Raw genomic sequence first — 256,660 nt, 5'->3', positions numbered from 1 at the left:
TTAAAAAGCAGAGACATTACTTTGCCAACAAAGTCCGTCTAGTCTAAGCTGTGGTTTTTCCTGTAGTCACGTATGCATGTGAAAGTAGGGCCATAAAGAAAGCTGAGCGCCGAAGAATTGATGCTTTTCAACTGTGGAGAAGACTCTTGAGAGTCCCTTGGACAGCAAGGAGATCCAACCAGTCCATCCTGAAGGAGATCAGTCCTGAATATTCATTGGAAGGACTGATGCTGAAGCTGAAACTCCAATACTTTGGCCACCTGATGCAAGGAACTGACTCACTGGAAAAGACCCTGATGCTGGGGAAGACTGAAGGCAAGAAGGAGAAGGGGATGACAGAGGATGAGATGGTTGGATGGCATTACGGACTTGATGGACATGAATTTGAGTAAGCTCTGGGAGTTGATGATGGACAGGGAAGCCTAGTGTGCTGCAGTCCATGGTGTCACAAAGAGTTGAGCATGACAGAGCAACTGAACTGAACTGAACCTTCAGAAACATGTATACAACTGCACAAGCCCTTCTCTCCACAGGTACATTTTTGGGACAAGCAGTCTACATGCCTGTTCTTCACTTCCTCACCTTTTGATCATTTACCCTTTGACTCAACCCATCTGAAACTGAACTCTTTACCCCTACCGTCGTCAACCTTATACCACACACACACCCTCCCAAGCCACATCCTTCTGATTCACCGTCTCAGTTAATGGCATCAGGATCCACCCACTTGTTCAAACCAGAAAACTGAGTGTCCTCTTAATCACCTCCCTGTCACCATCCAACCAGTTAATACATGTGGTGATTTTCTTTCACATCTTGGAAAGTCTACTGCCCAACTCCAGGTCTATTTCCACTTCGACCACTTCCCATCACTTTCTGCAGAGCTTCTCAGATCGTGTCCCTGCTTCTAGTTTTGCATGGTTGCATCAGACATCTATTCTGACTCCACTCACTCCATCAGAGTGACTTTTCTAATGTGCAGGTCTGATCATGGTGTGATATCATTCGAGACAAATTCAGCTCCCTTGGCATAGTATGCAAGGTCCTTTGCTTCTCTCCTCCACTGAACTCTTAAGACTCACTTATATAAGTTCTGTTTTCCAGGCTTACTGAACCACTTATGGTTCCTTGAATAAGCCATTTGCGCTCTCAGCTTTGGCCTCTGCAGGTGCTACTCTTGCCCTTTGGAACCTTTACTCCCTTTTCACCTGGTTTCCCTTGGTACTTGAATTGCAAAGCTTCTCAGTGGGAAGTCCTCCTGGGCTCTGCCCTTCTTACTGGCCTCCACCCCACAGCAGCTGAGAGGCCGCTCCTCTGGGCTCTCACAGAAGCCACCCAGCACTTCCATCATGGCTTTTTTCATAGTCATAATGTTTGTATGTTTCTGTGTCCCCAACACTACTCTGGGAGCTTCTACAACAATATCTCCCATCTTTTATTCTTATGCCAGTAAATGCTTAACAATAGACACTCAATAAAAAGAAAAGAAGGAAGGGAGAGAGGTAGGGAGGGATCCCAGAGCTCCAGAGTAAAGATTTGGGTTTGCTGCCATGACTCTGATTGTGAAAATTCAGTCTCCACAGAACAGACAGATGTTTCTATGTCATATACCTCCAGGACTTACATTTAATAAATGCTAGTGAATTTGCCTGACTTTTCAAATGTTCTTGATGGAATAAAAGGAACAGTTAACATTATGCCAGACACTGTGCTAAGTCATTTAATCCTTATAACAACTCCTTAAAATTAAAAATTCAAATTAAAAGAAACCTATTATAGATGAGGAAATAGAGGCAGAGACAAGCTTGCCAAAGTTGTACTGCTAGTAGTGGTAGAGCTGAGTTTGAATCTGCAGTTTTAAGTCCAGAATTCAAACTTCCCATAAGGCACATTACATTTAATTTCAGATAATTCAAAAGGGTTATTGACAAATTTATACATATAGAAAGATAAGAGGGTATAGGAACCCTGTTATCTAAGAAATATTTTATTTATTTCTATTGACCAATAAGTGCTAGTTTAGGCTTATAAAGTCTTAGTGTTAAATGTCAAGGACAATCTGGATTGATATTGGAGAAGTCCAACTGAAAGTGTAAAGAGACACAATCTTTTGTCCCAAAGGAGATGCTTGGAAACATTTTACTCTACAATATAATTTTAGGGCTTTTCATACTGTGAGGGACATAGATTACCTCAGTTCATGAGACTCTAATTTAAGAGTTCACAGAAAGGAGAAAGTTCGAGTGCCTGGAGTCAGACATCATGGAGCATTACACCTTGCTCAGGATTCTTTGTAGCCCTAACCTTAAGGTGTGTGTGGGGAGAGGGGATGGGGACTCTAAATCTTGCAGAATCCATCACTGTCTATTTGTAAATTCTCTATCACAGTGACCCGTACTCAGCTTCTCTTTGGTCTAAAGCTGGAGAATTCTTTTCTTCCTTCTTTTCCTCTGATTTCTCTTCACTCATAGTTTCAATAGCTTCAAAGCTTCTGCTTATTCCCTTCTATTTTTGGATCTTCCTAATGGTGTGCTAACTATAGGAGTGGATGAAATTAAGATGAAACATTTGTATAAGTACTTGTAGAGTGCTAACTTTGTGCCAGGCATTGGTAGCAATTGGTATAATGATGCCTATTTCATAGGGTAATAAAAAAATTAAATAGGAAGTATGAATGAGTTTTTATTATTGCATCATGAGGATGATGCAATAATAAAAGAAGCGCCAAGATTTAGTTGACTTGGAATAATTCAGTACAGTTCAGTCACTCAGTCATGTCCAACTCTTTGTGATCCCAGGGACTGCAGCACACCAGGCTTCCTTATCCATCACCAACTCCTGGAGCTTGCTCAGACTCATGTCCATTGAGTCAGTGATGCCATCCAACCATCTCATCCTCTATCAATCCCTTCACCTCTTGCCTTCAAAGTTTCCCAGCATCAGGGTCTTTTCTTATGAGTCAGATCTTCCCATCAGGTGGCCAAAGTACTGGAGCTTCAACATCAGTCCTTTCAATTAATATTCAGGACTGATTTCCTTTAGGATGGACTGGTTGGATCTCCTTGCAGTCCAAGGGACTCTCAAGAGTCTTCTCCAACACCACAGTTCAAAAGCATCAGTTCTTCTGCACTCAGCTTTCTTTATGATCCAAATCTCATATGCATATATGACTACTGGAAAAACTATAGCCTTGACTAGATGGACCTTTGTCAGCAAAGTAATGTCTCTGCTTTTCAATATGCTGTCTAGGTTGGTCATAGGTTTTCTTCCAAGGAGCAAGCGTCTTTTAACTTCATGGCTGCAGTCACCATCTGGAGTGATTTTGGAGCCCCCCAAAATAAAGTCTGTCACTGTTTCCTTTGTTTTCCCATCTATTTGCCATGGCACCAGATGCCATGATCTTAGTTTTTTGAATGTTGAGTTTTAAGCCACCTTTTTCACTCTCCTCTTTCACTTTCATCAAGAGGCTCTTTAGTTCCTCTTCACTTTCTGCCATATAGGATGGTGTCATCTGCATATTTGAGGTCATGGATATTTCTCCCAGCAATCTTGATTCCAGCTTGTGCTTCATCTAGCCAGGCATTTTGCATGATGTACTCTGCATATACAGCCTTGACATACTCCTTTCCCAGTTTGGAACCAGTCCATTGTTCCATGTCCAGTTCTAAGTGTTGCTTCTTGACCTGCATACAGATTTCTCAGGAGGCAGGTAAGGTGGTCTGGTATTCCCATCTCTTGAAGAATTTTCCACAGTTTGTTGTGATCAGTTTGGGTAGTCAATAAACCAGAAGTAGACATTTTTTTGGAACTTTTTTCTTTTTCTGTGATCCAGTGAATGTTGACAATTTGATCTCTACTTTCTCTTCCTTTTCTAAATCCAGCTTCAACATCTGTAAGTTCAGTTCATGTATTGTTGAAGCCTAGCTTGGAGAATTTTGAGCATTACTTTACTTCTGTGTGAGATGAGAGCAATTGTGCAGTAGTTTGAACATTCTTTGGCATTGCCTTTCTTTGGGATTGGAATAAAAATGACCTTTTCCAGTCCTGTGGCCACTGCTGAGTTTTCCAAATTTGCTAGGATATTGAATGCAGCACTTGCATAGCATCATCTTTTAGGATTTTCAGTAGCTCAGCTGGGATTCCATCACCTCCACTAGCTTTCTTCGGCCCACCTGACTTCACATTTCATGATGTCTGGCTCTAGGTGAATGATCACACCATCGTGGTTATCTGGGTCATGATGATCTTTTTTGTATAGTTCTTTGGTGTATGCTTGTCACTTCTTACCATCTTCTGCTCCTGTTAGGTCCATACTGTTTCTGTCCTTTATTGTGCCCATCTTTGCATGAAATGCTCCCTTGGTATCTCTTAATTTTCTTCAAGAGATCTCTAGTCTTTCCCATTCTGTTGTTTTCCTCTATTTCTTTACATTGATCACTTATGAAGGCTTTCTTATCTCTCCTTGCTGTTCTTTGGAACTCTGCACTCAATGGGTATGTCTTTCCTTTTCTCCTTTGCCTTTTGCTTCTCTTCTTTTCTCAGCTATTTCTAAGTCCTCCTCTGAAAACCATTTTTCATTTTTGCATTTCTTTTTCTTGGGGATGGTCTTGATCCCTGCCTCCTGTACAATGTCATGAACCTCTGTCCATAGTTATTAAGGCACTCTATCAGATCTAATCCCTTGAATGTATTTGTCACTTCAACTGTATAATTGTATGGGATTTGATTTAGGTCATACATGAATGATCTAGTGGTTTTCCCTGCTTTCTTCAATTTTAAATCTGAATTTGGCAATAAGGAGTTCATGATCTGAGCCACAGTCAGCTCCCAGTCTTGTTTTTGCTGACTGTATAGAGCTTCTCCATCTCTGGTTGCAAAGAATATAATCAATCTGATTTTAGTATTGACCATTTGGTGATGTCCATGTGTAGAGTCTTTTCTTGTGTTGTTGGAAGAGGGTGTTTGCTATGACCAGTGCATTATCTTGGCAGAACTCTGTTAGCCTTTGCCCTGCTTCATTCCGTACTCCAAGGCAGAACTTGCCTGTTACTCCACGTGTTTTTTGACTTCCTACTTTTGCATTCCAGTCCCCTTTGATGAAAAGAACATCTTTTTTGGGTGTTAGTTCTAGAAGGTCTTATAAGTCTTCATAGAACTGTTCAACTTCAGCTTATTCAGTGTTACTTGTTGGGGCATAGACTTGGATTATGATAATATTGAATGGTATACACAGAGTTCATTCTGTTGTTTTTGAGATTGCATCCAAGTACTGCATTTCAGACTCTTTTGTTGACTGTGAGGGCTATTCCTTTTTTTCTAAGGGATTCTTGCCCAAAGTAGTAGATATAATGGTCATCTAAATTAAATTTGCCCATTCCAGTCCATTTTAGTTCCTTGATTCCTAAAATGTTGATGTTCACTCTTCACATCTCCTGTTTGACCACTTCCAATTTACCTAGATTCATGGACCTAACATTCCATGTTCTTATGTAGTATTGTTCTTTATAGCATCAGACTTTACTTCCATCACCAGTCACCTTCATAACTGGGTGTGTTTCCGCTTTGGCTCTGTCTCTTCTTTCTGGAGTTATTTCTCCACTCTTCTCCAGTAGCATATTGGGCACCTACCAACCTGGGGAGTTCATCTTTCAGTGTCATATCTTTTTGCCTTTTCATACTGTTCATGGGGTTCTCAAGGCAAGAATACTGAAGTGGTTTGCCATTCCCTTCTCAAGTGGACCACATTTTGTCAGAACTCTCCACCATGACCCGTCCGTCTTAGGTGGCCCTACGCTGCATGACTCATAGTTTCACTGAGTTAGACCAGGCTGTGAACCATGTGATCAGTTTAGTTAGTTTTCTGTGGTTTTCAGTCTGTCTGCCCTCTGATGGGTGAGGATAAGAGGCTTGTGAAAGGTTTCTGCTGGGAGGGATTGGCTGTGGGGGAATCTGGGTCTTGTTCTGCTGGGCAGGGCCATGCTCAGTAAATCTTTAATCCAGATGGCAGAGTAGAGGGACGTGTGCTCATCTTCCCCTGTGAGAACTCCAAAATTGCAACTCACTGCTGAACACCATCAATAGGAGAATGTTGGATTCCACCAAAAAAAGATACCCCACATCCAAGGCCAAAGGAGAAGCCCCAACAAGACAGTAGGAGGGGAGAAACTGCATTTACAATCAAACCCCATACCAGCCAGAAACACTTGGAGAGCTCAAAGAAAACGTTGTTTGCACCAGGACCCAGAGACCCCACAGAGACTGAGCCAGACCTGCTGTTGAGTGTTTGAGTGTCTGCGGAGGCAGGGGTCAGCAGTGGCCTGCCACAGGGACAGGGGCTCTGGCTGCAGCAGACTTGGGAGGCAAGGTGTGAGAGCCTCACCATCGAGCCACTGAGCAGATGAACCACAAACTGGAGAACAATTACACTAAAGAAGTTCTTTCACTGTTACAAAAGTTCTAGCACCCACAGCAGATTTCCCAACCTGGGGATCTGGGAAAGGGACTGAGAACCCCCTGGGAATTTGACTTTGGAGGCCAGTGGGATTTGATTATAGAACTTCTACAGGACTGGGGAAAAACAGACTCTTGGAGGGCACAAACAAAACCTTGTGTGCACCAGGACCCAGGAGAAAGGAGCAGTGACCCCACAAGAGACTGAGCCAGACTTGCCTGTGAGTGTCCAGGAGTCTCTGGCAGAGGCAGAGGTCGACAGTGGCCTGCCTCGGGGTCGGGGGCACTGAATACAACAGTCCTGGCACGAGCCCTTCTGAAGGAGGTCACCATTACCACCATTACCCCTAACATAGTTTGGCCTCAGGCCAAACAACAGGGAGGGAACACAGCCTCACCCACCAACAGAAAATTGATATAATTGCATGAGAAGAAATTAAGGAACAACTTTCAGGAGAAATTTCTACTTGACTTGATGTTGTTGGGGTTGTTATTCAGTTGCTAAGTTGTGTCTGACTCTTTACAACCCATGGACTGTACAACGCCAGTCTCCTCTGTCCTCCACTATCTCCTGAGTTTGCTCAAATTTGTATCCATTGAGTCAGATGTGCTGACTAATCATCTCATCCTCTGCCACCCTCTTCTCTTCCTGCCTTCAATCTTTCCCAACATCAGGGTCTTTTCCAATGAGTCGTCTCTTCGCATCAGGCGGCCAAAGTATTGGAACTTCAGCTTCAGCATCAGTCCTTTCAGTGAATATAAAGGGTTGATATTCTTTAGGATTGACTGGTTTGATCTTGCTGTCCAAGGGACTCTCCAGAGTCTCCTCCAACACCACAGTTGGAAAGCATCGATTCTTTGGTGCTCAGCCTTCTTTATGCTTCAACTCTCACATTCATACATGACTACTGGAAAACCCATAGCTCTGACGAGAGAGACCTTTGTCAGAAAAGTGATGTTTCTCCTTTTTAATCTGCTGTCTAGATTTGTCACAGTTTTACTTCCAAGGAGCAAGCGTCTTCTAATTTCATGGCTGCAGTCACTGTCTGCAGGAGCCCAACAAAACAGAATCTGTCACTGCGTCTACTTTTTCCCCTTCTCTTTGCCATGAAGTGATGGGAACAGATGCCATGATCTTAGTTTTTTGAATGTTGAGTTTCAAGTCAGATTTTTCACTCTCTTCTTTCACCTTCATCAGGAGGCTCTTTAGTTCTCCTTCACTTTCTGCAATTAGAGTGGTATCATCTGCATATCTGAAGCTGTTGATATTTCTCCTGGAAATCTTTACTCCACCTTGTAATTCATCAAGTCCAGCATTTCTCATGATGCACTCTGCATAGAAAGTCGCTCAGTTGTGTCTGACTCTTCATGACTCCATGGAATTCTCCAGGCCAGAATACTGGAGTGAGTAGCATTTCCCTTCTCCAGGGGATCTTCCCAACACAGGGATTGAACCCAGGTCTCGCACATTGCAGGCGGATTCTTTACCAACTAAGCTATCAGGTAAGCCCGAGGCAAGCCATTTAATATCAAAGCAATCCAAGACTATGTCCCAATCAGTAATGCTGCAGAAGCTGACATTGAATGGTTCTATAAAGACCTACAAGACCTTCTAGAACTAACACCCAAAAAAGATGTTCTTTTCATCATAGGGGACTGAAATGCAAAAGTAGGAAGTCAAGAGATATCTGGCTGCTGCTGCTGCTGCTGCTTCTAAGTCGCTTTAGTCGTGTCCAACTCTGTGCGACCCCATGGCAGCCCACCAGGCTTCCCCGTCCCTGGGATTCTCCAGGCAAGAACACTAGAGTGGGTTGCCATTTCCTTCTCCAATGCATGAAAGTGAAAAGTGAAAGTGAAGTTGCTCAGTCGTGTCCGACCCTCAGCGACCCCATGGACTGCAGACTACCAGGCTCCTCCATCCATGGGATTTTCCAGGCAAGAGTTCTGGAGTGGGGTGCCATTGCCTTCTATGAGAGATATCTGGAGTAACAGGCAAATTTGGCCTTGCAGTACAGAATGAAGCAGGGCAAAGGCTAACAGAATTTTGCCAAAAGAATGCACTGGTCATAGCAAACACCCTCTTCCAACAACACAAGAGAAGCCTCTACACATGGATGTTGCCAGATGGTCAATACCAAAATCAGATTGATTATACTCTTTGCAAGCAAAGATAGAGAGACTCTATACAGTCAGAAAAAACAAGACCAGGAGCTGACTGTGGCTCAGATCATGAACTCTGTATTGCCAAATTCAGGCTCAAATTGAAGAAAGTAGGGAAAACCACTAGACCATTCAGGTATGACCTAAATCAAATCCCATACAATTATACAGTGGAAGTGACAAATAGATTCAAAGGATTACATCTGATAAACAAAGTGCCTTAAGAACGAAGGATGGAAGTTCATGATATTGTACAGGAGGCAGTGATGAAGACCATCCCCAAGAAAAAGAAATGCAAAAAGGCAAAATGGTTGTCAGAGGAGGACTTAGAAATAGCTGAGAAAAGAAGAGAAGCAAAAGGCAAAGGAGAAAAGGAAAGATACACCCATTTGAGTGCAGAGTTTCAAAGAATAGCAAGGAGAGATAAGAAAGCCTTCCTCAGTGATCAACACAAAGAAATAGAGGAAAACAACAGAATGGGAAAGACTAAAGATCTCTTCAAGAAAATTAGAGATACCAAGGGAATATTTCATGCAAAGATGGGCACAATAAGGGACAGAAATGGTATGGACCTAACAGAAGCAGAAGATATTAAGAAAAGGTGACAAGAAAACACAGAAGAACTATACAAAAAAAGATCTTCATGACCCAGATAACCACGATGGTGTGATCACTCACCTAGAGCCCCACATTCTGGAATGCGAAGTGAGTGGGCCTTGGGAAGCATCACTATGAACAAAGCTAGTGGAGGTGATGGAATTCCAGCTGAGCTACTGAAAATCCTAAAAGATGATGCTATGCAAGTGCTGCATTCAATATGCCAGCAAATTTGGAAAACTCAGCAGTGGCCACAGGATTGGAAAAGGTCATTTTCATTCCAGTCTCAAAGAAAGGTAATGTCAAAAATGCTCAAACTACCGCACATTTGCACTTGTCTCACACAGTAGCAAAGTAATGTTCAAAATTTTCCAAGCCAGGCTTCACCACTACATGGACTGTAAACTTCCAGATGTTGAAGCTGGATTTAGAAAACACAGAGGAACTGGAGATCAGATTGCCAACATCGACTGGATCATAGAAAAAGTAAGGGAGTTAAAAAAAAAAAAATCTGCCTCTACTTCACTGACTATGCTAAAGCCTTTGACTGTGTGGATCACAACAAACTGTGGAAAATTCTTCAAGAGATGGAAATACCAGACCACTGACCTGCCTCTTGAGAAATCTGTATGCAGGTGGAAGCAACAGTTAGAACTGGACATGGAACAACAGACTGGTTCCAATTTGGGAAAGACGTGCATCAAGGCAGTATATTGTCACCTTGCTTATTTAACTTCTGTGCAGAGTGCATCATGTGAAATGCCTGGTTGGATTAAGCACAAGCTGGAATCCAGATTGCCAGGAAAAATATCAATAATCTCAGATACTCAGATGACACCATCCTTATGGCAGAAAGTGAAGAGGAACTAAAGAGTCTCTTGACGAAAGTGAAAGAGGAGAGTGAAAAACGTGGCTTAAAGCTCAACATTCAAAAAACTAAGATCATGGCATCTGGTCCCATCACTTCATGGCAAATAGATGGGGAAACAGGGCTCCAAAATCACTGCAGATGGTAACTGCAGCCATGAAATTAAAAGACGCTTGCTCTTTGGAAGAAAAGCCATGACCAACCTAGACAGCATATTAAAAAGCAGAGACATTACTTTGCTAACAAATGTCCGTCTAGTCAAAAGTACGGTTTTTCCAGTAGTCAGGTATGGATATAAGAGTTGGACCATAAAGAAAGCTGAGCACTGAAGAATTGATGCTTTTGAACTGTGGTGTTGGAGAAGACTCTTGCGAGTCCCTTGGACTGCAAGGACATCCTACCAGTCCATCCTAAAGGAAATCAACCCTGAAGAGTCATTGGAAGGACTGATACTGAAGCTGAAACTCCAATACTCTGGCCACCTGATGCAAAGAGCTGACTCATTTGAAAAGACCCTGATGCTGGGAACTTTTGAAGGCAGGAGGAGAAGGGGAAAACAGAGGATGAGATGTTTGGATGGCATCACTAACCCAATGGACATGCATTTCAGCAAGCTCCAGGAGTTTGTGATAGACAGGGAAGCCTGGCATGCTGCAGACCATGGGGTGACAAAGAGTCAGACACGACTGAAGGACTGAACTAAACTGACTCTGCATTGAAGTTAAATAAGCAGGGAGACAATACACAGCCTTGTTGTCCTCCTTTCCCAACTTTGAACCAGTCCATTTATCCATGTCATGTTCTTTTTAAAAAATTGTATTTATTTTAATTGAAGGATGATTACTTGAGAATATTTTGATGGCTCTTCCCATACATTGACATGAATCAGCCATGGGTACTTATGTTTCCCTCCATCCTGAACCCCCCTCCTACCTCCCTCCCAACCCCATCCCTCTGGGTTATTCTGTGTTGTTTCGTGCATTGCACTGGCGATCTATTTCACATATGGTGATATACATGTTTCAGTGCTATTCTCTCAAATCATCCCACCCTCGCCTTCTCCCACAGAGTCCAAAAGTCTGTTCTTTACATCTGTGTCTCCTCTGCTCTCCTGCATGTAGGATCATCTTTACTGTTTATCTAAATTCCGTATATATGGGTTAATATACAATATTTGTTTTTTGTTTTTTTTTACTTACTTCACTCTGTATAATAGACTCATTTCTTCCACCTCGTTAGAACTGACTCAAATGCACTCCTTTTTATAGCTGAGTAATATTCCATTGTGTATATATGTTCCACAACTTTCTTATCCATTCATCTGCCAGTTGACATATAGGTTGCTTCCATGTCCTAGCTATTGTAAACAGTGCTGCAATGAACATTGGGGTACACGTGTCTCTTTCAATTCTGGTTTCCTCAGTGTGTGTGTCCAGCAATGGGATTGCTGGGTTGTATGGCAGTTCTGTTCCCAGTTTTTTAAGGAATCTCCACACTGTTCTCCATAGTGGCTGTACTAGTTTGCATTCCCCACCAACAGTGTAAGAGGGTTCTCTTTTCTCCACACCCTCTCCAGCATTTATTTGTAGAATTTTCGGTGATGGCTATTCTGACTGTCATGAGATGGTACCTCATGGTGGTTTTGATTTGCATTTCTCTAATAATGAGTGATGTTGAACATCTTTTCATGTGTTTATCAGCCATCTGTATGTCTTCTTTGGAGAAAAGTTTGTTTAGTTCTTTTGCCCACTTTTTGATTGGGTTGTTCGTTTTTCTGGTATTGAGCTGCATGAACTGCGTGCATATTTTGGAGATTAATTCTTTGTCAGTTGTTTCATTTGCTATTATTTTGTCCCATTCTGAAGGCTGTCTTTTCACCTTGCTTATAATTTCCTTCATTGTGTAAAAGCTTTTAAGTTTAATTAGGTCCCACCTGTTTATTTTTGTTTTTATTTCCATTACTCTGGGAGGTGGGTCATAGAGGATGTTGCAGTGATTTATGTCAGAGAGTGTTCTGCCTGTGTTTTCCTCCAAGAGTTTTATAGTTTCTGGTCTTACGTTTAGATCTTTAATCCACTTTGAGTTTATTTTTCTGTATGGTGTTAGAAGGTGTTCTAGTTTCATTCTTTTACACATGGTTGCAGTGCCGGTTCTAATTTTTACTTCCGGACGTGCATACAGGTTTGTCAGGAGTACCTCCTTATTTAACTCAAAGACATTAGTTTCAGAGTTCTCCATTTTAATAATTTAGAAGATATTTTGTGTGCATTTGTGAGTTAAAATAGTCCTGAAATTATTCTTTTATTCTAATTCATGTTCTAAATACTGAAATATAAATGTTTATCACCACAGCCTTTACTGATTGTTATGCATGTTCCATATTAGACACTAATCAATAATTATAAAATAGTCTATGGTTTGAAGGAGATTCTTCTATAATAGCAAAAAACAACTGTGAATTGTTTAAAGTGCTTTAAAGAGGGACATCCATATGTAAATAATTATTTTAAAAATCCAAACCACGTTCACCCCTGTTCAGTTACACAGTATGAATTGGGGTAGGGAGCTGGATTAGAAAAGACCTAAGCTAGAGTATGTAAACAGTACTTCTTTGTAAAAAGTTATAATGTCAGCTTTTCACTGACTTCAACAGGCTTTTCTGACAGTTACGTGGACACTTTCCCTGAGAGCAGAAAAAATATTTATAAGTAACTCTCCTCAGGTAAAGAAACTGTCTGCAATGCAAGAGACCTGGGTTTGATCCCTAGGTCAGGAAGATCCCCTGGTGAAGGAAATGGCAACCCACTCCAGTATTCTTGCCTGGAGAATCCCATGGACAGATTGCCTGGCAGGCTACAGCCCATGGGGTCACACAACTTAGTGACTAAATCACCAGAAACCACCACTACTCAGGTTGCTACCTGGATGATCTAGTTGCCTAAACTAATAAATAATACACCAAGGTATAATAGCTTTCCAGAAAAGGTTGGGGGCATGAGTAAACTGTTCAATCTTGTTCTTCTGTGTTGGAGGACATGTCAGGCCTATTACAGAAGGATCACTTTCAAATACATATGTATAAAATATATAGTTTTAGCACTCTAATGCATTTTGGTTAATAAGCTTCTTTTTTCAATGTAATATTATATATAACACAGTCAAAAAATCATTAAAAATCAAATGTCTTTCTCTCCTAAAATCTAGCTGGTTATCCATATGGGAGAAATTAAAGTTTATTCTGAGAGTGGGATGTGAAGAAATTTGGAGTATGAAGACTTAGGGTAGAACTTAAGTGGAACATGTAATCGAGTCCCCAAATAGCCTCTTTAGTGCTATACACAATATAGGTTGTCAAATTCAGGCTTGTGCTTTCCATACCCAGGCTTGAAAGGAAAGGTTACTAGTCTCAGCCTTTACTATACTTTTCTAAATTATACTAAAAATGGAAAAGTGTCTTCTAAAAATATTAAATTTATTATATTCTCTATCAATTGTTCTCAAGGTGTGGTCCCCAAGCCAGCAGCATTAGCACTGCTAAAAACTTGTTAGAAATGTAAATGTTCAGACCATAACCCAGACCGACTGAATCAGAAACCCTGGAGATAGCAATCTGGACCTTATTACACATCATGCTTTGTAAACATTATGCTTCACTGTTCTATAGATAAGTATCCCTTTCATGTCATCATTTATTCGAGAAATATCTACATCTAGTATATATATGTATTTGATAATTGAAAAATGTATGTTTGGTAACATATTCATGTTATAAAGGATCTCAAAGAGTGATGTCTTGAATATTACCTAAAAGTTGACAACTAATTCTATTTTAAAAGATCTAGAAACCAACACAACATTGTAAAGCAATTTTCCTCCAATTAAAAAGTAAATTTAAAAAAGATCTATTAAGCAGTGATTCCAGTTTGTTTGTAGTGCTAATGTCCTGTGATTATTATTTTGAAATGTGCATATCTTCAACATGACACGTGGCACAAAAATGGCATAAAACCGTTAAATTAAAATCTGAGTTTTTTTTTTTCAGGATTTAATATACCAAACTCTGAAAGTAGGTCAATATAACTTATTTCCTCTTTAATTTAATTTGAGTTTGAGCAAACTCTAGGAGATAGTAAAGGATAGGGAAGCCTGGTGTGCTGCAATTCATGGGGTTGTGGAGAGTTGGACATGACTTATCAACTGAACAACAACAACAATAATGGAGAATATCTGGATACCGTCTCTCATAACCCTTCATAAATGCTTGAATATATTGTCTCCCATCAGTCTTTTTTTTCCTAAATGATCCCAGTTTCTTAACCTTTATTCAATGTCTTGTTTCTCAACTCTTTAATTCTCCTCTTGCAGTCCTCTGACTCTTCTCCAAGTACCCCTTATTTTCTCCAGCTATTAAGTCACAATATATGCTATATAGTGTCCAAAACATCATTTATACACATTTAAGTTGGTGAAGGTCATTATTTACATACTTTCTATATGTAAAAGTGTATAATTTATTATTTGGAAATACAGTTTTAGGAAGTCAAAAATTGAACTCTTATATGAACATGAATTTTTATGCTGAATTAGGATGACAGCATTTTAGAACTAAAAGGCAAAGGAGATCACTTAGCTCAGCTCCCACCTTTTACACAAGAAGAACTTAAGGTCTTGAGAAGTTATTCTGCACTGTCCAATATGGTAGCCACTAATCGCATATTAAATAGAAAATTCAGTTCCCTTAATCACACTAACCACGTTTTAAGTGCTCAGTAGCTATGCATGTGGTTAGCAGCTCCAGTATTAAGAAGAGATATAGAACACTCCCCTTACACCAGAAAGTTCTATTGGATAGCACTGGGTAAATGACTTGCCCACACAGCTTTTGTGTGACAGAACCAGAGCATCCAGTTCCTGGTCCAGAGGTATCTCACCATATTTATTTTAAAATAATAATACCACCTTTAAAAAAAGGCAAAATAGAATAGATTACTTATCTACAACATTTATTAAGTTTTATGAAAAGCAGTGTGGAAGGCACGGATCCTGACCCCAAAAAGCTTTGATGAAAATTACGTTAGGTGGGCTTGCTGCCTATTTAAAACAATAGCAGGAGGTTTAGTTACATCTGCCTAGTGGCCTCCAGCTATTTAATGTCTATAGCTGACTCTTGTACAGTGTGTGGGCTGGGGCTCCAACCCTCCCCACAGTCCAAAAGTCCGCAGATAAAATTACACTTCTCCCTTGATTTTACATTTGAGGATTCAACCCAGTCAGATCGTATGGTACCATGGTGTGTATTCAGTGAATGATAGCTGGGTGTGAGCTATGAAACCTGTGTTGTTCAAGGGTCCATTGCATATGTATGCAAATGTGTATTCACTGAAAGCACCAAATGTTTACTGAAGTGTATTCAGTCCTTTTATTTTCCCTGACCTATCAGACACTTCTCAGTTCACACCTCAGTTCTTGCAGCCCACTCCTGGCTGGTCTCCTAGGCTCCATCTGGCCTTTCCCCCTTCAATCAATTTTCTATAGTTCAAAATCCATTTCCCTCAAGTACCATTTTCACCCTTGATCTTCTATTCAAAACTGTAGTAGATTCCTAGTGTGTACATAAACTAACAAATATGATACAGTCAACGACTTGCATTTGCAATATAAAAACTTCTCCACACATTACCCCATTTATTTCCATTTTTCTCCCCCGATTTCAAGGTCTTCAATTAACTGTTGCCCTTTTATTTCACAAGATTGCTTCTTGTTAAATATTTTAAATAGACTTCAAAAACCAGGAACTTGAGAGTCACCTCGACTTGTCCAGTTCCCACTTCCCAACTCCCAGTTCAGTCCATCAGAAAGTAATGTTGGTTTGCTTCTGGGTCCAGAAAAACATCTGGAATATATCCACTTCCCTCCATGTATTAATTTGCTAGGGCTTCCATAACAAGTATCCCAGACTGTATGGTTTAAACAACAGCAATTTACTTTCCCACAGTTCTGGAGACTAGAAGTCCAACATCAAGGTGTGATCAGGGTTGGTTTCTTCTCAGGTTTCTCTCCTTGGCTTATAGATGGCTGTCCTCTTCCAGAGTCTTCACAGAGTCTTCGCTTGGTGTCTGTGTCCTAATCTCCTCTTCTTATAAGGATGCTACTCATATAGGATTCAGTTCAGTTCAGTTGCTCAGTCGTGTCCGACTCTTTGCGACCCCATGAATTGCAGCACACCAGGCCTCCCTGTCCATCCCCAACTCCCAGAGTTCACTCAAACTCACGTCCATCGAGTTGGTGATGCCATCCAGCCATCTCATCCTCTGTCGTCCCCTTCTCCTCCTGCCCCCAATCCCTCCCAGCATCAGGGTCTTTTCCAATGAGTCAATGGGCCCATTAATGTGACCCCATTTTACTTTTTGTTGTTCAGTCACTAAGTCGTGTCCCATTCTTTGCAACCCCATGCTTGGCACCATGCCAAGCTACCCTGTCCTCCACTGTCTCTTGGAGTTGTCTCAAATTCAGGTCCATTGAGTCAGTGTTGCTATCTAACCATCTCATCCTGTCATCCCCTTCTCCTCCTGCCTTCAGTCTTTCCTAGCATCAGGGTCTTTTCCATTGAGTCAGCTCTTTGCATCATGTGGCCAAAGTATTGGAGTTTCAGCTTCAGCATCAGTCCTTCCAATGAATATTCGGGATGATTTCCTTTAGGATGGACTGGTTGGATCTCCACATAGTTTAAGGGACTCGCAAAGAGTCTTCTCCAGTACCACAATTTGAAAGCATCAATTTTTCAGCACTCAGCCTTATTTATGCTCCGACTCTCACATCTGTACATGATGACTGGAAAAACCATAGCTTTGACTATGACAAACCATCACTTTGTTGGCAAGGTGATGTCTCTGCTTTTTAATATGCTGTCTCGGTTTGTCATAGCTTTTCTTCCAAGGAGCAAGCATCTTTTAATTATATGGCTGCAGTCACCATCTACAGTGATTTTGGAGCCTTAGAAAATAAAATCTGTCACTGCTTCCACTTTTTTCTCTTCTATTTGCCATGAAGTGATGGGACCAGATGCCATGATCTTAGTTCTTTGAATGTTGAGTTTCAAGTCAGCTTTTTCACTCTCTGCTTTCACCCTCATCAAGAGGATCTTTAGTTCCTCTTCACTTTCTGCCATTAAAAGTGGTATCATCTACATATCTGAGGTTGTTAATACTTCTCCTGGTAACCTTGATTCCAGCTTGTGATTCATCTAGCTTGGTATTTCACATGATGTACCTTGCATATAAGTTAAATAAGCAGAGTGACAGTAGAGAGCCTTTTCATACTTTTCCCCCATTTTATCTTAACTATCTCTTTAAAGCCCTTATCTCCAAATACAGTCATATTCTGAGGTACTGAGTATGAGGACATCAACATAGGGGCTTTGGGGAGGGCACACAATTCAGCCAGTAACTTTCTATCATTCTTATTCTAACAAAACCATCCTAGCCCAAACTGTCTTCATTTCACACTGGACTATGGTAATAGTTTCTCCATGTCTTCTCAAAGCCATTTACAACTTAACAGCCATGGTGACCCTTTGATCTTTTGAAAATGTACATCACTCCCTTGCTTCAAAACTTATAGCAGTTTCCCACTGCACTACCATTAAATTTCAAACTCATTTTATTGGTGAAACATGAGTGATCTTTCTCTTTCCCAGTTTCAACTCATGTCACTCTTGTCTGTTATGATCTGTTCACAATGACTTCTGTCAATTCCTAGAACACACTAAACTCATGTCCCTCCCAGGGCCTTCACATATGCTGTATTTTTCCTGAGAACATTCTGAGAGTATCATTGACTTATTTCCTAGAAAACTCATACTTTATAATTACTTTATGTATTTTATAGTATTTTTTGTCACTAGATTGTAGTGTTTTGGAAGCTATGATTTTTGGGTTTCGTTTACCACTGTGTTCCCAGGGTTAGCATTGTGCCTGGCACTCAGTGGACATTAGATGAATGATCTAGTTTTCTAAGCATATCTACTGCTCTATTCAGTTCAGTTCAGGTGCTCAGTCATATCCAACTCTTTGCGACCCCATGGACTGCAGCATGCTATGCTCTCCTGTCTATCACCAACTCCAGGAGTTTACTCAAACTCATGTCCATCGAGTCAGTGATGCCATCCAGCCATTTCTCATCAAGTGGCCAAAATATTGGAGCTTCATCTTCAGCATCAGTCCTTCCAATGAATATTCAGGACTGATCTCCTTTAGGACTGACTGGTTGGATCTCTTTGCAGTCCAAAGGACTCTCAAGAATCTACTCCAACACTACAGTTCAAAAGCATCAATTCTTTGGCGCTCAGTTTTCTTTATAGCCCAACTGCTCTATTCAAGGAAGTTCATAATCCTACATGTTCTTTCTACCTCTATACCATAGCCTGAAACATTTTCTCTGCCTAGAAATCTTTCCCCCCAAGCTAATCCATAACTGTCCTTTCTTTTAAAATGTTCCTCAATTCCCTTCTCAAGGAGTCCTTTCATTATGAATCATCCTTGACTCTGATCTCTCTAGACTCCCTTAGAACTTCAGTGATAAGTTTTATATTTTATATGTAGGAAGTAAGCAGTTGCTTTATATGGAGGAAGTAAATAGTTTTAAGCAAAATAAGCATTGTATTTTACAATGTGTTGAGGATAAAAGGTAATACCTGATACAAAATTTGGTTGAATGAAAGTTAATTTATATTGTCATAGGTGGTTTCTATTTTACTACTACTTTCACACATATTTCTAGTAACAAAAAAGATAAGAAAAATAATTTACACATTCTATTTGTTATAGCTCAGTAACTTAGTTTTTTCTTTCTAAAAAAATTAATAAATAAACAGGAATGATAAGTTTCCTTGTCATTGATAAGACCAAGACCACCTTGGTCTTCCCTGGTGGCTCAGATGGCAAGGAATCTGCCTGCGGTGCAGGAGACCTGGGTTGGGAAGATGCCCTGGAGGAGGGCATAGCAACCCACTCCAGTATTCTTGCCTAGAAAATCCCATGGACAGAGGAGCCTGGCGGGTTACAATACAGGGGGTCACAAAGAGTCAGACATGACTGAGCAACTAAGTACACAAGTTTCAACCTTACTGAAATCCAGTTCAGCCTGCCTATCCCAATCCACTTTAACACGTGTGCCAAGTCTCCTGACTTAAAGACTTACATTAGAGGATATGGGGTATACCAGCTTCTTGATCCCTGCCTCCTGTACAATGTCACAAACCTCATTCCATAGTTCATCAGGCACTCTATCTATCAGATCTAGGCCCTTAAATCTATTTGTCACTTCCACTGTATAATCATAAGGGATTTGATTTAGGTCATACCTGAATGGTCTAGTGGTTTTCCCTACTTTCTTCAATATAAGTCTGAATTTGGTAATAAGGAGTTCATGATCTGAGCCACAGTCAGCTCCTGGTCTTGTTTTTGTTGACTGTATAGGGCTTCTCCATCTTTGGCTGCAAAGAATATAATCAATCTGATTTCAGTGTTGACCATCTTGTGATGTCCATGTGTAGAGTCTTCTCTTGTGTTGTTGGAAGAGGGTGTTTGCTATGACCAGTGCATTTTCTTGGCAAAACTCTATTAGTCTTTGCCCTGCTTCATTCCATATTCCAAGGCCAAGTTTGCCTGTTACTCCAGGTGTTTCTTGACTTCTACTTTTGCATTCCAGTCCCCTATAATGAAAAGGACATCTTTTTTGGGTGTTAGTTCTAAAAGATCTTATAGGTCTTCATAGACCTGTTCAACTTCAGCTTCTTCAGCATTACTGGTTGGGGCATAGACTTGGATTGAATGGTTTGCCTTGGAAACGAACAGAGATCATTCTGTTGTTTTTGAGATTGCATCCACGTACTAGACAGGGATCAAGACCATCCCCATGGAAAAGAAATGCAAAAAAGCAAAATGGCTGTCTGGGGAGGCCTTACAAATAGCTGTGAAAAGAAGAGAAGCGAAAAACAAAGGAGAAGAGGAAAGATATAAGCATCTGAATGCGGAGTTCCAAAGAACAGCAAGAAGAGGTAAGAAAGCCTTCCTCAGTGATCAATGCAAAGAAATAGAGGAAAATAACAGAATGGGAAAGACTAGAGAGCTCTTCAAGAAAGTTAGAGATACCAAGGGAACATTTCATGTGAAGATGGGCTCGATAAAGGACAGAAATGGTATGGACCTAACAGAAGCAGAAGATATTAAGAAGAGATGGCAAGAATACACAGAAGAACTGTACAAAAAAGATCTTCATGACCCAGATAATCACAAAGGTGTGATCACTGACATAGAGACATCCTGGAATGTGAAGTCAATTGGGCCTTAGAAAGCATCACTACAAACAAAACTAGTGGAGGTGATGGAATTCCAGTTGAGCTATTTCAAATCCTGAAAGATGATGCTGTGAAAGTGCTGCACTCAATATGCCAACAAATTTGGAAAACTCAGCAGTGGCCACAGGACTGGAAAGGGTCAGTTTTCATTCCAATCCCAAAGAAAGGCAATGCCAAAGAATGCTCAAACTACCGCACAATTGCACTCATCTCACATGCTAGTAAAGTAATGCTCAAAATTCTCTAAGCCAGGCTTCAGCAATATGTGAACCGTGAACTTCCTGATGTTCAAGCTGATTTTAGAAAAGGCAGAGGAACCAGAGATCAAATTGCCAACATCTGCTGGATCATAGAAAAAGCAAGAGAGTTCCAGAAAAACATCTATTTCTGCTTTCTTGACTATGCCAAAGCCTTTGACTGTGTGGATCACAATAAACTGTGGAAAATTCTGAAAGAGATGGGAATACCAGACCACCTGACCTGCCTCTTGAGAAATCTGTATGCAGGTCAGGAAGCAACAGTTAGAACTGGACATGGAACAACAAACTCGTTCCAAATAGGAAAAGGAGTACGTCAAGGCTGTATATTGTCACCCTGCTTAGTTAACTTTTATGCAGAGTACATCATGAGAAACACTGGACTGGAAGAAACACAAGCTGGCATCAAGATTGCTGGGAGAAATATCAATAACCTCAGATATGCAGATGACACCACCCTTATGGCACAAAGTGAAGAGGAACTCAAAAGCCTCTTGATGAAAGTGAAAGTGGAGAGTGAAAAAGTTGGCTTAAAGCTCAACATTTAGAAAACGAAGATCATGGCTTCTGGTCCCATCCCTTCATGGGAAATAGATGGGGAAACAGTGGAAACAGTGTCAGACTTTATTTTTGGGGGGGCTCCAAAATCACTGCAGATGGTGACTGCAGCCATGAAATTAAAAGACGCTTCCTCCTTGGAAGGAAAGTTATGACCAACCTAGATAGCATATTCAAAAGCAGAGACATTACTTTGGCAATACTTTGGCAACAACAGTCTGTCTAGTCAAGGCTATGGTTTTTCCAGTAGTCATGTATGGATGTGAGAGTTGGACTGTGAAGAAAGCTGAGCGCCGAAGAATTGATGCTTTTGAACTGTGGTGTTGGAGAAGACTCTTGAGAGTCCCTTGGACTGCAAGGAGATCCAACCAGTCCCTTCTGAAGGAGATCAGCCCTGGGATTTCCTTGGAAGGAATGATGCTAAAGCTGAAACTCCAGTACTTTGGCCACCTCATGCGAAGAGTTGACTCATTGGAAAAGACTCTGATGCTGGGAGGGATTGGGGGCAGGAGGAGAAGGGGATGACAGAGGATGAGATGGCTGGATGGCATCACTGACTCGATGGACATGAGTCTCAGCGAACTCCGGGAGTTGGTGATGGACAGGGAGGCCTGGCGTGCTGCAATTCGTGGGGTCGCAAAGAGTCGGACATGACTGAGCGACTGAACTGAACTGAATGCAGCTTTTACTCTAAAAGACACATACTTCTCTGTCTTTAATTCTTTCATGTATTCTGTCTTTTTTTTTTTTTTTAACTAGCGAAGTAGAGAGCAGTTGTCCAACCATGGAGTTGCCCACCAGAATGAATATATATTATCAAGGAAATATACAAAACTCAATGTTCCACCTCATAAAAAAGTCAGAACAATTAAAATAATAATTACCATTTCATACAGATTGAAAATAATAAAAATTATGAGTGTGTCATTTCTCCAACAGAACTTTAAGCCTTTTGAGAGTAACTGGGTATTTCTCTCATTGCTCCTCACAAATGTTATGGGTTCTAGAATGTAAACTCCCCAGTATAGACATTTTTGTCTTTTTTACTTATCGCTGTATCTGTAGTACCTAGAAGGGCCCACCCAGCGCATAGTAAGTAATCAATAAATATTTGTGAAAGAATGAAGAATATTAGTTCTTAACAAACTTTTGCTGATTAACTGGATGACTGTAAAGCCTTCAGTCAGTTTTCAGAAACTTCAGACCTAGGTTTTTAAAGTTGTAAGGAGCAAAGTTGGTTGAGCATGGGCCGGGGCAGGCAGAATGAGCGATTTCCCCTCTCTGACCATAGCTTCCTGACACAGTTCCCACTTCCCAGTTCTTAGTGCTTCAAGTACCCAACCCTTCATAATTCACTCAGGGGCTAAGTTTTAGGGCCCATGGTTAATTTTTCCTAATGAGCACTCTATTGTCATGTACTTTATGATACCCAGAAAGGTCTCTATTGTTTTTAACTCAGATCACTCAATTTTGTGTTTCAACAATTATTATAATCTTCTGTTTAACCTTTGGACCTTGAACTTTCTTCATGCCAATTTATAACCGATGGACTAATCTTTCCAGAGTACCACTTTCATAATCCTACTACCCTGCTCAAAGGTCTTCATGACTTCTATACATCACCTACTTAGAAGATTTAAATTTCTTAGCTTTGTACCCATAGCCTTCAGTGACCAGGACCCCATTCCCTTGTCTTCCCTGTGTTATTACCCAGAACTCCCAGACAGAACTCCTCAGTCCATTAGTCCAGGTGTACTTACGTCCTCTTCAAATCACCTTGTTTTTCTATGTCTCTTTATTTATTTGCTTGCTCATGGGTCTTAAGAGCCGCAAGTTCTCTGTTATTCAGCCTAGGGCCCTTTTTTGAACATCCAAATTATAATTCTGTGAGCCTTCTCTCTTTAAGTTACTTTCAGAATTTCTGAAGAATGCTCTCAAATTCTGGAAAAATCATTCTGTTGTTGCTTGCCACTATGGTTGTTTTTTTTCACCCCAGAAAAATCCTCCACCCTCAGCTGATCACAGTTGACTCTTTCAAAGCTGGCTTTCACAGACTGTTACTGTTCTCCAGGGACAATTTTGTCCCCAGCATGTTCCCAGGCTGCATATCTAATCCCACACAGTACAGCTAAATCCAAATTATAGTAGTTTGCAAAATCTTACAAAAGGCTTAGGAAAAGCGAGAGGAAATACTGCATTATTGATACTCCTGGTCCTTACTCGCCCACCCTTCACCCCCCTCACCCCACACCTGCAGTCACACTTCAAAAGCCAGCTTCTCTCCAGCAAGTGGACTCAATCAGGAAACAGATATTGAGTGTCAATTAAGTACCAGGCAGTGTGCTACACATTGGGGATGAACCAGATAGACACAGTTCCTGTTTGCAAGACAGATAGTAAATAAATTACTACAAATAATTGGGAAAATAATTCTAAGTATGCAAAATGCTGCCAAAGAAATACCTGGAGTACGATTTTAAGTCCTCTACATTCTCTAGTGGCCCCGGGGTAGGGGGGCCAAATTAGTAACGGTATAATCTGTAGAAAAGCAATTCTGACCTTAAGGAAGATAGTATTTTACATTATGCAGACAATTTAGCTCCTAGTTTTTTTTATTTCCTCCATGGAGAATGAAAAGAGCCAAAATGCATGAACACTTAAACTATGTCCTTGGTACCATTCTAAGCCCAATATATATTAATTTATATAATTTCCACAATAACCAATGAAGGAGTCCTACTATTTTCCCCGTTTCACAGATAAGACAACTAAGGCACAGAAAGATTGTAACTAGCTCAAAGTCACATAGCAGGTAATGGCAGAATTAAGAATCCAGGCAATCCAACTGCCAGCCCAAATTCTTTATTACTGGGCTATTACACCTCTGAATACAGAGAATTTGCATCATCTTTTCTCAACAGTGCATTCCTGTCTTCTGCCTCTGAATGTGCCCCCAGGGCCAGGCTGAGAGTGCCCCGCCACATCACACTTCTCCACCAACTGCACTGTTTCTTGTAGTTGCTGACAGCCCACAAGTTCCTCTGTAGAAACCAGAGGAGACCCTTCCTAGGTCTAGTTCACAGGGATCACTCATCTCTGAATTCGTGTACAATCACTGTGCACAGACACACTCTTACAGGTTATGTTCTCTACTAGGTTTACAGCAAGTGTGTTTCCCCAAAGTAAAGAGCACATGCCTTGTACAGAACTGGTACTCAGAAATATTAAGAGAGGGTCCCTGGGTTGTAGGGATCTGTATGACAGGCAGCAAAGTCAGTGGCAAATGGACATTTTAGTTCTTGATTTTATGTTTTTTTATGATTTTTTTTACAAAAGTCTATGGATATTAAGACCATATCTGGAAAATATTCAATAAACATTTAACATACCAAAGCATTGTGCCAAGTATTAGAAGTAAAACTGACTCTCTTTCCTGAACTATATACCTAAATTGCCAGCTGCCTTCCAGGTACAACCACAGGTTCAAATCCAAGACTATTATCCTGATCCCTGCAACTCAGAAACACATATTCCAAATGGCTCTTCCTCAAGGTTTCAGCACTTCTTGCAGGCTCTCCATCATCATCTTTGGGGTACATGTCAATCGTTAAAAATATCAAAGTTATATATTCATTGTATGATGGTAATGAGGGGCTTCCCTAATAGCTCTAGTTGGTAAAGAATCAGCCTGCAACGCAGGACACCCTGGTTCAATTCCTGGGTCAGGAAGATCTGCTGGAGAAAAGATAGGCTACCCACTCCATTAATCTTGGGTTTCCCTGGTGTCTCAGCTGGTAAAGAATCTGCCTGCAATGTGGGATACCTAGGTTCAATCCCTGAGTTGGGAAGATCCCCTGGAGAAGGGAAAGGGTATCCACTCCTGTAGTCTGGCCTGGAGAATTCCATGGACTTTATATAGTCTATGGGGTCACAAAGAGTTGGGCATGACTGAGAGACTTTTACTTTCAATGAGGGGACAGTACTAGACACCCTGTACTTTAATCATCTGCCAACTTAATAATACCATGAGGGCAGCTCTCTTTGTTTATATAGCTCTTGGATTAGTGGTGGGGCAGCTCCAATTTTATTACATAATAAAAGAGTTTTCAATTATGCTCAGAACATTTTTATTTATTGAGAATTTAAGTGGGACAAATGAAACACAGGAATTGTTATGCTTTTCACAGTTCCAGAAACAAATCTTCATGCGATGAAGAAACATAATTAAATGAAACTTAAATTTTAAAAGCTAACGATTCACTTTAATGATTCACGGTTAGACATGTTTAGTTTTCTCCCACAATTTCAATCCAGAATTAATTGGCTTCTAAAATAAAATACATGGAATACTGAAGACTCACTTGAAACTTAATGCAACAAATATGAACAAGATTTTTAGTTCTTTGTGACTTTCTGTAAAAATTCCATAACTGTATTGGTGTAGATTACAATAGAGATAAAATCTGGTTCCTGTGTTGGTATTCTACAAAAATTTAAAGAAAGGCATCTTGGTATTTGTTTTCTTCTGCTCTGCACAGGTTCTTTACATTTTACTTGAATTAACTTGCAGGGTAAATGTTTATCTGTAAATCAGTGTTAAAATAAAAAATTGGTAAAGCAAAAACAGTAAGTATAGATAACCTGAAAAAATATTAAGACACTTCCCCCATGCCATAACAGTGGTATAAAACATGAACATGACGCTTGATAGGATCCACAATAAAGTAAGAGAATGTCTGTTCATGACTCTTTGTTGAAGGGTAGCACACACCAACAGAATCCTGAAAAAGATAAACTTTTTAAATATACAGCTACATTTAAATAATAATCAATACATTTAGCTATTATGTATTTTCTATTAAAATATCATGAAGCACATATCAAATCTTTAACAATAAGTTGGACAGCACAGTCTACTATGCCAACAACACATATATACTATGCACACATGCATACTTGACCTTAAGGAATTTATAATCCAGAGGAAACTCTATCTTTTAAAAAAGTGCTAATATAGAAAAAATAGTTTTGTATTTTTCTTCTATCTTTGCTTTTGTTAGAACATAGTCTGTACATACTATTTGGGCTGGGACTATGTTTCTTTTGTTTAACCCTGGACCCTAGCCCAGCACAGTAGCTGATACACAGTAGGAATTTTAAAAATAATTATTCAGTGATTGAATAGTTACAAACTGCTTCATATGTATAATAATATTTTGTGCAATGCTAAAATTCAAGTATCAGATTCTGTGATACAAAAACATTTATGTCATTCTTACTTATTTGTCCTATAAATTATGGTTTGACAAGTTTAAGGAACTGTGTTCTACCTCATCTGAGCTACAGATTTAGCTCTAAAAGAAGTAACTATTATTAGGCATGGATAACAGAAAAGCTGGGGGGGAAAGTTCATCCCGTTCTCCAAATACAGCATAGCTCATCAACTTTTAAGAGAAAACTATTAAGTTTATGTTAACTATGTTCTGTGCATACATGTATGAAGTAAAAAAATAAAAGTGTTAAGTTGTTCAGTCACGTCCAGCTCTTTGGAAGACCCCGTGGACTGTAGCCCACCAAGCTCCTCTGCCCATGGAATTCTCCTGGCAAGAATACTGGAGTAGGTAGCCATTCCCTTCTCTAAGAGATCTTCCCACTCCAGGGACTGAACCTGGGTCTCCTGCATTGCAGGCTTATTCTTTACTGCCTTAGCCACCAAGGAAGTGTATACACGGATATGTTCTATTAACCATGTCTCTCCTAGTTGCTAACTCCAGTTACAACAATCCTTTTAATAACAAGTAATTAAATTGATTGGCTGCAAATTTCCCCCTCAACACTTACATATGCTGTAACTTTAAAAATAGAAGAGGTAATTTGTATTTTCTTGGTTTGAGGATTCTTCCGAACACTAAAATAGGGGGGAAAAGGGAACATTTTAAAATTCAGCAAACACTAGCATAATATATTTAAGATACTGATCTCTTTTAGTACTTGGGTGTCCTCGTTCACATATAACATGGAAATATAAAATATCTAATTAAGTAGTTTGAAAAGGACGGCATCTGTGGTTTCAGCAAGGTTGACTGAATTGAAATTGCAGAAAATGGAATTTTTCAGTTAGAGGGTTTGAGGTCAGTTTGAGACTCAGATGATAAAAGCAGTCTCAGGCCAGAGAGAATTACTGACAAACAAGAATAGGTTAAAGTTAGACTTAATGGTAAACAGCTTAAAGGGGTAGATAAAAGCATACTAAAGACTTAAATAGCCTGAACATAAATTCCAGTTCTGTCACCAATTTGTTATTCTACTTTAAGCAAGATTAACCTTTCTGAACATTAGTTTCCTCATATGTGAACTCATGATATGGTTCCTTTTAGGATTATATGAGAATTAGGTGGAATAATATCTATGAAAACTATTTGTTAAATCATGTATTGCTAAATTAAAACCACTTTCTCTCCTAGCTCTTTCACTTATTCTCCCCACAAAAGATAATCTTTAGTAACACATAGTGCGGAAGCAAACTGAGGATTGGGGAAATAAATGACTTAAAATATATATAAATAAATACACATTAAATTTATAATGCTTTACAATCTGCAAAAAACCTTTTTATACTTTACTTCACATAAAGATCACACAACTCAGTGAGGTAGGCATCATTCTGCCCATTTAATAGACAATAGAACTAGAGAAGTTAAATGATATATTTAAGACATTCCAACTAAAAGTGGCATTTCTGGAAATAGAATGTAGGTGATAAGGAGTCCAGTTTTCTTTCTCTACATTTCACCTGTTTATCTATACTTACGCTATAAATTCATATGCATCAAAGGTATTGTTCATGTGTTATGTGTGTAGTTTAAATTTAAAGGAAGGGAACCCTCTTCACTTTGTCAGGTGAGATTACTGCTTTCCCTTCACTATGTATGTAAAAAAAATGGGGGCAAAGAGAGACGAGCAGGAAGAAGGGGGACTCTGGGGGAGGGTATGCACGTACATGTGTGTTTGAGCTTGGGTACCTGTTGGAGGTGGCCCACACGGACCATTTCAGGGTTTAGGGTTCAAGATTCTTAGGGAGTTTTCATCTCAAAAACATTTCACTAAGATTTAAACCCAGGAATCATGCGATTATATTGATTTCTATCTATTTCTGTAACATGAGTTGAGGTCATCTTCTTTCATTTCTTTTTTTTTTTTCTTCTTTTTTCTTTTTTTTTTCCTTTCATTTCTAATGCCTAAGATACACTGCTTGACAGTTGGAGACTACATTTAAAACTTCTTGCTTATCATAGGGAAGACTATAACCACTACATATAAAACATTTATATATACCTATATGACCACCCAGATTAAAATACAGAACCTATCTATAGTTATATCTAATTTTAAATCTTGATTTGGAGGTGGTTATTTGGGTATAAACATATATAAAAATTCACTGAGCTTATGTGTACTACGATTTGTTGAGATTACTGTATGCAAATTACTCCTTAGTTTAAAAAAGTCTAAAAAAAAAGAACCCTTGTAAATGTTTGTGCTTATCAGATGAACTCGGAGGAAAATTTAGTATTTGATACTACCTATATAATCACTTAACACCTACAAACACGTACCATAGATGTCTTACTTTTATAAAGAAACTGCATTGGTACATTATTAGAAGTTGGTTCTTAATAGATATAAATATTATTCCACTTTACTACCTCTGATCCTGTATTACTGTTACTTTAAAATATCTCTAAGACAATTTGTCTAATTTTTTATAAATCAAGCAAACTACAGTATTATCTGTCTTATATCTCATAAGAAAAAAAGAAAAGGAAATGTAAAGTGATATTCATTTGTGCCCTGGGGTGTTCTACTAACAATTGCATTGTATCAGATTTTTAGCACTCACTAAGTCACTCTCCAAAAACTGGTTCCAAATCGGGAAAGGAGTACATCAAGGTTGTATATTGTCACTCTGCTTATTTAACTTATATACAGAGTATATCATGAGAAACGCTGGGCTGGATGAATCACAAGCTGGGATCAAGATTGCTGGGGGAAATATCAATAACCTCAGATATGTAGATGACACCACCCTTATGGCAGAAAGTGAAGAACTAAAGAGCCTCTTGATAAAAGTGAAAGAGGAGAGTGAAAAAGTTGGCTTAAAGCTCAATGGTGTGATCACTCATCTAGAGTCAGACATCCTGGAATGTGAAGTCAAGTGGGCGTTAGAAAGCATCACTACAAACAAAGCTAGTGGAGGTGATGGAATTCCAGTTGACCTATTTCAAATCCTGAAAGATGATGTTGTGAAAGCACTGCACTCAATATGCCAGCAAATTTGGAAAACTCAGCAGTGGCCACAGGACTGGAAAAGGTCAGTTTTCATTCCAATGCCAAAGAATGCTCAAACTACCGCACACGCTAGTAAAGTAATGCTCAAAATTCTCCAAGCCAGCCTTCAGCAATACGTGAACCGTGAACTGCCAGATGTTCAAGCTGGTTTTAGAAAAGGCAGAGGAACCAGAGATCAAATTGCCAACATCCGCTGGATCATGGAAAAAGCAAGAGAGTTCCAGAAAAACATCTATTTCTGCTTTCTTGACTATGCCAAAGCCTTTGACTGTGTGGATCACAATAAACTGTGGAAAATTCTGAAAGAGATGGGAATACCAGACCACCTGACCTGCCTCTTGAGAAATTTGTATGCAGGTCAGGAAGCAACAGTTAGAACTGGACATGGAACAACAGACTGGTTCCAAATAGGAAAAGGAGTACATCAAGGCTGTATATTGTCACCCTATTTATTTAACTTATATGCAGAGTACATCATGAGAAACGCTGGACTGGAAGAAACACAAGCTGGAATCAAGATTGCCGGGAGAAATATCAATAACCTCAGATATGCAGATGACACCACCCTTATGGCAGAAAGTGAAGAGGAACTCAAAAGCCTCTTGATGAAAGTGAAAGAGAGTGAAAAAGTTGGCTTAAAGCCCAACATTCAGAAAACTAAAATCATGGCATCTGGTCCCATCACTTAATGGCAAATAGATGGGAAAACAGTGGAAAGTGTCAGACTTTAATTTTTTGGAGCTCCAAAATCACTGCAGATGGTGACTGCAGCCATGAAATTAAAAGATGCTTACTCCTTGGAAGGAAAGTTATGACCAACCTAGACAGCATATTAAAAAGCAGAGACATTACTTTGCCAACAAAGGTCTGTCTAGTCAAGGCTATGGTTTTTCCAGTGGTCATGTATGGATGTGAGAGTTGGACTATAAAGAAAGCTGAGCACAGAATTGATGCTTTTGAAGTGTGGTGCTGGAGAAGACTCTTGAGAGTCCCTTGGACTGCAAGGAGATCCAACCAGTCCATCCTAAAGGAGATCAGCCCTGGGTGTTCATTGGAAGGACTGATGTTGAAGCTGAAACTCTTAAAACTCTGGTGACCTGACGGGAAGAACTGACTCATTTGTACAGACCCTGATGCTGGGAAAGATTGAAGGTGGGAGGAGAAGGGGACAACAGAGGATGAGATGGTTGGATGGCATCACCAACTGGATGGACATGGGTTTGGGTACACTCCAGGAGTTGGTGAGTGACAGGGAAGCCTGGTGTGCTGCAGTCCACGGGGTTGCAAACAGTCAGATCTGACTGAGCAACTGGACTGAACTGAAGTCACTCTCCAGGTACCATGGTTTTTAAGGATATTGGAACATAATTTCCACATAGTTCTTTTAAAAAATATGATTAGGGAATTCCCTCATGATCCAGTGGTTAAAAATTGGTGCTTTCACTGCTAGGGCTCCTTGTTGGATCCTTGGCTAGGGAACTAAGCTCCTGCAACCCTCATAGCACAGCTAAAAAAAAAAAAATTGGATGTTAACAGTATGATTATATTAATGGTTTAGAAATAAAATAATATGACTGATTTCTTATCAATATCATTTGTGCTAATTTCTAAGGATTTGTCCCATATTGATTCTAAATGTCATGGTGTACAGACCATTCTAGCTAACTCTGCTCATTTTAAGAAACAATAATCCTATTGCTTAATAAGCATCAGAAGGCCATAATCTAAGCTGCTGCTGCTGCTGCTAAGTCGCTTCAGTCGTGTCCGATTCTATGAGACCCCATAGATGGCAGTCCACCAGGCTCCCCCGTCCCTGGGATTCTCCAGGCAAGAACACTGGAGTGGGTTGCCATTTCCTTCTCCAATGCATGAAAGTGAAAAGTGAAAGTGAAGTCGGTCAGTCGTGTCTGACTCTTAGCGACCCCATGGAGTGCAGCCCCCCAGGCTCCTCTGTCCATGGGATTTTCCAGGAAAGAGTATTGCGTGGAGTGCCATTGCCTTCTCTTAAACCAGTTCAAATCATAAATCTGCGGGAGATATATAGTTTGGGAACCTCTCCAAAAAATCTGACAAGAGTGTGTTTAATGTCTAAAATAGTAAAGACAGAGGCACTGTTAGTGCGTATAGAATTATTTCTAAGACATTTTCGAAATGTAATGAAACAATTGATCATTTAGTCTGATAAAATGATTCTAAAGTATTGCCTATGTGATTTAAAGAAGCCATAATCCTTGAAAATAAGGCATTTCCTAAAACATTTAAGATGTCTATTATAGGATTTATATTAATAATTATGGATGAGGGATAAAATACCTTAAGAATGTTTTTATCCTTTTGTTTGAGCTGCTGCTGCTGCTGCAAAGTCGCTTCAGTCGTGTCAGACTCTGTGCGACCCCATGGACTGCAGCCTACCAGGCTCCTCCATCCATGGGATTTTCCAGGCAAGAGTACTGGAGTGGGCTGCCATGAGCTAGAGACCTCTAAAATCAGGCTCTGTAATGTGCCCCCAATATCTACTGATACAAACATATGGGATCAACTTCTTTGCTAAAATTACATGGTAACAATGTTTACCTGCAAGGGCAGGTTAGATACTGTAAGGTAGCCACTGCATGTATAATTAGAAAGAGAGCAGATATTTTTCTAAAGCAGGTAAAAACACCCAAATTTCAAGTAAAGGAACAGAAAAAAATATTCTTGGTTAAACTTGTACAAATGACACGACTAGATATGTGGCTCAGAATTCTGAGAAATTACTGACGATACTTCACGTCCCACCTGTGCTTTCTCTCTTCTATATCCCTTGATAACGGCTATGTTGAACCACACTATATCTTTATCTTAACCAAGATGTTTATTCTCATCATAATTTTCTACTGAAGTTGCGTTGAGAAGATGTCTTTTCCTCATTCACCAAAGAAACTCATAAGCATGCTTAAACTTGGATCATTGAGAGAAATATTTAATGGTTCTCAAAGAAAAGTAATGCTCTAACTGGCTAGTCTTCTCAGTCACCCCAGAACAACAGACTTGGGGTGCATCGCCCCTGAATTGGGAACAGACTGCCCTCCTCTTTGCTGGCCCTTGTGGACTCCATTCCATCAAGAAATTCTTGACCACTTGTACCCACACTGACAATGTCTTCCTTTGAAATTCTGAGGTTTTTATTACAGTATAAAGAGCTATAAACATTTGCCTATACATAACTGAACATTGGATTATATAAAAAATACTTATAAAATATTTTAAGCAATTACTTTATTATTATTTCCTATGTTAACTTGTAATTTCCTTGAGGTCAGAGACCACCTGATGATGCCTCTTGCACTCCTGAGTGCCTCCTGATGACTCCTCAGTGCCTGCCAGGGTTCCGTGCCCAATATTAACACTTGCTGGTGGCCTAATCAAGTGAGTCCATGGATACAGTTCCTATTCTTTGTATACGATGTCATGAATTTTGGCTACTCATTTTATGAGTGACCATAACTCTGAGTCATACATTTCTTAGCACCCTCAAACACAGAAGAGAATCACAAGAATTCAGGCAAGAGAATGTGGGAAAAAACTGTAGTTTCTGTGATGTTTAGGTTCTGAAGTTGTTTCAAGTATCTCTAACAGAACCTCTTCCTCCACGGCACATGGCAGTGAGGAATTCCACAGGTTCCTGTGGCTGGTGAGGGACAGCACACTGTGGCGTGTGTGTGTCTGGGGTATGCTGAGGAGTATCTAGTGGGAGTGCTAGAAGTCGTCTAAATTTTCATGGACTGCGAACGATAAGAATATGTTTGATGTAGGTATGTGCATCTTGCTTCTGAAATTGTTTCTGTAATTTCTCTTCTAATAATCTTTATGAATTGACACAATAACTGTTTCATAAAAATCAGAAACAGATTATAGAAATATTTTTGTTTTTAAAACTGTATCAGAAATAAACTCAGGAGAGTAACTGAAGCATGCAGTTTGTTGTTCAGCTGTATGACACGTGTAATGGTATGAGAATCAAGGTGTTGAGGATAGTCAAGTAGTAAGAGTCTAATAGGAAGCTAGTTCTACTGTTTGCCTATTAAAGTAAAAATCTGTAAACAAACTCTGGGAACCTTTGCTTTTACTTTTTCCTATCCTGTTTGCCTATTAACATGATCCAATATCTTCATCATTGAAAAACCCAACCATAGAATGTTCACTCAAATTAAAATAAATCAAAGTTCTTATCCTCACGTGATCTTCAAAAAGAAAAAAAAGCCCTAGTCCAATACCAAAAACAAAACTAGGATTGATTTTGAAAAGATAAACACCTTGGTGAAATTCTTCCCCCTTCCTTAGAACAAAGGTAATTTTTTTACTATTATTTATTAGTAATAGTCAAGCAAATTCAAACATCCTGAGGGATCTCATGTCTCCTTGAGATTTAAAAGGAGGCCTGGGGGGAAAAGGGAGACCTGGAAGACAGCAGTTGCCAGTAAGGGATAGAGTGAGTGACAGGCCTGGCTGAGGAAAGGTCAAGAGGCAGAAGACAGAACTGAGGACCAAAACAGGGTCAGGGAGATGAAATGTTCTAGTTTGGAAGTGAAGAAGGAGGCTCTGAGGAGAGAGCCAGAGAAGTGCTATTTTTGTTCACTTTGGTTATTAATAGATCCACAAATGGAGGCTGGGTAATCTCACCAGAGTTAAACAATTTCCTCTGCTCTTCAGAGATTTACATATTGTAACACAGCAACATTACCTCACTAGATCCTTATAGATAAGCTTTGTTGTTTCCAGATATGGATTAATTACATCTTCATATTGACAAAGGGCTCCACCAAGGCAAAGATGTTTGAAAAGACAAAACAGGAACTCTTCTCTCTCTGGTTGGCTGAATACTTCATATTTTTCTGAGTCTTCCACTAGCAAAACCTATATAAGATGATAAAATTCATCTTAATGTAACATAATTCGAGGTTCTAATTTTTATGCTTTCAAAAGTTTCAATATATATGTTTAAAAGTGATTTTAGAACTATTTTAAGAACCAATCCCGAGGCCATGGAGAAGAAGATCTGTAAGACCTGTGCTTATTTTCCCTCCATTAGGTAATAACACTCAGTGAAAGGAATAAATCTAAACACAAGCCTTCTCTTCTGTTGCTTTGTTCTAGTTTAATCTTTAGTACTTTCGTGCTACTGCAATTTTAGTCTTGAGTCACTGTGAATCTCATTTGGAAACAATGGGAGTATAAATAAACGGAGAAACTTCTCCATCATAATCTTTGCTTCTACCAAGAAACTAAACAAAATTGTTCATTTTCTAAGCCCTCTCATGGTGTTTGGATTACTACTTTCCTTATGCCTGCAGTTACTCCATTTTGAACTATTCTGGTAGCTGGAGCCTCATAATCACCTCTCTCTTTTTTTCCTGCTCTTCTCTAATAATATCACCTTACACATCACCAACTTACATGGACTCTTGCTCCTTGAGCCCTTGCTACCTCTTTCGGAAAACAGTTTGGCTAGCTCTGATGTGGAGGATTTTCTTACACCATTGTGAATTACAGACAGTTGCTTAATTTGTTGACTGCAGTGGACACAAACAGGTGATGAATGTATACTACAAAATATATTCCTTTTTATTGAATTGCTTATACACCACTTACTTGAAAAAAAGAATGTGAACTAAGCTAACAATAAAATATAGATACACTAAGATAAAAATAATAAGAAACAAAAGAATGTAACCAAGACATAAATTGGGAAGAGAAAAAAAATACACAGAAGGAACTCCAGATGGAGAAAAGCTATAAAAATTGTGTGTAACACTTAATACTGCCATACAGGTAAAGGAGGGACACATGAGTCATATAACAATCACAGTCTAGCAGTAAGAAGCACATTTTTATTAGGAAAATTGATTAAACGTAATCATTTTATTTACCTTAATCTCAAATGAAAATCACTTCAAGGTCATTACATAAAGAGGCATTTAAAAGTAATAAACTTTATGGTACTGTCTGTATATAATTTACTTATAATGACTTGATGAAAGCCAAAGTATATAGAGTAAAAGACAGGTGAGGGCTTCCCCGATGGCTCAGTGGTGAAGAATCCACCTGCCAATGCAGGAGACACGAATTTGATCCCTGGTCTGGGATGGTCCCACGTGCTGCAGAGCAACTAAGCCCGTGCGCCACATCTACTGAGTCTGTGTTCTAGAGCCCAGGAGCCACAGCCACAACTAGCCGCTGCAAATACTGAGGCCCACAGCCTAGAAGCCGCGTTCCACCTCGAGAGAAAGCCTACATACTGCACCCAGAGAGTAGCCCTGCTTGCTGCAAGTAGAGAAAAGCCCACCCCGCAACGAAGATGCAGCACAGCTATAAAAAAAATTATTAATAATAATAAAAAAAGATAGTTGAGAGGAAGTGGGCCACAGTTTATTATTCTGTGTGCCACATGTAACACTTGCACTTCTCCCCTCCGTCTCTTTCTCCCTCTCGATAAGGAAATGTTGTGATACTGAAACCCAGGTTTGCAGCTGCTTAAAGTTCTGGCCCTTAAAGAACAGTTCATACATTTCTAACACAAGGACTCTCATATACTGAACTGATTAGGCTGTGCAATTAAAAGATTGCAATAGAAAAATTTTGTAGTGAATGTTAAAACAATAATGCTTTATGTCTGATCTCCCTGTTCACATACAGATCTGTTCAGCTGTGTAGCCCTCCAAGAGTAGATATGCGATAGTTAATGAGTCCAACTTCTGAGCCCCAGTCAGGAAGGATACTATGATCAGTTCTTACCTGAGAGCTGGCCTACAGAATCTGTATTGCTACACAGTGGGAGGGACCTTTCCAGTTCAGGCTAAAGCTAGAAGCTATTTTGGCACCCGACTCCAGTACTCTTGCCTGGAAAATCTCATGGACGGAGGAACCTGGTAGGCTGCAGTCCATGGGGTCACTAAGAGTCGGACATGACTGAGTGACTTCACTTTCATGCATTGGAGAAGGAAATGGCAACCCACTCCAGTGTTATTGCCTGGAGAATCCCAGGGACAGGGGAGCCTGGTGGGCTGCCATCTATGGGGTCGCGCAGAGTCAGACACGACTGAAGCGACTTAGCAGCAGCAGCATTTATATATATATTTTTTAGCCAGAAAGCAACAAAGTTCAATAAAGCCTTCTCTGTTGCCACAGAATGGCAAAGAACACAAGAGCAAAACATAGAGGCAAGCAGCAAAAAACATGGAGCCCCAATACTTCCTGAATAGAGGCGCTATTCACCGCAATAAATAAAACAGGCAGCAAAAGGTGGTTTTGCAGAGTATTCTGTTGAAAACTAAACCCTTTTAAAAAGTCCATTGCTGAGGCTCTCTCTATAGAGGTGAGGGCATAGGAGTGAGAGTTCTTTTAGGTACTGTTCTAGTGAAGATCAATATACAGACTGGTGGGATGCCCTCTGGTCTCCTTCGGATAAGCTTTCTGTGTCCAGAATGGTATACGAGTGGTTTCCCTAGTTCATTTTTATCTGGATTTGTAATATATTAGATTTGTACATCTCTCTTAATGTAGAGTAATAATAATAGTAATTAGTAGTAGTAGTTAATATTATTGAAAGATTACTAAGTGCTGGGCATTGTACAAAGCATTTTAAATGCATTATCTAACAAAATTCTTACATTATTCTGATTTCATATAAGAAACTGAAGCTTAGAGAGGTTAAATATGACCAGGATTAAGTGGCACAGCCTGAATTGGAACCTACATCTATTTGATAGCCCTAAATTTTTACCACCTTTAAATAATAATAATTCATTTCAACAGGATTTCATAAAATGCTTTCTCAACTCACTTTCTCAACAATTTTAGGAAGAGAGTAGAATGGGCATTTTAATTTCCATAGTGTATAGATAAGACCTTGAGGCTCAAGATACAGAATGACTTGCCTAAGGTTATTATTTTCTTATAAATAAATCAGGAATTAGGTGAATAATCCATGTCTTCTGATGTCAAGTTTAGTACACCTCTCATTAAAACAAAAATTAGCTTGGTTAATCAAATAGCTTTTTGATCTCAGCAATGAGATTGACAGATTATTTCACTCCAGGGATGTTTTTAAATACTCATTTCATATGTTAATGGAAAATTTGAAAGAAAAATAGTCATCAATTTAATAGGTCAGTGTTTCTTGAGCTCAGGGTTTACTGACATTATGGGCCAGATAACTTTGTTTTGGGGACTGTCCTGTGCATTGTTTGATGTTTAACATCATCCCTGGTCTCTACCCGTTAGATATCAGTAAAACCCCACTGAGAACTAATGAAATATACAAATGAACAAGTTGATAAGAAAAGTGCCATTCAATAAGACACCTACGTGCAATGATTATTACTGATCATTATTCATTGATAAGAGGTATTTTATGGGTTTTAGGCAGGCACAAGTTTTTGACATTAAGCATTTCCTGAGATGAAATTCTATCGTGAAAATTTTAAATTCTGTACTTACTTTTCGTAACTCATCAGAAATAAGGAAGGGATCACAAAAAGAATCTAGACATTTAACAATATATCCATTGTCTCGTACAATAGCTTCATCATATAACCGATTAAAAAATGACATTGAAAGCTGTGTGCAAGGAACGTTTATAGCTTCAATTTTTTTCACTTCAGTTCCTGAATAAAGAGATATAAAATTAATGTAGTATTCTCAATTACTTCCAAAATAAATATCACTATGCAGAGATTCTAAGAATTAACAAAAAATGACATATGTTTTGATATATTTAAAAGACACATTAGTTTAGGGGTTTTATTAAATTCTTATTTTGCAGGTTATTTTTATTATTAAAATTTATAACAAAATTTCATCATTTCAGGCCTAGATGAAGAATATGTAAATTAGAAAATATCAGTACTTGAAAATGAAATACATTTATTGAGTAGTAGGAGGTTCTTAGAACACTTTTAATGAATGATATCAGAACTACCTGTAAAAACATAGAAATTGCTTCATATGATTTTGGATTTGTATTATGTTTAATGCTTTATAATTCATAATACAAAAATTTTAATTAATGTAACAAGTGTGTTTCTAAAGTCATTGAGGGTGTTTTGAAAATATTTCTCTCCGTTAAAAAATTTCCTCCTCTGATCTCACTGACATTGTTTATTACAAAAAAAGTTTTCTCCAAGCCAAGGTAAATTTTGAACCAGGTCCTACTCAAGTTATTACAAGTATGGAATTAGAGAAATTTGAAATCTTTTGTTCTAATCTGGTATTCTATTTTTCTCTTTCAGCTCTAGTTCTTCCCCCTTCCAAACCTGCACTCCCTCCCTGACATTTCCAGAATGTGTCTTTCAGGAATGTATTTTCTGTTAGTAGAGGTTCTATTAAGTGATAGAAAGATATAAAGATTAAGGTGAATATTTTTATTATTGCCTCAGTGAATCACTCAGTCAGTTTCTCTCTTTTGCGCACCTACATATAAACACGCACTCACTCAGATATAAAGGGATGGGGCTCTCCTTGTGCAAAGTTCTAGGAAGACTGCAGAGAGACGTAGTATGTCCTCTCCCCAATACTTTTGCTGGATCTCTGATCTGAGAAGCAGTTTGAGCTTGAGAAGAGTAATATTGGTGATTATTTGCAATTCCTCCCTCTTGTCCACCCAGAGTCCTGGCTAGGCACTATTGCTCTCGTTCTGATCCTGAGCTGGGCTAGTGTGGAGGAAAGAAGACTGTCTGGAGCCAAGAACTTGTGTGTGAGTCATTCAGCTGTGTCTGACTCTTTGTGACCCCATGGACACAAGGCTTCCCCGGTGGCTCAGATGGTAAAAAACTGGGTTTACCTCAGTTATTTCAAAAGCTATGCTGCTAAGAAAAGCTCCTTTTGTTTCAGAGGCAAAATTCTCTGGGGGATTAAAGTGAAAAGAAGATCCTGGAAAGTGATAAAGTAGGTCTGAGCAATATTGGAAAACCAAAGAACAAGAGCAGTATAAAACCAAACAATCTTTGAGCATGAGTTGGTGGCCAGAGGATGAAGGACTGATACTGGGCAACTTGCCACTTTAATAAAAGTGCCACTTTAATACCCTGGATCTGATGTGGGGAGTGGCAGGAGGGTATGGATGGTGAGAGAATGTAATTAAATTCAAACCACTTAGTCTGAGACACAGAAATAGCATTTGCTATGGACTGAATTGTGTCCCTCCAAAACTCATAATGTTAAAACCCTGTCCCCAAAAGTGATGGTACTTTGAGATGGAGCCTTTGGAGAAAGTAATGAGGTCATGGTGGGTTAGGAGGACCTCAACATATGAAGTTTGAAGGGACACAATTCAGTCCATAGGCTTCTGCCCTTGTCCCCCCTCCCAAATTTATTTTATCCCGACAACCTCAAAAGTCTCAATTCATTCCGGCATCAGCCAAAAAGTTTAAAGTCCAAAGTGCCATCGAAATATCATCTAAATCAGATATGGATGAGACTCGAGGTATAATTTGTCCTGAGGCAAAATTCCGCTCCAGCTATGAACCTGTGAGATGAGACGTTACAGGCTTCCAGAATACAATGGTGAAACAGGCATAGGACAGACATTTGTAGTCCAAAAGGGAGAAATAGCGAAGAAGAAAGAGGTGATGGTCCCAAGCCAGTCTAAAACTTGACAAGGCAAATTTCATTAGACTTGAAGCCTCAAGAGTAATCCTCTCTGGTCCAATGCTCTGCCTGCCAGACCTACTGGATGGGGGGTGGCCCCGTGTTTCTCCCTCTGAGGGAGTGTGTCACTGAAACTGAGGGGTGGCCCTGATGATCTCTGAATTGCCTTCACAGTCCTTCTTCTCTTTGCTTGCAGCCATGGGCCGCCTCAAATAAGATTTCACCCAAGCACCCTCGTGTTAGTGGACTCTTACCTGACCCTCTTCCCTTGGGTGGAATTGACCACTCCCCTCCTTTTGCTCCCATTGCTATGGGATATACCAGCGATATATTACTGCACGTATTTTCAAACATATCAATGAGTTCTTTGAGTACAGGTTTTCTCTTATTCTAATTTCTCTTATTTCTCATTCCCTGCATCTGTCAGAGTCCATGGATGGTGCACAATAAATACTTTCCAAATGAATGTAAAGAGAGAAAAACTGCTCTTCTGTGCTAGGCCAGGACATGTATAGTGGACCCTTGCAGGGAAGATGTATGGCAGGCCTGGCACAGACAGTTATCTTGACCTTGATGTTATCAAATGTGAGTCACTATTCATAATTTGTATTTTAATATTGAAAATTCCTGAAATGAAATTTTGTTATAATAGTAAAATAGTAATATGAAGAGATGAAAATAAATTTTGTTTACCTAATGTAAGCCACTCTCCAGAAGATTCTGAAAGTAATTTCAAATTGGGAATAACATTTGGATCTTTGAAAAAGGCCTAAAATACAAATTTGAGGGGAACAAAGTTAGTTACATTATTATCCACAAGAATAAGAATTAACTTCTAAAATAACTATAGTAGAATCTTATTTAAGTTGGGGAAGGGTAATCTTTAATTGTTAAAATATCTAAGTAATTAATGTGTCATAAAGAAATGAAGTTTTGTTACCTTCACTTTAGAACAGTATTAACAATAATGTCCAAGTAGCTACCTTTGGAACTTAATAAATAGAAAGTTATGATTTATAGTGAAAAGTAGGAAGTTAAATAATGTTTGGAAATTTTGTTTTCTTTTAACCTCATTCTCTCAATTAACTGACTTAGTAATCATTACTCCCACTCTCCCTACCTCCCAAATCTAAAAAGTGAAAGTGAAAGTTGCTTAGTCATGTCCAACTCTTTGTGACCCATAGTCTGTCCATGGAATATTCCCAACAAGAATACTGGAGTGGGTAGCCATTGGCTTCCCTGGTGGCTCAGACAATAAAAAATCTGCCTGCAATGCAGGACACTAGGATTTGATCCTGGTGTCAGGAGAAAGGAATGGCTACCTACTCCAGTATTCTTGCTTGGAGAATTCCATGGACAGAGGAGCCTGGCAAGCTACACAGTTCATGTGGTCACAAAGAGTTGGACTTGACTGAGAGACTAAATCTAAATCTAAATGTAATTGTCACACATTACACAGAAAAGTGACAGATTTTGCTTTTTAAAAATGAAAACTTTCTGTATAGCAAAAGAAGGAAAAGTAGCCATGAGTTTTATTTTTAGGCACTAGCAGCTGACTCTGGGCAAAAAGATCTGAAGAGACACTTATTACAAGTATCTCAGGCAGTCCACATAATTTTCAGGAGATATAGAGAATCAGGCTAAGGCACTGGGAATAATACAGAATCATATGTAGAGCAGCCCTGATGAGGAAACAGTCTCCATTGCTACAGCCTCGCCAAGCACTAAAAAATGCTATCATGATCCCTTCCTCACCAAGGCCACTGCTGTGCCAGGACTGCCCTGCCTGAAAGCTGGATGCCTCAGCCACCAACCCTTAGGGTTCTGTGTACAGAATCTTTCCTTAAGTTGCTCACTTTCTTTTTTGTAGCAAATTTATTTATTTTAATTGGAGGCTAATTACTTTACAATATTGTAGCGGTTTTGCCATACACTGACATGAATCCACCACGGGTGTACATGTGTTCCCCATCCTGAACCCCCCTCCCACCTCCCTCAGTTGCTCACTTTCGAAAAACTGGTTTTGTACTGATGAGTCATTAGTAACACTAGATCCTAGGTTTGCACTGAGTGCAAAAATAGGCAAGTATTACAAAATGAAGTAAACCGTCAACAAAATGAAAAGGCAACCCACTGAAAGGGAGAAGATATTTGCAAGTCATACACCTGATAAGGGGTTAATCCAAACTATATAAGGAACTCAGTTCAAATAACTAAAACTCATAACTCAATAACAAAAAAACTAAAAATATGATTTAAAAAATGGGCAGAGAGTCTGAATAGACATTTTTCCAAATAAGACATGAAAAGATGCCCAACACTAATCATCAGGGAAATGCAAATCAACCCACAATGAGGTATCACTTCACATCTATTGGAAATGCTATCAACAGTAAGACAAGAAATAACTAGCATTAGCAAAGATGTGAAGAAAAGGGAATCCTCATGCACTGCTGGTGGGGATGTGAATTGATGCAGCCATTACGGAGAACAGTATGGAGGTTCCTCAAAACACAAGAAGTAGAATTAACATATTACCCAGCAACTCTACTTCTGAGTATTTATTCAAAGAATATGAAAGCTCTAATTCAAAAAACTATATGCACTCTATGTTGACTGGAGCATTATTTACCAAGAATCAAGATACGGAAACAACCTAAATAACTTACATGTCCATATATGGATGGATGGATAAAGCAGCTGTGTTTTTATATATGATGGAATATCAGTCATAAAAAGATTGAAATCTTGCCATTTGTGACTACGCAGAAGGACCTTGAAGCTATTACACTAAATTAGTGTAATAAGTCAGACAGAGAAAGACAAATACTCTATGGTTTCACTTATATGTGGAATCTAAAAAACAGAATAAATGAACAAACCAAACCAAGCAAGTGAGCTTCCCAGATGGCTCATTGGTAAAGAATCAGCCTGCAATGCAGGAGACATAGGAGACAGGGGTTCAATCCCTAGGTCAGGAAAATACCCTAGAGGAGGAAATGGCAACCCACTCCAGTGTTCTTGCCTAGAATATCCATGGACAGAGGAGCCTGGTGGGTTACAGACCAAAGGGGCACAAAGAGTCTGACACGACTGAGTGAGTGAATACAAACCAAACCAACAGATACAGAGAACACATTGGTTGTTGCCACAGAGAAGGGTTGCGAGGTAGATGAAATGGGTGGAGGAGGTCAACAGGTACAAATTTCCCATTATAAGATAAGTTAGTTATAGGGTATGTAATGAATAGCACAGTGACTATAATTAATGTATTGCATATTTGAAAGTTGCTAAGTGAATAAATCTTAAAAGTTCTCATCACAAGAAAAAAGAAATGTAACTCTGCATGGTGACAAAAGATAATTAGCCTTACTACGGTGACCATTTTGCAGTATGTGAATTGCAGTATATTATACACCTGAAACTAGTATCATATGTCAGTTATGCACGATCAGTCACTCAGTTGCGTCTGACTTTTTGTGACCCCATGGACTGTAGCCCTCCAGGCTCCTCTGTTCATGGACTTTTCCAGCAAAGAATACTGGAGCATGTTGCTATTTCCTTCTCCAGGGGATCTTCCTGACCCACAGATCGAATGCATGTCTCTTGAATCTCCTGCCTTGGGAGGCAGATTCTTTACCACTGAGCCACCTGGGAAGCCCATGATAATTATACCTAAAAAAAAAAAAAAAGCAAATGTTTTGGATTCTGCTTTGGACTTCCTAAAAAATGAAGGGTGAAAATTACTCCAAATCACATGTATGTTCAAAAAATATTGGGCAGTCAGAAAACATAATGATGCCCAGGATGAGCAATAAAAGAAAAACAACAGATTGGTAAGAAATATTTGCAACAAATATGATTTTAAAGAGAGGGAGACTGATATCCCTACTGGCTTAAAAAAGCCCAACATTTATGATAAGAAAAACTGTCAACCCGATTTAAACACAGCCAAAAGATAACAAAAAGCCATGTAAAAACATACAAATAGCCAACAAACTTATGAAAAGATGCTCAACTTTAAGAGCAGTGAGAAAAACAAAAACAAAAGCCAGAAGATATCATTTTTACCCACTATATTGGCAAGATTTAAAAAGACTAGTAACTTTTGGTAGGAGTACCAGAAAATATGCACTCTTACATACTGCTGGTAGAAGTGTGAATCTTTATAACTTTATATCCAGGGAGAATAGGATATTATCTTTAACATTAAAAACATGTAACTTATGACCCAACAAATTCAACTTTTGGGTATGTTATACAAAAATTAAACCATCAGTAGGTAAAATTTATGTACACGGAATTTTTTAATAGTATTATCTGTAGTGTTAATACCTGAAAATTTCAATGCCCATCAGTAGATTGATTGAATAAAATGGCTGAACAATAATAAAATAAAACGGCTGAATACATCTACACCAGATGGCATGCAGTTATTGAAAAGAAAGTAACAGAATAGAATGTAAGCTCCAGAAGCTTGTTTTTCTTATTCACTGTTATATTGCCAGGACCTGGCATATAGCAGTTACTCAATTTACTGTTTTGACTTTGGAAGAAAGCTGTTAAGTATTTTGAGTAAAAAGAGTAGTTTAAGAGTTATATATATGAAAAAACCAAAAATCTTTACACAAACATAAAGAAAAGTATGGAACAATATATACCAAACCGTTGCCAATAGTCACCTAAGAAGTGATAGTTGTAGGCTTGTGGGAAGAGATGGGTTGAGAGGGTTGGATTAGATTGGGGTATTAGATTGTTGACTCTGTGAATTATTCTTTGCTGTTCAGATTGTTTCAATAAACATTTATCTTATTGCGACACTTTCTTTAAGCTATTTCTCTATTTTCTTAAGTAGTTTCTTGAAAGAGGAGTCTATCTTGTTTCACTTCTCTGTCTTCCAGTTATTCTTCTATATCTGGCTCCTGCTCCTAACACTCAACTGAAAGTATCCTAATTCCCAAAATCAAATGGACATAGTCCCGCCCTCATAGAATCAACAGACTGAAAGGAGAGATGTTAAGATATTAATGTAGCATGAATGTTATGAAAAAATACAGGGTGCTAATATTGAAGTATATAGTAAGCAGACAGACTCTAACAGCTGTGGGATGAAAGGTTAATGCAGAAAGAACATTTAGGTTCAGATCTAAAAGCTGAGTAGGAGTCAGCTGGAAAAAAGGTATACTGGTAAATGCTTAATAACTGAAACCCCTTCCTCCCCACAAAGCCCTGATTTGTAGCATTTGATGATTTCCAGGGTGGATTTCAAATTGCCAACAGTTTAACAGCCAGCAAAGATTCCTGAACATTTAGCAGTTGAGCTGTCCTGAGCTGGTTCCAGCATGACACTGAAAAGACTATCTTTTTAAGGTGAAGAAAATGGTGAGTTTAAAATCTTTAAGGTGAGAATGGAGGGGACATCCCATTGAAGAAAAATAATGCGGTTCATGGGACTTCTCTGGCAGTCCAGTCATTAGCCGAGCAGTGCTGCCCAAAAAAAAAAAAAAAAGTAACAAGGTTCAGTGTGACCAGAGTCGAGGGGCCAATGAGTCTGATGAAGTTGGGGAGTTAAACTGAACTTTGGAGGTCAAAAGTCAAAAATTTTTTATCTTAATCTCACACTACTCTAGATTGATCAGTATTTTGAGCTAAGGACAGTTGGAAGACAATGAAGAGATTTAAACAAAGGAAAGATGTGATTAGAGTCATATTTTTAAAAGCTCATTCCTTCTGTGGTATGGAGAATGAAGTGAGGGGCTGTAAAGAGACTGGTTAAGAGAGACGGGACGGTACTGCTGTCATCCAGGAAGGTCTGATGTTCACATGTCAAAATGATAGCAAGTGGGGAGGGAGAGAAGTGGATGGAGTCCATGAATATTTAGAAGAAAGGGACAATAGGAGAAGGAGGACTCAAAGATGACTCCCCAAATTTTTGCATGAAAAATCACGCAGAATGAATGTCATTTAATGAGAGACAACAGTGGAGAGGACCAGGTATGTGGGTGAAGATTAGTACAACATTCAGCAAGTACTCATGAATGATGTCTACATTATGCCAAGCAAGACAAAGTCCCTGGTCCCATGGTGTTTACATTCAAATGGTGGAAATTAAAGACAAACACCTTACAGGTATCATATATGTCTAACTACAAAAAAAATCTTACTCAGAAAAAAGGAAGTTACCTTATAACTTTAAAAAGCCAAATAAGGAGTGTTTGTGCAACTATTTTAATTCATATAACACACATTTTAAAAAGACATGTAAGCTGGAATCAATCCCAATTAATACTGGTTTTGAATGCTTTTTAGAAGTCTTCTGAAAGAATCAGCAGAAGGGGAAATTTAATTCAGATTTAGTAATTATACCTGGGGGGAATCCATTTACATTTTAAATGTCACTATGAATGGAAGTAGGTTAAGTGGCCTGCGGTGAATTGGCCTGGAGCCAATGGAAATAAGTCTTCATAAAAGGCCCAGTGATAACAAAGATACTGATATAAATGCAGGAGGAGAAGGGGAACAACAGAGGACAAGATGGTTGGATGGTATCACCAACTCGATGAACATGAGTTTGAGCAAGCTCCAGGAGGTGGTGATGGACAGGGAAGCCTGGCATGCTGCAGTCCATGGGGTCACAGAGTTGGACACGACTGGGCAGCTGAACAACAACAATAACAAAAGGCCCCTCAAATAAAGCAATAGTTGTTAAGGAAATCATAATTATACACCTGAAGAATGAATTTTCTTAAAAAAACACAAGAACAGCCTGCCTTAATATGTACAAATGTTATTTTGGGTTTGTTATAGAATTTCCAGTGAGGCATTAGGGATTCTCTGAATCTCGGATAGCTTTAAGAAAGCTGACATGTTTTGGAATTTTTTATTCCCAACTAGGAGTGATAACAAAGATACTGATATAAACAGTATGAACATGTATGAAAAGGCAATGAACCATGAACAGTATGAAAGGCAAAAAGATAGGATACTGAAAGATAAACTCCCCAGGTTGGTAGGTATCCAATATGCTACTGGAGAAGAGTGAAGAAATACCTCTAGAAAGAAGGAAAGGATGGAGCCAAAGCAAAAATAACACCCAGTTGTGGATATGACTGGTGATAGAAGTAAAGTTTGATGCTGTAAAGAGCAATATTGCATAGGAACCTGCAAGGTTAGATCCATGAACCAAGGCAAATGGGAAGTGGTTAAACAGGAGATGGCAAGAGAGAACATCGACATTTTAGGAATTAGTGAACTAAAATGAACTGGAATGGGGAAATTTAACTCAGATGACCATTATATCTACTACTGTGGGCAAGAATCCCTTAGAAGAAATGTAGTAGCCATCATAGTCAACAAGAGTCTGAAATGCAGTACTTGGATGCAATCTCAAAAACGACAGAAGGACCTCTGTTCATTTCCCAGGCAAACCATTCAATATCACAGTAATCCAAGTCTATGCCTCAACCAGTAATGCTGAAGAAGCTGAAGTTGAACGGTTCTACGAAGACCTACAAGACCTTCTAACACCTACAAGACCTACAAGACCTAACTAACACCCAAAGATGTCCTTTTCATTTAGGGGACTGGACTGCAAAAGTAGGATGTCAAGAAAAATGTGGAGTAACAGGCAAATTTGGCCTTGGAGTGAAGAATGAAGCAGGGCAAAGGCTAATAGAGTTTTGCCAAAAGAACGTACTGGTCATAGCAAACACCTTCTTCCATCAACACAAGAGAAGACTCTACACATGGACATCACCAGATGGTCAACACCAAAATCAGATTGATTATATTCTTTGCAGCCAAACATGCAGAAGCTCTATACAGTCAGCAAAAACAAGACCGAGAGTTGACTGTGGCTCAGATCATGAACTCCTTATTGCCAAATTCAGACTTAAAATGAAAAAAGTAGGGAAAACCACTAGACCATTCAGGTATGACCTAAATCAAATCCCTTATGATTATACAGTGGAAGTGAAAAATAGATTCAAGGGATTAGATCTGATAGACAGAGTGCCTGAAGAACTATGACGGAGGTTTGTGACACTGTACAGGAGGAAGGGATCAAGACCATCCCCAAGAAAAAGAAATACAAAAAGGCAAAATGGTTGTCTGAGGAAGCCTTACTCTTCTGTGAAAAGAAGAGAAGTGAAAGGCAAAGGAAAAAAGGAAAGATATACCCATTTGAATGTAGAGTTCCAAAGAATAGCAAGGAGAGATAAGAAAGGCTTCCTCAGTGATCAATGTAAAGAAATAGAGGAAAACAATAAAATGGGAAAGACTAGAGTTCTCCTCAAGAAAATTAGACATCAAGGGAACATTTCATGCAAAGGTGGGCTCAATAAAGGACAGAAATGATATGGACCTACCAGAAGCAGATGATATTAAGAAGAAGTGGCAAGAATACACAGAAGATCTATACAAAAAAGGTCTTCATGACCCAGATAATCATGAAGGTATGATCACTCACCTAGAGCCAGACATTCTGGAATGCAAAGTCAAGTGGGCTTTAGGAAGCATTGCTACAAACAAAGCTAGTGGAGGTGACAGAATTCCAGTTGAGCTATTTCAAATCCTAAAAGATGATGCTGTGCAAGTGCTGCACTCAATATGCCAGCAAATTTGGAAAACTCAGCAGTGGCCACAGGACCTGAAAAAGTCAGTTTTCATTCCAATCCCAAACAAGGCAATGCCAAAGAATGCTCAAACTACTGCACAATTCCACTCATCTCACACAGTAGGAAAGTAATGCTCAAAATTCTCCAAGCCAGGCTTTAACAGTATGTGAACCATGAACTTCCAGATGTTCAAGCTGGATTTAGAAAAGTCAGAGGAACCAGAGATCAAATTGCCAACATCCGCTGGATTATGGAAAAAGCAAGAGAGTTCCAGAAAAACATATGCTTCATTCACAATGCCTTTGACTGTGTGGATCACAACAAACTGGAAAATTCTGAAAGAGATGAGAATACCAGACCACCTGACCTGCCTCTTGAGAAATCTGTATGCAGGTCAGGAAGCAACAGTTAGAACTGGACATGGAACAACAGACTGGTTTCAAATCAGGAAAGGAGTACATCAAGGCTGTATATTGTCACCCTGCTTATTTAACTTATATGCAGAGTACATCATGAGAAAACTAAGATCATGGCATCTGGTCCCATCACTTCATGGCAAATAGATGGGGAAACAGTGGAAACAGTGACAGACTTTATTTTGGGGGGCTCCAAAATCACTGCAGATGGTGACTACTGCCATGCAATTAAAAGACGCTTGGTTTTTGGAAGAAAAGTTATGACCAACCTACACAGCATATTAAAAAGCAAAGACATTACTTTGCCAACAAAGGTCCATTTAGTCAAAGCTAAGGTTTTTCCAGTAGTCACGTATGGATGTAAGAGTTGGACTAAAAATGTGAGAGTAGAAACATATTTCTAAATTAACATTTGGTATAACAACAGTTTAAATGTATGTTTGTTAGATGACACACATTTGAAATATAAGTAGATGTCTGACTCAGTCATGTATCTGGCAGACTGCTGATTTCTGATCCAATATCGTATCTCTCCTTCCTTAAGGAATCTCAATTTTATTTGAAACAGCAATGTGCTCAGCTAAACGTCTACGATTCCTAGCAATCTCTGTGGCAAGTGATCCTGAGATATATGCAGAGTCTGGTCATGAGATATAAGCAGAAGCTATGTGCAGACCTTCAGGAAGCTCTGTCAACTGAGGAGCTCCCTTGCAGTAAATTTGGAGGGTTCCTGTCATCTCTAATCCATGGTGAGAATGCCAGCATTATATTCTAAGCACAGAGCTCTCTTGAGACTCAGTGAGATCTTATATTCAACTATCTAGGATACCGCCACTTGGATACACCTCAAATTTAGGGTGCCTGAAACTGAAATCATTTTCGTTATTTATTCTTTTCCATTTTCTATACATTTAAATCTTCCACTCTAGTCAACCAAATAAAAAACTCGGTCATCCTCCATTTCATCCTTTGCCTGTCAGTTATCTATCAGTCCTTGAGTACTACCTGTCTCATAAACATCTCTTCAGGCAATCTCAGTGCTTCTGTCTTAATTCAGGGCACCACCATATATGGTCTGGAAGATAAGTTTCCAATTTAGTCTGTTTCCAGACTCAGTTCTAACAATCCACCCCCTATACTTCTGCCAGGTGATCTCATTACTTTAAATTTTACTGTTTTGCTGAAAACCTTTCAGCAGATCTTCAGCTACATAAAGACCAAACTCCTTTGCATGGCACAGGAAGTTTTAAAAAGTATTGTCCTACCCACGTGTTTAACAATACCCCACTCTGCATACCTGACAAATTCCTATTCATCTTTCAGGCCAGAGTTCAAGTGCCCTGTCTTTTGGAAGGGCACTTTTTTAACCTTTTTTAAGGTTAACTTTTTTAACCTTTTTAATCCTTGGATTAAAAACCTTTTTAAACCGTCCTTTAACCACCTCAGTCAAAAATGACCACTTTCTCTTTTGTGCCACCGCAGTACCTTGTGCATTTTATATTATACAGCTTCTCATTCTACAATGCACTTTTTGGTCTGTTTCCCTCTTTAACTGTGTCCTGCTCATCTGTACAGACTAAGGAACTAAAGAAATATTTGCTGGATGAATATTTCCTTCTTTCCATCCACTTACTACCTGACAAACTTTTGAAACCTAATTTGTCTCTAAATTTTAAGGGAAAATTCAAAATCTGGAATCCTACTTTAAGCAGCACTCTTTGCTCAGTTATGCGTTTTGTAGTCAAAATGACATGGAAGTTGGAGCCAAAAGGTCTAGGCTTTGCTATTTGCTGGGCAAGCTTGCACAAATTATTTAGCCATTCTGAGTTTCAGTTTCCTCATCTGTAAGCTGCTGCTGCTAAGTCGCTTAAGTTGTGTCTGACTCTGTGCGACCCCGTAGATGGCAGCCCACCAGCCTCCCCCTTCCCTGGGATTCTCCAGGCAAGAACACTGGAGTGGGTTGCCTTTTCCTTCTCCAATGCATGAAAGTGAAAAGTGAGACTGAAGTGGCTCAGTCATGTCTGACTCTTAGCGACCCCATGGACTGCAGCCCACCAGGCTCCTCTGTCCATGGGATTTTCCAGGTAAGAGTACTGGAGTGGGGTGCCATTGCCTAAAGTGGGGGCCAAAACACCAAATCTACCAGATTGTTGTAAAGATTAGTGATAAATGGATAAAAAGTGCTGAAAGCTAAATCTGGCACAAAGAAGTCATTACTGCTTTGGCAAAACATTTTGCAAAATAGTATATAAATGTTAGTAACAATAACAGCACTTATTATGAGCCAGGCATTTTGCTAAATATTTTTATATTTCATTCAATCTTCATAATAATCTCAATATATATTCAGCATTATTTTCATTTTCAGAAAGTACTTAAGTGTTAAGCACTGTGACAATTTTGTAGGAAAGCAAAGGTTGAAGAACCTTAAATAACTTGCCCAATGTCATACAGCCAGTAAGCAGCAGAGTTGGACAGACAGCTATCCAGAGGTCAAATGAAGGAAGGATCCGGCTTTTGTAGTGTCTTAAGCATGTACAGTTTTAGGGGTTCTAAGAATATACAAGGTCTTCCCTTGGGGCTCAGCTAGCAAAAACTCTGCCTGCAATGCGGGAGACCTAGGTTTGATCCCTGGGTGGGGAAGATCCCCTGGACAAGGGAAAGGCTACTCACTGTTGTGGCCTGGAGAATTCCATGGGTCCATGGGGTTGCAAAGAGTCAGACGACTGAGCGACCTTCACTAAGAACACAAAACATTTAATTTTTAAAAATTCCAAAAACATATGACCATGTGAGTATGCTGCTGGAGTTCCTTGGAAGGGGATTCTGTGTGATGAGCTTGAGCTGGTGAGGGGCCTCAAGATTCAGTAGCTTCAGGGTAAATCCCCTTCTGGAGGCCATGCTCTCAGCCACAATGCTTTATCTCCTCCAAATTAGTTGCATGAGTAAAATTAATGATTGTATGAATATACTTCTTTATATTAAAATATGAGAATACTGCCTACTCACCAGAAAAAAAATTAGGATAAACATGAAGATATTGAAAATTAGTTTGAAAAAACTGCCCATTACAGAAATTTATTGTGCTTTATGGATTAATATTGATTCTGTTGAAGATCTCTGTATCTACTGAACAAACCAAATTAATTCTACACTCTATGAAATTTTTTTGATACCAATGCCCCTCCATTGAGTGATCTTTTTCCTTGTGCCTAGGGCACCTTATACAGCCTCCAATATAGCAATTATTTTGTCTTGTAGAGAATTTTCTACACTTCTAGCTTCCAAACCTATACACATGACTTACAAGCTGGGATCAGATCTCTTTTTGTCTTTTTAACACCTCCCACCAAGGATACAGTAAGTATTCGAAAAATATTTGTTGAATAAATGACATATATTAAAATTTTTACAGCACTCTAAAATTCAGTTAATTAAAATCCTGATGATCTTAAAAAAAAATTCATTTGAGAGCCAGTCCTGGCATAAATGAAACACATCAAAAACTATAAAAATCTAGCTGAATGAGAAATGTCATTAATATTATAATCAGTAGCATATTATATTAACATTATAACAATCTGAGGTAAAGAGAAATAGACTTTAAATAATCTACCCTCATTTTAGAGCTGAATAGTATTCCCTCAGCCCCCTGCCCAAAATTCACATCCTTGGGGCCTTGGAAAGTGACCTTAGTTGTAAACAGGGTTGTTGTGGATATAATTAGTTAAAATAAGATTATACTGGAATAAGGTGGGCCCTTAATTCAATATGGGTGGTATTCTTATAAAAGAAGCGACACAGCTAGGAGGGAGAGAAGGAAGGACAGCTAAGGGACTTTGACAGGAGTAGAGATTCACGTTTTGGAGCTGCAAGCCAAAGAATGCCAAGGATTGCTCGCAAACCATGAGAAGCTAGGAAAAAGATGAGGAAGGATTCCTCTCTACAGATTTCAGGGAGAGCAAAAACCTGTTAAGCACTTGCTTTTGGATCTCCACCCTCCAAAACGGTAAGACAATACGTTTCTCTTGTTTTAAGCCACCCAGTTTGTGGTACTTCCCTACAGCATCCCTTGAAAACTAATCCACCCTCAGAGTAAATATTTTGGTTTGTTAATTAGATTAATATTTTGTTCACTGCACTATCACTCTGTATGAGATGATCTGATTTTTTAAATTTATTGGCAGTCCTGCCAGGAGTCCGTAAGATCCTTGAAAGCCAGGCTCCTGTCTTCTTCTTTCTGGCATCCCCACTGCTTGACAGAATTTCTAGCACACGGTAGGCCCTGAGGAAGTGTTTATGAATGAGTGAATAAACTATGCCAACTATACACTACAGTCAATGCCTGAGAACATGAACGGCAAAGATAATATCACAAACAATAAAAGTAGTTTTCCATTTAACTGAGGACTAAAAAACCCCTAGGATTTTAAATAACGTGAATGAAATACAGTGAACACAGCAGAATCTGTACTTTGAAATACTTTTTCCCCCTTTCAAGGCAGCCACCTCTACCAGCTAAAGATTTATTTCAATAACTTAGTCACTGCTTAAAACTTTTTCTGGAATTCTTCATGTGGAACTGCTAATAGAGCCTCTTCTCACAGGGTAGATTTAATTTTGAGAAACTACCAAAAGTAATTTGAAGCTAAGCCTAGTGGATAAAGCCGGTGATAAAGCTGGATAAGATTTAAAAATGAGGTATGCCTACTAAAAAAGAGACCGATTTTCCAGGGAGAGACTAACTTTCCAAAATTGAAAAGTTCTTTATGGCGGCATACTGAAGAGCTAATTTATGGTGATGGAAAACATAAAAGTTCCTGTGAAACAATCGATTGAACCGTTTTATTATTCTCAAACTTCAAGAAAACGTCGTCACAGAATAATGCCGTGTTCACCAGAATCTATGCCAAAGTAGAAAAAAAAAAGTAACATCAGCAGTGGTTCAAGGAACGCTCCAACTTCCATACCAACCATAACGAAATCATCCTTGCGATAAGCCTGAAACGTCTGGTCAAACCCGAACGCCTGCGCCTCGATTCTACCCAGCATAGACCTGGGGCAAAGAGAAGGACGGTCAGCTAGGGGTGGTACCCTCTGGGCAGCACATTCATCCGTCCCACCCACGGAGCCCGCCCTTCTTGAGGGTAACGCTGCCTCCGGGTTTCACTCAGGACTGGGCCGCCTCGACGCCCGATCCGCGCCTCCACAGCCGAGAAGGCCAAGGGGCATAAAGAAGAGCCCCTCGGCCTCTCACCACTGGCGTAGCCGGCTGGTAGTCTGTGGGGTGCTAAGAGACTGGAAGGTTTTCTGAGGCAGGAATCTGAAGCTGTAGACGCCCAAATCACCCGGCTCCCCGGCCGCCATCTTGGTCCTCTCTGCGAGGAGTTGGGGCCGTTTCCAAGGCGACGCGGCGGCCTCGGGTGGGCGACGCTGCGGGGGCAGGGCGGGGCCACAGCGGGGAGGGGCCACGGCTCAACTGCGATCAAGGAGTCCGCGGAGCCGGCGGAGGAGGAAATGAGGGGTCTGCGACACAGAAAAAGCGCCAGTACACGCTTGTTGGCTTTAACCGTTAATAATAATTACTCCGTGTGGGTTAATATCTTAGTTTCAAACCTCTAATCTTAGATTTATAGCCATCTAAGTTTAGTGACTCAACCATTTGTGAAGAAAAAGTTATTCTGAACTAATTATTTTCAAGAGAGATGTCTGTATAATTACTTGGGAAACTTTCACCCTCTGGCTTTTTTTTTTCCTTTGAACGTTACATCTTAAGGCTAAAAAAAATTTTCCAAATACACTACAATACAACATGCTGTTTAATAGAAACATATATTTCTGATTTTGTATTGAAAATTGCGTTTCGTATGTGTAGTTTTGTTGTAGTCGTTTTGTTTTATCTAATAGTTGTGTATCAGAAGGAGCTGAGAAATAGCAGGATGTCGTTCTTTGCCACCTCTTTTCTAACTCCCTTTCCTTTTCCCTTAGTCCTCCAAAATCTTGATTATTCCATTTTCAGCCAACAGTAGTAGGAGAGAGAGGGAGAGAAACGCGCGCGCACACACAGTATTCGTCTTCATTGTGGATTTTATTGTTTTCATTAACCGTCGTCTTCTAAATATTTATATTAGTCCTTTTATTTCATGAACATGGTTGAGTTTAAGACTACCATCTTGTTGTTTTGTATTTCTGTTCTTTTTTCCCTTTAATCCAACAAAGAAGAAATATTTTATTATTTCATTTTTCTCCTTCTTAGCTTTTTAATTATATGTTTTAATGTAGCTTTTAATGATTAGAGATAAAATATGACTACTTGATTTATTTCATACCACCTTAAGTCATCACTTTAACCACGTTTCAAACAAGAACCTTACAACAGGTAAAAATCTATTCACTTTTTACCTTTGTTGTGGGGGATCAAGATTTTACTTCTACAAAATGTCCAAAATACATTATTTTGTTACTGTTATTTTAAGCAGTGGATATTATTTCATAGTTACTAGTATATTTACCCTTTGCGTTTTTCTTATTCCTTCTAGCAGTTCTGAATTTATAATATGGGATTTTCATTGAAATTGAACATCTTCCTGTAGTATTTCTTATAATTCAAGTCTGTCTTCTGATAAGTAAATTTCTCAGTTTGTTGTCTGAAAGTGTCCTTATCTTCGTGTTTGAGTGGTATCTTACATCAGGCTGTGCAGAATTCTAAGTTGACAATTATTTTACTCAGTACTTTAAATATGTATTCTATTGCCTTCTGGATTCCAAATTTTTGTTGTAAAGTCAACCATTATTTTTAGCGTTGCTCCTTTAAAAGCCATATGTCTTTTTTTTTTTTTTTTTGCCTTTGATTTCAGCAGCTTGGCTATTCCCTCTCTCTCCGTTTTGTGTGTGTGTGTGTGTATCTTGTATCTATGTGTTTTTGTGTGTGTGTTGTGTTTTCATCCTGTTTGGGATGAGCTAGCTTCTTGAATTCTTTCAGTGATCTCTTTTAGTCAGTTTTCACCAACTCAGCCGTTCTCTCTTCAAATATTCTCCTTTGTCCTTTTCTTTTGGACTCCAATTACATGAATATTAGAACTTTTAACTATTTCCTGTATTTCTCTGTTGCATCTTTTTCAATTCTTTGTCTCTTCTTGTGCTTCATCTTTTTTACTCTTTATTGATCTGCCTTTGAATTCACTAATCTTTCCTGCTTAATTCTCAATTTTAGATATTTTATTTTTTATTTCTCAAATGTCCGTCTTAGTCTTGTTTAATCTATTCTATTTAAGTCTCCATTTTTCATTCATTTAGTACACATTTTTCTTAACAGATTAATTGAAGTTATTTTTAAACCTTTGAGTGCTTCAATAGAAGAATTATTTTTGGATCTACTTTTTCTGCCTGCTTTATTTCTTGATTATAAATCATGTTTCTTTGCCTTCTCACACATTTAACAACTTTTTGTTTTAGATACAACACTGTGTATTTGAAAAGCATAAGAGATTCAGAAGACGTATCTTCCACCAGAAAGTGTTCACTATTTGCTTTAGCCGGTAACTTTAATATTATCAGGGGTTCAGTGGGTCAAGGCTGAGTTTTAGTTTCAGTAGGACTGAACTGCAGTCTTGTCTATTTTGTTTCTATGCCTCGAGCAGGCTTGATTGAAAATCTAATAGATCCTTATCTTCTGGGCCCCCCAAAATGAGAACATTCAGGTCTTCTTTTCAGAGGTATTGAACTTGCACTTCAGCTTCCTACATTCTTGAGCACTGAAATCTAGCCAATGTCTTGACGGGGAGACTGAATGTGTGTTTGAGACAGGCCCCAGCTCTTCACTAGGACTTTGTTTTCTAAGCACCAGGAAATTATGGAAAATCTCACTGTGCTTTAGAAGTTTCTGCAGAGCAATTCCACATCCTACACAATAGTGCCCAAACTCAGCAAATTTACTTTAGGAGTGTAGCCATGTTCAACCCTTAAAATTTACTTGCATGACTACCAAAAGTCATTCAGTCTTAACTTTGCATCATTCAGTCAGTCAGTCAGTTCAGTCACTCAGTCGTGTCTGACTCTTTGCAACCCCATGAACCGCAGCTGTGGCATGCCAGGCTTCCCTGTCCATCACCAACTCCTGGAGTCCACCCAAACCCATTTCCATTGAGTTGGTGAGGCCATCCAACCATCTCATCCTCTGTCATCCCCTTTTCCTCCTGCCCTTAATCTTTGCATATCAGTCAGTAAATGAGACTTTTGAAGACCTCAACTCATCTTGGAAGGGTTTCTAGGGGAGGTATCAGAATGTAGATTCCTTGATTTCACCACCAGAGATTGAGATTCCTCAACTCTTGGATGGTGTGTAGGAATTTTATTTTTAATATGCACTTTGGATAAATTTGATGCAGATTTTCCATACTATTCAATGAGAAAAACTTTCCCACACTTTCTTTAAAATCTATAATAAATATCATCTCATGAAGAAATTTAATACTTCTGTCTGACTTTGTATAGATTTGGTTCTTGTTAGACAATCAAGTTCAACTGGAATTCCATCACCTCTACTAGCTTTGTTCATACTGATGCTTTCTAAGGCCCACTTGACTTCACATTCCAGGATGTCTGGCTCTAGGTCAGTGATCACACCATCGTGATTATCTTGGTCATGAAGATCTTTTTTGTACAGTTCTTCTGTGTATTCTTGCCACCTCTTCTTAATATCTTCTGCTTCTGTTAGGTCCATACCATTTCTGTTCTTTATCGAGCCAATCTTTGCATGAAATGTTCCCTTGGTATCTCAAATTTTCTTGAAGAGATCGCTAGTCTTTCCCATTCTGTTGTTTTCCTCTGTTGCTTTGCATTGATCACTAAGGAAGGCTTTCTTATCTCTTTTTGCTATTCTTTGGGACTCCGCATTCAGATGCTTATATCTTTCCTTTTCTCCTTGCTTTTCTCTTCTTTTCACAGCTATTTGTAAGGCCTCCCCAGACAGCCATTTTTCTTTTTTGCATTTCTTTTCCATGGGGATGGTCTTGATCCCTGTCTCCTGTACAATGTCACAAATCTCTGTCCATAGTTCATCAGGCACTGTATCTATCGGATCTAGTCCCTTAAATCTATTTCTCACTTCCACTGTATAATCATAAGGGATTTGATTTAGGTCATATCTGAATGGTCTAGTGGTTTTCCCTACTTTCTTCAATTTAAGTCTGAATTTGGCAATGAGGAGTTCACGATCTGAGCCACAGTCAGCTCCCAGTATTGTTTTTGCTGACTGTATAGAGCTTCTCCATGTTTGGCTGTAAAGAATATAATCAATCTGATTTTGGTGTTGACCATCTGGTGATGTCCATGTGTAGAGTCTTCTCTTGTGTTGTTGGAAGAGGGTGTTTGCTATGACCAGTGTGTTCTCTTGGCAAAACTCTATTACCCTTTGCCCTATCATTCCGTATTCCAAGGCCAAATTTGCCTGTTACTCCAGGTGTTTTTTGACTTCCTGCTTTTGCATTCCAGTCCCCCTATAATGAAAAGGAAATCTTTTGGGGGTGTTAGTTCTAAAAGGTCTTGTAGGTCTTCATAGAACCATTCAGCTTCTTCAGCATTACTGGTTGGGGCATAGACTTGGATTACTGTGATATTGAATGGTTTGCCTTGGAAATGAACAGAGATCATTCTGTCGTTTTTGAGATTGCATCCAAGTACTGCATTTCAGACTCTTTTGTTGACCATGATGGCTACTCCATTTCTTCTAAGGGATTTCTGCCCACAGTAATAGATATAATGGTCATCTGAGTTAAATTCACCTATTCCAGTCCATTTTAGTTTGCTGATTCCTAGAATGTCGATGTTCACTCTTGCCATCTCCTGTTTGACTACTTCCAATTTGCCTTGATTCGTGGACCTAACATTCCAGGTTCCTATGCAATATTGCTCTTTACAGAATCAGACCTTGCTTCTATCACCAGTCACATCCACAACTGGGTATTGTTTTTGCTTTGGCTCCATCCCTTCATTCTTTCTGGAATTATTTCTCCACTGATCTCCAGTAGCATATTGGGCACCTACTGACCTGGGGAGTTCCTCTTTCAGTATCCTATCATTTTGCATTTTCATACTGTTCATGGGGTTCTCAAGGCAAGAATACTGAAGTGGTTTGCCATTCCCTTCTCCAGTGGACCACATTCTGTCAGACCTTTCCACCATGACCCGCCCGTCTTGGGTTGCCCCACAGGCATAACTTAGTTTCACTGAGTTAGACAAGGCTGTGGTCCGCGTGATTAGATTGACTAGTTTTCTATGATTATGGTTTGTGTGTCTGCCCTCAGCAGTGGCCACAGGACTGGAAAAGGTCAGTTCTCATTCCAATCCCAAAGAAAGGCAATGCCAAAGAATGCCCAAACTACCGCACAATTGCACTCATCTCACACGCTAGTAGAGTAATGCTCAAAATTCTCCAAGCCAGGCTTCATCAATACATGAATCATGAACTTCCAGATGTTCAAGCTGGTTTTAGAAAAGGCAGAGGAACCAGAGATCAAATTGCCAACATCTGCTGGATCATTGAAAAAGGACGAGAGTTCCAGAAAAACGTCTATTTCTGTTTTATTGACTATGCCAAAGCCTTTGACTGTGTGAATCACAATAAACTGTGGAAATTCTGAAAGAGATGGGCATACCAGACCACCTGACCTGCCTCTTGAGAAACCTATATGCAGGTCAGGAAGCAACATTTAGAACTGGACATGGAACAAAACAGACTGGTTCCAGATAGGAAAAGGAGTACGTCAAGGCTGTATATTGTCACCCTGCTTATTTAACTTGTATGCAGAGTACATCATGAGAAACGCTGGTCTGGAAGAAGCACAAGCTGGAATCAAGATTGCCGGGAGAAATATCAATAACCTCAGATATGCAGATGACACCACCCTTATGGCAGAAAGTGAAGAGGAACTCAAAAGCCTTTTGATGAAAGTGAAAGAGGTGAGTGAAAAAGTTGGCTTAAAGCTTAACATTCAGAAAACTAAGATCATGGCATCTGGTCCCATCACTTCATGGCAAATAGATGGGAAAACAGTGGAAACAGTGTCAGACTTTATTTTGGGGGGCTCCAAAATCACTGCAGATGGTGATTGCAGCCATGAAATTAAAAGATGCTTACTCCTTGGAAGGAAAGTTAATACCATCCTAGATAGCATATTCAAAAGTAGCGACATTAGTTTGCCATCAAGTTCCATCTAGTCAAGGCTATGGTTTTTCCTGTGGTCATGTATGGATGTGAGAGTGGACTGTGAAGAAGGCTGAGCGCCAAAGAATTGATGCTTTTGAACTGTGGTGTTGGAGAAGATTCTTGAGAGTCCCTTGGACTGCAAGGAGATCCAACCAGTCCATTCTAAAGGAGATCAGTCCTGGGTGTTCATTGGAAGGACTGATGCTGAAGCTGAAACTCCAATACTTTGGCCACCTCATGTGAAGAGTTGACTCAGTAGAAAAGACTCTGATGCTGGGAGGAATTGGGGACAGGAGGAGAAGGGGACGACAGAGGATGAGATGGTTGGATGGCATCATCGACTCGATGGACATGAGTTTGAGTGAACTCCAGGAGTTGGTGATGGACAGGGAGGCCTGGCGTGCTGCAAATCATAGGGTCCCAAAGAGTCGGACATGACTGAGAGACTGAACTGAGACAATCAAGTATTTGATCATATACTATTTTGAATTTTTATGTTTCTGATTGTTTGGAAACTTCTTTCCCTAGAGATTACATACTATTCAGTATGGAATTTAACATTTTATAGAAACATTTTCCGTAGGATCTAAGCCTGTGTATTTGTTTAGTTAATTTTTTCTAGGTTTTTCTAGCTTCACTGAGGTATAACCAACTTACAATGAACTGCACATATTTAAAGTGTAAAATGTGATGAGATTTTATATATGTGATCTTGGTGTTTTTTTAAAAAGCCCTCAAATAAAAGTAAAGATATACTTATTTTGAATTTCGGATACTAATTTAAAAACTTCTTTGCTTAGTTTTGCGTTACTCAAAAGTAAATCATTTTTACTTGTGTTGTTGATGAAATTCATCCTCTTTTTTTCAACCCTGTAATCAGTGATTATACTTTGCCTGTATAGTCTTAAGTTCAGTATTTACTTGGAAATTGATAGTTTTCTAGTTGTTATTTGTTACTTAAATGTGCATGATTGGTATATGTTCTATACAACCTTTATTAATTCAGTCTTGACAGTAGTTTTTTATTTTTATTTCCCCATCACCTGGCCTTCTGTGATGGCTCAGCAGGTAAAAAAAAAAAATCTATCTGCAAGGCAGGAGACACTGGAGACTTGGGTTTGATTTTTGATGAAGATCAGGAAGGTCAGGAAGATCCTTTGGAGGAAGAAATGGCAACCCACTCCAGTATTCTTGCCTGGAGGAACTCTGACAGGCTAAGCACAAGCACAATCATCTTTAAGTTTTTCCTTTATTAAAAAATTACATAATATGTTTAACACAGGATAAAAATAAGTAAGCAAAACAGAACAGAAATATCTGTGATCGCAGAACTATAATTTTTCAAGTTCTTGGAACAGTGAATAACATTTTCCATAGGGAGATTTTCCAGAAAAGAAAAAGATGTTTTCAGTCTGAATTTCATTGACACACGCTAAGGCGCCTTGGCCACACAAGTCTATGGAGGAAAAAAACCCTCCCATATTTACAAAACAGTTCTCGTATTTAACTTTATATATGTTTATGGTTTGTTTCTTCTTTATTTTTATTATCAGTTTTGATATTTTCAAAGTATTGTTACTGATCAGGGTCCCTGGACTCTTTAATCAAAAGAAATTGATAAGAGACCAGACAAGGAATTCAGACAAGGCTTTACTAGGACTCCTGCTGCAGCACAAGGAAGTAAAAACAAGTAACAGATTCTCTTGCTCACTCCCTGAGGGGCTGCTAGCTGGTCCCTGAAAAGGGGTGAGGGTGGAGCTGATGGGTAGTAGTTCAAGCCAGAGGAGCTGCTTAGGTGGTCTGCCCACCCCCTTGGTGGTGCTGTGTGCAGGGATCATTTACAGTGCCCTGCTTTTGCTCTCTGCACCTTAAAAGTGGAAGCTGGATTTTGGCCTTTTTGTATCTTGTTATTCATAATTTTGCAAATTTGGCCTTGGAATACAGAATGAAGCAGGGCAAAGACTAATAGAGTTTTGCCAAGAAAATGTGCTGGTCATAGCCAACACCTTCTTCCAACAACACAGGAGAAGATGCTACACATGGACATCACCAGATGGTCAACACCGAAATCAGATTGATTATATTCTTTGCAGCCAAACATGGAGAAGCTCTATACAGTCAACAAAAACAAGACCAGGAGCTGACTGTGGCTCAGATCATGAACTCCTTATTACCAAATTCAGACTTAAATTGAAGAAAGTAGGCAAAACCACTAGACCATTCAGGTAAGACCTAAATCAAATCCCTTATGATCATACAGTGGAAGTGAGAAAAGATTTAAGGGCCTAGATCTGATAGATACAGTGCCTGATGAACTATGGAATGAGGTTTGTGACATTGTACAGGAGACAGGGATCAAGACCATCCCCAGGGAAAAGATATGTAAAAAAGAAAAATGGCTGTCTGGGGAGGCCTTACAAATAGCTGTGAAAAGAAGAGAAGCAAAAAGCAAAGGAAAAAAGGAAAGATATAAGCATCTGAATGCGGAGTTCCAAAGAACAGCAAGAAGAGGTAAGAAAGCCTTCCTCAGCGATCAGTGCAAAGAAATAGAGGAAAACAACAGAATGGGAAAGACTAGCGATCTCTTCAAGAAAATCAGAGATACCAAAGGAATATTTCATGCAAAGATGAGCTCGATAAAGGACAGAAATGGTATGGACCTAACAGAAGCAGAAGATATTAAGAAGAGGTGGCAAGAATACACAGAAGAACTGTACAAAAAAATCTTCATGACCCAGATAATCACAATGGTGTGATCACTGACCTAGAGCCAGACATCCTGGAATGTGAAGTCAAGTGGGTCTTAGAAAGCATCACTATGAACAAAGTTAGTGGAGGTGATGGAATTCCAGTTGAGCTATTCCAAATCCTGAAAGATGATGCTGTGAAAGTGCTACACTCAATATGCCAGCAAATTTGGAAAACTCAGCAGTGGCCACAGGACAGGAAAAGGTCAGTTTTCATTCCAATCCCAAAGAAAGGCAATGCCAAAGAATGCTCAAACTACCGCACAATTGCACTCATCTCACATGCTAGTAAAGTAATGCTCAAAATTCTCCAAGCCAGGCTTCAGCAATACATGAACCGTGAACTTCCTGATGTTCAAGCTAGTTTTAGAAAAGGCAGAGGAACCAGAGATCAAATTGCCAACATCCGCTGAATCATGGAAAAAGCAAGAGAGTTCCATAAAAACATCTATTTCTGCTTTCTTGATTATGACTGTGTGGATCATAACAAACTGTGGAAAATTCTGAAAGAGATGGGAATACCAGACCACCTGACCTGCCTCTTGAGAAATCTGTATGCAGGTCAGGAAGCAACAGTTAGAACTGGACATGGAACAACAGACTGGTTCCAAATAGGAAAAGGAGTACGTCAAGGCTGTATATTGTCACCCTGTTTATTTAACTTATATGCAGAGTACATCAGAAGAAACACAAGCTGGAATCAAGATTGCTGGAGAAATATCAATAACCTCAGATATGCAGATGACACCACCCTTATGGCAGAAAGTGAAGAGGAACTCAAAAGCCTCTTGATGAAAGTGAAAGTGGAGAGTGAAAAAGTTGGCTTAAAGCTCAACATTCAGAAAACGAAGATCATGGCATCTGGTCCCATCACTTCATGGGAAATAGATGGGGAAACAGTGGAAACAGTGTCAGACTTTATTTTTCTGGGCTCCAAAATCACTACAGATGGTGACTGCACCATGAAATGAAAAGACGCTTACTCCTTGGAAGGAAAGTTATGACCAACCTAGATAGCATATTCAAAAGCAGAGACATTACTTTGCCAACAAAGGTTTGTCTAGTCAAGGCTATGGTTTTTCCTGTGGTCATGTATGGATGTGAGAGTTGGACTGTGAAGAAGGCTGAGCGCCAAAGAATTGATGCTTTTGAGCTGTGGTGTTGGAGAAGACTCTGGAGAGTCCCTTGGACTGCAAGGAGATCCAACCAGTCCATTCTGAAGGAGATCAGCTCTGGGATTTCTCTGGAAGGAATGATGCTGAAACTGAAACTCCAGTACTTTGGCCACCTCATGTGAAGAGTTGACTCATTGGAAAAGACTGTGATACTGGGAGGGATTGGGGGCAGGAGGATAAGGGGACGACAGAGGATGAGATGGCTGGATGGCATCGCTGACTCGATGGACACAAGTCTGAGTGAACTCCGGGAGTTGTTGATGGACAGGGAGGCCTGGCGTACTGCGATTCATGGCGTCGCAAAGAGTCAGACATGACTGGGCAACTGAACTGAACTGAGCTGAGCTGAGCTGTTCATAATTTGCCCCAACTGGGTAGGTGCAGTTATATTTTCTTTGTATTCTGTTGTTCTAGGAGAGGCTTGTATGTGTAAACACTATAGCAAAGGGTCTCAGGCCCCAGGTCCCAACCTGTGTCAGTATAACTGTGTTTAATAGCATGGACAATGAAGTTAGATCAGAAATCTAACTCTAGCTCTGGTGTTTAGGTTTCTTCATCTATAAATTGAATTTTTTTTTTTTTTGCTTCATAGTATTATCATGAGGATTAAATCATGTAAGTTGCATGAAGTGCTTATCACAGTGACTGGCACTTAAAATCCCAGTGTGTGGTAGTTGTTAATATTAATGGCTATTTTCACATGGGCTTCTAAGAACAGAATATCAGTATATAGTTTGTATATATAGGAAATAAGGTTTGAGTTGATATACTTCAATTTGTGTCTGTCCCTTAGAGATTCATTGGATTTGTTGTTTTTGTTGTTCAGTCACTAAGTTGTGTATGACGGTTTGTGATCCCATGGACTGCAGCATGCCAGGCTCCATTGTCCTTCACTATCTCCAGAGTTTGCTCAAATTCATGTCCATTGAGTCGGTGATGCTATCTAACCATCTCATCCTCTGCCACCACTTTCTCCTTTTGCTTTCAGTCTTTTCCAGCATCAGGGTCTTTTTCAATGAGTTGGCTTTTTGCATCAGGTGGTCAAAGTATTGGAGCTTCAGCATCAGTCCTTCCAATGAATATTCAGGGTTGATTTTCTTTAGGATTGACTGGTTTGATCTCCTTGCCATCCAAGGGACTCTCAAGAGTATTCTCCAACACAATTCAAAACCATCAATTCTTTGGCTCTCAGCCTTCTTTATGGTCCAGCTCTCATATCTGTACATAACTACTAGAAAAACCAAATTATTGTTTTTCTCTCCTTTAGCTGTTTATAGTTTTCCATCAATTGCTATGAATCTCAGTTTGCATCCTTAAAACATGAACTTTGCTTCATTGGATTGTAAATTGTGGTTTACACTGTGCTACAGTGGTTTAGTTGCTAAGTTGTGTCCGACTCTCGTGACTCCATGGATTGTAGCCTGCCGGCTCCTCTGTCCTTGGGATACTCTAAGCAAGAATGCTGGAGTGGGTTGTCATTTCCTTCTCCAGGGGATCTTCCTGACCCAGGATCGAACCCAGGGCTCCTGCATTGCAGGCAGATTCCTTATCGACTGAGCTACAAGGGAAGCCTTATGAATGTGTAATTATTACTGCTGGCTCTCATGCATTCATGTAACTGTAAAAGATTGCTAAGTAAAACATTACCATTGTTCTGATATTTGGTCATTAAGCGAAGTCGCTCAGTCGTGTCTGACTTTTTGCGACCCCACGGACTGTAGCCTACCAGGCTCCTCTGTCTATGGGATTTTCCAGGCAAGAGTACTGGAGTGGGTTGTCATTTCCTTTTCCAGGGGATCTTCCCAAACCAGGGATCGAATCCTGGTCTCCTGCACTGCAGGCAGATGTTTTAACCTCTGAGCTATCAGGGAAGTTAGCTGTTATTATTTGGTCATTCAGTTCAGTTCAGTCGCTCAGTTGTGTCAGACTCTTTGTGACCCCATGAATCGCAGCGCGCCAGGCCTCCCTGTCCGTCACCAACTTCCGGAGTTCACTGAGACTCACGTCCATCGAGTCAGTGACGTCATCCAGCCATCTCATCCTCTGTTGTCCCCTTCCCCTCCTGCCCCCAATCCCTCCCAGCATCAGAGTCTTTTCCAATGAGTCAACTCTTCGCATGAGGTGGCCAAAGTACTGGAGTTTCAGCTTTAGCACCATTCCTTCCAAAGAAATCCCAGGGCTGATCTCCTTCAGAATGGATTTGTTGGATCTCCTTGCAGTCCAAGGGACTCTCCAGAGTCTTCTCCAACACCACAGCTCAAAAGCATCAATTCTTCAGTGTTCAGCCTTCTTCACAGTCCAACTCTCACATCCATACATGACCACAAGGAAAACCTTAGCCTTGACTAGACGGACCTTTGTTGGCAAAGTAACGTCTCTGCTTTTGAATATGCTATCTAGGTTGGTCATAACTTTCCTTCCAAGGAGTAAGCGTCTTTTCATTTCATGGCTGCAGTCACCATCTGTAGTGATTTTGGAGCCCAGAAAAATAAAGTCTGACACTGTTTCCACTGTTTCCCCATCTATTTCCCATGAAGTGATGGGACCAGATGCCATGATCTTCGTTTTCTGAATGTTGAGCTTTAAGCCAACTTTTTCACTCTCCACTTTCACTTTCATCAAGAGGCTTTTGAGTTCCTCTTCACTTTCTGCCATAAGGGTGGTGTCATCTGCATATCTGAGGTTATTGATATTTCTCCAGCAATCTTGATTCCAGCTTGTGTTTCTTTCAGTCCAGTGTTTCTCAGGATGTACTCTGCATATAAGTTAAATAAGCAGGGTGACAATATACAGCCTTGACGTACTCCTTTTCCTATTTGGAACCAGTCTGTTGTTCCATGTCCAGTTCTAACTGTTGCTTCCTGACCTGCATACAGATTTCTCAAGAGGCAGGTCAGGTGTTCTGGTATTCCCATCTCTTTCAGAATTTTCCACAGTTTGTTGTGATCCACACAGTCATAGTCAAGAAAGCAGAAATAGATGTTTTTATGGAACTCTCTTGCTTTTTCCATGATTCAGCGGATGTTGGCAATTTGATCTCTGGTTCCTCTGCCTTTTCTAAAACTAGCTTGAACATCAGGAAGTTCACGGTTCACGTATTGCTGAAGGCTGGCTTGGAGAATTTTGAGCATTACTTTACTAGCATGTGAGATGAGTGCAATTGTGCGGTAGTTTGGGCATTCTTTGGCATTGCCTTTCTTTGGGATTGGAATGAAAACTGACCTTTTCCTGTCCTGTGGCCACTGCTGAGTTTTCCAAATTTGTTGGCATATTGAGTGTAGCACTTTCACAGCATCATCTTTCAGGATTTGAAATAGCTCAACTGGAATTCCATCACCTCCACTAGCTTTGTTTGTAGTGATGCTTTCTAGGCCCACTTGACTTCACATTCCAGAATGTCTGGCTCTAGATGAGTGATCACACCATCATGATTATCTGGGTCATGAAGATCTTTTTTGTACAGTTCTTCTGTGTATTCTTGCCACCTCTTCTTAATATCTTCTGCTTCTGTTAGGTCCATACCATTTCTGTCCTTTATTGAGCCCATCTTTGCATGAAATATTCCGTTGGTATCTCTAATTTTTTTGAAGAGATCGCTAGTCTTTCCCATTCTGTTGTTTTCCTCTATTTCTTTGCATTGATCACTGAAGAAGGCTTTCTTATCCCTTCTTGCTATTCTTTGGAACTCTGCATTCAGATGTTTATATCTTTCCTTTTTTCTTTTGCTTTTTGCTTCTCTTCTTTTCACAGCTATTTGTAAGGCCTCCCCAGACAGCCATTTTCTTTTTTGCATTTCTTTTCCCTGGGGATGGTCTTGTTCCCTGTCTCCTGTGCAATGTCAGGAACCTCATTCCATAATTCATCAGGCACTCTATCTATCAGATCTAGGCCCTTAAATCTATTTCTCACTTCCACTGTATAATCATAAGGGATTGATTTAGGTCATACCTGAATGGTCTAGTGGTTTTGCCTGCTTTCTTCAATTTAAGTCTGAATTTGGTAATAAGGAGTTCATGATCTGAGCCACAGTCAGCTCCTGGTCTTGTTTTGTTAATTCTATAGAGCTTCTCCATGTTTGGCTGCAAAGAATATAATCAATCTGATTTCGGTGTTGACCATCTGGTGATGTCCATGTGTAGCATCTTCTCTTGTGTTGTTGGAAGAAGGTGTTTGCTATAACCAGTACATTTTCTTGGCAAAACTCCGTTAGTCTTTGCCCTGCTTCATTCCGTATTCCAAGGCCAAATTTGCCTGTTACTCCAGGTGTTTTTTGACTTCCTACTTTTGCATTCCAGTCCCCTATAATGAAAAGGACATCTTTTTAGGGTGTTAGTTCTAAAAGGTCTTGTAGGTCTTCACAGAACTGTTCAACTTCAGCTTCTTCAGCATTACTGGTCATTAGCTGTTATTATTCTTTCAGGTTTTACATTCTTTTCATTTGGCTAGTTTGCACATACCCTGCATATTACTAGGCACTATGAGAGTTCCAAGATATATGAAATATTGATCCTGCCTGCAAAGCTCTTACAAATTAGTTGAAAATTATTGAACAGTCCTTCTCATCTTGTATGCATGTTTAGTTGCTCTGTTATGTCTGACTCTGGAACCATGTAGACTGTAGCCTGCCAAACTCTTCTGTCCATGGGATTTTCCAGGCAAGAACTCTGGAGTGGGTTGCCATTTCCTACTCCAGGGGATCTCCTGATCCAGGGATCAAACCCGGGCCTCCTGCATTGCCAGGCCAATTTACCACTGAGTCACCTGGGAAGCCCATGTTATCTTGTCTTTCATGTCATAAACTCTGCTTAGTTCTTCTCATTCTTCTAAAATTCAATCTAATCTTCTCATTGATCATTTATCCTTTGTCACTGTTTAAGGTTGCCAAACTGCCAGCTTTTACCTGATAATTTACAATACACATCTATTTGACCTAAAATAAGTCTGACTTAAAAACATTCAATAAATTGAGGCGAGAGCTAATTCTAATATTGGCTTATATCAATGTGCCAAAATAGCACTTATGTTTTTTCTATAATTCTACTTGGTGTGAATTTTCTATGATTGTAATGATGTGAAAAAGGTTTACGGAACACAGTTAGTAGCCAAGAACAATATTAAGTTGATTTAGTGGTTTTGTGTTCCTAATAAATAAGAATAGAATTTTTACTTTGGAGGAATGAAATAGTAACTGTGATCACAACTATTTGAAATTTGAAAAATGTTGTTTATCAGTAGGTTACTTTGTTTAGATCAGTGGCTATTCAAAGTCAGTTCATAATGAAAAATTCATTTCGTCTGTGGCCAAATGAACAAACTAAGCATGATATACTTTTTCATAAAATTAAATCCCTTCATATTAAAGAAGCTTCTTTATTTCTAAATTATGCTGTCTTTTTTTTTTTTTTTTTTTGTAATTAAAATCTCCTTTCCTTAGGGAATGGGCTTCCCTGGTAGCTCAGTTGGTAAAGAATCCACCTGCAATGCAGGAGACCCCAGTTCGATTCCTGGGGCTGGAAGATCTGGTGGAGAAGGGATAGACTACCCATTCCAGTATTCTTGGGTTTCCCTGGTGGCTCAGCCAGTGAAGAATCTGCCTGCAATGCAGGAAACCTGGGTTCAATCCCTGGGTTGGGAAGATTCCCTGGAGAAGGCAACGATGACCCACCTCAGTATCCTGGCCTGGAGAATCCCATGGACTCTCCATGGGGTTTCAAAGAGTTGGACACAACTGAGCGACTTCCACTTCCTTAGGAAATATGATATTAAATAAAGGTTTTATAACCCTATGTCTATTAGGTTGGTAGAATCTTGCTGCTTAAAGTGTGGTTGATGGTCAAATTGAAATCATTTGTGAGCTTGTAGAAATGCAGTATCTCTGACCCCATCCCAGACCTATGGAATCAGATTCTGCAAGTGATTCATATACACATTAAATGAGAAATGCTGATCTAGAAATACCCACCCATCGGCCCTATCCCCTTTTGTTTTCAAGTTATTCTGTCCTTCCATCTACCCATTTGCTCAATTCAGAAACCTAGGCCTTATCTTTGCCCCTACCTGTCTCACCCCTCCCCTATCCTCTCCCATGTCAAACTCATCATTAAATTTCATAATCTTCTAAATATAGAAGATATCCACTTCTCTCCAGTTTCCACTGTTGACACTTCAGTTTAAGCCACCATCATCTTTTTGATTGGATGATGATCAGCAAGGCTTCCTACCTCCTCTCCCTCTTTCACTTCTGCCATCCTGACCTCCATTCTGTACACAACAGCCAGATTGAGCTTATGAAAATAATAAATCAGATTCTAAAACTTCACTGTTGAGAATCCTTTAATGGGTTTCCATTCAGTTCAGTCTCTCAGTTATGTCCAACTCTTTGTGACCCCATGGACTTCAGCACGCTAGGCTTGCCTGTCCATCACCAACTCCCGGAGCTTGCTCAAACTCATGTCCATTGAGTTGGTGATGCCATCCAACTATCTCATCCTCTGTCGTCCCCTTGTCCTCCTGCCTTCAATCTTCCCCAGCATCAGGGTCTTTTCCAACGAGTTGGCTCTTTGCATCAGGTGGCCAAAATATTGGATCTTCAGCTTCAGCATCAGTCCTTCCAATGAATATTCAGGATTGATTTCCTTTAGGATTGACTGGTTTGATCTCCTTGCAGTCCAAGGGACTCTCAAGAGTCTTCTCTGACACCACAGTTCTGTTGCCCTTAGGTAAAATCCAACTCCTGGTGGTCTATATTCTTCATTTTCAGCCTCATTACTCACCTCCCTCTTTGGCTCCCTACTCAGAGATCATTGGTCTGGAAAGAGCCAAGCTCTTTTCTTGCTCAGGGCCTGGTAAAAAGTATATCCTTTGCTTGGAACACTTTTCTTCCTTTTACTTTCAGCCTAACTACTTCCTATGCATCCTTCACATTTTGAATTATTAATTGCTTCCCTAGAGGGACCTTTCTGACAGCCTGGTGAATATTGGTTTTCCTGGTTATTCGCTTATAACACATACTTGTCCCTCATAAGCTTTATAACAATGTGCAATTATTCAAATATTTGTGTGCTTCTATGGTTAATGTTTGTCTTCCTCACTAGCCATAAAAATTCAAGAGGTCAGAGACTGTTCAACACATGTTTTTGGTCACTGGCACACTGAAGGAAATTCCAAAAAAATCTGTTGAGTAAATGAGTCAGTGATTCTGATTTTACTGAGCTATTTCATGTTACATGGGCTTCCTTGGTGGCTTGGTGGTAAAGAATCCACTTGCCGATGAAGGAAATGGCAACCTCCTCCAGTATTCTTGCCTGGGAAATCCCATGGACAGAGAAGCCTGGAGACCTAAGGTCCGTAGGTTCACAACTTAGCAACTAAAGAACAACAGGAACACTACCATATCATACACAAATAAGACAAATAATTTGACTAAGTTGTGTTTTTGTTGTAAGCTTCCTGGATGGCTCAGTGGTAAAGAATCCGCCTGCAGTGCAGTTGACACAGGAGACGCAGGTTCAGTCCATGGGTCGGGAAGATCCCATGGAGGAAGAAATGACAACCCACTCCAGTGTTGTTGGCTGGAGAACCCCGTGGACAGAGGAGTCCATAGGGTCACAAAGAGTCTGACACGACAGAGCCTGAGCACACATGAAAGCATTAAGTTTAGCTCCAGGCAGATTTGCTGCCTTCTTCTATCTGTTTAATTTAAAACAATTTGAGCTCTTACGAATTAAGTCTATTTACAGATAACGTTTTTTAGAGGTTTAATTTACAGGTAATTAGTACTGTGGGCTAAGCATAGATTTTTTTAGGTCAAGCTATCTGCTCTTTACTCTGCCACATACTCATCTCTAAGCCTCAGTTTCCTCGTCTGGGTTGTTTCAAGAATATACATGCTTATCACAACGCCTGTGTGTGCTGACTAAGGGAGCATTATCGTTATTTGCTTACTGGCTTTGACAGTGTTTAGCACAGCAGCAGCCTGTGGTTCATCAACTCATGTATCTGCAGCAGTTAAAAGGTCCTGCGGTAAAGGAAAGGGTTAAACCTGACGCCTCCGGTTTCTGGAAGATTTCTGCCTCCAGTAGTGCGGAGGGGGATGGGCAGGGCCCCTGGAAGAGATAAACAAGTTGGGGCTGGAACTTGTCTCTGCTCTGTGACAGGGCCGCTTACTGTCTTTGACTTTAAAGCTTTTCAGGACTGTCAAGAAAAGCAGTTCCTTTGCCTTTCTAATAGTTGGGTACAACTCTTGTTAGTCTTGTTTGGCTTCTATAAAAATATTTTTTATTGCAAAATCCTGGTTTTGGTTGACACTTGTTTAAACTAAATTTATGAAATGGTATATAGTAAGGGACCCTGATTTCCTACTCCAGTCAGTCCACCACGCCCCCAGCCCTGCGAAAGGGGTAAGGCCCAGCAAGGGGTGTCACGCTTGCCTTCGATGGAGGGAAACACTAAGAACCGAAGCAGGAAACTGGTGCTCAGAAATGAAGGTTGAGGGGGAGGGGGTGCACTTGATTAGTATTTACAGGTTTTTCTTTATGGGTAGATCTGTAGATAACCCTCCACTTAGTCCAAGGACTGACTGTTCTGCTTGCAGAAAGGGACGCTGAGCTGTTTCACACTAGTTTTGTATTGGAAATGGAATTCTGGTGAGAGATCCTCTGTGTTAACCTGTTAACCGTGACCACCCTTCACCCCCAACCGTGTCCTCCCACCTCGATTGCCTTTCCTCATCTCCTGAGATGTTCTGGCTCAATGTGTTGTTTCCTATTTGGAGTTAGGAACATAATTGTGCGGCCCAGTCCATAGCTGTTCCTGCATGCTTCTTCCTGAGTGTAATATTTATCTAGCTTCTCACGCAGGCAGGCCCAGCTCCTCTTTCAAGGCTATAGGGAGTCTTTCATTTGTATGTTGCAAGGTCAGGGAGCTGCAGGAATGGGGTGAGGTGTCTCTCAATCAGAGCAGGTCTCTCTGCAGACCCAAAAGACAAATTCTCAAGACGTAAAAGGTTATTATTACTATTATTATTTTTTACAAGAGATATGGACTATTGTTGATACTTTAAAGATTGTTGTGGTTTGTAAAACACAGCTCCTCAGAAAGCACAGTGATTTGTTAAACCAGCTCATCATGTTCTTTAGACATATATTTAAATAATTATTAAAGCAGATGATAAGATGAGGTCCTTGAGATGTGCTGTTGTATACACCAGTCTTTCTTGGCTATAGGGTCACACTGTTTTCTTATCCATGCATTTCTTTTCTTTGTCGATCACTGTGAATGCTTTTAAATGATTTGGTTTGAATAAGCTGTAAAGGCAAATGGAGCTGTGCATGTGGCTTTTTGATGTTTTTTTCCTCTGCAACTTCTCCTTCCCCTTACCTTGCACACAGAGTGATGTCTGTAGATTTTCAGGTGTGTCCAGGCCCCAGTGCTGCAAAGAAATAAACATACCTCCTCTCATTCATCCAGTCAACTGAGGTGGTGGATTGCCAGGATTAATGATTTAACACATGGAATGTGCTTAGACCAGTCTTCTGCGCACAGAAAGCTCTCAAGTGTTAGCCATTGTTATTATTTATTAGGTGCCCATTATTTACACAGGGGCTTTCCATGCTTCTTAGAGCCCAGTCTTCTGAAAGTTTACAATATAGTAGGAGAGACAGGACATGTGCCTAGCAGCTAGAGTTACTGCTTTAAAAAAAAATGTGATCATACCTTTTGTATAAAAATCTTCAAACTCTTATCAGGCCTCTAGTCGTCAGTCTGCTTGTACCTACCAACACAGTCATATCTTGTACCAGTTTCTCCTTTGTTCTCTAAACTCTAGTTATATTGGATTATTTCATTTCCTGGAATGCAAACTCCATTAGGAGAAAGAATTTTCTTCTGTTTTTGTTTAGTGATGAAACTCCAGCACCTATGATGTAGTCTGGAACACAGGACGAGATCTATCTTCTATCATTTGTTATTGTTGTTGAATAAATGTTAGTGTTAGCATTTGCGACTCTCTTGGCTCAGCGGGCAAAGAATCTGCCTGCAATGCAGGAGACAGCAGAGACTCGGGTTCGTCTGGGTTGGGAAGATCCCCTGGAGGAGGAAATAACAACCTGCTCCAGTATTCTTGTCTGAAGAATCCCATGGACAGAGGAGCCTGGTGGGCTACAGTCCATTGGGTTGAGAAGAGTCGGATATGCCTGAACGACTAAGCACAAGCACTTACTTGAATGCAACCCACTTATCCCCATCACCTTCTTTCACTGAGCTACTCTCTACTTATCCTTTTGGCCTGTGTTTAATATCTTTCCTTTGGAGAGTTGTTCCCTGACACCCTTGTTTGCATTAGATTTTGTGCTACATGCTCAAATTTAATTTTGTGGTACTGTGAACTTTAAAACTTCCAATTGTTTAAAGTATCAAGAGAATCATATCTGTTTTGTTCACTCTGTATCCCCAGGTCCTAGTTTATTGCCCGGGTCATTGAAAGTTCTTAATTATTCAAAGTGAAAATAGCTCTAATAGAAGGTTGTTGTTGTTTAGTTGTTAAGTCATGTCTGACTTTTTTGCAACCCCACGGATTGTAGACCACCAGGGTCCTCTGTCTAGGCAAGAATACTAGAGTGGGTTGCCATATCCTTCTCCAGGGGATCTTCCCAACCCAAGGATTGAACCCATAACTCCTGCATTGCAGGCAGATTCTTTACTACTGAGTCATCAGGGAAGTTCCTAATGGAAGGCAGACTAAGATAAACGCTATAGTGCCATAAGAGGAATATAGATAAAGTGCTTGAAATTTAGAGGAGAAAAATATTATTTACAATAATAAGAATCAGGGAATGCTCAAAAGAAGATGTAGTATTAGAGCTAGGCTTAATGGATGGGTAGGATTTGGAGGTGGTGAGGAATGTCCCCCTTGACCATAGCCTGAGCCAGTGTGTGAAATGCTGTAGACACTATGTGTACCACCCAGAGTCCCTTGCAGAACTGAGGCACTCATTGCCCAAAGAATGGAATTATGATCTGAGTCTTTCTCTAGGAAAGGCCCACAACCTAAGAGAGCTTCTCCACTCAAGTTTCCTTCTCAGGGCGCCACGATCCAATGCCTGGACAACATTGCCCCTTACTTCAATTTGGGACTTCTCATTTGAGTTTCAGAGGTCGTTCTAGTTTTTCCTGGAATCTCTGTTGTAACCGTTTCAGAGTTCTAACATCTCTTTCTGTTTTCATCCTGCTTCCTTCACTCCTTTACAGGACAGAACTCCTCGATAAACTTTTGTGCACAGATGTCTGCCTCAAAGTCTGTTTCCTGTGGACCTCAATCTAAATAAGCAGCAGACATTACAGGAGGATCTAGAAAATGGAAAGTTCCTGCCCACCACCCCCCTACCCCCCCACCATTTAAAGCAGTTGAATCTCTTCAACAAAATTCTTGTCTGGAAACATCATCATGTAAATATGGTGAAAGGGGAGTTTCTGTACTTGAAGTGGGAGGGAGTCCTACTGTTTTTGCCTATTTTGGCTCCCTTATTCTGTGCCAAGATAATTCTCAGAGGGCTTTACACACCCACTAGGTCTCATCTGAGTACAGTTCAAAAACCAGTAGGAAAATCACAGAATCCATGGAATAGAGTAGGAGAGAAAACAAGGTCAGGCTGTTGAGTGCTTTGTATGTCAGGACAGGAAATCTGAACATTATTCTGGAGGTGAGGGTAGGAGAATACTGACGGTAGTAAATTCAGGGGCTAACGTGATCAGAACTGCATTGAGGCAAATGGGTAAACATAAGGGGAATAAATGAAATCTCTTCCTCACATTATATAGCAATTTCCAGGTAGATTACATGCATACATGTAATGCAGTCATAAAATTAGTATAAAATATATAAATGTGTACGGAGTCTTGGGATTTTCCTTAAAAACATGATACCACAAGACTTACCTGGGGGGCATTCTTTTTAAACATGATACTCCAGAAAGAAAAAGATTGACAGATTTAGATGAAAAAATTAGAAACATCTGCACATGTAAAATACCCTAACTAAAAAACCCAAATGATAATTGGAAAATATATTTTGAAATAGATTGAGAATTACTATCCTGAATACATAAAAGGCTCAAGAAAATCAACTTAACAATAGAAAAATATGTACAAATAATTCACACACACACAAAAATGACCAAAATAAAAAAAATTCTAGTAATCAAAGAAATACGTATAAATTAAAATAACGATGTCCCTTTTTTCACTCATCAAACTGGCCAAGTATGGCAGGTACTGTTCTTTGCTTACCCCAAAGCCACCTCCTAGTCTCTTCCTTGCTAACAGAATCATAGCTATGTTTTCAAATTGGGTAGCAGTGTACTGTTCTCAATGAAGGCAGTTCCAGTCCCTGGTTTAGGGGTAAATCTGAGGTCCATTTAGGCTGCTGAAATAGAAGAGTAAATCATCAACCCTGAATATTCATTGGAAGGACTGATGCTGCAGCTGAAGCTCCAATACTTTGGTCACCTGATCTGAAGAGCTTACTCATTGGAAAAGACCCTGATGCTGGGAAAGGAGAAGAAGGGGGTGACAGAGGATGAGATGCCTGGATGACATCACAGACTTGATGGACATGAGTTTGAGCAAGCTAGGGAGATAATGAAGAGCAGGGAAGTTGGGTGTGCTGCAGTCCATGGGGTTGCAAAGAGTCAGACATAATTGAGTGACTGAACAACAACAACTCCTGCATTAGCTCTTTAGCTCTACTTGTTTCTTTTTTTTTCTACTTGCTTCTTTACTTAATCATCCATACAAATATGCACCATTATCTTCCATCCTAAAAACAACATGAAAACAAACCTGTAAAAACTTGTTTGGATTCCATATCCCCATCTGGTTACCATCCCATTTCTTAGCTTCTCTTCACAGCAACACATCTTGAAAACTTGTCTTACTCACTGTTTAACTTCACATTTTTTCCACCATCTGCTCCAGTTAATGAATCTGTATCAATTCATTAAGATTTATCATCCAGATCATTAGTGACATCCAATGTCTCTAAATCCTACTGTCTTCCTTATTCTTTAAAAATATGAATGTATATCATATATGATACATATTTTATATATATCTATATCTATATCTATATATCATATGAGTTTCTCAGGTGGCACTAGTGGTAAAGAATCTGCCTGCCAATGCAGGAGATGTAAGAGACATGGGTTCAATACTTGGATCGGGAAGATCCTCTGGAGGAGGGCACAGCAACCCACTTAAGTATTCTTGCCTGGAGAATCCCATGGACAGAGAAGCCTGGTGGGCTACAGCCCATAAGATCAAAAGGAGTTGGACACGACTGAAGAGACTTAGCATGCACACAAATATATTATATAAATAAATACATATATGATTTGGCTGCACTGGGTCTTAGTTGCAGCACACAGACTTAGCTGTGGCATGTGGAGTCTAGTTCCCTGACTAGAACTAGAACCTGGGCCCCTTGCTTTGAGAATTTGGAATCTTAGCCACTGGACCATAAGGGAAGTCCCTCTTCTTTCTTCTTTTACTTGACCTTTTAGTATCTGTTTACTCCTGATGTCTCTTTCTCTCCGTATGAAGACACCAGTGGTGTGGATTACAGTTACACGCTTATGACCTCATTTAACCATAACGACTCCCTTAAAGAGCTTCCCAGGTGGCACTAGTGGTAAGGAACCCACCTGCCAATGCAGAAAATTTAGGAGACGTGGGTTCAATCCCTGATCAGGAAGCTCCCCTGGAAGAGGGCATATTCTTGCCCAATATTCTTGCCTGAAGAATCTCATGGACAGAGGAGCCTGGCTGGCTACAGCCCATAGGGTCGCAAAGAGTCAGACACGACTGAAGCAACTTAGCACGCTCCATGCATTTCCTTAAAGGCTCTATGGCCAGTTACAATCACACCATGGGTTAGGGCTTCAACCTATGAAATTTGGAGTGGTAGAAACAGTTTTGTAAAAAAAAAAAAAAAGAAACAGTTTTGTACATAAGCAGTTAATTTAGTCTTAAAATCATGTCAGCTTAGAAAAAAACCCTGACTCTGACTGACCTCTTTGAAATTCCAGACCTGTATCTCCAAATGCCTCCTTAACATCTTGCAGGAATGTCTAACAAGCACCTAAATTTAACATGGCCTAAACATGAAGTGACTTAGCAGCAGCAGCAGCAAACATACATCAAAGCTGTATATTGTCACCCAGCTTATTTAACTTATATGCAGGGTACATGTGAAATGCCAGGCTGAGTGAATCTCAAGCTGGAATCAAGATTGCCAGGAGAAAGACTAAAAACCTCAGATATGCAGATGATTCCACTTTAATGGCAGATAGTGAAGAGGAACTAAAGAGCCTCTTGGTGAAGGAGGAGAGTGAAAAAGCTGGCTTAAAACTCAACATTCAAAAAATGAAGATCATGGCATCCGGTCCTATCACTTCATGGCAAATAGGTGGGAAAATGTGGAAACAGTGTCAGATTTTATTTTCTTGGACTCCAGAATCAATGTGGTTGGTAACTGCAGCCATGGAATTAAAAAATGCTTGCTCCTTGGAAGAACAGCTATGACAAACCTAGACAGTATATTTAAAAGCAGAGACATCACTTTGCCAACCAAGATCCATGTACTCAAAAGCTATGGTTTTTCCAGTAGTCATGTACAGATGTGAGAGTTGGACCATAAAGAAGGCTGGTCCAAAGAATTGATGCCAGTGAATTGATGCTTTCAAATTGTGGTATTGAAGACTCTTGAGAGTCCCTTGGACTACAAGGAGATCAAACCAGTCAATCCTAAAGGAAATCAACCCTGAATATTCATGGGAAGGACTGATGCTGAGGATGAAGGTCCAATACTTTGGCCACCTGATGCGAAGAACTGACACATTGGGAAAGACCCTGATGCTGGGAAAGAGTGAAGGCAGGAGGAGAAGGGGTGACAGAGGATGAGACGGTTGGATGGCATCACTGACTCAGTGGGCATGAGTTTGAGCAAACTCCAGGAAATGGTGAAGGACAGGGAAGCCTGGCATGCTGTAGCATGGAGTTGCAAAGAGTCGGACATGACTTAGCGACAGAACAACAAAGATGCTTTCTCCACCACCTTCTAGTTTTTTTCATCCTATTCAACAACTTCTCCTTCTTTTTTGTAGTTTAAGCCCCCAATATAAGAATTCCTGTCTTTCCGTTATCTTTCACAGCATATCTACTAGGAGTTTCTATCAATTCTACTTGTAAAACATTCCAAATATGCCCATTTCTCTTCCTGTCTCCTATTCCCCTGCCAGTACAAGCTTACATTTTTTTCTCCCTTTGATAAAAGGTTCCTAATTGATCTGATTCTACTTTTGCTTCATAGTAATTCATTCTCATGGCAGCTACATGATCTTGTAAAAAGACCTTGCCACTCTTCTGCTTAAAATCCTCCAATGGATCATAGAACTCAATGTAAAAACAAAATAGACAAAAGATTTGAGTGGGCACTTCACGAAAGATGTTAAAATGAATGGCAAAGAAATGCTCAACATCATTAGATATTAAGGAAATGCCAGTGAAAACTACGATGAGATCTTATCACTCTTTCACTTAAAACCCTGTAGCATTGGGCCTAAATGTTAAACAGCAAAAACAAAAGAGCAACAACAGTAGGTCAAATGATTTAAATGGAGACTTCACTTAAGATGATAAAAGGCAAATAAGCTCTTGAAAAATGCTCAGCATCGTTAGTCACTAGGGAAATGAGAACCAAAACCAGAGTGAAATCTTGTCATTCCTGTTGCTCAAACCCAGGCCCAGCTTCCATCACTTCTCACTTGTACTGTAGATAGTCTTCCAGCCGATCTATCTGCTTCCATTTTTGTGCCTCTTATTTCCCTTTATTGCACTTCAAAGATAATGCATTTTTTACAAATTGAAGGTTTGTGGTGACCGTCTGTCAAGTAAGTTTGCTTGTGGTATTTTCCAGTGGCATTTGCTTTCTTCCTGTCTCTTTGTCACATTTTGTTAATTCTTACAATATTTCAACCTTTTTCTTATTCTGTATTTGTTATGGTGATTTGTGATCAGTGATTTCTGAAGTTCAGTTCAGTTCAGTTCAGTCTCTCAGTCGTGTCCAACTCTTTGCGACCCCATGAATTGTAGCACGCCAGGCCTCCCTGTCCATCACCAACTCCCGGAGTTCTCTCAAACTCACGTCCATCGAGTTGGTGATGTCATCCAGCCATCTCATCCTCTGTCGTCCCCTTCTCCTCCTGCCCCCAATCCCTCCCAGCATCAGGGTCTTTTCCAATGAGTCAACTCTTCGCATGAGGTGGCCAAAGTACTGGAGTTTCAGCTTCAGCATCATTCCTTCCAATGAACACCCAGGGCTGATCTCCTTTAGAATGGACTGGCTGGATCTCCTTGCAGTCCAAGGGACTCTCAAGAGTCTTCTCCAACACCACAGTTCAAAAGCATCAATTCTTCGGCGTTACTATTGTAATTATTTTGGAGCACCATAAACCACACCCACACAAGACCTCAAGCTTAACTGATAAACGTTGTGTGTGTCCTGACTGCTCCACTGACCAGCTGTTGTCTGTCTCTTTCCCTCTCCTCGGGCCTCTCTATTTCCTGAGATACAACAGTATTGAGATTAGGCCAATTAATAACCCAACGATGACCTCCAAGTAGTCAAGTGATAGGAAGAGCATGTCTCTCACTTTAAATCAAAAGCTAGAAATGATTAAGCTTAGAGAGGAAGTGAAGTGAAGTGAAAATTACTCAGTTGTGTCTGACTCTTTGTGACCCCATGCATTGTAGCCAGCCAGGCTCCTCTGTCCATGAATTCTCCAGGTGAGACTACTAGAGTGGGTAGCCTTTCCCTTCTCCAAGGGATCTTCCCAACCCAGGGATGGAACCCAGGTCTCCCATATTGCAGGTGTATTCTTTACCAGTTGAGCCACAAGGGAAGCCCAAGAACACTGGAAAGGGTAGCCTATCCCTTCTCCAGCAGATCTTCCTGACCCAGAAATCAACCCGGGTTCTCCTGCATTGTAGGTGGATTCTTTACCAACTGAGCTATCAGGGAAGCCCTTTAGAGAGGAAGGCATGTCAAAAGCAGAGACAGGCCCAAAGCTAGGCATCTAGCCAAGTTGTGAATGCAAAGGAAAAGTTCTTGAAGGAAATTAAAAGTGCTACTCCAGTGAACACAGGAATGATAAGAAAGCCAAACAACCTTATTGCTGATATGGGAAAAGTTTTAGTGGTCTGGATAGAAGATCAAACCAAACACAACATTCCTTTAAGCCAAAGTCTAATCCTCACTAAGGTCCTAACTCTCTTCAATTCTATGAAGGCTGCGGAAGGTGAGGAAGTCGCAGAAGAAAAATTTGAAGCTAACAGAAGTTGTTGAGCCTTAAGAAGCCATCTCTATGACCTAAAAGTGCAAGGTGAAGCAGTATAGAACTTGCAGCAAGTTACTGACATCTAGCTAAGGCCATTAGTGAAAGTAGCACCACTAAACAATAGATTTTCAAGGTAGACAAAGCAGCCTTATAATGGAGGAAGTGGCATCTTGGACTTTCATAACTAGAGAGGGGGAAATGCTGACTTCAAAAGCTCTGAAGAGCAGGCTGACTCACCTGTTAGGGTCAAATGCAGTTGGTGACTTTAAGTTTGAAGTCAATGCTCCATTTACCATGCCAAAATCCTAGGGCCCTTAAGAATTACGGTAAATTTACTCTGCCTATTCTTTAGAAATGGAATAGCATAGCTTGAGTGTCAGCACATATGTTTACAACTACTTTATTCACTTTTTTAAGCCCGCTCTGGAGACCTACAGCTCAGGTAAAAAATAAAAAAAAAAAGATTCCTTTCAAAATATAACTTCATTGACAATGCACCTGGTCACCCAAGAGCTCTGATGGACGTGTACAATGAGAATGGTTTTTGTTTTTTTTTTCATGCCTGCTAACACAATATGCATCTTGCAACCCATGGATCAAGAAGTAATTTTGAATTTCAAGTCTTGCTATTTAAAAAATACATTTCATAAGGCTACAGCCACCAGACAGTGATTTCTCTGAGGGGTCTGGGCAAAGTAAGCTGAAAACCTATTGGAAACCATTCTAGATGCCATTAAGAACATTTGTGAATTGTGAATGGGAAGAGGTCAAAATATCAACATTTACAGGAGTTGGAGAGAAGCTGAATCTAACCCTCATGGATGACTTTGAGGGGCTCAGAACTTCAGGGGAGGAAGTAACTGCAGATGTGGTGCAAAAAGCTGAAATTAGAGGTGGAGTCTGAAGATGTGACTGAATTGCTACAGTGAAATGAAAGTCAAAGTCGCTCGGTCATGTCTGACTCTCTGTGACCTGATGGACTATACAGTCCATGGAATTCTCCAGGTCAGAATACTGGAGTGGGTAGCTGTTCCCTTCTCCAGATCCTGAGGGGATCTTCCCAACTCAGAGACTGAACCCAGGTCTCCTGCATTGCAGGCAGATTCTTCACCAGCCGAGCCACCAGGGAAGCCCTGAATTGCTACAATCTCATGATAAAACAGTGTTCTTGCCTGGAGAATCCCAGGGACGGTGGAGCCTGGTGGGCTGCCATCTATGGGGTCGCACAGAGTCGGACACGACTGAAGCGACTTAGCAGCAGCAGCATGATAAAACTAGCAGATGAGAAGTTGTTTCTTATGGATGAACAAAATGGTTTATCTCTCTTTTTTATATTTATTTATTTAGTTTATTATTTTTGGTTGTGGTGGGTCTTCGTGGCGGTGCGTGGGCTTCTCACTGCAGTGGCTCGTTGCATCGTGGGGCACAGGTTGTAGGAATGCGGGCTTCAGTAGCTGTGGTCTGCACTCTAGAGCACTGGTTCAGAGGTTGTGGCACATGGGCCTAGTTGCTCTGCAGCATGTGGGGGTTTTTCCAGACCAGGTGTCAAACCAGTGTCTCTTGAGTTGTCAGGTCGATTCTTAACTACAGGACCACCAGGGAAGCCCAGGGAAGTGGTTTCTTGAGCTGAAATTTGCTCCCAGTGAAGCTGCTGTGACATGTGTTGAAGTGATAACAAAGCACTGAGAGATTACATGAACCCAGTTGCTAAAGCACTGGCAGGCTTTGAGACCATCAAATCCAATTTTGATGTGGAAAGAAGTTCCACTGTAGGTGAAATGTTATCTAACAACACTGCATTTCACAAAGAAATTATTTATGAAAGGAACAATCAGTCTATGTGGCAAACTTTATTGTCTTATTTTAAGAAATTGTCACAACCACCTCAAGTTTCAACAAAATACATAAATATCTTACAGAACTCAATATAAAAAAATCAGACAATCCTATTAAAAATGGGCAAAAGAGCTCAATAGAGATTTTTCCAAAGAAGACATACAGATATCTAACAGGTACACAAAAAGATGCTCAGCATCACTAATCATTCAGTTCAGTTCAGTCGGTCAGTCATGTCCGACTCTTTGCAACCCCATGAATTGCAGCACGCCAGGCCTCCCTGTCCATCACCAACTCCCGGAGTTCACTCAACTCACGTCCATCGAGTCCGTGATGCCATCCAGCCATCTCATCCTCTGTTGTCCCCTTCTCCTCCTGCCCCCAATCCCTCCCAGCATCACAGTCTTTTGCAATGAGTCAGCTCTTTGCATGAGGTGGCCAAAGTTTTGGCATAGTCAATAATCACTAATCATTAGGAAAATGCAAATCAAAACCACAATGAGGTATCACCTCACATCTGTTAAAATGGAGATTATCAGAAAGACAAGAAAGGAAAGTATGTGGAGAAATGGAAACACTGTGCATTGTTGATGGGGTCTAATCTGATGCAGTCACTATGGAGAAAGGAATAGAAATTTCTCAAAAAATAAGAAAATAGAACTATCATATGATCTAGCAATTCCACTCATGAGTATTTACCTGAAAAAAACAAAAACACTAACTTGAAAAGATGTATGCACCCCTGTGTTCATTGCAGCATTATTTACAGTAGCTGAGATATAGAAACAACGTAAATGTCCATTGGTGGATGAATGGATAAAGCAGTTGTGAGATAAATACACACAAACACACATACACACGTATATATCTCAGTGAAGTCAGTATGCTAAATGAAATAAACTAGAGAAAGACAAATACAGTATGATCTCCTATATATGTGCATACTAACCCCACCCCCCCACCCCCAAGCTCATAGATGCAGAGAACTGTTGGTAAGACGTGAGGGTAAAGGGGGTAGAAGAAGTGGGTGAACTGGTTTTTTTGTTTTTAGTTTAAATAAATTAATTTTTAAAAAACCAGTAAAAAAAAAAAGAGAGAGAGAGAGGAAAAAAAAAACAGCTAACTGAAATTAGTACTTCTAGGATATTTGCCAGTCATCAGTTCCTTTCCTGTATGTGGGTCAAGAAGCAACAGTTAGAACCAGACATGGAACAACTGGCTGGTTCAAAACTGGGAAAAGAGCACATCAAGGCTGTATACTGTCACCCTGCTTATTTAACTTCTGTGCAGAGTATATCGTGCAAAATGCTGACAGAGGATGAGACGGTTAGAGTGCATCACCAACTCGACATAAATTTGGCAAACTCAGGGAGACAGCAGAGGACAGAGAGAGGACAGAGGAGCCTGGCATGCTACTGTCCATGAGGTCACAAAGAGTTGGCTATGACTTAGCAACTGAACAATGATAACAAAGTTCCTCTCCTATAGCCAGAGAATAAATAAAGAATTTTGAACCATACATTGTACCACATAAAACTGTGCTTTAAATAGAGCATAGATTTAAATTTAAAATGGTGAAACTTCCGAAAAAAGTTGAGAAATCATCTTTGTTATCTTGAGTTAGGTAAATATTTGTTAGATTGGAGATAAAAAGTATGAATCATGAAAGAAAAAGGTTGATAATTTGGATTTCATTAAAATTAAAAGCTTCCCTTTAAAAGACCTTACCCAAAGACTTGTATGTCAATGCTTATAGTAGTTTTATTCATAATAGCTCCAAACTGGAAATAGCACATATGTCCTTTCACTGGTAGGTAAATAACTTATGGCATGCTCACGCAATGGAATACTACTCAGCAACAGAAAGGGAAAAATGACAGATCCAGGCAACAACATGAATGAATCATCACGCTAAGTAAAAGAAGCCAGAGGCTAAAAACTGCATACTGAATGCAGGGCTGGCTTCAGAGGTGTGTGATGTTTGTAGCCACATGGGCTCCATGCTCAGAGGGACCTTGTGTTTGGTTTAATGTTATGTGTTTGCTGCCTTGAAATTCTTATTAATTTTGTAACAAGGGGTCCCACATTTAAATTTTTTCTGGGCCCTGCAAACTATGTAATTGTTTTCACTATGTGATTCCATTAGTATGAGATTTTAGGGAAGCTAAAATTCTGGTAACAACAAGTCAGTGGTTAGAAGAGAGGGTATTGATGGCAAAGAGGCAGAGAGAAGCTTTCTGGAGTGATGAAAATGTCTTATATCATAGATTGTGGTGTTCATTACACAATTCTATGTATTTATTAAAATCAGTCAAATTGAAATTTAAAGCTGGGAGTTTTCATTGTTTATGAATTATATTTATTTACAATGACTAAACAACAACAGTATAGTCAGTAAAGATCACACACACATTTTCTATAAAGTGAACTCTGATGGCTTCCCTTCACATTTGGAACAGAACTCTGAACTCTTCACTTCTGCTGGGAGATCAGTTCTTCCTAACCTCTGTGACCTCACCTCCCTTCCCTACTACACTCAGTCACTTGGCCTTCTCACCATTTCTTGCACAGACTGAGCTTCTTTCTACCTTAGGCCTCTGCACTAGCTTTCCCTGTGACTGTGATTCCTTACCCTCATCTTTGCATGACTGGCTCTTGTCATTTGCTCTCAGTGTAAGTCTTCTTCAGTGAGGTCTCCTCTAACCATCCAATAGATAGTAGCCTCAGTGAGTCAGTCACATCACCTCATTGAATTCTTTGCCTAGCTTCTATCAAGCCCTGACATTCCCAGCTTATCATTTATTTATCTTCTCTGGTGGTTTAGTTCTGTCCCACTCTTGAGATCCCATGGACTGTAGCCCACCAGGCTCCTCTGTCCATGGGGTTTTCCAGGCAAGAATACTGGAGTGGTTTGCTCTTTCCTTCTCCAGGGGATCTTCCCAGCCCAGGGACTGAACCCAGGTCTCCTTCATTGCAGGCAGATTCTTTCTTGACTGAGCTACCAGAGAAACCCATTAAGAAGGCTGGAAACATAATCTGTCACAGTCACCACTCTATCCTTGGTGTCTAGGACAGCACCTGACATGTAGTGTGTGCTCAGAAACATTTGCTGAATGAGAGAGTTGATAAAACATGATAATTTAATGATATGAAAAGGGCTTAAGGGCTTCTTATTACATATTTTCATACTGGTCATGGACAAGAATACTGAAGTGGTTTGCCATTGCCTTCTCCAGTGGACCACCTTTTGTCAGAACTCTCCATCATGACCTGTGCATCTTGAGAGACCCTACCTGGCATGGCTCATAGTTTCATTGAGTTAGACAAGGCTGTGGGCCATGTGATCAGTTTGGTTAGTTTTCTGTGATTGTGGTTTTCATTCTGTCTACCCTCTGAGGGAAAAGGAAAAGAGGCGTATGGAAGCTTCCTGATGGGAGAAACTGACTGAAGGGGAAACTGGGTCTTGTTCTGATGGGCGGGACAATGCTCTGTAAATCTGTAATCCAATTTTGTGTTGATGGGCAGGGCTGTGTTCCCTCCCTGTTGTTTGACCTGAGACCAAACTATGGTGGAGGTAATGAAGATAATGGCGACTTTCTTCAAAAGGTCACACGCATGCATTGCCATACTCAGTGCCCCCAACCCTCCAGCAGGCCACCGCTGACCTATGTTTCTGCCAGAGACTCCTGGATACTCATGGGCAAGTCTGGGTCAGTCTCTTGTCGGGTCACTGCTCCTTTCTCCTGGGTCCTTGTGCACACAAGGTTTTGTTTGTGGCCTCCAAGAGTCTGTTTCCCCATGTCATTTAAAGTTGTTACTCTCTGCAAATTAAAGTAAGCCAGTCAACTACAGGGAGGGACCTTGAGACCCAAAAAAAGAGGCAAAAAAGATCTTCATGATACAGATAACCATGATGGTGTGATCATGCACTTAGAGCCAGACATCCTGGAATGTGAAGTCAAGTGGGCCTTAGGAAGCATCACTATGAACAAACCTAATGGAGGTGATGGAATTCCAGCTGAGCTATTGAAAATCTTAAAAGATGATGCTGTGAAAGTGCTACACTCAATCTGTCAGCAAATTGGGAAAACTTAGCAGTGGCCACAGGACCGGAAAAGGTCAGTTTTCATTTCAATCCCAGGAAAGGCAATGCTAAAGAATATTCAAACTACCACACAGTTGCACTCATCTCACATGCTAGCAAAGTAGTGCTCAAAATTCTCCAAGCCAGACTTCAAAGGTATGTGAACTGTGAAATTCCAGATGTTCAAGCTGGATTTAGAAAAGGCAGAGGAACCAGAGATCAAATTGCCAACATCCATTGGATCATTGAAAAAGCACAAGAGTTCCAGGAAAACATCTACTTCTGCTTTATTGACTATGCCAAAGACTGTGTGGATCACAACAAACTGTGGAAAATTTTTCAAGAGATGGGAATACCAGACCACCTGACCTGCCCCTTGAGAAATCCGTATGTAGGTCAAGAAGCAACAGTGAGAACAGGACATGGAAAAACAGAGTGGTTCAAAATTGGGAAAGAAGTATAATCAAGGTTGTATGTTGCCACCCAGCTGATTGAACTTCTATGCAGAGTACATCATGTGAAATGTTGGGCTGAATGAAGCACAAGCTGAAATCAAGAATGCCAGGAGAAATATCAATAACCTCAGATATGCAGATGACACCACACTTATGGCAGAAAGCAAAAATGAACTAAAGAGCTTCTTGATTAAAGTGAAAGAGGAGAGTGAAAAAGTTGGCTTAAAATTCAACATTCAGAAAACTAAGATCATGGCATCTGGTCCCATTGCTTCATGGCAAATAGATGGGGAAACAATGGAAACAGTGATAGACTTTATTTTGGTGGACTCTGAAATCACTGCAGATGGTGACTGCAGCCATGAAATTAAAGGATGCTTGCTCCTTGGAAGAAAGTTATGACCAACCTAGACAGCATATTAACAGCAGAGACATTACTTTGCCAACAAAGATCCATCTAGTCAAAGCTATGGTTTTTCCAATAGTCATGTATGGATGTGAGAGTTGGACTATAAAGAAAGCTGAGCACTGAAGAATTGATGCTTTTGAACTGTGGTGTTGGAGAAGACTCTTGAAAGCCCTTGGACAGCAGGGAGGTCCAACGGTCCATCCTAAAGGAAATCGGTTCTGAATATTCGTTGGAAAGACTGATGCTGAAGCTGAAACTCCAAAGAGATGGACACAATTGAATGAGTGAACTGAACTGATTACATATTTAGGTAAAAAACAGGCGGCAAAGAGAAGTTGTTAACAATGATTCCTTTATTTACAAAACACAAACATTGTTCAGTCACTCAGTGTGTCCAACTTTTTGAGACCCCATGGACTGCAGCACGCCAGGCCTCCCTGTCCATCACCAACTCCCAGAGCTTACTCAAACTCATGTCTGTTAATTCAGTGACACCATCTAATCTTGTCTTCTGTTGCCCTGTTCTTGTCCTGCCTTCAGTCTTTCCCAGCATTAGAGTCTTTTCTAATGAGCCAGCTCTTCTCATCTGGTGGCCAAAGTATTGGAGCTTCAGCTTCAGCATCAGTCCTTTCAATGAATATTCAGGATTGATTTCCATTAGGATTGTCTGGTTTGATCTCCTTGCAGTCCAAGGGACTCTCAAGAGTCTTCTCCAACACCACAGTTTGAAAGCATCAATTCTTCATCACTCAGCCTTCTTTATGGTCCAACTCTCACAACCATACATGACTACTGGAAAAACCAAAGCTTTGATTGGATGGACCTTTGTTGGCAAGGTAATGTCTATGCTTTTTAATATGCTGTCTAGGTTGGTCATAACTTTCTTCCAAGGAGCAAGCGTCTTTTAATTTCATGGCTGCAGTCACCATCTGCAGTGATTTTGGAGTCCACCAAAATAAAGTCTCTCACTGTTTCCATTGTTTCCCCATCTATTTGCCATGAAGTGATGGGACCAGATGCCATGATCTTAGTTTTCTGAATGTTGAATTTTAAGCCAACTTTTTCACTCTCCTCTTTCACTTTAATCAAGAAGCTCTTTAGTTCTTCTTTGCTTTCTGCCATAAGTGTAGTGTCATCTGCATATCTGAGGTTAATGATATTTCTCCTGGCATTCTTGATTTCAGCTTGTGCTTCATTCAGCCCAACATTTCACATGATGTACTCTGCATAGAAGTTCAATAAGCAGGGTGACAATATACAGCCTTGAAGTACTCCTTTCCTGATTTGGAACCAGTATGTTGTTCCATGTTCGGTTCTAACTGTTGCTTTCTGACCTGCATACAGATTCCCAAGAGGCAGATCAGGTGGTCTGGTATTCCCATCTCTTGAAGAATTTTCCACAGTTTGTTGTGATTCACACAGTCTTTGGCATAGTCAATAAAGCAGAAGTAGATGTTTTCCTGGAACTCTTGTGCTTTTTCAATGATCCAATGGATGTTGGCAATTTGATCTCTGGTTCCTCTGCCTTTTCTAAATCCAGTTTGAACATCTGGAATTTCACAGTTCATGTACCTTTGAAGCCTCACTTGGAGAGTTTTGAACATTACTTTGCTAGTGTGTGAGATGAGTGTAATTGTGTGGTAGTTTGAGCATTCTTTGTCATTGCCCTTCTTTGGGACTGGAATGAAAACTGACCTTTTCTGGTCCTGTGGCCACTGCTAAGTTTTCCCAATTTGCTGACAGATTGAGTGTAGCACTTTCACAGCATCATCTTTTAGGATTTTCAATCGCTCAGCTGGAATTCCATCACTTCCACTAGGTTTGTTCATAGTGATGCTTCCTAAGGCCCACTTGACTTTGCATTTCAGGATGTCTGGCTCTAGATGAGTGATCATACCTTCGTGATCATCTGGATCATGAAGATCTTTTTTGTACAGTTCTTCTGTGCATTCTTGCCACCTCTTCTTAATATCTTCTTCCTCTGTTAGATGGATACCACTTCTGTCCTTTATTGTGCCCATTTTTGCATGAAATATTCCCTTGGCAGCTCTAATTTTCTTGAAGAGATCTGTAGTCTTTCCCATTCTGTTATTGTCCTCTATTTCTTTGCAGTCATACTGAGGAAGGTTTTCTTATCTCTCCTTGCTATTCTTTGCAACTCTATTCAAATGGATATATCTTCCCCTTTCTCCTTTGACTTTCGTTTCTCCTCTTTTCTCAGATATTTGTAAGGCCTCCTCAGACAACCATTTTGCCTTTTTGCATTTTTCTTGGGGATGGTCTTGATCCCTGCCTCCTGTACAATGTCATGAATCTCCATCCATAGTTCTTCAGACACTCTGTCTATCAGATCTAATCCCTTGAAGCTGTTTCTCTCTTCCACTGTAAGGGATTTGATTTAGGTCATACCTGAATGGTCTAGTGGTTTTTCCTACTTTCTTCAATTTAAGTCTGAATTTGGCAATAAGGAGTTCATGATCTGAGCCATAGTCAGCTCCCAGTCTTGTTTTTGCTGACCGTATAGAGATTCTCCATATTTGGCTGCAAAGATTATAATCAGTCTTATTTCGGTATTCACCATCTCGTGATGTTCATGTGTAGAGTCTTCTCTTGTGTTATTGGAAAAGGGTGTTTGCTGTGACCAGTGTGTTCTTTTGGCAAAACTCTATTAGCCTTTGCCCTGCTTCATTCTGTACTCCAAGGCTAAATTTGCCTGTTACTCCAGGTATTTCTTGACTTCCTACATGTTTACTGCAGTCATTGATGCTTGCTCCTTGGAAGGAAAGCTACGACAAACCCAGACAGCATTTTCAAAAGCAGAGACATCACTTTGCTGACAATGGTCCACATAGTCAAAGCTATGGTTTTTCCAGTAGTCAAGTACAAATGTGAGAACTGGTCCATAAAGAAAGCTGAGCACTGAAGAACTGATGCTTTCAAATTGTGGTGCTGGAGAATACTCTTGAGAGTCCCTTGGACTGAAAGGAGATCAATCCAGTCAACTCTGAGTATTCACTGGTATGACTGTTGCTTAAGCTGAAACTACAATATTTTGGCCACCTGATGTGAAGAGTCCACTCCCTGGAAAAGACCATGATGCTGGAAAAGATTGAGAGCAGGAGGAGAAGGGGATGACAGAGGATGAGATGTTTGGATAGCATCATAGACTCTATGGATATGAGTTTGAGCAATCTCTAGGAGATAGTGAAGGACAGGGAAGCCTGGTGTGATGCAGTTCATGGAGTTGCAAAGAGTTGGACATGACTTAGTGACTGAATAACAACAAGAAGTAGTGGCTAAGTGGCTTCCCATGTTTCTCAGTAGTAAAGAATCCACTTGCAGTGCAGGGGACACTGGGGATGTGGGTTTGATCTCCATGTCACGAAAATACCCTGGAATAGGAAGTGGCAACCCACTCCAGTATTCTTGCCTGAAGAACCCCACGGACAGAGGAGCCTGATGGGCTACAGTCCAAGGGGTGGCAAAGAGCTGGACACAACTGAGTGACTGAGCATGCACTCAGGCATAGTAGCTAAGAGTGTAGGTTCTGAGATCAGATAAGCTGTTGTAGAATCCACACATTCTGTGTGGCTTTGGGCAAGTTTCTTAACTTCTCTATGCTTCACTGTTTCATTTGTTAAAAGGGATAAAATTGTCCCAACTTTATCATAAGGTTTTGAGAGTATTAAATGAAATTATCATGTTCTGTTTCTAGCAAAATGCCTGACAGATTGTAAGTGTGCAATAAATTGTCCTTAAATTATATAGTCAATTTTAATTGATGTCAATCATAAGTGTCAAGAAATTATAGTATCAATATAGTAACTCATCCAAAAGTTGCCCTTTATGGCATACCACTGTTTATGTCTGAAAAATTATCTAGAGCATCTTAATTTTATGAGGGCTTGACATAAAGTGGGTCTTCAATAAAAGCTGACCGAAAATTTGGAGCTGTTGACTTAAGAAATAGTCACAACCTTAAAGTTGAGAGTTATGTATTATTCAGTGGAAATTTTTAGGACTTTAAGCCGGGCAGGCAGAAACTCAAGTAACCCTGAGAAAACTGCTCTAAGGAAATGAAGTGAGGAACCAGGTTATGTAGAAATTTTGCAACAAAGGATAGGTAATCTGGTCATCAAAAGATTATTGTTAATTAAAGGAAATCAGATATCCCAAGTTAAGGAATGTAGCGCTTTTCTGTGTATGGGAAAATGCAAGAGTCCAGACTCACTGAAATCATTCCTTTCATATGCATCTCAGCTGTCTGGGCCAGTATTCTTTGTGTTTCAGTCTGGAGCTTCCTTTCCTCAGGGCTCACTGTGGGCAGTGGGTGTAGTCTGATGGCTGCTAGATCACAGGTATTTGACTTCTTGTGTTCCTTTGGGGCTCACAGGGTCAGGTTGGAGGGCTGTAATTGCTGATGACATCCTTGTTTATTGACATGGCGGAAAATATTCCATTTCTGTTTCCTCCTCTTGGTCAGGAATTCGACCAATGTTTGGAGACATGTCATTTTTGTCCCAATGCACTGGGAGGCTCATCCCCGATCAGGCAATAATTCTCATTGATAACTCCAGGTGTTAATTCCTGGATTAGGCCCATTGATAAATAATAAAAGATTCTCTGGATCCTCTTTATTCTAACCTACTATGATCCACAAGATATTTCCCTTGTTGCTTCTTCCAGTGCCTAGAATCACACAAATACAGTTACTGATCACACACAGAACTATACATATCATCAACTGTTTCAAGTCACTGAATCATTGCTACATTTGTTGGAGGCCTGCTTACACATTGTGTGTGTTACACACAACAATAGTATAAAATAGATATAAGTAATGTTGCTAGTAACATTGACAAAGTTATAGTGTAGCAAACACACAAAGCATAAACAATTTGAAAACAACAAATTAAAACAATGATCAGTGTAATTAGTTGTAATCCAGTTGCAATAAACCATCAATTCAAAGGAGAGCTGGCTGGGAAGCCAAATTCTGGCAGGATCAGGTAGAGAGAAAAAGATAAATGTTTTATCTTTGTTTACAAAGGTATACTTTGTCAGCTTGTAGGTCACAGCATAAGAGAAAAAGGTTTACTAGAAAACAGATTCAAACTAGTATATTTTCAGAAATCAAAGTTATAAATAATATTCAGCAGTTTATTCAGTAATTGATTCCCGTTGGTCTGCATGAAGTAATCAGGTTTTCCATTAGCATTTGTCATGTTACCCAGTTCAGTGGTATTATATAAAGGCTATCAGAAACTTATATTTGTTTAAAAAGTTCTTTTTATGAGACTTCTTGAAAATTTTGTAATGGCAGTGTAAAGTTATTATAGTCTATAAAGGACAAAACAAAATAGCATGGTTAAAGATTTGAGTACAATGCAATTAGCAGGAAACTTGGATATTTCTGTAACATATAACATTTTAGGATACGGACAAATTATGACTGATAACATTGTATCAGGACATATCAGATGTTGGGGATTCCATATAAAATTTCCTTCTCCAGGGGATCTTCCCTACCCAGGGATCAAACCCAGGTCTCCTGCATTGTGGGCAGATGCTTTATCCTCTAAGCCACCAGGGAAGCCCATAATTATATTAATGACATTTATCCATACTAGTGAAATTGTGTGGTGGGTCTGTGTGCTGCTTGTGAACTTAACTCCTCCAGAGTCATTTCAGCTCACCTTACGTGTCTTGGTTGCTCCGTTTGGCAGTTTAAGACCACCATGGGTGCTTGGATAAATGAATGACCAATTCTCATTTGCGACCTCTGGGTGAGCAAGTGTTTTGATTAACGAGTGGATTTCCCTATGGGATGACCAACTCTCATTTGCGACCTCTGGGTGCGCAAGTGTTTTAATTAACGAGTGGATTTCCCTATGGGACCACCGTGAATTTCGAAGCGCCAACCTCCATCACTCCTGTAAATTTCTCAGTCAACTGAGAAATCCGTAACTGGCTGGGATTAGTCTTGGCCCTTTTCGTCAGAGCCTAGCTCTCATAGAATATCTTCACTTTTGTCCTGACAATTCTATTAAGGAAGTGGAATTAAGGAAAAGTGTCAGATCAGGCTTTTACCTAACCACTCAGCCAAGACCACTCAGTCTCCTATAACTGAGCAAACCTTGGTGCCTTTCAACCAGCCCCTTCCCTCCATGTCTTTCAACTCTGTGGGTATTTTCCTGTTATCTTACAACCAAGCCCCACCCAGTATTTTCTCCACTAGGTGAGTATTCTCTGGTATCTTCCAACTGCCCGCCCCCACTGTCCTTGAGAGGGGCCATGTACCTGCCATACCCCACCAGATAAAACTCAGGATCATCAGTCAGTTCAGGAGACTCACTCAGATTCACGTGGACTCCTGAAGGAGGTGGATAGGTGCAGGAGGCCTCTGCTGCACCAAGGCTCCGGACCCTTGTAGAGTGCAGGCGGAGCACAGAAGTCCTTCTGGGTCCCTTCATGGTCTCCAAAACTGTCGACTTAAAAAAGGGTCACAGCCTTAAAGTTGAGCATTATCTATTATTTAGTGGAAACTTTTAGACGTCAGGCCTGGGAGGCAGCATCTCAAGCAACCCTGAGGAAACTGCTCTGAGGCAGTGAGGAGAGGAACCAGGTAATGGAGAAGTTTTGCAACAAAGGGCAGGTAGTCTGAACATCAAAAGACTATTGTTAATGAAAGAAAATCAGATATCCCAAGTTAAGGAATGTAGCGCTTTTCTGTGTATGGGAAAATGCAAGAGTCTGGACTCACTGACATTGTTCCTTTCATATGCATCTCAGCTGTTGGGGCCAGTCTCCTGTTTTTGGTCTGGAACTTCCTTTCCTCAGGGCTCACTGTGGGCAGTGGCTGTAGTCTGATGGCTGCTAGATGGCAGGTATTTGCCTTCTTGTGTTCCTTTGCGTCTCACAGGCTCAGGTTGAAGGGCTGTAATTGCTGATGACTGCGACATCCTTATTTACTAATAGGGCAGGGAATATTCCATTTCTGAGAGCTTTCTTGCCTTTCTATTTATGGGATGTGTGACTCTCTTTTCAGATCATATATGTTAAATCAACTGTCATTTGAATTATTTTTATTTCATTCCTTTAATCTTAAAAGAGGGCATATCAAAATATTTCAATAACAGAAAGTTTGAACTTTACCTTAAAATATAATTTATTCTGGAAATTGTGGGACAAAAAAGTAATCAGTATTTTTCATAATGAGAAAGTCTTAAAATAGCATACCTGAATATAAATATTTCAGATTATTTTAAGATATTAATAGGAGTGTGGTCATAATACATAGACTTTAATATTGCTATAGCATATTTCAGTCATAAGAATAAAAAATAGACTCATGGTCTTGACAGATGTATTATTTAGGCTTATTCAGAAGTCTTACCACACTCTTGCCTTCCAAAGACAGGAAATGCTGTGTTTGTACCTTATTCCTTAAAATGATTCTGTTTTTTGTTATGTTTTTCTCTTAAAATTTTTTCAAAGTGTTTGTGTTTTATTTAACGTTTATTTACGTACCCAAAATGAAAGGTGAGGTTCCATGAATTATTTAAGAAGGATCTGACTGAAATAGAATATGTGTCAGTGAAACTCCACGTATGAGAAATACTGTAGCAGATGTTTCTGTCAGGAGATTATCTTCAGTTTATATCAAACTTACAAATATGCCTCAAAAGCTTAAAAAAAACTAATCTTGCCAATTAAACCCCATGAATTTTAGCTTGTTTGTCATGGAAATAAACTGGAAAGTGAGGATACGATCATACTGAAGAGGCTGATTTCATTCTCTTTCATGAAAATGATGCTTTTGGCTCATGATTCATTTGGATGCATGAATTCTTGGCTCCCTGTCCAAGCACTCTTTCCAGGTCTTTTCTTCTAATGCTTGAGATAACATCTCTGGGTCTTTGATGGTATTTTTGCCTTCCCAAATCATTTGGCAAAAAACCAACTGAAAACTGTACTCACTTCAGGCAATATGCACACTTGAGAAGCAACCTCAGTTTTTGCATTGGGGTAGTTCAGCTAGATTCTCCTAGAAATGTGGTATCTACTTGCTAAATGTGTGACTTTAACAGTTTTTTTTTTTTTTTCAATCCATTTGTTCTTTGTTTTTCTTCTCAGGTCAGGGAGAAAAGAGTCTTCTCTTTGTTGATGAAATAGATTTTGTCATAGGTTTTTATTCTAATTCCTAGCCCATAAAAATATTTTTAAAAATCTTGAACTATTTGAACATTCAGTTCAGTTCAGTTCAGTCACTCAGTTGTGTCTGACTCTTTGTGACCCCATGAATCGCAGCACGCCAGGCCTCCCTGTCCATCACCAACTCCCGGAGTTCACTGAGACTCACGTCCATCGAGTCAGTGATGCCATCCAGCCATCTCATCCTCTGTTGTCCCCTTCTCCTCCTGCCCCAATCCCTCCCAGCATCAGAGTCTTTTCCAATGAGTCAACTCTTCGCATGAGGTGGCCAAAATTTGTGATAATCAGTATGTAAAATAAAATATTTCACACACAAAAATGACATATCCAAATGCATACTACTTATTTGAGTAATAAGTTTCCATATGTGATACCATGATTGAGGACTTTATAATTTAACATTCATTTATTTAACCATGAAACACATTTGCTGGAATTGTGGCTTCCTGCTTTTATTCTGTTTATTTTTCTTTCAGTTTTACTATTTTCTGCTGCAGATTTCTTTTCTCGTCTCTTTTTTTTGGATTTTTTTTTGGTGATTTTTACAACAGCTTTATTGAAATATATTCTCATACCATAATACTTGCCCTTATAAAGTATACAGTTCAGTGGTTTTTTAATACCTTCATAGAGTTGTGCAATCATCACCACTTCTAATTTCATAATATTTTCACAATTCCATAAAAAACTCCATACCCATGAGCAAAAACTCCCTATTTCCTCCTCCACAAGTCTCTGGCAACCACTAAACTATTTTCTGCTTCTGTGGATTTGCCTGTTCTGGACATTTCATATAAATGAATCATACAAATATGTGACATTTTTTGACTGATTTTTTTCATTTAGCATGTTTTCAAGATTCATTCATGTTGTAGCATGTGTCAGTACTTCCTTTTTAATCACTGAATAATATTCTACTACATGGATATATTGCATTTTATTGATCCATTCATCAGTTGCTAGACATTTGGGTCCATCAACTTTTTTTAGCTATTATGAATAAGTTGATATGAATATTCATGTGCAAGTTTTTAATGTGGAAATATGCTTTCAATTCTTTTGGGTATAGATCTAGACATAATTTCATTACTGTTTTAAATTTTTTTTTTTTTTTAGGATTTCCTTATTTATTTTATTTTTTAACTTTACAATATTGTTTTGGTTTTGCCATATATCAACATGAATCCGCCATAGGTATACATGTGTTCCCCATCCTGAACCCTCCTCCCTCCTCCCTTCCCATACCACCCCTCTGGGTCGTCCCAGTGCACCAGCCCCAAGCATCCAGTATCATGCATCGAACCTGGACTGGCGACTCGTTTCATATATGCTATTATACATGTTTCAATGCCATTCTCACAAATCATCCTACCCTCTCCCTCTCCCACAGAGTCCAAAAGACTGTTCTATACATCTGTGTCTCTTTTGCTGTCTCGTATACAGGGTTATTGTTACCATCATTCTTTCTGGCTTACTTCACTCTGTATAATAGGCTCGTTTCATCCACCTCATTAGAACTGATTCAAATGTATTCTTTTTAATGGCTGAGTAATACTCCATTGTGTATATGTACCACAGCTTTCTTATCCATTCATCTGCTGATGGACATCTAGGTTGCTTCCATGTCCTGGCTATTATAAACAGTGCTGCGATGAACACTGGGGTACACGTGTCTCTTTCCCTTCTGGTTTCCTCAGTGTGTATGCCCAGCAGTGGGATTGCTGGATCATAAGGCAGTTCTATTTCCAGTTTTTTAAGGAATCTCCACACTGTTCTCCATAGTGGCTGTACTAGTTTGCATCCCCACCAACAGTGTAAGAGGGTTCCCTTTTCTCCACACCCTCTCCAGCATTTATTGCTTGTAGACTTTTGGATAGCAGCCATTCTGACTGGCGTGAAATGGTACCTCATAATGGTTTTGATTTGCATTTCTCTGATAATGAGTGATGTTGAGCATCTTTTCATGTGTTTGTTAGCCATCTGTATGTCTTCTTTGGAGAAATGTCTATTTAGTTCTTTGGCCCATTTTTTGATTGGGTCATTTATTTTTATGGAATTGAGCTTTAGGAGTTGCTTGTATATTTTTGAGATTAGTTGTTTGTCAGTTGCTTCATTTGCTATTATTTTCTCCCATTCTGAAGGCTGTCTTTTCACCTTGCTTATAGTTTCCTTTGTTGTGCAGAAGCTTTTAAGTTTAATTAGGTCCCATTTGTTTATTTTTGCTTTTATTTCCAATATTCTGGGAGGTGGGTCATAGAGGATCCTGCTGTGATGTATGTCAGAGAGTGTTTTGCCTATGTTCTCCTCTAGCAGTTTTATAGTTTCTGGTCTTACATTTAGATCTTTAATCCATTTTGAGTTTAATTTAATTAGAAATAAAATGTTTTTACATTTAATTCATATTTTCAGTTTTTAATGATTTGTTTATTCACATTATTTTTCATTGATTTCTAATAACTATATATTCTACATATGCAAATTGCTGATTTTTAATAATTATTTTTATTTTAAACTTTACCAAATGTACATATAGCTTAAAAATATACAAGTGTTGGGGCTTCCCAGGTGGTCTAGTGGTTAAGAACTCACTTGCCAATACAGAGGACATGTATGGGTTCAATCCCTGGTCCAGGAAGGTTCCACGTGCTGTAGGGCAAGTTAGCCCATGAGCCATAACTACTGGGCCTATATGCAGCAACTACTGAAGCCCACACACCTAGAGCCACACTGCAACTACTGAGCTCACATCCTGCGACTACTGAAGCCAGCATACCCTAGAGCCCATGCTCTATGACAAAAGAAGCCACTGCAATGAGAAGCCCACACACTGCAACAAAGAGTAGCCCTTACTTGCTGCAACGAGAGAGCCTATGTATACCAATGAAGACTCAGCACAGTCAAAAATAAAATGATGAAAAAGTCTTAAAACATTACAAGCGTTATCATGAAATAATCACCAGCTGTATCTCCATTCTTTCTTCCTGGTGATGATCACTTTTAATTCTTTTAGTTTTTTTTTCCTATTAATATTAGTATTTACCTCCATATTTCTAAGCAATGAGCTTATGCTGTCATTCTTGATAGTTCAGTTGTGTATGTGATACATTCACCTCCTACTGTAGTTTTTGGCCTTCCTTGTCCCTCAGACAGTAAAGAATCTGCCTGCAATGTGGGAGATGTGAGTTTGATCCCTGGGTTGGGAAGATCCCCTAGAGAAGGGAAAGGCTACCCACTCCAGTATTCTTGCCTGGAGATTTCTGTGGACAGAGGAGGCTTGTGGGTTATATTCCATGGTGTCACAGAGTTGGATACAACTGAGTGACTAACACTTAAAATTTTTCACTTCATTGTAGTTCTTATAGCATTCTCTACCCTTTTCCCCATACCACATTTCCTTTCAACCTGTAAAATATTTACTAATATATTAAATTAATATTTAATAATTGACTATATAAGTAATGGGCTTCCCTTATATAAATAATGGGCTTCCGTTGTGGCTCAGCTGGTAAAGAATCCACCTGCAATGTGGGAGACCCGGGTTTGATCCCTGGGTTGGGAAGATCCCCTGGAGAAGGAAAAGACAACCCACACCTGTATTCTGGCCTGGAGAATTCCACGGACTGTATAGTCCATGGGGTCACAAAGAGTCGGACATGACTGAGCGACTTTCACTTTCACTTTCATATAAATAATTTTTTGCTCTTGTCATATAGTGTCCTATGAACATATTTATTTCTTATTCAACCTTTTGTTTTGGTTTTTATTAAGAAATCACAATTTTCTGTTTAGCTTTTAATTGCATTTCATGCTCTTCCACATTGCAGAGTAATAAATAACATCAGAGTAGACTTTCTACTCTTTTAATGTTTTTTGTTGTTGATTTTTTTCCCAGCTGCACTGCTTGTGGGGTCTTAGTTCACTGGCTATGAAAACGTGGAGTCCTAACCATTGGACCTTCAGGGAATTCCCTCCTTTTTATGTTCTTACAGTCATCTCTTCTGCATCTGTCTAAACTATTGCTTTCTAGGCTTGGTGCTCAGCTGGAATCTTCATCATTATCCTGGGATTTAAGAAAAAAATCCTTTTCCTGTGTTGGCTTTGGGTCTTCTAAGAACTAAATGCCAAGATGTGGATAAATGAGCAAATAATTTATTAATGAAATGCCTGTGAATAGAAACAAGGATATTGGACAGGCTGAGGGAATCTATCAGATCAGAAGACAAGTCTGACCCTCAGGGATGGAGGGTTTGATGGAACGAAGGTTAAATAAGCTTTCATGTGGCCCATGAGAAGAGTCCTGGGTCTCCCAGGAATAAGCCTTTCTTAGTAATGGAATAATTTGCTGGGACCAGTGTGTGGAAAGTGCAGGCTGGGCTGGGTTTCTGAGCACAGCAGTTAGGACGCTTGGTCAATATTCTCCTATAGTTTGGAGGGTTGCCAGATGCATTCTCATTGCCACTAAGGCCACCTTGTTTCTTAGTTTTCATATATTTTTTCCCCTTAGTTTATTCCCTTGTTTTGGTAGATCATATCCTCTAGTTGCTTAAGATCACAGTGCACTAATATCCTGTGCAATATTCCTTAATATTTGGTTTATTCCCCTTTTCTCAGTGTTTATCCCCCTTTTCTCAGTGTTTATCCACTAAAACTGTCCCTCTAGGCAAGGCTTGAGGGAATCTTTACAGTATATATTTGCTGGATGTATTGCAGGGTCCTTCTTCCTGGGAACCTAGCTATCTCTGCATTTGGTGGTTCCATATCTGAAAATGGGCTCAGGTCTGGGGACTGAGCAAGGCACTGTGACTCTTTGCTGGGATCACTGTCCTCAGACATCTGCTCCTCCATTTCTACCTCTGATTGCAGATGTTAAGTCGTACCTTTGAAGGGTGCCTGGGCATTTTGTCCCTAGAAACCTAAATTTCTATTAATTATTTCTCTGCCAGCTAAGTTCTCTCAGCTGCTACTTTGACCTTGCTGGTGGTTATGGTAACTGTGGTCCCTTGACTTCTGCAGATAAGTGCTGCCACCTGGTTTCTCTTATTCCTGGGACTCATCATGTCTGTCACCATTAGTGAGCCTGGCTCTGAGCCATCTTTTCCTACATTTAGGCATGGATTACAGATAACTGGTACTAAAGTTCTTAGTGACAGCCCTGTTTTCTGTAAGAAGCAGCACTTACCCCTTGTAATGAGACAGGAAGAAAGGGGGCAGGGCACAAGCATTAAAAGGATACCACAACTATTGAGAAGATCAGGATACAACAAAAACCAGTTAGAATCTACTAGGCCCAAGATGGGCTTCCCAGGTAGGAGATGTAAGAGTCACAGGTTCCATCCCTGGTTGGGGAAGATCCCCTGGAGGAGGGCATGGCAATCCATTCCAGTATTCCTACCTGGAGAATCCCATGGACAGAGGAGCCTGGTGGGCTACAGCCCAGAGTCACACAGAGTTGGACATGACTGAAATGACTTAGCATGCAGGCCCAAGATGGCAGGAGACTGGACTTCAGGAGACCTGGAGCCTCATTACATGCTCATTGTAATACATCAGCATGCTAACTGACTCACCCACAGGCACCATGACAGTTCTGAGGTCAACCATAAAAGGCCAAAAATTGGGTGATGGCCGAATTCCTGGAAATCTCCACCCCTTCCCCCAAATAGTTGGATTGAGAATAATCCTCCCACTCATTAGTCTATGAAATTATTCAGCCCATAAAAACTAACCATTCTCAGAATGTACTTTAGTGCCACAGAAAGGTATAGATAAATATGGTTAAAATAATGTTTTATATTAGATGACTTTCACCACCATAACACAAAAACAAAACAAACCACAAAAACCAATCACTCCCACACCTCAGGGCCACTCTCACTTTCCAAGACCCTGACTGCGTGCCCAGAGTGCAAGTCTGGCTTTCGAGATGGCCCATGCTCTGTCTTTGAATGCGTATCTCCCTGAATAAAACTGCTTTTACTTCCTTAAGGCTCGCTCTTGAGTTCTTTGCTGTTCAAAGCCAAGGACCCTGACTTGGTGGCCTGATGGAGGGGCTCACCTAAGACTTGGGACACGATCATCCTTTTTTGCCTCATTTCTCCTACAACAGTAAGCCCCTACTGAAGCTTTTCTACCACAGCCCAATGAATAGCCCTCAGAGTTGTCCCCGTTTCCTCTCCTGGCTGCTAGGCAGATAACTGTTATTACATCCCAACACAATACAGCTGGGAAGTGCTGGACCTGAGGGTCTGCAAAGCAGCATCTGGTGAGAGAGGTACCAGCATCACCAAGAACTTCAGTGCTGGCTCCTCTCTGTAGTTTGGGGCTGGTGGTAGGACAGTGAGCACAGAATTGGGGGTGTGTTGAGCCTCAATACTGGGGTACATCCACCTAGATGTCCCCATCCCACGTTTCAGGGCTCGGACCTTAGTGTAACAGAGTGTTTAATCATCTCTGTGGCTCCCAGTTGTAAATCTGCAAAGTCCCGTGATTGCTCCTGAGCTGTGTTCTCTGCCACTGCAGGGAGATAAGGATGGCTTTGTAAGAAGTACCACCACAAGCATACGCTGGCTCTCATACTTAGCCTTGAACTTCTCATTAGCTGCCTTCAGTTTCTAGTTATCCCTCTGAAGGGCTTCCATTCACTTGTAAAGACTAGCCCTTGTCTTTGCAGGCGCTGGCTCTCGTGTCTTTAAAGGCCTCATTCATTGCATAGGTAAGCTTGATTTTCTGCACTGGGTATGTTTCCTCAGGCCATCATCTGTGAAATAGTCAGCAGCTGAGACACCACCTTGTGCCAGGGACGATTTGTGGCCCACATCCCACTGAGGTTGGGGTTTTCCTTGCCGGCCAGTGAGCAATCCACTCTCTGCCCTAGAGGCTGCCTTCTCAGACCATTTGCTAGTACCAACTGTTCAGTTCAGTTCCTCTGAAAAGCAGATACCGTGATGGAGTGGAGATGTACAAGGTTTTATTAGGAGGAAACACCTGTGAAGGATAAAGTGAACAAGAGCAGGTGTTAGCTAGGAAACTTTTGACATTATGACATGGGTCTGACAACTGAAAAAGGAGAGCAGGAAGGAAGCAGCAGCTCAGAGAGTATTGACCAGGCTGGTGAGTCAGCTGTGAGGAGTCCCCGCTGGCCAGAATGGTCCTCCTCAAGTCCACTCACTATCAGTCACGGTGAGAGGCCTAGGCTGTGAATGTGGTGCTGGATCCTGCAGGTACAACACATGGAGGCTGTCAGCCAATATCCTCCTGGGGTCAAAGGTGTCTATCTAAAGAAAAACAAATGACATGAAAGCTGTGAGTCAAATTTTATTCAGGAACCTTACTGAGGACTATAGCTTGGAAAATAGCCTTCTCAGGACAGACTGCTCTAAGAGGCAGGGGAGGAGCTAGTTAGTATATATATGAACTTTCTGGCTGGGAAATATTGTAGTCACGTGTGTGTGTGTGCACGCGCGCGCGCATGCACGCCCACGTGCATTCAGTTGCTAAGTCGTGTTTGACTCTTTCTGACCCTAGGGACTGTAGCCCACCAGGCTCCTCCCGGTGGGCAATCAAATTCTTGCCATGTGATTTCCCAGGCAAGAATACTGGAGTGGGCTGCCATTCCCTTCTTCAAAGGATCTTCCCAACCCAGGGGTTGAATCCATGTTTCCTGCATCTCCTGCATTGACAGGAGAATTCTTTACCACTGAGCCACTTGGGAAGCTCCAAAAAATAACAGATGTCTCAATTTAATGACTAGTGCTTTTCTATTGTAAGAAGATTCAAGATTCTGGGGTCATTGAAATTCTCCCTTAGGTATGCATCTTAACTATCTAGGGGCCCAAATATCCAAAAACACAGAACTTTCATCCTGCTTTTCCAATCCTGAATTCCCCTTCGGGTGCACTGTTGCTGTGTTTCATCTTAACCCATTTGTATGATCATGAACAACAGGCTTCGTTGCTTTTATTCACAAAGGGAGATCTGAGCAGTGCACGCCCCTGAGGGTCACTTCCATCCTCCCCCACTGCTCTGTCATAAATCAAGTTTCTTTGTTTGTATGTGTTTATTTTGTGATTCTCTAATTTTATTTTGTAAGGACTTTCTATTAAGTCTTGTTATTTGTAAAGCAAATACATCCGTGTTTTTCTCCTTATAGTATCTGGGCTATTCTCATTCATTTCCTCACTCACATACATTTTTAGATTAGTTTGTTAAGTTTTCATGTTTTAGCTGGAATTGCATTCAATAGTTAAGATCAATGGGAAGAACTCTGTGTGACGGTGCATCTTCAAATCCAATGATATGGTATATACTTTCATTTATTTCTTTTAAAATGTCTTTCGATATTATATGTATAAATTTTTCCCAGAAAAGTCTTGCATATCTTTTTAAAGATTCAACATTGATAATTTAAATTTTTGTCCCTGATGTAAATGGTATCTTTTCTTCAAAAAACGTTATATTTTCTGTTTCTTGATGGTGTGTAGTCATGCCTTTCAGAGTTGTCCTACCTTCAGGCAAGGGGGCCTGGCCTTTATACCCCTTATCTACCAATTACTGGCTGAAGACTGCCGTCAGGGACTGGGTGTGACCCTGTGTGGGGAGCCTCTTGGCCTGAGGTCAGTGCCTGGAGAATGACTCAATTGAGCTGCAGACATTCCCACCAGCTGGGCAAATACCACCCTGGCCTGAAGGGGGTTTCTCAGCATTTAAGAGTCACAGAGATGTTCAAGGCCCTTTAGAAGACTGAAGAATTTTCTTTTATTCTTAGGTTTGTTATGTTTTCCTGGGTTGGTAAAAGAAGAGGCCATGCCTACCTGTATGGTGTGCAGAACTGGATGTGGGGTCCAGCTGTTTTTTAAACAGGCTTTCCACTCCTCCTCTGTCAGCCTCCCCTTGCCTCGGCTAGCCCGAGCCTCTTCTGTGGTTTGCAGGAGAGACAGCTGGCTCTCAGGCTTCTCTGACTGCAGCACAGGGTTTAGCTTTCCCCCGTCATCCAAGTCAGTTCCCACTTGACCTCTGCTTTCTGACCTTCAAAGGTCTGATGCTGTCTCCTCTGGTCTCTCTTTTTTATTCCTTAATTGTCATTTAAGTTGGGTTCAAGAAGGAGCATAGGGTTCAATTGTTCTTGCTGAGAAGCTCTCTCAGTGTTCTGATTCAGAGAATTATGAAACAAAGGTAAATTGGGAAGAGACTTCCCTGGTGGTCCAGTGGTTAAGACTCCACACTTCCAGTGCAGGGGGTGTGGATTTGATCCCTGGTTAGAGAACTAAGATCCCACATGGCTGTGGCAACCAAAAAAAAAAGAAAGTGGGCAGAGTTTGACATAGGCTGTTTCTTAAGTTTGAAATTACCCCTTTTTTCTTCTCAGTCTTTGCTTGTCTAACCCACCCTTCAGGTCTCAGTCACTTTCTCCAGGACACGTACCTTCACAGCCCAAGTCTGGGTTATATACTGCTTCTCTGTGTTGCAGTGTAAACTTACTCTGTTTCCTCCAAATATGAATGGTAATATTGTATTTTTGCCTACCTAGTGTGCACTCTGTAGTGCAATACTAATAGTGTTTTACTATACTTTGTTTGAGGCTTCCCTGGAGGTAAAGAATCTGCCTGCAGTGCAGGAGATCCATATTCAATTTCTGGGTCAGGAAGACCCCCTGGAAAAGGGAATGACTATCCAGTATTCTTGCCTGGAGAATTTCATGGACAGAGGAACCTGGCGGGCTGCATAGAGTTGAACACGACTGAATGACTAACACTTTCACTTTTTACATACTTTGTTTTGAAAAGTGCAAACCACAGAATAAAAGTCATTCTGATGTAACCTTTCCAAGGAATTTCTTGGAGAATGTATTTTCATTGATATTCATATATCAGATCAGATCAGTTGCTCAGTCGTGTCCGACTCTTTGTGACCCCATGAATCGCAGCACGCCAGGCCTCCCTGTCCATCACCAACTCCCAGAGTTCACTCAGACTCACATCCATCGAGTCAGTGATGCCATCCAGCCATCTCATCCTCTGTCATCCCCTTCTCCTCTTGCCCCCAATCCCTCCCAGCATCAGAGTCTTTTCCAATGAGTCAACTCTTCGCATGAGGTGGCCAAAGTACTGGAGTTTCAGCTTTAGCTTCATTCCTTCCAAAGAAATCCCAGGGCTGATCTCCTTCAGAATGGACTGGTTGGATCTCCTTGCCATCCAAGGGACTCTCAAGAGTCTTCTCCAACACCACAGTTCAAAAGTGTCAATTCTTCAGCGCTCAGCCTTCTTCACAGTCCAACTTTCACATCCATACATGACCACAGGAAAAACCATAGCCTTGACTAGACAGACCTTTGTTGGCAAAGTAATGTCTCTGCTTTTGAATATGCTATCTAGGTTGGTCATAACTTTCCTTCCAAGGAGTAAGCGTCTTTTAATTTCATGGCTGCAGTCACCATCTGTAGTGATTTTGGAGCCCAGAAAAATAAAGTCTGACACTGTTTCCACTGTTTCCCCATCTATTTCCCATGAACTGGTGGGACCGGATCTTCGTTTTCTGAATGTTGAGCTTTAAGCCAACTTTTTCACTCTCCACTTTCACTTTCATTAAGAGGCTTTTTAGTTCCTCTTCACTTTCTGCCATAAGGGTGGTGTCATCTGCATATCTGAGGTTATTGATATTTCTCCAGCAATCTTGATTCCAGCTTGTGTTTCTTCCAGTCCAGCGTTTCTCATGATGTACTCTGCATATAAGTTAAATAAACAGGATGACAATATACAGCCTTGACGAACTCCTTTTCCTATTTGGAACCAGTCTGTTGTTCCACGTCCAGTTCTAACTGTTGCTTCCTGACTTGCATACAAATTTCTCAAGAGGCAGATCAGGTGTTCTGGTATTCCCATCTCTTTCAGAATTTTCCACAGTTTATTGTGATCCACACAGTCAAAGGCTTTGGCATAGTCAATAAAGCAGAATAAAAGCAAATTTATGGTTACTCATCTTCTGATTCTGAAGGTACAGGAGACTTCCTGTTTAACCTGGAAGGTGCTTTTGTGACAAGCAAACTCAACCTCCAATATGGGAAAACTGTCACAGGAGCTGTAATTCAGTTTCATAGGAAATTTGGAAAGGCAGGCCTTCAGGGGAATTCTTTAGTTTTTCATGTGTACATTTTTGTCAAAGACGTTCTCATTTGCTGTTAATTTTTTGACTTACCTGATTAAAAAAAAGCAATAAATGCACAAGGTAGATAGTGTGAAAAATATACTGCTGAGAAACCACTACTGCTAATGCTTTGTTGCATACATTTCCTGCTTTCATTTCTCCACGTGGGTTTCCTCTCATAGTTAAGACACTGTTTAAGTATAGCTCCCTCTTTTCTCACATAGCAATGAATCATTGTTTTTTCTCTGTTTCATTAAGTATTCTTTACAAACATGATCTTTATGGTTGTGTAATGGTCATCAGAAGAATGCATGTAATTTACAATTTTCCTATTGTCACCTAGGGTGTTTTATTACATTTTTTTGGTAACAATAAACTTTGTTACATATATTAGAATTGCTATTCTTGAGGAAATTTAGTCTTTAACTCTGAAGAGTAAAAGTGGAGAGGCTTTTCATAGACACTTTGAGATAATGCATGTGAAATGTATATAAATTAAAAAACGTAATATATTTACCTGGTTTAGCTTTCTATTAGTATTAGTGTATGGAGTAAGAAATGGCAACCCACTCCAGTATTCTTGCCTGGAGAATCCCATGGACAGAGTCTGGAAGGCTACAGTCCATAGGATCACAAAGAGTCAGACACAACTTAAGTGATTTAGCATGCTTGGAGACTTTTATTTATATTATTTGTATTATTGAGTTAACCAACTTACTATTTGGAGAAGAAGGTAGATCATATCTACATTCAGAGTGAATTATATCATTAATCATAGTCTATGATATATATATATATATATATAAATATGTAAAGTGAAAATAAAGTGTTAGTTGCTTAGTCGTTTCTGACTTTTTGAGTTCCCATCAACTGTAGCCCACCAGGCTCCTCTGTCCATGGGATTCTCCAGGCAAGGGTACTGGAGTGGGTAACCATTCCCTTCTCCAGGGGATCTTATCTTCCCCATGCAGGGATTGAACCTGGGTCTCCCACATTGTGGGTAGATACTGTGCTGTCTGAGCCACCAGGGAACACCAAATATATAAAACAATATATTAAAATGAAATGAATAGTGTCAGAGACCACTGATTTTCTTTTTTAAAATTTATTTAGGTGGAGGATAATTGCTTCACAATGGTGTGTTGGTTTTTGCCTGTATACTAGCGCTAATCAGCAATAATGATTATATGTCCCCTCCCTCTTGAGTCTCCCTTCCCCTCATCCCTTCCTTCCAGGATATTACAGACGTGAGGGCTGGGCTCCCTGTGTTATACAGCAGCTTCCCACTAGCCATCTATTTTACACATGGTAGTGTATGGATGTCAATTCTCCTACCTTCTCTTTCCCCTCCTGTGTCCACAAGTCCATTCTTTACATTTGCATCTCCATTCCTTCCCTGAAATAGGTTCATTAGTACTATTTTTCTAGACTTCATGTATATGCATTAATATACAATATTTTTCTGTAATTTCTGATTTATTTCACTGTAAAACAGGCTGTAGGTTTAACTATCTCACTAGAACTGACTCAAATTCATTATTTTTTATGGCTGGGTAATATTCCATTGTATATATATACCACATCTTCTTTCTTTATCTATTCATCTGTCAGTGGACATCTAGGTTGCTTCCATGTCCTGGCTATTGTAAATAGTGCTGCAATGAACATTGGGGTATGTATCTTTTTGAATTGTGGTTTACTTAGGGTTTTGGAGAAGGAAATGGCAACCCACTCCAGTGTTCTTGCCTGGAGAATCCCAGGGACGAGGGAGCCTGGTGGGCTGCACAGAGTCGGACATGACTGAAGCAACTTAGCAGCAGCAGGGTATATGCCCAGTAGTGGGGTTGCTGGGTTATACGGTAGTTCTATTCCTAGCTTTTAAAACAATCCCTGTACTGTTCTCCACAGTGGCCGCACCAATTTACATTCCCACCAACAGTGTAGGAAGGTTTCCTTTCCTGCACATCTGCTCGGCATTGATTATTTGTAGACTTTTTGATGATGGCCATTCTGACTGGGGTGAGGTGATACCTCATTGTAGTTTTGATTTGCATTTCTCTAATAATGAGCAATGTTGAATATATTTTCATTTTTCATGTGTTCATTTGCCATCTGTCTGTCTTCTTTGAAGATATGTCTATGTCTTCTGCCCATTTTTGGACTGTTTTTCTGATATTGAGCTGTATGAGCTGTTTATATAATTAGGAGATTAATCCTTTGTCGGTTGCTTCGTTTGCACTGATTTTCAAACTGGGTGGCAAGATATCAGTGAGTGAATGTATCTTACTGGTTGTAACTAGCATAGCTTTGTTTTTGAAGTGAGATATGATTGATGGGTCTTCCCTTGGTGGCTCAGTGGTAAAGAATCCGCTTGCAACGCAGGAGACATGGCTTTGATCCCTGGATTGGGAAGATCCCCTGGAGAAGGAAATGGCAACCCACTCCAGTATTCTTGCCTGGGAAATCCCTTGGAGAGAGGAGCCTGGCGGGCTAGTCCATAGTGTTGCATAGAGTTGGCCACAAATGAGCAACAAAACAATTGATGTGTTACATTGTATTACTCTTATGTGTACCAAATAATATATTCATTGCAAAGTGATTACCACAATAAATTCAGTTAACTTTCAAGCAATTTTCAAATTCCTCAAAAAATAAAAAGTACTACCACATAATCAGGCGATTCTATTTCTGGGTATTTATCTGAAGGAAATGAAATCACTATCTCAAAAAGATGTCCAAACCCCCATGTTCATTGCAGCATTGTTTTCAATAGTTAAGGCATGAAAGGAGGATCCCATGGACGGAGGAGCCTGGTGGGCTGCAGTCCATGGGGTCGCTAGGAGTCAGACACAACTGAGCAACTTCACTTTCACTTTTCACTTTCATGCATTGGAGAAGGAAATGGCAACCCACTCCAGTGTTCTTGCCTGGAGAATCCCAGGGACGGGGGAGCCTGCTGGGCTGCTGTCTATGGGGTCTCACAGAGTCGGACACAACTGAAGCGACTTAGCAGCAGCAGCAGAGCAAATCCGGGTGAAACTGCTGGCCTTCATTGTGATAGAAAGCCTATTGTTTCCTAACCACTAGAGGGCAGTATACTACATTAGTTAAAAAAAAATCTGACAATACAGTGGATCTAGTTTTACAACTGATTGAGAGACATAAAATTACACGTAATTTTGTGTTGGACTATTACTGTTATGTGAGAACCTACCACATGGCATACACTGAGATAGGGATAAACTGGTGAATAAGACATGTTCTATAATTTAGTAAGAGGACGAGACAGTTACGCTCTTTGGTTTGGCTCCTGTCCGCCTTTCTAGCCTCATACACTGCCACTCCCCAGCTTGCAACCTGACCTGTGGTCGTGCTCAACTCCTCCTAATCGTCTTGCACATGCTGTTCTCTCTTCCTGAAATACTGTGCTTCTCTCTGCCTGTTGAACCCTAACTTATACCTCAACCTCCAATATCTTGACTTTCCCAGGCAAAGTTAAGTGCAAGCATGTATTTTCTCCATTTCACTCACTCAACTTTAATCCTCTTAGACCCGGTGACCTCTTTTCCCCAGGAAACTGAACTACTGGAAGGCAAAAGATGTGTTGTTCATTTTCATTTCTCTAGTTGTGTCTGTGACATAGTCAGTGCTTAAAATGCACATTTAATAAACGAGCAAAGAAAAGTGCTATGAACAGATGCTGTGAGGAGATAATTTCCTCATGATCTCTCCATTAGTTCTTCCATCCTCTCCTTCTAACCATGCCACTAAAAAGCATCTATCCAATTTCCATAGCAAACCAGAGAGGCTTTTTTGACTTACTGATGGTGAGGGAGAGTTAGGCTTTGTCAAACAAGGGAAGGGAAGGGAAAAGAATTTTGGAGGAAAATTTAGGTTTCCCTAATATTTCCCCATGACACCCTGGGGGATGATCTTCACTTTAGCAACACACAGCTGAGACTGAATAATCTTTGTTCTTCCATCCCTTTCTTAGACTAGCCAAGTAGGCGAAGTGGTTATGTTTGTCATTTGGCTAGCAGTATTAAGAAGACAGGGTGCCTAGTACATTCCATTGTGATCTACAAAAGCTGAAGGAATCAGAGTCAAGTTTCAACATGTTCCAAGTCCTCATATGGCAAATTAAACAGTTCTCCATCCAAGTGGTATTTGTACCTGTTTATAAAAGTTTTTGTTATATGTTCACTTTAGAAGTTTGCAAAAAGATTAAAACATAGTTTAGCTTGCTTACAATTTTGTAGGTATGCCCATACTCAAGTGTGTTAATGTATGTTAGTGTGTGTTAGTTGCTCAGTCGTGTCCAACTCTTTGCAACCTCATGGAGCCCTCCAGGTTCCTCTGCCCATACTCATATCATCTGGAAAATTCTGCTCTGTAGAGAGACCTGGTTGTATATTACAAGCGATAAATGAAGTCTAAAGTCAAATGGACTTTTGTGTGAGTCCTGGATATGTCTTTTTTTTCTAGCTATGTGAACTTGGGCATGTTTCTCAACCTCACTTCACCTCAGTTCCTTCATTTGAAATACGGACACAGCAGTTCTTCCCTCAGTGGGGTTGCTAGGAGGATTAGACAAAGGTCTGCATGTAAAGAGCTTTACACAAGATTTGGCATATTGTGAGCTTTCAGTAGACATTCAGTTCAGTTCAGTCACTCAGTTGTGTCCGACTCTTTGCAACCCCATGAATTGCAGCACACCACACCTTCCTGTCCATCACCAACTCCCAGAGTTTACTCAGACTCACGTCCATCGAGTCAGTGATGCCATCCAGCCATCTCATCCTCTGTCGTCCCCTTCTCCTCCTGCCCCCAGTCCCTCCCAGCATCAGGGTCTTTTTCAATGAGTCAAATCTTCGCATGAGGTGGCCAAAGTACTGGAGTTTCAGCGTTAGCATTAGCTCTTATTATAAGATGAAGATCTTCAGTGCAAGATAAAATCATTTTTTCTTTGCGAGTTTTTCTTTCTTCTTTTTCAAATAACCAGTGCTTAATGGATTCCCACCACCCCTCATTCCACTGCTATGGCAGTAAGAAGTTTATTTCCCCATTCTGATAAAACATAAGCTAATGGGGGCTTGCAAGCACGAGAACCTTGGCGGAGATGAAGTGAAGGCCCTGCTGTGGGTGCTATAGTCGGACTTTGTGGGCCTCAGAAAGTCTCTTCCAGTGTTTTCCCACCCAGAGAGCTCTTATCTTTGCTGCCCCTGCGAATGCAGTGAGGCATACAGCCTTGCTATTAAGCATTCTTGAGGCTCCTCTACTGCTTTGGCAAGAGTGAGCTTTCTCTTCTTCAGCATCACTGATGTTGGCTTGGAATATGGTTTTCAGACAGACTGTCTAAATTATCAACTCCTGTGGGTAGGAATGTTGCTATGTATAATCATATCAAAATGACATATATATTAATACATAAGTATGTGAGTGTGTGTGTGTGCTCAGTTGTGTCCAACTGTTTGCCATTTTATGGATTGCAGTCCACTGGGCTCCTCTCTCTATGGGATTTCCCAGACAAGAATACTGGAGTGGTTGCCATTTCCCGACCCAGGGATCGAACCTGCATCCCCTGGGTCTGCTGCACTGCAGGCAGATTCTTTATCCCTGAGCCACTAGGCAAGTTACATACATAAGTACTTAATATATTTTTAAGCTTAAAATTATATGTTTTAATGTTTTATATAACTATAGTGCCATTTGTTAATAGTTTAAGCTTAATATATTTTTAAGCTTAACATTATATGTTTTAATGTTTTATATAACCATAGTGCCATTTGTTCTGAGCCAAAAATGATAGCTCAGTTGGTGAAGAATCCGCCTGCAATGCAGGAGACCCCGGTTTGATTCCTGGGTTGGGAAGATTCGCTGTAGAAGGGGTAGGCTACCCACTCCAGTATTTTGGCCTATGCAGTCCATGGGGTCGCAAAGAATTGGACACCACTGAGCGACTTTCACTTTCATATGGTACAACAAAAATGTTAAAACATTTTAAGAATTTAAAACATTTTAGCCTTTTAATTTTGAGATAATTTTAGATTTACAAAAGAGTGGCCATGACAGTACAGAGAGTTCCTAAATACCCATTACTCAGCTTTCCCTAATGTTAACATCTCATATAACCATGGTGGAGTTATCAAAACTTAGAAACAAACATTTGTACACTACTATTGACTAAACTACAGATTTCATTAGGATTTCACCATTCCCTCCCCCAGTAATGTCCTTGTTCTGTTTCTGAGTCCCACCCAAGACTTCATGTTACATTCGTTCTGTCCTTTAGTCTCTTCTAATCTGGGACAGTTCGTCAGCCTTTCCTTTCATTTCACAATCTTGGCACTTTTGGAAAGTACTGATCAAGCGTTTTGTAGAATGTCCTTAATTTGTCTGAGTTTGTGTGATGTTTTTCTCCAGATTATTGAGTTTGTAGAGTTTTGGGAGGAGTGCCACAGAAATGACACACCCTTCTCAGTGCATTAGATAAGGCAGTACAACATGACACTGCCATGCTCTCTTACTAGTCATATTTAGTTATTCACTGAAAGATTTCTTTTAATTGAAAAAGAAAAAATACATGAAATTGAGAAAATCTGATACATGTAAAAATTTATCTATCTATTTATATACTTATAAACACATACACAATGTAGTTTTCTCTAAAAGCATCGACATTTGTAGGAACACAGACATTGCCATTCTGACTTAAACTAACAAGGTTTTGTTCTTAGAAACAAAAAGTTACCTACATATTTCTTTTAAAAAATTATTTTTAATTGAAGGGTAATTGCTTTACAGAATTTTGTTGTTTTCTCTCAAACCTCAACATGAGTCAGCCATAGGTATACATATATCCCCTCCCTTTTGAACCTTCCTCCCATCTCCCTCCCCAGTCTACCCCTCTAGGTTGATACAGAGCCCCTGTTTGAGTTTCCTGAGCCATACAGCAAATTCCCGTTGGCTATCTGTTTTACATATGGTAATATAAGTTTCCATGTTATTCTTTCCTTACATCTCACCCTCTCCTCCTCTCTCTCCATGTCCATTAGTCTATTCTCTCTGTCTGTTTCTCCACTGCTGCTGCTGCTGGTGCTAAGTCACTTCAGTCATGTCCGACTCTGTGCGACCCCATAGATGGCAGCCCACCAGGCTCCCCCGTCCCTGGGATTCTCCAGGCAAGAACACTGGAGTGGGTTGCCATTTCCTTCTCCAATGCATGAAAGTGAAAAGTAAAAGTGAAGTCGCTCAGACGTGTCTGACTCTTCACGACCCCATGGACTGCAGCCCACCAGGCTCCTCCGTCCATGGGATTTTCCAGGCAAGAGTACTGGAGTGGGTTGCCATTGCCTTCTCCACTGCTGCCCTGTAAATAAATTCTTCAGTGCCCTTTTTCTAGGTTCTGAATATATGCATTAGAGTACAATATTTATCTTTTACTTTCTGACTTACTTCACTCTGTATAATAAGCTCATCAGAACTGGCTCAAATGTGTTCCTTTTTATGGCTGAGTAATATTCTGTTGTGTATATGTACCATTTCTTTATGCATTCATCAGTCAATGGACATCTAGGTTGCTTCTATGTTCTAGTTATTGTAAATAGTGCTGCAATGAACAATGCGGCACACGTGTCTTTTTCAATTTTGGTTTCCTAAGGGTATATGCCTAGGAGTGGGATTGGTGGGTCATATGGTGGTTTTATTCCTAGTTTTTTAAGGAATCTCCATACCGTCTTCCATAGTGGCTGTATCAGTTTACATTCCCACCAACAGTGCGAAAGTGTTCCCTTTTCTCCACATCCTCTCCAGCATTTATTGTTTGTAGACTTTTTGATGATGGCCATTCTGACTGGTGTGAGGTGATATCTCATTGTAGTTTTGATTTGCAATTCTCTAATAATGAGCGATGCTGAGCATCTTTTCATGTGTTTGTTAGCCATCTGTATGTCTTCTTCAGAGAAATGTCTGTTTAGGTCTTTTTCTCACTTTTTGATTGGGTTGTTTTTTTTTTTTTTCTGGTATTGAGTTTTATGAGCTGCTTGTATACTTTGGAAATTAATCCTTTGTCAGTTGTTTCATTTGATATTATTTTATCCCATTCTGAGGGTTTTTCACCTTGCTTATAGTTTGCTGTGCAAAAGCTTTTAAGTTTAATCAGGTCCCACTTGTTTACTTTTGTTTTTATTTCTGTTACTCTAGGAGGTGGGTCACAGAGGATCTGCTTTGATTTATGTTATCCAGTGTTCTGCCTATGTTTTTCTCTAAGAGTTTTATAGTTTCTTACATTTAGGTCTTTAATCCATTTTAAGTTTGTCTTTGTGTATGGTGTTAGGAAGTGTTCTAATTTCATTTTTTTACACGGAGCTGTCCAGTTTTCTCAGCACCATTTATTGAAGAGGCTCTCTTTGCCCCATTGTATATTCTTGCCTCCTTTGTAAAAAATAAGGTACCCATAGGTGCATGGGTTTATTTTTGGGCTTTCTATCTCATTCCTTTGGTCTAGATGTATGTTTTTGTGCCAGTACCATACTGTCTTGATGACTGTAGCTTTGTAGTATACTCTGAAGTTAGGAAGGTTGATTCTTCTTTCTTAAGACTAATTTGGCTATTCGGGATCTTTTGTGTTTCCATATGAATTGTGAATTTTTTTTGTCCTGGTTCTGTGAAAAATACCATTGATAATTTGATAGGGTTTGCATTGAATCTGTAGATTGTGTTTGGTAGTATAGTCATTTTCACAATATTGATTCTTCCTACCCAGGAACATGGAATATCTCTCCATCTGTTTCTGTCATCTTTGATTTCTTTCATTAGTGTCTTATAACTTTCTGTGTACAGTTCTTTTATCTCCTTAGATAAGTTTATTCCTAGATCTTTAATTGTTTTTGTTGCAATGGTGAATGGGATTGATTCCTTAATTTCTCTTTCTGATTTTTCATCGTTAGTATATAGAAATGCAAGTGATATCTGTGTATTGATTTTGTATCTTGCAACTTTGCTAAATTCACTGATTAGCTCTAGTAATTTTTTGATACTATCTTTAGGGTTTTCTATGTACAGTTTCATGTCATCTGCAAACAGTGAGAGCTTTACTTCTTTTCCAATCTGGATTCCTTTTATTTCTTTTTCTTCTCTGATTGCTGTAGCTAGGACTTCCAGAAATATTTTGAATAATAGTGGTGAAAGTGGACACCCTTGTCTTGTTTCTGATCTTAGGGGGAATGCTTTCAGTTTTTCACCATTGAGAATAATGTTTGCTGTAAACTTTTCATGTACAGCCTTTACTATGTTGAGGTAGGTTCCTTCTATGCTCATTTGTTGAAGAGTTTTAATCATAAGTGGGTGCTGAATTTTGTCAAAGGCTTTTTCTGCATCTATTGAGATTATCATATGGTTTTTATATTTCAATTTGTTAATATTGTGTAATCACATTGACTGATTTCCATATATTGAAGAATCTTTGCATCCCTGGAATAAACCCAACTTGATCATGGTGTACGAGTTTTTGATGAGTTGCTGAATTCTGTTTGCTAAAATTTTGTTGAGGATTTTTGCATCTATGTTTATCAGTGGTATTGGCCTGTAGCTTTCTTTTTTGTGTTGCCTTTGTCTGGCTTTGGTATCAGAGTGATGGTGGCCTTGCAGAATGAGTTTAGAAGTGTTCCTTCCTCTGTAACTTTATGCAAGAGTTTTAGAAGAATAGGCATTAGCTCTTCTCTAAATGTTTGATGAAATTCTCCTGTGAAGACATCTGCTCCTGGGCTTGAGATTTTTGATCACAGATTCAATTTCAGTATTTGGGTTGTTCATAATTTCTATTTCTTCCTGGTTAATTCTTGGAAGATTGAACTTTTCTAAGAATCTGCCCATTTCTTCCAGGTTACCCATTTTATTGCCATATAGTTGTTCATAATATTCTCTTATAATCCTTTGTATTTCTGCACTGTCTGTTGTAACCTCTCCTTTTTCATTTCTAATTTTGTTGATTTGATTCTTTTTTTTTCTTGATGAGTCTGACTAGACGTTTGTCATTTTATTTTCTCAAAGAACCAGCGTTTAGTTTTATTAATCTTTACTATTGTTTGTTTTTCATTTATTTCTGCTCGGATCTTTATGATTTCTTTCCTTCTGATAATTTTTGTTGTTGTTGTTGTTGCTGTTCTTCTTTTTCCGGTTGTTTCAGGTGTAAAGTTAGGTTGTATATTCAGTGTTTCTCTTGTTTCTTGAGGTAGGATTGTATTGCTATAAACTTTCCTCTTAGAACTGCTTTTGCTGTGTCCCATAGGTTTTGAGTTGTCATGTTTTCACTGTCATTTGTTTCTAGAAATTCTTGATTTCCCTTTTTATTTCTTCAGTACCTGTTGGTTATTTAGAAACGTATTGTTTAATCTCCATGTGTTTGTGTTTCTTAGTTTTTTTCTTGTAATTGATATCTAGTCTCTTAGCGTTGTGGTCAGAGAAGATGCTTGATATGATTTCAGTTTTCTTAAATTTACTGAGGCTTGATTTGTGACCCAAGATGTGGTCTATCCTGGAGAATGTGCACTTGAGAAGACGATGTACTCTTCTGCATTTGGAGGGAATGTCCTGAAGATATCAATGAGATCCGCCTCATCTAATGTATCATTTAAGACTTGTTTCCTTATTAATTTTCTGTTTTGATGATCTGTCCATTGGTGTGAGTGGGGTGTTAAAGTCTACTATTATTGTGTTACTGTCAATTTCTCCTTTTATGTCTGTTCATGTCTGCCTTATGTATTGAAGTGTTCCTATGTTGGGGGCATAGATGTATACAATTGTTATGTCTTCCTCTTGGATTGATCCCTTGATCATCATGTAGTGTCCTTCCTTATCTCTTGTAATCTTCTTTATTTTAAGGTCTATTTTGTCTGATATGAGGATTGCTGCTCCAGCTTTCTTTTGCTTCCCATTTGCATGGAATATATTTTTCCATCTTCTCACTTTCAGTCTATATGTGTCTTTAGATCTGAAGTGGGTCTCTTGTAGACAGCACATATATGGGTCTTGTTTTTGTATCCATTCAGCCAGTCTGTGTTTTTTGGTTGGAGCATTTAATCCATTTATGTTTAAATTAATTATTGATAGATATGTTCCTATTGCCATTTTCTTAATTGTTTGGGGTTGATTTTGTAGATCTTTTTCTTCTCTTGTATTTCTTGACTAAGTCCCTTTAACATTTGTTGTAAAGCTGGTTTGGTGGTACTGAATACTCTTAACTTTTGCTTGTTTGAAAAGCTTTTTATTTATCCATCAATTTTGAATGAGATCCTTGCTGGGTACAGTAATTTTGGGCTGTAGATTTTTCCCTTTCAGTACTTTAAATATATCCTGCCATTCCCTTCTGGCCTGCAGAGTTTCTGCTGAAAGATCAGCTATTAAACATATGGGGTTTTCCTTGTATGTTACTTGTTGCTTTTCCTTTGCTGCTTTTAATATTCTTTCTTTGTGTCTAGTCTTTGTTAGTTTGATTAGTATGTGTCTTGGCATGTTTCTCCTTGGGTTTATCCTGTATGGGATTCTTTGCGCCTCTTGAACTTGATTATTTCCTTTTCCATGTTGGGGAAATTTTCAACTATAATCTCTTTAAAATTTTTCTCATACCCTTTCTTTTGCTTTTCTTCTGAGACCCCTATAATTCTAATGTTGGTGCATTTGATATTACCCCACAGATCTCTGAGACTATCCTCAGTTCTTTTCATTCTTTTTACTTTATTCTGCTCTTAAGAAGTTATTTCCACCATTTTATCTTCTAGTTCACTGATTCATTCTTCTGCTTCAGATATTCTGCTATCAATTTCTTCTAGAGTATTTTTTAATTTCAGTAATTGTGTTGTTTATATGTTTATTCTTTTTCTAGGTTTTTGTTAATTGATTTTTGCATTTTCTCCATTTTATTTTCAAGGTTTTTGATCATCTTTACTATGACTATTCTGAATTCTTTTTCAGGGGGTTTGCCTATTTCCTCTTCATTTATTTGGACTTCTGTGTTTCCAGTTTGTTCCTTCATTTGTGTAGTATTTCTCCTTCTTTTTTTTTTTTTTTTTTTTTAAACTTATTGTGTTTGAGGTCTCCTTTCCCCAGGTTTCAAGTTTGGATTCTTTCTTCCTTTTGGTTTCTGCTCTCCTAAGGTTGGTCCAGTGGTTTGTGTAAGCTTTGTATAGGGTGAGATTTTTGCTGAGTTTTTGTTTGTTTTTCTTCTGATGCACAAGGCTGAGTGAGGTGGTATCTTGTCTGCTGATGAGTGGGTTTGTATTTTTGTTTTGTTTGTTGTTTAGATGAGGCATCCTGCACAGGGTGCTACTGGTGGTTGGATGATGTCGGGTCTTGTATTCAAGTGGTTTCCTTTGTGTAGGTTCTCAGTATTTGATACTCCCTAGGGTTAGTTCTCTGGTAATCTAGGGTCTTGGAGTTAGTGCTCCCATTCCCGAAGGCTCAGGGCTTGATCTTTCTGTCCATGAGAAGATGAAAGGTAGACTTATTGCTTGAGGTGATGAGGCTGTGAATCTTTGTGGAAGAGTTTCAGTTTTGAGGAATTTCTGGATAGGAGTGAGAAGAAAGCCCTCAGGTGCAATTGCGCCTCAGTTCTGTAGTCAGTGCCTTGATCCAGAAACTGCACTGGACAGCAGGACTTCACAGAGGGACACTGACCTTGAGGTGACATAAAGGGAAGGGAGATGAGATTCAGAGAAGGGTTTGGAAAGCAAGAGTATCCTTTATGCAAATCTATATATTTCTTGTGTTGACTGGTGTTAGTGCATTTTACTTCCAACATGGATTTATTTAAGTTAAAAATTTTTATTGGAGTATAGTTGGTCTACAATGTCATGTTCATTTCTGCTGTACAGCAAAGTGAGCCAGTTATGTGTATGCATATACCCACTCTTTTAGAGATTCCTTTCCCATGTAGGTCATTACAGAGTATTGAGTAAGGTTCTCTGTGATACACAGTAGGTCCTTATTTGCTGTTGTTCAATTGCTCAGTCATGTCCAACTCTTTGGGACTCCATGGACTGCAGCACTCCAGGCTTCCCTGTCCTTCACCATCTCCCAGAGTTTGCTCAAACTCATGTCCTCTGAGTTGGTGGTGTCATCCAGCCATCTCATCCTCTGTTGTCCCTTCCTCTTCCTGCCTTCAGGTCTTTATTAGTTATCTATTTTATATATAATAGCATGTATATGTCAATCTCAATCTCCCAATTTACCCCTCCCACTCTTTCCCCCCTAGTAACCACAAGATTGCTTCCTACATCTGTGACTCTATTTCTGTTTTATAAATAAACTCATTTGTGTCATTTTTTTTAGATTCCACATATAAGCAGTATCATATGATATTTGTCTTTATCTGTCTGACTTACATCACTCAGTATGACAAGCTCTAGGTTCATCCATGTTGCTGCAAATAACATTACTTCATTCTTTTTAAAGGCTGAGTAATATTCCACTATATATATAAATATACATCCCACTATATATATATATTCTTTATCCATTCCTCTGTAGATGGACATTTAGGCTGCTTCCATGTCTTGGCTATGGTAAGTCAGATCTGATCAGTCAATCAGTTGTGTCTGACTCTTTGCAACCCCATGAATCGCAGCACGCCAGGCCTCCCTGTCCATCACCAACTCCCAGAGTTCACTCAGACTCATGTCCATTGAGTCAGTGATGCCATCCAGCCATCTTATCCTCTGTGCGACCCCATAGATGGCAGCCCACCAGGCTCCCCTGTCCCTGGGATTCTCCAGGCAAGAACACTGGAGTGAATTGCTATTTCCTTCTCTAACTCTTCGCATGAGGTATCACTAAATTAGAGAAATACAAATCAAAACTACAATGAGCGATCACCTCACATCAGTCCAAATTCATCCAGAAGTATACAAACAATAAACGCTAGAGAGGGTATGGTGAAAGGGCAACCCTCCTACACTGTTGATGGAATGTAAATTGGTACAACCTCTATGAGGTTCAAAAAAAAACTGAAAATAAGTTGTCATATAATCCAGCAATCCCACTCCTGGCACATATGCAGAGAAAACCATAATTATAAAAAATGCATGCACTCCACTGTTAATTACAGTGCTGTTTACCATAGCCAGAGAAAACTCTTGAGAGTCCCTTGGACTGCAAGGAGATCCAACCAGTCCATTTTGAAGATCAGCCCTGGGGTTTCTTTGGAGGGAATGATGCTAAAGCTGAAACTCCAGTACTTTGGCCACCTCATGCGAAGAGTTGACTCATTGGAAAAGACTCTGATGCTGGGAGGGATTGGGGGCAGGAGGAAAAGGGGACGACAGAGGATAAGATGGCTGGATGGCATCACTGACTCAATGGACATGAGTCTGAGTGAACTCTGGGAGTTGGTGATGGACAGGGAGGCCTGGCGTGCTGCGATTCATGGGGTTGCAAAGAGTTGGACACAACTGATTGACTGATCAGATCTGACTTACCATAGCCAAGACATGGAAGCAGCCTAAATGTCCATCTACAGAGGAATGGATAAAGAATATATATATATAGTGGGATGTATATTTATATATATAGTGGGTCGCACAGAGTCGGACATGACTGAAGTGACTTAGCAGCAGCATGTGAAGAGTTGATTCATTGGAAAAGACTCTGATGCTGGGAGGGATTGGGGGCAGGAGGAAAAGGGGACGACAGAAGATGAGATGGCTGGATGGCATCACTGACTCGATGGACGTGAGTCTGAGTGAACTCCAGGAGATGGTGATGGACAGGGAGGCCTGGTGCGCTGCGATTCATGGGGTCGCAAAGAGTCGGACACGACTGAGCGACTGAACTGAACTGAAATGAACTTAGTGATGTTGAGCATCTTTTCATGTGCTTTGCCAACATGGATTTAAAATGAAGTCATTGGTAATCATCTCTGATGCTAATTTTATTTTAATATTATATATATGTATATATATATTTCCCAGTATGATTTTATTTATGTAAAGGCCCAAAATGGACAAATTAAATCTCTGGTGATAGAAATCAGAATGGCAATTGTCTTCGGGGGTAATGTATAATACTTTGGGGTGCTAGTAATGCTCTATATCTTCATGTAGGTGGTGGTTACATAGGTGTGTCCACTTCATAAAATTTTATCAAGACATAGGACGTATCTATCTATCTATAATTTGCCCCCCCTTTATAATTTTATAATTAAAACATCTATTTAAAAAATTTCCAGACTCATCCTTAGTTCAAATATTCAAATATTTTTCATGCTCTTGAAAGCAAGTATCCTCTCTGACACCAGTTTTAAAGATAAACCTAAATTTCTTATCAGTTATTAGAAACTCTGTGTACCACAGATGTGTCTAATTTAAAAAAATTTTTTTTGATATTCTTTGCCTAAGAGATTATTGTACCTTGTAGTGATTTTATAAGTTTATTCACTGAGGAAAGTGGTATTTTCTTTGGTTTCTTCTAAGTTTACCTTCTCAATTTGAAAGAGAATTCTTTTTTTTCCCTAAAAGTTAAAACTCAGTGTTGTAAGGCACTTTTCTTACATTATTTGAAATGTATATATTATCACATTCTTACTTAGTGTTCACTTTGGTAGCATGCAAAACACTATTCACTTTAATTTGCAAGGAATGTATATTTTTGCCCTTCTACTTTTCTTATTTAATGAAGCCACTCTGGTCTAAAATTATAACATCTCTTTTTGGAGGAGTTAGGGCCAATAATGGGCTTCCTGGTGGCTCATACAGTAAAGAATCTGCCTGGAATGCTGGAGACCAGGTTCAATACCTGGGTCAGGAAGATCCTCTGGAGAAGGAATGGCTACCCACTCCAGCCATTCCTCCAGGCAAGAATGGTTATCAATTCTTGCCTGGAGAATTCATGGGCAGAGGAGCCTGGCAGGCTATAGTCCATGGGGTCACAAAGAGTTGGACATGATTGAGCGACTGCCACATACACACACACACAGGGCCAATACTGCATGGGGATTCTGGTCATATTGCAGTTTCATAAAAGGACAATGTCATAATGTATTAGGAAAGTACAAATCTTGTCCTGCTTTACCAGTTTACTAGTGAGGTTGTTCTGGTCTAGCCTGACTTTGGATTTTTAATTATTTTTAACTATCTCTTGTTTAGAGATATTCTTTGATGTATAAATGAAAGGGATTAAAGTTAGGGATTATTAACTGTGGAGTTGCTTTAGCATGTAGGAGGCTGATGAATACATTTACAGCAACACATAAATATGAATCCTTGTCTTAAAAAAAAAAAAACACACCACGTATTCATTTAAGATGTTTGAAATGCTTCACAAACATCATGGCACACCCATCTTGCCTGATTACCCCATGGGAATATAATTTTATTTATTTTCCTGTAGAACAGCCTTCATTGTTTGAAATGTGAAGTGGGAGAGGAGAGGCTAGCACAGCTCAGGCTCCCAGGGCAGCTCCACAGACCTGATATCAAAGGAGAATGAATCAGTACCTTGGGGAACCCTGCTGCTCCTTGGAGCCTGATGTCCGGGTGCTTGAGGTTAGTACTCACGGACTGGAAGCCACCGGTACCAAAGGCATGACACAGAGAAGGCCAGAGCCCTTTCTGGACCTCTGCACATGACCAGGAATGAAAGGAAAGTTGTTTAATGCTATCCTGATTCACAGAGGTATATTGATGGCATAAAAAAATGTCCAAAATGTTTACTGGTAGAGGCAAGCAACTTTCTATTTTTTTAAATCTGAGCTCTAAATTTTATGTTACCTTATTAAATTCTACTCTTATACACTCCAAATAAGACTGTACAAAATACTTTTTCTTTCAGTTGGTCATGATCTTGGGTGGGTTTAAGCTGTCTCTGGACTATGGTAACTGAATCAGTTCAGTTTAGTTGCTCAGTCGTGTCCAACTCTTTGCAACCCCTCAGCATGCCAGGCCTCCCTGTCCATCACCAACTCCAGGAGTTCACCCAAACCGATGTCCATTGAGTCAGTGATGCCATCCAACCATCTCATCCCCTGCCGTCCCCTTCTCCTCCTGCCTTCAATCTTTCCCAGGATCAGGGACTTTTCCAATGAGTCAGCTCTTTTCATCAGGTGGCTAAAATATTGGGGTTTTAGCTTCAGCATCACTCCTTCCAATGAATATTCAGGACTGATCTCCTTTAGGATGGACTGGTTGGATCTCCTTGCAGTCCAAGGGACTCTCAAGAGTCTTCTCCAACACCACAGTTTAAAAGCATCAATTCTTCAGTGCTCAGCTTTCTTTATAGCCCACCTCTCACACCCATACATGACTACTGGAAAAATCACAGCGTTGACTAGATGGACCTTTGTTAGCAAAGTAATATCTCTGCTGTTTAATATGCTGTCTAAGTTGGTCACAGCTTTTCTTCCAAGCAGAAAGTGTCTTTTAATTTCATGGCTGTAGTCACCATCTGCAGTGATTTTGGAGCCCCAAAATATAAAGTCTCCCACTATTTCCATTGTTTCTCCATCTATTTGCCATGAAGTGATGGGACCAGATGCCACGATCTTTGTTTTCTGAATGTTGAGTTTTAAGCCAACGTTTTCACTCTCCTCTTTCACTTTCATTAAGAAGCTCTTTAATTCTTCAGTTTCTGCCATAAGGATGGTGTCATCTGCATATCTGAGATTATTGATATTTCTCCCAGCAATCTTGATTCCAGCTTGTGCTTCATCTAGCCCAGCATTTCTCATGATGTACTCTGCATATAAGTCAAATAAGCAGGGTGACAATATACAGCCTTGATGTACTCCTTTTCCTATTTGGAACCAGTCTGTTCTTCCATGTCCAGTTCTAACTGTTGCTTCCTGACCTGCATACAGGTTTCTCAAGAGGCAGGTCAGGTGGTCTGGTATTCCCATCTATTTCAGAATTTTCCACAGTTTGTTGTGATCCACACAGTCAAAGGCTTTGGAAAAGTCAAGAAAGCAGAAATAGATGTTTTTCTGGAACTCTCTTGCTTTCTCGATGATCCAACAGATGTTGGCAATTTGATCTCTGGTTCCTTTGCCTTTTCTAAATCCAGCTTGAACATCTGGAAGTTCATACTGTTGAAGCCTGGCTTGGAGAATTTTGAGCATTACTTTGCTAGTGTGTGAGATGAGTGCAATTGTGTGGTAGTTTGAACATTCTTTGACATTGCGCTTTTTGGGACTGGAATGAAAACTGACCTTTTCCATCCTGAGGTCACTGTACCTCACTCACATATGCACCCAAATGTCAGTTTCTCAGAGCCCTTCTCTGAGCACTTTACCTCTCTGTCTAAAATAATACTCCCATCATTCTCTGTCCCTTACCATGCTCTGATTTTCATTCAGTGTTATCTGATATTATAGTATGTTATAACTATCTAATATTATAGTCTTATGTTTTAAAATCTGTAATTCTCACTAAAATTTAAGTTCCATAGTGACAGACAGTTAGTTTTGTTTTTTATTGTATCCGTAGCACACAAAGCAGTACCTAGTACACAGTAGGGGCTCAACAAATTGAACAATTGAATATTTTTTCCTTGTTATTTTGATCTGCCACTATGTACTTTATTTTAATTTCAAAGGGAACAAATTAAGGACAATTTCTACCTTCTAGAATTCTCTTGATCTAGAAGAACAGACATTTATGCACACAAATAATTATAATGCAGGGTACAAATTTATATGTAGTGGAGATTTATAGGTAGTGGAGATGATTACTAGAAAAAATTGGGAGGAAATTTAACCTAAACAGAATTTAAAAGAATGAATTAAAGTTTATCAGCAGATGTAAGTAGAGTGAAAGGGAAGGCATTCCAAGATAGTATCAATGGTATATGTACAGGCAGAGAGGCATGAAATAGCAGGTTGTATTTGGGGGTCTGTAAGCAAGAGAGTTCCAGAAAAACATCTATTTCTGCTTTATTGACTATGCCAAAGCCTTTGACTGTGCGGATCACAATAAACTGTGGAAAATTCTGAAAGAGATGGGAATACCAGACCACCTGACCTGCCTCTTGAGAAACCTATATGCAGGTCAGGAAGCAACAGTTAGAACTGGACATGGAACAACAGACTGGTTCCAAATAGGAAAAGGAGTACGTCAAGGCTGTATATTGTCACCCTGTTTATTTAACTTATATGTAGAGTACATCATGAGAAACGCTGGGATGGAAGAAGCACAAACTAGAATCAAGATTGCCGGGAGAAATATCAATAACCTCAGACATGCAGATGACACCACCCTTATGGCAGAAAGTGAAGAGGAACTAAAAAGCCTCTTGATGAAAGTGAAAGAGGAGAGTGAAAAAGTTGGCTTAAAACTCAACATTCAGAAAACGAAGATCATGGCATCTGGTCCCATCACTTCAAACAGTGGAAACAGTGTCAGACTTTATTTTTTGGGGGCTCCAAAATCACTGCAGATGGTGACTGCAGCCATGAAATTAAAAGACGCTTACTCCTTGGAAGGAAAATTATGACCAACCTAGATAGCATATTCAAAAGCAGAGACATTACTTTGCCAACAAAGGTCTGTCTAGTCAAGGCTATGGTTTTTCCTGTGGTCATGTATGGATGTGAGAGTTGGACTGTGAAGAAAGCTGAGCACCGAAGAACTGATGCTTTTGAACTGTGGTGTTGGAGAAGACTCTTGAGAGTCTCTTGGACTGCAAGGAGATCCAACCAGTCCATTCCAAAGGAGATCAGCCCTGGGTGTTCTTTGGAAGAAATTATGCTAAAGCTGAAACTCCAGTACTTTGGCCACATCATGAGAAGAGTTGACTCATTGGAAAAGACCCTGACGCTGGGAGGGATTGGGGGCAGGAGGAGAAGGGGACGACAGAGGATGAGATGGCTGGATGACATCACCAACTCGATGGACGTGAGTTTGAGTGAACTCCAAGAGATGGTGATGGACAGGGAGGCCTGGCTTGCTGTGATTCATGGGGTTGCAAAGAGTTGGACACGACTGAGCTATTGAACTGAAAGTTCAGTATGCTGAAATAAGTGGTGTGGTGAGAGAGTTGGTAAAGATGATGTAGGTAAACAGGGAGGACTCAGGATATGAAGAGCCTTATATGCCATGCTCAGGTGTGTAAATTTTCTCTAGCAGCCAGAGAGGAAGCTCTAAAGACATTTAAGTTGGGATTGATATGATTTTCATTCTGGTCACTTCACTCATACTTCAGAAATGCCACTCTAGCAGCCTTATTGGTGCCAGAGGTAAGAGATTCATCTTGAAATAGTCCAGATGAGAGGTGATGAGAGCATGAAGGAGAAATACTTGATAAAAGGATGTATGCTGCTGATGTACTCAGTCGTGGCCGACTCTGTGATCCCATGGACTGTGGCCCGCCAGGTTCCTCTGTCCATGGAATTTTCCAGGCAAGAATACTGGAGTGGGTGGCCATTTCCTTCTTCAAAAGGATGTATGAGACTATTATAATTTTATGAAAACAATTTTTTTTTATGATCATACAACTTTTGGTTTTGTTTCTATAACTTAAAGAAACAATCTTCTAATATAAATCTAGTTTCACCAATAGACACTCTCATTGAGAAAAGAACATATTGATCAGACAATTTAAGTAATCCAGTTGGGATTGAAGTTTACTTTTGATATTTATCATTTGCCTCATGAGCTTTGCTAGTAAAGCCAATTCTTTAGAGGCTAACCACCCCTTTCAAATATGATAACTTTAATTTCTGAACATGCAGAATTGAGAATAAGACCCTTTAGTAACATCTCCAAAGTACAGAGATCCTTCAAAGTCTTAAATAGAATTACTATTTATGAGCGGTATTATTAATCATAAACTTTTTACACCATTCTACAAAAATTTAGAATTTATTAGGAATTTCAGCAAAACAAGCTCCTGAACTATAGCTAACACATAATTTGAATAATAAAATATCTTACTTTTAAATACAATGAATTTATTTCCAGTAGCATTCTCATTAAAAACAGTGAAGTATTTTCATTTATTAAAAATGTATTTATCAATAAAATACATAAAGTATTATAAGCATAAATGTAAATCAATTTATCTCCATTGTTCATGTTATTTGATGGTTATAGTATTTTAATAATTAACAGACACATAAATATATATTTATAGGAGATTCTCAAAAATAATGATTCCATTTAATAACTACTGTTATACTCATCAGTATTTTCTCTGTGATCTGGATCCAACATCAGATGGACTGGTCCTTGGCTGGCTGTTCTGTAACATAATTTCAGAATATATTCTTTTACTGTAGTATTCATAGACTTTAAGGAAAAATCTGTTAGGTGGATCTCCTTACAGATTACAGATTTTAATAAGACTGAACTCATAATTCAATTTCTCAAATGCTACATAAACATCAATCTCAACATGATGACTATCACTTTATATAAGGCATCATACTAATTATAATGGTTCATAATCTTTACTCTTTGCTATTGGCAAGATGTTTACAGGTGCTTTTTAAAAATCATAACCTGCTGTGTAAATGGTCAAAATTTAATAATTTTAGTTTCTATAGGAATCACTTGGAGCCCATAAAATACCCTAGGAGTAGTTTAACAATGTTAGGCTAAAGAAGTTCTTGGGAAAGTGATTGTTAAAAATTCATTAAATTTATTTTATTTTATTAAAAAAATTTTTTTTAATTAATTTTATTTTATTTTTAAACTTTACATAATTGTATTAGTTTTGCCAAATATCAAAATGAATCCACCACAGGTATACATGTGTTCCCCATTAAAAAAGCAGGTAAAATATTCCAAACTGAAAATTCTGCTTCTAAGATTCCTAGTTTTTATATTGAAAAATCATGGGAGGGCCTGGAGGCTGCCCTGCAGTAACCCTTTTATCCTATATTGTTTGCATTTTATCTGTATGTCCGTGTTATAATGCACAGACTTACTTCCTTACTTGAGGAAAGGAAAGTGTTTTCTGCTTTCGAGTCCCAGCCTGACACAGGGTAAGAACTAAGCCTTTATTTGTTCAGTGAATAAAAATAGGCAAATACAATAATTTTTACAAAAAGAAAAAATCAGACTGCTACGGTTTCCAAAAAGAAGAACTTCTAAATTTTGGGTAAAACAAAGTCTGAGCTGGGTAAGCCTATCAGGGATGACACTGAAGTCAAGTCTTAAAAGAATAGAGGAGAGAGGAGTTTAGGAGCACTCCTGTGAAGCAGTGGGAGCAGTGTGGGCCCGGGATGCTGCAAGAAGTTCCAGGGAGACCTGCTTCTTACTCAAGAGTATGTAAATTATGACCTGTAGAGCAACTGGAGATGAGGGTGAAAAGCTCTTGAGTGTAGTTCTCTGGAGTTTTTAAAAATTACTTTTCATTGTCTATTTATTTATTTTTGGGTGCACTAGGTCTTCGTTGCTGCACCGGCTTTTTCTAGCTGCAGCAAACAGCGGCAGCTCTTTGCTGCATTGGGGTGACTTCTCTTGTTGCAGAACACAGGCTCTAAGTGAAGGGGCTTCAGCAGTTGTGGCCCGTGGGCTCTGCAGTTGTGGGTCACAGGCCCTAGAGCACAGGCTCAGTAGTTGTGGTGCATGGGCTTAGTTGCTCTGTGGCATGTGGAATCTTCCTGGGCCGGGGATCGAACCCTGTGCCCTGCACTGGCAGATGGATTCTTATTCAAGGTACCACCAGGGAAGTCTTAATTTTATCTTTCAGGTGATGGGTAACTACTGAGATTGGGTTTTAAGAAAGAGAGTGTTATGTTCCTACCTGGCTCTTTAAAAAGATTACTCTGATGGTGATGGTGTGAAAGACACAGTGGTGAGAGCAAAAAGGGAGGCTGTTGAAATGGTCTAGATGAGACATGGTGAATTCTTAAACTAAGATAATAGCAGAAATGGAGAGGAGTCAGTGGATTTGAGATGCACTTTATTATTGGGAGGATTTATTGACTAGGGGTTAAGGGAGAATGACAAGCCTGGATAAGATATAAATTTCTCTCTGGGAAATTTGGTGGATAATGGTGCCATTGAAATAAGGATTATAAAAGGTAGAACAGATTTTGGGGGTTAGATGGGAAAGTGTAAATCCTGACTCATCACTGAGAATGCATCACCAGAACTCATCACAGTTCTGAGAGTTGAGAAAATCACTTAATGTCACCAACGTAGAAGATTAAACAGAAGAATATCTGTGAGACCATTTGGTACAGTGCTTTTCAATGGTAGGAGCCTAGTAAGTGTCAGTTTCCTTTCTTCTACTTATATCTCAAAAATGTTCAGTTGCCGCAAAGACTGTATTGATTAAATGTTAACACTCAGGGGCTTCCCAGGCGGTGCACTGGTAAAGAATCCACCTTCCAGTGCAGAAGATACAGGTTCGACCCCTAGGTTGGGAAGATCCCCTGGAGAAGGAAATGGCAACCCACTCCAGTATTCTTGCCTGGAGAATTCCACAGACAGAGGAGCCTGGCGGGCTGCAGTCCATGGGTTTGGAGTTGGACACGACTGAGTGAGTACACAACAACATTAACACTCAGGGACTTCCCAGGTGGCCCGGTGGCTGGGAGCCCACAGGGCTGTGGGTGGGGTCGTGGTCGGGAAACCAAGACCTCAACTGACAGGACAGCTGAGCCAGTGTGCTCTGGAGCCTGCGCTCTGCAACCAGAGGAGCCTGTGTGCCCACAGCTGGAGAAAGCCTGCGCAGCCAAAGCAAGCAAACAGATAAACAACACTCAGTAGAGGCCTTTGGAAGAACGCTAGAAACAGTGGTACTTTTATGGAGCATAAAATCCTTAGAATATTAAAAAAGGTTTCAGGTTCACTGCATTTTACTGAAGTCTGAAAAATGTGGATAATTTATATATTCACAGACCATGTATAAAAAAGCCATATAATCTCCACCAGTATTTTCAAAGATTGAGTATGTGCAAATTTCTATGAAGTGGGCAGATAAGTGAAAAAAATCCTCTAAGATCCAAAAAAGATTATTCACTTAGAAAGACAACTAACAAAGCACATATGGAGTACACATGTGTAAAACCAGATATACTGCAGTAATAAGTTCAGAGGAGGCTTAGAGTATCATAGATGGATTGGTCACAGCATGCTTCATGGGAGAAGTAACATTAAACTGCAGCTTAGAGGGTTGTGTCTGAAGAGTAGAGCAAAAATATAGTGCAGGTAGGAATTGGGCAAGAACGTAAGTAAAGCATGAGAAAAACATGAAAGCAGAGCAGAGCATTGCAAACTTAATTCACATTAAATACATTAAACATGTTTGGCTAGAATAGATCAACATTGTACATTGTGGGATTAAAAATTGTTGTTAGAATAATTCATATTTTTTAGAAGAGAAGTTATATTCTGCATGTAAATTTCATGTAAATACTTTTTGGAATGTCACTTTTTTTGGAGATAATTTAAACTAGTAAGATGACCATGTGCATTAGTTGCTCAGTCGTGTCTGACTCTGTGCGACCCCATGGACTGCAGCCTACCAGGCTTCTCCGTCCATGGGATTCTCCAGGCAAGAACACTGGAGTGGGTTGCCATTTCCTTCTCCAATGCATGAAAGTGGAAAGTGAAAGTGAAGTTGCTCAGTCGTGTCTGACTCTTCACGACCCCATGGACTGCAGCCTACCAGGCTCTTCCGTCCATGGGATTTTCCAGGCAAGAGTACTGGAGTGGGTTGCCATTGCCTTCTCCACTAAACACATTAGGAAGAAAAAATACATCGGTTTACTTCTATGCCTGAGATGAGAAAGAAACCCAGATCAACACTATCAAGCACTGGTATGGGGGAAACATCCCAAAGGGCAATTGAATGGGGTAAATATGCAAACAGCAACAACAATAAAACCATATATGTGGGGTGGAGGGTGGTGGATTAATATATAAACTTTACTCAAGTTGTGAATCTTCCAGAGAGATATACAACTTCTGGGAACGAAACATCAATTCTCCAATGTTAAACCAATGACATTTGGGTTTTTAGTACTGGGGTACCTGATAGATATTATACAATTAGTGTTCCTAGGTGGAGAAATTTAGTTTCTGAATTAACTACATAATACTTGTACATTGTAAAGCTATAATATAGTATTATAATTTAAAAACAAAATTCTTGTTCATATGGATAGGAAAACATTGAAGATGAATGAAAAACAAAAAACACTGATAAAAAACTTATCTGCAATATCTCCAAAATAACAAATACTTTTGAACAGACATTTTTGCCATTTAAAGAGATAGAAATATTTTTTGGAAAAATCTCTATTGACTAGAAATAGGCTATACTACAGGTGTCCTGGTAAATACAATTTTAATGGTCTCTTGAACATACAGAAAGTGTAAGAATATGGTTATATATTGCCTTTTTAGAACTTTCATATTAAATAATTTTACATATATAAAATACAGTGAAGATCCAAGAACAAATTTTGAAATCTTTTAAAAGACCAAAGTACATTGAAAGCCCATGCACTTTATTCCAAAGGGAGGAACTAAGCTTGGACATCTAAAAGTGTGGACATCTGTTTTTGGGACTATAGATAACAAGCAGTTAAATAGAATTGGGCAAGATACAGGTAGAAATAAGCCCAAGTGATTAAAAGAAAAACAGGCTACAAAAACATAAACTGAGAACTCTGCATTCATAATAACCTGAATAAAAAATAACCTGAATCTAATCATGAGAAAACGATCAGACAAATCCAGATTATAGGGTATTCAATATAATCGGTCTGGATGCTTCACAAGTGTCAATGTAGATGAAAGACTGAAAAACAGGAGCCTTTTCTAGGTTAAAAGATACAACAACCAAATGCAACATTATAATCCTGGGTTAGATCCTGGATCAGAGAAATAAAATAGCCACAGAGAGTTATTTTTAGACAACTGAAGAACTTTGAATGTGGAATGTGTATCAAATAATATGTGATATTAAATTTCTCGGGTGTGGTAATTTTGATGGTAGGTGAATTTATGTATGCTGGGGTATTGGAGGGGAAGTATCACCATGTCTACACTTTTAAGCAGTTCATTAAAATATATGTTTGTGTGTGTGTAACTATGCATCTTCTGTCCCATCTACCCTGTCCTATCTGAGCCCACCTATTCTACTTTGCTCTTTCATCTGCCCATCCATCCATACATCAGATAAACCAAAGACGGCAAAATGTCATCAGCTGGTGAATCTAAATGAAGAGTAAAATAACATAAAATAAAAACAGCAGACAGACGGTCAAACAAAAATAAAATGTTCAAATCTCCAGGCAGAATATGGCAAATGAAACCGTATTGATGGAGGAGGGGAATGGTGTAATTTTGATGTCATAACTCTGTGAATTTATACCATTTTCCCTGAGAAAGGAAGGTTGCTGACTGATGTTACTGATGTTAAAATAAGGAAGAGTAACGTTTTTAGAGAGAAAGTTAATGGTTACCATCTGTCAATTGATGAAATGCTCTCAATGTAAAAATCTTTATATTATGATTTTTTAAATGAGAGGATATTTGCTTGATTCTAAGAAAACATCTTATAATTAAAAAGTTGATTGGGGAGAAAAGCTTCCTAAAAGTCAATCTCAAGAAAAATTATTACCAATAAAGGATTTTTACATATGAAAACATGATGTTTCCTAAAAAAAGAAAACAAAAAATACTCTGAAAATACTTACCAGAAGTGGTATTATTTGTAAAGTACTTTTGATGGATGGATTTTTGCAAATGGTTTCTTGTATATCTGAAATAATTATACCATGATATATAAATAATTTAGTTATATATAGTGAAAGGACTGGCTAAAGAATCAAATATTAAATTCTGATGTGTCAAAATATTCAAAACTGAATAAGAAACTTTTTTCCTTATTGTCCTCAGAAACAGTCGAGTTAATTTGATTAAAAACTATTATTATACACAAAATTTATGTTCCTAAAAAGACATTCCCAGTACTTTGACTGTTCCATACCAATCTTTATTCAAATGCTAGGTTATTTTTTCTTTAAAATTTTTCTATCTTCTTGTTTTTTTTTTTTAATTTTTCTCTTTTTAAACAAAAAACAAATTTCATTCTTGGAGGATCTCAGGAAAAAGGAGGAGATGTTTAGCTACTGAGGTGCAAAAAGTTTAGTAATTTGGTCAGCTGCTGCCTTTTCAATGTTTTTGCTTTTGTCCATATAATAGCAAGGATCTGGACAAAAGAAAAAAATTAAGACAGAATCTTTTATATGAAGCATTTAAGATATGTGGAAGTATCTAAAGGAAAAAAAGAACCCTCCAAAAAAACTGACTTGATGCTTTTATTCTATATCTGCTTAATTTTTGGAGAAGGAAATGGCAACCCACTTCAGTATTCTTGCCTGGAAAATCCCATGGACAGAGGAGCCTGGTGAGCTATGGTCCATGGGGTTGCAAAGAGTTGGATGCTACTGAGCACAGCACAGCTGCATAATTTTACCTTAAACCTACAGCTTTAGTTATGTATTGCTTTTGTAGATTCAGCACACTGTCTTTTATTAATGTATTAAGCATTTAATTTTGAAATTAACACAGAGTATATAAAACATATGTGCATATTTATTCAGTAATAATAAAGCTAATGTCTTGTGTAACTACCTAGACTAAGATATTTGAACATTATCATCACTTTGGAGAAATCCTGGAATACCTCAGATGCTCTGGGGATTGCATTCTCTTCCCTGCTCACAGAGGTAATGCACTAAACTGGCTTTGCTTCTTTATAGATTTAATACATGTATACATATCCCCCAAATAATTGTCTAGTTTTGCATGTTTCTTTACATAAATGGTATTTCCGAGATTTGCCTTATTTTGCTCAAAATTATATATTATTTGGATTCATCCATGATGACGTGTGTAGATCTAATTTTCCATGCGTGTAGCTGTTCATTTTCCTTGTTGAACAGTAATCCAGAACCTGAATATACCACATATATATGTGTGTGTATATATATATATGTTTTAAAATTTTTGGCTTTTGTTGTTATGATGATCTCTATCCGCTGGAGAAGGGAATGGCAACCCACTCCAGTATTGTTGCCTAGAGAATCCCATGGACAGAGGAACTTAACAGGCTACACTCCATGGGGTTGAAAAGAGTCAGACGCGACTAAGCAACTAACACACACACACTATACATACTTATACATGTTTCCTGATACACATGTGCAGTTTTCTCTAGATATGCACCTACAAGTAAAATTGCTAGGTTGTAGGGTATGTTCATGTTCAATTTATTACATGGGTAGCAAAACATTTCCTAAAAGATTGCCTCAGTTTACATTCCCATCAGCATTATCAGAGAGCTCTAATTGCTGTACGTCTTTGCCAACACTTAGCATTGCCATGCTTTTAAACTCATGTCTTTCTGATGAGTATATAACTGTACCTCATTGTTTTATTTTGTATTACTAAAAATGTTGAATAATCTATTAGTGCTTATTGTCATTTGCATTTTCTTTGTTGTGACGTTCCTGTTCATCTTCCCACACCTATTTTTCTACTAAATTGACTTATCGATATATAGAAGTTCTTTATATATTTGAAACATGTATTAAATTTTCTTCTGTTTTGTGGCCTGCCTTTTCATTCTTTTAATGTTCTGATATGAAGAAAAGTTTGTAACTTTAATACAGTAAAATTTATTATCTTTTTCCTCTATGGATTATGATCCTTGTGCTCTACTTAAGAAATCTTTCCTTGAAATCCTGAGATTACAAATATTTTCTATACTACCTCCTAAAAGCTTTATATATATATTTCATATTTAATCTTTAATCACCTTGTAACCGATTTTTACTTATGTAATAGGAGCTCAATTTAATTTCTATTTGGTGCCCAACTGTTGCAATTTGAAGTGACAAACAACTTGTCTCAGAATGACCCCAGAAGTTCTTCATAGCTATTTGGGATCGAAGAATGGGTTCTCATCCTATGTGAAAGGGCTTTACCTAAATCCAATCAGTAGCTCATTCCAGTGAAAAAGGCTGCAGTTTCTCACACTGGGGTCCCAATCAGATGTTTGTTAGACTGGTTTATATTGTCCCATGGCTCTTAGATCCTCTGTTCTGGTGTTTTCCTTCAAACGTTTTGGTGTTTCAGTTTGGAAATTTTCTCTCACCTATCTTCAAATTCATAAATTCTTTCCTCAGCTTTGTTGAATCTGCTGACAAGTACATAGAATACTAATTTCTGTTACAGTGTTCCTATTTCTCACATTTCTATTTGACCCTTTTGTATGGTTTCCATCTCTCTGCTGAAATTCTTATCTGTTCAGGCTTGTAATCTCCCATGTGGCCCACCTTTTCCACTATAACCTTTAACATATTAGTCATAGTTATTTAAAATTATCTATCCAACAGTTTCAACATCTGGGCCATCTGTGTCTCACTCTGTTCATTGCTTTGTCCCTTGACTATGAGTTTTTTTCCTTGCTTTTTAAGTTTTGACTGAATGCTGAACTTCTTGTTTGGGGTAAATATGTTTGTGCCAGAAAATGGGCATGTCTTTTCTGTTAGACAATTGGTGTGTATGTATGTGTGTGTGTGTCGTTAATCAACTCAGTTTGAGTTTTATTGTTGCTATGGTTACCTTCAGTACATCAATGGTTTCAAAATTCTCTAGTGTTATTTTGTGCTTCTGCAGGTATCAGAGGTTTTTCCCTTAAATTTTCCCCTCTACTTTCAGTTTTTGCCTCCCTGTGTGTCTGCACAGTACCACAAGACTCTCTATGCTCTTGCTTTTCTCCAGCTGATTTCCATTGCTTGTTCTTTGGTACTCACTGGCCTTGTAGTGGGGGAGTAGTGGAGTCTTTCTGTTGTCTTGCTCCAGGCTTAAGCCTTAGGCATGTCCTCTATGCCTCCTCAGTCATTCTGCTCCTCCTTTCCAGGGCAGTCCACTTTGTGCACTATATCTTTGGAAGGTTTTGTGCAAGACAATTTTGTGCCCCTTCTCCAATAGCATGATACCTCTAATAATATGGGTCTCTGCCTCCTTTTTGCCCCTTCTCTAAGAGTAGAAGCCTACTTCTCTTACGTTTCCGCTACACCCAGTAAGTCTTCACTTGTGCCCCGGGGGCAATCAGCAAAGTTTGCTGCCTCTATCCCAATACCTGTGTGTGTGTGTGCTGAGTTGCTCAGTCGTGTCCAAATCTTTGCACACCAATGGACTGTAGCCCACCAGGTTCCTCTGCCCACGGAATTTTTCAGGCAAGAATACTGGAGTGGGTGCCATTTCCCACTCTAGGGGATCTTCCTGACCCTTCCTGACCCAGGCATCAAATGCACATCTCTTTTGTCTCCTGCTTTGGCAGGTGGATTCTTTACCTCTAGTGCCACCTGGGAAGCCCAGACCTTCATTCTGCAGGAAAGAAGGTTCTGCATGGAGCTTGATACCTTTCCTACAGTGATGGCTGCTCCCCTTCTCCAAGACTGCGCCACTGAGAAAGGATTTCTCTAGTCTCCTATTCTGCTTTTTTTCTTATGAATACAAAGTACAAGTTTATAAATAAGAATCTGTGAGCTGTGTGAACTCTTGTGTCTGTGACTCCCAGGGGTTTTATATTCCAGTAATAGCCCACATTTATCTGTTAGCAGTTTAAACATAATTCCTAACATCAGCTTGTATGGAATCTGGCATTGCACCATATTCTGCCACAGCAAGCCAACGGTCATGTTGTCTCTCCTTGGAAGTTCCTGTCTTTCCTTGGATGTCAGGCTACTTGGTTGTGCTGGGATCTCAGCTCTCTAATGGGTTCAAGAAAACCTACACTTTTGTTGTTTATCTGTTTTTTCTCATTCTTAGTGTGTGATTGATATATTCCAGTTTTCTACATTTTATGCAAATGTGGAATATATACATGCACACAGTAAATACATATATATTTTTATATATATGACATATAAAAAAATATTCAGTAGTTCTCAACCATAGGTAATTTTCTTTTTGCCATTCAGAGGACATCTGGCTACGTCTGAAGACACTTATCACGATGGGGACATTCTATGATTTTCGAAGCCAGAGATACTGCTAAGCATGGTACAAGGCACAGGAAAGCCCCCCACAACAAATGATTATCAACCAAAAATGTCTGTAGTGACAAGGTTGAGAGACCTTGATAAATACATACATAGAAAATATTTTTATTATTGTTCACATCTAAATAGTTTGTAATTTCTATTATAGTTAATTTTTCAGAACATTGGTTTGTTTAAAAATGTTTTTCTTAATGGTTATTTTTTGTTACTCATGTTTGTGGTCAGAGGATGTGCATTACTCCAATCCTTTGAAATGTGTCAATGTGTTTTATAGTATAATATTGGTTCCTTTTAATAAATGTTCTAAGTGTGCGCTTACAAAGAATGTGTCCCTTTGATCAAGAATGTTAATCATGTTTGATTATTATATATCAATTTTTTCGGTCTATTTGTTCTATCAATTACTGATTGTAATTAATTATAATTAATGTTAAAATATCCCCTAATCATGGCTAAAAAATACTTTATACATTTTGAGGCTATGTTTTTAAATGTTTATACAATGAAAATATTTTATAATTTTTCCTGTATTAAAACTTTGATCATCATGAAGTCATCTTTTTTTATGTCTAGTAATGTTTTCTGCTTTATAGTCAATTTCATCTGATAATAATTCATCTAAACTAGTTTTCCCCTGTGACCTTAGTAATGAGCACAGACATACTTTATTCATCAACATCTAAAGTTAATTTCTGTCTCTCATGGACAGAGGAGCCTGGTGGGCTGCAGTCCATAGGATTGCTAAGAGTAGGACATGACTGAAGTAACTTAGCAAGCATGTACAAAGTTAATCTCTATCTTTACTCAATTCCATAACCATACGAGAGTTCTAGTACACTTTAACACCATTTATGTTCTCCAATTTATGTAATATTTTTGATAGGTGTTTAAACTCTGTTTTCTCTTTGAATCACGTACTACTTTTTAATTACATTTATTTTTTTTATACAATGTTTGTTCAAATTTACCCTCTCAGACTATCCATCTGAGATCACTTTTGGTTTGCTAAAGTACAATTTTTAGAATTTCCTTTAGTAAGAGACTGTTGTTGACAAAAACCTCTTAAAGAGTTACATAGACATACAGAGACATACAGAGGGGTGAAAAAGCTTGCATGTCTTCGCCCCTCATCTGTTTAATTCTGAGACTTGTTAGGCAAGCTTTTTTTTTTTTAACCTCTCTGTCTCTCTGGGAGTGTGAGACTGCATAGGATGTAGCTCCTCGGTAGGCCCAACTTTAGGGTGGGAGGGTCTTCCATGAGACTACTCATCTTTAAGTAGGCCATGGATTTTGTCTTCTGTTCCCATTTTTCCATGAGGCCATGAAAAGCAAAGCTCAATTTCACTCTGTGGGTTAAATGTTCTCAAGAGAAAAGCTAGCAGCAGCACTGTCCTTATCACTCTAGGATCTTATTTATATTTAGTTCCTGGTCCTGTGAATTTCTGTATTCTCACCATCTTATTGCTATATTTAAGATTTTCAAGTACATAACCCTGAATTTATGGTTGTTTTTGATGGATGGTAAATACAGAGGATGAGATGATTGGATGGGATCACTGACTCAATGGACATGAGTTTGAGCAAACTCAGGAAGACAGTGAAGGATGGGGAGGCCTGGCATGCTGCAGTTCATGGGCTGACAAAGAGTTAGACATGACTTAGTGACTGAATGACAACAATAATCCTGAATTTATGGTTGTTTTAGATGGATGGTAAGTACAGATAACTAGCTTGTCACATTGCTGAAATAGAAGTATATTCACACATTGCCAAAAGACAATTAAGCCTGCCAGTGAAACTGGTATCATTGTAAATGATATGAATACAGTATACTTGAAATAGTATAGAGATTCAGATAAATTTTAAATTGTTATATACTTGGTTCAAATAGGTGATAATCTGGACACATTTTGCATTTTCATTTTCAATTTTTAAATTAAATTTTAAATAAAAATTGTCTAAGAATAAAATACAAAATTTCCTGTACACAAAAAGTGTTCTTCCATACTTACAGTATAATCTTTCATTGAGATGATTAAGGGACTGTAGGATCTTTTGTTCTTCAGCTGATAGTGCACAGATGTTAAATTGCTGCATTTTATTTAAAGCCAGATTTGTTTGCTGTAGCTGCTTGCTATTCATGACAGTTAGAATCTCATCCTCAGGCACTGAAGCTTTCACTAGATTTTCAGCCATCAAAAATTCAGAAGTACTGCCTGAAACTACAGAAACTTTATATTAACTATTCTTTGATCCCTTTTTGTCTTTGGGATCTGTCCTTATACATAACTGACACGCCTGTATGTATTAATTTCACAAACAGAAACCCAGTAAATCTTTTGTTACTTTGCATTTTATTTATCAGGGTCTTCTATATCTAGCATTTTCCCATCCCTAAGTAAAAAACAGATACTCAAAATGATGGCAGTGAGGTAATAAAAGTTCATAGGTGTTAGTTTAACTAAGGAAAAAATACATTATGTATATGTAGATTATTTCTGTGTTGTTTTTATTATTCATTAGTAGAATAAAGAGATGAAGTAGATTGTCTTATAATAGCAATTATGATGATAAGAGAAAAGGAACTTACAGAAATTTTAGAAAATTAGATGATCAGCTGGACAGAATTGAAAGCTTAGAAACTGACCAAATAAAAGACCATATGACTATAGAAGGATCAAATACTTCAAAGAAGATGAGTCAAATAACTTAGCTTGTTGCTTATAAAATAAGCACTTTGGAGTTTCACTTCACATCATCTATTTAAACAAATTTCAAAGGAATTAAAGAGTTAAGTTTAATGAATCAAATCATTAAAGTAATCTAGAGGGAAAAGAAACATTTCTAACTTTCTTCATCGGAAAGTTTCTTTGGTAATGCACAAATCACTAAGACAAAACCAAAAACAAATTTTTTGAGGTTGGTCTTCCCAAATAGATTTTAAATTCTGAAGGCCAAGACTTTTTACATGTTTGATTAATTATTATGTATCCAAAATATTTAGTTGCAGGCAGGAAATTAGCTCTCAATAATTATTTGTTAAATGAAAAAATGTAAAGTAAGACTTGTATATGTGAAAATAAAACATAAGTGGAATAAAATGCACATAATAAAGTAGTAAAAACATTTATAACTAGCATAAGGATCAGAATCCTTGATATTTAAAGAGTTTGCAGAAATGAGTGAGAAAATACTAAAACTCCAATATTTATAGGAAAAAAGAATATGAAGAAATAATTCACCAAAATAAATACACATACAGAAACAATTAAGCTTATTATTAGTAAAAGGTACTCAAATAAGAACTAATAACACACCATTTCTCTGTCATATATGCAAATAAGAGATGTGATATTTACCTTAAGTTCACATACACCCCAGAAGAATTTTGAATGATAATACTTTTCATGAAAATGCTACAGGAATATATAAAAAAAAGCCACAACAAAATTTATTTCCTTTGACCTAGTACTCATTTAATACACAGAGTTTCATTCAATAAATATTAGTTGGGTGCCAATTAAGCCAGGTATTCTAATTTTAAATAATCAAATAGGAAAAAAATCTGATGTAGAAAGATGTTAAATATATTATTATTTAGAACAAATAAAAACTGGCAACAGTCTAAATGTGCAGGGTGAGGAGAATTCAGGTCCTAATTGGTGGTATAACAGTCATGTGATATGTAACAGCTGTGGAAAATATGTAAGAACAACAAAAAAGAAATCATTGGGAACAAAGCTGAGAAGAAACTGTTTAAACTAAAACATACCTTCTTCAATATTAGAAGTACCCCTTGTAGTTTGTTTTGGCTCACTTGAACTTAGCTGGATACTTTGTCCAAAATTCTATAAAAATAGAATATTAAATCAGAATATAATTCCATATTTAAAATTAGTGATATATATATTGGCTTAAAAACTTTTATTTGCTGTTTTTATTTTCAATTATCACTATTCATATAATACGTATTTCCTTTTTTTGGAGCAGAAATTAGGAATTACTAGAATAAGCCCTTTCTATGGAAACTAAGTGGCTTCCCTGATAGCTCAGTAGGTAAAGAATCCACCTGCAGTGCAGGACACCCCTGTTTGATTCCTGGGTCAGGAAGATTTCCTGGAGAAGGGATACACTACCCACTCCAGTATTCTTGGGCTTCCCTTGAGACTCAGCTGGTAAAGAATCTGCCTGCAATGCGGGAGACCTAGGTTCGATCCCTGGGTTGGGAAGATGCCCCGGAGAAGGGAAAGGCTACCCACTCTAGTATTCTAGCCTGGAGAATTCCATGGACTGTATAGTCCATGGGGTCCCAAAGAGTCGGACACGACTGAGTAACTTCCACTTTCATGGTAACTAAAGATTAGAAAAATGTTTTATGTCAATTTTGGTACATTTTCAGATTGCAATATCATCTTGGACATTTGGAAGAGGGAAGTAAGTTGGGTGTTAATCAAAAGTATTAACTAAAGGAAAGGTAAAAAATTACCCTAAGGCTGGTTTATCATTGTAAGGGTAGGTGACAATTACTAACTGAAAAGTCTCTGATTGTGGCTTTATGCCAAGGATAAGCAAGCATCTTAGATGACAATACTTAGAAAAGAAACAGCTGCCTCAATGCTGCGCAGAACTGGGCAATAAGAAATATCAGAGCACTGGCAACTAGCATTTCCATTCAACACTCTTGAGTGATACCAACTCTCCTTCCCTGGATATGGTCTACTTTGATTCTTTACTCTCGTTCTGTTCCACTTTAAGAAATGATTCTTAGATAAAGTTGCCTGGCTATGACTATACCTAGCCTTTGTTCAGTCTAATTGGAAGAGTAACTGAGGCAGGTTTCTGCAAAAACCCTGCTTCAATAGCTCTCATAGCCTTGCCTGATCTCCATTATAGACTTGAGACAACCTGGACTGAGACCATGGCACAAAGTGGCAATTGTGCGTTTTTTTATCTTTCATTGTGTTGGAGAAGACTCTTGAGAGTCCCTTGGATTGTACGGAGATCCAACCAGTCCATCCTAAAGGAGATCAGTCCTGGGTGTTCATTGGAAGGACTGATGTTGAGGCTGAAACTCCAATACTTTGGCCACCTGATGTGAAGAGCTGACTCATTTGAAAAGACCCTGATGCTGGGAAAGATTGAGGGCAGGAGGAGAAGGGGACGGCAGGGGATGAGATGGTTGGATGTCATCACCGGCTCAATGGACATGAGTTTGAGTAAACTCCGGGAGCTGGTGATGGACAGGGAAGCCTGGCAAGCTGCGGTTCAGGGGGTGGCAAAGAATCAGACACGACTGAGCGACTGAACTGAACTGACCTCTTTTCGATTCTCTCCACACAGAAGTAGTGGTTGGGAAAAATCCAGTGTGATAAAATACATTTCCTAATAACAAGGTGACAAGAGCCAGTGCTATAGAAACTGAATTCTTGTTTACCCTCTTGAGTGAAAACAAAACCAAACTCAACCCCAAACCAAAAATCAAAACAAAACAATAGGGATGAAAAAAAATGAAACCTCAAAACTGTTTTGAGTCAGGAAACACTGACCTATTTTAAAGCTAATGAGACTTTTGTAGATGTGTAAGTGGAGTGAGTATGTGAAAGTGGAAGTGGAGCTTCTGGGAAAAATAGAAATGGACTCTAAAGGCAGCAAGATAGAATGCAAAGGAGCAACACACAGGAAAACAGAAAAAGACACAGGAAGACAGAGATGAATTTAGAGAGGACAGTAGTAATGGCATTTAAAATTCAGTTTGTTCATTTTTTGTTATAACAACTATACATTACTTATAAATTTAATATATATTGACAAAAACAAAGAGAAAATAAAGATAAATTGTTGACTTTAGAGATTTTGAGATGTTTGATATGAACAACATGGAAGGTAAAAAGGAAGGACTTACTAGGTATTATTCCATTTGTAATCAGGAAGTTATATTTATAATTAAGTACTATGTTTGTTATTAAACACTAAAAATGTACTGGTAATGTGACAGCATTATTTACATAAATAAAAAAACTAATAATTTGTTTTGCTAAATCATGATTGATTGTTCTCCATATTAATAACTAGCCATATAAAAATTAATAGTTCCTACAATATTCAAACAATAGGACCTTCTACCTTTAACTTGAAATACAAATTTTTCATAAAACATTCTATTTTCAATTCTATTAAAGATCACAGGTGTTATTTATTTATTTTTCTCTTTTTTATTATTATTATTTTTTTAATTTTAATTTTTATTTTTAAACTTTACAAATTGTATCACTCATCCATCTAGGTTTTAAAAAATATTTTAAATACAATCCTTGGATCAAATTACACCTCTAGAAAATGTTATATTTAGGTGACACTTACTTAGCTCTCACAGAATCGCCTCCACTAACTTTTAAATCCACATTATTATGCTTCTGACCTTTACTGAAGGCCTCTATTTCAAACAGCACAGGAAACTCCTTATTTATTTGTTGCTGACTGTTAATAGGGAGATATCTATTATGAACTTCAAGGTCCTGTATAGGAGATTCTCAATGATATAAACAAAGTCATTATCGATATCCCCTGAGAACAATGCAACACTCTATTTTCCTTCTTGGCATGTCTTCCAGGAAGTTCAGGTTCAAGGAGGGCATTTAAACACACTGGAACTATATTAGTCTTTATAAGCACATTGCTTTATTTTCAATGGCTCTGGTTTACTTTTCTTTTTTTCCCTTTTTAATGTATAGCTAAATATTAATATTGTTGTGAATAAATTCAGCTTTTCCCCAGAGCTGACTATACATAATAACAAATAAAATGATGTGATTTCTTAAGCTTGGTTTAAAATATTCATTAGTAACTGATCATTTAGGCAAACTAGAATATAGCATTTGGAGATCAGCCCTGGGATTTCTTTGGAAGGAATGATGCTAAAGCTGAAACTCCAGTACTTTGGCCACCTCATGCGAAGAGTTGACTCATTGGAAAAGACTTTGATGCTGGGAGGGATTGGGGGCAGGAGGAGAAGGGGACGGCAGAGGATGAGATGGCCGGATGGCATCACTGACTCTATGGACATGAGTCTGAGTGAACTCCGGGAGTTGGTGATGGACAGGGAGGCCTGGCGTGCTGCGATTCATGGGGTCGCAAAGAGTCGGACATGACTGAGCGACTGAACTGAACTGATCTGATAGTACAATAAGCTCCTAGCATAGAGAGTTCCAGTGCTTCACAATGGCTTCGGCTATATCATTTATGTTGTGGAACAGTTTGCAGGCAGAGCACAGACCTTTAAGAACATTCTGTTTTCCAAGAATTTTTCACTATTGAATGGAGATGTCTACTAACGTGGTACTTACATTCATCTGCTCACTGTACTTCTGTCCTACAGATCCAGGGTTTTGTCTTTTTTGCTCTAAAAGAATTTTGTGCTTATTTTCGACAATTCGTTTTCTTCTTGTAACACTAGAATCTTAAACAAATACCACGACAAAGTCAAAATTTACATGAGTAGACAGTATATATCCACTGTAAAATTCCAAGTTACCTTCAAACATCACAGAAAACCCTAAGTTTCATTCATTCAGTTGGCAAGCTTTTATTGAACTTCTCTTACATGTACTATACATGACACAGGTACCTTAAAGATTTAAACATCTCTGCTTTTGAGGGGTCTATACTTTAGAGCAGTGACCTCTAAAGTGTTGTGGCAGAACACCAGGAGGATATGCAAAACAAATCACTGTTGCACAAGAAGAACATGTTAAAATTTCATTTTCTATTAACTAAAAACTAGAAATTTAAAATTTACTGTGGTAAAACATGATTGATACTGGCACCCTTGTGAGTTTGCAAGGTAGATGCATATAGTATGCATACAAGGTATGCACATTGCATACAGTAAACAGTTATTTTGGAGGAAGAGCAGAGGTTCTAAGTGTGTGAGGTTGGCAGTGTTATTTTCATTAGTGTTCTTTTGTGTCCTTCAATGCACTGAATTTTATGTGTGCCCTGGATTTATGGATATCTCATAGTATCTGAGCAACTTCACTTTCACTTTTCACTTTCATGCATTGGAGAAGGAAATGGCGGCCCACTCCAGTGTTCTTGCCTGGAGAATCCCAGGGACGGGGGAGCCTGGTGGGCTGCCGTCTATGGGGTCGCACAGAGTTGGACATGACTGAAGTGACTTAGCATAGCATAGCATAGCATAATATCTGAATGAATCCTTACAAAGTGGAAAAGAGGCTACAATGACTTTTGTAGGGCTTTTATTGTATGTGTAATGTTTTATTATTATTATTTTACTTATTATTTTCTCTATGACTAATTAAAAACATAGTCTTGCAAAATCATAAAGACGATACTAATAGTGCAAGCACATGTGAATGAGAAAGACAGAGCTGATACCCATCTTATTCTCAATACAAACTCTTTGCCACATAATAAAATGACAGTATAGTTGCATTATAACAAAGGATCATAAATCTAAAATTGTAAAAAATAACAATAAACCTCAATCTGTGTATTATGCCTTGAGATATCTAAGGATGGTATATAGAATGAAGTCATCATAATTGATAAGACATTTGAAACCATTCAGAAAATTATTAATACTATATGAGAATTTTTGCATGTTAATACATAAAACTATTTTTATAATTATTTTAAAATGTATGATTTATAAGATACAAAATATAAAAATTATTTTAAAAGTCTGTATTTCATCCTTGTCTCAGTTAAAAATTTTTTCTATTTCTGGCTAAGGTGCTTAATGTATATATCAGTAGAGTAATATGTATGTATGGTATATACGTATGTGATATTTGCTCAACATTTTTGTTAATGGTGGTACAATAAAAACTCGAAGTATTCCAGAAGAATGGATATAAATTTAAATGGATTATTACAGTAAAGTGAATAAACTGTAAGTGAAGTTGTAATAGAATTAAGTGAAAACACAGAGCCTTTATGAGAATCAAGAAAGCTTTCATAGAGGTTATGTTTAAGCTTGGTCTTAAAGGAGTAGTAGGCCTCCAAGTATAAGGATCTTTGAGTCAAAAGGAACATTATGTTCTAAAGTACAAAGTAACAATGATACATAGTTAATGAGATTCTTGGCCTGAAAGGTGGAAAATGCAATGAGTGTGTATAAGCACACAAATGTCTTGGGAGTGTATATGTGTGCTTCTGTCATACAGGCTTAGGTAGGAAAAAATATACAAATATTTTTAGCTGAAATTATGTACTGAAAGAACACAGATATTTATGCTACCATAGCTAACTATCTGTATATTTTCTCTATATAACATATATATAATTATATACATACACTATAAGTAAGTAAATATCTGTATCTATATAACAACAAAGACATAAAAGCTTTCAAATTTCAAGAAAGCTGGCTAGTAACTGAACATCTGACTTTTTAGAGTAAGAAATACTAACATAATTTTAGCTACTGTGTTGAACATTTATAGTTGCCCAGGCCTTGTTCTATACTATAGGCACTATTATCATCACTATTTTTATAGATAAAAAAACTGAGGCACAGGCAAGGGTTAGTAACTTGCTCAAGGTCACAGAGCCAGTAAAGGGCGAAGATGAGATCCAGCTCAAACAGTCTCTAAAATCTAGAATTCTAGCTCTTACTCTATGCTAGTAATTTTCATTTTGATTTGACTGTGTCTCATAGAAAGATATCTTCCATTGTAACCTGTGATGCACATATAGTTTTGTGAACCATATTTACTCTTAAAATATACAGTGCCCTCTGGTAGTTTCTATTCTAGAACATTCTACAATTATATTTCATTAAAAATTTCTGGTTACTACTCATTAACTGATTTATAACCTGCTAATGAGTCATGATCAATAGTTTAAAAAACACTGTATTATGTTTATTCCAATATGGGGATGCTAAATATGTTAAATGCTGCTGCTGCTAAGTCACTTCAGTCGTGTCTGACTCTGTGCGACCCCATAGACGGCAGCCCACCAGGCTCCTCCGTCCCTGGGATTCTCCAGGCAAGAACACTGGAGTGGGTTGCCATTTCCTTCTCCCATGCATGAAAGTGAAGAGTGAAAGTGAAGTCGCTCAGTCGTGTCGGACTTTTAGCAACCCCATGGACTGCAGCCTACCAGGCTCCTCTGTCCATGGGATTTTCCAGGCAAGAGTACTGGAGTGGGGTGCCATTGCCTTCTCCACGTTAAATGCTAGATACGTTAAATGCTAGATATGTTAAATGTTAATAGCTTATAGTGAGATAATTTGGGTACCAATAAAGTTTTAATACTGTTTATTACGCTTGGATTGTCTTCTAAATCTTGAAAAGTCTCCATTTTTCTATTTTTGAACAGCTCTAAAAATATCTTAAATGAAAATTAACTTGGTTACATGACTGCTGTATCAATAATTTTTCTCTTCCTTCAGCCTGTTAATAAATCTTCTGGAGGCAAGATCTACCAATACTTTTGTACTTTCTTGATTTGTAGCATAATTATTTGCTTTTGATTGTTCTTTGTGTAGATGTTCAGTTTTGTGGATTATAGATTGATCCTAAGAACAGATGAAAATATATGCTTAAAACTGTTCATGTTTTGTTCAATTCACATACATGAACTTAAATACTATTTACTAATTAATATAATAGCTGAGAATATAGGTATTTTTGCAAAACTAATATAGTTTGTACTGGCATCTCTAGCCAAACCTCTTGTCCCATATGAAAATTCTAAATATGATAGAATTACTACCAAAACACAAAATAAAGCTACTAATCTTTAGGAAAGTATTACATATTTTAAAATCTGTAGTATTGTTAATTATAAACAAGGGGAAATTCTGGAGACATTCATGAAATTATAACTTTGGAAGAGATCTTAGATGTTAATTAGTTCAACCTCTTGCTCATAAACCTAAATCACTCAGAGGTGGACCGTCAACCTGTGCTTGAATGCTTAAGTGATGGGGAGCCACTTCTCCATGGGGTACCTTCCTCAATTGTTGGTGGTATTAGCTCAAATTCCTCCTTATGCTGAGCTGAAAACATTTTTGCACGTTTTACCCCTTCACTTAGTTCTGTTTCCTCCTTTTTTTACATAATAAACCTTCAAACATTTGTACAGAGCCTGCACATGTCTCTTTGGCTTAAGCTCCTTTAATTGGCCTTCAGACACAACCCCTCCTTCTACAGTTCTGGCTCACTCCAGTTTGTTTATATACAGCTCTTAAAACACATAGCCTAAAATAATGTAGACTATTGCAGTACTTCCAAAGATCTGGTTATTATCACCTAAAATTATATTAAGTTTCTAACAGATATAGTAAAGTTTTCTTTTTTGTTTGTTTAGTTTTGTCTTGATTTTTTCTTTTCTTAAAGAAAAATTGTCAAGATAGATATCTTGCTTCTGTTAAAAAAAAAAAGCCAAACTAAATAGATAGAAGCAAAATGCAAAAAAAAAAAAAAAAGACCACACAAATCACAAATTGGCAGAAAATATATGCAATACATATAACTGATGTAGAATCCTAGAATATATTGATATAAGGAACTTCTATCAATAAGGAAGAAAAACTCAGAACCCAAGAGCAGACATTTCACAAAAAAGGAAATGCAAATTGTGCATAAAGATATGAAAAACGCTCAATTCATTAGTAACTAGGGCAATGCAAACTGTTATAATTAGACACCATTTCTCACCCATACTTTTGAAAATATTAAAAAGTTTGACTACTGGAGGTTTAGTGAGCATGTAGTAAAGGCACTCTTATTGCTTCAGAAAATAATTTGGCATTACCTGTGGCAGTATACTTAACCTGGGTGAAATACACATACCCAGCAACATGTGTATCAGCAGATGTACAAAACTGTTCCTAGAAGCACTATTCACAAAGGTGAGAAACTGAAAGACGCCAAACGGCCAGGAGTAGGAAAATGAAAAATTTCCATAGACTGTAATACAGCAATTTTAATGAAATGTAATACAAAACAAATACAAATGAAGTGCAGCTAAACTAATCAATAATAATGAATCCAAAACACAAAATTAATTGAAAAAAAGAAAATCATAGAAGTATATAGGTGAAATGGTTCTATTTATATGAGTTACAAAACTAAAGCAAAACTAAATAATATATTGTTTGAGATATATTTACATATGGTAAAATTATAAAGCAAAGCATGGAATCATTTACACAAGTCTATATAGTGTCATTTTGTAAGAGAGAAAGGGGATGTAATCAAGGAGAGGCATGTTGAGATTTCAACAATACCAGTGATTTTCTGTTTTTGAAATTGGGCATTGGGTTCTTTTATTATTAGTCTTTAACTTGTTCTTGTATATTATGTATATTATTTTGTATGTAAGATACACTTCACAATTGAGAGACTTAAAAAAGTATATTGAATGCAGAGAGGGAGGAATAAATTGGAAGATTGGGATGATAAATACACACAACTATATATAAAATAGATAACTGAAAAGGACCTATTGTATAGCACAGGGAACTCTGCTCAATATTTTGTAATGGCCTATGTGGGAAAATAATTTTAAAAGGAGTGAATATATGTATAACAGATTCATTTTGCTATATACCTGACACTAAAACATTGTAAATCAACCATGCTCCAATTAAAAATTTTTTAAAATTGTATTGAATGCATATACATGACTATAGTTATCTCTACATAGTTTTTTAGTTTTGGTTTATCACTTCAACTGGTAAAGATGATTTTAAATCTTCATGCCATTATTCATTTGATTAATGACTTTGTTACTTTGTACTTTTGACAAACTGTATTAGATGAATGTACTATTTTAAAAATGTGTATCACTGAAAAATTTGTGGTTATTCAGAGTTTTAAAAATTAATTTATACTCTTCAGCTTTAGTGAAATATTGACAATATAACATATTTAAGTTTAAAGTATACAATGTGATTAGTAGGTAACATATATATTTCAAAATAATCACCACAATAAGATTATCTCCATCTTCTTACAGAGAGAGGTATTTTTGTTGTTTTTGTTTTTAATTATAAGCATAATAGCTAAGTAATTAACAGTAGAGATAACAGAGACAGAATGCCTGAATTTTAACCCTGGGTCTGCCATTAGTCCTAGTCATGTGGCTTACACAAGTTATTAGCCCTCTCACTGCTTCATTCTCCTCATTTATAAGATGGGAGTATTATTATTTACTCACTAAACTATTGAGAGAATTAAACTTGTTTCCACATGTAAAGTGCTTACAATATTGACTGGCACATAGTAAATGCTACCTAATTTATATCTAGAATAATTTGCTTCAGTATCTCTAATTACATTTCTGATCTCATGAAAACTAGATTTATTCTACGGTAAGAATAAATTCAGCTGCAATACAAAATTCTGGCTCTGCTTTGAACTACCTGTGTCATCTTGGGGTATATAATCTCCTTATGTGTATCAGTTTCCTCATCCATAAAGTATGGGAGCTAAGCTCAATTGTATCTTTGATCTTTTCTAGTAATCAAATTTTTGAATCCTTGAAGGTATTTTTAATACTCCCTGGAGAAGAAAACAAAGCATTCTTTTTGCAATCAGATTTCAAAGTATTTAGTATGTCAACATCATTTGGATTTTTAAAAAACTGAAGTACAGCTGCCTATAGAAACATGTGCAAATTGTAAGTATTCAGGTAGACACACCCAGATGGCAGACACCCAAGTCAAGAAATAGAACATTACCAGCACTGAAAAAGCTTTCCTTCTTACCTGTTTCCATATAACCCCATCCATGGTTTTACCTATTCTTCAACCTGATAGAAATGGAATATAATATGCATTTTTATGACTGGCTTCGTTTGTACGATATCCTGATGTGAGATTTAGTCATGTTACTGTTTCTTAGTAGTGGCTGATTCATTTTTTATTATGGTATTACACTGAATGAATAACTTTTACTTTACATATTATAGCACTGAAGAACATTTGAGATTATTCTAGATTATGGCTATAAAACTGCTATGAAAGTTCTGGTACATATCTTCTGTTTTACATATGAATGAATTTCACACACACACACACACACACATCTGCAGGTCTGGAATTGCTGAGTCATAGGATATGCATATATTCAAACTTTGTAGATGTGAGCTCCCAGGCATCACACATCCTTCTTAACAGCATTGTAGCGTAAAAATTTTAGCCCTTCAGATGTAATTTTATCTAATTATTTTAATATGAATTCTTCTGAAGACTGAGGTTGAAGTCTTTCATATGTTAATTTACTATTTGATAAGCCTACTTTATGAAAAGCTAATTCAAATATACTGCCTTTAAAATAAATTGGTGTGATGGTTTTTTTGATATGTCACCTGTCTACAGTCCCCAGTTGTTCAATTAGGCACTAATGTATTCCTGTGAAGGTATTTTGTAGATATTATTAAAGTCTATTATCAGTTTGCTTTAAGTATGGAGATTATCTTAGATAACCCATGTGAACTTGAGTCAATTAAGTCAAAGGCCTCACAGGTAAGTCTTTTTTGAGAGAATACAAAATTCTGCCTGTGAATGGCAAGTTTCATCTATTGCTATGAGTTTCTGCCCTTCTTCCTGGCCTGCCCTAAAAATTCTGTACTTGCTTAGATTCCCTGTTCCCCATATTTACGTAAGCCAATCTGTTGCAATAAACAATATATCTTACTGGTTCTGTTTTGTTGGTTCAAACATGACTCATATAACTACATTGTCTTTTTCTTATTGATCGTAGGAGTTCTTTATATATTTTGGACATGAACTCTCTGTTGGTATTATGCATTATAAATATCTTCTTTCACTCTACAGTTTAATGGTGTTTTGGATGAAAAAGTTTCAGTCTTATTCTTAATGGTTAGTGTTTTTTATGTCTATATAAAAAATCTCTGCCCATCCCAAAGTCATAAGCACATTCCCTGTATTATCTTCTAGAAGCATTTCTTTTTCACTTTCCATATTCATATATACAGTTCACTTGGAACTGATTTTTGTGTATGGTGTGAGCTAAGAGTCATTTTACTAATTTCATAAAATCATTCAATTGACTCAGTACCATTTAATAAAAAGACAAGTACTTTCTCCCTGCTATGCAGTACCATCTTTGCCAAAAATCAAGCATTCAAATATGAGTCTGTTTTTAGACTGTATTTTATTCCACTGATGTAAAACACCTGGTGCAAAAAGCATATTGCAATCAGAAAGAAAAATGTAAATTAAATTACTAATTTTAGAAGTAAGGAAGTTATTGATGTTGACCCAGTCCAAAGTATGACAAAGGGAATGGGTACTTGAGGCAGAAAATCACTAGAAAATCACTAGTACAGAAAATCACTAGAGGTAAGAAAGGATTGAGAGAGATCAGGGTGTTGGATCGTTCGCTCACATGAATGCTGAGTCACCAGTATATTGGCAAAGACTTTTCCAATAAAGGAAGACTGTGAACTAGATATCAAAGTCATCTTCAGGGGAAAATGACTTGAAAGGTCAGAAGTTGGTACAGTTGAATGGCTTGGGTTTCATGGAATAGAGTTTTTACTGAAAGTTTTGCTGGAGAGTTTTGGATATGCTAACAGAGAGCAAGACACCATCCATAACTGTCAACTCTGGGTACACTGACTATGAGAATAAAAATGCCATAGCAAATAGTAGAGTAGAAAAAAATGAATAGATGCTCACTGAACTATAATTCATGGGCTTTCCAGGTGGCACTAATGGTAAACAACCAGCCTGCCAACACAGGAGACATAAGAGATGTGGGTTTGATTCCTGGGTTGGGAATATCCCCTGGAATAGGAAATGACAACCCACTCCAGTATTTTTGCCTGGAGAATACCTGTGGATAGAGATCCTGTGGATAGACGATCCTGGCAGACTACAGCCAACGGGGTTGCAGATTCAGATACGAAATGACTTAGCCCTGAGAACTATAATTCAGTATTAACAAGGGGTTCACTTGAAATGTTTAATATTTAAAACAGTTTTAAACAATGTTTGAATGACTGAACATACAAAGTTTTGTTAGTATTATATTTTCTAAGTATAACTACAATAATAAGAAGTATAATATCATATATGAAACGAGTCGCCAGTCCAGGTTCGATGCACGATACTGGATGCTTGGGGCTGGTGCACTGGGACGACCCAGAGGGATGGTACGGGGAGGGAGGAGGGAGGAGGGATCAGGATGGGGAACACGTGTATACCTGTGGCAGATTCATGTTGATACAATACAAATACAAAACCAATACAATATTGTAAAGTTAAAAAATAAAAAAATAAAAAAAAATAAGTATAGAAATAAACAACAAAACAGCATGGTACTGGCACAGAAACAGACACATAGATCAACTGAACAGAAGAGAGAGCCCAGAAATAAACCCACCCACTGTGGTCAATTAACCTATGACAACTAACCTTTTCTGCTTTTCAATAGAGAAAAGACAGTCTCCTCAATAAGTGGTGCTGGGACAACTGGACTGCTAAGTGTAAAAGAATGAAATCAGAATATTCTCTAACACAGTGTACAAAAATAAACTCAAAATGGATTAAAGATCTAAATATGACTGGAAATCATAAACTCCTAGAAGAAAATATAAGTGTAACACTCTGACAGAAATCATAGCAATATATTTTTCAAGATTTGTCTCCTAAAGCAAAGGAAATAAGAGAAAAAATAAAGAAAATCCAGTTAAACTTAAAAGCTTTTGTACAGCAAAGGAAACCATCAACTAAACAAAAAGACAACCTCATGAATAGGAGAAAATACTTGTAAATTATATGACCAATTGTTGTTGTTGTTCAATTGCACAGTCATGTCTGACTCTTTGTGATAAGGGGTTAATATCTAAAATATGTAAACAGCTCGGATAACTCAATAGCAAAAAAGTAAAATAAAATAAATAATCCTATTAAAAAAAAAAACACAGGCAAAAGACCCAAATAGACATTTCTCAAAAGAAGACACACAGATGGCTAACAGGCACACAAAAAGATGCTCAATATCACTAAGTTTTAGAGAAATGCAAATCAAAACTACAGTGAGGTACCATACCAGTCAAAGTGTTATCATTAAAAAGTCTACAAATAATAAATTCTGGAGAAGGTGTGGAGAAAAGGAACTCTCCTATACTGTAGGAATGTAAATTGGTGCAGTCACTATGGAAAAGGGCATGAAGCTTCCTCAACGAACTAAAAATAAGACTACTGTATGACCCAACAATTCCACTCCTTGACATATATATGATAAAAATGAAAACACTAATTTAAAAAGCTATGTGCACCTCAATGTTCATAGCAGCATTATGTGCAATAGCCAGGTTATGGAAGAAATGCAAGTGCCCATCAACAGATGAATGGATAAAGAAGATGTGGTACACACACACGCACACAGAGGAATATTACTCAGCCATAAGAAGAATGAGATTCTTCCATTTGCAATAACATGGACAAACTTAGTATTATGCTTAGTGAATGAGGCAGACAGAGAATAAAAACAGTATTGTTATCACTGTCTTGCAGAATCTAAAAACTAAGACATATGAAAGTATATAACAAAACAGAAATGGACTCACAGTATAGAAAACAAGCCAAAAAAAAAAAAAAAAAAAGAAAACAAGCCAGTGGTTACCAGTGAGAAGTGTAAAGGGGGAACAGGCAAGATAGAGGTATGGAATTAAGAGATACAAACTACTATGTAAAATATAGATAAGCAACAAGGATATATTGTACAGTACAGGAAAATATACCCATTGGCTTTTAATAACTTTAAATGAAGTATAATCTATAAAAATATTAAAGCACTGTGATGTATACTGGAAACTAATATGATATTGTACATCAACTATACTTCCATAAAAACAAAACAATGAACAAAAAGTATGGATATACACAACACTTTCAACATTTCTCTTTAAAAACATGGCTAAAAATATTAAACTTTTCCAGTATTTCTTATACAAAGGCCCCAACTTTGATTATATGTTAGAAAAATATTTGTTTCTCAGATTATATATACAATATATATTTTTTCTTTTATCAGAGAATGAGAATATAATTTTCATATGTTATATTTTTATATTTATGCTATTGGGAAATTATATTTCCTAATGCTTTTCCTGATCATCTCAGACATATGTTTTCTTAATGATTATATTTATTACATAGTTTTAGTAGAATAAGCATGGGACTTGAAATCATAGATATTTGAATGAAAATACTATTTTTGCTATTTATTGATAATAGCTCTTGACTTTTGGCAATTCTATTTCCTTCTTTGCAAAATGAGGTTTTAAAAAATACATATTTGTTAGGATTGCTGTGAGGCTTAAATGAGATAATATGTATAAAGCACTTACTACTATAATTGGCAAAGAGTAGAAATTCAAAACAGTTAACCATCATAATTTCCTTTAAAATATCAAATCTACATGATGCTTTCATTTTTTGGAAGTAGTGTGAAAACTAAAGTTACACTGTGAAGTGGCTGGATAAAAATAAAGCAAAACCTTTAGTGAGAGAAATACTATTTAAAAATCTAGTTTAAAACTAGAGTTTTTGCATTTAGCTTCCCATCTGCTAACATGGCCTGTGTCCATTCAGTTTAAGAAAAGTTTGGGTGCTTATTAAGTGCCAGGCATTGTTAAAATCTGGGGATAAGGTAAAGAAGTCAAAAAAAATCCCTTGTTCTTTTTTTTTTTTTTAATTTAATTTTATTTTATTTTTAAACTTTACATAATTGTATTAGTTTTGCCAAATATCAAAATGATATTTGTTCTTAAATATTTGTTCTTAAAATCTCATGGGCCAATTGAAGAAAGGTGAAAATATTAAATCTAAACTAACTCTCACTTTATATCTTAATATTTATTCATACCTTTGGGAAAAGAAAGAGTTGCTTTTCTGATTTTTTTCTCAAATCTTATGTATTTCTGACTAGTCATCTGATTTCTACTAGTAGAAAAATGTATGGGCCTGTAGTCCATTCCTTTAGAGGAAAGTAGCTCATGAAGAGTCAACAAGGGCCACTAAGGGCAATGGCATAACAGAGAATTAATTTTCAAAAATGTTTAAAGGAATTCTATATTTTTTTCCTTCATATGAAACCTTCCATACATAGCCAATTAAAACAGAGCTGCCCCTCTTTTGGAAAGATAATTAGAGGGTTAGGCACACCTATTGTTGGCAAATAACAATTAAATTTAACAAATATTTTAAATAAGAATAAAGAAAAGTATTATAATCACATTTATTCACCTGTTTAGAATAATTTAAACAAATATTTTCCACTGTGCTTACTTTGACAGAAATTTTGACTATAACACTGCAGTAATAACAGAATGATATGGGATAAGAATCAAATCACATTTCTTGTCTTCCCTCTTTTAAACTAACAAGTCATGGAAAAAACAGAAGTTAGCAAAAGTTTCTAATTTTAGTTAAGCAAAGGTTGGGTCATTTGCTTAAAAGTGTTAGCTACCAGACAGACAAAGGTACAATATTATGGGTGATGTTATTTCTATAAGGCTGTTATTGTTCAATTTTAATATATTGTAAGGTACATTATCAAACCACAACAAGAAAAACTTCACATTTTACCTATAAAAATATATAAATTTATTCTTACCAGCAGCCTTTTCATTTTGACCCAGAATATTATGCTGTCTTTTCCACAAGGGAACCAGTTCTTCTCTAGTAGTTTTAAGAGTCACAGAGGGATGACTTTCTTCATATGTTGGATGTCTTTGGGGGCAATATAACGTCCCATCTTGCGGGACAACAGTTTGCCTGCCATGTGAATGATTTATTTTCGTTAACGTTTGGCACTCCGAAGAACAATATGGTAGAGCTGGCATCACAGTGACTAAGTCAGAACAGACATGAGGGAGTGGAAGACTACTTTCTTGATTCCACTGATTCAACTTGTATTCTGTTGGAAGCATATGTTTTGAATTAAAGTAGTTACATGTACTGATGTTTTGAGAATTTTCAGGCATTACAGACTGACACTGAGATGCTTGTACATTTTTACAACTTCTAATATTTAATTGAGATGTAGGAGGAGGATGAGGTACAATTAATTTACCCTGAGCCTGTACAAATGTGTTGGCTTTGCTCGCAGACTGTGGTCGAGTAACAGTGCCTTTTCTGTTCATACATACAAAGCCTGACTGGACTTTAGCAGATCTTGTTCTTCTAATGACTTTCGCTTCACTCCTTTGTGGATTAGTTTTCTGAGTTTTGGAACCACCACTCTTTACAGGGGATATACTTTCCTCCTCTGTGGAGTCTGGCCAGGCTTGTTTAGCAGTGTTATAACCTGAAGGTATAAAACAGTTCAAAGGCACATGGTCTGTTCCAGATCCTCCTAAAGCAGTGACATTTTCAGAGATAAAATCGTCCTTGGGCTCTTTTTTATTAGCAGAATCCACAGCAGAAGCAGGAATACTAGGCATGTTGCTGGCAGCACCACTTTTAGCTCGAATGTGGGATGGTTGAGACCACTGTTGAGATACTCTTTTTCTACTCTTTAGCAAATGACTATCTTCAGCATTTTTCCTTGTATTGCCAGTTTCATCAAACCATCTCAGTTTTTTAATAGTTTTTGGAGTTTCTGCACTTTTCCCTTTTTCTTTTGTTAATTCAATACTATCTCTGATATCTGCAGCTTTTTGATTTCCTAACTTAAAGCCTTGGTTTGTAACCAGTGCCTTAAAATAATCATGCTCGTATTTAGATTCTTTCTTTAAAATACTTTTAAGAAATCTCACACTATTCTTCTCACAAATATTGTATTTCATTTTCTTGTGCTGACTGACTAAGTCACAGTTAGAAATTATATTAGATAATGATTTTGATGCTTCATGTATTTTCTGTTTATCTTCTGAATCAGAGTTGTGAAGTATACAGGCTACTTGAAAATTATCTGAAAATGAAGACAAGTCTTCCTCATTACAATTAGAATATTTTGTCTTTTCATCTTTAATGTCTTTCATTTCCCCTAACTTATCAGAACACTGTACTGGGTCAATTTCTTTTATGTGTATACTGCTCTTTGGTAAAGGCCTAGCTGATTGTGTATTCGATGGCAGAACTAAAGGTGTTGCCAAAGGTACAAATGAAGTAGGAACTGAAGTAGTTCTATTTTCTTGAGTCATTTCAGAATATTTCTCTTGGTCTGAAATTATTGTGATTTCCTGGGTTAGAGAATCTGGAGTGGCCCAGGCTTTGCTGAATTTAAATTTTGGGCTCTCAGTAACTAATGGTCTCTCCCTTTTGAATGCTCCAGAAGAGGAGTCAGTTGTCCTTATAACACTAGTTTCAGATGTGTTTTTGCTTTTTTTATCTTGTACAAATATGGATGGACTATGTAGAACGGCTACTGAATTATTAGCAGTATTTACGCCTCTTTCCTCAGTTCTACTCAGAGCAGATGGATTTTGTTCTTTACTATTAAAACATTTACTTGAATCAGGGAGAACATTAGGTTTACTAAAAATACCTGAGAAAATATTTGGATCATCTATATTTATAAGCCAATTATTTATGTGTTGAGTTTTAGAGAATGACAGTTTATCTTCACCAAAGCAGCTTAGATTAGTTGATTGCAGATTTGCTAATTTGAGAGAAATAGAATTCTGCTGCTGGACTGATGTGGAAGGCTCCTTATTAAGTGTTAAATATATTTCTTCACGTTCCCCAGCCTCAAGACTGTCTATACTTGAGAGGGTTTCAGAATTTATTATCTGATTAACTTCATCACGAAATTTCTGAAAGAAAAAAAAGAACATTGTTTTATAGCTTAGAAATTTTAAGTGTCAACAAAAATGATTCAACATACCACCATTACTTGGCACATAAAAGAGAGTAATATGACTACAGACAGTATAGGTATATAAATAATCCATATCCCTGGAGCAGTCCTCACAGTGAAAAAGAGGGAGCCAACAAAGACAATAAAATGTATTTGCCTTAGTTTCTTCACCTTAAAGTAACTACTCAATTATCCTAGCCATTAGTTATGGCTTAGAAAATAATTTTTGCTATTGCTGTTCCATTCAGAGAATAGTTTCCTGAAGGTTTCATAACAGCATGTGAAATTCTGAAACATAGTTATTTACAAAGGGTATTTTTTTTTTCCTGAGACTTGGACTGGACTTGAATGAGGCTCTTAAAAGCCCTATGACTCTAATATGACTTTCCTATTGGTAAGGCTATACATTCTTATAAAAGTTAATCTCATGGTCTATAAAAATATAAGATGTTTATGAAAACATGCCTGGATCCTGCTGATTTAATACTTAGATGGAGTGCATGCACTGGTATTATTATTTTTAAATTCCCCAGGGAATTCTAATGTGGATTTAAGACTGAGAACTATTGATTTTAATGGCTCATTTTTGGAGATTTAGCACAGTAATAATTTCCATGAATTCTTTACAGTAAGAGTCTCATCATTACTTCAATGTAATCTAATGGAAATTATCAGTTTTTAATAAAATTTCATGATCACTTCAAAGTATTCTTGTTGTTCAGTCGCTCAGTCGTGTCCAATTTTTTGCCACCCCATGAACCGTAGCATGCCAGGCCTCCCTGTCCATCACCAACTCCCGGAGTTTGCTCAAACTCGTGTCCATTGAGTCAGTGATGCCATCCAACCATCTCATTCTCTGTTGTCCCCTTCTCCTTCTGCCTTTAATCTTTCCCAGCATCAGGTTCTTTTCTAATGAGTCAGTTCTTCGCATCAGGTGCCCAAAGTATTGGAGCTTCAGCTTCAGCACCAGTCCTTCCAAAGAATGTACAGGGTTGATTTCCTTAAGGATTGACTGGTTTGATCTCCTTGCAGTCCAAGGGACTCTCAAGAATCTTCTCCAGCACCACAGTTCAAAAGCATCACTTCTTTGGGGCTCAGCCTTCTTTGTAATCCAAATCTCACATCATACATGACTACTGGAGAAACCATAGGTTTGATTATATGGACCTATGTCAGCAAAGTGATGCCTTTGCTTTTTAATACACTATGTAGCTTTGTCATAGCTATTCCAAGATTGTTGTTGTTCAGTCACTCAGTTGTTCCAACTCTGCAACTCCATGGACTGCAGCATGCCAGGCTGCTCTGTCCTTTGCCATCTCCTGGCACTTGCTCAAACTCATGTTCATTGAGTCAGTGATGCCATCCAACCATCTTGTCCTCTGTTGTCCCCTTCTCCTCCTACTTTTAATCTTTCCCAGCATCAGGGTCTTTTCTAATGAGTCGGCTCTTTGCCATCAGGAGGCCAAAGTATTGGAGCTTCAGTTTTAGTATCAGTCCTTCTAATGAACATTCACAATTGATTTCCTTTAGGATTTCCTGGTTTGATCTCCTTGCAGTCCAAGGAACTCTCAAGAGTCTTCTTTAGCACCACAGTTTAAAAGCATCAATTCTTCATCATTCAGCCTCCTTTATGGTTCAACTCTCACAAGCATACATGACTAATGGCAAAACCATAGCTTTGACCAGATGAACCTTAGTTGCCAAAATAATGTCTCTGCTTTTTAATATGCTGCCTAGGTTTGTCATAGGTTTCCTTCCAAAGAGAAAGCATCTTTCAATTTCGTGGCTGCAGTCACCATCTGTAGTGATTTTGGAGCCCAAGAAAATAAAGTCTGTCACTGTTTCCATTGTTTCCCCATCTATTTGCCATGAAGTGATGGGACTGGATGCCATGATCTTCGTTTTTTCAATGTTGCATTTTAAGCCAGCTTTTTCACTCTCCTCTTTCACCTTCATCGAGAGGCTCTTTAGTTCCTCTTTGTTTTCTGCCGTAAGGGTAGTGTCATCTGCATAACTGATTTTATTGATATTTCTCTCAGCAATCTTGATTCCAGCTTCCTCCAGCCCAGCATTTCCAATGATGTACTCTGCACAGAAGTTAAATAAGTAGGGTGACAATATACAGCCTTGACATACTCCTTTCCCAATTTGGAACCAGTCCTTGTTCCATGTCTGTTTCTAACTGTTCCTTCTTGACCTGCAAACAGGTTTCTCAGGAGGCAGGTAAGGTGCTCTGGTACTCCCATCTCTTCCAGAATTTTCCAGTTTGTTGTGATCTACACAGTCAAAGGCTTTAGTATAGTCAATGAAGCAGAAGTAGATGTTTTTCTGGAATTCTCTTGCTTTTTCTGTGATCGAACAGATGATGGCAATTTGATCCCTGGTTTATCTGTCTTTTCTAAATCCAGCTTGAACATCTAAAAGTTCGTGGTTCATGTATTGTTGAAGCCAGGCTTCCTTGGAAATTTGTGGTTGCAGTCACCATCTGCAGTGATGGTATAGTCAATGTTTATAACTATTTCTAATTTCACACATATAACACAGATATTTAAAAAGCATTAATCAGCATAACATATGTAGAAATAAATTTACACAAATTTTAGAAAATTTAAATATTCTGATATTAAACAAAAATTTAGTATTTTTTTTAGCCCTGAAAATAAACTGAGAAACCAAAGAAGTCAGTTACAGATTAAAAATATTTTAGTTTGTATAGTTAGTACTTATTGATATACTACTGTAAATGTTTTGCAAATGGTTTATTAGAGTTTGATATTACTAGCCTTTATTCCCTGCCTGTCACTTCCTTCAACCTTACTCGAACAAAGCAAAGCACAGCTCCTTCAGTGTCTGCTTTTGGAACAGTTATTTTAATTGATAATGAGGCTCCTAAAAGCTCTATGACTCTAACAAGAATTTCATCAAGACTGCATCTAATGAGATATAGAAATCTGGATTAGAAGGTCCTTTTAGACATAAGTATGATGTCTGTGGCTTTAACATTTCTCTTTGCCTAGGTCTGTGGTTGCTTCATTTCCCAAAGCACCTAAAAAGAAGTTCAGCAAACTCTTTTTTTAACTCAGAATTTTTCACTAAACCAAACTTTTTTTCTCAGAATTTTTCTTAGCACTAAAAAAAATGAAACATTGTGATCAGCTTCAAGCTTTGCTTGTAAGTTACTGATATAAATTGTACTAGACTTAACATTGGAGAAGGCAACGGCACCCCACTCCAGTACTCTTGCCTGGAATATCCCATGGACAGAGGAGCCTGCTAGGCTGCAGTCCATGGGGTCTCTAAGAGTTGGACACGACTGAGCGACTTCACTTTCACTTTTCACTTTCATGCCTTGGAGAAGGAAATGGCAACCTACTCCAGTGTTCTTGCCTGGAGAATCCCAGGGATGGGGGAGCCTGGTGGGCTGCTGTCTATGGGGTTGCACAGAATCAGACACGACTGAAGCAACTTAGCAGCAGTAGCAGTAGCAGCAGACTTAACATGCTTTGTCTTTTAATTTTTAAATCAACTGTATTGAGATATACTTATCTACAGTAAAATGCACTCATTTTTTGGTTGTTATTGTATGTTTATGGAGTAAAATTTCATAACATAGAAGTTGGCTTAAAGCTTAACATTCAGAAAACTAAGATTGTGGCATCTGGTCCCATCACTTTATGGCAAATAGATGGGGAAACAGTGGAAACAGCAGCTGACTTTATTTTGGGGGGCTCCAAAATCACTGCAGATGGTGACTGCAGCTGTGAAATTAAAAGATGCTTACTCCTTGGAAGGAAAGTTATGACCAACCTAGACAGGATATTAAAAAGCAGAGACATTACTTTGCCAACAAAAGTCCATCTAGGCAAGGCTATGGTTTTTCCAGTAGTCATGTATGGAAGTGAGAGTTGGACTATAAAGAAAGCTGAGCACTGAAGAATTGATGCTTTTGAACTGTGGTGTTGGAGAAGATTCTTGAGAGTCCCTTGGACTGCATGGAGATCCAACTGGTCCATCCTAAAGGAGATCAGTCCTGAGTGTTTACTGGAAGGACTGATGTTGAAGCTGAAACTCCAATACATTGGCCACCTGATGTGAAGAGCTGACTCATTTGAAAAGACCCTGATGCTTGGAAAGATTGAGGGTGGGAAAAGAAGGGGACGACAGAGGATGAGATGGCTGGATGGCATCACTGACTCAATGCACATGAGTTTGGGCAAACTTTGGGAGTTGGTGATGGACAGGGAGGCCTGGCGTGCTGCGGTCCATGGAGTCGCAGAGAGTCAGACACGACTGAGCCACTGAACTGAACTGAATGGAGTGAAACTAGTAATAATCAAATAATTTATTATTTTTAAATATAAAACGTATTTATTCACATCTTTGAGAAGTTACCATTTCTTCAAAAAATTTATGTACAAAATGCCAAGAAAAATTACAATAGCACCTTATTTCAAACCAAAAATACACACATGATGTATACAAACTTTAAAAAACAAAATACAAGCAATGTGAATATACATTATTTCAAAAATATTTCCAATGGTATAGCTACAACTTAAATTATGTTAAGAGAAATAAATAACAGTGTTACCTAATATATTTACATATTTGTGTCATATTTTTTTGATGTGGACTATTTAAAAAAATCTTTACTGAATTTTACAATATTGTTTTATATTTTGATTTTTTGGCCACGAGGCATGTGGTATCTTAGCTTCCTCATTAGGGACTGAACCTACACTCCTTCATAGGAAGGTGAAGTCTCTACCACTGGACCACCAGGGAGTCCCTAAATTATCATATTTTAAATGTATAGTTTGATAGGTTTTGACAAATTATTTACCCATAACTGTCATCCTGAAATCTTTAAGAACTTTCCATCTGTTGAATGGAGAAGGCAACAGCACCCCACTCCAGTACTCTTGCCTGGAAAATCCCATGGATGGAGGAGCCTGGTAGGCTGCAGTCCATGTGGTCGCTGAGAGTCAGACATGACTGAGCGACTTCACTTTGACTTTTCACTTTCATGAATTGGAGAAGGAAATGGCAACCCACTCCAGTATTCTTGACTACAGAATCCCAGGGATGGGGGAGCCTGGTGGGCTGCCGTCTATGGGGTCGCACAGAGTTGGTCACGACTGAAGCGACTTAGCAGCAGCAGCATCCTTTGAAAGTTCCCTCATGCTTCTTTGTAGTAAATACCTACCCACCACTGACAACTACTAATCTGTTTGTTACTATATAGATCTGAGTTTTCATTTGATATCATTTTCATTCTGCCTGAAAGACTTTCCAGAGGATCTTTTATTGCAGATACTGTTGTGTTCAGCTGTTGCTCATTTGAAAATGCCTATTTGGCTTTCATTTTAGAACGACATTTTAGTTAAATATAGATTATAGGTTGGTAGTTTTTTTTTTACTTGTCAGAACTTTGAAAATGTTTCACTGTCTTCTGGCCTGAAATTAGTGTGGTTCATCTTACCTTTGTTAACTTGCATGTAATACATCTTTTACTCACTTTAGCTTAATTTAATTTTGATAAGGTTTTTTTGTGATGGGCTGTGTGCACATACATATGAGTGTATACTTACTTATCTTGGAGTTTGTTGAGCTTCTTTAATTTATGGATTTGCAGTTTCATCAAACTTGAAACATTCCCAGCCACTGTTTCTTTAAATGTTCCCTCTCCTCTTTGTGAGATTAATTAAATGAATGTTAGATTTAGATATTGTCCCTCATGTCACTAAGTTTTGTTAAATATATTTTTTCTGACTTTTTTCTCCCAGTGCTTCAGACTGGATGATTTCTGTCCACTGATCCTTTTGTCCATAGAGCCTTCATTGATAAGTCCAACTAGCATAATTTTAATTTCAGGTAATATGTTTTTCAGATCTAGAAATTCTATTTGGTTCCTCCAAAAATTTCATTCTCATTATGTTCACTTTTCTTTAATTCTCTGAACACATTTGTAAAAGTTACTTTAAACTCTTGCCTGATAATTATCTCTGTCATTTATGATTATATTGACTATTTTTTCTTCTGGTTATGGGTCATATAGCTTTCTGCTTTTTCATACCTAGTGAGTTCTGAGTGTTGGACATTGTGAACATTATGCTGTATGTCTAAATTTCAGTCTTCTTTAAAAGAGTGTTTCTTTTTTTGACAGGTAGTTAAAATACCTATGGATTTTTTCCGAGGCCTGTCAGGAGGATATGTCCAGGTAAAAAGCCTATGTGATCATAGGGCTTACCTCATTTGTTTCCCTTTATTCAAGACCATCTCTTATACTACCTGTTCTGCACAGTTTAAAAATAACTGTTTCATATATTTTATTCCGAATTATAGTTGTGTGTGGCAGGATGGCACTTCTTCATAGCCAGATGAAGTCTCCTGTTTTGCTTTTCTAGCCTTGCCACAATTGCTCAGTTACTGGATAAACTAGGCCAAGATTACAAATTTAATCTTGATATCAGCATACTGACAATCTTATAAATGTGGGCAATTACTCATAAAAAATAAAGTGCATGAACATTTCAGGAAGTTTAGTATGAAATCCATACTCATTTGTAGGAAAAACTGAAGTAAACACCGTACTAGAGAGAAGAGAAACACCATTTCTAGCTAATTATGCCATTTATTTATCAAGAACTTAATAGCCACATGTATTATAATTTTTAATTTGTATTTTATAATCCAATCTATAATGATACTTAAGATACATTATACTTTCAAATAACTTTCATATTTTTCAAAAAATAACATTCATAAAGCATATTTTTCTATGTATGAGACGTGGAAAAAGAAGAATAGGAGCACAGAGAAAATTGGAGCAAAAAGCTATTAAAACCTTCTCTCATTAGTATCTGTCATGAATCTGTGCTGATTCATCCAAACATACCGTTGGCTGGTGTTATATATTTCTTTAGTGGATAACAATGCAAAAATGGGACAGAATTATTGCTAGATATTAAAATATTAATAATGTATTTAGAGTTTCATACTTGCAAACTGCTTAGATGCTGATCTTCTAGGAGTTTCTGCGTTTCCTCCAGTTTAAGCTGGAATGCATCTTTGTTAGTAGTCAAGTTTGCCTTGCTGTTTTCCATTTCTTGACCACAATTGATTTTGGATATGAGATATTTCTGATGCTTATGATCATTTTTTGACAATGATGAAGGCAAGTCATTATCTATAGCTCTGTGAACCACACATAAAAAATGTTTAGTATACTTAAATAAAGTTAACATGCAAATGACATATCATGTAATATGTGTTTGTGTGTGTCCAGATAATCATATATAAGGATATTGGAGAAATATATAGATATATTAGAATGGGAATTTAAAGGAATCAATAATAGAATAAAAATGGATGTGGGATTATAGTGTCAATAAAGCATTCCATCTTCGTGTAGGAATGCCCAATTTTTCATGGCTTTGTTTATTAAATCCTATTCCTCTACTATTTGGGATAGATATTGAAGTAATTACTATAGATGTACAGAGTCAGTCCTCAGTTCTTTAAGAGCATCCCTATCTGGATAATAACATGCTGCACTACCCTTAGTTCTGAGTTGATATCATAGATGGTGCTATCCCTATAACCCTAATAGAGTTGGTTGAAGATTCAAGCAGTTAGAAAATATGAAAATTTCTTGTCAGGGTAGACTGGAATTTCCATCTAACTTTAATACGTTTGGAAACTTGGATTCCATCTAACTTTACTAGGTTTGGAAGATACTAACATATTTTTCTCAGTTGTACCACAAATATAAGCATGGTTTTCATGGCACAGAGGGGGCACCTTTAAAGCAGAGTCTATTTTTAGTGTGTTAAAGTGCCAGCTCCAAATTATCAGTGGATGATATCATCCTGTTTCAGAATTTTGCATCTTCTGGAAACTTACAGCATGTTACACTTCAGTATATGAACAAAGTGAAAATTAAAAAAAAAAAAAAAGGAAAATTTTTTTGGGGTGGGTGAGAGATGAAAGTATATCAAAAGCTGACTGCTATTGCATTAGGGCTGGCGGTATGAATCCCAAGGGTATTTATCCCCAATTCACTTGAATTATCCTCAATTCAATGAGGATTAAAATACTTTGAAAAGTGACTTGTGGCCACATGTGACATATATCTATCTCCAATATCCATATATATCTTTATTTGGACAGACTGGAATAGTCAAAGTCAATGATTACTAGATTCCTGACTATCCTTTTGCAACCACAGAGAGATTAAGGAGAGCAAAAAGGTATCTAAGTTCCTGAACACTGAGATTATGTTTCTCTTACATATTCCTTCCCTTTCAGTCACCCTTCCCAAATGAAGTATTGCTAAATCTACAGAAATATCTAATAAACTAAATTTATTTACCTTTTAAGTTGTCGTCTCTCAACTTTTTCTTCTCTATTTCTTTCTTGCTTCTCTTGCTTCTCTTCTCTTCTCTACTTGCTTCCCCCAGTGAGGAGGATTGAAGGAATGTATAGGAATAAAAGGAGATGGAGAGGCAGAAAGACAGGAAGAGTGAAGCACAGGGGGAAAGGAAGAAGAAATCATAAAAGAAGAAGAAACAGAAGGAATGGGAGAGGGGAAATCTAAATTTGCTGAAGGCAAATATGGAGAGGGAGATGAATACAAAGGAGAGGAAAAAAGAGGGATAGACAAAAGAGGTAAGAATGGAGAGGTAGTAGGGGAAGGTGAAGGAGAGGAGGAAAGAACAGATGAAGAGGAAGAGAGCTGTAGAGAGGATGAAGAAGAGGATATGGAATTAGAAGGTGAAGACAAAGAGGAGGATGGAGAATTACAGGGAGGCGGATTGGACAGAACTGACACAGATGGATGACCTACAAAGGCCTGGGGAAGATTTGACAGTGCTATGGTTTGTGGGACAGATTGCTGGACCGATGGAAAAGGATCTAACTGAGCAGGATGTTTAGGCAACGGAGTGACAGCAGAAAGAGTGGGGACTGTTTGATGAGGGGGATGACTGGCTAAACAGGAAGGCTTCAAAACAGGAAAACCTTCCAAAGGGGTTGGAGGAACAGTCAGTTGAGCTGGAAGGGAACGACGGACAAGGGCAGGCATTAGAGTTGTTGGGGTTGAATGCTGTGCTGGAAGAGAATGTTCGGATCTGAAAGTTTTATAAAACAACTTGCTCTGTGAGTCTGAATCAGGAATGACTGGTGAACCTCGGGGTGGGTGGGGTAAATGGTCAGGTGGGCCAGAAGGAATTGGGGTTGGCAGATGAGGGAACCTGCCAGGAAAGCTAGAAGTAACTGAAGCTGGTGGGCGAGGAAGATACTTGATCGGGTAGGATGGTAACGGGGCTGCTAAGAAGTTCTTTGGAAGAGCAGAGGGGACAGATGGATGGACAGGCTGGCAGGTGGAAGAAACGGTTGGATAGCTAGGAAGAATTTGGGAATGGTGGGATAGCAATGGGGCTCTGAAGGGAGATAGCTTATTAGGTAAGTGGGGATCAGGTGTGGAGGTAGCTGGACAGGCAGGAATGGATCTGCATAGGTGGAAAAGCATTTGAACAGGGAAGTAGAGAGACAGCCTTATTAAGATGGTTTTTCGCTGTATTGGGCTCCCTCTATGTTCATGCTATGCTTTGTTCTGAGGGTCCATGCATTACGTCCTTCTGATCAACCAGTGTCCTCTCATGAGTTGAGAAATGTACATAGGTTACTTATTCAGGTTCCCCTTTTCTCATTCCTTGCCCTTTAACAGTATTTTCACCTCTCAGAAGTCTGATAGTCATATAGATAATGAATATGGGCTAGAAAATCTGGTTGAAAGTGATGATACAAAGGGCAAATAGAGGTCAAACAGATCACTGCTCAGCTTTAGTCAGATTTCTCAGGGTAGGTAGCCTGTGGTTCAGGATCAACCGTCTCACCACAAATACATGGATATTGGAGATAGATATCTAACAACATTATCTTAAAGTATAAAAATATGGGGAAAATGTAGTTTCTTTTGCTCTATGTGTACGTCTACCAAAAGGGTCAAGTATATTATCTTTGTGATAAGGATTTGGTTGTGATGGAAGGCTTTTATTTTTATTAGTCATTTCTTATATCTCATTATTTCTTGAAGTAGTTTTTATTTTCATATGGACATGTGTCTTATTTTTCTTGAGGCTTAAGCACTGAATGCCTTCCATTTTTAATACAATTCTTCTCTCCTTTAGATTATCACATTACAGCATCTTAAATTATTTTTATCTACCACTAATATTTTCTACATTAGAACAATCATTTGTGAGTACAGATATATCTCCCCTTCTTTGGAAGGCCCCTGTTTCTTGGTATTACCTTATTGTTTAACACATTTTAGGTTTATATTGTACAGAAAATGTATTTTTAATGTGATAACCGCATATAAGTATTTGTAGCCTAATTACATTTTTAATCCTAGTACATATAAATATTTCTATGAACTTAACACCTGATCTTTAATATTCCAAGCTTTCACATTTGTAGTACAGCATCTTTATAGTTTATAAAGCATTTTCACATACATTATTTTAATACTGTCAGTTATCTGTGGAGAGCAGCTTAACTTTATAATAAGTAAACAAGGGTGTTCTCTCTATAAATTGTATACATTTGTTGTATTCCAAATACATAAAACTTATGTATGTGTATATAGAGATATAGACATCATGAAGTCATAGTAATAATAGTATATTACAACAATAACTGAAAACTATGTATTCTAGTTTAGAATGGAAATAATTTCTTGTAAAAGAAAATTGGTACAATGGTCCTAGCACAGATTTGGTATAACAATAACTACATGTTTGTTTGCTACAGTGAAATCAAAGTTGTCTGATGTGTTATCTCTTCTAAGACTTTAGAAAGTGTATACTGTTGAACAAAAATGTCTATCCTTTTATTCATTGTGCAAAAGTTTTTTTGATTGAAAATAGTTGATGTTATCAGGATAATAATACACAGAAAAATAAATCTAGTAGAGCAGAAAACCTGTATATAAAAATGCACATTACTTCTATACTAAATTACTGGAAATTTTTTATTCCTCTAAATTCCCCTGGACCCTAAACCCCCTCTAATTGTCTGTCATCTTCCTTTTTGAGACAAAAATTTCCAGTGAGTACTCTAAAATTACACTGTGTTCACTGCCTCAGCTTCCATTCGTTTCTTAATCTACTGCTGTCTGGCTTCTGTCTCTACCATTCCAATGTACTGCTTTTGCTAGTGATTAACTAATTGACCTAACTGCAAAAAGAGACACTTCTTGACCACTATCTTTCTTGACTTTAATTCCCTCGGTTTTCATATTATCATATGTTCCTGGATATTTTGTAACTTCTCTGGTTGTTCCTCCTCAGGCTCTTTCTTGAGCTCCTCTTTCTTTGCTTGGATATGCTAGATTTTTTGAGAGTTATGCAATCCTCTGCTTGTCTATCCATATTCTCTGTGTAATCTTATTCATATTGTCTGTGTGATCTTATCTGTATCTGTATGTAAGTGAAGGGTTAATCCATCCTCTGTGGACCAATTCAACTCTGGGTTAACTCTTTATCTCTGTCCCCTGGATTATTAGCAGAACTAGGAGTGTGTTTCAGGCACACAGATATAAAAAATGACCCTTCATGGATAAACTGTCTGTACTGACAGGACTGTGAGTAAGTCATAGGAAGGACTTATAGGAAGGACTGGTAGGAAGCTATAGCTTTGGGTTTCCCCAAGTGTGGTAATTCTTAAAACTGAACATATCGCTTGCATGGAAGCTATTCATATAGTCATTACAAGAAATATTGGCTCCTGTTTAGAACAGAGGATTTCTAACCCAGGTTGTCTGTGCATTGTGGGAAAAGGGGGATAGCAAAGATGAGCCCTTTAACTATTTCGCAGCATGCCATGAGGATTCCGCCTACTGAAGAATGTTGCCTGTTGGCATGCAGTGTTTTATGTCTTCTAATTGAGGTCAAACCTGGTCTACTGCAGTCATGAGTTTGAGTGTTCAGCTGAACCAAGACCACCACTAGTGGGTACTAAAGTGTTAGTCACTCAGTTGTGTCTGACTCTTTGTGACCCCATGCACTATAGCCCACCAGGCTCATCTGTCCATGGAATTCTCCAGGCAAGAATACTGGAGTGGGTTGCCATTCCCTTCTCTAGGGGACCTTCCCAACCCATGGATCAAACCTGGGTATCCTGCACTGCAGGCAGATTCTTTACCATCTGAGCCACCAGGGACTGAACTATGGCTTTAACTTATCCATTCATTGACAACTATCATACCTACATTCATGGCCCAGACATCTTACCAATGAGAAATTGACTCCAGAATAGCTCATAAGTGTCTCAAACTCACAATTTGTCATCATCCTTCCAGTTACTCTCTCCCTTAAACCACTTTGTCCTGAACAGTCCTTATTTTGATAAATCGTTTCACTATCCATTAACTAACCAAATCCATTCTCCACAGTCATTCTTGATTCCTCCCATTCACCTTTTGGTTCTTAAAAAGTTACCAAATCATGTTGATTCTACCTACTAAGTAGGTCTTCATAAGTCATTGTTTTCATTAACTAAACTACCATTTTGTCTGATTTTTCGACCTTTAGTCTTACTATATTCTTCCTCATCCTGACAATATTCCTAAAATATAAATGTTATATGCTTGCTTAAAATCTCTCAGTAACTGCTTTTAGGACAAATTCCTTAACAAAGCTCTTCATGTCTTAATTCATGGCTTCCTTTCTAAACAACCTATCTGTCTACAATTTCTCAATGTACACATTAGTCAAAATAAATTACCACAGACTTATAGTTACCAGAAGGGAAGAGACAGATTGGGAGTTTGGGATTGACATGTATACGCTGCTATATTTAAAATAGATAACCAACAAAAATCTACTGTATAGCACAGGGAACACTGCTCAATATTCTGTAATAACCTAAATGGGGAAAGAATTTGAAAAATAGATACATGTATATATACATAACTGAATCACTTTGCAATATACCTGAAACTAACACAACACTGTTAATCAACTATGCTCCGATATAAAATAAAAATTAAAATGAACAAAATGAACCACCTCTTTCAGCTCTCTTAATACAGCATGTCCTTTTATACCTTTGTTCTTTTTCACATACTATTTGTTCCATCTTTCCGGAGTTCCCTCTCAATGTCTCTGATAAATATCTTCCTCATTTATTAAGTTTCAGGTCATGTTTATATCCTCTGAGTTTTCATAATGCCAGTGATGTTTCTCTGTTTAAAGTATTTGTTGAATACTTCCAACATGCACAGCACTGAACTAAGCATCATAGGGAATATTTGCATGAGTGAGATTAAGCTATTGTTCTCTACAATATTACAGTTTGGTGGGGCAGGCATAACTACACATAAAAATTGAGCAATAACATATACAATCATGATTTTAAAATTTATTTATATAGCCTTGAGCTCTTGTTTCATCGTACGTTCAACTGTTTTTATACATTTCTACTTGGATATTCACTCTCTAAATTCAGAAAGCTCAAATGAAGTTTAATAATATCTTGTTAAACCTATACACTTTTATTACATTCTTTATAATTTTTAAAGTCAGGAAATTCCCTCAATGATCAAGATTCAAAATTTCACCCTCTTTTGATTTTTTTACTTCTTTCATTTTCTTTATCCCACCATACACCAAAGCTATAATACAGTCTTTCCATGAAATATTTTTCTTCTGTCTTTCTTTTGTATTTCACTACCACTCTTTTAACATAAGTCCTTTTAAACTCATTGCTTGAATATCTCTTGATTTTCCTGCACTATCCTCTCCATACTCCAATTATTTTTATATCAAGAGATACTTTATTCTATATGAAACTTATCACATTATTCTTATTCTTTAACTTATTCTTTGATGATTTACATTATTATGTTAAATTCATGTATACAGCACCTGATTCAGTATTTTTGCAGGTTATACTCAATTATAGGTTACTGTAAGATAAAGGGCATAATTTTCTATACTATACAGTATATTCTTGTTGCTTATCTATTTTATTTTGTTATTATTTTTTTGATTTACACAGCATGCAGGTTCTTAGTTCCCTCACCGGGGATGGAACCTGGGCTCCCTGCAGTTTAAGGGAGTCTTAACCACTGAATACCAGGGAAGTCCCATTTATCTATTTTATATATAGTAGTTTGTATCTGTTAATCTCATATCTCTAATTTGTCCTTCCCCCTCTCTCTGGCAACAACAAGTTTGTTTCTATATATGTATGTCTGTTTTGCATGTACATTTATATGTATTTTTAGATTCCACATATAAGTGATATCATATAATACCTGCTTTTGTTTGACTTATTTCACTAAGCACTGTATTCTCTAGGTCCATCCATGCTGCTGCAAATGGTACAATTTTATTCTTCTTTATGGCTGAATAATATTCCACCATATACATAACACATCTTAATCCAATCATCTGGAAAACTGGGATGCGATTTCTAAGTATTAAACTGAACTGTTTATGTATTTTGGCTATTAGCCCCTTTTCAGTTATATCATTTACAAATATTTTCTCCAATTTTTAAAAAGTTATCATTTTGTTGATGGTTTCCTTTGTTGTGCAAAAGCTTTTGCATTTAATTAGATCATATTGGTTTATTTTTGCTCTTATTTCCACTGACTTAAGAGACAGATTCAAAAAAAATTGCTATGATTTATGTCAAAGCTTGTTATGCTTATGTTTTCTTCTAGGAGTTTTATAGTTTCTCATACTACATTTATGTCTTTAATCCATTTGAGTTTTTACTTTTGTACACTGTGTTAGAGAATGTTCTAACTTCGTTCTGTTACATGTAGCTGTCCAGTTTTCTGGACAGCTTGTCTTTTCTCCATTGTGTATTCTTGTCACCTTTGTCATGGGTTAACTGACTGTAAGTGTGTGGGTTTATTGCTGGGTTCTCTATTCAGTTTCATTAGTCAATGTGTCTGTTGTGCCAATAACACTACTGTTTGATTACTGGAGCTTTGTAGTATAGTCACAAGTCTGAGAGGGTTGTATCTCCAGCTTTGTTCTTTATTCTCAGGATTTGTCATTTCTGGATGTTTTGTCATTCCATATAAATTGTAGTATTATTTGTTTTAGATCTGTGAAAAAATGTTATAGGTATTTTGATAGAGATTGCATTAAATCTGTAGATTGCTTTGGGTAGTATGTCCGTTTTAATGATATTACTCCCTCCAATTCAACAGCATGGAATATCTTTACATTTCTTTGAATCATCTTCAATTTCCTTCATCAGGTTTTACAGTTTTCAGAGTACAGGCCTTTTATTCTCTTGGCTAAGTTTACTCCTAGGTATTTTATTTTTTGATGTGATTTTAAACAGGATTGTTTACTTTATATTTCTGATATTTCATTATTAGTGTATAAAAGACAATAGATTTCTGCATATTATTCTTATATCCCACAACCTTGCTAAATTCATTAGTTTCTAATATTAATAGTTCTTGGGTGGAGACTATAGAAGTTCTCTATATAGAGTGTTATGTCATCTGCAGAGCGAGTTTTACCTCTTCATCTTCAAATTTGGATTCCTTTTATTGCTGTTTCTGTGGTTAGGAATTCCAACACTATGTTAAATAGAAGCAGTGAAAGTGGACATTCTTGTCTTGTCCTTGATTTTAAAGGAAAATTTAAAAAATTTTCACAATTGAATATGATGTGGGCTATTGGATTTGTCATAAAATGGCCTTCATTATGCTGAGATATGTTCCCTCTATACACACTTTGATGAGGGCTTTTTATCATAAATAGACACTGAATTTTTTCTGTTTTTCTCTGTTATCTATTGAGACAATCACATAATTTTTCTTTCTTTTTGTTAATATGGTTTATCAAATCGATTGATTTATGTATCTCAAACCATCCTTGTGACCCTGGAATAAATTCAACTTGATCATGATGTATGATTATTTTTACGTACTGTTGGATTTAGTTTGCTAACATTTTGTTGAAGATTTCTGCATCTATATTCATCAAAAATATTGGCCTATAATTTTTTCTTTTTTTGTAGTGTCTTTGCCTCATTTTGGTATCAGGGTAAGGATCATCTTGTAGGATGAATTTGGGAGTATTCTAATAAACTCTTCAAGTTTATGAAATAGTTTGATTAGGACAGGTATTAATTCTTCTTTATACATTCAGTAGAATTGCCCTGCAAAGCTGTCCTGTTCTGAATTTTGTTTGCTGGGCATTTTTCTTTTTTTAAAAATTCAACTTCACGTCTAGTGAATGGTCTTCTGTTCAAACTGTCTATTTCTTCTTGACTGTCTTGGCAGCTGTATGTTTCAAGAAATTTGTCCACTTCTTGTAGGCTGTCCAATCTATTGGCATATAAACTGTTCATAGTACTCTTATGATTTTTTTTGTATCTCTGTGGTATTGGTTGTAATTTATCGTCTTTATTTTCTTATTTTATTTGGATCCTCTCTCTTTTCTTCTTGGTGAGCCTGTTTATTTTTCAAAAAACTAGCTCTTGGTTTCGTTCATTTTTTTCTACTGTTTTTTTCTCTCCTAGGAAATAACTTTTTAAAAAATTGAAGCACAGCTGATTTAAAGTATGGTATTAGGTGTACAGTAAAGTGATTCAGTTATATATATATTTTTTCAGATTATTTTTATTATAGATTATTACAGATATTAACTATAGTTCCTTATGCTATGCAATAAATCCTTTTTGCTTGTTTATTTTATATATAAGTGGTTTGCATCTGTTAATCCCATAATTTATCCCTCCTTTCCCCTTTGACAACCATAAGTTTGTTTTCAATGCCTGTGAGTTGGTTTCTGTTTCGTATACATCAATAGATTCATTCCTATTATTTTTCAGATTCCACATGTATGTGATATCATTATTTCCTTTCTTCTGCTAACTTTGGACTTTTTTCTTTTTCTAATTCTTTTAGGTGATAGGTTAGGTTGTTTTGAGATTTTTTCTTATTTCTTGAGGAAGGACTGTATTGCTATGACCTTCCCTCTTAGAACTGCTTTTTCTGTATCACATAAATTGGAAAGTTTTGCTTCCCATTTCATTTGTTTTGAGATATTTTCTGATTTACTCTTTGATTTATTCGTTACCCTCTCTTTTTTTTTTTTTCAGTAGCATGTTGTATAGTCTCCACATGTTTATTCTTTTCTGTTTTTCTTTCTGTAGTTGATTTCTAGTTTCATACTCTTGAGGTTATAAAAGAAAAAGCTTGATATAATTTCTATCCTCTTAAATTTGTTGAGTCTTCTTTTGAGACCTAGTATGTGATATATGTTAGTTGTTCAGTCATGTCTGACTCTTTGAGACTGGATGGACTGTTACCCACCAGGCTACCCTGTCCATGGAATTCACCAGGCAAGAATAGTGGAGTAGGTAGTCATTCCCTTAACCAGGAGATCTTCCTTGCCCAGGGATCAAACCCGGATCTCCTGCATTGCAGGTGGATTCTGTACAGTCTAAGCCATCAGAGAAGCCCCTTGGACTGCAAAGAGACCAAACCAGTCAATCCTAAAGGAAATCAACCTGGAATATTCATTGGAAGGACTGATGCTGAGGCTCCAATACTTTGACCACCTGATGCAAAGAGCTGACTCATTGGAAAAGACCCTGATGCTGGGAAAGAAGAAGGCAAAAGAAGAAGAGGGTGGCAAAGGATGAGATGGTTAGATAGTATCACTGTCTCAATAGACATGAATTTGAGCGAACTCCAGGAGACAGTGAAGGACAGGAAAGCCTGGCATGCTGCAGTTCATGGGGTGGCAAAGAATTACTTTACCACAACTGCCTTATTGATTTTCTTTCTGGATGATCTGTTCATTGATATCTGTGGGGTGTTAAAGTCTCCTGTAATTACTGCACTACTGTCAATTTCTCCTTTTATGTTTGTTAGTGTTTATACAGTTAGGTGCTACTGTATTGGGTATGTATATGTTAAACAGTACATATCCTCTTCTTGTACTGATCTCTTTTTATCATTACATAGTACTCTTTTTGTCTTTCATTAAGCCTTTGTTTTGTCATCTCCATTTGCATAAAATATACTTTTCTGTCTCCTCACTTTCAGTTTGTATCTTTTGCCTTAAATGAATCTCTTGTAGGCAGCATATAGAAGGGTCTTTTTAAAAATCCAATTAGCTAGCTGTGTCTTTTGATTGAAGCATTAATCCAGTGATATGTAAAGTAATTTATTAATAGGTATATACTTATTACCAATTTATTACTTGTTTTCCAGTTGTTTTGTCATTTTTCTCTCTTTTTGTCTCTCTCTTTTCCTGGCTTGATGATTTTCTTTTGTAGTATGCTTGAGTTCCATGCTTTTTGATTGTTGTGTATCTATTTGTGGTTACCATGGTGTTCATATACGTTAAACCTTAATTATGTCTACTTGCTTTAAACTCATAGTCATTTAAATTCAAACACATTCTAAGAGATCTACATTTTTTACTACTCTACCCCACATTTTGTATTTCTGATGTAATTATTTATTTATTGTAGTTACAGTTGCTTTACAACTTTTGTCTTTTAATCTATGTGCTAGCTTATTTCGGAGAAGGCAATGGCACCCCACTCCAGTACTCTTGCCTGGAATATCCCATGGATGGAGGAGCCTGGTGGGCTACAGTCCATGGGGTCACTAAGAGTCGGACACGACTGAGCGACTTCACTTTGACTTTTCACTTTCCTGCATTGGAGAAGGAAATGGCAACCCACTCCAGTGTTCTTGCCTGGAGAATCCCAGGGACAGGGGAGCCTCATGGGTTGCCTTCTCTGGGGTAGCACAGAGTTGGACACGACTGAAGTGACTTAGCAGCAGCAGCAGCTAGCTTATTTAAGTGATCTTCAATCCCCACTATATATGTCTTTCCTATTGGGGTTTTCTCTTTCCTATAGATTCTTCTTTTTCATTTTGAGAAGACCCTTCAACATTTCTTTTAGGGTAGGTTTATTATTGCTGAATTCTTTTAGTTTTTGCTTGTCTGAGGAGTTCTTTATCTCATCTTCTATTCTAAATGATAATCTCACTGGGTAGACTATCTTAGGTTGCAGGTTCCTCTGCCCTTTTATTTTACTTAACTTTCTGTGTCTCTGACTTTAGGTGAAACAGTTACCTATTACAGTCTTGAAGGGGTGTTCTTATGTGGGTGTGTCCCTATGCAGACTGTGTGTGCCCAATGTATTTGGGGGGAGGGCTGGATTAGATGTGGATGCAAGTCATGTCTTTCCTCATGGTATGCTGGCCTCTACCACATTGGAAAGGGGGTATGGCTGGTAATGGAGGAGTTCAGAGTCTGTGCAGGGTGTGGGACAGTACGTCTATGCTCAGTGGCCATCACTGTCCTGTCAGGGGTGAGATCTGCTCCTAAGTGGTGGGAGCAAAAGCCCTCAAATTTGGGTTCAAGCTGGTTCTGCTTCCTTTAAATGTGTATTTTTCCTTCTCCCTGCACTAGGCAATCCACTCCAGCACTCTTGCCTGGAAAATCCCATGGACGGAGGAGCCTGATAGGCTACAGTTCATGGGGTCACAAAGAGTCGGACATGACTTCACTTTCACTTTCACTTTCAAATGCCTTCTATGGAGAAGGCAATGGCACCCCACTCCAGTACTCTTGCCTGGAGAATCCCATGGATGGAGGAGCCTGGTAGGCTACAGTCCATGGGGTCGCTGAGAGTCGGACACAACTAAGTGACTTCACTTTCACTTTTCACTTTCATGCATTGGAGAAGGAAATGGCAACCCACTCCAGTATTCTTGCCTGGAGAATCCCAGGGACTGGGGAGCCTGTTGGGCTGCTGTCTATGGGGTCACACAGAGTTGGACACGACTGATGTGACTTAGCAGCAGCAGCACTAGGCTTTAACTTGGCCTAGTGGTTGTGGGAATTCAAGTCTGGGCTATTTCTTGGGTGCTATTTGAGTAAGCACCAGCAATGGACACTGCTCTATCTAGACTACATCCCTGGCCCCCAGGACACCTTTGGATCTTTAGATTGACTCTTTCCCAGGTCCTGAATGCCTGAGATCCAGGGCCGAGCTGTGGCTTGGAGTAAGCAGGGTAACCTTCACTTGGCTCAGACTGGGGGGTGTAGCATGGCGGCAGCTACTAGGGTATACCTCTCTCTGCCCTGTCTGGTGGCAAGCTAACACTTGCACTCTCCTCGAGTGGAGTCTAGGCTTCTCTAGCCTTCTCAGTGGTTCTCCAAGCAGCCAAAGGGGCTTGTCTCCTATGTGCAGGACTCCAGGATGGGGATGCCCAGGCTATGGTTGGATTCACTCACTTCTTAGGGTGAGTGTCTGCCGGCATGATCTCCCTTTTCCTTTCAGTCCTCTCCTAGAGGCACAGACCCCTTACCTGATGCTTTCTTCCTATCCTGCCTGATTACACATGTATCTTACAACCTTGGTTATATAAGGGTCCTTCTGCAAGTTTCCAGTTAGCTTTCCATGAATTGTTCCACATGTGGATGTATTTTTGCATTGTTTATTATGGGAGGTAAGCTCAGGTCCTCTTCAGCTCCCATTTTTTATACTCTACTTCTTATACTTCTGATTGATCAACATTCTTAAACGTTTATGTCTCTTCTCTGCCATAAAGGGCATTTTCATTTTTTCTTATTCTCTCATCTTTTCCTTCTAATCTCTCAAAATAATTTTATTCTTTATTAGATCTGTCTTTTCCTTTTTTTAGAAGTGTTATTGAATTTGTTACAATATTGCCTCTGTTTTGCTTTTTTTGGCCATGAGGCATGTGGAATCTTAGCTCCCCAACCAGGGATCAAACCTGCACCCTCTGGAAGGCAAAGTCTTAACCAATGGATGACCAGGGAGGGCCCTCCTTTTCTCACTATACAAAATAGTACTATTTTAGTTTAGGTAGTAATGATCTGTCACTTGGATTAGCCCATTAAGTTTTTCTAGTCTCCTTGTTTCCAGTTTCTTTCCATTCTTTTCATTCTCCAACATTCACACCAATTATCTTCCAATATAAAGAGGACTATGTCACTCTGTTTAAAAACCTCCATTGGCTCTCTACTAGTTATAGGGTGAAATAAAAACTTCCTAGCTAGAAATACAAGCATTCACATCTGACCTCAATCTACATTTCTAGATAATCTCTCGTCCTACCAGCAACATATACTACAGTCTTGTTACTCTGAACAAATTCTATGTCCTCAGGCGTCTTTGCCTTTTACAACACTGTAGGCCTGAACATGCCAGAAATCAACCTGTGCTTAATTAGTAGACAATATGTACTCATCCTTTAAGTCTCCTCTCCAACTTTAAATTTTGTACTTTATCACGTGTGTGTGTATGCTTAGTCACTCAGTTGTGTCCAACTCTTTGTGATCCCATGGACTGTAGCCTGCCAGGTTCCTCTGTCCATGGGATCCTCCAGGAAAGAATACTAGAGTGGGTTGCCATTCCCTTCTCCTGGGGATCTTTTGACCCAAAAATCAAACTCGGGTCCTGCATTGAAGGTGGAGTCTTTACTGACTGAGCCACCTTTATCACTTTGCTAGTATTTCTGTAACTGCACACATTACACAGTTTTGTTCGAGTCTTACGGTGTAATTACCATTACATGGTATTATAATGTAACTGCAAACACTTATTGGGCAGAGGACCATATTTCATTCATATTATAACTCTTGCTAATCAATGTACAGCATATAATAGGTACTTAAGACTTCACATTTTTATTCTCTACCTTTCTAGACTGCATTTCTGTTACTCATTAGTTTAACATTCATATTTAACAGGATAATATTTCTTCCATCATAAGAGAAAAAGCCATATTTTGGCCCTACATCCCCTTTGGCTACTGTTCTACCACTCTTTTCCTTTCACAGCCAAGCTACAGTTGGTATTTTTTCTTTCTCACTCTGCAGTTTCCTTTCAACTCATTGCAATCTTTTTTCTGTCTCCATCCCTCCACTGAAATTTGACAAAAACTGCCAGAGTGACTTTTCTATTTTGAAATATATGGGACATATTCCCTCTAAGCTGGATATTTTCTCTTTGCCACTCCATATTCATTTTCCACACTTATCTCTGCTAGGCAGAGACTGAATGATACCTGCCTTTTGATTTATGGCTGTTTTGACCAATGAAAGGTACTAGCAAGAAATGGGAATGTGACAGAACAAAGTGGTTTTTGACAACCGCTTCTCTGGCTTCCTCTCCGCTTGGCTTGGTTTAGCAGTGGCAATGCTCCTCTGCCTAGTAGCCCTCTTGTACAGCTACAGCTCTTTTCAGTTTAAAGTTTGTTATGATAATACTGAGTTTGCTGTCAGTTTTGGGGTTGCTTCATCATCCTTTGTTGGCATCCCAGTCTCTTTACTAACCTCTTTTCAGTTACCCCTTTTAAATGCTACATGTTTTCTGCCAGTATCCCAACTGGTAAAACTTTTTATATTAATGATTACCTAGAAGCCATTTGATTTCCATAAGCTTTTATTCCCCGTGAAAGTCTATACTTGCTTAGTTCCATCTTCTCCCTATATACAGTCTCTACCAACTATTCTGTTCCTATCTGCAGGCTTCTCTTTTTTCACTTCCTTATATATTGCTCTTCTATAGTGCTCTATCCTAGTTCTGCTGTCATAGTACATACTCTCCACTGCTGACTTCATCCATTGTTTTGGCTTCTAATATCTTAAGTCTAAATCTTTCTCTTGAGCTTCAGACCTATGTATTTTCAGTTACAGATACTGAAATAGTCTGTTTTGTCCTCTTTCAATCAGTTATCCACACTTGTTCACAATAGATTAGAATGATATGTCAAACAGGAAAGAAAAGGGAAAGGGAAGTCGCTCAGTCGTGTCCGACTCTTTGCGACTCCATGGACTGTAGCCTACCAGGCTCCTCCGTCCATGGGATTTTCCAGGCAAGAGTACTGGAGTGCATTGCCATTGCCTTCTCCAGTGGATCTTCCTGACCCAGGGATTGAACCTGGTCTCCTGTATTGTAGGCAGACGCTTTACCGTCTGAGCCACCAGGGAAGTCTAAACAGGAAAAGCTGATCTTATTACCCATCCTTAACTGACTCCTCTGAAAACTCTCAGGATAAAGCTTCTATTCCTTAGCATACAGGTGTATTTACTTTTCTAATCTCATATCTAGTGAAGCTATTGCTACTTTGCATTCTGTTATTCAGCCATACTCTTATTCCGGGAACATATCATTCCTTCTACTACTCTTGGCCTTTCCACAGTCTCATCCCTCTGTCTGGAATACCATCTACCCACTTGTTTCACGATTAACTCCTATTTTCTTCAAAGCTTTGCTGAAGATTCTTCTATTCCATGAGGTCTTTCTTGAACTATAATAAAGACTTGAGAGAATGAATTTAATTGTTCTTATATCTGATTAAGGGAAGAGTTTGCCACAGGTATTCTAAAAATGGAAATACTTTAGTACATACATTATAAACAGTTAAAATATTAACACACTTTACATATGAATTATGTATATATATCTTTATATATGTAAACATTAAATAGCATTATTATTACCCATTTGGTACTGTTCTATAATTTTTAAAGCATTATTTCACTTTCTCCTAGATTATATTCTTGGGATTATATTTTTGAATATCATATTTCTCCATATCCCCTTCACAATGGCTGATCTACTGCTGTGTACATAGTAGGTTCAAGAAACATTTATAGTAAATAAATGGAAAATACAGGATGTCAGAGGGTACTCTCTAGTTGGTTGGTCCATTCTACTGAATCAAGATGATTCATTTACACTAACCTAGAGAGGAACCAGGGGGCACTGTAGTAGCTTTTTAAAATATATGCATCCAGGAAAGATTTTCAGTGAGGAAAACCCTATTTCTATCATAAAGTTACTCTTTTTATCTAAATTTATATCACTGTTATTCAACTTTTTTTCCTCTCAGTAAAACCAGTTTCACTATTTTTAAATGGTTTTTATTATAGCTCCCATAGAAAATTACTCAACGTAGGCAACACTAAAACTAAAGACAAGAAACTAAAATTTCTACTTACTCTTGAAGAAATTAATATTACACTCCAATTCAATGTGTGAAAATAAAACAGTATACTATAAAATAGAGGTGAGGAGTAACTGATGAAAAGGCCTGTAAACTCAGCAACTAGAGAGCTATTTAATTATTGTATATTAGTAACTATACATGATAATCATAAGTTACTTACCTCCAGTTTATTATTGGTCTGTGGGAAGAGGGAAGGTTTACTTCTGATTTTAAGTTGGATTCCTGAATTTGTTTGAGGGCATCTTCTAATGGAAGAACTGGTCTTTGAAGAACTAAGGAAATAATAAAGATCAAATAGTACAGAATCACTTCAACAATCTCTTTATACATAATTTAATTGGCCAATGATAAAATACTTTCTTAAAACTCTTGTGACAAATTTATTTTGAACAGTATATTTTAAATTTAAACATACACTTCCCAATAAGAAATAGTTATCTCAAAATTCTCATCACCAATTTTAAGAATACTTATTTGGGAAAATGAAATCTGAGAAATGTCCAGGCTCTTTGATCTGGCATGCAAACCCCATTATATCTAGCCTCATAATTCCATAAATTTCTGACAAATTTTACAAATATCCTTATTAAGAAAAGGGGAAGATATAAAAATAGCAGTTAACATTTATTGAGCATTTACTGTTAAAGACATTATTTCTGAGCACTGTATAAGTATTAACTACTTTATTCTCACTAAGGCCTTTGAAAGAAAAAAAGCGTTAATCACTAAGTTGTGTTCAGCTCTTTGGAACGCCATGGACTGAAGCATGCCACGCTCCTCTGTCCATGGGATTCTCCAGGCAAGAATACTGGAGTGGGTTGACATACTCTTCTCTAACAGATCTGCCCAACTCAGAGATCGAACCTGGGTCTCCTGTACTTCAGGCAGATTCTTTATAGTTTGAGCCACCAGAGAAGCCCCAGTCTCCATTTGCAACTGAGGAAACTGAAACATAGCTAAGTAACTTGTTCAGGGTCACACATTATATGGGCACTCATCCATATATCATTCCGCACAACCTCTAATCCATCCCTAGCTCCCGTAAGTATCCACTTTCCCAAAAATTCCCACTGTGCCCTTTGGTACACACCTTCTTGTTCAAGTTGAAACGTACCTTCTATTTAAAGGATATTGCTTTCCTGCAGCCCTCTTAGGTGGAGATACGAGTAACTACAAATAACTGAAGGCCTGGAGATAGGATAGCTGACTTTCTAGCTCTTCAATGATGCTACCAAATTATTTTTTTCTCCTTTCTCCTTAAAAAAACCCATATCATCATGATTCTGATGTTTGTTATTCACCTTAAAATTTTTAAGCAAAATCAGTATATTATTACGAATGGGTTAGTTTGAACTTGAACTCTAGAGTCAAGTGATTGCATAAAATACTAGTGAAAATTGCCAGTTATGATATGGTTTGCTGGATATTCTAACCATTAAGGACCAATCCTCTTGAGGCAGAAACTATCAAGCTTTAGATTTTGATTGTTTTTCTAATGAGCATAAGCAATGTCCCAAATGATTGTTTATTGGTAAAATTAATGGCTAGGTGCATAGCCTGATGAATATTAAAAATGAACTTTCTTTGTTGAAATTAAAGATGTTCAAGACAGATGGACTTCCCTAAAGTATTTTAATCACTCCCTACCCTTGCATGAACAGAGAATAAGAATCTAGGGAGTCTATACCCTTTACCTTTACAGATGGCATTGAGGTTTGACCTCTAATTAGTCTTGGCTCCAGCTGATAAATAGGAACATTCTTGATTGTACAGTGCCAGAAGGCACATAATTTTATCTCTAGAATGTGACTGTGTAAGTCTAAATGGATCTTTCACATAAAGTGTAGTCAGAGCACCTAAGATAACATAGAGATGGGACTTTATTGAACTTAGTGAACAATTACACTGATTGTTTTGTGTGTGATTTGTTAAAAAAAAAAATGTTTAGTTGAGCTAGATTATAGTTTGGGATTTGCTTTAATTAACACTCACCACTTACTATCAAAGAGAATTTAAAAACTACTTTTAAAACTAACTTGGGTCATTTACAAACACTCACTGCTATTTATTGTTGCTATTATCTAATGATCTCCTAGTCAGTACCTCCTACTCACTGAGGAATATTCAAGTCTACATTTTTTGAATATTTATTGTGTATTAGGGCTTTATTTGGAGAAGGAAATGGCAACCCACTCCAGTATACTTGCCTGGAGAATCCCAGGGACAGAGGAGCCTAGTGGGCTGCTGTCTATGGGGTCGCACAGAGTCAGACATGACTGAAGCAACTTACCAGGGCTTTATTATTCCATTTAAACTACTAGGCTCCTCTTTCTAGTTCTTTTGCCCTGATAGTTTAACTCCAACAATTCTCTGAATCCGACAATTTTCTGACCTCATTAAAACCCCCAATCCATCCCTTTTTCATAGCAAGGGGAAGCATTAGCTATCATGCATTTTGGGTGAACCTTTGGTGTAACTCTAATATTTGAGAATAAACTAAATGAATAGACAATTAAGTAAACAGTTGTTTATCACAGCTTTGTTGTTCTTCATTCATGACTGTAAACTTTCTTAAAATTTTAATTTAATATTTTGTACAGGTAACATATTTAGAAACTAAAAAATATAATACAAATTTGGAAGTTTTGCTCTAACTGGTATTTGTGTATTCTTTCACTGTTTATGCAGATATAAACATACATAAATATATATTTTATTTTTAAAAGTTGAAGTATAGTTAATTTATAATACTATCTTAGTTTCAGGTATGCAATCAGATATTTTATATTTTTATAGATTATATTTAAAGTTGTTAAAAATAATGGTTATGTTTCTCTGTGAGGTATAAGATATCCCTGTTGCTTAACTATTTTATTCATATTAATAGTAGCTTGTGTCTTTTAACCCATATCCCTATTTGTCCCTCCTTTTTCACTCTCTCCACTGGTAATCACTAGTTCTCTATATCTCTAAGTTTTTTTTTTTTTACTTTTATTTATTTATTTGGGCTGCTGCTGGGTCTTCGTTGCTTTTGCAGGCTTTCTCTAGTGGTGGTGAGCGGAAGCTACTCTTGGCTGCAGTGTGCAGGCTTACGGCAGTGGCTTCTCCTGTTGCAGAGCACAGGCTCCAGAGGGCGGCCTCAGTAGTTGTGGCATGTGGGCCTAGTTGCTATGCGGCATGTGGAATTTTCCCGGACTAGAGACTGAACCCATGTCCCCTGCACTGACAGGCAGATTGCTAAATGCTGCACCACCAGGGAAGTCTTGTTTGCTTTTTTAAACATAGATTCATTTATTTTTTAAAGATTTTCATATAAGTGATAACATATTTATTTTTAAATGTAAGTTTGTCTATGACATTTTAATAGGCATAACACTAAGTCCATCCACATTGTTGTAAACAGTGGAATTCCATTCTTTTTATGGCCAAGTAATACTCCATTACTGTTCAATATCCCATGAACGGTATGAAAAGGCAAAAAGATAGGACACTGAAAGATGAACTTCCCAGGTTGGAGGGTGCCGAACATGCTACTGGAGATCAGTGGAGAAATAATTACAGAAAGAATGAAGAGATGGAGCCAAAGCAAAAACAACACCCAGTTGTGGATGTGACTGGTGATGGAAGTAAAAGTCTGATGCTGTAAAGAGCAATATTGCATAGGAATCTGGAATGTTAGGTCCATGAATCAAGGCAAATTGGAACAGTGAACACTGACATTTTAGGAATCAGCAAACTAAAATGGACTGGAATGGGTGAATTTAACTCAGATGACCATTATATCTACTACTGTGGGCAAGAATTCCTTAGAAGAAACAGAGTAGCCATCATAGGCAACAAAAGAGTCCGAAATGCAGTACTTGAATGCAATCTCAAAAATGACAGAATGATCTCTGTTCGTTTCCAAGGCAAGCCTTTCAATATTACAGTAATCCAAGTCTATGCCCCAAACAGTAATGGTGAAGAAGCTGAAGTTGAATGGGTCTATGAAGACCTACCAGACCTTCTAGAACTAACACCCAAAAAAGATGCCCTTTTTATTATAGGGGACTGGAATGCAAAAGTAGGAAGTCAAGAAACACCTGGAGTAACAGGCAAATCTGGCCTTGGAGCACACAATGAAACAGGGCAAAGGCTAACACAGTTTTGCCAAGAGAACGCACTGGTCATAGCAAACACAATTATACAGTGGAAGTGACAAATAGATTCAAGAGATTAGGTCTGATAAACAGAGTTCCTGAAGAACTATGGACAGAGGTTCATGACATTGTAGAGGAGGCAGGGGATCAAGACCATCCCCAAGAAAAAGAAATGCAAAAAGGCAAAATGGTTGTCTGAGGAGGCCTTACAAATAGCTAAGAAAAGAAGAAATGTGAAAGGCAAAGGAGAAAAGGGAAGATATACCCATTTGAATACTGCATTTGAATGCAGAGTCCCAAAGAATAGCAAGGAGAGATAAGAAACCCTTCCTCAGTGATCACTGCAAAGAAATAGAAGAAAACAATAGAATGGGAAAGACTAGAGATCTCTTCAAGAAAATTAGAGATACCAAGGGAACATTTCATGCAAAGATGGGCTCAATAAAGGACAGAAATGGTATGGACCTTACAGAAGCAGAAGATACTAAGAAGAGGTGGCAAAAATACACAGAACTGTTCAAATAAGATCTTCGCGACCCAGATAATCACGGTGGTGTGATGACTCATCTAGAGCCAGATATCCTGGAATGTAAAGTCAAGTGGGCCTTAGGAAGCATCGCTATGAACAAAGCTAGTGGAGGTGATGGAATTCCAGTTGAGCTATTTCAAATCCTAAAAGATGACGCTGTGAAAGTGCTGCACTCAATATCCCAGCAAATTTGGAAAACTCAGCAGTGGCCACAGGACTGGAAAAGGTCAGTTTTTATTCCAATACCAAAGAAAGACAATGCCAAGGAATGTTCAAACTACTGCACAATTGCATTCATCTCACATGCTACTAAAGTAATGCTCAAAATTCTCCAAGCCAGGCTTTAACAGTATGTGAATCGTGAACTTCCAGATGCTCAAGTTGGATCTAGAAAAGGCAGAGGAACCAGAGATCAAATTGCCAACATCTGTTGGATCATGGAAAAAGCAAGAGAGTTCCAGAAAAATATCTACTTCTGATTTATTGACTATGGCAAAGCCTTTGACTGTATGGATCACAACAAACTGTGGAAAATTTTTCAAGAGATCAGAATACCGGACCACCTGATCTGCCTCTTGAGAAATCTGTATGCAGGTCAGGAAGCAACAGTTAGAACTGGACATGGAACAACAACTGGTTCCAAATAGGAAAAGGAGTATGTCAAGGCTGTATATTGTCACCCTGCTTATTTATTTTATATGCAGAGTACATCATGAGAAACACTGGGCTGAATGAAACACAAGCTGGAATCAAGATTGTTGGGAGAAATATCAATAACCTCAGATATGCAGATGACACCACCCTTATGGCAGAAAGCAAAGAACTAAAGAGCCTCTTGATGAGAGTCAAAGAGGAGAGTGAAAAAGTTGGCTTAAAACTCAACATTAAGGAAACTAAGATCATGGCATCTCATCCCATCACTTCATGGCAAATAGATGGGGAAACAATGGAAACAGTGAGAGACTTTATTTATTTTTGACTCCAAAATCACTGCAGATGGTGACTGCAGCTGTGAAATTAAAAGACGCTTGGTTCTTGGAAGAAAAGTTATGACCAACCTAGACAGCTTATTAAAAAGCAGAGACATTACTTTGCCAACAAAAGGTCCATCTAGTCAAACTATAGCTTTTCCAGTATTCAGGTATGGATGTGACAGTGGACCACAACGAAGGCTGAGCGCTGAAGAACTGATGCTTTTGAACTGTGGTGTTGGGGAAGACTCCTGAGAGTCCCTTTGACTGCAAGGAGATCCAACCAGTCCATCCTAAAGGAGATCCTGGGTGTTCTGGGAGTTCATTGGAAGGACTGATGTTGAAGCTGAAACTCCAATACTTTGGCTACCTGATGTGAAGAAATTACTAATTTGAAAAGACCCTGATCCTGGGAAAGACTGAAGGCGGGAGAAGGGGACGACAGAGGATGAGATGGTTGGATGGCATCACCGACCCAATGGACAGAGTTTGAGTAAGCTCTGGGATTTGGTGATGGACAGGGAGGCCTGGCATGCTGCAGTCCATGGGGTCACAAAGAATTCGGACAGGACTGAGTGACTGAACTGAACTGAATATTCCATTATATATATTTTCCTTAATTCAGTTAGTATTCTTATCACTATTGCTTTGAATCCTCTGGTAAACTTTGTTTCATTTTTTTTTTCTCTTGCTCTTTCCATTAAGATCAATTCCTCTGTTTTCTCAATTTGCTTAACAGTCTCCATCTCTATGAAATTAGGTGAAACAGTTACCAATTGCTCTCTTGAAGGGGTGTTCTTTTGTGGGAGCAACCCTATACCGCCTGTGTGTCCAATGGTTTTGGTGGGAGAGCTGGATTTGACATGAACACAGGTCACATCTTTTCTCACGCTGTGCTTCCATATTACACAGGGCATGCTTCCATATCACTTTGGAAGGATTGAGGCTGGGGAGGAGGGGCTAGGGCCAGAGCTAGGGCTTCCTCTGTTGTCAGGGACTATCACCACCCTATCAGGTCCAGGGTTGGGTCCCTAATTCCTGGAATAGAAGCCCCAAGGAGCAGGTCTGAGCTAGTCAGGTGTGAGCTTTTCTCTCTCCCAACATCAGCACTCTGGCCCCGGAGGTGAGCAGTGCTGGAGCAAGAGGGGCCAGTATGAGCTCCTAGTGTGTGACCAGGTGCAGGTGGCAACAGTTTGGCCACATAGAGTTTAGGCTGCTTCTGATGTGCTGCCTGTGCAAGTGCCCATAATGGCTGTCCTTGCCCAAAAGATGCCACTTTGGTTCTGAGCTACCTCTGTGTCTCCTGGCTGAGTTCTTCCTTGGCTAGGGCAACCCTCACTCCAGTATGGAGCTCTGCATACTCCAGAGCAGTTTCAGGAGACCAGCCAGTCAACTGCGCAGTTTCAATCTGTCTTCTCTGCCCTCTTTTGGGAATAAGTGCACTCCTTGTGCACTCCTCCCAAGTGGAGTCCAGGCTTCCTGCAGTCCTCCTGTTAGTCCCCCAGCCCTCCAATCAGCCTAGGGGCTCATCTCCCTTGTGCTGGATACCAGGATGGGGGGGTCTAATATGTGGCTTGAACTGTTCACTCCCCCAAGAGGATTTCTGCCTGTGTAATCTCCCTTTTCCTTTGGGTATGCCTCCGGACACAGGTCCCCAACTGACTGCTTCTCTTTCCTTCCTATCTTATTCTATGAGGATCTTTTTTTTCAGCCTTAGTTGTATAGGAGTCTTTCTGTCAGTTTCCAGTTAGTTTTCAGCAAGAATTTTTCCATATGTAGATATATTTTTGATGTGTTTGTTGGGGGAGGTGAGTTCCATATCCTCCTATGCCACCATCTTGATCTCCTCTCTTAACATACATTCTAATTTCTTCCTTTTCTTACAAAGAAGTCAGAATACTAAGTATACTCATCTGAACCTTATTTTTATACTTAATAAAAAATATATCCTGGAAATTGTATTAAAAAGCAGAGACATATTTTGCCAACAAAGGTCCATCTAGTCAAAGCCATGGTTTTTCAATGGTCACGTATAGATGTGAGAGCTGGACCATAAAGAAGGCTGGGTGTAAGAACTGATGCTTTTGAACTGCGGTGTTGGAGAAGATTCTTGAGAGTCCCTTGGACTGCAAGGAGATCAAACCAGTCAATCCTAAAGGAAATCAACCCTGAATATTCATTGGAAGGACTGATGCTGAATCCCCAATAGTGTGGCCACCTGATGTGAAGAGCCGACTCACTGGAAAAGACCCTGATGCTGGGAAAGATTGAGGGCAAGAGAAGAAGGGGGAAACAGAGGATGAGATGGTTGGATGGCATCACTGACTCAACGGACCTGAGTTTGAGCAAACTCAGGGAGATAGTGGAGGACAGGGAAGCATGGCATGCTCAGTCCATGGGGTTGCAAAGAGTTGGACACAATGACGGAACAACAACAAATCCTGGAAATCAGGGGTAGATCCGGGTTTTATGAAAGTATAAGGCTTACACAATTTGAGGGCCCAATTAAGAAAAAAATAATACAAAATTACTAATACAAAATTAGATGTAGGGACCATGACAGAGAGAGTTCCTGAAACTTGAACCTTATTGACTTCACGGTAAATCTATGTCTGTTGGACATCATTCCATATCAGTCTGCAAACTGTTTCCTCTTCTTTCAATAGCTGCATAATATTCCACTGAGTGAATGTACATGCCATTTGTTTTAACTAACACTTCTGACTCTCTGTACCTATGCCCTTGGGTAGTCAGCACTCTTTCTGGGTGAAGGATACCCAGGAGGGGTGAGTATTCTGAGGCATTTATCACAACTAAGTACATCCTCTTTCTTAAGAAAAACTACCTTTTCTTTTGCCTCTTATACAATTTTCTTTATTTCCTTTTATTTCCCATCCTGTTTTCCTGATAACTACTTCTCAAAATCCATTTTCAGTTTTTTTCTACCTATAATAAATGCTAGTGTGCATTTAGGTCTTATTTTTAGGCTCTATCTTCAATCTGTACTCTATATCTAATATTCACCTTATCTTTGCACATAGCTTCCTTTACCAACTATGTATCTTTTCATCGGTGACTCAAATACAATTTCTGTTCTATATCTTTTTCTTAATTTTCAGTTAGACTTTTCTAGTTGTTGACTTGATTTCCTCATTTGCATGAATCAAGGAAGACTCAAAGTCAATGCATTTAAAACTTAATGATCTTTCATACCTCTAACCTAATTCTTTTCCTTTATTTGTAGTCTTGATTAATATCATCATCCAGGAAAATAATTAATTCATTAACAAAGTAGTTATCGAGTGCTAAATATTTGTGAGGTTTTCTGCTAAGTCCTAGGGGCACTGTTCTCCTAGTCTTTGTTCCAGCACCCTTGATAAATCAGTAACTCAATCTATTGATTATATATCCTGAATATATTACCTCCTATCTCTATATAAAGAGCAGTGCTTTAATTTAGCAACTTAACACTTCTTGCCACAAATACTGAAATAGTCTACTATTAGTCTACTTTAATATATCTCTACTTCAATTCAGCTTCCATGTTGTACTGAGAATTATCTTTCTAACAAACAAATCTAATTTTTAGTAAAGACCCCTCGTTTCCTACCTAATATCCATTTTTCCCTTTGTTCTTTGGTACGTAATGATGATGTGCGTGCAAGCTCAGTTGTGTCTGACTCTTGTGACCCCACAGACTATAGCCTGCTAGGCTCCTCTGTCCATGGAATTTTCTAGGCAAGAATACCTGAATGGGTTGCCATTTCCTACTCAAGGGGATCTTCCTGACCCAGGGATTGAACTCAGGTCTCCTGTATCTTCTGCATTTGCAGACAGATTCTTTACCACTGTGCTACCTAGGAAGCCCTTATTCCTGGGTAGCACACTCTATATTGTTAGGGGTGGCAATATAGCCACAATAAAGACACTAAAATGGTAAACAAGGATTTTGCTACTCTGAACGTTAAGTTTAATTTTCATATTCTGTGTATGTTATGTATGTGTTTAAAGAAATTATTTACTGTTGAAAATAAAGTTCTAGAATATTGTAAAAAAGTAAATCAATACTTCAATTAAGTACCCCTATATTTTCCAGTCTCCCTTGCAGATGGAGTTGCCAATTACATATTAATATAAGCAGATAGATGGGGGCTTTTAGGAAAACAATTTAACAGGAGTTCAGAGGTACACCCTTCTCTCCTTTATATATTTCTTCCTTCCTGTCTACAATGCTGACAACAGTGACATGATGCTGGAGCTCTAGCTGTTACCATGTGACCAATGAAGGTGAAGCTATAAATCATATATTAAGGGTAGCTGAACTGAGACAGGAGTCCGGGTTCCCTGTGGCATTGCATGATCTTCAGACCAGCTCCTGACTGCCTACCTGAGTGTTTCACATTATACAAGAGAAAAAGCAACCTCTATCACGTTTAAGCTATATTAATTTTAGCAGTGTTACCAGGTGCTCTTACGTTCAGTAAGCTCTCTTATTGACATAGTAAAGGCTTGCTTTCCAGTTAAAAAACTTTAAGTGGACTGCATATTGGATAGAGATGAAATTCCTAGCATGGCATCCAAATTTCTTAGAGAATTGTCCCAATTCATTTTTCTAGTCTTGTATCCATTTTTCTTTTCTTTTTTTTTTTCCCATCCTATGCTTTGGATACACTTTGGATTTGCAATTCATAATTTACTTGCAAAAGTTGTTCCTTATGTCTGGGATTTTAAAAATTGCCTCTTTGCTTGGCAAAATGCTTATTCTTTAAGATTCAAATTAAGTCATTTTTTCAGGGATGATAGCCTGCAAGTTCCTATATATGTCCAGTGTTCTTTGTGCTCCATAGTACTTTACACATTCTGCTACTACAGCAATTAGATTTATTGACATTACTTGTTTACATTACTCTCATCTCCAAAATAAACTGTGAGGTCTTTAACAGCAGAGTACAATTAGATTTTTCTGTATCTTGGCATCTTTGCTTACCCCAGACTGGTGTACAATATAGCAGCACAACATGTGTTTGCTAAATACTCAAAGGTTCTGCTTGTCCTTTTTCTTTCTGAAGCTTTGACATTTTGTTGCTAATTCTGTGTTACTATTTAAGGCATAAAAATGTAGATGTGATACTGAAGAATCAAACATAATCATTTTAAAATTTTTAATTGGCTCCAGTCTTAGATTGTTGGATTATGTACCCTCTTTATGGATCTCTTTATTTTGCTGGTCTCTCAAATGTGAATTTGAACAAAAATGTGGACAAAATGCCAAAATGAATCTGATATTAACTTATTAAATCTAAATGTTAAATTGTATTTTAATGTTAAGCTATTTACTAAATCAGTTTTAAAAAGACAACACATTGTAAGCCAGTATGAAGTATAATCAAACTTGTATGCTTTTCAAATTTACCAACAGATCCAACAAAATATTAATTCTTCAAATTAAACCTATATCAAATTGCAATTTTCCATATGGCAAAAGTCTTATTATTCAAAACATATAGGCTGAATTTCCACTTTGTTTCTTAGTTTATTTTACTGTCTACTCAAGTTGAATGTGATTACAACTTTCGTTTTTATTTTTATATTGCTCTAGAAATTAAGGCACCTGTTCTCCTCCGCTGTGAAAAAGGAATATGGGCACGCTGGAATTTTTCAGTAACTTCTTCAACCTTCTGTTTTCGTTGTTGAAGTATCTGTTCTCTGATTTGGTGTTCTCTTTCTTCTTGTTCTTTTCGTTTTTCTTCAAATGCTCTATATTTAAAACAATGCAGAGAACAGAATTAGGTAGTATATTAAAAAAAAATCTCAACACAGAAATAGTTCTAAAACAATGCATTTATTATATAATAGTGCTTTCATGTTTCAAACATTGAAAATAAAAAAAAGGTTTAATTACTTACAAAAAACAACTTTTAAGTAAAAAAAAAAGGCCATTTGTTAACAGTTTAAATAACTTTGCAAGTAGTAATTTCAGATTCTTACCTGGGTCTTTTGCAACTAAAAGAAGGCATGTAATGAACCGCTTTCTAACTTGGGACAGGCCTGCACACACTTCCCATTTTCATTTTCCAAACCCTGCTGTGGAAAAAATCTCTTCTAAAAAGCTACATTATTTTCTGTACTGTGAAGAAAATAACTGATTGGTAAAATAATAAGCCTTGCAAATTATGTAGTAGCCCAGAAGATAATATGTATTTCTCTTTTAGCCAAAAGTTTAAAATTGGCAGTCACGTTAAGTCTGAGTTGTGCTAAAAATTCAGACAATTTACATAAAAATAGTGATTCTCAACTTGTTTTGAAAACAAGAAAGACTTGACAACCCTGGACTCTTTATTCACTTATGGTTAGAAACATCTTCCCATAATTCTTACCATCCTCTATTTTTCTTTTTCTTAATAGTTTTTTAATTTTTTAAACAATGGAGGTATAACAGATTTACAGGAGAGTTAGGAAGTACAGAACAAGGTTACATATAATTCCTCTATATACCACAACTGTATTCTTAAGTAGATAAATTAAGATTTTTAGTTGGAGTTTCAATATCAAACTCTCAAAAATTACTAGAATGATTATACAGAGAGGTAGAAGGATACAGTAGATCTGCAAAGCACTATGAATCAATTCAGTATAATCAAGATTTATACAATTTTCATACAAATTCTATTCAAGTTCTCATAAACTATAAACTAGGAGACACTGGAACATATACAGAGACATAAAACAAGGTGCAAAAATTTCATGGTCTAAAGGTATTGAAATCGTACAGTTTGTTCCCTTATCATTGTAGAATTATATTAGAAATTGTATTTGAAAATAACCAACATATTTTTAAGTGCACTGTGACATTTACCAAGAGAGATCTTTGACTTAGCCACTGAAAACCTTAATAAAGTTAGAAGACTGAAAAAATACAGAGGGTGATTGCATAGAAGACATATTGAAATTAGAAAGTGAAAGTGAAGTCGCTCAGTCATGTCCGACTCTTTGCGACCCCATGGAATGTAGCCTACCAGGATCCTCAGTTCATGGGATTTTCCAGGCAAGAATACTGGGGTGGGTTGCCATTTCCTGTATCAAAATGAAAAATTAATATCAAACACATTTTTTAAAAATCCCATGGATTTGGAAATTAAATGTCCACTTTTAAATGATGGGTGTATCTAAGAAGCCATAACAAGGAACACTAGAAAATATTTGTAATATAATAAAAATGAAAAGAGAATTTACTAGAATTTGTTGCATGCAGCTGAAGCTGCTCAATGCAACTAAATACAATGTGGAGTCTTGAATAAGTAATGAAAACAAACAATGGACACTTCCATAAAATTTTGTGAAATCTGAACAAAATCTGTACTTTAGTTAATAATACTGTATCACATGTTAATTTCTTGTTTTTTTTCTTTTGTTGTTGTTGAACTAACAACAACATAGTAACTTTGTAAGTAGTAAGAATACTAACAACATAGTATTCTTTATATCCTCAGAACTGAATTAGAAGTTTCAAGCCTCATTCAATTTTTTTTTAAATTACTAAGATAATAAATTTTCTAGACTATTAGCAGTAATACTAAATGCCAAAATACATGGAACTATATTCAAAGTTTTGAGGGAATATAAATTAGAAATCTAGTATTCTATTCATACTAAGTCAAACAAGTGGAATCAAAATATCATAAATCTTTTAGCTCAGCAAAAATTCATAAATTTTCTAAAAACATATATATCATACACTATATATATGTATACAAAAGCTTTTCTACTACCTTTGATAAAGGTTTGAGAAAGAACAATAACAACAACAAAAAAAGAGACGGAGAAATTGGAAAACATAAACTAAATGAAATGGGAGCACTAAATATGAAACAGAAAAAGTAAAACAAACTAGATAAAAGTAAAAGGTCATCATATAGTCCAGTTGTTTTTAAACATGCCTTCTCATTAGAAGCACAATTGGAGCTTTGGAGAAAAAAGCAATACCTGGACATTTTTATTTTTCAAAATTTCCAAGAGAATTCTGATATGCATCTGGATTTTAAAAAGTAATTCCAAGTTTTTGTATTAAATGGTAGTTTTAGTGATATAGAATTCTATTACTTTCTACTGACCAATGGTACTGACCATGATCCAATGGTATTAGGCGAATAACAGTTACATAATCACAATAGTAAAAGATGTTTATCAGTTTTCACAATCAATAGCCAGACAAAAAATAAAAGATAACTACAATGGCAAGTCATAATGGAAACATGATTAACCTAACAATATAAATAGTTACATATAAGTTGGTGGGTTAAGTAGACTGATGTGGTAAGTGAAAGTTCATACATGCACATGTTTTCATTTGCCCATCCAGTTTATGTCTTTTGGTTGGTGGATTTAATCCAATTACATTTAAGGTAATTATCGATATGTATGATCAATCTTATTACTATTTTCTTAATTGCTTTGGGTTTATTTCTTATAGGTCTTTTCCTACTTTTTTGTTTCCTGCCTCGAGAAGTTCCTTTAGCATTTGTTGTAAAACTTGTTTGGTGGTGCTGAATTCTATTAATTTTTGCTTTTGATTTCTGGAAAGTTTTTGATTTCTCTGTCAAATCTAAATGAAAGTCTTTGCTGGGTAGAGTATTCTTGGTTGTAGGTTCTTCCCTTTCATCGGTTTAAATACATCATGCCATTCCCTTCTGGCTTGTAGATTTTCCATTGAGCAACCAGCTGATAACCTTTATCATCTTTCCTTTGTTTCTTTTAATGTTTTATCTTTGTCTTTGATTTTCATCATTTTGATTACTATATGTCTTCCTGTGTTCCTCCTTGGGTTTATCCTACCTGGGACTCCGTACTTCCTGGACCTGACTGACTCTTTCCATGTCAGGTAAGCTTTAAGTTATTATCTCTTCAAATATTTTCTCAGGTCTTTTCTCTCTCTCTTCTCCTTCTAGGACCCCCTATAATGTGAATGCTGTTTAAATAGGACCCCCTATTCATGTTGTGTTTCATGTTGTCCCAGATGTCTCTTGGGCTATCTTCACTTTTCTTCATTCTTTTTTCTATATTCAGTTGTGCTGTAGTGATTTCCACCATTCTGTCCTCCAGGTCACTTATCCGTTTTTCTGCTATTGATTTCTTCTAGTGTATCTATTTGTTCTTTAGTTTTTCTAGGTCTTTGGTAAACATTTCTTGCATCTTCTCCATTGTTTTCCCAAGATCCTAGATCATCTTTACTATTCATTATTCTGAAGTCTTTTTCTGGAAGGTTGCCTGTATCTACTTTATTTGATTGTTTTTCTGGGATTTTATCTTGTCTCTTCATCTGGGACATAAACCTCTACTTTTTCATTCTGATTAACTTTCTGTAATGTGGCTTTTGTTCTAGCTGCTGTGGGATTGTGGTTCTTCTTGCTTCTTCTGTCTGCCCCCTGGTGGATGAGACTAAGAAGCTTGTGTAAGCATCTGATGGGAGAGACTTGGGGTGCATGAAAACTGGGTCTTGCTCTAGTGGACAGGCCCATGTTCAGTAAAACTTTAATCCAATTATTTGCTGATGGGTGGGGTTATGCTCCCTCACTATTAGTTGTTTGGCCTGAGGTGATCCAGTCCTGGGGTCTATCGGCTCTACTGGCAACCTCCAAGAGGACTTACACCGAGAAGCATCTTCCAGGACTGCTACTGCTGCTACCACTGCTCCTGTCCCCGTGGTGAGCCACTGCAGACCCATGCCTCCACAGAAGACTCTCTAGCACTAGCGGGTAGGACTGGTCAGTCTCCTTTGGGATCACTTCTTATTTCCCCACAGAGCGGGGAAGCAGTCTTGGTGGGTCTTGATGCATGCAAGATTTTGTTTTGCCCTCCAAGAGTGGAGTCTCTGTTTTCCCCAATTGTGTGGAAGTTCTATAATCAAATCCCACTGGTCTTTAGATTCCTTGTGGATTCCCAGTCCCTTTGCTGAATCCCCAGGCTGGGAAGCCTGACATGAGGCTCCAAACCTTCACAGTAGTGAGAGAATTTCTTTGGTATTATTCTCCAGATTGTGGGTCACCCACACAACAGACATGGAATTTGATTTTATCATGTTTGTGCCCCTTCTACCATCTTGCTGGCGCTTCTTCTTTGTCTCTGGATATGGGACATCTCTTTTTTTTTTTTTGGTTGGTTCCAGTGTCCTCCTGTCAAAGGTTGTTCAAGAGCTAGTTGTGAGTTTGGTGCTCTTGAAGGAGGAAATGAATGAATGTCCTTCTATTCTACCATCTTGAACTGGAAGCCTCCCATTCTCTATTTTTATCTTTCCTATTTCATTTATTTCTGACTGTCCCTAGGCACTTGATTTTATATTCAAAGAACTAATATAAAAAATTAATTTTGTTCATAAAAATGTGTGTGTTTGAGTGTGTCAATAATATCTCATAGATAATGAAAAAAGTGAAGGCACACTGGTATGTCTCACTGGTAGAGAAACTGTCAAGTATCTCTTGGGAGTACATGGGGTTGGGAGGTGGTTGGCAAGAACTCTTTAAATTTTTTAATGCCATAGGTCACTATTAACCAACCTTCCAAAGATCTCCACTGGCTGGAACTATCTGAATGACTATTATATTTATAAAAAGACCCAGAAAATTACAACTGTTACCAAGGATATGGAGAAATTGAAACCTTTATGCATTGCTGGTGGGACTGTAAAACAAGCAGCTGCCGTAGAAAACGGTATAGTGAGCCCTCGGAAAATTACTTTTAATTACCATATGATTACACTTCTGGGAATATACCCTAAAGAAGTGAAATCAGGGACTCAAATATATGTTTATATACTTATGTTAATAGTTGCATTATTCACAATAGCCAAAAGGTGGAAGTAACTCAAGCATCCACTGACAGATGAAGGGATAATCAAAATGTAACATTCATATATGATGGAATATTATGCAGTATTAAAAATAAGGAATTCTGACACATACTATAACATGGATGAACCTTGAAGATATTCTGCTAAGTTAAATAAGTCAATCACAAAAGGAAAAATCTTATATAATTTCGCTTATATGAAGTACCTGGGCTTCCCAGGTGGTGCTAGTGCTAAAGAACCTGCCTGCCTAATGCAGGCAGATATAAGAGATGTGGGTTTGATTCCTGGGTTAGGAAGATCCCCTGCAGGAGGGCATGGTAACCCACTTGAGTATTCTTGCCTGGAGAATCTCATGGACAGAGGAGCCTAGTGGGCTACAGTCCATGGGGTTGCAGAGTCGGACACAACTGAAGCAACAGCATGCATGCACACATATGAGGTACCTAGAGTAGTCAAATTCATAGAGACAGAAAGTGCAATACTGGTGGCCAGGGGCTGGAGGGAGTGAGGGTATGAGAAGTTAGTAATTAATAGGCACAGAGTTTCAGTTGAGAAGGTGAAAAAGGTCTGGAGATGGATGATGGTGGTGGTTACACAACACTGTGAATGTACCTAATGTCACAACTATGCACTTAAAGGGCTTCCCTTGTGGCTCAGCTGGTAAAGAACCACCTTCAATGCAGGAGACCTGGGTTGGGAAGATCCCCTGGAGAAGGGAAAGGCTACCCACTACAGGAGTCTGGCCTGGAGAATTCCATGGACTGTATAGTCCATGGGGTTGCAAAGAGTCAGACATGACTGAGCGACTTTCACTTTCACTATACACTTAAAAATGGTGAAACTGGTAAATTCTATGTTATACATATTTTATCACAATAAAAAATAAGAATCCCCTCAGGTATTTGCTATGAAGGATGTTTTCTCAACCTTATGTAATGTACAAAGCAAGTGTAGCTATAAGGTCCTTTGTGCAACTGTGCAATCAGATGAACACTTAAGCGTCTCCATACTGAGATATAATTTATCAGCACTGTCGATTAGAAATAAAATGTAAGCTGTATATATAATTTTACATTTTCTAGTAGTCACATTGGAAACCAGGAGAATTTCAGTATTTATTTAACTCAGTATGTCTCAAATATTTTCATTTCAACACATGCATCAATGTAAAAATTATTGAAATATTTTATATCCTTTTTTGTACTAAGTGTTGCTTTATATTTAAATTTGGACTAGTTACATCTTAAGTGCTCAATGGACATATCAGACTAGCAGCTATTTTAATAAACTTTTCTGGTAGGCGGTTTGGTTTTCTGAAGAAGGAAGAGCTTTCACAGCAGACAAAGACTTAATAATAAGGAAGCTAGGTTAGAAATTAAGAAGGCCTATAAAAGGATTAATACAACTTCTTAAATAATTTTCTTTTAATTCATAGGAAAACACATAGCTGTCATTTAATTTTATAAAAATTTTGTTTTAAAACAGAGTTTCCTTTAATTATTCTAATACAGTGGTTCTCAACCCTGGGATATTTCCCCTTCCCTGGGTGCTTACAAATTTGTGAAGGAGTTTTGATTGTCACAAAAATTAGGGTGGGCGAATGCACTATCTGTCCTTTTTAATCTGGTCATTGTGAAGCTTACTCTAGACAAAACTATATATCTGAGAGGTGGCTTGAGAAATCCACGGCTGTCCAGATGCTTAAGGGAATTTGTCAAATAAAAATTTTTTTTTCTGTAATTCAAATGTGTAAAGTGGTTCATTAATAGCTTATATTTGAGTCATCAGATAAGACACTAAACATTTACTTGGCATAGCAGACACAAAAATAGGGAAACAAGTTATTTGCTGTTTAGAATCTTAAAACAGGAAAAATGAATTATACTTTACTGTTTACTGTTTACACTTTACTGTTACTGAAAAGATAGAAGATTCTGAAAAGATTCTAGTAAGCAAGAAATAATAATTGCAAATTTGTTATATATTATTTCATGGCAAATAAATGGGGAAACAATGGAAACAGTGACAGACTTTATTTTCTTGGGCTTCAAAATCACTGCAGATGGTGACTGCAGCCATGAAATTAAGACACTTGCTCCTTGGAAGAAAAGCTATGACCAACCTAGATAGCACACTAAAAAGCAGAGACATTACTTTACTAAAAAAGGTCTGCCTAGTCAAAGCTATGATTTTTCTAGTAGTCAAGTACGGATGTGAGAGTTGGACCATAAAGAAAGCTGAGCGCTGAAGAATTGATGCTTATGAACTTTGGTGTTGGAGAAGACTCTTGAGAGGCCCTTGGACTGCAGGAAGATCAAACCTGTCCTTCCGAAAGGAAATCAGTCCTGAATATTCCTTGGAAGGACTGATGCTGAAGCTGAAACTCCAATACTCTGGCCACCTGATGGGAAGAACTGACTCATTAGAAAAGACCCTGATGCTGGGGAAGATTGAAGGCAGGAGGAGAAAAGGATGACAGAGGATAAGACGATTGGATGGCATCACCAACTTGATGGACATGAGTTTGAGCAAGCTCTGGGAGTTGGTGATGAACAGGGAAGCCTGGTGTGCGGCAGTCCATGGGGGTCACAAAGAGTCAGACATGACTGAGCGACTGAACTGAACTGATCCATTATTACTCTTGTAAGAGAGTGAAAATATAATTGATGTTTACATTGGCTTTATATTAGCAGATTGTTATTGTTTAGTCACTAAGTTATGTCTGACTCCCACCCAGGCTCCTCTGTCCATGGGATTTCCAAAGCAAGAATACCGGACTGGGTTGCCATTTCCTTTTCTGAGGATATTCCTGACCCAGGGATTGAACCTATGTCTCCTGCATTGGCAAGAGGGTTCTTTACTACTGAGTCACCAAGGAAGGCCTTGTATTAGGAGATACAGATTAGCAAATGTATGAGAACTTTTTATAGCTTGAATACTTAAAGGGAAATAAAAACATACTGAGGAGAGAAATGAAAGTTATTTTAAAAAAGAAATAAGTGGAAATTTGGGGGCTGAAAAAGTACAATATCTGAAAGAAAAATTTCCACTAGTAGGCTTAGTAGCAGATTACTGATAGCACAAGAGTCAGTAAACTTGAGGACTAATTAGAAATCATTTAGTCTGAACAACAGCACAGATGAGAGGGCAAAAGAATGAGCAACAACTTTAGTTACCTGTGGGTCACCAAATGATAAGTGGTCATTATTATGTGTCTGTAGTACAATATATGTATAATAGGAGTCCCAGAAATAGAAGGGAAAGAGAATAAGGCAGAAAATGTCTGAAGAACTATGGCCTGAAATTTTCCAAATTTGGTGAAGAACATTAAATTACAGATAAGAGCAGCTCAGTGAACTCCTATAAAGATAAATACCAAACCACAGACCTAGGTAATTTAAGTCAAACTAATGAAAACCAAACATAAAATATTAAAAGTAGTTACAGAAAAAAAGGTATACTACATATACAGGAATAAAACAGGAATGACAGCTAACGTTTCATGAGAATGACAGCTAACTTCTCTATGAGGAACATGGAGGTCAGAAGACAAGAGAGTGGCCTTTTTATAGTGCTAAAGAAAATAGCTGTTAACTCAGAACTGTGGATTCAGTGCAACTGTCTTTTAAAACCGAAAGTAAAATAAAGTTATCTTCAGATAAACAAAAGCTGAGAGTATTGCCAGATGTCCTGTACTACAAGAAATGCCAAAGGAAGTTCTTCAGGCTAAAGGGAAATTACACCAGATGGAAACATGGATCTACACAAAGGAATGAAGAACACTGAAAACAATAAATATGCAGGTAAATGGAAAAGGGTATATTAATTCTCTCTTCCTCAACTGTTAAAAAGACAACTGGAGGTTTAATACAAAAAATACAATATTGTATTGTGGGTTTATAACATTATAGGTATAAAAGAAATGACAAAACAGCACAAAGGATGCCAGGGAGGTGGGTAAACATAAGTAAAATGTTGAAATGATCTAATATTAACTATAGGAACCACTGAAAAAAGGAGAACTTAAAAAAAAAACTTTTTGTTTTTACTAAGTCAAAGGAAGACAGGAAGGAGGAACACACAAACAATAGAAAAAATAAAGAATTAATAGAAAACAAAGTTAAATTATAGACCTACATCAAACCATTTCAATAATTATTAAATGTAAATGAACTAAACACTCCATTTAAAAAGCAGAGTCTTGGTTTTGGGAGATAATTCTCTATGAATATTTCATTTTTCTACACAGTTCAGGTCCTCTTTGAAGGCATTTACAGCCTAGTTAAAAATGTTTGTATAAGGAGACATTCCAGGTTAGTAAAACTTAGAAAGGTCTTTCTTCCTGGAGACAATCTGGGGTAGTAAAGATAGAGATCTCTACTTGTTTACATTCCAGAGTAAAGATAAGATGTCTCTCTCTCTCTGGAGGGGAGGATGGGCAGCAGCAATGTATAAGATTAGACTTGCCCAATTCTCTGCTTCCTACTCTGTAATGAACCCTACTGCATATATAACTGCTGTGGCCTTCACTGCATTGCCCTTTGGAGCCTGAAGTTTGGGAATTGACACAAGATATTCTTTGGCTATTGCTTTTCCTATGGAAAGTCTATCTTCGAATTAGGGGGGTTATGTTTTTCTTTTAGCCTACCACAACATATATGAAATTGTGTAAGCGAAACCATTAGCTTGCAAGCCAGTTAAAAAATCTCAGACCTTTCATAGTTATTCACAGTTTATAACTGAAATACTTGCTCAATTGGTTATAAAGCAAAACCCAAGAGGACCACTGCAAATACAGATAGGATGAAAGCCAAAGGATGAAAAAGCAGGAAAAAAAAAAAAAAAATATATATATATAATATATATTAATACCAGATGAAGTAGGCCTTAAGACAGGAGTATTACAAGATGAAAAACAACATTTCATAACGAGAGAAGGGTCAGTTTATCAAGAAAACATAACAATCATAAATATGTATGCACTGATCATCAAGATACATCACACAAACAGAACTAAAGAGAGGAAGTGATAAATCCACAATCATAGTTGCATATTGTAACATCCCACTCTTAATAACTGATAGAACAACCAGATAAATAATATCAGTAAGAATATAGAAGATTTGAAGAACACTATCAACTACTTTGACCTTGTTATTTATTTATAACCAACAACTATTTTAGAAACAACATATACATTCTTTTCAAGTACACCATAAGAAATCTTAGGTAGGGCCATAACATACATGCCAATGAATCTCATAAAATTCAAATCCTACAGAACATGTTTTCTGACCAAAAAATTAGAAATCAATTATGATATCTAAGAAAGCTCCAAATAACTGGAAATTAAAAACCACCACAGCAATATACTCCTGGATAAGCCACAGGTCAAAGAAGAAATCAAAAGTAAAGAAAACTTTTTAACTAACTGAAAATGCAAATACAGCATATCAAACCTGTTAAATGTAGTTATAAGATTGTTAAGAGGGAAATAACTTTAAGAGCATATATTAGAAAAACAGAATGGTTTAAAATCAATAATTTAATTTCTATTTTAAGGTGTTAGAAGTAGAACAAATTTATTCTAAAGAAAGGAATAAACAAAAATTGGAAAAGAAACCAATGAAATACTAAACAAAAAATAGAGACCACAGAGACTAAATTTGCTTATGAAAATCTAAATACAATTGATAAACTCTTATCAAAAGTGATGAAGAAAAAAAAAAAGCAAACAAAAATGATCAATATCATGAATGAAAGATCATTACAAATACCCCAGGCATTTAAAAAATAGGAAAATATTATGAACAACTTTATGCTAGTAAATTGGACAACTTAGATAAAATGGACTAACTTCTTAAAAGAAATAAGTTAGTAAAACTGCTATAGAAGAAAAACAAAACATGAAATATTTTCCTCCTATAATGCTACAATAATCAAGGCAGTGTGGTATTGGTATGGAATATATAGACCAGTAGAACAGAATATGCAACACAGAAGTAGACCTTCCCATACATGGTTCATTGATTTTTGAAAAAAGAAGCCAGGGCCACTAAATGAAAAAAGAAAACAATTCCAACAAATGGTGCCAGAGCAACTAGATACACTTACAGGAAAAAACTACCTCAACCTTTGTATCACACCACACACAAATTGAGATGAATGATAACCTAAACTAAAAAGCTAAAACTATAACTGTTTTGGAAAAAAACAAGAAGGCTATGTTCATAACCCTGGAGTAGACAAAAATGTCTTACAGAGGACACAAAAAGAACTATCCATAGAACAAAAAATTGATAAACTGTTCTTTATTAAAACTGCTTTTTGAAAGATTTCATTAAGTAAATGAAAAGGCAAGCCATCAACTGGAAGAAAATACTTACAATACATATATGACAAAGAAACTGTATCCAGAATACATTAAAAAAATCTTACAATGACAAGAAGATGAAAATCCAATTAAAAAATGAACAAAGTATTACGACAGGGACTTCACAAAAACTATACAGGAATGACTAATCAGGGAATTGCAAAATAAAACTATTTAAAGTCTATTATATGGCTAAATGTGAAAAGGTTGAGTCAGAAGGTTAAAAAGCTACTGGGGCTCATGTACATTGTTAATGGGTGTGTAAAATGGTTAGCCCTTTTGGAAAATTGTTTGACAGCTTCATACACCGATAAACACACATATACCCTAAGATGCAGCAATTCTACTTTTAGGTATTTACTTGGGAGAAATCAAACACACATCTACAAAAAAAATTTCTTATCAATTCTTGCATGTTTTACCACTTCAGCTTGAATTATCACAGCCAGTAGCTTTATTAATAGTCCTAAATTAGAACAACTTCATGTCCATCAATGGGAAAATGGATAAACAAATTATGATATATTCTTACAATGTAATGCCACTCAACAATAAAAAAGAATGACCTACTGATATATATAGATATATATATAATGATGAAGATGACTTTCAACATTAAGAAAAAGAAGCCAGAAACAAAAGTACAAAAACAGGCAAAATGAATTCTGATTATAGAAATCAGAACAATGGTTGTTATAAGGGTAGAAATTAACTACAAGGGATTTGGAGGTATTAATACATGCAAGGGAATGATAATGATAGATCACTTTATTCAGTTTGAATAAAAGTGAGGATATAAGGGATGGAATGAACAGGGGCTTCTCACGCGGCTCAGTGGTAAAGAAACTGTCTGCTTCCCAGGTAGTGCTAGTGGTAAAGAACCCGCCTGCCAATTCAGGAAATATGAGAGACAAGGTTCAATCCCTGGGATGGGAAGATCCCCTAGAGGAGGGCAAGGCAACCCATTTCAGTATTCTTGCCTGGAGAATCCCATGGACACAAGAGCCTGGCAGGCTACAGTCCACAGGGTCACAGAGTTGGACATGGCTGAAGCAACTTAACACGCATGAATGCAGGAGACACAAAGAAGTGGGTTCGATCCCTGCGTGGGGAAGATCCCCTGGAGAAGAAACTGGAAACCCACTCCGGGTTTATTGCCTGGGAAATTCCATGGAGAGAGGAGCCTGTGGGCTATAGTCTATGGGGTCTCGAAGAGTCGGACATGACCGAGCACACAATGAACAGAAAAACGGTGATAAGACAAGTGGACTGGGGTGGGTTCTTAGTTGCTGAATTCAGAGTACTAGGAGGAAGTGATATGGAAAGATAGGAGGTATAGAGATTGAAATGCTTGAAATTTAGGTTTAGGAGGTAGAGAAGCAATTGGTAATAGCTGAGGTCAATGACAGGGTGAAGTTCAAGAAAATAACAGGCCATCAGGTTGGATGGGTGGTTTAGGCAAATACTGAAATTACAAAGAACAATCACTAGAATAGTGGTAGGGAGACAAAAAGAGCCAGGTGCTAAAATTTTCAAGGGATGACATAGAGGATCTATAGATAACCACAATCAGAGAGTGGTAAGCAACATAGTTTGACTGGATGTGCTTCAAAAGAGCTGGAGGATTTTAAAGAAAATAGACAGGTTAGGAGTGATAAGGAGGGGTAACAATGATTCCTCGTACTCCATCCTTTGCTGCTGCTAAGTCACTTCAGTCGTGTCCGACTCTGTGCGACCCCATAGATGGCAGCCCACCAGGCTTCCCTGTCCCCAGGATTCTCCAGGCAAGAACACTGGAGTGGGTTGCCATTTCCTTCTCCAACGCGTGAAAGTGGAAAGTGAAGTCGCTCAGTCGTGTCCGACTCCTAGCGACCCCATGGACTGCAGCCTACTAGGCTCCTCAGTCTATAGGATTTTCCAGGCAAGAGAACTGGAGTGGGGTGCCATTGCCTTCTCCAATCAAATATCTACTAGTTTCTTTTTACTTTCTACAATATCACCTTCTATTTTCCTCTCACATACTTTATCATAGAGAAAAACAGAAGCTGTTAAGCAGAGAATTTGTTATACACCTAAAAATTTACTTTTATCCATATTAATCTAAATTTGAGGTTCTAGGAATAGTTTCTAAACAATCACATCTTCACCTGTTTTAAGCCTTCATTTTGCTTTGGAGGGGATGAACATTTTCCATGTTTATTGTGTTCTGAAAGGCACTCTGCACATGGGTAAGAGTTTATATAGCTGACCTTTGTATTCTGGACAGGGGATACAATCAGGATTCTAGGGACTGATTTAAAAAGGAAGTTTGGGTGAAGACTGCTGGGAAAGAAAAGTTCATTACTACACATAAGGCAACCTGTGAAAATGATATAATAATAATAATAATTTATTCCAGGTGCTACTATTATTATTACTACTATAATAGTATTATTATTACTATTATTCCAGGTAATACTAAGGCATTGTATATGATAGGTATTTTATGTGTATTATCTTGTTTTATCTCACAACAGTTCTCTGAGTTAAGTATTTTATAGATGAAAAAACTCAGTCTTTGAAAGGTTAAGTACTTTTTTCTAAGGTCACATTAATCACTAAGTGGAAGAACTGGTAGTCTAAACTAGGCAGTCTGGTTTTGGCTGGTTTTTAATCATTATATGATATACTATGTAACAGCCTTTTTGGGGTAATTTTTCTTTTTCTAAAGCATTTCTGTCTCTGACATCACTTGTAACAAAACTGGCTTCCCAAAGAACACTAAGCTTGATTTTCTTATAGTATTTGTCCACTAACCTGTAATCATCTCTTCAGTTTTCTGTATTACTTGTTAGACTCTCAGTATCTTAAGAAGGACAGTTGGGTGAGCACACAGCATCCTGCTTGGAATATTCATTGTTGAATCAAAGAATTAATCTCATAGTCTCTCCCCCATCATATTCAGTTCTCTGGGTACAGGGACTGAAAACTTAATTTCTAGAATTCTTGGAATTTTGTATTTCTGGAATACCAAAGCCTTGCACTTGGTGGATGCTCAATAAATAGTTGTTGAACAAATGTCTGACCACATGTTAACATCAATAGATCAGCGCACATTTAAAAGCAGTTATTTATTATTTTAACTTAATAATTTATCTGCTGGGGATAAGTAAAACAGATATGGTCTATGTAGTTATTTATAATTTATTGAGGCAATCTACTCAAGTAAACAAAGAATTCCTAATTGTCATAGTGCTCTGAAGTAAATAAACTTTAGTCCATGATAGGGAACCAAGGAAACTCACTTTAAATAAAGTAAACAGGGAACATGTCTCTGGAGACATGACATTTAAGCTACAATTTTCAGAATAAGGAGGCCAGTCATGAAAAGAATGAGGGGGAAGGATATGCTTTAGGTTGAATAAATAGCATGCAAAAGTTCTGAGCTGAGAAAAAGAAAAAAATTAGCAGTTTTTCAGATTGAGAAAATATTGAGAAAATAACACCAGTTCAACAATTTGGCAATGAGGAATGATGGATTTCCAAAGCTAAGAAGTGATTATTTTCCACGCTATAATCAGAAGGTCATTTTGATAGCAAACTACTATCACTATAATTTTATAATGTTCCACAGTGGCCCTGTTCTCTGGGATAAAATGCATAAAGATAGTAAAAAATAATTTCACACAGCACTTTCTTGTATCATAGGAAATATAGGCTGTGATAGACCGAATCAAATTAAACAAGGGATGGAATGTGACCAAAAAGCAGACATTTCTACTCCCAAACTTAATGATAGGCTCAATAAAACAAAGTCTTACTAAAAAACTTTGCTTATTAAAAAAGTGATGATTAATGTAGTTCCGTCCTTATTCACTTAATGAGTAGTTACTGATTTTCTTTTATGTTAATATATGTTAGGCACTGTGGTAAGGACTGTGGGAATAAAAGGATCTGGGGATGCAAACGAGAGACAGCTTCTCTGCCATTGCAGAATTCAGCACTGGAAGGGTATGTTGCTGCCTCCCATTTACCATGGAATTACACTTTTTCACAGAAGAAACATGGTCTTCTTTGGCAATGTAAAAATAATATTTTTGGATAAATAAAAACTGTATGTATTAAAGATTTATAACATGATGTTTTGATATACATGTACACACTGAAATAATTACAACAATCAAACTAATAACACACCCATCACCTCTGATTACTTTGTGTGATAACTTGGGCTCTATTCTCTTAGCAAATTTCTGGCATATAATACATTATTATTTTTTATAATACATTATTAATATTAACTACAGTCACCAGGCTGTACATTTGGTTTGCAAACTTATTCACCTTATAGCTGAAAGCTGTATTCTTGTATCCAAAGTTTGTATTCTTTGATCAATCTCTCTCCTTTTATCCCCAATCCTCCCTACCAGCCTCTGGAAACCATAATTCCACTTTGTTACCATGAGTTCAATTTTGTTTTTAGAGTCTACACATAAGTCTAAGTGAAAGATCATGCAATATTTGTCTTTCTGTGTCTAGCTTATTCACTTAGTGTAATGTCCTCCAGGTTCATTCATGTTGTCAGAAATGATAGAATTTCCTTCTTTTTTTAAGGCTGAGCAGCATTCCATGGTGTTTATTTATTTACTTATTTTTTACTTAAAAATTTTTTATTTTGTATTTGAGTATAGCTGATTAACAGCGCTGTGATATTTTCAAGTGGACAGCAATGGGATTCAGCCATACATATACATGTATTCATTCTCCCCCAAATTCCCCTTCCATCCAGTCTGCCACATGACAATGAGCAGAGTTCTTTGTGCTACACAGTAGGACCTTGTTGGTTATCCATTTTAAATATAGTACTGTGTACATGTTGATACCAAACTCCCTAACTATTCCTTCCTGCCATCCTTCTCCCTGGAAACCATAAGTTTATTCTCTAAGTGTACAAAGATACACCCATTTGAATGCAGAGTTCCAAAGAATAGCAAGGAGAGATAAGAAAGGCTTCCTCAGTGATCAATATAAAGAAATAGAGGAAAACAATATAATGGGAAAGACTATAGAGATCTCTTCAAGAAAATCACAGACACCAAGGGTACATTTCATGCAAAGATGGGCACAATTAAGGACAGAAATGGTACGGACTAACAGAAGCAGAAGATATTAAGATGAGGTGGCAAGAATACACAGAGGAACTATACAGAAAAGATCTTCAAGACCAAGATAATCACAATGGTGATTATTCCAGACATCCTGGAATGCAAAGTCAAGTGGGCCTTAGGAAGCATCACTATGAACAAAGTAAGTGGAGGTGATGGAATTCCAGTTGAGCTCTTTCAAATCCTAAAAGATGATGCTGTGAAAGTGCTGCCCTCAATATGCCAGCAAATTTTGAAAACTCAGCAGTGGCCACAGGGCTGGAAAAGGTCAGTTTTCATTCCAATCCCAAAGAAAGGAAATGCCAAAGAATGCTCAAACTACCGCACAAAGTAATACTAGCATTACTCATCTCACACGCTAGCAAAGCAATGCTCAAAATTCTCTAAGCCAGGCTTCAACAGTATGTGAACCATGAACTTCCAGATGTTCAAGCTGGATTTAGAAAAGGCAGAGGAACCAGAGATCAAATTGCCAACATTGCTGGATCATCGAAAAAGCAAGAGAGTTCCAGAAAAACATCTACTTCTGCTTTACTGACTATGCCAAAGCCTTTGACTATGTGGATCACAACAAACTGTGGAAAATTCTGAAAGAGATGGGAATACCAGACCACTTGACCTGCCTCTTGATAAATCTGTATGCAGGTCAAGAAGCAACAGTTAGAACGGGACATGGAAGAACAGACTGGTTCCAAATTGGGAAAGTAGTACATCAAAGCTGTATATTTTCACCCTGCTTATTTAACTTCTATGCAGAGAACATCATGAGAAACACTGGGCTGGATGAAGTACAAGCTGGAATGAAGATTGCCAGGAGAAATATCAATAACCTCAGATATGCAGATAACACCATGCTTATGGCAGAAAGTGAAGAAGAATTAATGAGCCTCTTAATGAAAGTGAAAGAGTAGAGTGAAAAAGTTGGCTTAAAACTCAACATTCAGAAAACTAAGATCATGGCATCTAGTCCCATTACTTCACGGCAAATAGATGGGGAAACAATGAAAACAATGACAGGCTTTATTTTTGGGGGCTCCAAAATCACTGCAGATGGTGACAGCAGCCATGAATTAAAAGATGCTTGGTCCTTAGAAGAAAAGTTATGACCAACGTAGACAGCATATTAAAAAACAGAGACATTCCTTTGCCAACAAAGGTCCGTTTAGTCAAAGCTATAGTTTTTTCCAGTAGTCATGTATGGATGTGAGAGTTGGAGTATAAAGAAAGCTGAGTGTTGAAGAATTGATGCTTTTGAATTGTGGTATTGGAGAAGACCCTTGAGATTCCCCTGAACTGAAAGGAGATCCAACTAGTCCATCCTAAGGAAATCAGTCCTGAATATTCATTGGTAGGACTGAAGCTGAAGCTTAAAGTCCAATACTTTGGCCACCTGATACGAAGAACTGACTCATTGGAAAAGACCCTGATGCTGGGAAAGACTGAAGGTGGTAGGAGAAGGGGATGACAGATGATGAGATGGTTGGATGGCATCACCGACTCAATGGACATGAGTTTGCGTAAACTCCGGGAGTTGGTGATGGACAGGGAGGCCTGGCATGCTGCCATCCAAGGGGTCGCAAAGAGTCAGACATAACGCATGACTGAACTGAACTGATGATTCTGTTTGTTTTGTAAATAAGTTCATTTTTATCATTTCTTTTTAGATCATGCATATAAGGGATGTTATATATTTCTCCTCTATTTGACTTCACTCAGTATGACAATCTCTAGGTCCATCCATGTTGCTGCAAATGGCACTATTTCATTCTTTTTAATCGCTGAGTAATATTCCATACCACATCTTCTTTATCCATTCTTCTGTCGGTGAACACTGAGGTTGCTTCCGTGTCTTGGCTATTGTAAACAGTGCTGCAACTCTCTGACATAAATCTCAGCAATATCTTTTTCAATTTCTCACCCAAAATACAACAAGTAAAAACAAAAATAAAGAAGTGGGACCTACTTAAATTCAAAGGTTTCTGTTCAGCAAAGGAAACAATAAACAAAATGAAAAGGCAACCCAGAGATTAGGAGAAAATATTTGCAAGTGATGTGACAGACAAGGGATTAGTCTCCAAAATCTACAAATAGCTCATGAGGTTTAACTTCATTAAAACAAACAACCCAATCAAAAAAATGGGCAGAAGACCTAAACAGACATTTCTCCAAAGAAGATGTACAGATGGCCAAAAGGCATGTGAAAAGATGCTCAACATCACTAATGATCAGAGAAATACAAATCTATAATGCAATGAGATACCATCTTACACCAGTCAGAATGACTATCATCAAAAAAAGAATCCAAAAAACCCACAAACAATAAATGCTGGAGAGGATGTGGAGAGACAGTAACCCTTCTATACTAGGGGTGGGAATGTAAGTTGGTATAGTTACTATGGAGAACAAATTCCTTAAAAAACCAAAAATAGAGCTACCATTGCATAGAGTGACCCTGCAATCCCATTCCTGGGCATATATACAGAAAAAAACATGGTTTGAAAGGATACATGCACCCCAATATTCACTGCTGTTTACAATAGCCAAGACATGGATCCATGGTATTTATATTCTACTTTTTCTTTATCCATTCATCTGTTAATAGACTTTTGGATTGGGTATTATGAATAATGTGCCTTAGCAACTTTTGAAGAGTCTATTTAAAATGTATAATTCTGAAAGATGTAGACCATCTTGATGTAGACCATGAAAGATGTAGACCACCTTGATGTAGACCATGAAAAATTCAGACCACCTTGACTCAAAGCGATACACTTCATAAAATGATGGCTATTTGCTAAACTGTTTGTTTGGTTTCCACAAACAAACAGTTTGGGAATCTACAATTATGGAGTATAATTTTTTTCTTTATATACTTCCTTAAAAAGTATATAAATAACCACCATGACAATAACTTCCTTTAACAACAGAACCAAAACAATAGTGACTAAGAGTAACTTCAATCAGAATAACACAGGCAGAACACAGCTCTCCTGCAACACAGGAGAGCTGGCCTTCTGTGATGCAGTTTTTTTCTATTTGGAACTATAATTCAGATTTAGGTAATTATAACTTTTTAGAGACATGATCACATATAAGTTTAAAATTCAACTATATTTTGAGATAATTAAAGATATTTAAAAATAGAATAAAACATATTTTAAATTAATGCAATTGGAAAAATAGTTTTTAAGAATAAAGTATAACATTTTAAACAAACAATAATGCCAATATCCTATAAGAAATAAGACAGCTCAAGAACATACTGTCAATTTTCACTGCATGGCAAAGAAACACATCTTGTACTTGAAAAGAGTGAAACTTATTTGGAATGCCCCAAATCTATGTTGAATATCATATTTCCAACTTATTATCTGTCATTTAACTGGAAAAGAAAACAACAAAAAATGAAAAATTACCCTTATTGGAGGGGAAAATACCCAAACAACAAAGATTCATATTCTAACTTAACACATAGAATTAGTAATGTACATACTACAAAGGGAAAATATAATAGCACCTCATTTCTCTATAGGCTGAGGTATTGGCTAAAATAAATATCAATATCAACTAAAGCACATAAATTTCAATCATAAGAGTCTCAAGTCCTTATTCACATAAATTCTTATTAGATTCAGTTCCGACAAAATCCTTTGTTTACTTAGGTAATACTGCATTAGAAATAAAAGAAGAAAGGTGAACAAGCATCTAGAGGGAGAAATGTGTGTGTTTATGTAAGTGTTCAGTGTCTGACTCTTTTTGACCCCATGGATGTAGCTCTTCAGGATACTCTGACCATAGGATTCTCCAGGCAAGAATATTGGAGTGGGTTGCCATTGCCTCCTCCAGGGGATATTCCCAACCCAGGGACTGAACCCACTTCTGTGGCTCCTCTATTAGCAGAGATATTCTTTACCACTGAGCCAATAGGGAAGTCCACAAGAAGAAATACTAACATCAAAAAGAAATTTTGGAAGATGGCGGAGGACTAGGATGGGGAGAACACTTTCTCCCCCACAAATTCATCAAAAGAGCATTTAAACGCCGAGTAAATTCCACAAAACAACTTCTGAATGCCGGCAGAGGACATCAGGCACCCAGAAAAGCAACCCAAGTCTTCGAAAGGAGGTAGGAAAAAATATAAAAGACAAAAAAGGGACAAAAGAGGAAGGGACGGAGTTCAGTCCCGGGAAGGGAGTCTTAAAAAGAGAAGTTTCCAAACACCAGGAAACCTTCTCACTGCCGAATCTGTGCCGAGCTTTGGAAGCACAGAGGGCAACATAACAGGGAGAAAAAATAAATAAACAATTAAAACTCGCAGATTGCGAGCCCTACGGTAACTCCCCCAGCGGAGAAGCAGCGCAGACGCCTGCACACGCCATTAGCAAGCGGGTGCTGGGCAGGGAGGTGCAGCGCGGGCTGCATCGCTGAGAGTAAGGACCTGGCCTGAATACCCTGAGCGCTATCTGAGTGAAAAAATTTGGGCTAGCAAACCAGACTGTGGGATATCTACCACGCGAAAAGCCAGCCCTAACCTAAAACACCGCCAGGCCCACGCATGGAAGAAAGGACTGAACAGAGATAGCCAGTTCCAGACCTTCCCCCTCCGGTGATAGGCAGCCAGAGCCGGAAGGGGGCAATCGCAGCCCCAGAGAGACATTATCTATAAAACTGTAAGCAGGCTTCTTTGCTAACTAAAACTTGTTGGGGGTCTGGACGGTCAACATCTGCCTGAGAAGGTGCGCCAGTTGTACACCTAGACAACCGAGCGGCAGGGAGGCGAGGGAGGCGATAAGTTGCAGCAATCGCGCTCGCCAAACACCTCATCACCTGAGCTGCTCGGACCTGGGAAGGGCACAAAACGCAGGCCCAACCAAGTCTGGGCCTCTGAGGACTACCTGAGTGCCTGAACTTGAGCGGCTTGGACCTGGGAGGTGCAGGCAGCCCAGGGCCAGCCACGGATGGTTCCTGGTGGAACAACCTACAGCCTGAGCAGTGTGGGCAGGGAGGCTACACGCGCCGTGAGCGGGGGCAGACCCAGTGTGGCTGAGGCACTGCGAGCACATGCCAGTGTTATTTGTTTGCAGGATCCCTCCCTCCCTCCCCACAGCGCGACTGAACAAGTGAGCCTAAAAAAAAAAAGTGTCCTCCACCATCCCCTTTGTGTCAGGGCGGAAACCAGACACTGAAGAGACCAGCAAACAGAAGAAGCTATAACAGAGGGAACTGCCTTGGAAGCTACAGGTAATAGATTAAAACTCTGTGGTTACTACCGACTACATAGGAAGGGGCCTATAGATCTTGAGAAATATAAGTCGGACCAAGGAACTAGCCAAAAATGAACTGAACCCACAATACTCACAACAAAACCAGAGAAAGTCCTAGATATATTTTTACTATTTTTACGATCATTCTTTCTTTTATTTTTTAAATTAAAAAAAAATTTAAGTCCTCTATTATTCCTTTAATTTTCACTTTTATAACCTATTACTTTGCAAAAAAAAAGACCCTATTTTTTTTCTTCAGCAAACTTCATATACATATTTTTAATAATTTTTTGACCTTGTTTTTTTTTTTTTTTTTTCTTCTTTTCTTTAACATTGCATTTTTGAAATTCCAAACTCTACTCTAGATTTTTAATTTTAGCTTTTTGGTATTTGTTATCAATTTTGTACCTATAGTTTTTTTTAATAATTTCTGTGACTTTTTTTTTTCTCTGTTTCTTTCTCTTCTTTTACATAACATTGTATATATGAAATTCCAAATTCTACTCTAGATTTTTAATTTATGCTTTTTGGTATTTGATATCAATTTTGTACCTGTATTTTCTTTATAATTTTTGCGACATTGTTTGCTTTTGTTTGTTTGTTTGTTTTCTCTCTTTCTTTTTCTTCTTATTTTTAAACATTGTATTTTTGAAATTCCAAACTCTACTCTAGATTTTTAACTTTTGCTTTTTGGTATTAGTCATGAATTTTGTACCTATATTTTCTTTATAATTTTCGTGACCTTGTTTGTTTTTGTTTGTTCATTTTTTCTCTCTTTCTTTTCCTTCTTCTTTCTTTAACATTGTATTTTTGAAATTCCAAACTCTACTCTAGATTTTTAATTTTTGCTTTTATGTATTTGTTACCAATTTTGTACCTTTAAGAACCCAATCTTCAGTACCCATTTTTCACTAGGGAGCGAGATTACTAGCTTGACTGCTCTCTCTCCCTTTGGACTCACCTTTTTCTCCACCAGGTCACATGTGTCTCCTCCCTAACCCCTCTCTACTCTGCCCAACTCTGTGAATTTCTGTGTGTTCCAGACAGTGGAGAACACTTAGGGAACTGATTACTGGCTGGATCTGTCTCCCTCCTTTTCATTCCCCCCTTTTATCCTTCTGGCCACCTCTGTCTCCTTCCTCCTTCTTCTCTTCTCTGTATAACTCCGTGAACATCTCTGAGCGGTCCAGTTGTGGAGCGCACATAAGGAAGTGATTACTGGCTAGCCCACCCTCTCCACTATTGATTCCACCTCATCTCATTTGGGTCACCTCTAACTCCCTCCTCCCTCTTCTCTTCTCCATGTAATGCTGTGAACCTCTCTGGGTGACCCTCACGGTAGAGAAACTTTTCATCTTTAACGTAGATGTTTTATCAATGGTGCTGTGTAGAAGGAGAAGTTTTGAAACTACTGTAAAAATAAGACCAATAACTGGAAGCAGGAGGCTTAAGTCCAAACCCTGACTCCAGGGAACTCCTGACTCCAAGGAACATTAATTGACAGGAGCTCATCAAACACCTCCATACCGACACTGAAACCAAGCACCACACAAGGGCCAACAAGTTCCAGGGCAAGACATACCAAGCAAATTCTCCAGCAACAAAGGAACACAGCCCTGAGCTTCAAGATACAGGCTGCCCAAAGTCACCCCCAAACCATAGACATTTCATAATTCATTACTGGACACTTCATTGCACTCCAGAGAGAAGAAATACAGCTCCACCCAACAGAACACCGACACAAGCTTCCCTAACCAGGAAACCTTGACAAGCCACCTGTACAAACCCACACACGGTGAGGAAACGCCACAATAAAGAGAACTCCACAAACTGTCAGAATACAGAAAGGACATCCCAAACTCAGCAACTGAAACAAGATGAAGAGACAGAGGAACACCCAGCAGATAAAGGAACAGGATAAATGCCCACCAAACCAAACAAAAGAGGAAGAGATAGGGAATCTACCTGATAAAGAATTCCGAATAATGATAGTGAAATTGATCTGAAATCAAAATGGAATCACAGATAAACAGCCTGGAGACAAGGATTGAGAAGATGCAAGAAAGGTTTAACAAGGACCTAGAAGAAATAAAAAAGAGTCAATATATAATGAATAATGCAATAAATGAAATTAAAAACACTTTGGAGGCAACAAATAGAATAACAGAGGCAGAAGATAGGATTAGTGAATTAGAAGATAAAATGGTAGAAATAAATGAATCAGAGAGGATAAAAGAAAAACAAATTAAAAGAAATGAGGACAATCTCAGAGACCTCCAGGACAATATTAAACGCTACAACATTCGAATCATAGGGGTCCCAGAAGAAGAAGACAAAAAGAAAGACCATGAGAAAATACTTGAGATAATAGTTGAAAACTTCCCTAAAATGGGGAAGGAAATAATCACCCAAGTCCAAGAAATCCAGAGAGTCCCAAACAGGATAAACCCAAGGCAAAACACCCCAAGACACACATTAATCAAATTAACAAAGATCAAACACAAAGAACAAATATTAAAAGCAGCAAGGGAAAAACAACAAATAACACACAAGGGAATTCCCATAAGGATAACAGCTGATCTTTCAATAGAAACTCTTCAAACCAGGAGGGAATGGCAAGACATACTTAAAATGATGAAAGAAAATAACCTACAGCCCAGATTATTGTGCCCAGCAAGGATCTCATTCAAGTATGAAGGAAAAACCAAAAGCTTTTCAGACAAGCAAAAGCTGAGAGAATTCTGCACCACCAAACCAGCTCTCCAACAAATACTAAAGGATATTCTCTAGACAGGAAACACAAAAACAGTGCATAAATTCGAACCCAAAACAATAAAGTAAATGGCAACGGGATCATACTTATCAGTAATTACCTTAAACGTAAATGAGTTGAATGCCCCAACCAAAAGACAAAGACTGGCTGAATGGATACAAAAACAAGACCCCTACATATGGTGTCTACAAAGAGACCCACCTCTAAACAGGGGACACATACAGACTGAAAGTGAAGGGCTGGAAAAAGATTTTCCATGCAAACAGGGACCAAAAGAAAGCAGGAGTAGCAATACTCATATCAGATAAAATAGACTTTAAAACAAAGGCTGTGAAAAGAGACAAAGAAGGTCACTACATAAGGATCAAAGGATCAATCCAAGAAGAAGATATAACAATTATAAATATATATGTACCCAACACGGGAGCACCGCAGTATGTAAGACAAATGCTAACAAGTATGAAAGGAGAAATTAACAATAACACAATAATAGTGGGAGACTTTAATACCCCACTCACACCTATGGATAGAACAACTAAACAGAAAATTAACAAGGAAACACAAACTTTAAATGATACAATAGACCAGTTAGACCTAATTGATATCTATAGGATATTTCATCCCAAAACAATGAATTTCACCTTTTTCTCAAGTGCACATGGAACCTTCTCCAGGATAGATCACATCCTGGGCCATAAAGCTAGCCTTGGTAAATTCAAAAAAATAGAAATCATTCCAAGCATCTTTTCTGACCACAATGCAGTAAGATAAGATCTCAATTACAGGAGAAAAACTATTAAAAATTCCAACATATGGAGGCTGAACAACACGCTGCTGAATAACCAACAAATCACAGAAGAAATCAAAAAAGAAATCAAAATTTGCATAGAATGAAAATGAAAACACAACAACCCAAAACCTGTGGGACACTGTAAAAGCAGTCCTAAGGGGAAAGTTCATAGCAATACAGGCATACTTCAAGAAACAAGAAAAAAGTCAAATAAATAACCTAACTCTACACCTAAAGCAACTAGAAAAGGAAGAAATGAAGAACCCCAGGGTTAGTAGAAGGAAAGAAATCTTAAAAATTAGGGCAGAAATAAATGCAAAAGAAACAAAAGAGACCATAGCAAAAATCAACAAAGCCAAAAGCTGATTCTTTGAAAGGATAAATAAAACTGACAAACCATTAGCCAGACTCATCAAGAAACAAAGGGAGAAAAATCAAATCAATAAAATTAGAAATGAAAATGGAGAGATCACAACAGACAACACAGAAATACAAAGGATCATAAGAGACTACTAACAACAATTATATGCCAATAAAATGGACAATGTGGAAGATATGGACAAATTCTTAGAAAAGTACAACTTTCCAAAACTGGACCAGGAAGAAATAGAAAATCTTAACAGACCCATCACAAGCACGGAAATTGAAACTGTAATCAAAAATCTTCCAGCAAACAAAAGCCCAGGTCCAGACGGCTTCACAGCTGAATTCTACCAAAAATTTAGAGAAGACCTAACACCTATCCTGCTCAAACTCTTCCAGAAAATTGCAGAGGAAGGTAAACCTCCAAACTCATTCTATGAGGCCACCATCACCCTAATACCAAAACCTGACAAAGATGCCACAAAAAAAGAAAACTACAGGCCAATATCACTGATGAACATAGATGCAAAAATCCTTAACAAAATTCTAGCAATCAGAATCCAACAACACATTAAAAAGATCATACACCATGACCAAGTGGGCTTTATCCCAGGGATGCCAGGATTCTTCAATATCCGCAAATCAATCAATGTAATACACCACATTAACAAATTGAAAAATAAAAACCATATGATTATCTCAATAGATGCAGAGAAAGCCTTTGACAAAATTCAACATCCATTTATGATAAAAACTCTCCAGAAAGCAGGAATAGAAGGAACATACCTCAACATAATAAAAGCTATATATGACAAACCCACAGCAAACATTATCCTCAATGGTGAAAAATTGAAAGCATTTCCTCTAAAGTCAGGAACAAGACAAGGGTGCCCACTTTCACCATTCCTATTCAACATAGTTTTGGAAGTTTTGGCCACAGCAATCAGAGCAGAAAAAGAAATAAAAGGAATCCAAATTGGAAAAGAAGAAGTAAAACTCTCACTATTTGCAGATGACATGATCCTCTACGTAGAAAACCCTAAAGATTCCACCAGAAAATTACTAGAAATAATCAATGACTATAGTAAAGTTGGAGGATATAAAATAAACACACAGAAATCCCTTGCATTCCTATACACTAATAATGAGAAAACAGAAATAGAAATTAAGGAAACAATTCCATTCACCATTGCAACAGAAAGAATAAAATACTTAGGAATATATCTACCTAAAGAAACTAAAGACCTATATATAGAAAACTATAAAACACTGGTGAAAGAAATCAAAGAGGACACTAATAGATGGAGGAATATACCATGTTCATGGATTGGAAGAATCAATATAGTGAAAATGAGTATACTACCCAAAGCAATTTATAGATTCAATGCAATCCCTATCAAGCTACCAACGGTATTCTTCACAGAGCTAGAACAAATAATTTCACAATTTGTATGGAAATACAAAAAACCTCGAATAGCCAAAGCTATCTTGAGAAAGAAGAATAGAACTGGAGGAATTAGCCTACCTGACTTCAGGCTCTACTACAAAGCCACAGTCATCAAGACAGTATGGTACTGGCACAAAGACAGAAATATAGATCAATGGAACAAAATAGAAAGCCCAGAGATAAATCCATGCACACATGGACACCTTATCTTTGACAAAGGAGGCAAGAATATACAATGGATTAAAGACAATCTCTTTAACAAGTGGTGCTGGGAAATCTGGTCAACCACTTGTAAAAGAATGAAACTAGAACACTTCCTAACACCATACACAAAAATAAACTCAAAATGGATTAAAGATCTAAATGTAAGACCAGAAACTATAAAACTCCTAGAGGAGAACATAGGCAAAACACTCTCTGACATAAATCACAGCAGGATCCTCTATGACCCACCTCCCAGAATATTGGAAATAAAAGCAAAAATAAACAAATGGGACCTAATTAACCTTAAAAGCTTCTGCACAACAAAGGAAACTATTAGCAAGGTGAAAAGACAGCCTTCAGAATGGGAGAAAATAATAGCAAATGAAGCAACTGACAAACAACTAATTTCAAAAATATACAAGCAACTCCTACAGCTCAACTCCAGAAAAATAAATGACCCAATCAAAAACTGGACCAAAGAACTAAATAGACATTTCTCCAAAGAAGACATACAGATGGCTAACAAACACATGAAAAGATGCTCAACATCACTCATTATCAGAGAAATGCAAATCAAAACCACTATGAGGTACCACTTCACACCAGTCAGAATGGCTGCGATCCAAAAGTCTACAAGCAATAAATGCTGGAGAGGGTGTGGAGCAAAGGGAACCCTCTTACACTGTTGGTGGGAATGCAAACTAGTACAGCCACTATGGAGAACAGTGTGGAGATTCCTTAAAAAACTGGAAATAGAACTGCCTTATGATCCAGCAATCCCACTGCTGGGCATACACACTCAGGAAACCAGAAGGGAAAGAGACACGTGTACCCCATAGTTCATCTCAGCACTGTTTATAATAGCCAGGACATGGAAGCAACCTAGATGTCCATCAGCAGATGAATGGATAAGAAAGCTGTGGTACATATATACAATGGAGTATTACTCAGCCATTAAAAAGAAAACATTTGAATCAGTTCTAATGAGGTGGATGAAACTGGAGCCTATTATACAGAGTGAAGTAAGCCAGAAAGAAAAACACCAATACAGTATACTAACGCATATATATGGAATTTAGAAAGATGGTAACAATAACCCGGTGTACGAGACAGCAAAAGAGACACTGATGTATAGAACAGTCTTATGGACTATGTGGGAGAGGGAGAGGGTGGGAAGATTTGGAAGAAGGGCATTGAAACATGTATAATATCATGTAAGAAACGAGTTGCCAGTCCAGGTTCGATGCACGATACTGGATGCTTGGGGCTAGTGCACTGGGACGACCCAGAGGGATGGGATGGGGAGGGAGGAGGGAGGAGGGTTCAGGATGGGGAACACATGTATACCTGTGGTGGATTCATTTTGATATTTGGCAAAACTAATACAATTTTGTAAAGTTTAAAAATAAAATAAAATTTTAAAAAAAAAGATAAAAAAAAGAAATTTTGCTTCTGAGAAGAGGAGGTAAACAGACTTTCTGCTATGTCTTTCACTAAGTACAAATAAGAATCTTGGACATTACATTTTTATAAAAAAAATTTAGAAGAGTCTGAAAGATGGAGAAAAGGAGGTAAACTGGCTAGGGACCTCAGGATCCAAGGCAAAATATGATCGTAAGCTCCCTGAGTATTCTTTTGGCTTCTTATATCCCATACCTGGAGTGGGAGAAATAGGCAACATAGAAATGTCAACAGGACAAAAAAGCACCATATCTCAGTTCACCACCACCACCACCAAAAAAAAAAAGAGTCTGCTATCTGTAGCTCCATGAGGAGGAAAAGGCCAGTGTAGCAAGACAGAAAACTTTTTGACAATAATCTTATTACTCCATCCAAACATCACAGAAAAAAAGACCTGTGGTTCTTTTCCCATCTAAGCCAAGATTGAGTAGGGAGCCTAGATATCATTTCCATCCTCGCCAGAATGTAGCCGGAACTGGCTGTCAGAGCAGCTCAGTAGAGTGCTAGGCTTTCATCCCCATCCAGTGATAATGAGGTCCTTCCTAGTCCCAGTATTAGCAGTAATTACCTGGAGAGTCTGCACTATCACCTGCCTTGCAGTGATGAGCTATCCCCTACTTCCCCTGGTTGGATTCTGTTCAAGAGGCCTGTGGAAAGACAAAACTTTTACCAACTTTCACTAACAGTAATGAGGCCACTCCCAATGTGGTGCCAGTGGGGACCACGTGAGGAGCTGTAACTCCAACTGCCCAGAAGTGATAAGAAGTCTCTTTCCCAACCCTGTCAACAGAGGGGTAAACCTAGACTTCCACCTCCAACAGTCAGCAATGAAGCAGTGTCTCCCCCTCCTACTCCTTTCTTCTGCTGGCACAGTGCCAGAGAAAGCCAGCTAAGGCTGAAGGTTTAAGTAAGTTTCAGAGTCTCATAACAAGATATGAAAATGTCTGATTTCCAGTAGAAAAATCACTTGTCATTCTAAGAACCAGGAAGATCACAAACTAAATGAAAAAAGATAGTCCATAGGCCAACACCAAGTTGACAGGTTTGCAAATGAAAACATAAAGTCTCAAAAACTAAACAGAAGATACAAAGAAAACCCAAATGGAAATTTTAGAACTAAAAAATACTATTGAAAGAAAAATACTCAGTGGATTTATTAGGAGATTCAACATAGAAAGTATGTCAATTCTTCCCATACCCTTTAGATATACAAGTATAAAGCAATTCCTATAAAAATCCTAGTGGAATTTTTTACAGATACAAACTAGATTATTTTAATTTTATATGTAAAGGCAAAATAATAGAATAAAAGAATTTTGAAAAAAAAAAAAAAATGGAAGGAAGTGATTTGAGGACTTACAGCCACAGTAACCAAAACTGGGTAATAGCTTTGGTGGAGGGATGAAAATGAAAGTGAAAGTGAAGTCACTCAGTCATGTCTGACACTTTGCGATCCCATGGACTGTAGCCTATCAGGCTCCTCCATCCATGGGATTTTCCAGGTAAGAGTGTTGGAGTGGATTGCCATTTAAAGAACCAAGAAATAGACCCACATAAATATGCACAAATGATTTCTGACAAGGATGCAAAAAATTCATGGAGGAAAGATAGTTTTTGAACAAAGAATGCTGGACTAATTGGATATCCATAGGTTAAACAAAACAAAACCAAAAAACCATGACCTATGTCTCACACACTATAAAAAAATTAAATTAAAATAGATCACACACCTAGACTGTAAAAACACAAACTTTTTACAGTTTGTAAGTCTATAAACTTTTAGGAGAAAATATTCAGGACCTAGAACTAAGCAAAGACTTCTCCAAAAATGCAATCTATAAGAAGAAAAAGTTATAAACTGGACTTCATAAAAATGAGAAACTTGCTCTAGGAAAGACTCTATTATTAAGAAGGTGAAAATATAAACTCCAGTGCAGAATAAAATATTTGCAAACCACACATTTGACATAGGATTTGTACCTAGAATATATAGAGGGCTCTCAAAACTCGACAGTAAAAAAGAAAATAATCTAATTAGAAAATGGATGAAAAGTCAATCCAAGACAAAGGAAAAGACTCTGATGCTGGGAAAGATTGAAGGAAGGAGGAGAAGGGGACAACAGAGGATGAGATGGCTGGATGACATCACTGAATCAATGGACATGAGTTTGAGTAAACTCTGGGAGTTGGCGATGGACAAGGAGGCCTGGTGTGCTGCAGTCCAAGGGGTCGCAAAGAGTCGGACACAACTGAGTGAACTGAACTGAAGACAAAGGAGGCAAGGCTATACATGGAGAAAAGACAGTCTTTTCAAGAAGTGGTTCTGGGAAAATTAGATGGCTATCTGTAAAACAATGAAATTATAATATTCTTTAACACCATATAAAAATTATCTTAAAACAGATTAAATATCTAAATGTAAGGCTAGATACTATAAAATTCCTAGAGGAAAATATGGGCAGAACACTGACACAAATCATAGCAATATTTTTGGAGCCATCTCTTGGATTAATGGAAATAAAAACAAAAATAAACAAATAGGACCTAATTAAACTTAAAAGCTTTTACACAGCTTTTGCACATAAACAAAATGAAAAGACAATCTATAGTCTGGGATAAAATATTTGCAAATGATGCTATTGACAAGGAATTAGTTTCCAAAATATAAAAACAGCTCACATAGCTTCAATATCAGAAAAACAAACAACCCAATAAAAAAAATGGGCAGAAGACTTAAAGAGACATTCCTCCAAAGAAAACGTACAGATGGCCAATAGACACATGAAAAGATGCTTAATATCACTAATTATTAAAAAATCACAACTTCAGTTAGGTATCATCTCATACCAGTCAGAATGGCCATTATTAAAAAGCCTACAAATAATAAATACTGGAGAGAGTCTGGAGAAAAAGGAACTCTCCTAAATTGTTGATGGAAATTTAAACTGGTGCACCCACTGTGGAGAAGAGCATGGAGGTTCCTTAAAAAGCTAAAAATAGTCACCATATGATTCTGTAATCACACTCCTGGGCATATATCTGGAGAAAACTCTGATTTGAAAAGATACATGCACCCCAATGTTCACAGCAGCACTATTTATAATAGTCAAGACATGGAACTGTTAGGTAGGAAGTTAGGCATGAGCAATGAGGGGTGGCTTAAGGGAAAGGGATGCAAGCTGATCTCTAAACCCCACCTCAGACACTCCCAGGAGAGCTCACAGATATGCTACAAAAATAGCCACAGAGACTTTTCCAATTCTTGCCCATGTGCCCTAGGCCCACAGTGGATACAGACTCGCCACAGGGCTTCTCCAACTCTGGCACATTCTCTCTTGTACACAGCTGTGTCCTCAAGTATCCTTAGGCAGCCAGGAGCCCATTAAAGGTTCATAAATATTCTATACATACGTATGATTATAACAGACTGAAATATGGGAAAGCAGGACCAATAGAGCCTGTTATGTAACTTGCAACTATTAACAAAGCTCCCAGCCCACCCCCACCTAGATGAATATGTAAAAATGCTATTTTTGCATGTGCCCAGACATGCCCCCTTCCCTGATTGACCTTGAGCATACATCCATTTGCATTCCCTTTCCTGATTGGTGGTAGGTACACAGGGCAGAACCAAGAGGAGGAGATGGGAAGTATAAAAATGGAAGCCAAGAGGACCGTAGCCACAGCTGCTGCCAAGTCTTCAGAGTGTACTATCCACTCTTTGGTTTAATAAAAGTTCTGTCTGCTTGAGCTGTAGTTGATCTGTAACTAGTCTGTTGTTTTGAATCCTTGCTATTATGAAACAACAGTCAAGATATCCTGCCTGCTTTAGCTGTAATTAGTCCATCATTCCAAATCTTTGTTATGGATGAGACAAAAATGAAAGGAGAGAAATAAACCAACCTGACAGAAGCAACCAAAATGTCCACTAACAGATGAATGGATAAATTAGTAGTATACATATACAAAGGAATATTACTTGGCCATAAAAAGAAAGAAATAAAACCATTTGCTTATGGACCTAGAGATTACCATATTAAGTGAAGTTAGAGAAAGATAAATATATGATACCACTTATATGTGGACTCTAAAAAATGATACAAATTAACATATTTACAAAACAGAAATAGTCTCAGACATAGAAAACAGATTTATGGTTACAAAAGGGGATAGTGGGAGGGGCAGGAAGATAAATTAGGGGTTTGGGATTAAAATATACTCACTACTATATATAGACTAGGTAAAAAACAAACAAGTTTGTAATACTCAATATTACAGGATATTGAGTACAGGGAACTGCACTCGATATCCTGTAATAACCTGTAACGGAAAAGAATCTAAGAACGTGCATATACGTATAACTGAATCACTTGGCTGTGCACCTGAAACTAACATAACATTGTAAATTATACTTCAAAAAAATTGAAAATGGATAAAAGACATTATGAGAAATTTCATAGATAGGCAGATGGCAAATAAGCACATTAAAGATATTCTGCATCAATAGGCATTAAGAAAATATCAGTTAAACCCACACCAAGATATTATTACACCTTTGTTGTTGTTGCTGTTTAGTTGCTAAGTTGTGCCCAATTCTTTGCAACCCAATGGAACTGTAGCCCACTAGGCTCCTTCTGTCCATGGAATTTCCCAGGAAAGAATACTGGAGTGGGTTGCCATTTCCTTCTCGATACTATACCTTTAGGAATGGCTAAAATACAAAATAGTTACAATATCAATGCTAATGAGGATGTGGAAAACTGGATCACTCTTACACTGCTGGTGGATAGTCACTCTGAAGACCAATTTAGCAGTTTTTTAAAAGACTAAACCACCATATGATCCAGCAATTGTACTCCTTCATTTATTCCAGAGAAATAAAAATGTTCAGTTCAGTTCAGTTCACTCAGTTGTGTCCAACTCTTTGCGACCCCATAGACCGAAGCACTCCAGACCTCCCTGTTCATCACCAACTCCCGGAGTTTACTCAAACTCATGTCCATTGATTCGGTGATGCCATCCAACCATCTCATCCTCTGTCATCCCCTTCTCCTCCTGCCTTCAATGCTTACACAAAAACCTATACATGAATATTCATAGCAGCTTTATTCATAGTAACTCCAAACTGGGAACTACCCAGATATCCTTAATGGGTGAATGGTAATAATCCATTCGATATTAATCAATAATAATCCAGCGATCTGGATGAATCCCAGAGAAATGGGTTGAGTGAAAAAAGGCAATTCTGAATCATACATAAATCATCATATATATAATATATACACTATACATATATATGATAGTATTTATATAATACTCTAGAAATGAAAAAAATTACAAAAATGAGAACAGATTAGTGATTTCCAGGGGATGGGTGTGGGAGGGAAGTGGGTATGGGTATAAAAGGGCAATGTGAAATAACAGAAATGCTCTGTGTCTTGACTATATAAATGTCATTATCCTGGTTGTGAGTCTGTACTATAGTTTTTCTAGATGTTACCACCAGGGAAAACTGAATAGAGAGTATAATGTGATCTTGGGCTTCCCCAGTGGCTCACCAGTAAAGAATACACCTGCAAGGCAGGAGCTGCAGGAGACGCAGGTTCATCTCTGGGTTGGGACGATCCCCTAGAGAAGGGCATGGCAACCCACTCCAGTATTCTTGCCTGGAGAATCCTATGGACAAGAAGAGCCTGGCAGGCTACAGTCCAAAGGGTCACAAAGAGTCAGAAATGACTGAAGCAAGTCAGCATGCATGCATGGGATCTTTCTGTATTTTTTTTCACAATTGCAAGTGGATCTACAATTACCTCAAAATGGAGGCTCAGTGGTAAAGAATCTGCCTGACAATGCAGGAGACCTGGGTTTAATCCCTGGGTGTAGAAGATCCCCTGGAGAAGGGACTGGCAACCCACTCCAGTATTCTTGCCTGGGAAGTCCCAAGGATAGAGGAGCCTGGTGGGGTACAGTCTATGGGGTCTCAAAGAGTCAGAAATGACTTAGCGACTAAACAGTAACAATAACAAAGTTAAATTTAACTTTAAAAAAGAAATTACAGCTATGCAGTAAGGGAAAAAATCTTTTAACAAAGAATTCACCAAGCTAACCAGTAGAGGCTAGTATTGTAAACTAATTAAACTTAATAGCTCAAGGGCAACACAGTAACATAACAGAGTAAAATATTTTGATGCCCATAATAATGATTCAAAGGCATGAAGAAAAGATCAAACACATTTATCATAATCTATATAAAAGATGACAGAAATATGCATTGTAATTTAGATTTGTATTAAAAATGTCAGAATAAGGTTTGCATAATTGATGAGTATTCCTCTTCTGACAATGCTCTTCATGAGCCACCCATAACTGACCCTTGACTCCTACTGACCCTACTACTCAATCCCGACTCTGCCTTCATAGGCCAGCTTCATATCTTCTCTTGCTTAGATTCCCATAACAGCTTTCTACCCCTCCTCTTTGCCTCCAGCCTATGCTTTCAATTCATTCTCTACCCTTTGTTATAATGAGATAAAATATGAACATGAGCATCCATCTCTCTTTTACTCTTTCAACAGCATCTCAGGATAGAGTTTAATTTCTTTAGACTGGCACAAAAGTTATTTTAGTAATGTCTCCTGTCAGCTCTATAGTTTCCTCTCCTGATACCCTTCCACATTTTCCAGTGCCTAAATCACATAAAACTATTTTTTAATGTCTTTTATTTCATAACATTTAAGTTTTTTCACATATTGTTCTCCTTTGCCGCTCAAGTGAGCTAACTCCTCATTATCTAATAAGAATTTACCCTTCCAGGAATTCTTTGTCATGTACTGTGTGAGATGTACTTCCACAGCACCTTGTTGGTGACTCAATTGTAGTATTTACTGTACAGCACTACCATCCTTTTTTTTTTTTTTTTTTTTACTACTTCATTATTAGTAAATAGAAAGCAAGAATGATGCATTTTATTTTTTATCCTCTGGTATATGAAAGGTGGCTCAGATGGTAAAGACTCTGCCTTCACTGTGGGAGACCCACGTTTGATCTCTGGGTTGGGAAGATGCCCTGGAGAAGGAAATGGCAACCCACTCCAGTATTCTTGCCTGGAGAATTCCATGCACCGAGGAGCCTCGTGGGCTATGGTCCATGGGGTTGCAAACAGTAGGACATGACTCAGACTGAGAGACTAACACTTTCACTACACTTTCAAATGTTAATTGAATGAATAAATGTTATCCTTTATAACACGTTCAATAGCTGAAAATAACTTCTAAATATCCTGAATTCCTTTCATTTCTCTTTAATATATTATGAACATATTATGGATAACATGGGCTTCACTGGTGGCTCGGTGGAAAAGAACCCACCTGCAATGCAGGAGACGTGGGTCTGATCCCTGGGTTGGGAAGATCCCCTGGAGGAGGGCATGGCAACCCACTCCAGTACTCTTGCCTGGAGAATCCCATGGACAGAGGAGACTATGGGCTACAGTCCATAGGGTACCAAACAGTTGGACACAACTGAAGCCACTGAGCACGCATGCATGGATAATATATCCAGGGATATTTAAATCTACTGATAATTGGATTTATTTGAATCTGTTTATATTTTTTAGCTTATTCCATACATCTATATATGTAGGCTTGATTAATATGACTTAAATTCCTTAAAGTATAAGTCCTTATTTATTCCAAGGTACAGTTTTCCTGCTTCATGGGGAACTCCATACTCCACCATTCTCACAAATAGATAATGTAGCTACCTCATACTTCATGTTCACCAAATAATTCACCCTGTGATTCTCTAGGTAATTTTTTTTCTGCCTATAGGATATTTAAGGAAGCTTCTTTATTACAGGTTTTAAAGATTCTTCCAAAGTGCCTGACCCTCACCACTTGCTAGTGTTTCCTCTTTGCTTTATTTGGGCAGTTTTCCCCATTCAATCCTTTTCTTTCTTATTATGCCAGTTGGTTATATAGTTACATAGGAGTTTTGTCTGATCATCTGAACTTTTAAGCCTACATACTTACATTATATTGTTTTAAAACTATTTGAATGTTTCTTTCGAGTTCTTTACTTCTTAAAATTTATTTCTATTTAGTTTCCTCATGAAGCCATATTGGATCTGATTATTGACATTTCTAACTTATAATGATGAAACAGATTAACCAAAATTATTTTTTCTCCTAATATAGTATTTAATAATTGGTACTGAATTAGCTATGCTGTTGATGAATAAATGCCTCTTCACTAATTTATCAAAAGATAATTCTAAGTTGAAAATTAAAAACAATGTAGGAAATAAGTTAATATTCTTTAAGTATGTGTATATATTAAAATTACTTGGTCCACAAAGCAGCCTAACTAGAAAGTTATTTGAGGTTGTGTTCCCACAAATTAATATTATAAAACAAAACAAAAAAAGGGATGCTATGGAAGACAAGAAACTGTGGCTCTAATTGCTAAGAGCAATTAAGGGAAGTCTCAGGATGCCTATTGTGATTAGGTCTATGGGTGTATCTATTACAGCAGTAACTACTGGTGGAGGAAGGTCTTGGAGAGAAACAAAGGGGACTTCACTGTATGAATACTGAGTGACAGAATAGAAAACTTAAGAATGCGATAAACACATACAAGAAAAATACTGGCAACAGAAACGCAAAAAATGGTAACAAGAAAATAAAATGTGTGTGATTTTTAGGCAATTAATAAAAGTAAAAAAGAGCACTTGGGGCTATGAAGATCTTTTGAGTACTACTGGGGAGACAGTATTGACAATGTCAAAGTACAAATTTATCTTATTTTGTAGGAAAACACCTAAGTGTTAGGAGACCATCTCTACCTGTAGGAAAAATAGTTTTTCTAAACTCTGACCATAATATGAATAGACACCATAAACTCAGATGATGTAAAGCATACATGGATAGATAATGGCAAGGCCAAAAGAGTCACAATGATAGATATATTCTGAAGTTCAGAAGTGTATCTAGAATTTCGTTCCCTTTATAAAAGGTGAATATAGAAATAAATGATTAGTGTTTAAAAAAACACTTTTATGTGGTTTTACATAAAAACAGGTTTTCTTTACCCATCTGTAGGGCAACAGAAAAGGAAAACATAATGAAATTATACTGGAAAATGTACTGCCTCTTAGAATTTTAAACCCAAAATTTTCTTCTATATTTTCTACATCAGAATTCTTATGGTATTTGATGAGACAAGATAGGTTGGAACTTTATGAATCAAATGCCACATATAAAGCCTGCCATTTCATACAGCAAGACTATTAAAAATGTACAATTGACAGATACTAATTTGTTAATAAAATAAGCTTTAATGTTGAAGCACTACATGACAAATATTTTGTATATGTGTTCTCAACCATTTCTATTATTAAACTTTTTTGCTCTACATAATAATTCCTTGAAATACATAGTATTAATTCCAATCATAAATGAGAAACTAAAGCTCAAAGAGCTTAAATAACTTGCTCTAACTGATGGAGCTAGGATTTTAACCTAGATCTCTGACTCCAAAGCCAATGACTCTTTCAACATAAGATTATTCATCTTTATGGAACATCTATCAGTGCCTTTTATAAGCTTCAGGAGCTGAAAGGTAGGGGAAAAACAGAAATACACAAATAAAAAACAGAAACAAAATGAAGGTTCATTAAATATTATCAACTACACCAGGCGGTACAGAGCTACTCTAAAGAGAAATACAGTGCCAGAAAAAAATTACAGGTAAACAATTTTATATTCCCCAAATGGGATTTGCAACATATGCCCAATGATGTAGTTAATAAACTCTAGGGATTTTCTGCTATTCAGCTATTGCAGAAATATAAACAAGGGAGAAAGAAACAACAATAAAAATGGCATAACCACTCTGCATTAAAAAATAAACCAGCAATTCAAATGAATTTTGAGAAATGTCAAGCAGAGATAGGCTTGTTTGCATTTGCGTTTTTACTTTATTTAGTTGCCAGTTTATACTAGAAAGCTCTTTTTTTAAAGTGGCAATCATTTATAAAATTCTTTTTATAATATTTCCACCATTATTCATATTTCCCCTATTTTTCTGACTGGATGAATGAGGGAAGTACATACATAAAAATTATATATAAGTGAATAATAATTAAAATAAAATATATTCTATTAGAGCATAAATGCTAATTGGTCACCTTTTATCATAAAATGACACAAAAAATGAAGAATATATTTTATAGTCATTTTAAGAAGTAGATATGACACTAATAAATTCTATACCAAGAAAAGACTGCCTCAGTTACATTTACTAAACTAGATGATACATCATTCTGTGGTGTGGCAGAAAAACAATAAAATTTAAAAGTCACAAAAATTTTGATCAATTTTATACAGAAATCACTGTCATGACTTAGGTTCATAAAATGCTACAAAGTAGAGAAATTATTAATTTATAAAGACTGAGTTTCTATGCTTTTGAATAAAATACAGTTACTTACTTTTTTCTCCGGTTTGACTCCACAAAATATTTACGTGCTCGATTTCGACATATTTTTTGTTGCTGCAGTAATATTTGGCGCTCTTCTTCTAAATTTTTCTCAAAATGAATTTTCATATCTCTAATAACAGCATAAAGTTAAGGACAGTGGTTTACGTCTTTAGTTGAATGAATGTCAGTGCTACCTGATAAATATAATTACGGCCTCATATAATGATGTAATGATTTTTTGTGGAATAACTAGTATGTGTACACATTAGTGTCAGTGTATGACTGGCAGATGTTTTATTTTTTCCTGACTTGATAATAGATCTGAAGATACATCTCATTTTCTTTGAGGAAAAATTAATTACTTTTATACATCATGAGCCTAGATAAGGAGAATGTCTATCTTTTCTTTCATTATACAGATATTTGGGTACTTATTGCTGCTAAGTCACTTCAGTCATGTCCGACTCTGTGTGACCCCATAGACGGCAGCCTACCAGGCTCCTCCGTCCCTGGGATTTATTAACAAGTTGCTATCTTAGGAATGTTGGGCTTCCCATGTGGTGCTGGTGGTAAAGAATCTGCCTGCCAATACAGGTAGATGTTAAGAGACCTGGGTTTGATCCCTGGGTCAGGAAGATCCCCTGGAGAAGGTAATGGCAACCCACTTCCAACATTCTTGCCTGGAGAATCCCATGGACAGAGCCTGGCAGGTTGCAGTCCATAGGGCTGCACAGAGTCAGACACAACTGAAGTGACTTAACACACATGTACATCTTAGGAATGCATGTAGAAAAATGAAAGGAGGTTATATTTCACTAATATAAAGTAGATGAGTTAAACGTTTTGGTCAACATTTTCATGGGATTTTCCAGGTGCCACTGCCTTCTCCAATTCACATTATGAAAGTCATATTAAAATATTAAAAATCAGTTAGCAATATAACTGGGAAAATTTGGTGATTTACTCATAGGTTATAAAACAAACCATCAGGAAAACCATACATAGCAGTGTTTACAAGAAGTTTGCCAGATAAAGAGTATTTTAGTTATCTAAATCATCCATTCATTTGAAATTTATTTCTTTAAATGTTGAATTGCTGTGGTTAACTAATGTCTGCATTTACTCAGCTACATTTCAACTGGCATTACTGAATGCCTTTATCAAGTTTATCATAGTATTTTTCTGTTTTTAATGATTCTGAAGTTTTAAGAAGTGGTCATTGAATTACCATTTCCAGTACCTCATCATTCAGTTTAGTTCAGTTGCTCAGTTGTGTCTGACTCTTTGCGACCCCATGAATCGCAGCATGCCAGGCCTCCAGATGTACATAAGATTGTATTGAGGTTATATATTGAGAGCATGCCTAGTTGTCTTTTTAGAATAAACTATGTTTAAACCACTCCTCCCCCCAAATAAAGATTTGAAATTCTCTTTAAGAGGTCTATTTAATCAAAATTTTTATAAGATATAAATATTAGTGATAAAACAACATATTAAATAATAAGTTAAGCAGTACATAATTTGTTAATTCAAAATGTCTTAATTTTAGGATCCTACAGTGTTTCAGTATCAACATAGTAAAAAAAAAAAACTATCCAATACTATATATTTCAAACCAATCACATTTATTTGAATGTTTTAGTCATTTGAAACTTTGCAAATGGGCACTTTCAATTATGTTGCTATTTATCTATTTTTATGCCATTGGCCATTAATAATTTATTATAAAATTTTGTACCTCACCATAAACAAATACATGCACTTGCATACATGATATTTTTATTTAATGTTTCTTTTGAAGGATTTATAAAATTGAAACAAAAAAAAAAAAAAGGAAGGAATCTGGTTCATTGTTAGCATGGAAAAAGCTAAAGATTTAGCTTCTTCTTCCAATAGAGTAATTTATTAGAAGGAGTCAGACTTCAACAAGATGGCTAACTGCTAAGTCACAACATCTCAGTGGAGGAAAGTGCAACTTCCTTTCAGGGTACCCAAGATCAACACTGTTGGGTGGGAGCAAAGGGAGAAGTTGCTTCGGTTCAGGTGAGAAATATGAAGGAGTGTGATGCACGTGGAAACAGTTGTGTTCAAGGTTTTAACATGCTTGCAGTCTCAGCACAGTAACATAAAGAAAATCACAAATGTAATGTTTGTAATAATGTTCTGACAACTATATGTTAGATTTAATTAAATCTCTCTCTACATATATATATATGGCTAATATATATATATATATAATATTGCCTGCTGAGTTATAAAAAATGCTTTGCCTTTGCATCTCTTCAGAGTATGGTATTCAAATTTAAAAAATATTAGATGGCTGGTTAAACTTTTATTTTCATACAAGCTGTACTGTAAAGGTAAGATACTTCCATAAAAACCATAATTAAATACTTGTTCAAAGAAAGGTTATATATTTATATAAAAAAAAAAACCAACAACAAAACCAAGAAAATTATAGGTTGTAGTATTGGCTAAGTAATACATAATGATTGTAACTTAAAAGCATAGCCTAATATACCCCACCTCATCCTCTCCCAATATAGTCTTTTTCTAATTGTAGCTCATTTAGGTTTTTTCAAATATTGTACCACCACTAATAACTATGAATCATATAACCAATACTCTTGTCAAATTATTAGAGCTATCCTGATTCTTTTTCTTTTCTGTACCTTCTTCTACAGCCTTGACTGTGATGCTCTAAATCCCTTGCCCAGACCAATTCAGTAGTCTTCTAACTCATCATACTACTCCTAAACTTGTCATCCTCCATTTGAACGTCCACAAAATCAGCTAAACACAAATCTCACTATGTCTCTCATTCTTTGCTGTTCTCTAAAATCTCCCTGTTACTTTCATGATAACATCAGAATATAAGGCATCCTATAATCTGGTCTGTTTTTTCATCTTCATTTTTCAACACTTCCCTACATGACTCCTAGCTCAGTCACACTATCATACCAAGATACTTATTAACAGAACAAGCTATGACATAGTATGCCATTATATTTTGGTACATGCTGGCTAACTCTACCCATCCTTTCAGGGACACCTCAAACAGTTCTTACCCTATGAAGCTTTTTCTAACCCTCACTGGATGATATGACACTCTCATGGGTACATCATGTGTATCTCCTCTACATTTCTATAAAATATAATATGCCTGGCATGGTGCTTAGAATATGGTAATGGCATAATAAAAGCTTGCTGAACGATTTCCTTGGAGAAAATTCTCAGCAGATAAACTAAGACAAAAGGTATACATATCTTTATAGCTTTCAGTGTCTCACAGACAAATTGATTTCCAAAAGGGTTATATAAATTTACATGTCATTAGAAATATATGAATATGAGTTAAAACCTCATGAGTATAAGGTAGTACTTTTAAAAAAAGAAAGACCATGTGGAAAGTCAGGTTATAGTATGTATGCATTAGCAAAACAGAAAAATTGTCTTATTTGATACTAATTTTATTTTCCTCTTTGGTGGATTGTTAGTTCAGAGTCACTGGTCATTTACCTATTGAGAACTTCATTTAAAAAATCAATTTCAGTAAATTCTATATAGAATAGTATAAATATTAACCTTCTATCATAATTACAAGTATTTCCTCCAGATAATTCATTTTATTTAATTATACAATTTCCCCTTACACTAAAGTTTTAAATTAACAAGTTATCTTTGAAATATTTTTCATTTGAAATTGGTTCTTGCTTTTCAAAAGGTAAAGTTATTATACCTTCAAGTTATGAAAAATGTGAAAATCTATTTTCTGTCAGTTTTTCTTTACAATTTTGTATTTATTTTTTATGAACCTCCCAGTAGCTCAGATGATAAAGAATCTTCCTGCAATGCAGGAGACCTGGGTTCGATCCCTGGGTAGGCAAGATCCCCTGGAGAAAGACATGGCAACCCACTCCAGTATTCTTGCCTGGAGAATTCCATGGACTGAGAAGCCTGACAGACTACAGTCCATGCCTTTTTTTTTTTTTTTTAAATCAGTTCAAGTATATTTTGGAATGAAGTATAAAGTGTAACTCAAGGTAGAGACAGTGAATTTAGACTACTCTTTTTTAGTGGTTTGAATAATGAGACAGGAGATATTAAAACAGTTCTTATGATCAAAAGGTTTGATTTTTAGTTTTAAGGATAGCCAAGACTAGAGGGTGTTTATAGGCTTTAGGGAAAGAAGGCTATTAGAGAAGAGTTGGAAGTAAATTGTAATAGAGAGTTAGGATAATTTACAATCCAGGGTTACTGAAAAGAGAGGTGATGAAAAAAAGGACATAAGTGAATGGATTCACCTTCTACAGTAAAAGTGATATATATCCTATCAGTGAGCCTGGATAAAAAGATAGGGTAGGGGACTGAGGTTGGTGATGGGAGTAGGATGGTTTGTGTTGTTTGTTGGGAGGGACTTGAGGGAGTTTACGCATCCATTCTCTTATGAAATAGTAAGACAGGGTATTAAGAATGAGGGAAGGTGATCAAGAGCTGGCACAGAAGTTAATTTAAAAGGAACAAGACAGAATTCCGTTCTTGTTCTGGTGAAGCTGAGAACAATCAAAGCACAGCCATCTTGTGACTTTTCTCTGACAGATTTTTTATTATTGAGTGAAGGAGCAGAAATATAGGGTGGTAATAGTTACTGGATGGTTGAGAAAGAAGAACAGGAGTACAAAGAACCAAGGATGTTGTTGAGAGAATATGTGTAGATAATTAAAAAGGGTTAAACTAGGTAGGGAATAAAGAGAGGCAAGGTGGGTGCTAGGATAAAACGGAAGGGGAAAAGACTGGAGATACTTGTGAGAAAAAAGAGGCATAGTGTGAAGGGGACATGAGAGACCTTCCCTCCTTTTTTTGAAAACAAATTTTATTCTATTTCCTTTTGAATTGTTTTAAGAAATTGAAATTATAGAACTTCATCTAATTTTAATTAGATAAACTTCATGAAGTTTTGTTCTTCCATAGCCTTTAGAGTTAGGAAATTCCAACTTAAGTAGAGAAATATAGCCTCTGAGTACTGAATTCATATTTAGAAGTCACATGTAGAAATTTTACCAAGCCACTTCTTATTTTAAGTCTACAGTTCATTTTTTAAAATTTAGTTATTAATAAATTTGCACACCTACTCTGTACCAGGTATCCAATATGAAACATTACAGACACTGAGAATGTACAATATGACACAAGTGTTTAAGTGTTTCTCCACCTAGTAACAATGATATTCTTGATTTACTAGCAAATATATATGTATAAACTAGGAAAAAATGTATATTATATATAATACATATAGATGCATATACACACACACACACACACTAGCAAAAGTTGTTGGATTTTAGCAAAGGCTCAGGGTATCTATTGAAATGATTATTTACAACTTTCTTAATTTTAACTATATATTTAGTATTTAAGTATATTTTTAGTAATACATTTCTTTATAGGAAACCAACATTATAATTCTGGAATTATATCTATTTGGTTTTGTTCATTTGAGGTACTGCCAAATTTATTTCACAACTATTTCCTTTGTTGTATCAACATTCATACCTTAAAAATTTAAAAATATTAAGTCTATGATCATTTCACTAATGAAAATGATGGAAAGATACACCTTGTCAATGAGCCACTTACAGTGCTTCCCTATTTTCTGATTTACAGATAAATCAGGGTCAGTGTAATAGGAGTTCAGGGTTCAATGAAACACAGTGTCAAGGGGGCAGAATCAAATACATACTGAAAGCAATCCGGTTTATTTCAGATTGCACCTTGAGTCAGGATAGTTTTGAGGAGCAGCAAGGGCAAAAGCCAAAGTGAATGGAGTTAATAATGAATAGATGAATCAGAAGCTGTCATTGCAGGTTAGCATTCTGAAAAGTCGACTAAAGCAAGAAAAGATGGGATAAAAGCTTGAGGAAGCATGATCAGAAGAGGGATATTTACCATTATTTAAATAGCTTTGTATGTACCTGTCTTCCTCAGCACCTAGCCAAAAAAGGAAGCACTAAATGAAAATTGCTTGTTTACTTGCTTTTAAAAGTGCAACTCCCAGAACCCGGAGACAATAAGAATGGGAATTAATTTGAAAAGCAGAGACTCTCTGACAAGAATGAAGATGATTACATAGCATCATCACTACCAACCAAGTCCTTTGAGAATACAAAGGTTACACTCTAATTATCATAACATTCTCTGAAGGAATAAACATGGTTTACATATTCTGAAAACAGAACTGTTTAACACTTTCAATTTTCTACAATGCAACCAATAATAATGTCAAAGGTGGGCTAGACCAATTCTTAGGTAGGGACAAGTCAGTGATAAACCAGTGTGAAGGCTCCAGGTCCTTTGCTTCTCATTTTGTCTGTTGTCTCTCTGACAACAGACTGGACAGAGGATGGAAAACAAAACAAATTAACCAACTATGTTAGGCTTTAGCAGCTCTGTAAAATAAAGGAAGTGTTAGGTTAACTCTTAAGACGGACTATTTCAGGAGACCAAAACATTTTATTTACTTGCGGCATTCTTTTCTCCAAGCAGCATGAATTATCAGGAGATGGATAATATGAAGTAAAGAACATAATGGCCTAACTCTACAAGAAAACAATCCCCAGAGAACACGTTTACCTATTTCAAAACTGATTAAAAAAAAAAAAAAATTACCGCAAAGTTGAAAACGGGGGAGATAACAAGGCGGCCGCGAAAGTGGTCCTAGAATAGAAGATGTTATTTCACGTTTAAGGGGAGCAGCGACAGTTGCCGAAGCAAATACCCGCATTAAGATGACTGGCTGGTTTCTCTCATCTAGCATCTGTGATAATGGGAACAGAACAGAAAAAAGATGGGGCTCCCCACTTCCAACACCGCCACCCAGGCAACCACGAGTGGAAGGATACAGGTAGGCGCCAGGTCGGTGACGCCCGCCGCTCAAGCGAGGGCTGACGGGGGCTTTGACTTGGGTGTCCGGGGATTCAGCGCCCAGTCCTGTGACCGCGCTCCGGGCTCCAGGCCTCCTGGTCAGCATCCTTCACCTCAGCGCCGCCTCCCGGCTAGCCCCCAGAGCCGCCCTCATGGCAGCACCCGCTGCCTCCTCCGGCCCTCCCAGCACTCCGTCTCTCAAGCCTCGCGTCACTGAGGCGGGAAAGTTGGCCGCCGCAGCTCCGGTTCCCGCACAACGGCGCTCTGGGCTGTGGTGTCGACGGCAGCTGCCGCAGCGGCGACCTTGCCTGGAAACGGCAGAGGTGGCGACGCCGCCGCCATGTTGACAAGCAACCGACGCCGCGTCCTTCGCGACGGCGACCAGGGTGTGGGGGCGGGGCCCTGGAGACAGCCAATAGGAGGCGCGGACCCCTCCCCGTGCCCCGCCTCCCGCCCCCCGCTCCAACCCCCGAGTTGCCCGCGGGCGGCGGCCAGGAAGCTTGCATCCTCGGGGACTCGAGTCCTCTCAGGAGGGCGTGCTGACTTGTGCCTCGGAACCTGACTCCGTTCCACCTCGCTTTTATGAGGCTGTTTTAGTGGGGGTACTAAGAGTGATGAAAGACAGTGAGATGCAAAAATCCCCAGATATTGGCAAAAGCCACCGTGGGGATTTGAAATGATTTCCTCGGAGGTAATTCAGGGTAGGATTTGTTGTTTAATTACCGAGTGCTGTTGTGTGATTGAAGTTCTGTCTTTCTGGAGCATCACTGTTCCCAATCACCATCTCTTTTAAAAAGCTTTGGGAGTGGAAATTTCCTCTCTCTGCATTCCATCACTCCCTCCCTGATGCTTCTGCCATTCCGTCTGCAAGTCGTCTTCCTTGCCATTTCCCTACTTATAAGGTCTGCATTTCAAAGACTTTTAATGGTGCCAGCCTTGTTGCCAGATTCTGGAAATAGACCATCAAGCATCGGCGGCCAGGAAAGTAGTGCAGATTTAATTTAGTAATCTCCTGGGAAGACATGCCAAAAGAGATCATCATATTGAAACTGTTTCAGGAGGTATGGAAAATTGAATGGATTTTTGAGCCATCAGTTCAGAAGTTTTGCAAGTAAAACATTTGAAAAAAGGCTGAAACTTTTTGTTGGAGTTCATTGTAAAAACACATGTGAGTTCTGAGTATATTTCAGTGTGTTTTTTTTTTTTTTTTCTTTGTGTGTGGAAAAACCTCCCATATTGGAAGCAGAATGTACAAACCAAATGAAAATTACTCACCGAGCATTCAAATGCCTATGTCTTTGTGAATCAATTTGTTCATTTTTAGAGTTCAAAATAATAAACTTTTCCAGTTGAAGCTATTTGAAACAGAGTTTTTGCAAAGTTGGATGCAATGATTCAAACTGGAATGTGTTCTGATTAAAACTGCCACAACAAATCGAGTTTTGACTTAAAACACAAAGCACGTAAGCCCCCTTCAGGACCATGCCAAGAGGATACAATATGTAATCGTGGCAAAGAAAGCCTAACTGTGTACACTAGGAGGATTAGCTATCTTTGCAAATTTTTAACTGACTTAGTCACAGGAATTTACATTGATTCTATTCCCACTGGCTATCATCACAAGTCTGTTCTCTAGAGCCAATTTGAGAGAGAGTAAGCAATGTAGGGGAGTCTTCCCCTGTGGTTCAGTGGTAAAGAATCCACCTGGAATGCGGGAGCCTTAGGAGATGTGGGTTCAATCCCTGGGTAGGGAAGATCCCCTGGAGGAGGGCATGCAACCCACTCCAGTATTCTTGCCTGGGAAATCTCATGGACAGAGGAGCCTGGTGAGCTACAGCCCATAGGGTAGCAAAGAGTCAGACACAACTGGAGTGACTTAGCATGCAAGTAATGTAGGTCAGTAAAGTGCAAATAAAAGTGAATGCTTGCTGTTTGAAGTATTTGGGCATGGTTAGCCTTCCTGATCCAGTACTCTTGCCTGGAAAATCCCATGGACGGAGGAGCCTAGTAGGCTGCAGTCCATGGGGCGTCTAAGAGTCAGACACGACTGAGCAACTTCACTTTCACTTTTCACTTTCACGCATTGGAGAAGGAAATGGCAACCCACTCCAGTGTTCTTGCCTGGAGAATCCCAAGGACGGGGGAGCCTGGTGGGCTGCCGTCTATGAGGCTGTACAGAGTCGGACACGACTGAAGCGACTTAGCAGCAGTAGCAGCAGCAGCCTTCCTGAAAGTCTAGTTTTTGCTATATTATTAGTTTTGTATGTCATGACTTCTAGGCACCTTATTGTTTTGTCACATGGTGTATTAGCATTAAGAAGCATAATTTGGTTTCTTAGTTTCCTACAAATGCTTGCCCATATAATCATTCTTCATTCAAATGTTGCTTTACAATGATAAAGAAGGAAAGAAATTTTAAACACAATGTTACCAATTTTTAAAAAAATTACAGGATTTTTTGATCTTTAAATTATTCCCTTCTTCAAAATGTTAAGCAGGCTTTTCACGTTTTAAGTAGTACAGTCCTTTATTAAGTTGCATAGATTCTAGAAAAACCTTTAAGATTAAATATTTGGATAGTAGATAATTTGAAGCATTTATAAGCTTTATCTTTTGGCAGGAAGGATAAGTATGATTTAAGCAATATTAATCTACTTCTGCTTTATTGACTATGCCAAAGCCTTTGATTGTGTGGATCACAACAAACTGTGGAAAATTCTGTAAGAGATGGGAATACCAGACCACCTGACCTGCCTCGTGAGAAATCTGTATGCAGGTCAGAAAGCAACAGTGAGAACTGGCCATGGAACAACAGACTGGTTCCAAATAGGAAAAGGAGTATGTGAAGGCTGTATATTGACACCCTGCTTATTTAACTTATATGCAGAGTACATCATGAGAAATGCTGGGCTGGGTGAAGCACAAGCTGGGATCAAGATTACTGGGAGAAATATCAATAACTTCAGATATGCAGATGATACCTTATGGCAGAAAGTGAAGAACTAAAGAGCCTCTTGATAAAAGTGAAAGAGGAGAATGAAAAAGCTGGCTTAAAACTCAACATTCAGAAAACTTAGATCATTGCATCCGGTCCCATCACTTTATGGCAAATAGATGGAGAAACAGTGGAAATAGTGTCAGACTTTATCTTTTTGGGCTCCAAAATCATCACAGATGGTGACTGCAGCCAAGAAATAAAAAGACACTTGCTCCTTGGAAGAAAAGTTATGACCAACCTAGACAGCATATTGAAAAGCAGAGATGTTACTTTGCTAACGAAGGTCCATCTAGTCAGGGCTATGGTTTTTCCAGTAGTCATGTATGGATGTGAGTTCAGTTCAGTTCAGTTCAGTTGCTCAGTTGTGTCAGACTCTTTGCGAGCCCCATGAATCACAGCATGCCAGGCCTCCATGTCCATCATCATCTCCCGGAGTTCACTCAAACTCATGTCCATCGAGTCAGTGATGCCATCCAGCCATCTCATCCTCTGTCGTCCCCTTCTCCTCCTGCCCCCAATCCCTCCCAGCATCAGAGTCTTTTCCAATGAGTCAACTCTTCGCATGAGGTGGCCAAAGTACTGGAGTTTCAGCTTTAGCATCAGTCCTTCCAATGAACACCCAGGACTGATCTCCTTTAGGATGGACTGGTTGGATCTCCTTGCAGTCCAAGGGACTTTCAAGACTCTTCTCCAACACCACAGTTCAAAAGCGTCAATTCTTCGGCGCTCAGCTTTCTTCACAGTCCAACTCTCACATCTGTACATGACCACTGGGAAAACCATAGCCTTGACTAGACGGACCTCTGTTGGCAAAGTAATGTCTCTGCTTTTGAATATGCTATCTAGGTTGGTCATAACTTTCCTTTCCAGGAGTAAGCGTCTTTTAATTTTATGGCTGCAATCACTGTCTGCAGTGATTTTGGAGCCCAAATAAATAAAGTCTGACACTATTTCCACTTTTTCCCCATCTATTTCCCATGAAGTGATGGGACCAGATGCCATGATCTTAGTTTTCTGAATGTTGAGCTTTAAGCCAGCTTTTTCATTCTCCTCTTTCACTTTCAACAAGAGGCTTCTCAGTTCTTCTTCACTTTCTGCCATAAGGGTGGTGTCATCTGCATATCTGAGGTTATTGATATTTCTCCCGGCAGTCTTGATTCTAGCTTGTGTTTCTTCCAGCCCAGCGTTTCTCATGATGTACTCTGCATATAAGTTAAATAAGCAGGGTGTCAATATACAGCCTTCACATACTCCTTTTCCTATTTGGAACCAGTCTGTTGTTCCATGGCAAGTTCTCACTGTTGCTTCCTGACCTGCATATAGATTTCTCACGAGGCAGGTCAGGTGGTCTGGTATTCCCATCTCTTTCAGAATTTTCCAGTTTGTTGTGATCCACACAATCAAAGGCTTTGGCATAGTCAATAAAGCAGAAGTAGATGTTTTTCTGGAACTCTCTTGCTTTTCCATGATCCAGCAGATGTTGGCAATTTGATCTCTGGTTCCTCTGCCTTTTCTAAATCCAGCTTGAACAATGGAAGTTTATGGTTCATGTACTTTTGAAGCCTTGCTTGGAGAATTTTGAGCATTACTTTACTAGCGTGTGAGATGAGTGCAATTGTGCAGTAGTTTGAGCATTCTTTGGCATTGCCTTTCTTTGGGATTGGAATGAAAACTGACCTTTTCCAGTCCTGTGGCCACTGCTGAGTTTTCCAAATTTGCTGGCATATTGAATGCAGCACTTTCATAGCATCATCTTTCAGGATTTGAAATAGCTCAACTGGAATTCCATCACCTCCACTAGCTTTGTTTGTAGTGATGCTTTCTAAGGCCCACTTGACTTCACACTCCAGGATGTCTGGCTCTGGGTGATCAGACCATCCTGATTATTTGGGTCATGAAGCTCTTTTTTGTACAGTTCTTCTCTGTAGTCTTGCCACCTCTTCTTAATATCTTCTGCTTCTGTTAGGTTCCTACCATTTCTGTCCTTTATGGAGCCAGTCTTTGCATGAAATGTTCCCTTGGTATCTCTAATTTTCTTGAAGAGATCTCTAGTCTTTCCCATTCTGTGTTTTCCTCTATTTCTTTGCATTGATCACTGAGGAAGGCTTTCTTATCTCTCCTTGCTGTTCTTTGGAACTCTGCATTCAGATGCTTATATCTTTCCTCTTCTCCTTTGCTTTTCACTTCTCTTCTTTTCACAGCTATTTGTAAGGCCTCCCCAGACAGCCATTTTGCTTTTTTGCATTTCTTTTCCATGGGGATGGTCTTGATCCCTGTCTCCTGTACAATGTCACGAATCTCTGACCATAGTTCATCAGGCATTCTGTCTATCAGATCTAGTCCCTTAAATCTATTTCTTACTTCCACTGTATAATCATAAGGGATTTGATTTAGGTCATACCTGAATGGCCTAGTGGTTTTCCCCACTTTCTACAATTTAAGTCTGAATTTGGCAATAAGGAGTTCATGATGAGCCACAGTCGGCTCCGGTCTTGTTTTTGCTGATTTATAGAGCCTCTCCATCTTTGGCTGTAAAGAATGTAATCAGTCTGATTTCGGTGTTGACCATCTGGTGATGTCCATGTGTATGTTGGACCTTTACAGATATGAAGCTGAGCACGGAAGAATTGATGGCTTTGAACTGTGGTGTTGGAGAAGACTCTTGAGAGTCCCTTGGACTGCAAGGAGATCCAACTAGTCCATCCTAAGGGAAATCAATCATGAATGTTCATTGGAAGGAATGATGTTGAAGCTGAAACTCCAATCCTTTGGCCACCTGATCCGAAGAACTGACTTACCAGAAATGACCCTGATGCTGGAAAGATTGAAGGCGGGAGGAGACGGGTATGACAGAGAACGAAATGGTTGAACGGCAAAACTGACTCGATGGACATGAGTTTGAGTAAACTCTGGGAGTTGGTGATGGACAGGGAGGCCTGGCGTGTTGCAGCCCATGGAGTTGCAAAGAGTCTGACACAACTGAGCTACTGAACTGAATGAAAAGGAAAAATCTCTATATTTTGTTAAAAGAGATAAATGAATTAAATATAATGATTAGTTTTTCACATTAAAAGCCATAAAGTAATCCATTCTTTTATTAAGAAAATAAATATTGACCAGTTACTATGTGCCAAGTACTCTCCAGTGGTGGGATACAGCAGTGAGCGAAACTTCAAAGTCCCTGTGCTCTTTAAGCTTGTATTTATTTTTCTTTCTTACTAGAATATGTTAGGTAATGAAAAGTACTATGAGGAAAAATGGAGTAGTGTAGAGGGATAGAGAACTGATGTCAGCTCTATTTTAGATAGTGTGCTCAGGAAAAGCCTCCCAAAATGGGAAATTTGGGAAGAGGTCTGAATGAAGAAAGAATGTTGCCACTCAACTATATGGATGAAGGTTGTTATTCAGAAGCAGTGGGGGCTTTAAGTACAATAGGCTCTGAGGGCAGAATTTTAGTTGATATATTCAAGGAACAACAAGGAGACCACTGTATCCAGAACAGAGTGAGGTAGGGGAAGTGTCCTAGGACATGAAATTAAAGCAGTGTATGGGGGATGTCCTTCCAATATGGTGGTGACTTACGTAATACATAAGGAATTAATATAAAATCAAACTTCCAATGGAGGGAAAGCCATTGGAAAATTTTGAGTAGGAGAGTAATACCTAATTTAATCTTTCAAAAGGATCGCTCTAGTGGCTGTGGGGAAACTAGTCTACAGTTGATAACACTAGAAACAATGAGACCAGATTGGATGTTATGGTAGGTTGGTTGAGAGATTATGGAGGCTTTTACTAGGTAGTCAAAGAGGTAGCGAGAAGTTTTCAAAATTTTAACCAGAGTCATTAAGATGTGTTGATGCATGGTTGTGGCAAGTGAGTGGAGTTTTTTTTTTTTAAAAGAAGAGTCAAATGTGACTCTCAGATATGGGACTGGAACCAACTACATAAGGAATATTGCCATTTACTAAAATAGGTTGAGTGTGGGAGAAGGAATAAGATTTAAGTTTCAAGTATGTTAAGTGTGAGGTGCCTATTAGACATCTGATTTCGTTAACATGGTTTCAGAAATTGTTAATGATGTTCTGTTTACAGAAGAAAATATAGTAACCACTTTATGGTTATAAAACATTTTCACATAGTAATCTAATTTGGATACTGTCATAACCTTGAGAATTATGTGAGGCAGTGTGTGATGGACAATTTCTTGAGCTTTCAGTTTCTTCTTGGCTGAGGCTATTTTTTCCTTCTACCAAAGTATTTTCTTGCTGAGGCTATTACTTTTTCTGCTGAAGTATTTTCTTGCTCAAGTAAGAATTTCCTGAATTTGTCTGTGGGCAAGCTGTGAAAGAACAAAGTATTTTAACGTCTGGCTGCTTTAAAATTACTAAAAATCTGCCATCTTCTTTTCAATTTTATAAGACTTCAACTAGAAATTTAAGATTAAAGATTAATACTCGAAAATAATGATGAAAATAAAAATAATAATGATACCACCTAACACTTGAATACTTGTCATTTCTCTTGCACTGTGCCCAGTGCTTACATACATCAAATAATTGAATCCACACGACAATCCCCATTCTACAGAGAAAGTAAGCTATCATGATATTAGGTAACTATGCCCAAGTTTCCAGAGCAATGGAGTGGTGAATCAAGATTCATCCAAGAATTCTGGTACGAGAGCCAGCACTCTCAACTACCACATATTGCCTCTTGGGAGAAACTGAGAAAATTTCAGCAGAATAAGAGATGACAGTGCTTGCATTTAAGCAGTGCGTAGTGAGGATGTAAAGTAAGAAAATAATCTAAGATATTACTTCCTTAATTACTATCTTAATACCTAGACCATACCACTCACTATGGGAGTGCCATCAAAACTGTCATCTCTACCCTGTGGTTCTTGGGCTAGGAATGGAAATGGAGACAATAATACCTTGAATTGGAAATAAAACTCAGGAAAGTCTTAATTTTAGGGTAATGAAGACTTAGGCATGTTTCTATAGGGAAAAGAAGGAGCCTCTATCATGGAGAATTTGAAAATTCATCAAAGACATTGATCTGTCAGAGAGATCAATCAGCTTTCAGAGAGTAGTGATTTTCATTAACAACAGTGCCCTTATATTCACAATTGTTGAAATTTTAACACTATTGATGTAAACATACAAATCAGTTACAGTCCTAGGAATTTGGTTTAGGTGGTGAATATGACCATCATCGATAGCTACATTCAGTTGTAAGAATGTTTTAAGTCTGAATTATCTGCTCTGGGTGTCCACACTGATTAAATTTCTATTTAGTATTTTGTAGAAATAGTTTTAATGTATTAGTCTTCCACTCCATCATTTAAGTAGAAACTTAATTTCTACTTTCATACTATTTTTATGCAAACTGGTTCACAGTAAGAGAGTTACACATTATCAAAAGCATTTGTTTCTGAGGAAAAAAATTCCTGGCTCATAAAACTTGGATAACTATAAATTCTTGGTTGCTTTCTTGATTTAGTTAGCTAGCTGGCCAGCTATTGCTTATATTCCAAAAGCATGAATTTACAATGCAGACATGTAGTGATAAAAAGGGTTTGTATAACATAGAATGATGGGATCTCTGGAGGCTACCTTATTCCTTATATGAAGGGTGTTGTTTCAAACGAGGGCATGGAAACCAGTAAGTACTGGCTTCTGTTTTTGTTGTACACCTTCCAGAAATTTTCGACTGAAGACTCAATGTACTGGAGCTCTTTCCACAGAGAGCTAACTGATATTTGAAGAAAATTTTCATTTCTCCAACCAAGAAAAATATGATTTATCTTTTCCAAGCCTCACTCTTGTTCTTAAATCTATGTATTTTTACTTGTGGAGAAGCTATACAAGATAACTGTGAGCATCATTCTACGGTAAGAATTTCAGCAATGTTATTTTAGCTAAGAAAGCATGATTATATAGTTTTTAAGATATATACTAGGTGTTTGACAAGATTAATTACAGCACTCAATATAATTTATGGAAAAATTAAAGTGTTTATTTAGAAATGCTGAGACATGCTTAAATAATATTCTTTTTAAACGTAGGAAACTATAAACTGAAGATTGACTCTTAACACATTTCTTGTAAAAAATTAAAGAAATTGCAGACCTAGGTTAAAAACTAGCCAACAACTTTCCACTTAACTTTAAAAATGAAATATCTGATAGGCAAATAAAAAGTTAATTTTACTAAAAAAAAAAACTGTTCTATAAACTTTCGTACTTCAAATATGATCTTGTACCTGGTCACTCAGGAAATTTTAAAATTTAATATTAAAAAATTGTATTCCGAGCAATGTCAGAGTGATAGCTAAGACTGTATGCAATACTATGAGTAGATGGTAATTTGAATCTCTATAATTTAAATATTGGTTTATAATATTTAAATGTTATAAATGTATTTACCACTGTATCAATACCAAATTCCAAAGTTGAAGCAAGAATAAATTCTAAGAAAGCTACAGAAGTATTAGTAAGAATTCTCTGTGCTAAAAATTTTAGAATCTTATTTACATCTAAAAAACTATAGTTGTAAACTATAGCTGTTTTTGAAAACAGCTAATATGTCAATTGTTATAGGAGTATAGGGGAAAGAGCAAAAGTTAAAAGTAGATCTTTGTAGCAAAATGTATTTTGGGCAAATATCTTTTAAATTATGTGATTAGCTCTTCACTTTTCTCTCAATATCCATGTCAAAGATGACAGATCTTGTTATTATTTTCTTTTAATTACAGTTTATTTAAATCTTATAACTTCTACCAAAGAATGTTTTAATAATAAAAAACTGGTAATGTATGCTTTAACATTAAAAAACCCAACAATGTACCAGTAAGAACTGATACATTTGGAATGACAGCTGTAATCGGCATTTTTTTTTTTTTGAACATAGTAGTCTGTACTTTATACTCTCCTACCCCCTACCTTGTCCCTCTCTCCTTCCTTCTCCCCACTGGTATTCAAAAGTTTATAGTTGGTTGTTAGCTTTTGATTTTAATTTAATTTTTAAAAATGTATTTTATTGAAGTGTAGTTGATTTATAATGTTGTGTTAATTTCTGCTATACAGCAAAGTGTTTCAGTTATATATATTTATATCATACATATATAAAATATGTATCCTTTTTAATATTCCTTTCCATTGTGGTTTATCCTAGGATATTGAATATAGTTCCCTGTGCTACAGAGTAAGACCTCATTGTTTATCCATTCTAGATACAACGTTGCTGGCTTTTTAAAATGACATCTGTTGTTGATTTTGCAAAGAAAAATTCCATTCTTTGTTTCTGTTATTATTATTGTTGCCTTTTAAGTCTATGAATACTTTACCTTTCAAATCTGTAAATACTTTAGCTTATACAAAAGCGACAAATCTCCTACACATTTTCCCCTCAGCCCCACATCACAATTCCTACAAATTGGTGGCAGAATGTCCTGCTGGCATAGAAATGTAGGCCTCTCAGGGAACCTTCTTAGTATCCATAGAAGGAATTTCAAATGGCATGATTCCTGAAAGAGGAATGGCTCAGCACTGTATCACACAGGGAAATGTGTAACAGTCAAGGCCATAAAACCACTGTAATGGAAAGTAGGCCCTAAATGAATCCTCTTGGAATTGGAGAGGAAAAAAGAGAGCGAAAGATTTGTTTGTGGAGGTTTGAATTAACCAATTAACTATATAGTCTTTCTTTGTGTATGTCCTAAAATCTCATTTTTTTCTAGAGTCTTATTTATGATATATTAGGTAATATAACATACTTCATATATTTTTTCTTCTTCTTATTTTTTTTTAATATAAAGGATTCTCCAGGAGTTAACATTGTAGAAGATGAATCTAATACAAAAGGTGAAAGTAAAACTAATGCTACTGTTTACAAAGAAGATTGTGAGGAGTCATGTGATATTAAAACTAAAATTACACGAGAAGAAAAATATTTCATGTGTAGTAAGTATTAAAAATAACCAGAATTATAAAAGTATATGATTTATTATTTCTATGGTCGAGATGGAAAAATATACTTTAACATTTGTTGAGTCATTTACCATATATCCCGATCATCCTAGGTTAGAGGTATATGTCTTGGGCACATAGTAGGTGCTTCACACCTAATTTACCTAATTTGTAAATGAACAATTCCTTCTTCTATATTATATAGCCCAGTAACATCAAGTGACCACAGAAGGCCCTGATACTATCAATTTGCCTAGGACTATTTTCTTAGTTTCGTCTGAATCAATAGAAAATTTCACCTAAATTTTGAGGGGGGAATTAATTAATATTGAATAACTGCTACAATAGATATAATGCAAATTCATAGCCAATTTATGTAGCAAAGCATGAAAAATAAAGAATTTAAAAATTTTCGCTTTTGTTTAAAACTATTTAGTAGCAGCACAGTAATTCTCATGAGTAATTCTCTCATATGAGTAATTCTCATATGTACCTAGGGGATGGGTTGAGAAGGGGGATCAGAAGGAGAGGGAGTTCTGAGCCAGTTCTTATAGGACTTTAACTCCTAGGTCAGAAATATAAAAAGCTCACTTTATTGTGTTTAATTCTTCGTGTAACACAAATATCTCAGGCTTCTCAAACCAATGAGTGTAGGTTTAGATCCATTAAGATAAATGTCTAAATCCAGCAAATATCTAATAGAAAGTGAGAGACCGAAAGTAAAAATGACAGGTGAAACTGAATGAGGCAGATTTTAAACTATCAAGAGTTATTAATGGGATTCTACTGCTAGAGTGAAATTTAGGAAAATAGAAATGACGAATTTTTAAAAGAATAATTATGCAACAATAGGGGACTTCTTTTGTTATAAAGGATATCATCAGTATAATTGAATAAACTTGGATTAAGTCTGAGAATCACTGCATAATTCTTGATTTTGATGGTTGTGTTGGAGAGAATGTCTTTGGTGTAAAATACCCTGAAATATCCAGAGGCATCATGGTGGCATGCTCTCAAAAGAAGAAAAAATTCTTCACACTGTTCTTACAACTATTCTATGAGTAAGATTGTTTTAAAATAAAAACATTTTTAAAAAGAAAAAATACATGGTAAAAAAGTTTAACCAGAAATCAACCAGTCAAAACTTTTGACTGAGGTTTATTATGGGTGTATATGCTTGTGTGTTTGCATTTTCTTTATACAAAAATATAGCATTAATAGAAAAAAATTAAAAGAAAGATTTAACTTAGAAATTAACTTTCATGATACGGAATTATTGCCTTTTACTTTCTTATTAATAAGAATTGATGAATTTTTGACCTCCTGCTTCTTTCTCTCTCATAAAGTGAGAATTGATATTCAGAATGTTGTCTCTCATTTATATCAGATTAAATTAGGGGGTTAAAATAGATTATTAGGAAGCATATTTTCATTGGGACGTACTGAAACAATTGTTTTCTTCGTTAATCTTTAGTTAAACAAAAAAGTCCTAAGCAGAATATGCAACTCTATGTATTTAGTTAGATTGAGATGTTATTGCATTTACATATTTATCCAAAATCATTTAAAAATTCTTTATGTTTTACTGTAGTTATTTTCTATAACAATATAATGTTTAGCAAACCCGTTTTATTATGATTTAAGGGAATTTGCAAAATTCTATTGTTTCTTATACACGAAGTACCAAAAAACTACTAAGAAACATGATGGATGAGCAGCAAGCTTCCTTGGATTATTTAATTAATCAGGTATGGCTTTTTTTTTTTTTTTAGAACTGTGCTCTTATTGTATATATACATTGATATAGTTAGCTAGAAGTATAATTGTTTGATTTTTTTAATATCCAGAAATCTATTTAGTGCCTACTATGGCAGAGACACCATAGTAAAGTACAGGCAAACAGAAAGCAATAACCAAAAAAAGGATCTTCACTTAAAGCTTATTCAGTCTGAGCAGGGGGGGTTGGGGGGTGGGGCAGAAAAATGTATTGAAAATGTTGTGAATGCTGTTAGAAAGTTGCACAAAAGAAACTTGAAGAAAGTTGCACAAAAGCAATTCAAAATCTGAGCTGTGGAAAAATTTCCCAGATTATAGAAATTATGAAATGAGTCATGAAAGATGGATAAATACTTCAGAGGTCACAAAGTTTGGGTAAGAAGACTAAGAGCAGGACGTTCCATCCTTGGGGAACTGCTTGAAGTGGTGCAGGGGTGGAGTGACCGGTGAGGTAGAGGGTGTATAAGGAAAACTGACTCAAAGAAATAGGAACTAAATCATGCCACACCAAGAAGTCATCGAAGTGTCTGAGCAGGGAAATGCAATGACTAGATTGGCAGCTGGTGTGGAGGATGGCAAGAGGAAGAGCAGATAACAAACTACAGCAAAGGAGCAGACAAGATACAAAGAACAGATCTGCAAGAGTAGTCAAATATAGAAATGGGCAGATGAAGGCAGTGTTCAGGGGAAAATGGTACTGAATTTAATGAATGCTATTTAGCAATCTACTGCTTTATTATAGCAGTGAGAAATTCAAAAGAAAGATGAGCATTATATATGTTTCAAAGCTGGATTTATAAGAGGCTTAGGGATATCAGTTACAGAATTCAGCTAAAAAAGTTTTGTTCCAATACATATTTGCTTAAATGCATGCCTGTGTGTTTAGGTTAATGAGCTCATGAATCGAGTTCTCCTTTTGACAACAGAAGTTTTTAGAAAACAGCTGGATACTTTTCCTCACAGACCAGTTCAGTCACATGGTGAGAACTTTTTGTATTTCAGCCTTTTCATATTTGTCTTTTGTTACTTAAACATTTCATGGACAGGTTGGTACATCTAGAACTTTTGTTTAAAAATTATAGCTTGTTATCATCTAACAGGCTGGAGGAATAACACCTGCCATTAAGCAAATTTCGGCACAGACAATGCATACTTTTCTGAATTGGCAAACTTTTCTGACCATTTGAAAGCCATGGCTATAGACAGATACTCAGAATTTGTTGAAAATAGCATAGTTTTATTAGTATGTAACCAAATGTAGGCTCTCCTTTTACATTTTAGTAATAATCAGTCTTTGCTTAGAAGAAAAAGTCTCAGAATTCCTCCCACCTGTAAAAAGTACTTTTGACATGCTTGAGATGTTTCAAATTAGAATATAAAATTTGAAGAAGCTTGATTCAGAAAGAAACTAGAATTTAGC

At 38.0% G+C, this 256,660-nt stretch overlaps 3 protein-coding genes and 1 non-coding gene across 14 annotated transcripts in view; 1 reads left to right on the top strand and 3 right to left on the bottom strand.

The window, feature by feature from the left end:
* Positions 1 to 25,357: 25,357 nt before the first annotated feature.
* Positions 25,358 to 54,666, bottom strand: CFAP300 (cilia and flagella associated protein 300). Of its 2 annotated transcripts, XM_027563928.1 has the most exons (7): positions 54,511 to 54,665; positions 54,228 to 54,309; positions 40,916 to 40,991; positions 38,075 to 38,241; positions 34,320 to 34,492; positions 27,089 to 27,155; positions 25,358 to 26,028 (listed from the first exon to the last, which is right to left on the bottom strand). In XM_027563928.1, the coding sequence occupies exons 1-7, from the start codon at positions 54,618 to 54,620 to the stop codon at positions 25,900 to 25,902; spliced, it is 804 nt and encodes a 267-aa protein (XP_027419729.1). In that variant the 5' UTR covers positions 54,621 to 54,665; the 3' UTR covers positions 25,358 to 25,899. The 2 variants fall into 2 exon arrangements, with proteins under 2 accessions (XP_027419729.1, XP_027419728.1); XM_027563927.1 differs by lacking the exon at positions 27,089 to 27,155 and having other exon boundaries at positions 54,511 to 54,666.
* A 47,799-nt stretch (positions 54,667 to 102,465) lies between these two features.
* On the bottom strand, positions 102,466 to 242,851 carry CEP126 (centrosomal protein 126). Of its 8 annotated transcripts, XM_027563918.1 has the most exons (11): positions 242,476 to 242,851; positions 235,587 to 235,706; positions 196,047 to 196,192; positions 184,957 to 185,068; positions 167,743 to 167,938; positions 158,555 to 160,697; positions 146,273 to 146,385; positions 142,702 to 142,777; positions 140,942 to 141,151; positions 134,550 to 134,614; positions 128,733 to 129,130 (listed from the first exon to the last, which is right to left on the bottom strand). In XM_027563918.1, the coding sequence occupies exons 1-11, from the start codon at positions 242,601 to 242,603 to the stop codon at positions 129,071 to 129,073; spliced, it is 3,369 nt and encodes a 1,122-aa protein (XP_027419719.1). In that variant the 5' UTR covers positions 242,604 to 242,851; the 3' UTR covers positions 128,733 to 129,070. The 8 variants fall into 8 exon arrangements, with proteins under 8 accessions (XP_027419720.1, XP_027419719.1, XP_027419721.1 ...); XM_027563919.1 differs by lacking the exons at positions 128,733 to 129,130; positions 134,550 to 134,614 and adding an exon at positions 102,466 to 104,043; XM_027563920.1 differs by lacking the exon at positions 134,550 to 134,614.
* On the bottom strand, positions 124,425 to 124,541 carry LOC113906117. Its single transcript, XR_003514803.1, has one exon. It is a non-coding gene; the product is annotated as a small nucleolar RNA SNORA57 (small nucleolar RNA).
* Positions 242,852 to 251,002: 8,151 nt separating the features above from the next.
* ANGPTL5 (angiopoietin like 5) overlaps positions 251,003 to 256,660 on the top strand; it is a 17,061-nt gene continuing 11,403 nt past the window's right edge. For 2 of the 3 annotated variants that reach the window (XM_027563916.1, XM_027563917.1), the window contains exons 1-4: positions 251,003 to 251,388; positions 253,314 to 253,458; positions 255,109 to 255,212; positions 256,127 to 256,220. In XM_027563916.1, coding sequence (XP_027419717.1) covers positions 251,293 to 251,388; positions 253,314 to 253,458; positions 255,109 to 255,212; positions 256,127 to 256,220 — 439 coding nt within the window. In that variant the 5' untranslated portion in view covers positions 251,003 to 251,292. The remainder of the gene's footprint in view (positions 251,389 to 253,313; positions 253,459 to 255,108; positions 255,213 to 256,126; positions 256,221 to 256,660) is intronic. The other variant, XM_027563915.1, reaches the window with a different exon arrangement.

Source organism: Bos indicus x Bos taurus, chromosome 15 (genome assembly GCF_003369695.1).
Source record: "Bos indicus x Bos taurus breed Angus x Brahman F1 hybrid chromosome 15, Bos_hybrid_MaternalHap_v2.0, whole genome shotgun sequence".
NCBI classification, from domain to species: domain Eukaryota; kingdom Metazoa; phylum Chordata; class Mammalia; order Artiodactyla; family Bovidae; genus Bos; species Bos indicus x Bos taurus.
Note: the sequence above shows the minus strand (reverse complement) of the source record. Positions and strands in the feature narration are given on the sequence as shown.

Coding starts and splice junctions, on each gene's coding strand:
- CEP126 (XM_027563918.1), bottom strand. CDS start 242,603: ATGCTGACCAGGAGGCCTGGAGCCCGGAGCGCGGTCACAGGACTGGGC. Junction 185,069..196,046: donor TTCACAGCGGAGGAGAACAG/GTGCCTTAATTT, acceptor TTATTTCCTTAG/TTCTTCAAAGACCAGTTCTT. Junction 167,939..184,956: donor AGACCAATAATAAACTGGAG/GTAAGTAACTTA, acceptor TGTGGTTCACAG/AGCTATAGATAATGACTTGC.
- CFAP300 (XM_027563927.1), bottom strand. CDS start 54,620: ATGGCGGCCGGGGAGCCGGGTGATTTGGGCGTCTACAGCTTCAGATTC. Junction 40,992..54,227: donor GCAAGGATGATTTCGTTATG/GTTGGTATGGAA, acceptor TTTGTATTTTAG/GCCTTTTTCAAAGATCCAAA. Junction 34,493..38,074: donor TTTCTGATGAGTTACGAAAA/GTAAGTACAGAA, acceptor CATCTTATATAG/GTTTTGCTAGTGGAAGACTC.